This window comes from Oryzias latipes, chromosome 8 (assembly GCF_053564925.1).
Source record: "Oryzias latipes strain Hd-rR chromosome 8, Olatipes_Hd-rR_3.1".
In the NCBI taxonomy this organism is placed as follows: domain Eukaryota; kingdom Metazoa; phylum Chordata; class Actinopteri; order Beloniformes; family Adrianichthyidae; genus Oryzias; species Oryzias latipes.
This window is the reverse complement of record NC_136244.1, coordinates 20,097,360-20,360,050: the sequence shown is the minus strand read 5'-3', so window position 1 is coordinate 20,360,050 and position 262,691 is coordinate 20,097,360. Positions and strand designations below refer to the sequence as shown.

General features: G+C 40.2%; 1 protein-coding gene across 1 annotated transcript; it reads right to left on the bottom strand.

Annotated features, from left to right (window-relative positions):
* Positions 1 to 49,179: 49,179 nt before the first annotated feature.
* hs3st4 (heparan sulfate (glucosamine) 3-O-sulfotransferase 4) lies at positions 49,180 to 208,230 on the bottom strand. Its single transcript, XM_004071592.5, has 2 exons — positions 206,830 to 208,230; positions 49,180 to 51,196 (listed from the first exon to the last, which is right to left on the bottom strand). Exons 1-2 carry the CDS (start codon positions 207,420 to 207,422, stop codon positions 50,542 to 50,544), a joined length of 1,248 nt encoding a protein of 415 aa, XP_004071640.1. The 5' UTR covers positions 207,423 to 208,230; the 3' UTR covers positions 49,180 to 50,541.
* Positions 208,231 to 262,691: the final 54,461 nt, after the last annotated feature.

The following is a 262,691-nucleotide window of genomic DNA, read 5'->3' as shown; positions in this document are numbered from 1 at the left end:
ATGGGATTCTTTGTCGTTTTAAACATGTAAGTGACTGTTGATGATTGTGGCGAAGGAGAAAGGGACATCTTTATCTCTTTTAAGTCACAAACGTCTGACTTAATATAAAACGTCAAATGTTGAACTAAATACATGCTTGTGTCAGTTATTGTGGCGAAGGAGGCGGGGAGAAATGACGCATCTGCGACATTTTTATCTCTGTTAAGTCACAAACATCTGACTTAATGTAAAACGTCAAATGTTGAACTAAATACATGCTGGTGTCAGTTATTGTGGCGAAGGAGGCGGGGAGAAATGACGCATCTGCGACATTTTTATCTCTGTTAAGTCACAAACATCTGACTTAATGTAAAACGTCAAATGTTGAACTAAATACATGCTGGTGTCAGTTATTGTGGCGAAGGAGGCGGGGAGAAATGACGCATCTGCGACATTTTTATCTCTGTTAAGTCACAAACATCTGACTTAATGTAAAACGTCAAATGTTGAACTAAATACATGCTGGTGTCAGTTATTGTGGCGAAGGAGGCGGGGAGAAATGACGCATCTGTGACATTTTTATCTCTGTTAAGTCACAATCCTCTGACTTAATGTCAAATGTTGAACTAAATACATGCTGGTGTCAGTTGTTGTGGCGAAGGAGGCGGGGAGAAATGACGCATCTGCGACATTTTTATCTCTGTTAAGTCACAATCCTCTGACTTTATGGAAATGTGGTTTCTTTTCCTGCATCATGAATACATATTAGGCATTACAAATTTACATTTTTTTTCTGTAATTAGCAATTGAGTAAAGAATCAAAATGCTTTTTTTTGCATATTTCTAAATTTCAAACCATCTGATGTACAAACATATTCGAAGTACTTAAAAAGTACTTTAGAAAGTAATTGAAATTTATGTATCTATTGCATTCCTATGGCCTAGTTATTCATGATGCAGGTTTTGCTTTCCTTGCCATGTGACCTCAAAAAAAGCAAAAGACATTGGTAATGGTACTCTCAGTTACTGGGATGGGGTTCGATTCCCTACAATGTCCATGTTCTGAGGTCACATAAACACTTTTTTAATGTTAGTGCATATATGTGTCTTCATGAAATAACTCTCGTCTATTTTTAATCATAGAGAAATTTCTATAAATCTCGTCATAGGAACATCCCCACAGTAACCACCCTGACTGGAACATCAACGTGGTCCACTTCACAGCCGTGAGGCTGCAAAGTTAAACTCCAGCTGCCCCAGCAAGTGTGACAACTGCAGCAACAACCACCGACCAAGCCCTGACAGAAAAGATCCCCACAAGGAACACTGCAGGCTGTTCCATGAAAAATATAGTTTTGCCATTGCCTTGCAGATCACAGTTCAAGTGATTTAGTTTTCCAGTAATATCAGTCAAACTGCGAGTTCAGATTTACCATATTCATATTAACCATATTCAGCAGACTGCTCCTCCAATAGCACCTTGAAAATCCTGTGCCGTTTTGCTTTGCAGCAGAAGTTGATTTCACAATAGGAGTCATCATGTGTCTAGAGCCAAACACTTCTGCACATAGGGCCTACTGGTGAATGACGCAGCAGTAATGAAGACATTTTGGGAAGTCTGGGTCAGCTTTACAGTGAGTGATGAAACCCGTTTTTCTATTGATCATAGCAGGAGCCCTGTCTGCAGTCACTGCTACCAGCTTTTCTAAAGGTACCTTTTTCTGCACAAAAATTCCTTCATGTTATACATTTCAACTCCTCTTGTAGTTGTCTGTTAGGGCAGTTGTGTCAAGAGTTCTTCTCTTGTGGACTCCAAAAGTTTGTACTGCTGCTGTCCACAGACTCATCACATTGGACATCAAACCACCTGCACTTTGTAAGATCCCAGTCCAGCTAATTAACCAAGTTATCAGACATAGCTGACACTTGTCTAAATATTGTAGTAGAAATTAGAAGAGTTCAATTGTTCTCATCCTTAGGGACAGTGATGGCAATTATCATCATTGATTGTTTCTCAAACTGAAAACAACAAGCAACAGAATACAGTTCCCCCCCCCCCACAGGCTGCTGTCATGTTAACATTAGCTTGGAGCTCCAGAAAAGAACAAGAAAGAACAAAGAGAATGGCTCGAACAAGGCGTTGCTCACGGGGCGGTCGCTCGTGCCAGGCGGTCGCACGTGCTCGGGCCCGCTAAATGCTACTTGTAGCTTTAATTATTATTATTATTATTATTATTATTCTACCGGAAGAGTCGCCTTTTTGAGGCCTTTAACATACCCCAAAACTCACCAAATTTGGCACACACATCAGGAGTCGCGAAAAATTTCGTATTTTATAGGAGATTGGCATGGGCGCAGAAAAACGGCTCGATAGCGCCACCTACAGTGACTTTTGTCCCGACGCCCCGCATACGCTTTAACGTACAAGCTTGATTTTTACAGGGCATGTTCTTCAGATGGAGACCTACAAAAAAGTCTGAAAGGACCCACCTGTCACTCGCACAGGAAGTCTGATATATTGAGGTCAATATGTCATTTTTGCTCCATTTTGGACATTTGCAGGCCTCGCTCTAGAACGAACTCCTCCTAGAGATTTGTGAATAATGACTCCAAACTTTGGTTTTGTAAACTAAACACATGTCCGATGTTAAATTGCGAAGCTTTTAAGTTTTTACGGATGTTTGTGACCGTGGCGGCGCGTCGAAAATGGAGGTCATTTTGAAAACACGCCATGAAAAGAAAAATGGCCATTACTCAGCCATGCAAAATCCAATCTGATCCAAAATTGATATGCATGATTGTAGTCTGACTCTGAACACATCAGAAGTGGAAAAATCCAGAACAGGTGTAGCGCCACCTGCTGGTAAAAGGAAATGACATGTTTTACTTGGAGCATCACTGCTCCAAGTAGGATGAGCCGACACACCTCAAAATGATGTCCACCTGTTGAAAAGCCATTGATGTTTACTCTGATTAAAAGCCATAACTTTCAATGCGGGGGTGTGGTCGTGACAGAGCGGCGAAGTTGGGCGTCTCGCCATGCACACAAAAGTTGCTCTCACGTGCACATTCCTTGTCCAATCTCACTGAAATTCAATAGAGGTGATGAGGCTTCCATTCTGAACCAATGGATATGACAATCTTGGACGAGCTCCATAGCGCCACCTAGATATTGACAAATACATTTTATGTCACATTCTGACCTATCTTTTCTCTGTGCTTTGTCCGACATTCATAAAATTACAACAGGAGATACTCATAAGGGTCTTCTCTCATCGTCTAAAGTTTCATGGGTGTACACCTGACGGTGCCTGCGCAAGCCACCACCAAACAGGAAGTGGTTGATTGCGTTGCAGTCAGATAATTAAAAATTCATAAAAAATCAGCCGTTTGTATCACGAGGCTGAGATTTCAGAATGAGAGGCCTCTTACATATCTCCAACTTAAATACACAGCACTTGCATGGGTGAACAAAAAACGGCTCAATAGCGCCACCTACCATGTTTGTTTTTGAGAGCCCCGCCATGTTCTTTAACATACAAGCTTGATTTTCACAGGACATGTTCATCAGATAGAAACCTACAAAAAAGTCTCTTGGGACCAAGCTGTCAGTCGCACAGGAAGTCTGCTATATTGGTGTCAATATGTCATTTTTGCTGTATTTTGGTCATTTGCAGGCCTCGTTCTAGAACGAACTCCTCCTAGAGATTTTTGAACAATGACTCCAAACTTTGGTTTTGTAAACTAAACACATGTCCGATCTTAAATTGCGAAGCTTTTAAGTTTTTACGGTTGTTTGTGACCGTGGCGGCGCGTCAAAATTTGAGGTCGTTTCGAAATCAAGCCATGAAAAGAAAAATGGCCATTACTCAGCCATAAATAATCTAATCTGATCCAAATTTGTTGTGCATGATTGTAGTCTGACTTTGAACACATCTGCAGTGGAAAAATCCGGAACAGGTGTAGCGCCACCTGTTGGCAACAGGAAATGACATGTTTTACTTGGAGCATCACTGCTCCAAGTAGGATGAGCAAACACACCTCAAAATGACGTCCACCTGTTGAAAAACCATTGAAGTTTACTCTGATGAAAAACAAATCTTTCAACGCGGGGGTGTGGTCGTGACAGAGCGGCAAAGTTGGGTATCTCGCCTGCACAAATGTTGCTCTCACGTTCACATTCCTTGTCTGATCTCACTGAAATTAAATAGATTTGATGAAACTTCCATTCTGAACCCATGGATATGACAATTTTGGACGAGCTATATATGTTCATAAATGATCATGAAGCATGATCATATAATCAAGCTTCATAGGAAATCAGCCGTTTGTCTCAGGAAGCTGAGATTTCAGAATTAGATGCGTCTTACAAAGCTCCACGTTTGAAAAGCAGCACTATACGTACGAGAAACATTTAACCACCTTAATCACCCTATTGTGCTGAAAGCAAATTTTTGGACATTTTGACTCAAGCAAATATTTTTATCATAACTTCTGTTTAGTTTATCAGCACCAAAATAAAAACTATTTACATTTATAAAATGAACTGGTCAACTCTAGGATTTTATTTTATTCAATCTTACATCCTCAAGCTTTTCATCAGTCTCCCCTGCTGCAGGAGTGGAGTTAGCCCCCCCCCCAACCCCCGGCTGTGTGCTCACATGTAAATTAGCCAGGAGTGGCAGACAGAAAGTAGAACAGTTAGAAAGCCTAGTTCAACACTAAAATACAGCAATTTCCTTTGTTTTGTTTGTCTTTTATACATCCTTAGCACTAATCATTGCTTTTTTATTCATCCAAAATACAATTAACTTTATATTTTATCTTTTTTTTTTTACAAACAAAATATATGAATGTGCTCCAAAACAAAACCCAGTCTCAGTACACTCCTACAGATGTAACATCAGACAGTAAATGTCTCTTTTATGCTTTTTTAATCAATGCTGCAACTTCTTTTCATTTCCTTTCAATACATCCAAAGAAATTAAACTACAACGACAACAAACACAACACATAGCAAATGTCTCTAAGAAGATTGTGTATATACATTATGTACCACCTTTAAACACCAAATAAATAACAAATCTTTCTAATACAATCACAAAAAATGGAACACAAAATGTAAAACCCAAATTAGAAATTGCAATTTTAAAAAGATACATTTTTCAGCAGCTTTTCAAAATCAATCACATATTTTACTCTTCTGTGGATGAAACAAAGAAGTCCAGAGCAATGTAGCCACTTCTCCAAAGTCTCTGTCACCTTCAGTTTTACACAAAGTCTGTGAAAATCCACCATACATTGGTCACATGTATTCAGAGACCTGCTAAAAGTCCACAATTGTAAAAGCTCTTATATAGACAACTGTTTGTTTGCTTGGAGCTCTAAATATAAAAAAATGCTTTTCTATCACCTAGACACAGATGGAGAACCACATCAACTGGATTAGTAACAGGGAAACATGTTTAGGTTTAAACTTACATCAATAGACAACATGAAGCTGTTCATCACATTTTTGACCTAAACATGTAAACACATCCTTGGCTCTGCGGTTAGGAAATGGTACTTGGGAATCTCTTTATACCAGGAGCCAGCCTGAACATTGGAACATCACCACAGTGCCCATCCAGACTGGGACAGCAACGGGGTCCACTTCACAGCCGTGAGGCTGCTGTGTTTAACTCCAGCTGTCCCAGCAAGGGAGACAACTGCAGCAACATCCACTGACCAAGCTGGCAAGCCCTGGCAGAAAAGATCCCCACAAGAAAAACACTGGCTCAGGCAGGCTGGTCAATAAAAAAATATAGTTTTACCAATGTCTTGCAGCTCGCAGATCAAGTGGTTTAGTTTTCCAGTAATGTCAGTCAAGAATACAAGTTCAGATTCACAATGTTCATATTCACCATATTCAGCAGATATCTCCACCAATAGCACCTTAAAAATCCTGTTCTGTTTTGCTTTGCAGCTGAGGTTTTTTATGATTTTCACAATAGGAGTCATTATATGTCCAGAGCCAATCACTTCTGCACATAAGGCCTACTGGTGAAAGAAGCAGCAGTAATGCAGACATTTTGGAAAGTCTGGGTCAGCTTTACAGTGAGTGATGAAACCTGTTTGTCGGTCAATCATAGCAGGAGCCCCGTCTGCAGGTATGGCTACCAGCTTTTCTAATGGTACCTTTTTCTGCACAAAAACTCCTTCACCGTGTTATACATTTCAACTCCTCTTGTAATTGTCTGTTAGGGCAGATGTGTCAGGAGTTCTTCTCTTGTGGAAACCAAAAGCTATGCTGTACTGTTGCCGTCCACAGACTCATCACACTGGACGTTAACCACCTGCACTTTGTAAGATCCCGGTCCAGCTAATTCGCCAAGTTATCAGACATAGCTGACACTCATCTAGACATTGTAGTGGAAATTGAATGAGTTCTATTGTTCTCATCCTTAGGAACAGTGATAGCAATTATCATCATTGCTTGTTTCTTAATCTGATAAAAACCTTCTTCTACTTGATGAGAAAATGAGCAGGTCTAAACGAGGCTTAGATTTAAGAATTTTTTTCATGCTATATGCAAAAGTCTTTGTCCTTTAAGGCAACAGATTATAGTCCCCCCCCCCCCCCCCCCCCACAGGCTGCTGTCATATTAACATTAGCTTGGAGCTCCAGAATGGACAAGAAAAAACGACGAGAATGGCTCGAGCAGGGCGTTGCTCACGGGGCGGTCGCTCGTGCCAGGCGGTGGCACGTGCTCGGGCCCGCTAAATGCTACTTGTAGCTTTAATTATTATTATTTTTCTTCCGCCGGAAGAATCGCATTTTTGAGGCCTTTAACATACCCCAAAACTCACCAAATTTGGCACACACATCAGGAGTCGCGAAAAATTTCATATTTTATGAGAAATTGGCATGGGCGCGCAAAAACGGCTCGACAGCGCCACCTACAATGACTTTTGTCCCGACGCCCCGCATACGCTTTAACGTACAAGCTTGATTTTTTCAGGGCATGTTCATCAGATGGAAACCTACAAAAAAGTCTGTAGGTACCAAGCTGTCAGTTGCACAGGAAGTCTGCTATATTGATGTCAATATGTCATTTTTGCTCTATTTTGGACATTTGCAGGCCTCCTTCTAGAACGAACTCCTCCTAGAGATTTGTGAATAATGACTCCAAACTTTGGTTTTGTAAAATAAACACATGTCCGATGTTAAATTGCGAAGCTTTTAAGTTTTTACGGTTGTTTGTGACCGTGGCGGCGCGTAGAAATTCGACGTTGTTTCGAAAACACGCCATGAAAAGAAAAATGGCCATTACTCAGCCATGCATAATCCAATCTGATCCAAAATTGATGTGCATGATTGTAGTCTGACTCTGAACACATCTGCAGTGAAAAAATCTGGAAAAAGTGTAGCGCCACCTGCTGGCAAGAGGAAATGACATGTTTTACTTGGAGCATCACTACTCCGAGTAGGATGAGCCGACACACCTGAAAATGACGTCCACCTGTTGAAAAGCCATTGAAGTTTACTCTGACAAAAAACCATAACTTTCAATGCGGGGGTGTGGTCGTGACAGAGCGGCAAAGTTGGGCATCTCGCTATGCACACAAAAGTTGCTCTCACGTGCACATTCCTTGTCCAATCTCACTGAAATTCAATGGATATGATGAAGCTTCTATTCTGAACCCATGGATATGACAATCTTGGACGAGCTCTATAGCGCCACCTAGTTATTGCATTGGGCACATTCTGCCCTGTATTTTCTCTTTGCTTTGTACGATGTGCATGAAATTAAAACTGGAGATACTCAGAAGGGTCTTCTCTCATCATGTAAAGTTTCATGGGTGTACACCTGACGGTGCCTGCGTAACAGGAAGTGGTCGATTATGTGCACCCAAATAATAGAAATTTATTATAAATCAGCCGTTTGTCTCAGGAAGCTGAGATTTCAGAATTAGATGCCTTTAATAACCTCCAGCTTTGATATGTAACACTATAGGGTCTACGAGAAACTTCATCACTTGATTTTTTTAATGAAATTTTGGACTGAACAAAGATTTTTAGCATAAATTCTGTTTAGGTTATCAGCACCAAGAATTCAACTTTCATAGGCATTTATGTGCTACTGCTTCCTAAAAAAATTCAGAATTATTGAAGTTACAGGTGACATCTTAGAGAGCATTACATCCAAAAAGGTCCGAAAACGTCTTTTTAGGCAAAACTACAAACACCTATTTTTTTTCATAACTTAATCATCATATATCAACACCATTTATTTTTTTAAATGTAGGGATCTGTGTTTGCTGCCTTCCATATTTTTTTCAGAAGTCCAGGTGAAACAGATGATTTTAAAAAAATCCTGATTCATCCCAAAACCTGTGCTTTTTCCGTCTGGACTCCAAACAAGTGTGTTTTAAAATTACTTATGCTTCAAATATCCACACCAAGTTTCACATGCATATAGCTGAACATGTCTAAATGCTTCTTGAATATTCTTTACAGATATAAAATGAACTGGTCAACTGTAGGATGTCATTTCCTCTTACATGCTTAAGTCTTTTCCTCATGCTGCAGCCTGCTCCTCAATCATCCCTGTTGCTGGAGTCAAATTTCACCCCCCCCCCCCACACACACACACACCAGCTGCCAGTTCATATGCTAACTAACCCAGAAGTGAGGTGACAAGAGTTTAGACACAAGTGGGAGGGCAGACTGCTTTTTCATTTGTTTTGTATGTCTTTCATAGATTTTTATGAATAATCATTGCTTTTCTAGTCATGTAAAATGCAATTAACCTAATATTTTATCTTTTTTTTTTACAAACAAAACATATGAATGTGCTCCAAAACAAAACCCAACTCTCAGTACAGTTCTACAGATGTAACATAAGACTTAGACAGTAAATGTCTCTTTTATCCTTTTTTAATCAATGCTGCAACTTCTTTTCCTTAATATAAATCCAATGAAATTAAACTACAAAACCAAAAAACACAACGTATAGCAAATTTCTCTAAATAAATTATGTGTATATACAATATGTAGCACTTTTAAACAAAATAATAACAAATCCTTCCAATACAAGCACAGAAAAATGGAACACAAAATTTAAAACCCACATTTGAAATGGCAATTTTAAAAAGATAATTTTTTCAGCCTGCTAAAAGTGCACAATTGTAAAAGCTCTTTTATATAGACAACTGTTTGGTTGCTTAGAGCTCTAAATATAAAAACAATGCCTTTATGGACGTGGCACGGATGGCACGGATGTTCAGCAGGGTAAACCCCAGGAAAGCGGCGGGACCTGATGGAGTTCCCGGAAAGGTTCTGCGGGCCTGCGCCGATCAACTCTCCCAGGTCTTCACAAAAATCTTCAACCTGTCGCTAGCTCAGGCTTTCATCCCTGCTTGCCTGAAGTCATCCACTATCATCCCGATACCCAAAAAGTCCTCATCCACAGCCTTCCTCACGGACTTCCGCCCAGTTGCACTCACTGCTGTCATCACAAAGTGTCTGGAGCGGCTGCTCCTGGGACACATCAAAGACTCCCTCCCTCCAATCTTCGTCCCCCACCAGTTTGCTTACAAAGCAAACAGATCAACGGATGATGCCATTTCCATCACCCTCCACACTGCGCTGAGCCACCTGGAACACAGAGACACCTACGCCAGGATGCTCTTTGTGGACTATAGCTCAGCCTTTAACACAATCATTCCTGACATTCTGGTCAACAAACTGTCTGAACTAGGACTCCACCCACTCACCTGCTCGTGGATCAAGGACTTCCTGACAAACAGACCACAGACAGTCAAACTTGACCCCCACCTCTCCTCCACCCGGACGCTAAGCACAGGCTCCACACAGGGATGTGTGCTGAGTCCTCTGCTGTATACACTGTACACAGCAGACTGCAGACCAGCCCACACCAGCAACACCGTGGTGAAGTTTGCAGACGACACTACTGTGGTGGGGCTGATCTCTGGGGACGACGAGACGGCCTACAGAGACGAAGTCCTGAAACTCTCAAGGTGGTGTCAGGCTAATAACCTCATCCTGAACACCACCAAGACCAAGGAGATCATCCTGGACTTCAGAAAAAACAGAACAGATCCACCCCCACTCTACATCGATGGAAACTGTGTGGAGAGGGTCCACAGCTTCACCCTCCTGGGCACCACCATCTCTGCTGACCTCACATGGTCTAACAACACCATGACTGTCATCAGGAAGGCCCAGCAACGCCTGCACTTCCTGAGAAAACTTAGGAGGAACGACGTCAGCCAGGAGCTGCTGGTAACGTTCTACCGCTCAACCATTGAGAGCATTCTGTCCTATGGCATCACAGTGTGGTTTTCCCACTGCACTGAAGCAGAACGGCAGAGTCTCCAGAGAGTGGTAAAGACAGCGCAGAGGATCATCGGCTGCCCCCTCCCCTCACTGAAGGACATTTACCAGTCTCGCTGCCTCAGCAGAGTGACTAGCATCACCACTAACTCCACCCATTCTGCTTTCCCTCTGTTTGAACTGCTGCCCTCTGGAAGGAGGTACAGGTCCATCAGAACCAGGACAAACAGACTAAGAAACAGCTTTTTTCCACAGGCAATTATCATACGGAATGCACATACGTCCACCAACCACACCTCACTCTAATTTTACTACAATGCGTGCAATATCCTGACTGTCTAACCGGGTCACTGTGCAATAACTTGATATTTATTAAGCTGTGCTCACAGCAACTCATGTAATTCCATTCTATTTTATTCACAAATATTTAATATTTAACAGTTTCTGTCCATATTGTTCATTTTTTGTTAAGAGTTGTAAATACAGTATTTCTTTTTCTATTCTATTTTTATTTTTATTTTATGTAACTCCTTCACTCCAAGGCTGCTGCAATTTCATTGTATCCCCATGTACAATGACAATAAACGATTCTGATTCTGATTATATCACTTAGACACAGATGGAGAACCATATCAACTGGATTGGTAACAGCAACAACCACCGACCAAGCAGGCAAGCCCTGGCAGAAAAGATCCCCACAAGAAACACTGCAGGCTGTTCCATAAAAAATATAGTTTTACCATTGCCTTGCAGATCACAGTTGAAGTGGTTTAGTTTTCCTAAAAAAATTCAGAATGATTGAAGTTACAGGTGAACTTTTAGACAACATTTGATCCAAAAAGGTCCGAAAACGTCTTTTTAGGCAAAACTGCAAACACCTATTTTTTTGCATAACTTATCTTTCAAATATCAGCACAAAAAAATTAAAAACGGTAGGGATCTGTGTTTGCTGCCTTCCATATTTTTTTCAGACTTAAAAGTGTAACAGATGATTTATAAAAAATCCTTTTTCATCCAAAAACCTGTGTTAAATCTGTCTAGACTTAGTATTAAAAACTCTCCAAGATGAATGTGCCTGACTCCACCTGCAGGTGGATCACAGACTTCCTGACGGACAGACAGCAGTATGTGAGGCTGGGGAAGCTCGTCTCAGATACTCGGACCACAAGCACCGGATCCCCCCAGGGCTGTGTCCTTTCACCCCTGTTACTCTCCCTGTACACAAACAGCTGCACAGCTGGTCACCTGTCTGTCAAACTCCTGAAGTTTGCTGACGACACCACACTCATCGGCCTCATCTCTGACGGAGATGAGTCGGCCTACAGGAGTGAAATAGCCAGGCTGGTGTCATAGTGCAGCGCTAACAACCTGGAGCTTAATGCTCTGAAGACAGTGGAGATGACAGTGGACTTCAGGAAGGCCCCAGCCCCCCTCCCCCCTGTCATCCTCTGTGACTCCCCGGTGACCTCTGTGGAGTCCTTCTGCTTCCTGGGAACCATCATCAGCCAGGACCTCAAGTGGGAGCAGAACATCAGCTCCATCACTAAGAAGGTCCAGCAGAGGATGTACTTCCTGAGGCAGCTGAAGAAGTTTCACCTCCCTGAAAAGATGCTGGTAGACTTTTACACCGCCATCATCGAATCCACCCTCACGTCCTCCATCACAGTCTGGTTCGCTGTGGCCACGGCCAGAGACAAGGCCAAGCTGCAACGCGTCATCCACTCAGCAGAGAAGGTGATCGGCTGCCACCTCCCGTCTCTCCAGGAGCTGCACATCTCCAGGACCTGGAGGCGGGCAGCCAGGATTGTAGCCAACCCCTCTCATCCAGGACATAATCTCTTTCGGCCCCTTCCTCCTGGCAAGAGGCTCCGGTCCATCAGGACCAGGACCTCGCGCCACAAGAACAGCTTCTTCCCCACTGCAGTCAGCCTGCTGAACAGTACCCCAACTCCCCCAGGTGACCCCCCCCCCCCCCCCGCCCACCAAAGGACTGTCGGTGCCACTTACAGGCCCCACCATCCCAGCCCATCTGTGCTCCCACTTTAATTCACCTTACTCTACTGTATATAGTGTGTTGTTGTTGTTAACTTAATTTTTAACTTATTCTTAATTGCACTATACACCAAGTCAAATTCCTCGTTTTGTAAAGTGCGCTCTACTGAACCTGGCAATAAAACTTTTTCTGATTTCTGATTCTATTAATCATTGTTTTTTATTCATTCAAAATGCAATTAAATCAATATTTTATCTTTTTTCTTTTCCTTTTTTTTTATCTCTTATATCCTTTTTTATAATCAATGTTTGAACTTCTTTTCCTTTCTATTGTCATGGTTTCAGTTTGTTGTCTTTTTTTTTCGCTTTAGTTCTTGTTCTGTCTTGTTTGGTTCTGTTTCCTGTTTTATTTTGAAAGGTTTCCTGTCTTGTCATGTTTCTTGAGTTTTACTTCCTTTGGTCCCCATCTGCCCTAATCGTGTTCACCTGTGTCTTGTCTGCCCTGTCTGTATATAAGTCTTGTCTCTGCCTTCCTCCTGTGCTGGTCCATTAACTTCTGCTCATGTTGATCACGTCTTCTTGTCTGGCGTCCATGTCCCTTGCCATGCCACAGTAAGTTTTTGTTTTTAGTTTTGTCATCCTGCTCTGCAGCACTTTTTGTTAGTTAAATAAACCCACTTGCCCTGAACCCGTTTGCCTCCCGTCTCTGCGCCTGGGTCCTACCTGCTCTCGAGCCTCCCCCCCACACGACATCTATACATCCAATGAAATTAAACTACAAATCAACAAACACAACTGATAACAAATGTCTCTAAAAAATGATGTGTATATTTGCAGAACCTTAAAAACACCAAACAAATAACAAATGCTTCCCAATTAAAGCACAAAAAATGGAACACAAAATGTAAAACCCAAGTTAGAAATTGCAATTTGAAAAAGATACTTTTTTCAGCAGCTTTTCAAAATCAATCACCAATTCTACTCTTCTGTGGATGAAACAAAGAACTCCAGAACAATGAAGCCATTTCTCTAAGTCTCTCTCACCTTCAGTTTTAAACAAGGTCTGTGAAAATCCACCATACATTGGTCACATGAACTCAGAGACCTCCTAAAAGTGCACAATTGTAAAAGCTCTTTTATATAGACAACTGTTTGTTTGCTTAGAGCTCTAAATATAAAAAAAATGCTTTTCTATCACCTAGACACAGATGGAGAACCATATCAACTGGATTAATAACAGGGTGGCATGTTTAGACAACATGAAGCTGTCCATCACATTTTTGACCTAAACATGTAAACACATCCTTGGCTCTGCGGTTAGGAAATGGTATTTGGGAATCTCTTTATACCAGGAGCCAGCCTGGCCATTGGAACATCGCCACAGTGCCCATCCAGACTGGGACAGCAACGGGGTCCACTTCAGAGCCGTGAGCTGCTGTGTTTAACTCCAGCTGTCCCAGCAAGGGAGACAACTGCAGCAACATCCACTGACCAAGCTGACAAGCCCTGGCAGAAAAGATCCCCACAAGAAAAACACTGGCTAAGGCAGGCTGGTCAAAAAAAAAATAGTTTTGCCATTGTCTTGCAGCTCGCAGATCAAGTGGTTTAGTTTTCCAGTAATGTCAGTCAAGAATGCAAGTTCAGATTCACAATGTTCATATTCACCATATTCAACAGACATCTCCTCCAATAGCACCTTAAAAATCCTGTGCTGTTTTGCTTTGCAGCTGAGGTTGTTTACGATTTTCAGAATAAGAGTCATTATATGTCCAGAGCCAATCACTTCTGCACATAAGGCCTGCTGGTGAATGACGCAGCAGTAATGCAGACATTTTGGAAAGTCTGGGTCAGCTTTACAGTGAGTGATGAAACCTGTTTGTCTATTGATCATAGCAGGAGTCCCATCTGCAGTCACTGCTACCAGCTTTTCTAATTGTACCTTTTTCTGCACAAAAACTCCTTCACCGTGTTATACATTTCAACTCCTCTTGTAGTTGTCTGTTAGGGCAGATGTGTCAGGAGTTCTTCTCTTGTGGAAACCAAAAGCTATGCTGTACTGTTGCCGTCCACAGACTCATCACACTGGACGTTAACCACCTGCACTTTGCAAGATCCCGGTCCAGCTAATTGGCCAAGTTATCAGACATAGCTGACACTCATCTAGACATTGTAGTGGAAATTGAATGAGTTCTATTGTTCTCATCCTTAGGGACAGTGATAGCAATTATCATCATTGCTTGAATTTTTTTCATGCTATATGCAAAAGTCTTTGTCCCTTAAGGCAACAGATTACAGCCCCCCCCCCCCCCCCAGGCTGCTGTCGTATTAACAATAGCTTGGAGCTCCAGAATGGACAAGAAAAAACGACGAGAATGGCTCGAGCAGGGCGTTGCTCACGGGGCGGTCGCTCGTGCCGTGCGGTCGCACGTGCTCGGGCCCGCTAAATGCTACTTGTAGCTTTAATTATTATTATTATTATTCTTTTTCTTCCGACGGAAGAGTCGCCTTTTTGAGGCCTTTAACATACCCCAAAACTCACCAAATTTTGCACACACATCAGGAGTCGCGAAAAATTTCGTATTTTACAGGAGATTGGCATGGGCGCACAAAAACGGCTCGACAGCGCCACCTACAGTGACATTTGTCCCGAGCCCCCGCATATGCTTTAACATACAAGCTTGATTTTTACAGGACATGTTCATCAGATGGAAACCTACAAAAAAGTCTCTTAGTACCAAGCTGTCAGTCGCACAGGAAGTCTGCTATATTGGTGTCAATATGTCATTTTTGCTCTATTTTGGACATTTGTAGGCCTCCTTCTAGAACGAACTCCTCCTAGAGATTTATGAATAATGACTCCAAACTTTGGTTTTGTAAACTAAACACATGTCCGATGTTAAATTGCAAAGCTTTTAAGTTTTTATGGATGTTTGTGACCATGGCGGCGCATCAAAATTGGAGGTCGTTTCGAAAACACGCCATGAAAAGAAAAATGGCCATTACTCAGCCATGCATAATCCAATCTGATCCAAAATTGATGTGCATGATTGTAGTCTGACTCTGAACACATCTGCAGTGAAAAAATCTGGAAAAAGTGTAGCGCCACCTGCTGGCAAGAGGAAATGACATGTTTTACTTGGAGCATCACTGCTCCGAGTAGGATGAGCCGACACACCTGAAAATGACGTCCACCTGTTGAAAAGCCATTGAAGTTTACTCTGACAAAAAACCATAACTTTCAATGCGGGGGTGTGGTCGTGACAGAGCGGCAAAGTTGGGCATCTCGCTATGCACACAAAAGTTGCTCTCACGTGCACATTCCTTGTCCAATCTCACTGAAATTCAATGGATATGATGAAGCTTCTATTCTGAACCCATGGATATGACAATCTTGGACGAGCTCTATAGCGCCACCTAGTTATTGCATTGGGCACATTCTGCCCTGTATTTTCTCTTTGCTTTGTCCGATGTGCATGAAATTAAAACTGGAGATACTCAGAAGGGTCCTCTCTCATCATGTAAAGTTTCATGGGTGTACACCTGACGGTGCCTGCGTAACAGGAAGTGGTCGATTATGTGCACCCAAATAATAGAAATTTATTATAAATCAGCCGTTTGTCTCAGGAAGCTGAGATTTCAGAATTAGATGCCTTTAATAACCTCCAGCTTTGATATGTAACACTATAGGGTCTACGAGAAACTTCATCACTTGATTTTTTTAATGAAATTTTGGACTGAACAAAGATTTTTAGCATAAATTCTGTTTAGGTTATCAGCACCAAGAATTCAACTTTCATAGGCATTTATGTGCTACTGCTTCCTAAAAAAATTCAGAATGATTGAAGTTACAGGTGACATCTTAGAGAGCATTACATCCAAAAAGGTCCGAAAACGTCTTTTTAGGCAAAACTGCAAACACCTATTTTTTTGCATAACTTATCTTTCAAATATCAGCACAAAAAAATTAAAAACGGTAGGGATCTGTGTTTGCTGCCTTCCATATTTTTTTCAGACTTAAAAGTGTAACAGATGATTTATAAAAAATCCTTTTCATCCAAAAACCTGTGTTAAATCTGTCTAGACTCCAAACAAACATTTTTTTATGCTAACTTATGTTTCAACAATCGACACCAATTTTCACAGACCTAAAGCTGAACATGTCCCATAGCTCCCTGAATATTTTCATAGACATAAAATGAACTGGTCATTCTAACATCTGGCATTCTAACATCTAACATCTTACATGTCAAAGCCTCTCTCAGCCTGGCTCTGCTGAAGGAGTCGTGTTACAACCCCGCCCCCTCCTGCTGGGACCCCTGCTATGTAAATTAGCAAGCAGTGAACAGAGAGATGAGGAGTAAGAATGCCCATTACTCAGGCATGCATAATCCAAAGACAGCCAGTTAAACACTGAAAGACATATTTTTTCGGTATGTCTTTCATACATCTTTAGTATTAAAAACTCTCCAAGATGAATGTGCCTGACTCCACCTGCAGGTGGATCACAGACTTCCTGACGGACAGACAGCAGTATGTGAGGCTGGGGAAGCTCGTCTCAGATACTCGGACCACAAGCACCGGATCCCCCCAGGGCTGTGTCCTTTCACCCCTGTTACTCTCCCTGTACACAAACAGCTGCACAGCTGGTCACCTGTCTGTCAAACTCCTGAAGTTTGCTGACGACACCACACTCATCAGCCTCATCTCTGACGGAGATGAGTCGGCCTACAGGAGTGAAATAGCCAGGCTGGTGTCATAGTGCAGCGCTAACAACCTGGAGCTTAATGCTCTGAAGACAGTGGAGATGACAGTGGACTTCAGGAAGGCCCCAGCCCCCCTCCCCCCTGTCATCCTCTGTGACTCCCCGGTGACCTCTGTGGAGTCCTTCTGCTTCCTGGGAACCATCATCAGCCAGGACCTCAAGTGGGAGCAGAACATCAGCTCCATCACTAAGAAGGTCCAGCAGAGGATGTACTTCCTGAGGCAGCTGAAGAAGTTTCACCTCCCTGAAAAGATGCTGGTAGACTTTTACACCGCCATCATCGAATCCACCCTCACGTCCTCCATCACAGTCTGGTTCGCTGCGGCCACGGCCAGAGACAAGGCCAAGCTGCAACGCGTCATCCACTCAGCAGAGAAGGTGATCGGCTGCCACCTCCCGTCTCTCCAGGAGCTGCACATCTCCAGGACCTGGAGGCGGGCAGCCAGGATTGTAGCCAACCCCTCTCATCCAGGACATAATCTCTTTCGGCCCCTCCCTTCTGGCAAGAGGCTCCGTTTTATCAGGACCTCGCGCCACAAGAACAGCTTCTTCCCCACTGCAGCCAGCCTGCTGAACAGAACCCCAACTCCCCCAGGTGACCCCCCCCCCCCCCCCACCAAAGGACTGTCGGTGCCACTTACAGGCCCCACCATCCCAGCCCATCTGTGCTCCCACTTTAATTCACCTTACTCTACTGTATATAGTGTGTTGTTGTTGTTAACTTAATTTTTAACTTATTCTTAATTGCACTATACACCAAGTCAAATTCCTCGTTTTATAAAGTGCGCTCTACTGAACCTGGCAATAAAACTTTTTCTGATTCCTGATTCTGATTCTGATTCTATTAATCATTGTTTTTTATTCATTCAAAATGCAATTAAATCAATATTTTATCTTTTTTCTTTTCCTTTTTCTTTTTTTTTTTTATCTCTTATATCCTTTTTTATAATCAATGTTTGAACTTCTTTTCCTTTCTATTGTCATGGTTTCAGTTTGTTGTCTTTTTTTTCGCTTTAGTTCTTGTTCTGTCTTGTTTGGTTCTGTTTCCTGTTTTATTTTGAAAGGTTTCCTGTCTTGTCATGTTTCTTGAGTTTTACTTCCTTTGGTCCCCATCTGCCCTAATCGTGTTCACCTGTGTCTTGTCTGCCCTGTCTGTATATAAGTCTTGTCTCTGCCTTCCTCCTGTGGTGGTCCATTAACTTCTGCTCATGTTGATCACGTCTTCTTGTCTGGCGTCCATGTCCCTTGCCATGCCACAGTAAGTTTTTGTTTTTAGTTTTGTCATCCTGCTCTGCAGCGCTTTTTGTTAGTTAAATAAACCCACTTGCCCTGAACCCGTTTGCCTCCCGTCTCTGCGCCTGGGTCCTACCTGCTCTCGAGCCTCCCCCCCACACGACATCTATACATCCAATGAAATTAAACTACAAATCAACAAACACAACTGATAACAAATGTCTCTAAAAAATGATGTGTATATTTGCAGAACCTTAAAAACACCAAACAAATAACAAATGCTTCCCAATTAAAGCACAAAAAATGGAACACAAAATGTAAAACCCAAGTTAGAAATTGCAATTTGAAAAAGATACTTTTTTCAGCAGCTTTTCAAAATCAATCACCAATTCTACTCTTCTGTGGATGAAACAAAGAACTCCAGAACAATGAAGCCATTTCTCTAAGTCTCTCTCACCTTCAGTTTTAAACAAGGTCTGTGAAAATCCACCATACATTGGTCACATGAACTCAGAGACCTGCTAAAAGTGCACAATTGTAAAAGCTCTTTTATATAGACAACTGTTTGTTTGCTTAGAGCTCTAAATATAAAAAAATTGCTTTTCTATCACCTAGACACAGATGGAGAACCATATCAACTGGATTAATAACAGGGTGGCATGTTTAGACAACATGAAGCTGTCCATCACATTTTTGACCTAAACATGTAAACACATCCTTGGCTCTGCGGTTAGGAAATGGTATTTGGGAATCTCTTTATACCAGGAGCCAGCCTGGCCATTGGAACATCGCCACAGTGCCCATCCAGACTGGGACAGCAACGGGGTCCACTTCAGAGCCGTGAGCTGCTGTGTTTAACTCCAGCTGTCCCAGCAAGGTAGACAACTGCAGCAACATCCACTGACCAAGCTGACAAGCCCTGGCAGAAAAGATCCCCACAAGAAAAACACTGGCTCAGGCAGGCTGGTCAAAAAAAAATAGTTTTGCCATTGTCTTGCAGCTCGCAGATTAAGTGGTTTAGTTTTCCAGTAATATCAGTCAAGAATGCAAGTTCAGATTCACAATGTTCATATTCACCATATTCAACAGACATCTCCTCCAATAGCACCTTAAAAATCCTGTGCTGTTTAGCTTTGCAGCTGAGGTTGTTTACGATTTTCAGAATAAGAGTCATTATATGTCCAGAGCCAATCACTTCTGCACATAAGGCCTGCTGGTGAATGACGCAGCAGTAATGCAGACATTTTGGAAAGTCTGGGTCAGCTTTACAGTGAGTGATGAAACCTGTTTGTCTATTGATCATAGCAGGAGTCCCATCTGCAGTCACTGCTACCAGCTTTTCTAATTGTACCTTTTTCTGCACAAAAACTCCTTCACCGTGTTATACATTTCAACTCCTCTTGTAATTGTCTGTTAGGGCAGATGTGTCAGGAGTTCTTCTCTTGTGGAAACCAAAAGCTATGCTGTACTGTTGCCGTCCACAGACTCATCACACTGGACGTTAACCACCTGCACTTTGCAAGATCCCGGTCCAGCTAATTGGCCAAGTTATCAGACATAGCTGACACTCATCTAGACATTGTAGTGGAAATTGAATGAGTTCTATTGTTCTCATCCTTAGGGACAGTGATAGCAATTATCATCATTGCTTGAATTTTTTTCATGCTATATGCAAAAGTCTTTGTCCCTTAAGGCAACAGATTACAGCCCCCCCCCCCCCCCCCCCCCAGCCCCCAGGCTGCTGTCGTATTAACAATAGCTTGGAGCTCCAGAATGGACAAGAAAAAACGACGAGAATGGCTCGAGCAGGGCGTTGCTCACGGGGCGGTCGCTCGTGCCATGCGGTCGCACGTGCTCGGGCCCGCTAAATGCTACTTGTAGCTTTAATTATTATTATTATTATTCTACCGGAAGAGTCGCCTTTTTGAGGCCTTTAACATACCCCAAAACTCACCAAATTTGGCACACACATCAGGAGTCGCGAAAAATTTCGTATTTTATAGGAGATTGGCATGGGCGCACAAAAACGGCTCGATAGCGCCACCTACAGGGACGTTTGTCCCGACGCCCCGCATACGCTTTAACGTACAAGCTTGATTTTTACAGGGCATGTTCTTCAGATGGAGACTTACAAAAAAGTCTGAAAGGACCCACCTGTCACTCGCACAGGAAGTCTGATATATTGAGGTCAATATGTCATTTTTGCTCTATTTTGGACATTTGCAGGCCTCGCTCTAGAACGAACTCCTCCTAGAGATTTGTGAATAATGACTACAAACTTTGGTTTTGTAAACTAGACACATGTCCGATGTTAAATTGCGAAGCTTTTAAGTTTTTACGGTTGTTTGTGACCGTGGCGGCGCGTAGAAATTCGACGTTGTTTCGAAAACACGCCATGAAAAGAAAAATGGCCATTACTCAGCCATGCATAATCCAATCTGATCCAAAATTGATATGCATGATTGTAGTCTGACTCTGAACACATCTGCAGTGAAAGAATCTGGAAAAAGTGTAGCGCCACCTGCTGGCAAGTGGAAATGACATGTTAGACTTGGAGCATCACTGCTCCAAGTAGGATGAGCCGACACACCTGAAAATGACGTCCACCTGTTGAAAAGCCATTGAAGTTTACTCTGACAAAAAACCATAACTTTCAATGCGGGGGTGTGGTCGTGACAGAGCGGCAAAGTTGGGCATCTCGCTATGCACACAAAAGTTGCTCTCACGTGCACATTCCTTGTCCAATCTCACTGAAATTCAATGGATATGATGAAGCTTCTATTCTGAACCCATGGATATGACAATCTTGGACGAGCTCTATAGCGCCACCTAGTTATTGCATTGGGCACATTCTGCCCTGTATTTTCTCTTTGCTTTGTCCGATGTGCATGAAATTAAAACTGGAGATACTCAGAAGGGTCCTCTCTCATCATGTAAAGTTTCATGGGTGTACACCTGACGGTGCCTGCGTAACAGGAAGTGGTCGATTATGTGCACCCAAATAATAGAAATTTATTATAAATCAGCCGTTTGTCTCAGGAAGCTGAGATTTCAGAATTAGATGCCTTTAATAACCTCCAGCTTTGATATGTAACACTATAGGGTCTACGAGAAACTTCATCACTTGATTTTTTTAATGAAATTTTGGACTGAACAAAGATTTTTAGCATAAATTCTGTTTAGGTTATCAGCACCAAGAATTCAACTTTCATAGGCATTTATGTGCTACTGCTTCCTAAAAAAATTCAGAATGATTGAAGTTACAGGTGACATCTTAGAGAGCATTACATCCAAAAAGGTCCGAAAACGTCTTTTTAGGCAAAACTGCAAACACCTATTTTTTTGCATAACTTATCTTTCAAATATCAGCACAAAAAAATTAAAAACGGTAGGGATCTGTGTTTGCTGCCTTCCATATTTTTTTCAGACTTAAAAGTGTAACAGATGATTTATAAAAAATCCTTTTCATCCAAAAACCTGTGTTAAATCTGTCTAGACTCCAAACAAAAATTTTTTTATGGTAACTTATGTTTCAACAATCGACACCAATTTTCACAGACCTAAAGCTGAACATGTCCCATAGCTCCCTGAATATTTTCATAGATATAAAATGAACTGGTCATTCTAACATCTGGCATTCTAACATCTAACATCTTACATGTCAAAGCCTCTCTCAGCCTGGCTCTGCTGAAGGAGTCGTGTTACAACCCCGCCCCCTCCTGCTGGGACCCCTGCTATGTAAATTAGCAAGCAGTGAACAGAGAGATGAGGAGTAAGAATGGCCATTATTCAGGCATGCATAATCCAAAGACAGCCAGTTAAACACTGAAAGACATATTTTTTCGGTATGTCTTTCATACATCTTTAGTATTAAAAACTCTCCAAGATGAATGTGCCTGACTCCACCTGCAGGTGGATCACAGACTTCCTGACGGACAGACAGCAGTATGTGAGGCTGGGGAAGCTCGTCTCAGATACTCGGACCACAAGCACCGGATCCCCCCAGGGCTGTGTCCTTTCACCCCTGTTACTCTCCCTGTACACAAACAGCTGCACAGCTGGTCACCTGTCTGTCAAACTCCTGAAGTTGGCTGACGACACCACACTCATCGGCCTCATCTCTGACGGAGATGAGTCGGCCTACAGGAGTGAAATAGCCAGGCTGGTGTCATAGTGCAGCGCTAACAACCTGGAGCTTAATGCTCTGAAGACAGTGGAGATGACAGTGGACTTCAGGAAGGCCCCAGCCCCCCTCCCCCCTGTCATCCTCTGTGACTCCCCGGTGACCTCTGTGGAGTCCTTCTGCTTCCTGGGAACCATCATCAGCCAGGACCTCAAGTGGGAGCAGAACATCAGCTCCATCACTAAGAAGGTCCAGCAGAGGATGTACTTCCTGAGGCAGCTGAAGAAGTTTCACCTCCCTGAAAAGATGCTGGTAGACTTTTACACCGCCATCATCGAATCCACCCTCACGTCCTCCATCACAGTCTGGTTCGCTGCGGCCACGGCCAGAGACAAGGCCAAGCTGCAACGCGTCATCCACTCAGCAGAGAAGGTGATCGGCTGCCACCTCCCGTCTCTCCAGGAGCTGCACATCTCCAGGACCTGGAGGCGGGCAGCCAGGATTGTAGCCAACCCCTCTCATCCAGGACATAATCTCTTTCGGCCCCTCCCTTCTGGCAAGAGGCTCCGGTCCATAAGGACCAGGACCTCGCGCCACAAGAACAGCTTCTTCCCCACTGCAGCCAGCCTGCTGAACAGAACCCCAACTCCCCCAGGTGACCCCCCCCCTCCCCCCCCGCCCACCAAAGGACTGTCGGTGCCACTTACAGGCCCCACCATCCCAGCCCATCTGTGCTCCCACTTTAATTCACCTTACTCTACTGTATATAGTGTGTTGTTGTTGTTAACTTAATTTTTAACTTATTCTTAATTGCACTATACACCAAGTCAAATTCCTCGTTTTGTAAAGTGCGCTCTACTGAACCTGGCAATAAAACTTTTTCTGATTCCTGATTCTGATTCTGATTCTATTAATCATTGTTTTTTATTCATTCAAAATGCAATTAAATCAATATTTTATCTTTTTCCTTTTTCTTTTTTTTTTATCTCTTATATCCTTTTTTATAATCAATGTTTGAACTTCTTTTCCTTTCTATTGTCATGGTTTCAGTTTGTTGTCTTGTTTTTCGCTTTAGTTCTTGTTCTGTCTTGTTTGGTTCTGTTTCCTGTTTTATTTTGAAAGGTTTCCTGTCTTGTCATGTTTCTTGAGTTTTACTTCCTTTGGTCCCCATCTGCCCTAATCGTGTTCACCTGTGTCTTGTCTGCCCTGTCTGTATATAAGTCTTGTCTCTGCCTTCCTCCTGTGCTGGTCCATTAACTTCTGCTCATGTTGATCACGTCTTCTTGTCTGGCGTCCATGTCCCTTGCCATGCCACAGTAAGTTTTTGTTTTTAGTTTTGTCATCCTGCTCTGCAGCGCTTTTTGTTAGTTAAATAAACCCACTTGCCCTGAACCCGTTTGCCTCCCGTCTCTGCGCCTGGGTCCTACCTGCTCTCGAGCCTCCCCCCCACACGACATCTATACATCCAATGAAATTAAACTACAAATCAACAAACACAACTGATAACAAATGTCTCTAAAAAATGATGTGTATATTTGCAGAACCTTAAAAACACCAAACAAATAACAAATGCTTCCCAATTAAAGCACAAAAAATGGAACACAAAATGTAAAACCCAAGTTAGAAATTGCAATTTGAAAAAGATACTTTTTTCAGCAGCTTTTCAAAATCAATCACCAATTCTACTCTTCTGTGGATGAAACAAAGAACTCCAGAACAATGAAGCCATTTCTCTAAGTCTCTCTCACCTTCAGTTTTAAACAAGGTCTGTGAAAATCCACCATACATTGGTCACATGAACTCAGAGACCTGCTAAAAGTGCACAATTGTAAAAGCTCTTTTATATAGACAACTGTTTGTTTGCTTAGAGCTCTAAATATAAAAAAAATGCTTTTCTATCACCTAGACACAGATGGAGAACCATATCAACTGGATTAATAACAGGGTGGCATGTTTAGACAACATGAAGCTGTCCATCACATTTTTGACCTAAACATGTAAACACATCCTTGGCTCTGCGGTTAGGAAATGGTATTTGGGAATCTCTTTATACCAGGAGCCAGCCTGGCCATTGGAACATCGCCACAGTGCCCATCCAGACTGGGACAGCAACGGGGTCCACTTCAGAGCCGTGAGCTGCTGTGTTTAACTCCAGCTGTCCCAGCAAGGTAGACAACTGCAGCAACATCCACTGACCAAGCTGACAAGCCCTGGCAGAAAAGATCCCCACAAGAAAAACACTGGCTCAGGCAGGCTGGTCAAAAAAAATAGTTTTGCCATTGTCTTGCAGCTCGCAGATCAAGTGGTTTAGTTTTCCAGTAATGTCTGTCAAGAATGCAAGTTCAGATTCACAATGTTCATATTCACCATATTCAACAGACATCTCCTCCAATAGCACCTTAAAAATCCTGTGCTGTTTAGCTTTGCAGCTGAGGTTGTTTACGATTTTCAGAATAAGAGTCATTATATGTCCAGAGCCAATCACTTCTGCACATAAGGCCTGCTGGTGAATGACGCAGCAGTAATGCAGACATTTTGGAAAGTCTGGGTCAGCTTTACAGTGAGTGATGAAACCTGTTTGTCTATTGATCATAGCAGGAGTCCCATCTGCAGTCACTGCTACCAGCTTTTCTAATTGTACCTTTTTCTGCACAAAAACTCCTTCACCGTGTTATACATTTCAACTCCTCTTGTAATTGTCTGTTAGGGCAGATGTGTCAGGAGTTCTTCTCTTGTGGAAACCAAAAGCTATGCTGTACTGTTGCCGTCCACAGACTCATCACACTGGACGTTAACCACCTGCACTTTGCAAGATCCCGGTCCAGCTAATTGGCCAAGTTATCAGACATAGCTGACACTCATCTAGACATTGTAGTGGAAATTGAATGAGTTCTATTGTTCTCATCCTTAGGGACAGTGATAGCAATTATCATCATTGCTTGAATTTTTTTCATGCTATATGCAAAAGTCTTTGTCCCTTAAGGCAACAGATTACAGCCCCCCCCCCCCCCCCCCCCCCCCCCCCAGGCTGCTGTCGTATTAACAATAGCTTGGAGCTCCAGAATGGACAAGAAAAAACGACGAGAATGGCTCGAGCAGGGCGTTGCTCACGGGGCGGTCGCTCGTGCCATGCGGTCGCACGTGCTCGGGCCCGCTAAATGCTACTTGTAGCTTTAATTTGGAGAATGTGCTTCCTCTCCAACTTTAGCATTTGGGCTAAAACACTACAACTGGTTTATTTCAACAGAGAACATAAATGTAGAAGATAGGAAATGTATAATAGGATTTATTTCTGAACAAACATCTAAGAAAATTAAAAAGTTGTAATTGTCTAGAGGACTTTGCTAGATTTGGCTTTGTGCTGGTATGCAACACTTTAAATTAGTATTCCGACGCAAAGCCACTTTTTTCTGCAGATCAGCTGATTCGCGTAATTGCGCAAGGACTTGTCTTGCACAATGTAGCTAGAAGGCTGTAGCTCCTCTTTCAGGTGAATTCGTGTCAGAAGCATCAGGTTTATGAACACACCTTTGGTCAGGTTTATGAACACACCTTTGGACTAGCATCTTCTAGTAACTGAGGCAGCAGACACAAATTTGGCACAAAACATTTGTTCGGTGTGAACACAGCATTAGGATGACAATGTTGTTTTTTTTATCTTTCAAAATTTTCTTCCCCTTATTGTTCTTCTGGGTGGTCCACCTGTATTTACACTGTGACGGAACTCCACCAAGGTTCACTTGCAATCAAAATCTTTACTTGTTTGGTCCACAATGGAACTCACTCAATATTTTATGCCTGATTAATTGAGCAGATTATCCAAGAAGCAAACACAATAGTGTGCACGCTTCATAATCTTTGTCTGGAACATTGTTTTACTTACATTTTTCTATGTGCTACAACTCTACAACACTAAATGTGCACACTTTTTTTGTCCATCACTTCTTATTAGTGGTGATATAAAACAAAATAATTTGATACTTTTTCAGCTTAATCCCTAAATTACTTAATTCTTTGCAAACATGATGACCTGTTTTCATCTGTACAGGATTTAGACCGAAAATCTGTTTTACTCTATTTTAATATTGTTTGATGTGTATTTTTTGGTGTGTGAATGTTCCATGTATGTCACAAAAAGTTATTTAAATACTTGTTTGTTCAAATCTTTCCTCAGTAAAATTTTGAAAATTATGAACATACTAAAAACCTTTTAAAATACAGACACTGTGATAATGCACAGACCACGAAAAAAGGATGCACATTGGTGTAGCTTTGAACAATAGATGCACTGAAGCAGCCCTTCTTTGCATTTGTGAACACTACTGACTGTATAAAAGAGACAGAAAATTAAAAAAGAAATGCTGTATTCATGCTCATAACATCTGCAGTTCCCCATAACTTTGCATTGGTTAATTGCTCATTCCAGTTGAAATAAGTAGAGTGAAAATTTTCTTTATGCTCCCTTAAAGGAACTTTTTGTTTCTGTCTACTGTGCCTCTTCCAAAGTTGTATTTAATTAAGAACAGTAGTGCAGAAAACTGTGCTGGAAAGAGTTAGAGGAAAAGGTTGCCCCCAACTCCTGTCAGCAGGGTGTTGGAGCAGATCTGCAGGGCGCTACAAACATTAAAAACTGGTCTCTGTAACATTAAGTGCAAGATCAAAATGGGGGCTTCTCAACATAAAGCATCAGAGGAGGTCGCAAAGCAGAAACTGAAGGGTCGCTGCAAGAGGCATGATCTTCAGCGTAGCAAGTGTTATTTACTCTCTGAATAACAAATTACACAAAAGAGAAAGAGTGCAACATAATAAAAGCATGTTTTGAGTTTATGTTCATCAATAAAATAGAAGTGAAAGTGTTGTAGCTAAAGCTGCAGCACTGTTAAATATTTTGCACATCCTGGTCAATAATTCTGTTTTTATAAAGTAAATGAATCCACATAATTAAACCTCAAATACAGCAAAATGGTTTTTACTAACTAATGACTTTTTATAATTTATTAAAAAGGGAAGGGTTTTCCCATTTATTTTACCATGTTGGGTTTAAAAAAAATAGCCATTTTCAATGGGTGACATCACTCACTCAGTCCAGTTCTCATATGGTTAATGGCCAAAACTCCAGCTAGAGTATATTCATCAACATTGCAAAGATATACTTTGACAGACGTAACACTAATAATTCAAAGATTATACATATGTAAGCATTAAACGCAAGGTAATAAAGAAATGACTGGAGAGTAAAACCAAAAGTCAAATAATACCTTTTTCTATTTTCTCTTTCTAACAAAGAAATCCTACCATTGCCTTTTTCATTTAAAGAAGAAATGATATAAACAGATGTGTGCTGGCAAGGCTTTTACTAAGGATGTTATAGTTTGAAATGTACAAATACTGAGCAATGAAGCTTTTAAGTGCCTCATAGAGATTTTCTTTCAACATTGAAAGGAAAAAAAAGGGAGTGATGAAAAACAATAAAAATGCTGCAATGGAATCAAGCTTGTAAAGCATTTAAAGCTTGTTTTTTTTATTTGAGAAACACTATTAGCATTTCCATTATCTGCACTTTCTTGTACCTTCCATGCTGTTGGCTCAACAGGCGTCAAGATGGTATTTTCGTTAAAAAAAGAAATCTTTAAACGCCAACAAACTGTCAGCTAATGGCCTACCTGAGAAAAACAAGTCATGCAGGGACAGAAAGAACTTTGTGTCAGACTCATTTATGTAAACTTTAATACTTTAAACTTCATAAAGCCCTGCACTTCACAAGTTTTGTCCCTAAAAGTTCTCAGCTGGATGAAACCAAGACTTCCATTTGTGTAAATGAAAATTCCTAATGTCACAAAGTACTGAAAAGTTCTAGGATATTACATTTTTGTCTTTTTTTAAGGTAGCATTTCATGTTTAAAACAGTCATCCAAAATGGTCCGCACCTCCGTGTAACCTCCACACATCAATTGTTACTGTGCACTCCTTATCCTTACTTCGGTTTTTTGCTCTGGCCACTGCAAAAATGAGTCAATTCATTTCAAGAAGGTCAATATCAAGACAATTTTAGCCAATGATGAATTCTCACTGGTGTAACCAAGCATTTCTCAGTTGTCATTGCCATCCCAGCTCAATATCGTTGAATGATTGTCCTGGACAAGGTCAATCCTGAGTCACTGCTTCCCAGTGGTTCACGGTGGAATGTACTAAAGTCGCAAAGAGCTCAAAGACGACAAATGAGCGAACGTTTACCACCACAAGCTTAACATGCTACTGACACCAACTTGAATCAACTTAACTAATTAAGTAATTACGGTAATTTAGACATTTAAGACATATGTATGCAAAAAAAAAAAAATCTCAAATTTCAAGTTTTGATTCTAATTGTAAATAATAAGAATGTGCTAATTTAAAATATAATACAGTCAATCAACCTTAATAACAATGTTTTGGAATAATTAGATTTGATACTGACAAAAGGAATGCTCAGAGAATGTTCCCTTCTTTCTCTCAAAAAAGTAACAATCAGACAAAGCTTTCCGATCTGACAGAAAACTGTTTTGCACATCTGTTAAAACTGGGAGCGGGCAAGAATAAATGTCAAGGCAAATTTAAACTGAAATGACTGATTCATGCCCTGAAACACCCAGGGAATGCTCAAGACTCAGACTATCAGAAGGCTTAGTCATGTTTTTTTTGTCTCACACTGTAGTCTGTTTTCAAATGTTTTCAGTTTTGTTTCCATTAGCTATTAATGGGAAAGGATAGTTTCAAAAGTGAAAAACCAGATAAATTTTACGAAGAAAGATTTGCCAGCTTCAGCTTGGCAAACCTTCATCTCGACTGCTTTGTGCAACAACGTTCACAAACGAATCAGTTGTTTTTATTTTTGATTTTTAATTTTCACACAAATCCTTAATATCTTGACCTGCAAAAAAATCATTGAACTCAATCAAAGCCTCTGCTCCAAAACAGCTGCAAAAAAGACTGAGGAACACAAAAGAAATGACTGGAACATTGAAAGAAATACGCATATATATATATATATACATATATGTGAATAGCTATGTCCTTTAACCCTTTAGAACACACTATTTGACATACCATAAATCTTAAACTGTTTACATGATCTCTGTGAATCAGTTCATCCTAATGCGGCGAAAGTAGAGAGTTGTATACTCTGGCAAATAAGCTTTTTTGTGTCAGAATCAGGTAGGGTAAACACATATCTGTGTAGTGTTGCATACCAGCGTAAGGCATCTTTTCTCAGCTTCAGAAGCAGCTGGAATTACATGGATTGTGTAAGCAGTTGAAGAGTTACGGCAGTCGAAAGAATTTAAACACTGAGGCTAAAGCTCCAGTCTGAAAGGGTTAAGATAATTCACGAGATTAAATCATTCACATTTACCATATGACTCTAGTAGCCTGGGAAGTCAACAGTCAAGCTATTCGGTTACAAAGACTAAATTGTCATGGAGGGCCTGTTCCTGTTTCCAAATTTTTACAACTTGACTTTTTGAGCAAATATGGTAAGAATTGTTTTTTAGGGGGGCTTTTATTTTTCCAAAATAATTTTCAGAAATTGCCCTTTAAAAAATCACTGTGACAGGGTAAAGTAGACTAACTAGGGAGCAAATTGAAAGAATGGCAAGAATATGTGCAATTATCAGCCCATTAACGGCTGGATTTTTTTAAATCTCCCATAGTGAAACACAAAACAGACCTGTCAGTTCTGTCTCATTTTAGCAAACATTGCCTACATACTTTTCTTTTTATATAAATAAGAGAATAGCAGGAACTGTTTGGTTTGAAAAGAACCATTTTTAGTGACAGAAACGAAACAAGAAGGACTTTGAGCAAGTTACAGCACACTGTGTGCAGCACAAAGCAACATGCTCAAGCTCTCAGCAGTGGCTTCATGTGGCTGGTGAGCATTCTTGGGCAGTAGTGATGGTGCCGTTTACTCCGTTAGACAAATCCATAAAACAATGATTCACGCGGTGACTCTTTCAAACAATCAATGTAGTCTCAGTAAAATACGCGGTAAAACATGTTCAGCTGGCTTTAATATGTTCATTTCTCACCATCTCACAATGGCGCCCACCCCAGCTGCAACAGCTTTAAAAGTATATACATTGATCTGAAAGAAAAAAAGACTATGTGTTGGTAGTTGAATTGCTGTCAACTTTCAAGGTACAAGAATAACAAGAGAGCTAAAAGATTTTCTAACAAATTGTTGGTGAAGCATAATATTAGAAGTCAGATAAAGAAATTTTCTCCTTAAAATAAAATGAACCAGAAAGAGACAAAAGAATCATGCTGGGACTTATACACCCACAGACAGCTCTCTATAAACTGGCGCTGAGCACCATTTGTAATAGGAATGACAGACTTGTGATATGAGACACAGTTGTTTGATTTATTGTTGGAGAACACTTGGAACTGTGCCTGACCACAGAATATAAAGGAGTCTAGGAAAATATTATTTTTAATTTTGGATTTATAATATTGTGTTTACCTATAGTTATATACGATCAACAAAAATCACAGGTTTTGAATTTGTTTAAAATAAATCATGAAAAACCTTTGGAGATTTCAATGTTTTGTTACATCAGATTAAAAATAATTCAAAAGGCGTGAATTATACCATATGGGTTTAGAGGATGCTGCTACGGCTGCTAATTGCTGTACATTTTTAGGCAATCCATCAAATCTGGTCGACATTACAACATTGAATAAAAAGATTTTCACAGGGATATTGTATTGCACTGTCCTGTAACAGGACAGTACAGGCTCCATTCCCTCTACTTTACATTCCCCAACACAGCCGCAAATAAGATGTTGAAAGGTACATTAAAGCCATTTAGCCCGTTCAGGATTTGATGGCCTTGAAACGCCTCAAAACGCCAGGTGCCTTTTGAGAATAGTTTCAATTTCAGGACAAATGGTGGTAAAAGGAGGGACAAAAAAAGACCTCCAGAACATTTATTTTTAAGGACCTACTAGCATTTTTCTCTTCATAGAGTGTATGTACAGTACAGACCAAAAGTTTGGAAACACCTTCCCATTCATTTGAATGAGAAGGTGTGTCCAAACTGTCTATCTATCTATCTATCTATCTATCTATCTATCTATCTATCTATCTATCTATCTATCTATCTATCTATCTATCTATCTATCTATCTATCTATCTATCTATCTATCTATCTATCTATCTATCTATCTATCTATCTATCATCCATCCATCCATCCATCCATCCATCCATCCATCCATCCATCCATCCATCCATCCATCCATCCATCCATCCATCCATCCATCCATCCATCCATCCATCCATCCATCCATCCATCCATCCATCCATCCATCCATCCATCCATCCATCCATCCATCCATCCATCCATCCATCTATAGATATATATATAGTGCATTTAGTCTCGTTCCAGTAGCCCACTAACCCAAGGAACATGAGAAAAGCATGGAAAGTGAAGGTGACAGTGGTTCCCCTGGTGAATGGAGCACTCGGGGCAGTAACCCCCAGGTAACCCCCAAGCTGTAGGAGTGGCTACAACAGATCCCTGGAATGACCTTAGACCTCTCAGTCCAGAAAAGTGCAGTGCTCGGAACAGCTAAGATACTGCGCACACCCTCAACCTCCCAGGCCCAGAGAACCCGAGGTTGGGTGAGAAACCACCCGCTGAAGGGTGAGAGGGGCGTTTTTTGTAGTATATTTTTGTTCAAATCATTGTGAACCAGAAGCCGATGAAAATGCCATTGGAAAAAGCCTGTAGAAGTGACCGAGGTCCTACAATCGGAGGTCGACAAGCTCCCAGCTGCACTCTATTCTAATGCATCCACTTGCAGAAAAATACATTCATGTACGGCTTTGTTTTCCTCACCCGAGCTGGCATCTGGCTCAAGACTACAGCTGGATAGCTCTGATATTGTTTGCCATTTTGTTGCACCGGTAATGTTAATAGTCTGTAGTCTCATTATTTATATTTGCATATAGAGACAGCTGGACAAGTCCAACTTGTTTAAAAAACCTCAGTTTACTTTTTAAATAGAGGATTTCATTCTTAATCTATAGAATATGTGGTCGTTCCTTGAGTTTAAAAAACTGGATTGAGAGCCAGAGCTTCAGCGATCAAGGTCTTATCTGTCAAACCTATCCTTGAGGTTAGCTTTAAAACTTTTCTTTATGAAAAAGAATGAAGTTAAGGTTGGCTGATGTGTGCTTTTATTCTGCTGCTACATAAGTAGGCAGCTGTTCTTCAGTGGGATATATCAATTATTTATATGGTAAAGACCTTTTCCATGTTTACCACCTTCTATGTCCGCAAATCTATACGTCATTGTTGCAGTTTCCTTTCTGCACTCTCAGACCCTAACCACACATGGCAGATGGTTACCTGAACCGGTTCCGGTTCTGTAGTACTTGCAGGTGCCAGAATCAATGCTCAGCATGGGGGAACACACTTGTCATGACATTTGATAAAATCTGTTGATTACTTATTAATAATGGTTACTAATATAGTAGATTTAGACTTAATGAAACTGAGACTAAACTAGATTATATCAATCGTTAATATGTTTACTTTTTCTTTGGTTTGATGTTTTGTCTAATGTCGACAATTGTATCCAAAGCAAAGCTTGGATATGAATTGATACTATAATATTGATCAATTTTCCAGATGACTTGTTCAAAATTCAAAATAATTAATAATTTAGCAAACAACAGCTTTCCTTTACAGCAACACTGTTGTTGTTAAAACTTCAAGGCAATTTGGAAAAGGTCTAGTCATAGACACAATGCCACAAGTCAGACAGTTCAAGAGCCAATTAATCAAAAACTTGGGTTTCGTTGAGTGTGGAGACGAATGACAATGATGACCCACATTTGGACACATAAAACTGGATCACTTCTCAGAGGAGAGCATTAGAATTTTGTTTTTTGTCCTCTGATGTAACAATACTGTCAATGGACCCAAGAAAACACATGTATATCTGAGCTTTAACCTCCAAGAAGAAATTTTTCTTCCTCAACAGAGGTGACTGGCATTGATTTTCAGCTCATTTCAAGTCATGCTTGTTTGTCTTTTTTTACATTGAGGGCAACATGCAGGTGTATTCATTATCCTGTAATTACCTTGCTGTTAGTCTTCTGGTATATTAGTCATTATGTGCTTTCTCCACACGGTGCCGTGACAGGAAAGGCATAATGAATGAGTGTTATAGATAGAAACTACACAAACCTGCTCTTCCATCATTAATACTAAGCTGTTGCCAAAAAGCAACCTGCTTTCAAGGCCACCGCTAAGTGACCCCTTTCACACATGCAAACCAAATTCTATCTGTGTAACACTGAAAGCAAACAAGGGCCCGTCCAATGTTAGGCCGATGCTAAAATCTTTTGTTCACAATGTGCTGAAAAAGCTGGTGGGAAAAAAAACTAGTCTATCACTGCTAGAACAGGTGGCACTTCATTCTTGGAAGTTTTTCATTTTGGTGGATGAAGTTACCAACAGCTGGAAAATGCTATGTTTACATAAATTATGCCCATCACTTGAAAGTGAGCGTGATGCCCATCGACTGACAATGTTTGAGAGGCTTGAAAGCAGGCCAACTCAGAGGGATTTGGTTGGATGTAGGGACATTGAAGCGCTCTTAGAGATCAGCGCACAAAAGGAGCGGCTTATCTAAAGGCAAGTAAAGCCAGGACTTCAGCACAAGCTCATCTGCTAGTGATTCCTGTGGTGGGCAAATTACCCTTCATCGCAGTCGGCATCTTTGTAATACACCATATAGAGAAGAAGGGAACATCTGATTGCAATTCCTCCCTGGGAAATGTAAGAAAGAAGCATGTCACACATTCTTATGGAAAGAAGTTAAAAAAAACAGATTATGTACAGTTGTAATGTAAAATATCTATATATTATGTTATGTTACTGCCTTTATGGACTTTACTTTATGTTTTTTTTTTCCTTCTTATTGTTAAAAAAAAATCTGATCGTTTGATGTGTTTTGACCAAAGGTGGACCATTCTGACTACTGGACACAGATACAAGTATATAAAAAAGAAAAGAAAAAAAACTGGAGCCAAGTCAATTCACCAAGATGCTGCTTGGTGGTTTCAAACATGTATTGATCAGAGGAGGAGAGACTTCTCAGTGGTATGAATAAGTTCATTAATTCCAGAGTGAGCGGTAGAGGCTGATGAAGGATGATATTATCGGTTGTCAGAATGGGTTGAGGAGCAGACTGGATCAGAGATGAAGACTGGATCAATACATAAACAATCCAGGACATATACCACACTACAGTAAAATGGTCCCCATACTACTGGGTAGTAGTGGAAAGACTGTAGTGATAGAATAAATTGGATTGGAATTCCCACCTTTTAAGGCTGATTTACACTGGTCTGTCTGTTGCGTTGACACAAAAAAATAGTCATTAATCAGTCTGAATGTTTACATTCTGACATCTGTCCGCCTGCAACGCTAGCTTTACGCAGGAATTATAAATCCAGTGTGTTTTAGGTAGCGTGCCCACACGATAATGCACGTTACCCCACAGATTACACTATTGCCCATTTCTGCCTGGGATGATGAACATTTAATTTTGGAAGTAAAACATCCCTTCTGACTCAAAACATACATCTTACTTTAACCCTTGTGCCATCCTAGGCACTTCAACTTTGGGAATTCGGTCATCTAGACCCACTAGACAGTGTGTTGAACCTTTTTTTCTTCAATGATTTGTGATCTTCACTGGTGTCCATGGATTACATCCACCTTTGTCATGGTAGGAATAACACGTCAATGTAAGGATGGGGTCATCTAAGATAGCACCAGGGTAAATGGGCATGGAGCCTAATTGCCAGAGTTTCTGTTGAACTACCTTAGCTGAGGTTGGCAGGACAAACCACTCCTCTGGAAGCAAGGGGGACAGACCAGACACGTAACGGAGACAATATAAACTGACAGTCATGAGACGGACCTACATAACTCAAGGGAGACGGCCCGCAGACAGACCAGTGAAAATCCGGTGTAATCCTGTACACCTGTGGACAGTACCAAAAGGTAGGGGCTATCAACATAATTTAAAATATTCAACCTTGCAGAAATATCTTTACAGTCCGATTCCAAAACTTTTTAAAACTCCAAGGTTTGGTAAATTATCCCAACAATCTTGAAAAAATTTGCCTCAAACAGCCCAACTTAGACCAATGGAGGACATTCTGTGATCTCCATCCATCTATGTAGACAGTCATTGGTTTTAACATCACATTTGCATGGACTTAACACTAAACTGTGCATATTCTTCTGTTTTTCCTTTCTCTGCCACTTGAGGCAGCACAGAAAAGAGGTAGATACAAATAGAAGCAGATTTTTCCTGTTTTGTTTGTTAATGTGGTGGTTCACTGGCTCAGCCTTTCACCATTAAACAGAGTTACAAAAACTTTTCTCTAATCAGCTGTTTTCTATGCGATAATTTGGTAATTTTAGTCATTCTTTTAATTGTTTAATAAGAATTCTCTATTTTTTGTAAAGCTGAAAGGTGTTCCTTCAGATAATTACAATAAGTGTATTACTTTATTTTGTCAAAATGTAGATTGTCTTGCAGTATTAAACTTAAAGTATTTCTTTCCTGTGTAGTCCTAACATTTCTTAATAGCGATGATGTTTTTTTTTTTTTTTTGCAAATGACTGCATATAACGGAAGCAGATCTAATGCCTCCCGGTAGCATCTGTTCAGACTGTTCAGCTGTTCGTCTAATCAAAGAGAAAATGACTACAACACATTTATCTTTTCAATGCATTTTTATGATGGGCTGCTGTGAATTTAATATCTTAGCATTGCATGGCGGAAATCTTTTGCAAAGTACAATCAGACGGTTGAAAAAAATATTCACATAACATCCCATTAAATGGCCTTCATGGTTTATCTGCTCTCTGCATGTCTCAGAATAACATTCAAAATTGATTCTGCTGCAGGCAATCCAGAACTGTCCAAAGAAGTGCTCACCCGTACGTCTTTCCTTGAACCTGAATTCCCACTTGGGGTTTGATTCTGGCCCTCATCTTGTGCCTTGGTCTAGCAGAGTTTCTGCAACACAGCAACATTTATATTTTAACGGCTGAATATGAATTATGCACAATAAGCAGTGAGAAGAAATTTAATGATGCCTCGCTGGTACAGTCTGCCTCAACAAACGAAGAGTGATTCCCCCTGTCTTGGCTGCAGGGATGAAGGTGCTGATTTGACCTCATCCTTCTTGTTGCTTTAGGTTTGCAGTCAATGCACAGGTTTAGAGCACAAGATTGGGGATGAGGGTACCTCACCCTGTCAGAATATTGATCCACTCTGACATCTAATGTAATGATTCTTTGTCAGTAAAGAGATGACTGGACAGGCTGAATTTGGGTTGTATCGCTGGTGACTTTTAATTAAGACTCCTCTGCCATCTCCTTTTGACCTTGTCATCTACAGCACACCACAGCCAGGGAGAGATTTTTTTTTTTGGTTTGTAAAAGAGAAAGCACTTCAACAGGAATAAAATGACGTATATAGGCACAGGGTGACCTTGATTTGTTATTGATAAGATGATTTTATTTTCTTTAAAAGCAAAGAAATAGACATGTTCCACTGCAAACAAATACTTTTTCAAGAGTTTCAAAAGATAAAAGCTTGTGTCTCTAAGCTTAATGAACATTTCAAAGACTCTTTGGTCTTGTTAATTAATATTGGAACATATTTTTGAGTTTTTAGAGAAATAGACTGTACTTTACAGAAATATTTAACAAAAAAAAAACATCAACTTTGTCTACAGAGCTATAAACTTTAAATGTTGAAATTCTTTGATTAAAACAGCTAGAGTGTTACTTTATAAAAAATCCACTGTATTTTCATTAAAAGGACTGTGGTTTCATGATTCCATCTATTTTTAGATAAGTAGATTTAATGGTAAATGGTAAATGGCGTATACTTATATAGCGCCTTTCTTCCTACAAGGACAAAGCGCTTTACAGTCACAAACCCATTCAACCAGTCACACACACATTCAGACACTGGTGGGGATTAGATTACATTTAATCACACTTCTATGATCGTCATATCTGGGACTGGTGGTGTTTTAGCCATGTGGGTCTTTTTCTGAAACCCAGGCACTCAATTGTCCAATCTCGCCCAAGCTGTACTACTGCACTCTTACTTTCCAGTGACGGAGAACCCTGCGGTAGACAATCCTGTCCTGACTCTAGGTTGCTGGTATTGGTTGCCCAGGGGTGAATATCCACAGGCTCTTTTTCCATGGGGGTATCCAGGGGCGCCAGCTACCTAAGCAACTAACATGCCCACCATATGCCTTGTCATGAGCATTTATTCATGACACATTTTATGGTTTATTTAAACTTTCTCTCTACTATTTTTGTTTTTCTGTACCCTGAAACCCCCATCCCTTCCAAAATTAGCCTCCTTTGTCCTGAAAATGTTTTTTTAACGTCTCCCAAGGTCTTTTCTCCTTCCATTTCTGTTTAGTAGAAACCTTTGCATAAGCCATAGAAAATATAACCTCAATTTTAGCAGTGAGCCCTTTTTAGGACTGCATGGTAGTGTAGTGGTGAGCTCTCTAACCTCATGGTGAGAAGGCCCTGGTTTGAATTCCGGGTAGGACCTTTATGTATTGATGCTTTTTTTTATTTTTTATTTTTTTTATAACTTGTCCTGTCCAACGATTGGGCAAACAGATGAGAGCTGAAGGCCTCTTGGGTTGGACATATTTTACTTTTACAACATTATGAGTCTTCTGACAAACCAGAGGTATGTCTGAATAATCCCCTTTTGTAATCGAGGCCAAACTTCATTCATTTTGATCATATTTAAAATCTTTTGTGTTGGACCGGACAGAAAAGGAAAGAAGGGAGGAAGAAAGAGGGATGTTAGAGAGGTGATAGGAGGGTGATCATGGGGGGGGGGGGGTAAATAAAACCATGAAGCAGCATAAAGCAACAAGCTACTGGATGTTTATCATTATGGTAAGGTTCAGATGTAATACATATCTCAAAGGCCGGGGCCTGTCCACACACACACTCAAATGTTATAAACAAACCTGTTAGCTGCAAAAATGTCCACATGTCAACATGTACACAATACAGATAGTGTTCACACATGCATACTTATGCCTTCAAACAAACTAGTTTGAAATATTTCATTCAATCACGCAAACTATTAGTGCAAAAGGGACATAACACCTGTGCTCAATTGAGTGTTTATGTTCTTCTAAAAAGGATGGTGGAATGGGAAAAGAAGGAGGGAGAGTGCCCAGCCATCCCCACACCAAGACCCCCGCCGCGGCAGCCAGAACCCCCCAACGCCACACGGCAGCAGGCAGAGAACAACCACCCCCCGGGCAATCATATCCGCCACCCAGGCCAGGGCCAGCAGGACCGCCGCGGGGCCCCCAGAGCCAGAGAGCAGGAAGGCACAGGGGGACAGAGAGCCGCCGCCGGGCCCCACCCGAGAAGGGTGCCCACAGCCCCAGACGAGCACCTCATCACCACCCAGGAGTTCTTGGCATCCCCCCGCCCCAACCCCAGGTATGAGCCAGGACCCCCCAAGGGAGACCCGCTCCGCGCTCCAGGCAGCCACCCACCGGGCCCACGGTTGGTCTTTATGTATTTATTCTTCACTCTTGCTTCCTCCCTCCCTCTTCCTTCCTTTAATTGTTTACTCTAAAATTGTCCACAGGTGTAGATGTGAGTGTATATGTGATTGTGTGGCCCTGTGATAGACTGGCAACCTGCCCAGAAAGTACCCTGTCTTCGCCCAACAGTAGCTAGGATAGGCTCCAGAAACCACATGACCTTAAAAAGGATTCAGTAGGTTTCAAGACCGATGTATAGATGGATTTTTGGGAATTCCAAATACTAATATTAACATAATAGTTGACGTTTTGTTGCTTTTTTAAACCCACCACCAGTCTGTTATTTATAAACATTGCAGCACCAACTGTGGAATTCCTATTTTAATGTCAAGTAATAGGTCACCAAACTAGAAAATGTGTTGCTGCAGTTCTTGGTTTTGCGCTTCAGGAGGGGAAAATGATGGTTGCCTTGGACTCACAATGATACACTGAGGTCTCATGAGTCCTGCATTTATTTTACACATGTGCAGATGTAAAACTGCAAAATAAATCTGATATCCCCTGACGAATGAACATTTAATCTTTCACAAAATAAATTTAGCCACGGAAAAAAAGTTTGTGGGGTTTCATTTGCCACAAACTAAATGAACCTGAAAGCTGTCGACAGAACACGAACAGTTGTTAATTCTCAATGTAAACTGTGATGACAGAAATACGAAGGACCAAACTGTGGGATGGAGATAGAAGCCAAATCCAACACATAGTTTAAAATTAGAAACTTCACACAGAGTTAAAATAGAAAGGTAAAAGGTGCTTATTGGCTTCAAGTTATATTTTGGGATGCGTGTTTCTCTTCCATATGGTGCCCCCTATTTATTATTATGTAAGTGGATATGTGGAGTAGGTGTTAAAATAAAATTATTAGCGTTTTCTAGGGTATAAAATCATGCTTTACAACTATATCTAACTGTCTGTCTGTCTATCTATATACAAAGTCGGGCAAAAAAGTATTTAGTCAGCAACCAATTGTGCAATTTTCCCGCTTAAAAACATCAGAGAGGCCTGTAATTTTTATCATAGTTATGTTTCACAAGCCCAATCTAGCATAGGCGTAGCAAAAAAAAACAGTAAGCAATATTGAAGATATCCAGCTGCACAGTGTGGTGTCAAATGGCAGCTCAGAAGAGGAAAAGGAATATGTTAATGCATTTATTTGTCTGCAGGTGGAGAATTTAGAATTGGATTGGAGAAAGAGAGACTTTGGCTTTCACATGGCAGTAGTTGTGCCATAAGTCCGAGCTTTTTCAAACATCCGGTTATCATCTGCCTCTGATCCAATGGGGTATGAATAAAGAAATACTCAGAAATGCAGTTTAAATCTTATTTTTTTTACACATGTCCCCCTCTATGAGAAAAATGCTACAATAAAAACACCAGAAACACAATTTTCAATTGGAGTGGGTCTTCAATGTCCGCATGGTCTTCAGCAACAATTTAATTCAAGTAACAACACTGGAAATGCCTTTGGACATTTACTAATAGTGGGGAGTTATGTTCAGTTTACCGTAACTGATGCCCTAAATATATTTGTTCTGACTTTAGAGCAAATGTTTAAACAAAGGTTATCTTGCAATGAGGTATCTTGAAAATGTATTTTTTTTTACCTGTATCTAAAAGCTTAACAAAAACATATTATTTATAGTGTTCCTTCCTCCATCTTAAATCTTAGCAACATATATACAGTATTTGCTGTATGAAAGCTTGCTCTGGCTGCACTTCTCTTCTAGTCCATTAATCTCATATGAGATGCGCCTATTTTGTCTCTTCTGCTCAGTGTTTCACGTGTTACTATCTACTTGATTTCTTTTGCTGCCAGTTAAATTCAATTAAATGATAAGACTTCTTTCACCTTTCAAATGATGTTACATTCCCAAAAGTGGTTAAGGAATAGAGGTTAAGCTACTTCAATTTAACATCTTTTGGTCCAGAAAAAATAAGGAGGAAGAAAAAAAAAACTTTAAACTTCCCAACTTTCCTTGTTACTTTAAACCTGTGCAAAGTGTTTCTATGTGAAAAGAGTCAAATCAAAAAAAGTTGTATACTGTCAGTGCCTGCAAGGGAATGCATTTCTTTTTCATGACTAATACTTTGCTCTCTCATATAAAAATAAAAGACACAAATTGGCCATTCTGGAAGACAGTAGTTTTCCATTTTGTCAAATATATTAACATATATATTCATTTGACAGTAGGCCAGGAATACTTGTTTGCTGTTGTGTAATCCCAGGAAAGTTAATTATGCTAAATCTCCTTAAACCTCACTGCCAACTGGATTTGTCCAAGAAACACTGTCAGTTGCTCACACACACACACATGCACGCGCATTTGTGCAGAAATTTGTATTAGGACATTGTATAGACTCCCATTACCTAATCACTTAAACTTAAACAGACTCACATTGTTGTGTCTCCTGGAAACGGTCCTTGGCTAAATCCTAGAGGGGAAAAACTAATTTAGTGAAAATATTAAGACGAAAACTCTAAATCAATCTTTTGACTCAGGACAATGTCCAAGCATTCATTGAAAGGAGAAAGTGGAGACCTGACTTTAATCTCTCCACTAATCATCAAGCATGTTTTGTTTAATACAGAAAATAACTCAGTATACACAGTTTGAAAAAAGAGCCCTCTACAAAAATGTCTTTAAAAAAAAAGGGAAGTACCGGTTAAAAAAATAAACAAACTCACTATACTTGGTTTTTAATACAGAAAATTTCAGCAAAAACTTTGTACAGGGCTTTAGGCCTAATCTCAGTGTGTTAACAGATTTCTGAAAGTAAAACTTTTCACAAACCTATTTTTATTTGTTGGAAAAAAATGACAAAAGGAATTATGAGTGAAAAAGGGAACAGAGGAAGCCATTTGGCTCACATATCAATGCTTTTGACTTAAAAATACTAATTGTGAAATTATGATAAATTAGTAAATCTTAGGCAAAATTCAAAGAATAAAACCAAGCTGACCAACCACAGAAATCTTAAACTTGATAAAAAATAAATAAAAAAAAGAATAAAAAAATAAGAAAAGTAGTGACTGACCAAAAATCTAATCAAAGCAGTTGATTACAATAAAAATTCTGATGTGATCATGGGGAAAGCAGAACATGTGAACAAATAACAGCCTGAATACTTAATGAAGCATACCTAAACTAACCAGAAAAAAAGCATAATATCAAATACTTTAATCCTGATATCTTCTAGACATGATCTAAAAAACTAAGCATAATTAAGAAAACCTCTAACTTTCATCAAACGTTTTTCAGTCTGTTAGTCTGCCCCATTATGCAACTAGTGCAATACAAATTTGATCTTATTCACAGATTAAACTATAAAGAAAAAAATAAATCTTACCCAACATTTTATTATTGCTTTGTCTCCCGGTCTCACAGGAATTTGTGTAATATATGATCTGACTTACCTTTTTATCACCAGATCATTCTGGAGGTGTGGACCAAAAAGGGTAAATGAATTATGATGCTACGTTCACACCGGGCATATGACGAACGCACTAAAAGAATGGCGCTAAAAGTGCATCCTTAAAAAGGTTTGTTTAGTAAATGGTGCGTACACTGGACAAGTAGGGAGGGGCTTCTTCTTTCTTTACTTTTCACTGGCGTATGCCCACCCTCTACAGTTGGAAGAGGCGTGGTGTGAAATGTTGAAATGGTGTGAATCTCTGGAATCTTGCTCCACTGCTTTTTCTTTCACAGCTCTATTCCGCTATATGAAAGACTTGGTGTTATATAATTCGGCCAGGCCCAAATCGCAATTATTAATTTATCCTTAATGATCAACTTACAAACAAGTTGGCACTTCAGTAAATTAAAAAACACCGTCATCAATATGTCCCGACCAAATCTGAGTCTCTGATTGGTCAAAGTTCAACCTCGTTTAACATTCTATGCATTTTCAACATGTTTAGTATGTAGAACCCAAAGATGTTTATAGAAACCTGCGCAACAATGCGTGAATACAAGAGTTTTCAACACGGAAGCCCAAAACGCACACACACACACACCTCATAAACACAAATTCGTTCCCACAAGAAAAAAATGACAATTATTTTTCATTCATGTTTCTGCTGCTTAAACCATCAACACTGCAACTCAACTTTATTTGTCATTCAAATGTTTAGTCTAATCTAAAGGCTAAAATCTGGACCTTTGTTCCTCAAAAGCTTTACGGTCCCAAAACATGATATGGTTGTGTCAGTGTGGTCCTAAAAAGATCACAATTAAGGTACATGAAACTACAAATCACTCAAATATCCTACTTTTTTTTGTTTTTTCAAGCAAACAGTTGCATTCCAAAGTTGAAGATTGATGATTCTGTCCGAGTGACTGTTAATAATGCATGTTTCACATTTCGTATTTTCCAGTCCCTTAGCATTGGACTGCAGTGTTTTGCTCTGGAGTTGGACTGCTCGAGGCTAAAACCTGACATTACTTTGAGTCCTGCATCATTTATACATTGTCAGCATCTGCATGCTGTGGCTGCAGCAGACTCAGCCCAGTGAACAAACATATTGACAAGTTGCCACTCAATATAAGAGCAAATCAGAGCCACTGTTCAAACTATATTGTTCCTGTAAAAACAATGAAGGTCCTTTCTTCCACAGTCCTGATGTTTAATTCATTGGATGAGAGAGCAAAATAAATGTAGAGATTACTACAAAACCTAAAGCGTTATAAATTGTGAAAGACTAAAGAGGAAAATAGATATTAAAAAAAAAAAAAATTCTTGATAAAGACTCCATCTTTTTGTAGAAAATCAAGCATTTAAAAAATTGTGTCAAGTTATGACTCCAGCCTTATTTGTATTCAGTGTATTCAGGACTGAGATGATATATTCTAACCAAAGATTCATAAATCCCACTTGTGGGGTCAAACAACCTTATTCAAACTTTATCTCCTGACTGAAAGAAGAAGATATTGTGCAGAAATATTGCTTCTGCACAATTATAATTGCATAATATTTACCCGGTGAAAGTATTGTCATTATTCTGCTCCGAACATATTTAATAGTGAGTGATTACATATAACAAAAAACTGCATGGGTGTTTTTACTATAGAAACTATTTAATGTCAGTTGTAGTAGGTTTAGGGGCTGTCATCTGGACTTGTTTTTTTACAGTTAGAAGACGTTTCACCTCTTATCCAAGAGGCTTTGTCAATTCTGAAATAGCTGGTCGAGGAGCTGGTATATATGCGCTCTTGGGGGAGGAGTCAGGCCGGAAACTGGATGGTATTGTCAACTTTGCCTGCATGGTTTAGGGGCGTTAAGAGTCCTTTGTCCTCAGCCGGGGGTTGGGGAGCCAGTGACTCCCTCCCCAAACTGGTCATCTCTTTCAGCTGTTAACGACTCAGGTGGAACTGATTTGGGTTGTTTAGTTTTCAAAACACTGCCGTAGATGGATGGAAGAATAAACCTGAGACCACCATTCTTATTAAAAGAAGGTTTATCCTTCTTGACGAAGATGGCTTATTTCATTCCTCGCTATTTAATGTCAGTTATACCTCTCTCTGAATGTGTCCTCCCAAACACTGATGATTAACAATTTTGTCATGCATCTCAATTGTGTTTAATTTTCTATTAAAAAAAAACATATTTTCTTTTGTTTTTTCAGCTTTTCCTTTTCCTGGCTCCTCCTGCCTCATTTGCCTCTCTTTATTGAAGATGTAAATGTGAAATGGAAGCTGTCAACATTAAACACCAACCCAGAGAATGCTCTCTAATCCTCTGCTTCCTAGGTTTTGTTTACCATTGGTGATATTTTGAATGCCAAACCCTTATCAAGCTCTCGAGAAAAACAGAAAATAAATAAATAAATAAATAAATGCCTGTAAAAATGAATTTGTGGATCTTTTAATGAACAACCTCACAAGGAAATAAAAACCACTTGAATACTCAAGTCAAAGCCTCTGATTTGGCATTTTTGGGAAATGTGATCTATTATTTTCTTCAAGGAAAGATTATTGAGTAATTTCTATAATTTAGTTATTCTTTTTTTATTTTATTTTTTATTTTTATTTTTTTTATTCTAATTGAAAAGCTATCATTTACACCTACTTTTCCTATCCAATAAAAGCAAACTGCACAGTCATAAGACATTTCTTTACATTTTTCTTTTCATTCTATGTTTAATGGAAACTATTTTTCCTCCAGTATGCTGTACTCAGTAAGTTTTTAAAATTTATTTTTATAAAGAACACATAATCAAATAGAAATATAAAGAAGAGAGTGCATCATTTTGGAACATATGTTGAACATTTTAGCTGTTCCATTCACCAAAAATCAGAAGGTTAAATAAAAAAAAAAATTCCAACATTGTAGAAGCAGACATTCTGATTAAGGTGTTGCATGAAAGTGTACTTTTATTTAAAAAAAAAAAAAAGAAAAAAATGATGACAGATTGAGAAATAAGGTTGCAATTTCAGGCTAACCGGAATGTGACCAGGTGCTGCACAGTTACGAGTTTTCAGAGCATGATAATTGTCCTGAAAATATATGCATGGATAGACAAAGCAGCACAAAAATTCCTGCAGTCACTTCCATGCCAGAACTTATCCGGTGTGAAGATGAGCAGCTCTGGTAGTTGTGAAGTGTAATGGGATCAATACATTGATCATCCAAGTGTTAGAAGTCAGCTGGACATCAAGGAGGACCTCTGCTGTGGGAGCCTATTAATTGTTTTGTTTATGCAGCTCCAATCACAACATACCACACCTCTCCCACAGAGAATTAATGATTACTGGCAAAAGGTTAATATCCACTCAGCTGAAAATGCATCAACAGTAAATTAATGAGATCATTACCTGCATGGATTGATAATGAAATTAGTCTAGTTTCAAAGTGGGACTGTCTGCTATGTGGACATATTGATTTGAAAAATAATGCATCTGTTGGTAAAGCCCTTGACCAGATGGCCTTTGCTGAGCGATCCTTGATGTTGGAGGTCAAAATCGATGAAAGAAGAGACTGGATTTGGTGAAATGCCTTTCATACGAAGAGATAAACTTTATAAACATCCATGTAAGAATTTTGCAGCAGTTACATTATTGTATATTTTAATTCTATTTTTACTTTTCATAAATATTGTATTGTAAAGACAGAAGTTAATTCTGTTTTTGAGTTTAAAATACAGAAATATCAGAGTTAAGTTTCATTCATGGTAAATAATTAGATAAGTCATCGTGATTACGTTTTTTGTTCTAACAAGTATCTACATCTGTGTATTTTTCACATAAACTGGTTGAAATAAAGTTTGATGGACATTATTTTAGTAGAAATTACTTAACTTAATTTATAATTCTTGTTTACTCATTTGTTTGTACTCATATTAGAATTACACTTAGTTATCTTGCAGGGTATGCAAGGAATTTGGAAAACTTTACACTGTGTTTCCCTTTAAGTCAGACTAAATTATATTTTTGGCTGAAGATGTCCTGGATCGATTTTAGGTCAGTGAGTCAGATTGTTCAAAACGAACCAATATCGACTATAAATCGCACCGTCAACCACAAATTATGATATGAATAAAATCGCTGTTAAAATAATTCGTAACTCCCCTAGACATTGTGTTTTTTTATTTTAAAACTCCAACCAAGCTGGGTGGCTTTTTTTTAAATACCAAATTCAGTTTTCTAAACCTTCTTTAAAACGTAGAGCATTGTTGATTAGAATGTTTTATAACGGGATAATTACGCATAAGCCACACAGAGATCACTATGAAAAGAGAAGCTGTGGTTGGATTAAAAAAAAATAATAATAAAAAAAAGAAAATAAAGCAAAGGGATATGATACTGGGTTAATATCATTCAGTTGCAACTGGATTAGTGCACATTATCATAAAACAGTTTGAAAAGCCGACACAATTTTCTGCCAATTTCATAAAACGTCCATTAATTATGTATGCCTAATTTATTGGTCTGCATTATCAACATGTTTATCTTTCGCTGATTACTGTTTAATTGGTTATTAGGTGACAACTGTGGGCGCTGACGTTTAATGACAGATCTTTTTTTTTTTATTTGTTTTTGAAGTTGTGTGTGCTGAGGCAGACCTTTGTAGGTCTCCCAGTGCCTCCCACAAACACAAAGAGCTTCATTAATTACAACCACACAAAAGGATGAATTAGGAATCAGCAAAACACTGAGTTAAAAATACCAATTCTTTGTGTTAGATTTAGGTGGAACTTAATCTTTATTTTTGCAAAACTGTCAAATATGACAATCTGTTCATTTCTAAACAAAATGGTTGAAGTGGTTGCAGAAGAATATGTGGATCATGCTGTTGTAAAAACATCTTTTGGAATGTTGTGTGATAAAGGTGGTCTCAGAGATGTGTTGGGGCAGCAGGGATAGGAAATCACACATCGCGGTACAGACAACAGAACAGAGTTAAGATTTATGAGCGGATGCTTTTCCTCTCCAAAGGTGGTTAAAGGGGAAGTTTCTGTTTTGGGGAGCAGCGATAGATGAAAATGATTACTTCTGGTGCTGACTTTGCTCCGTGAAAGGAGCAGGAACTGCTCATCTGATGTTATTGGAACCATTTGTGATACAAGATTGTTTGATATTGTTGGAACCATGTGTGAAAGGAAATTGTTTCAAGAATTATTTCAGACTCCCCGTCTTGTGTTTTGTAATGACTATTAGAGTCTGTGTGACAACAGTGGCTCCAACTCTAAAATGCATAGAAAATCATTTCTACTCCACAAAGCAGGGCACCACTTGAATAAATTTAAAATGGTAATTTGGAGTCTTGCTGAAGATAAAGGAGAGAATGAGTCTTATGTGCTCAGTTACAGCACACGGGTTGTCCTTGGCAACACCCACACACACACACACACCTCCACACGTTCACATGAAGATTAAGATGGTGAAACATAAAAGATCAGGATGGATTTGATCTCTAGTTTGAAGATCAATAACATGCCGATGCATGAGTCGCATTTGAATCCATTAAGGCATAAAGGCCACCCCTCAACATTTCCTTACAGAGGTTTTCTTTACAAATGTATCTGGGAAACGACCTTTGGTTATCATTTTAAAACTGTAAATCCTATGATGGACCAAAAACGTGTCCTGTACAGACAGCACAAGAGTGACCTAAATTAATGCACCATCAAAGTGAAATTGTCAATAATTTGTTTCAGAAAGGATGCTCCTGAAGCAATGGCAGTATGGTGAGCAGATGATTGCCATCACAATTTTCCTTAAGTGATAAGGGAAACACTGTTGAGCCATATAACATGGTCCGCCTCCCAATGGGAGGAACAAATGAAGGGCAGTTTAGCATGTCTTTCATGCACCATCAGCCTCTTAGGACGTGTACCAGCCCTCTGTCTGTAACTAAAACTAACTAGAAGTATCAAAAAAACAGGTGCGAGTGTGTTGCAATTAATAAGGTCGGATCTGAGTTCTCCTTTTGGAGAATTCCCCAAAGCATATGATTTTAAAAATGCAAATGACACCACACTGCATATTCATGCTTAAAAAATGAAGTCTTCATCTCTCTGAAAAACACTGCAGGGGACCTTTTGTTGTTTCTTTTAATGCCTTATTTGGTGGGATTGTCTGGTTTGAAAGGTGGGTGATATATGTTGTGCAACTTGCAGGGGAAAAAAAAAATAATAAACTTTTGTTATAAATTCGTAATTAGCATGTAGGGCTTGCAGTGTGGTTATCTCTAGGGTACAGCTCCCCTGGATGGTGGCTTTGCATTGAGTCAGAGGATAACATGTGTGAGCAGACATGGAAAAGCAGAGGTGGTAAATACAGAGAGATGGCTGAAAAAAACGCCAAGGCATGGTTGCACAGGAAAAACCTCAAAGTGGAAGTTGTGACTGTGGGATGTTACAACTTGGAGGTAAGTGATCAGGTTCAGTGCTACAAAGGGCAGAATGGCTCTTACTTTGATTGAATCAATTGCTCTGTGTAAGTAGCTGCTGGTGTCGGTGTCCCTGGGGTGACAGAGAGGTCTGCAGAGAGTGAACCAATCCGGCCATCCATGGCAAGAGAACAGGAAGGATTAACAGAGCAATGCATCATAGCTGTAGCAACCATCGATTTGTTGCAGACTGTATTTATTGACTCATTGACTGTATTGATTGTCTCAATTGATGAAAAGTTCAGAGACAACAGACACACACAACGGGAAATGAAAAATAAAAAATATATATAATAGTAATAAAGAGAAAATGTGTCACGTTCCGTCAGTGCATGAGTATTCGACACTTAAAAGCAGATCTGTGTTTGTCACATTTGCTAATAAACCTCTGGTTCCACCACATTTCCCTGGTTGAAATGGCCTTATTCACGTTAAGCACATACTGTAATGGCTTTGTAATTTACCTGGGCATGTATGTGGCTTTACCTTGACAGCAAATTCCCTCTGACATTGACTTTGTTCCAGCAGCAGCAGTTTATTTAACACACCATTAATCTGTAATGACAGACAGGCCACGTTGCTGCAGATGTTTGGTGACAAACTTTTGCTAGGTCCTGCTGTAGTTTCCTTTCCCAGTCACTTGCACCATTACTGGGATAAAAGTGAAGAAGTTCACAAGGTAAACTGGGCCAAATAGTACTTTAGGTGTGCTCTGGCGGGGCGAAATATTTCCGTCCAGATGCAGGATCGTCTGATGCACAGGAAGTGGAGGGACTCATTTGTGAAATTAAACCCAAGCCATTGATACTGCGCCACATCAGAGTGCATGGTCATCAGTATGCTAATGTTCAACTGTGCAATGAAACAATCCAATTATTGAATGATGGCCAATGTACATCATCTCCCCTATTGAATGTGCAGGCAATTAATGAGTGCCGAGCAACCAGAACAGTGGCACACAGTAAATGAACACTTTGGCAAACTTAAAAGGATTGTCTCAACTCAGAATATGAACTATAAAAAGATAAGCACATGTCAAAGGATTATAGTACTATATATGTCCTCCTTTCTCCTTCTTCTAAAGCAGCAGACGTGTGTTGAGGAAAGAAAAAAACCCAAAGTATTCCATGGCCTCAGCCATTAAAATAGAAGATCTTTTGTGCTGAACGGTGCTGAGTGGGTGTTAGGGCAACAAACTGCAGGGAAAATAAAGGGAGAAGAAACAGGCAGAGTTTAGCCTTAGGTCTCATGAGGGGTAAGGACACTTAACTCATCGCATGCATCTCCATAGTCAACATGATTTTATCAGTTCAATGCTTTAGAAAACAAAAGGAATAAATCATCTCATTTACACAAATATAAATATATTTTTATGTATACACAATAATGATTGGCCATCGTCAAAAAAGCATGTCAGTAAACCTTTGCTAATGAACACAGACACTGCAAGGACAGCCGCGGCCTGCTTGAGCACTCTTTTATGATGAAGCAGGACGATAGGATCAGTGAGAAGGCTGGTGGTGTGGCCGAGTTGTGCCATGCTAGTCCTGGGAGCTGCGAGGTTCACTGTCCTCCTCCAGCTCCCACTGGAAGTTCTGACCAGTCATCTGGTAGAACATCATGTTAAAGGGTTTGTAGAACTTGTGCAGTCGCCGGATCACATCTGTGTCAATTTTAGGGTGAGTTCTCCCTTTGGATTTTCCGAGACATCGGGGAGTGCTGCTGTCCTCTGGCTTCTTCAGGCAAGGAAATCCTTTAGTTTTATTAAAGTAAAAGTGTTTGTCAGTGACAATTTGTTTAAGTCCCAGGAAGTCCTGTACTTTTGCCATCTCTCCTCCTGGGTCGACGATGAGCCTCTCTCCGCTGACAAAATGCATTTGGGACAAAGGAAAATACTGCATCCAACTTTCCAGGTGTAGGGCATATATTCCTATACGCAATGCGCTCCAGGAGGCATCTATAAGACCCAGCGTCCGGTTCTTAAAAGCCAGAACCTCAAAGGTGGGGATTTCAGGTTTCTTGGACAGAGTTTGGGTATAGTCTGAAATGGCTCTAGTGACAGGGTTACGCACCACAATAATAAGCTTGATGTCCTTGGCCATAGAGTGGATGCGCTTAGGGGCATGGTTAGTTACAAAGTAGCTGGGCGTCTTCTCCATGGTGATCTGCCCTTCCAGCGTTGAAGGCATCAGGTCTCTGGGAAACAGAAAGAGAGAAAAAGCAGTTTAATCCTTAGCACCTCGGCGTGTAAACGGAACACCCAAGGACATGGCACAAGCAAATTTGGTACATTTATTAAGCAGAGCATTATTTGAAATTACAAGTGAAAATATCTGTTATTATTACCGGACATTATGTTGTGAGGAGAAACATACAGCTAATTACATCCATGGAGTAATATGCAAAAGATAAAAGAAAGAAGATGAAACGGCAGGCAAGCAAGTATGCTCATTGCTTAATTGACTCCATCTGTGTTACTCCAGGAGCTGTTTTGGAACTTTAATAATGAGTTCACTGCATATCATTAATACCGGGGTGCCTGGGGTATTGTTTTGTCATACATTTATAATGCATGCTGGGCTCACACTCTTCCCTGGCACTTTTAGTTCTTATCCACATGCAGTTCCTCAGCAAAGGGTGCACTGAGCTCCTTCCTGTTCCCGTTTTGTGCCACATTTAAGGTTAAACACTGAAGATGTTTATGAGGAATTATGAGATTCAAAGAGTTAATTTGATGTATGGAGAAGGTTAATGCTTAGGATATTTATCTTGGAGACAGTTACTCGCCAATGTCACAATTATGTTCAGCCCGGTAGGTTTCTTGTGAAAATAAATTGTACAATGGACTACTGCTGAGGCAAGTGCAGGTTTTTTTTTTTTCTGTGGTTATATTTTTGTATCAATAATAAACCATAGCGACTGCCTCCAGCATATCCTTATCAGATGTTTACACTCATGTTCATTCCAAACCGTAGTGTTTTCTTTGTTTTAGGCTATGTGATTCATTGCTAATTCGGTACATTAAATCCTCTGTGAGACATGCAGATTACTTAACTACTAACAAATACAAACACACGAGCTCCGGCAAGATAATACAGGAAGAAACAGGATCCATACGTACACTTAATTAGGCAACGCTTGCCGAAAAATTCCAGTGTAAACACGACGACCAAATTCCTAATGATCAAGTCTTGCAGAGGTTGGTTCACTGTACCACTGTACCAAAGAAAGTCTTTTCCGCCCTCTTAAAGTATGATGTTGCACTGGGCCGTCCTGCACCATGAATCTACAGATGTAACGATGCAGTCACATCAATCATTTGCATCTTGGACATCTTTTAAATTAACTGTTCTCCAACAAAGAATCCAATTTACCCCTCTGAACATAAGAGCCGTTATGCACATATTGACCGCCTTCGCACACATGCAGCTACGGACACTGGACTGAAAGTCTCACAAGTGGCCTGGTAATTGCATCTCAGTAAGAGTATTGCTTTCCTGATGGGTAATTTCCCTCTGGATTATATTTGTCTCTTGGCAGTATGGAGCTGTGGTTACCTCTGAACTGGTAATAGGATATCAAACATAACTACAGATAGCGTGGTGACTAGAAAGAGTATTAGTTTTCATTAAATTCCCTCACTTTTCCCACTTCCTCCTTGCAGTAATGAATGGCTAAAGATTTTTGTGACCTTTCAAGGACTTCTGCTCAGTCTGCTATTTCACTTCAAAGTACAGTTGGGGGGTCTGTGGGCACAACATAAAGTAAAAAGGAGAGAAATAAAAAATCACCTTCAGGCAACTGATATCATACATTATGAAGGGCAGGTGCAGCAGCTCACAAGCTTTGTGGCGTTTCAAGTTTGAGCACATAGCATAGCAATGTCACAATGATCCAACACTTAATTATAAAGCAATGAAGATAGCACAAGCCAAGTGCTTTGTTATTGTGCTTTTGATTGGAAATCAGTCATGGATCATCTCCACCTAAAATGCAAGTGGGATGGCGATGTGGGACGGAAATCAAAATGCTGATAAACAAGCTAATTTCTGCATGCATGGCAAACGTCTCCTCTGGCCTTGCAGTCAAGTGGAACTGAAGTAAACAAGAACAAACAGTTAACTCCCACTTTTTCTTCTTTGCGTCAGCTGCTCAGCTCGGCACAGGTCATTCAGGTGGGTAGTTAGACAAAATCCGTAGCACTAAAGAGGCCTTTCCGACCATCTGGTGTTTACCGCCTCACGTCGAGAACATAACACATAACGTTCATTTTCTTGCATTTTAACACATGTCCAAAGCTTTATCTACACAGTAAACAGGAGAGGGAAGACACACTAAAGGTGCTTCAATTTTCGATTAACGTTAAAGATCTCTGCAATGTGACGCATATTTTAAACTACTGGGTAATTTACTGTGAAACATCATGGAGCTAAAAAGAAAAGAAAAAAAGTCTTTATCTATGAGCAAAAACTCATCACTCATGAAGTAAGTTCAGATATAAAGAATTTAACTATTTTTAACTATTTTTCAGAATGTGTGGCATTTGCTTTGCCGTCACAATTCTTCTTATTTTTTATTTTTTTTTTACAACTGCAGGACACTAATGTGGGCACATAATCGTCTCATGCATACATCCAAACCACAACATTTATCTAAAAGTCATTGTTTCTTGATTGAAATATTTTAAGGCAGTGGGGCAATCAGACGACTTTCTGTTCTGAGATGCTAATACATCTGAGCCGTTTCTTGGAAAAGCTTAGTTATTTCTTTTAAAGTGTGTCAGCGGAATGAAAGCTTCTTATTGGGATTGATCTCATCTCCGTTGAAGAGCATCATCCGCCAAACTTCCTCAATGTCATGTCAAATACAATCAATTATTCGGAGCGAGAGCACAAGTAATAGGCTCCAGACTCATTGGGGCTTGGAGATGGTTAATTTGGCACTGATTCTTTGAAGATTTCCTAAAAGTTTTGTGATCATTTTGAAGTTTAAGAAGGACAAATCTCTCATTTGTACTTTCTCCCAGCATAAAGCAGAGTCATGAAGGTTGTTTGAAATGTTCAAGTGTAAAAACACATGGAAGGCAAATACAAAATGTGTTTTTCATAAAGTTCTGCTGTCAAGAAATCAGTACCTTTGAAATGAATACAGGCAAACAATGGAAAAATAATGAATGGCAATTCTTTTATTGTATAACTCGGCGTACAATTGCAAATATCAATCAAAGGTGGGAGCCTCTATTCATCACCGACAGTCGGTCTGTTCATGAGAAGTGAAAGATACTTTGGTCAGCTTGCAATGAATAACACAATTATTTCACCCTGAGTGACATGTTTGTGATTACAGCCGCTCAAAGAAGAAAGACATGGGTTTACTGCAAAGCGAAGAAAACAAAGGATGGTCAAATGACTCATTCTCGGCTCCGCTCTCAAAGAGTGGAAGCGTACATATTTGGCAGGCGCATCAACAAGCCCACAGGCCAGAGCAAAGGGGTCCTAGCGGGTCTGTTTTGGAGTGGGAGGCATTGTTTTGTCACTCTGAAGGTGCAACTTTCAGGAGGATAACAAATCCGGAAAACACAGCCATTCCAAGAAATGGGAGACGACTGAAATATTACCAAAGATTTTGCTTTGTCTTTGTTTTTTCTCGACTCCAACCTGACCTCTTGACGGTGGATGTGGAAAGGAACCTTATGATGGTCACATTCTGGAGCTGGTTATGCAATAAATTGGGTAAAAGCTAAACTGAGTTATTTGTGTTGCCAGTATTATGTAATTTGTTACGTAGGGAGGGGAATCATTAGGTAGGGGGATGTTTTTGTAAACCAATCAGATGCTCTCCAGTTTTTTTCATTCTCAACTTCAGCTTTTGAAGAGCTATCTTGCCCCCGAGCATCCTTTTATCCTGATACCGTGCACCCTGCTCCTCACACAGAGGGCCATTCATTCTCTTTTTATGGTCTCTCCAGCATGAGGAACAGATGATCCTGTGCATGTGCTTTTACACGTCTTTTCTACAGTCTACTTCTTATTTTTGATAGTCTAATAAATTGGCTAAATCCTGCTTTCATCTACAGAAAAGGTCTTTATCTTTTTGTACAATAAATGCAGTTCAAATCTCTAAAAGCAGTTGCTGCATCATGGTGTGAAGGAAAGAAAAACCCACAGAATTTCCATGAATTTTACGAAAGCATTAAAAATAATTAATTAAAATAATTGTTGATTATAATTTAACATGTTGAGCTAAAGTTGTCTTCAAACTTGCTATATGCAAGTCTGCCTGTTGAAATGGTCACAAATAGTCAATGTGCCGTTTGATGCACCACACTGAAAATGAATCACAAAAAGAGAAGGACAGAGTTTAGAAAGGAAATCATACTAAAGGCTATCCTTAATGTTCTTGTGACTACAGCCGCATGGCATTCTAAATTTTTAAAGTCTACAGAACCTCAGATAACAAGTGAAAGTGAGACAGATGACCTCCAAAGAGATTAAAGGTAAACTCCAAAATGAAAGCTCAGTGTCAAACCATGCACGATTTGGAACACTTTATATAAAAAAAAAAGAAAAATACACACCTTGGAAAAAAAAAATGTCTTTTGAACAGCAGGAAGAACCTTGAGCAGTTTGCTTTTGAGAGGTGAGCTATATTGGCTGCTAACATTTGCATTGGAAGTTACAGAAAAACATTTGATTGTAGTAAAAAAAAATGTTTTAAATGGGACAAACATTTCATTTGGGTGTCTTCATTTTGGTTCCACGTCAGCTTTATTCATTTATTTTTTTATGATCTTGAACAACTACTCAAAAAAGGCATTCAGCATTTTACTTATTGATTTTTCAACATTTGTTTTCATCAGTTTTATCAGTAATAAGGCATTTTAGTGACCATTATGGCTTTTTCTTTCATTGACTGTCGAGTTCCAACCATTTTGACCTGGTGTAAATGCTTTCCTCATTACTTTTGTGTGACTTCCGTCTGGTCACAGGTGACTTGGCGCTTTTTTTTTGTGAATCTTTCAGGCCATATTCAGGCTGCAACAGCCAGATGTCTTTTTCAGAACTGATCCCCAGGACAATGTGTACTTGTTCTCACTTGCAAGTGATTGCCAAGTTTCTTCAAAGCATAGGTGAAAATGACATTGCAGCATCTCAAGCTTTTCTTAGGAGTTGCTTCAGTTATGAAAACCTGTTGTTGCTAAAGCCAGGGCAAAAAGCTGCCATTTATTACTCTAAGTTACATCTGCAATATTCTAGGATGCAAGCTTTCTGTTATGTCTTAGATATAACCTTGATTTTTCCAAAAAACATAAATATGTGTGCTGGTTGTAACTGTAGAAGCAAACAAGGAAAATCTGAAGACAGAGGCATCATGTAGTCATCAATTAAACACGAAAAAAACAGAAATAGGCAAAAAATACTAATAATTTGAAACAAATTTCTTTAACTAAGCAAAAAAAAAAAATCTGCCCATGGGGAAAAAAGACGGCCATCATGAATTCTAGTCACTATGTATCTTGCACGGTAGACATTAAGACACTTTTTCTTCAAAAAAAGGTCTTTTTACTTTCTTAAGATTCTGTTTTTGCAGTGAAGTCCCACTCCGATCAACTTTGAGCTATTTTCAAAGTGTTCCCAATTGTCTTTTAATGATAATTATGCCACAATTAACTGAAAAAAGAAAGAAAAAAAAACAAAAAACAACTAGGACATAGTTGCTACAGAGCGGCAGTTGTTTATAAAAAATTCACCTCTGAATTGTGGGTTAGACCATTGATGCAAAACAATCCCACCCACTTCCCCTCAACAAAAACGGTGAGCAATATTGGAGCTGTCCAGGTGTAGAGTTTTAAGCCACATGCCTGCACAGACAAGGAAAACAAAGACGTGCATGCATCTCGTCTACAAGAGGATGCACCTGGATGGAGTGAAGGAGGGAGCTTGTTGCTTGGTGTAGTAGATTCTGCGTCACAGCAACAAGTTTCCTCCAACCGCAATTTTTTGTCTGCTCTTGATTAATCATGATTTGATACTCAGAAGGGCAATTCTTAGTTTAAAATTCTTTATGTATGTCCTTCATCATCAGAAAAAGGCCACATTAAGATGTTTAAAACAACAAATCCACCATTTTAATTGGAATGGGTCATCAAGTCCCACCCACACAGACACAAAAGCGTTTGTGTGCTAAATCTTCAAAAAGTGCTTCTCCATTCAAACTGCATTCTTATCATGCTGTCTCACAATGACACTGTAATTTGCCTCTCCTCCATAACTTTAGAGCACATTTAGTTCATTATCTGCCCAACACCACCTTCACATTTATCATCAATTAAATGTAACATTTTGACGGATGGAAGGATTTGCGTCCAATTATGCCTTCTTAAATCCTGTCGGCATCACGTTAATTGTCTTCTGAGAAAAGCTCGGTTCTGTGATAAGCACACACGTGTTGTGCTGCGAGCAAAATAAAAAACCATGAGACTAATTAAAACCAAACATGCCCCCCCCCCCCCCCCCCCCATACACCCTACATCCACCCATTATATATGCCTGCTTTCTGTAAAACTTTGGATTTCGGCGGAGCAGTTGAGGACAGAAGAGACAGCTGGTCCTGATCAAAACCTTATTCCCAGCTCACTTCCCGGGATCCCCCACAGACCGTCCCACTTCCAACAATGGACGAGCCAGGTATTTCTTTCCCTGCATCGCCAGACTGCAGTGCTGAGATCTGAGGCTGTTCAAGCTTGGACATAAAACATTGAGAAATGAAGCCTCAGAGTGAGAAAGACTCTGAGCACGTTTAGAGAAATGTACCATACTAAATCAATACTATAATGTGTCTGTTTTTACCCTGACAGAAAAGTCCAAACAGAGAATGAAAAGAATTTTATTTCAAATGTTTTATTTTTATTTTATCGTGCCATCAACAGTTATCAAAGCGTTCAAATTAATCTAAAAATGAAAACAAAGACCCCTATTTTAGGATGCAATCTGAAGGTTATAGCTCAAAAAAGATCCATCGGTTGTATTCCATGAGTGCTCTTAACAAATCTGAGTATTTGCCTTTGTGTTAAAGTGGTAAGAATCCAGGCTCCCTTAGTTTGATCAGCGCTGGCCTCACCATTCCCTTATTGATGATGCAGCAGCAGAAACAAGCTGTCACGGCATGCAGGTCCCAGAACTGCGGCAGCAAAAGACAACCCCAGAAAAATGGTGGCTCACCTTTTACATTTGTAATAAAGATAAAAAACTTCTCCGACACTCTCCATCTTCCAGCGATGTTCTGTCACGGGCAGAAATGCATATTAACTCAAGAAGAAGCACAAAACAGGCTGCTCTAATTGAAAGTCACACCTGAGTACATCGGAGTCAAAGGCTAAAATTTACATCCTGAAAATGTTGCAGATCCAGTTCACTTAAGCAGAACCAATTAATATGACAGTTTGAACATGATAGATTTCCTTGCCGGAGAAAAACGTCCAGCACTTCAGGATCCAATCATTTTAAGTTGACCGCTGCGAAACTCTGCATCTGTTTAGTTGCAACATATGGGGGCAACAGCTTATGTTAATTCATTTGGTGCACAACATTGATTTTTTTTTTCTTCTTTTCTTTTCTTTTAAGGCATACCTTATAGTGCGTGTCTTTGCAAAGTAATTGTTGTAACCTTTTCCAAAGTTTCAAAGAGACAGCATTTGTGGCATTTGAAATTTGTAATTTCTGAGTAAACACTGCACGGATACAGCATCTCCTGGGAAGACAAGGAGACTGAGGGGCATTAATTACCGTGCAGATAAACAAGTAGGCACAGAACATACAAACGGCTGCTTTTCACCGATTCCATAAGGCTGAATCCATTAGGAGAAACAAATGAAATAAAATGAGTCATTAAAGTCACCTAATCAAACCACATCTGTTTCTGTGGAAGGAGCAAAGCATCCTTAATTTTGAGAAGGCTAAACAAAACTTTCTGCCCCCAGTTACTAGAATATGAAGTCTAAAGAACCCACTCCGATTATCTTTTAGGGTTTTGTAAAATGGTTCCCAGTGGTCTTTTAGTTATAATTATGATGTTTTATGCCAAAACATATATATCTACATAAAAAAACAGGTTTTCTTGGACAGTTTCTGCAATACAGCAGGGGTTCATTGGAAATTTGCTTCAGGGTTGGTGTTGAGGAAGCCCGACCTCACTTCCCATCATCTATCTGTAAAGTTTTGAGCCAGGTGCCAGCTCGGACGAGGAAAACTTAGTGGACACATCCGAATGGAGCCAATTGTAGCTTCTACGTCACAACTACAATCTTTTTCCAACAGCATTTTTTTCAACCATTCCTGATTCACAACAATTTGAATAAAGAAATACTAAAAAAAAAACAATTTCAGCTTAATTTTCTTTATATAACTCCTCCATTATCAGAAAAAAAGTAATACAAAGCACCATTTTCATCAGAGTGGATCTTTAATAGGAAGATTTTGTATTTTTTGTAGCATCGACCTCAGACAGCAATGCTCCTTCATTCCCCCCCCCATTTGTTATGAAGCTGGAGGTCAGTGTGACACGCAAATGAAAAGAAAACTCCCATTTAGTGAAAATGTCCCAAGGAACAGATCAAAACCTTATCAGCCTTTTACTTTTGGAGAAGCATTTTATAGTTCACAACAGATCAGTGTGAACAAATGGAAAAAAAAATATTTTCTAAAAGAGACAAAATTACCACCATTGCTTGTTTTTACAGATTGGTAGCATTTTTCACACGGATTTCGATATCTTTTGGCTCTCTAATATTTGTTTGTGACTCTACGTGATCATTTTCACAGTGGGAGGCTAGCCTTTCGGCTGACTGAGTATTAGTCATGGCCTTCATCTCTATAAAGCTGCAGCACATTACTTTTACCCTTCCTTTCTGGCAGTTTCAGAGCTTCTGTCGCGATCGGGCCTGCCCCTGACAGGTACCATGCTTTATCCCCAAACAGAGCAGTACATAGACAGTGTTCCAACCCCCCTTGCAGGCAGTTTACCATGTACCCTCACAATGCCTCGAGCCTCTCTGAGGACTGGAAGTCCCGTCTCAGCAGGAGGCCTCAAGCTCATGTCTTCTGCAGCTTCATGCAGGTTGGTTGCCGGATAGTTTTGCCGTTACAGAGCAGATGGTGACTTTTACACACTGCATAGTTTCTTAAGCCACAAATTGGAGTCACTATTAGCAGGATGAGTGTGTTGAGGCAGTAAAATGGCACTCGACGATGTTTTGTGACGGAAAGTGCTGCTTTGGTTAATCTCCCGTAGAAAGACAAATCCTAAACCAATTAAATCTTTCATCTTAAATAATTGTTAGACAAATCTGAGCTTATTTAGGGCAAACATTCATGTTTTTAGCATCAACTTATTTTTTTTGTCTTGAAATCGCACTAGAAAATAGCACTTGTTCTAACTGCTTAGTTCTTCTGACTTTATCTTTTAAGAGTTGAAATGGTTTTTCTCTCGTCTGTTTATACGTTTTTTTTATTCTTTTAAGTCCATCTATGTGTTTCATGGATAAAATGAATTCCTCTGCAATAATTCAATTCAGTATTCATCAGCATAATGTAAAGTTTGGTTTAAATAAAGCCTTGAACTTTAGTGACTCAACATGGAATACTTAGATAAACCGCTTTCATCGGTAATGTATTTTTTATTTTTTCCTTCAAAAAGCACAGTGCATAAGGTCTTTCCTGCAGCTTTTTACTGATATAACTGGTCAGCAGCTAAATGTGACAAACAGAAATGATTTTGTCCCCTGAGGAGGTTGGGGGGGGGGGTTACAGTGCACGGCGAGTCTTGCAGTCTGCCGTTGAATGATTTCAGATGTGCATTATATTTACGAGACGGTGTGGCCAGTCCTTTGTAAACACTGTATTTCATTTTAGATACGGCGTGGTTGGTGTATGATGAGTTACTGTGGTGGAGCTTGTCGTCATTTTCTGACTGTTATTTCTGCTACTGACATGCTCATTTTACACCGCAGGTGCTAATCCTGCCATTACTGGCTGTCGGAGCATCAGATGAGGAGGAAATTCACCTGTGCTTGAGAATATGCCATACTTTGATTGTCACATTTAGTACAATCCACCAATGTGGTGGATTGTTGCTCTAGGAAGAAAAAAAAGCAGTAAAAACTAGGTTTTAATGGGATCAATTAAACTTTATTTATTACGTTAGAATGAAATATGACCGCTTGTGTCTGCTTCCAAATCAGGTGCGTAATTCTAACCCTTCAAAATGAGACAAAAATAGAAATTTTTCGGCTGCTATTGCAGGTCATTAATTCTATTTCGCAACACACAGTAAAATATTAATGTTGTCTGCAGGAACATAACCAATAAAAGAGAAAAATATATATTTTTTAGCTGCCGATGAGAAGAAAGTGAATGTTCAGTGTCCTCAGTAGCTTCTTAATTTTAGATCATTGTTCCTAAACAGCAGGTTAAATCTCCATTAATTAATCAATTAGCATCCGTGCACTTGTGTCTTATTTTTCTGACCCATGCAAATTAGATTAGAATATTAAAGATAACATCAGCCTTTTAAGTGTTGAGGTTCAAGGCAAAGGCGGTGTTTTTGCGTCGTCGTGTCTCATCTTTTTGAGATGAAGTTGGCAAAGCGGCGCAGCTGCAGTGCACCTCTGTTTACTGTGTCACCAACTGCAAGAAACGCCTGCAGATTATGCAGATGAAACAGTGCAAAGGATTATCCCTGTTTTCCGATCATGAGATGTTATGTGGTTCACTCAAAGCACAACATTTATCTCAGTGTTTCCTGCGTTCACAAAGCGCTGCCCTGCAGCAGTGTGTTGGAGGGGTGGGTGCTTCCTGTGTGCTCCGCTCATGAGTTTTCACTTAAATGTTGGAAGCTTGTGTTTGATATTAGCAGGAAATGTGTGTTTTTGTATCCATTAACACAAATGTTGTTATGTCAGAGACAAATGATGTAAATATCGCATTTTAAAAATCAACCTTGATGGAAAACTCAACTCAAGATCAAACTAAAAGAGACTGGAGGAACCAAATACCTTCTAAACCACAAAGAAGTTTGCATCAAAAAACATGCTGCCCTCTGCAAGATTGAACTATTGACTTCCCAAGTAATCGCTGCATCAAGTGATTTCCACTGCTGACCACATCATTTATGAACCTTAAAAAACCTCTAGCTCTGTCTTGACCTGTTCCACCAGATAATTGATTTTGTTGCAGTTGTGCACAATGTTGAGGGCCAAACAATGAGAAATAATTATTAATAACAACGCAGCCTTTAATTCTATATTCAGGTATCACGCAGGTTGTTTATATGTTTATATTAATTCACTTCGTCATGGGTGAGTTTCTTCAAAACTGCTAAAACCATGACAACTTTACAAACCACACAACGGTTCAGAAAAAAAAAATATGTATCACAATGTAAAGTTTGAGAAGTACAAGGACGTAAAGCTACTTTTTTGAATGTCTAAAAGCAAAAAAAAAATGCTCTTCAATAACAACTCTGCTTAATATTAATCAAGGCATTTCTCCAGCCAGCATTAGCGAAATAAAACACCTGCTTTATAGCTAAAATCCTTTTCAAAGTCAATGCTGTTTAATATGCTAAAACCATGTCACGAATTTTTTTTTTTTTTTTTGTTTACCTGTAAAAGTGTTTAATTGTGGCAAAACAAATTTTAATAAAATCAGAGTTGCAATAAACTTTCATGTCACAAGTGCATGAAAGATATGCAAGCTAAAATTAGTCACGGTCCTAAAGGCAGCAGTGATTTTCGTTTTCTTTTTTTTTTTGCTGTAACATCTGGATGAAGGGAAAATGCTGCTCAGAATGTTATAATCACGCAGACGAGGTCTAAGCCGCTCCATTACGGGCTAAGCTGACCTATCAGTGGGGCTTTTGCTAATCCAAATTGTGCTTTAGCTGGCAGAGACTGCTCAATTCAGACAGGCGGCTGGGAGGGGTGAAAAGATGAAACAGTTCACCTGCCATGTGTGCTGCTATCATGTTTGAGATATTTATCTCCTGGTATTAAAAATGCACAAGATCTGAGCTTTTTATTTTTTTGTTCAGTAAAACTCAGTTTTCAGCATGATATTGCTAAAATAAAATAGTAGCTCAAGCTGCTTTAAGATTGCTTATTATTTGACAGAAATTGAATAGCTGCAGGTGTCATAATTAGGCCTTAGGTAAATGAGGCAAGTGGCAGTTAGGTTAAAGTTGCAAAGAAGGAAAGAAAGCAAAAGTTTTTAGATGACTGGTTTATATAAGAGTCAACTAAATGGCTTCCTAATGATTTTTATTCGTATTTAACATGGTTCAAAGGTCAACGTCTATAGTTGGTTTATGACTACACTAGAACCACCTTATTTTATGTCAGTACATTTCTTCTAGTGATTTATGAATGTTCTGAAGTCATGAGACTGACACAGCAGAGTTGGTAGTTTGGGGATTTATTGGGAAATTTGTGATTCAGCCGTGCTGTAAGACTAAAGGACAACACCACAATTTGGTGGTTTTGTCAAGCTGCAACATAACTATGCTGTTGGCTGTAAAAGACAGTCGTTTGTTTCATCCATCCATCCTCAGAATCCCCTTTTGGGCTGCTGGAGCTAACCCAGCTGCTGTTGGGCGAAGGCGGGGCACACCCTGAACAGGTCGCCAGTCCGTTGCAAGGCCACACACACGCACTTAATCACACCTAAGGACAAATTAGAGACATCACTTAACCTATGAAACGTGTTTTTGGACTGTGGGAGGAAGCCAGAGGGCCTGGAGAAAACCTATTCATATACAAGGAGAACGTGCAAACTCCACACAGAAAGATCCTAGTCAGGATCTGAACCAAGACCTTCAAGGCCCTAACCAGTATGCTTTGTTTGCTTGTTTCCAAATGATGATCATAGCAGACAGCAGTGAATGCAGTTTCTTTTTCAGCTGTGGAGTTTTTATTTTTTGTGCTACTTTGAGGAGAACGTTCTATAAACTGAAAATGAATCTGCTTTTGCCATCAAGCAGCTTCTTCATTCACGATGTATTTTAACTGACCAGGATTTTGCTGAAATGTCTGTATTTCTTCCAAACATCCACACAGCTATTCCTTTAGAAGAAATGGATGTGAGGAATACATGTTGTATAGTATAATTTACCATGTTCTGTATGCTCGTATAAGCTTCAAAGTATTTATAATTTCCTTAAGGCGGAGGACAAAGACAGCTATACCCTATCATGGATGCACAACAGGGGTTGTAGTTTTTTAGTACATAATCATAATCAGTGTTTATTCCATGTTGTTCTGACTGTTTCTTTGAACAAAAACAGAATGGAGTAACAACACTTAAAGGTTTTCTAAACCAATGTTAAAATGAAATGGCAATCTATGCATATTTAAGATCAAAAAGACTTTAAATTGGATGATATGGCCTCTTCAGAGGTGTACTTCTATTATGTTGTTTTTCTGTTGATTCTGCTTCTTTTAGGCTAGTTATTATTGTTTTATTACAGATTTGCATCGTATCACAATTCTATATCAGCAGTTCACAGTGTGCTGCATACATAGAATGTGTTACCCAAGCTGACATGGCACTGGGGAAATTAATTTGCCACAGTCATATAATGGTTGGTTATTCAATCATTGTTAGATTTAATCTAACACCATAATCTCAGTGGGTTGTTCCTCCTGGTAGAGGTTCAAAGCTGTAAAGCCTGAATGGATAACAGATTAAACAGGCAGTCCACTATAACCAGCACCTAACTGCTGCATGAGTGGGTTCGCCGTTCTGTCAGAAAAAAAAACATGAAAATAGCTCAACAACCACTCTACTAAATGCCTCTCTTTATAGCGGAATGGCTTCATATCATGGCTTCTGAGCTTTCTGCTTTCTGTCATGTATATTTAATCATTCTCAAGATCAAAGCGGAGAAACCTCTTTCCCCATTTTATGGACCCAGACGTTTGCACCCATAAAATCAGCTAACAGTCCAGAAATCTGTATTTACAAAAAATATATATATTTATGCATATATTTCTAAACACTGTGACAGCTTTGCTCTACTCTCTTTGGCTCAAAAGAAAGATATTCTTTATCTTTCGTGGGAAATGGACAGACAACACCTCAGCTGTGAAATGGCTGACGCAAGTCGTTGAACATCTTGGTGGTTTTCAAAACTCAAGATGAGAGTTGATATGAGAATGTAATCCCTGAATGGATCTCAGAACAGCCTTCAGACCTTTGAGCAGCTTTTTTTGAGCACTTCCAGTAAACCCCGGCACACACATTTAATCTTCCCAGCAGAGGTAGTTCAACAACGGCGAGGGAATCTGCCACAAACACACATCACCAAAGCAGGATAATGTTTTAGAGATATACAGATTAGCTCATGTAATCCGGCCTGCCAAAAGGAGAGCTTAAAGGGAAATGTGTCAAATGTTTATGGATGGAGTAAAAACCAAATATTAAAACTTAATCTCCAAAGGCTCTTTTCTGTCGTTATACTTGCGTTTTGCTTCACTCTCAGAGTTTAGAGTGGATCAGCATAAGGCCTTACATGGTAAGGCCCCATCCTACAACAAAGACCTCATAGTGCCTTACCATCCAAAGAGAACACTTCGCTCCCAAAATGCAGGACTGATGTGGTTCCCAGAATTAGTAAAAGTACAGTTGGAGGTAGAGCGTTTAGCCACCAAGCTCCTGTTTAATGGAATAAACTCCCAGCTCATGTCAGACAGGCCGACACAGTTTCTACATTCAAAGTTAGGCTCAAAACATTACTCTTTGGACAGGCTTATTGTCAGAATAGCTAGTATTCAGAGATTATCAAACTTAATGTTAATGTGTTTAAAATACACTTAATAACAATTAGTTGTTATTAGGCTGCTAGTAATTTTGAAGCTGGGGTAGCTATGGTGCGCTGGGGTTCTGTCCTATTTTCTCATCTACTTCTACCCTCCTTCTCTCCTCTATTCTTGATCATTATTCATCATTTAGTTCTCCATGCCTCTGTTTGGTGCAGTGCAATTCATGGACTGCCCCTCTTTCCCAGTCCCCTCCGGGTGAGTGGGAGTGCTTCCAGATTCCAGTTGCCTCATCCGTGCTCCTGTACCTGGCCGTGTACCTCGTCTCTGCTCCTGCTCCTACACCTGGCTGTGGATCCTGTCTCCGGCTCGACTCACGCCCCTGGCCGTCCCCCCAACTACATCTGGATGAAGCTCGTCTGCTGGACTTTAAATGTGTAGTTTTAAAGTTAAATAAGTTAATTCAGGGGTGGCTAACCCTGGTCCTCAAGAGCCTCAACCCTGCCTGTTTTCCAGCTCTCCCTCACCACCTTGCTGTTGATTAGCTGACTCAAGTGATTTCACATCCTGATTGACTGAACACACCTGATTTAGGTTATCAGCATCAAGCATTCCAGGGAGAGCCGGAAAACAGGCAGGGTTGAGGCTCTTGAGGACCAGGGTTGGCCACGCCTGAGTTAATTCTTCTCTATGGTAAATCGCCTGTCCGTTCTGGGAGAGGGTCCCTCCTTCATGTGGGCACACCTGAGGTTTCTTCGTTTTTTCCGGAATCTGTTTTTTTTCAGGAGATTTTCCTTACCGCGAAGGGGGTCTAAGGGCAGGGATGCCAGTTTAGTTTAGTCAGTTTGTTAGTTCATTTTAGTATTTTCCTATTGAATTCTATGTATTCATGATCCTTTTGATTTTATGTTTTACTTTTTCAATTACTGATATGAAGCCCATTGAGACGACTGTTGTTGTGAATTTGGGCTATACAAATAAAATTGAATTGAATTGAATCAGTTAAACTTTAGACAAACGGATTTTTTGTAAAATGTTAAATGACTTCTTGTAAAACTTTATGTTTCTTCTCTGAGGAAGAGGTAATCAAGCTTCAGAACTAGCATCATCAGCGTGAATCAACAAGTGTGACAACATTAAGCAAGAGCTGAAGAAAATCACCAATCACCCAAGAGAACACATGATTATCAGAAAGAATCTGCCTCTAAGAAAGTAGAGTTTATTCCAGATAAAGAAGCATAACAAGCAAGAGAAGAAAAACAAAAGAAAGATCTGAAGAAACACAACATTTTTGGAGACAAATTATAACATATATTCTCAAGTAAAAGCAGGAAGTAGGCATAATTGATTATATAATGATTTTTCAGGACTAGCATTTTTTTGTTAGTAAATATTAGGATTTTCACAGTTGATTAGATGATGTTTTGTTGACTCATTCTACTATAAAAGTGCTTTTGAGAGCCAAGCCCCCACATTCTGTTCCTGAGTTAAACGCATCCAGTATGTGCCAAATCAGCAGTTCCTCAAATGGCCACTAGGACAAGGACATTTCAGTTCATACAAAATATCTACCGTCTGACATATAGATGCTAATTTTGATTATGAGGGAGTTCACATTTATGCTGCTTTGTGGGGGATGGTCTTGCGATAGGTGTATCCCGCCTTTGCACTGGGATAGGCTCTAGCAACCCCATGACCTCAAAAGAGATTTGGAAAATGGATTAAATGATTGGGGAGATAAAAGGCTATCAATCAGACCCAACAATACTCTCACTTCATCCTGCTCCACATAACTGCCCATTTTTATAAATTTACTATAAAAAAAAAAAACACAACCAATATGGCTGCAACATTTTTATTTCATTTTCAGAATCCTATAAGTCAAGTCCAAGAAGATCTGTGCAGTTGCCGTCTGCACTGACATCTTGCACTGAAACATTGAAGTCATGGGTCAAACAAGATTTGTCTTGACCACTTTTTAGAACTTCAAATAATCTTGTGTGAACGTTTTAAACGAAAACTTAATTGCAAGGCTGCAAATATTTAAATTAATTAATTACAAAATATTTAAGTGATGTCAACTTGATCTAAAAACCACTTCTTTTAAATTCCATTCCATTACTGAGTTATCCAGACGACATAATGCAATTTGCATTCACTTTGGGGAAATAGGGTGATAACAGACATCTATTGCCTGACCTATAATTTACTGTGTTGGAAGAGAGTTTACTGCACAGCCAATCGGACCAATTCAGAAACAAACAAAAAAATAACACACAAAAAAAGTTAAATCTACTTTATTTGATTATTTAGAAATCAATTTGAAAAAAAAAAAACATATTTCTTTAAGTAAAACAGTGTTTTTTTTCTAGGCACAAGCGATGTCTCAGAGACATTGTTTATGGTGTCGTGTAGAGGTGGGATACAGTGAGGTAAACAAACTACGTGAACAAACAGCTAAAGGTTATAAAGCGTCACCATGGAAACTATCTCCGATATCGTATGTTTGATGTTTGGGAAGTGACAAAGCCTTTCTATAGCTGCACATCCACCCGCTCTCCCTGCCCGTGCTGCAGTGGTTTTCACAAACCTGAGGATGAAATTGAATTCTGCAGATTGAGGCGGTGCGAGTTTACTTTTGGTCATGACATGACAGCGTCACGGTTCAACTTTGGCCGAGCAGATATGAACCACATTTGTCCATTATTCATGGAAAGACCTGTGCCAGCGCCTGGCTGTTTATTTGGATCATATCTCTGCCAAATAAAACTTGCTGACTGGATAATGCACTGAGAATCATGCTGTGAGTCACAGCTTCCTGTCGCACATACATTTTCAGTTGAAGAATGCATAATGGTAAAGCTACATGGTGAGTTGCAGTGTTGTTCTTTCATCCTGGGTGTTACCATTTACCATAAAATACAAATTAGATGCACATATATGACCTTTTGCCATCTTGCAACATCTGCACCTGGCTTTTTGTGAAATGCTCCTGATGTAAAGTTCTTGATTTTTGCATGTGATGGCTATTTGTTCAAAGGTTTAATTGGATGGATTTTCCCATAAAACAGAGCAGCCGCTGCTTTAGTGCAGGTCCACCACGGAGCATACATGAGTTAAAGCAAAGGATCCATATGGGCTCAGTAGCATGTTTTAATTACTTGTGGAGTCTGCTCTGCTATCTCTCGCCTTCTGCACTTCACATCAGCATTCAACTAAGCCTTGTGATCAAATGATTTGGCAGTGCAACCTGCATTGCAGTTTTCTGGTCTTTTTGGTCTTAAGTTCCATTCAATGGAAGATGCTCTACCATCTCTGTAGTGTGCAGAGTAGACCAATTTAAAAAGGGTTATTTTGTGCTGCTCTTGTAAGGGTTGAACTTGTTTCCATAACACATCATTTCACATTCGGTGCGTGTTCATAAATCGAACTGATCATGATCATTGGGGTGTGTAAAGTTCTACAATAAATTGTTTTCTTAATCATGCTTGTACATACAAGCCATATTTTTCCACGAAGGCAGTGATGGAACAGAAAGCCTTACACTTCCATCGCAGGCTTACACAGACAGAGAGCAGACTTGCCATGTAATCTGGTAATGGCAGTTTTTTGGAGTCTCTTCCTTTTTTTTTTTTTCCCTTTTGCCTTACTGTCTTTTCTTTTCAGCGTGTGTGTTCTGTGGGTGCGATAACCCGTTTTTTTTTCCCATTGATCATTCGCCACAGCTGCTATCTGTCTCCTCATCAAGCCTGGAGTCATACATTTCCTCCACTGAGATTTCCTGAACTATAAAGAAGTTTGTGAACTGTTGACATTAGCCATTTACACTTTTAAATTACCAACACCTTGACTTCTCTGTCATCAGTTATCCACATTTCAATTGATTATAGCCAATCAAATGTGAGATTTGCATTGTATGACAATTCTATATCAGCATTTTCTGATGATGGAGGACATTTATAAAGAAAATTAAGCCTTTTTTGTTCAAAGTGTTGTGAATCTGAATCAGATGAAAAAAATGCTGTTTTGTAAAAGATTGTTTTTGTGAAATAGAAAATATATATCTCAAGCTCTGGGCTCTCAGGAACAGAGAGGGGAAGTGGGATGGGGTTGCTCCGCTCCAATGGTCCGCCCTCAACTCAGAGGCAATTACTAATAAACTACTGCTGCTCTGCAGAGACTATGTCAGAGAACACAACACAGTTTTTTTATTATTCTATTTAAAGTTGGCATAATCATAATTAAAATACCAGCTTTTTAAATTAGCTCAAAAGATGATCAAAGTGGTTTCTGTAAAGCCCTAAAATCCAATGTATTTTTGTTTGTTTAACATCTCTTAAGCATTGATTTATCCTCTTTAGGGTCTTGTCTTAACATGAATGTTTACTATAACACCAGTCTGATCACTCACACCCAAGTTATTAAGTTATTAAGTTAAAGATTATTACCCCTCCCACCATCAACTAGAAATATATTTTCCAAACAGTTGAATCTTCAAGAAATTATGAAACTAAGAGGTTTCAACATGGATAATCGCAGATTACACACAATTATTAATGCTTTCAGTGGACACTTTATGTATCTGTGCCCATCAGGAATCATTTTTGTTTTCAATTAATCATCTGCAGGCTGAATGTGGTGCAACAGACCTCTTCAGTGGGCATGATGCATGTTAGCGTTGACGCGATACGTGGAGCTGCGAGGTGTTGTTGCTTTCTCCTTTTTTAACAAGCTCATGGAGCAGCTGCTTGTCTTGGGGACGGTTGGGGCCAGGAGAGTTGCAGGATTTATTATGAGAAACAATATTATCGCAGGCTCCACCTGATGATTGCCTCATTATAAATGGTCTCCACATTGACTTTTACCTAAGCAAGACAGAGCGCTATTAAAGGATGCATTATCCTCACTTCGCATGTTCATTATTTGTTAGAGCTCAAACAAAAAACCCTAAAGTGACCAGCCTCAGGCTTGGGATTCAGATAAGCCTAATATGCATATATTTTTGCACAATTAATTTTAATTAAGTGACTAAAATATGTGGCAACATCATCACGATAATGTCCTTTTGGGAAAGGATGATCCATCTTTTTACACGCTGATTTAGAGCAAACTATCTTTTCTTTTAGACAAATATTTCTAGAAAAGAAAGAAAGAAAAAAAGGACATTTATTCACAAACACACCACTAAAGCTCTTTGCACTGCTTCCTATTCATGAGGATGTCTTATAATGCATGTGATAAGTGGAAACAATTTTAGTACCATGTTGTCAGACATTTCCAGTGAAACCATAAATAATTTGTTTTTCTTCATAAAGCGGGGAATGCTTGTCTGCAAGAACATGGGATTTATTTGTTCTTTTTTTCTTTTTTTCTAAGTTATAAAGAACAATGAGCCACTGGAGACAAAACTAAAGTCCTGGAAAAACCCCAGCTGTAAGGCATAAGCCCCCACAGATCAAAGTTTTCCAGATTCGTAGGTGTCTTTAAGCAATTAAAATGCAGAGCTGGTGTGTTTCTATACCTCAAAGGTTAATTTTGTTACCCAAGACAGTGTTTTCTCATTTCCCTGACATGCCAGTAATCAAATCAGAGTCTGATTATGGTGATGTGATCACTGTAAAGCTACATAGCGTACCCAAATTATTCTTCGCTTATTCTCAGACCAGATGTTCAGCCGATCCGACGGAGCACAACCAGAGTGAGGGGGAAAAGCTGTTAAAACAAATACAAACATGTTGCGCTTTCGCAGTCAAGAATAGAAAAACAATTGAACCAAAATTACTATGATTACTCCATTATTTTGATGAAACCTGTTGCTCCTCAAATTTCTCGATAATTGGTAAACACACAAAATAGTTTTGATTTACGATGAATATTCTGACAGATGAATAAATATGTCGTCAAACCTCCTCTGTTTACCCTGTCATTAAAGGGAATCATGCTACTGACGAAGTAGACATTCATCCCTCCACCTGCTTATTAACCTAAAATATGTACAAAGTGACATTTCCGGCATTGTTCACATGTTACCCTAGCAATACCCCATAAAAAACACGTTACTATAGCAATGCAGGATTTGTTGTGCCGCCCTTAATAAACTGTGCAGCCTTTATCACAGCAAGATGCTGGAATGATGCTGTGGGGGGGCATTTAAGTAAAAGCGACTTATGCTTGTTTTTATTTAACACATCCAAGACACCATTAATGTCAAGTTTGACATGTCTGTTTCAGATCCTCACACACACAGTATGTAGTCAACAGAATTATGAAGCAAACTTGATGTGAATGTGGATGTGTCATTCTCTGTAGCCTGAAGGCTCTCTGAAGCATGAAAAATAGTGCTTTCAGTTAATTAACAAATATTCTAATACTGGCTGTTTTTAGTTGTTGCTGTTATCACCTGGTGCAGAACAAACTGGAATTTATTTATTCCCGCTCTGATCCACCTTGCAAGTGATGTTTTGTAATTCACACCCTATCTTTAGTTGGGATGATGTGTAATTACTGTTCTTTTGGGAACAATAAAGACTTTAATATCTATTTTTCTAAAGCAGTTAAAGACCCACTCCGATGAGTTTTTGGTGTTTTTAATATGTTCTTATTTATTTTTCTAATTGTGGAGGGCAAAATATAAAGAAAAATGAAATTAAAATTGCATTTCTGAGTATTTCTTTATTCAAATCGTTTTGAATCAGGTGCAAATAAAATAAAAAATGCTTTTGGACAAAGCCAGCAGCAGTGATGTAGGTAGCAGCTACAGTCGGCCGGCCACAAGCTCCCCACCAGTAATGTTAGATAGGGGTTGGGAGGAGGCTGTAAGCTAGTGAGAGAGATTGCAAACAAAGGGAGGATGGGAAATAAGGGAAGGTTTACAACACGACACCCTGATTGTCCCACCCACAACCCAGAGGCAGTTTTTTGAAATCTATGACCGAGAAAACTAAAGGTTTTCTTTATTTTGGTAAAAAAATGGTAAAATTGTAATTAAATGACCACTGGGAAGGATCTTAAAACAAGATGATCGGAGTGGGACTTCAAAGATCACCATGTAATGTAGTATTTTTAGCAAGAAAATAATTTTTTTTTTTTTTTTTTTAATGAAAATTGGTGTCATTTTACTAAATTTAGATTATATTAGTTTTTAACCCATATGCATTCAATTGTGCTTGGAAAATAACCATCTTGATGTGCTTTATTCAGGAATGGGTGAGGCTTAGCAACAAATCCAGTATCGTAATGCTTTGAAAACATTATTTCTCCCAGCTTTCGGGGTGTTTTGTGATGTTTTGATTATATGACACTCCTTTGCCATGTTTTCAAGTGCGTGTTTCGTGGCCCCAGACAATCCTCCACCTCTCCTGCAAGATGATGTGACAGAGAGAAGCGCCGAGCTGTCATTTGCCCAGACCATGACAGAGAACCACATGGATGTGGGGTGCATACACATCATTCTGCTCGGAATCCACGCGCAACCTTGACACTTTATCTCATCTGGAATGAGCTGTGTGCAAAACCGTGAAAACCCGACGTCACCCGCAGTGGCAAAACTAGACTTGAGGTGGTTCTGCGTGTCGGACATTTTTAAACAGCAGAACGAAAAAGCACTAATATAAAACACATGGGATATTACAAACTTTATATCATTGAAATGCTGAGGTTTTTGTATAACACTAAATCTCCTTAGGCTCCATGGTGATCATTACATCCTCAGGAGGATTTGCTCTTTTGTATTCATACTAATCAATGAATTAGCATTAATGTTACTCTATGCTTGCCTTAAATTAAATGCATCATTGGTTTGACAACCAGAGCACATCGTATAAGGTCAGCCGGCGTTGTTTTGCTCCAGTTAGTTTTCTTTTTCCGAAATGCTCTCCTCCGGCTCCACCCAGGGCTAAAGTCTCTGTGAGCTTGATAATCAACAGCTTTGCAAACACTCTGGTATTTTACTTTTCCTTATTTTTGACCAAATAATTTATCCAGCAACAAAAGAGAAAATCGTTTGTCTCTATTTTTTTCTGAAACGTCTGCCTCTCAGTTAATTAAAGTCTACAACCAGAGGCCAATTAGCTTAGCTTAGCTAAATGGCAATGAATAAACAATGTGCTTAACTGAGTGAAAGTCTATGTGCAGTAACAAGCATCACAACTAAGATTCAAAAAACACTTTTCTGCTTTAAATTAGAAACACATGGATGCAGACGAAAACTTTATAAAGGCTTTCAGCCCATTGGATAACAGCTACAGGTGAGCACAGAAAAGCTCAAATAAAGTGACTTTCCTTTATTCTCCTTGGTTACCACAATGGACTTCTTTTGTTTTTTTCCGGATATTTTACTTGTTTGTTTCCTGTAGTGTTAATTATTTTTGATGGTGTTGATTGGACTTGATGGAAGAAAACTTGCACATTCAATAGCTCAACCCAAACTTGCCAAAAACCTATGGAACAACAAAGCAGGTGGCCTGACCAAGAAGAGCTGAAAACCGGATGTTTGAATCCACTGAGGGTGATTATCTAAATGAAGACAGCTGTGGGTAATCAACCTTAATCTGTTGTGACTGACAGGAGGACAACTCAAAGCAGAACATGACAAGAACCATGTAAATGTTACTAAAATCCAAACAAAAGTGCACAATCCTCACAATTCTGGAAAATGACCCTCACAAGAAAACTTTAAACGTGTAAATAAAACCCTCCTTTGTGGCGCCTAACAGAGTTTGAATGGTTTTGACTTCTAGTTAGACGATACAGGCCCTTTTTATGGATTTTTAGTCATATTTAAATTCTGAAAATCTTTAAAAACAAAGTAAAGTCCCCACATGTTACACACACCTGGCTAAAAACAGAAAAACAGGTTAATTGTCAGATAGAAGTCTTTGTATGAGTAATTGACGGGACTTCCTCCCCATCCATTCAAAAATATGAAAGAATGAGATCTGGAGAACTGACCAAACTGACCAACAAAGGGGGAACCTAGTCCTTTTTGAAAGTAATTTCTACATTAAACCTTTTAAGGTAAAATGTGCACAGAGAGCAAATAGCAGAATTTGCTCCAGTAAGTTTACAGGATAACGTAAAGCTGCCTGATCCTAAAACGGAGGTCTTTTCCAAATCTACTATACATGCAAATAGGTTGATCACCAAGCATGCACATGTCAGCTTTCTTGCTGTTATGAAACTGTGATCCAATGGTCCATGACAAGAATAAAATCTCCAGGTAGTAGGACACTTCCTTATGGCTGCAGACATTTGATTCCGTTGGAACTAATGCAATGACCCCACGTCTGTTTGCTAAAACACCAGCAGAAAAGCAAAAAGGTTTACCTACAGTGCAGCACACACACATTAAGTCAGTTTGATCACCTTTCTGAGGTTGTCTCAAGTCTTCAAGCTCCGGTTTCATGTCTCCACACTCAGGTCTGCTCACCTGGAGCTTTGCTCATTCCTGCTCTTTTTCTTGAAATAATCCAGACTAACTGCTTCATTAGAAGTGTTGAATCATCACAGAACAGATGAACGACTGTGTGTCTATAGTAATGAACCACAAATATAAGGGATGGTGCAGTTTTATGCAACTTGATTGTGTTTTTTCTTTTCTTAACAGCACTGTGAAGCATAAAGTAATGCCTTCCTGTACATTCTCTGTGTCATTTTATATTTTTTATTTTTGGATTATGTTTATTTTTTTGACATGTAAATTAATTTTAATTTCATTTATTTTAATGTGGGTCTAAAATGTGAAATGATTCAAATTAAAACAGTGAGTTCATTTGTTACGCATTTCCAGATTTTAATAATGTTACATTTGAGTTTCGAACTTTTACATCATGTTCAAGTCTTTGTGGCCATAGCTTTTATGCTGTCAAGATATTTATTTTGTTTTTAGTTTTTATTTTTTTTGTTTTTTAGTTTTCAAACTTGTGTTATATAAATAAAAACATTTGTTTAAGGCATCATAGGTTTAACCCTTTTTGAGTGTGAAAACAAATAAACACAAAAAAAACAAAATAAGTTAATTACATTAATAGAATACAAGAAAGTTGCAATCAGTTTATTATTATTTGTCAGCTAGCCTGTGAAAACAAACAATTTTTTGGGTATAAAGCTCTGGTTAACATTTTGTTGTTGTTGTTGTATTGTTGTTGTATGTTTTTATTGGAAACAATTACTTTTTAAATACATATACTTCAGATTTATCAAACAACTTTTTTTGGTCAATTCAAAAAATTCTATACAATTGTTTAACTAAAAGTTTTAGGAATTACAAAATAATATAATAAATGTTAACTATTTTTAATAAATGACCGATTACGTATACATGAAATAAAATGAGGAAATTAGGAAATTTATGTATTTTACCATAGCTACACTTTTTATTTTCCATATTAAGATGTTTATCCTGTAAGCATGAATAACGGGTTAAAAAGGTTCAGCTTTGGTTGTGGTTATTGCTTAGGCTTTTGTCCTAAAACTGAGAAGTGCTAAAAAAAAAAAAAAAAAAAGACTCTTTGGAACTATTGACCTATGACTGAAAGTCAATTGTGTCTTTTGCCACCGAAGACAAAAGAAAAATTCCAGGTGATCACAGGTCTTTTTCTCTATTTGAATGGGGCTTAATAACAAATCATATCTTGCTTGTTCAATCAGTAGAAATTAAATAAATAAGAGTAAATGCTGCTGATACGGGGTTCTGCTGTTTTTTATGTTTAATTAAACCTTTTATTATCGTTTGCATTGCAAATACTATCATTGTTTGTGTCTGGCTTTACATTTCTGCTAGCATTTACAAAAGCAACCGTCCGTTTCAGAGTGCAGAGCCAGAAATCTGTCTCTGAACAACGTATGTGACAACAAGCACAGTGGTGTTCACACATTTCTTACAGTCAGAGCTTCTGACTGCAGCCTTCATCTTTTGCCACCCAAGTTGAAGACTTGCATCTTTTCTTGTTAACATTGTTCTACCAGAGAGGCTTGCTGTGCCAAAGTCACTTTTGCACATCGCTTGTCTTCCTATACCTAGTTATTTCAGTAACTTGACTGCACATCACAAAGATTCATTGTCATTACAACAGCCAGTCGAGTCTGATCAACGGGATTTCTACAGGGAATAGCCATCTGAAACATTCTTAGTGCTGTGGAACAGTTAGAAAATAAAAGTTTGTATATCTGTTTAGGATGAAAATAAAAACACAAAAAAGGAGTTGCATTGTAGACACGTCTTTACAGTGTCATTGTGCTCCAGTGTTGAAAATGAACGCCAGAGTGGAAACAAGTGCAATTGCTGCTTGTTTTGTCTTTGCATTTGCATGTATTTGCTTTACTTTTGCACCAAAACAAATCCAGCGTAAATGGCTGTCGTTTCCCAGGAATAGAGCTATTTCAAATGTTGCACAAAGAAGATGACGAGGCTGAACCCCTCATACACAGAGAGGTCTGTAACGCTGTTTTGATGGCTTGCGGATCCCCTGCGGGAAAAAAAAGACGAAGCTGGTGTCAGCGAAGGCGACTAAACGGCAGAGTACGGATCAAAGCTTTAAAACTCCATTGCAGCCAATTAAGGATAAATATGCCACAGACTGATTCCAGAGATGTTAGGGTATCAGGTCACTTGTGTTTCTTTGTAATTAGTCTGCTGGAGCATCAAAGTTCTCATGAAAGCTGAGCTGCTCAGCAGGACGTGAGGAGCTAATAGGACTTGACACATGACACCAGTTAGTTCAAATGGAGGCCTTTGACCTTTGCCGCCTCAGAGTGTTATACTCGCTTTTATGCAATTGCAGTGGGGGGGCCCATCAGTTAAAGATAAAATGGGTTTTTGGGTTTTTGTTTTTTAATGTCTTGTTCTGCAGAACACCTGTGAGAAAATTCTAAAAGTATTTTATCTTTTTTGGATAAATTTTTCTGAAGCAAGATGGTTTAATTGTTATTTTACAATGTTTCACATTATCATAACAACCAGTTCCAGTTTGCAAGAAGTTAAAGGATAACACTAGTGGGAAATAAAAACGTCTGAATCCCAGCACCACCGTTGCTTTTTATTTATTTATTAATTATTAAAGGGGAAGCTTTTTAGACTTCAGCAAATAAGATTTGTGATGAGATTTGTCATGAGAGATCAAAACTTGAAACAGATGGTACATTCAGTTCCACCTTTGTTCCATCATTTGCACTCAATTAACCTTTGCTGAAATGGATTGCTAACATTGTTAATACGAAGATGGAAACAGTGAATGGATATTGTACAATTTGTACAGCGTAGCAAGGCCAGAGCAGTGTATGGCCAACATTACTTCCCTGCAAATGTCCTAATGAATATCGTCAAGGAGTTCATGTATTTGCATTTTCTAAGGCAGTGTTTTTCAACCACGGAGATGGTCAGGTGTGCCCTCATTGCCCTCATTAACTGATCTAAAAACATTTAACATTGCCAGGATATCAGCTCTTTGTTCATCCAAACAGGCCTTGATAAAACACAGAGTAATTAGGAATATAAAAAGGACGTAAAATACTTTTTCTTTGTGTTTATTTGATTCTATTAAAGACATTTTGATAAGAATGACGTTACCGCGATTTAGCCGCAGCTTCAGACGTTTTCGGAAAAGTCCCGCCCCTTTAACTGTCTCCACCAATCATTCTTGGAGGCTTAATCATATGACATCAGTCTGACCAATCAGAAGTGGTTGAAGTCTTCACTTCCTTGTTCTGATTCTGCTCATAAAGTCGCCCAGTTCTAACAAAAATACCAGCTAAAGCTCGACTCTAGCAGTGTAGCTTTCCGCGGGATCCGGTGTCAGACCGTGGAACAAGTGAACAAAACCATGAAGCTCAAAGAAGCGAGTCTCTCTGCATTTGGCGGCTGATTGCACTACATCTCCCATGATGCATTGGGTTAAAGTGACAGCGTCTTAGCGCACAATGAATCTTCGTTGTCAACACACATCAAACAGTTTTCAAATCTTTTAACTTAACTTTTATTACATCTTTTAGAAAAAAAACAGCTGCAGCTTCCAGCTTTTTCTGTCACAATTATCACAAAAATGCGTGTGAGATTGTGGAGGGGCTGTAGATCAATACAGGCTATGAGTTTCTCCTTTTTGTGTGTGCCGCAGGATTTTTGTCAAGGTTAAAGTGTGCCGTGGTTCAAAAAAGGTTGAAAAACACTGTTCTAAGGTATAAATTAAGGGTTATTTTAAAAGGTTTTAAATGATGAAGGAATTTTATACAGTGACAGGTCTCAGACTTGATGTCTGGAATGGTGCGAAAGGAAAGAAAAGCTCGAGGACAACGTGCTAAATAAACAGAAAATGCTCATTTAAAAAGAAAGTAAAAGAACAAAAAATAAATATCAAGTGATTGATAGTTGACTAACAATAAAAAGACATTATATTTTATGTTGTATCTCTCAAACTAGGTACACACCGTTCTTGAACATATTCTTGTTCTCGAACCAGTGGTTGGCCCATGGTGTTCACAATGGACCTACAGGGAGGGGCTTCTTCTTGTTTATTTAGTGTCTACTATGTCTACCACCTACTGTTGAAAAAGGCTTGGCGTGAAATGTTAAAGCAGTGAAAATCGCGCACTCTGGGCACAAAACCTAAACCATTCAGATGGTTGCTAGCATCCTTGCAATGGAGTTACCATCATGTCAGGAGAGTGGCCTCGGTTTATCCTTATTTGAAACACAAACGCAGATATCATCTGGATTCACCAGATAAACCAATTCCATGCACAACTATAAAATCCGAGTACCTGATTGGCCAAAGTTCGCACAAAATGGCCATGCTGTTTGTACAAGGAGCCCAAAAACGGTTGTAAAAACTGGTTTCGCTACTCATAAACGGACCAGCCCGAAACACCTGTTTAAACCTGACATTGGAAGTAGCTGCTTGAACGTACGTTATTTTTCATTTACTTATTTAACCTTTATTTTACCAGCGAGTCCCTTGAGATAAAATGTATTTTTTGAGAGAGACCTGGCCAAGAGGCATTGGCACATACACACACATAAAAAACAAATAAACCCAGGGTGACGTCTATGGCAGTTACACTCAAAAGATAATGCAACATTAATCTGCGGCAATGTCATTCAGGAGAGCAGAAACTAAATTATAGATGCTTTATGTCAGTTTTGTGTGGCAATCATTTAATCAGCCTGCCACATCTAAGCATGGATTTTCTCAGGGGGACGGAAAAAAAATAAATAAAAAAAAACTGAATGTATGCTATGAGTGCAACACACAAACTAAGATGGTCCCATTGAGGGGTCGAGAGATGCAGAAACAAACTGTTTCATTAAATATGAAACAGTTTGGTTTTTTCTTGTAAAAGAGTGTATTTGACCAAGTAATGCAATGTTCACACAACAGTTGAAACACAAAGACAAAAGGCTACTCGAGCAAGACAATGCAATATAATATAATGGCGGGAAAAAAAACTGGAAGTGCTTTGGAAGCACCCCAGGAAAGATCTTAGTATTCTGATAGTTTTGTATATCAAAATGTGACAAACTCTTATTCTGACATGCCATCGACATAGCCTAGGAACATATTTTTTTTTCCCTCAAGGGCCACTTCCATTTTCCCTCCAAAACCACTTTAAGTTTCTGAGAGATTTTATCAGTGAGATGAATGGGCAGGCAGGGGGTCGCACACAAGCCAGAGTGCTGGAGAGCTCCTAAGAAGATTATCATGTGGAGTTGCTTTTGTGTCTTTAATTGCACCAATTGCAGCGGGTGAAAATGTTTACCATCAGATGGAAAATCTTAGTTAACTCAGAGAGCACAATTAACTTTAAGCTACAGCAATTTGGGATAAAAGTGGCATGTTGCTTGGTTTTAAAACTAAAGGAAAGGGACATTTGGAAAGGGGAACACACCCTCATACTGCCTTCTGAATGCTGGTTAACTCGGAAAGCAGCCATATTTGTTTGTTTCATGTGATTCTTTCGATTTATTCAGACTTGGTATAGATGCATCTGTTGGGTGGAAAAGTGACAGAAACCTATACAAGACTGTTTTTTTTTATTTTATTTGATCTTCTTTATAGATTTTTTTAAAGATTGATAAGTTTCAAAATAAATGATATTAGAAATTTGACCTTTAACATTACGAGCTCCATCATTTGAACTTCAGACATTCCAACATTCCAAGCTGCTTCATTTAAATTTCCAAGATTCCGAGGGCATCTACAAACTCCTGACATGCCAAGCTGCATCATTTTATCTTTAAATATTCAGAAATGTATTGTCATTTGGCAGACGGAGAGGAGCAGCGTCTGTAGTTATGCGGCCACTGTATCGGTTTGTTGTGTTAAAGAAAGAGCTGAGCCAAAAAGCGAGGCTCTGAGTTTACCGGTCGAGCTTCGTTCCAATACTCACTTATGGTCATGAGCTTTGGGTCATGACCGAAAGATTGAGGTCCCAAAAACAAGCGGGTGAAATGAGCTTCATACGTAGGGTGGCTGGGAAAACTCTCCTCCACATCGAAAGGAGCCAGTTGAGGTGGGTCGGGCATCTAGTCCGGATGCCTCCTGGACGCCTCCCTGGGGAGCTGTTTCAGGCATGTCCCACTGGATGGAGGCCCCGGGGAAGACCCGGGACACGGTGGATAGACTAAGTCTCTTGGCTAGCCTGGGAACGCCTCGGGGTGTCCCCTATAGGAGCTGGAGGAAGTGGCCGGGGAGAGGAAAGTCTGGGTATCTCTCCTTAGACTGCTGCCCCCGTGACCCGGTCCCGGATAAGCGGAGGAAGATGGATGGATGGATGGATGGATGGAAATGTATTAGTTTAACTTTGGACATCTTGAGCTGCATTATTTAAACTCAGAGAATCCGATCATTTGAACTACCATCATTCTGAGCTGCATCATTTAAAATTTAGACATTCTAAGCATATTGTTTATCCTTCAAATATTCCAAGCGGCATCATTTACATTTTGGATATCCAAGTGCATCATTTAAATTTCCTGACATTCCGAGCTGCATCTTTTAAACTTCCAACATTCTGAGCGCATACTTTCAACTTCTAACATTTTAACTGCATCATTTTAACTTCAGACATTGCAAGCATAACATTTATCCTTCAAAAATTCCAAGCTACTTAATTCAAATTCTGGACATTCTGAGGGCATCATTTTACTTTTTTACATTCCGAGTCCACCATTGAAATTTCCAACATTCCAAACTGCAGCCTTTCCACATTGAACATTCTGAACTGCATTCTATAAACTTCCTACATTGAGAGCACGTCTTTTATACTTTAGACATTCAGGGTGCATCACTCAAACCTCCGAGATTCCAAGTGCACCATTTCAACTTCCAACATTTGAACTCAATCATTTAAACTTCAAACATTCCAAGTGCATCTTTTAATCTCCTAAAATTCTTTGTGCACCATTTGAGTTTTTGACATTCCAATCTGCATCATTTACATTTTGGACATTCTAATCTGAATCATACAAACTTCTAACATTCTAAACGTATCATTTAAACTCCTAACATTCTGAGCTGCATCATTTAAACTTCCGGCATTCTAAGCTACGCCATTTGAACTTGGGACATTTCATTTCAGTTGATTTTAAAATTGGTCACTACTAAGGAAATATGTATAGTGCATACACAGCAAAAAAAATGTCCTTCAACAAACTCTGTTAGACTGTGGACTAACGAAATGTTCATAATTCATGCGTAAGATCTGTGCTGCAGAAGAGGATGAAGGCCTTGACTCAGAGCATCCTGGTCAATCCCTGACATCCCTTGCACAACACGATGTCTGGTCAGAGGAGCTCACGGAGTAATAGGCTCCTTTCACTGCGCTGTAGGACAGAGCGCTTTAAGAACTCATTTGTCCCATATCAGGCTGTTTAATGAACCTGCCTGATATGAACTGATATTATTTTGTGAACCGTCTTTTTACTGTTGTTTATTGTGTGTGGTTGTGTGTTTTGCCACCGGACACCTAAATTTCTCCTTTGGGAGATTAATAAAGTATCTATCTATCTATCTATCTATCTATCTATCTATCTATCTATCTATCTATCTATCTATCTATCTATCTATCTATCTATCTATCTATCTATCTATCTATCTATCTATCTATCTATCTATCTATCTATCTATCTATCTATCTATCTATCTATCTATCTATCTATCTATCTATCTATCTATCTATCTATCTATCTATCTATCTATCTATCTATCTATCTATCTATCTATCTATCTATCTATCTATCTATCTATCTATCTATCTATCTATCTATCTATCTATCTATATCAATATAGCTCATTTTTTGAAAAACATGCTTTAAAATTCAAAACGTACTTTGAGGAAAGGAAAAAAAAATCAAGCTGAGTCACAATGGAATTTATTGGCCTACAACAAAGCTGAGATTTAAACATGTGACTGACGAGCTGTGTTTTTTTTTTTTAATTACCAGACTTAATTAAAGGTTTGAATGATTGTAACTTTGGGATGCTAAGATTTCTTAGAAATTGAGGATTTATCTAGTCAGTTTGGCTCTCATGTGAACTTTTTTTCTTAATTTTAGCAGGTGATTGTTGCACAAATACATAATTATTTTCTTTAAAATATCTCTTTTGCATCACACTAATTCACAGAATTATAATACTTGAATTCAAGCCTTGAAATGAAAAATGATGCACAGACTTTTCAATTTTAAAAAGGTGAAACAGGTCATTAGAAAATTCAATACATGTGGGATTTTGCTTCAGTAAACTGTTTATAACTAAAAAGAAACCAATTTTTTGTGTTTTTCCGATATCAGTATTCATTTATTCAGATTGTTTTCAGTGTGCAATAACACTAACATCATTCAATATGTGGTGCACCTTTTATTCTGTCAGTCTTCGGGTTTTTCTTTACACACCTCAACCCTTGAACTTCTCAAATAAAGTCTGAACAATGTCCCTCTTATGTAAACCATTTCCCATGCTTAAAAGCATCAAACATTCTATTCTGCACAGCTGCCAGAAGTCTGGATGTGATGTTTTTACAGTTCCAAATGTGAATGGGCTTTGTGTGTTTCAGAACACTTTTCAACCAACCCTCAGGCTGTCCGCCCTTTGAGCCCGCCATTTTTTCTAGCATTTCTTTCCATTGATGTGGACTAATGACCTCATGGGAGAGTGAAGCAAATGCTATGTGAGGACTCACGGGTAGGTGGCCCATTCTATAAAAGCTTTACAAGTTCTTTTCTTAAGGTGTGCAGTTATCAGAGGGGCCTGTGACTGTTCTACACACTGTCGATTAGCCAAACAAATACACACAGACGTACAATTCAGAGAGGCTATATGGAAAAATATCATTACAAATGCTTAATCTGGAACTTTCGGAGTAATACTGAGCTGTGTGCTCCCTGGTAATCCTCTAAAACCCAACAAATTCAGAGAATTTGGGAAACTAATACCATGCTTGACCGCTCGCAAATGTCTATGCTGCTTTAGTTTAAGTGTTCCGAGCCGGTTTTGACATCTAAATCGCTGTTTGCCACATATGTTGAGAGAAAGTCAGTTGTGATTTGCGGCTTTTTGAAAGATGCCCTTTGGCCGGAATCACATGCAATCATTTGGTCCAGTGAGCGTCTGTGCTGCGTGAGCCGCAATTATCAAATCTGAGAATAAAGCGAGCAATGATCATCTTCAAAATGACTGATGGAAGAGACAAGCTAATTGAGAGCGGAAAGTGTCCTAGAGTTAAATGAGGTATGACTAAATGTTTCCTTGGAAATATTAGGCTGCATTGAGTTTTAAAAAGAAAGCAAACTGCCATTAAAATCTTTTGCAAACTCGGAGCAGGACGTTGATTGCAGAGGCAAGGAAAAGGAATCAGCAGAATTTTGAATTCTAAATCTCGTCTTTTTTTATCACAAACTACAATGTGTTGTCTTGCTGTTTCATGCAGGACTTGCACAGGAAATGCAGATGAAAATGTGCATTTACAAAGCATCTGTCAGAAACGAGCTAATGGCAGGATCCACTGACAAACAGTCTCTTTTATTCCAGGTTTACATATTCCAAAACAGTAATCTCTTTAAGTCTCATATTAGTTTTATTTCTTGCAGATGAAAGACTGTAAAAATAGACGCCGATCAAAGGTGCCTCTGCATCTGCTGAGAAGATGTATTCATCGGCCGTCACAGAAAGTGGGTCTTCTGCAATGTGTCTGTCTAAAAGCAGGAGCTGCAGATCCACAATTTCTTTGAGAGCCAGGTGCTCAAAATCACCTGAGGTTGCCAACTGCTCTCCCACTTGTACATGTGTGCCCTCGGCGTGCGTTATCAATGTTTAAAAGCTTTATAATCTTGGAGAAAAACGAGAGGCAGACAAGGGGCTTGTTGTATACAGGGAGAAGGAGGGAAAAAAATGTTACTGGAGTGAGCATCAGGGGAAAAAAAAGGCTCGGTAGAGGAGAAGTGGTCATTTATGTCCACTTTTCAACCACCATTTCTAAAACCTCTTATTTCTAAAACCTAGAGTAGGGCCCTTCAGTTTGCCTAATTCAAATCCCTGACCACAGACTCATTCGGAAAAATTGATTAATTTAAACTTTTTTTGGACCTTTTCTCTTATGAATCCCTATTTAATTCTTTAGGTTCTTCGATCAAAAATAAAAACATGAAACAACACAGTTCATGTGACGTTTAATGGAACGCTCCTGCTGAATGTAATCAGTCCTGCCATACACACTGGCCTTAATTAGGCCTAAAAGCTATAAAATTGACAATATTGTGATTTCTTTTAGATGACTCAGATCCTTTTTCACTGACCAGTAACACGGCAGCACTGTGGTTGAGCTTCTTGCAGGAAGTCACTTTAACCTTTAATAAGATCCAAAACACCTGCAGAATTCATTACAACCATCGAGACCAGAGGTGAAAAATTCAGAAAGCTACTCTCAGAAAAAAATAGACAATTATATATGATCTGGGAAAATAGAATAATAATAAATAAATAGAAAACAATTGATATAAATATAAATTAGAATCCGTGTGTCCTTTTTTTATTCCATAGAAAAAGTTATTTTAGATTGATAGGAGATAGGAATATTTCAATTCTAATCTGACCAACTTTGTATATTTATATATATATATTTATTTAATCTCCTACCATACTTTTATTTTTATTTGACAAATTTTACTTCCCCCCCCCAAAGATCCACTCCAATCATCTTTTGAACAATTTTAGAGGTGTTCCTTTAAAGGCATTTATTTAAGGGTATGTTGTTCTTAGGCAAAATTAAAAACTGATGTTATAGGACATAATTTTATAGGATACATCAGACATAATTTCTGCAAAGTAGCTCATTAGAAATTTGCCACTGAGTTGTGGGCGGGACCATTGGCACAGAGTAACCCCGCCCCCCTTTCCCTTCCCCATCTTACTGAAAGCTCCCCGTTTACACGCTCTCCCACAAGCTTACAGCCTCTCACACCCTCAAACCAACATTACTGGGGCAACAAAAACGGTGACAAACATTGGAGCTATCCAGCGTACAGTCTTGATGAGGAAAACCGTGCATCGATCTGTTGTTTACAAAGAATGCATCAGAATGGAGAATGGCGCTTGTGGCCCACCCGTCAAATCTTCAACATTATTTTTTCAATGCCATTTTTTTCATCTGGTCCTTATTCAAAAATGATTTGAATAGAAAAAATGATATGAAAAAATGCAGTTTTGAGCTTAATTGTATTTATGTTTGTTGTCCATCATCAGAGAAATGCCACAACAATATGTCCAAAACACCAAAAACATGATTTTCATCAGAGTAGGTTTTTACTTGCACACAAATAGGACCAATAATATCTAAACGTGGCATCGCCTGTTTAATATTATATGTGCTTAACTTCATTTGATGTTAAACAAAGTGTCAACTCACACTGCCTCATTAATGGCGACATCGTTAGGCAGAGCAGTTTAGAAGCAGTTCTCAGCCGTGTGACAGGCTCTGTCAGAAATGTTAGGTGTGACAGCACTTAATGAAAAAAATTTGCATCTCTAAACAAATCCTCTTTCCGTGACAGAAGGTGAATTCTCGCTGCTCCTTCCCGTGCTTTTTAAAAGTTGTCTTTAGCTGCATCACATAGCCGAGCTGCGCACTGCGAAAGCAACCCACTGTTCTGCAAACGAGATGAGATGATTCCTGTTGAGAGGTGGCTGCGCCGCCTGTCTTATGTCATCCGCCTGTGACCTTTCAATGATCAACTCGCACGTCCTGCAAGTCCACAACGCCAACCTGGGCGAGAAAAGGTGATGTGAGCAGTTAAGACTGTGTACGGCTCACGCAGGCCGACTTCATAAAACTGAGCCGAAGCGATGAAAAAATCCCTCTGACACGAGGGAGGTAGCTGCCATCCCATTTTAATTACCTGGAAAACTGCAAGTCGGGCCTGATTTCTTTGAGGACTTTTTAGGCTGACAGATAAAAACAAAAGTGCTAAACCTTTTTTTCAGACTGAAACTTAACTAATCCAGCCGGGACGTGGAGACTGAATGGATAAACACGGAACAGAAGTGAGCAAGCAAACCATTTTAAATGCAGCTTAAATCAGGTCTTATGGTAAACAGCACTGTTGACACATGAGAACTGCCTTCAGACTGCATCGCAGATACAGTATGTAAGATTCATTTCAAAATGACGTGTACAATTTAAAACCATTGTGTCCTTTAAATATCTCTTAAAATGATTGAGATTTCTTTCTAAAAGGATGATCCCTTTTTTTAATAAATCTGCTAACCTTTTAAAAAAATCTATGATAAAAAAAAAAAAAAAAAACTTCTGAGAGGTTTTGTGTGTACTGTTATTGTAAAGTCCATACCAAAATCAATACTTATCATAGCTAAATGTACACCAGGCTTGTTTGTAGCTGCAGGCCTAAAAGGCAGCAGCTCGCATATGTTGCATGCAGAATGGAACGGGTTAAAAAGAAAAAGTCTGTTCTGCTATTGTAAGCAATACGCCTGGGGTGAAAAGGCGCTAAAAGCTAAAGTCGGCTCAAAACCCCTGCCTGATCCACCGTATGCTTAACGGCATGGAAACATTTAAGGTCACGTGTGTGCAGATAATGGGAGAGTAAGGCAGCTTATATGAGCTTGAGTAATTATTGAGGGCAAAGGGATCAAAGCATATTTCATAAAATCTGTTGCAGCTGTTGAGGCCTGAAAACTGGTTCTTTTGTAGGTCTTTCTCTTCAAGTGGGCTTAAAGACCCACTTTGATGAAAATGGTGTTTTCAACATGTTCTTGTAGCATTTTTTTCTTGATGGAGAACACATATTAAGAACTTTTAACTTAAAATTGCATTTCTTTATTCAAATTGCTGTGACTCAGGAGCAAACGACAAATTCACCTTAATTATCTTCTGGCATTTTGGAATCAGTATTTTCAAATCTTTTTTGAAAAAACTTTATGATTAACCCAAAAAATATTTTGACAAGGAAAAAAATTCGCAATAAATTGGACATTTTTCTGACAGATCATTTGTAGTTGCTACCTTCAAATTCCTCACCTGGTCTACATCTTTTGTCTGACATTGCGATCTGAATTCTGCAAGAGATGCTGGCAGCCACCCCAGATTCTTGCTTTTTGCTATTTGCTCTTGGTGATGCAGGCAGCTGCTTCTGGAGGGTCTGTCAAACTCCCTGTTGTGAAACTGGTGGAATTTTATTTTGATTGAGTGTCTGCAATCAGGTTTAGTGGCTTCGCTGCAGCCAGGACAGCAAGGAGAGATGCAAGATCTACCTTGTTAGTAGATTTTTGACGGAATAAACAAAAATCGGATGATGTCAACCTAAAATTTATAGATGCACTGCAGTTTTGCAAAAAATAAAATAAAATAAACGAGTACAAATAATTTTGGCCTCAAAGTTTCCAAGTAAAACAAATAAGTTTACATGAATTTCCACTAATATTTATAGATATTTATAGCTAAAATATTTAAACTTCCAAAACTGCATCTGAAAATTTCACGTTGAGTCGTTTTATTTCATTTCCTACAGATATCAGGTTTTTAAACATTGTTTTATGAAGCAATAATCAGTGCTGCCCATCCTCTGGAGCAGTCTGGACTTTAAGTAGCACAGCGAGGTGATGATAAATGGCTCTGAAGGAGGCGCCTATTTTTCTTCCTGATCAATGTTATCTCCCCTTCTTTCCGTGATATTTTCCACTCTCTGTTCTTGTCCACTTAGCATAAGTCTCACTTAAGATAGTGTCTGTGGAAGGGTATTCAGGGCACTTTAACCTCTGTTCTTGAGACACACTTGTTCGCTCTGTCTCATCAAATATCTGAGAGAAGTAGACAGGCAGGCTTAGAATTAGATGATAACCCCCCCTAAGCTGCATTTGGACACCATCGCCTTTGGAAGTAACTTTAACAAAATGCAAATCTAACAAAACAAAAAAAAAGAAAAAAAATTAAACCTACAGTTTGCATGCAGCTAAAAAAAGAAACACCATGACAGATTTCCTTCCAAACAGTGTTTAAACTCGCGCAAACAACAGCTTGAAACTCTGACCAGACCATGTGATTTTCTGAGAGCTGAAACAAACCGTGTCTCAGGAGGAGAAATTCATTTGATGCAGCAGAGACAGCAGAAGAAGAAAACATGAAAGACACAGGTTTACCAGAGGGAAGCAAGGCTTCTCCCGACACACTGTACATTTTATTTTTTTTTTTGCACTTTGAAATTTTAGAAGCACAGTTAGAACTAAGAGAAATAGCCTCCTTTTTTTTTTTGGGGGGGGGGGGGGGGTGGCATCTTTTAAAGAGTGATATCTCTCAAAAAAGAAGTGTTTGCATGTGGAAAGGCTGTGAGAATTCTTCACCCAAGCAGTCAACAATTTTCAATGTGTTTTCCGTCTAAATGGGATTTAATAAAAATCATTTGGTGCTTTGATTTATGCTTTGGGTTTTCTGTGTTTTTTTGGGATCGAAGTGAGAAAAAAAAGTGCACTCAACTTTGCTATTTGTGTTTGCTTGATATTTAATGAATAAAAGCAAGGCAGAGTTGATGTCAGAGATTAGTTTGTTTTTTCCCAGACACATCTTAATAACAGGATTATATTTTTCCCTCTAAAACATGTGCTCTTTCGCACTAATTTCCGGTTGTAAATTATCATTAGTGGCAGAGAAAAACCTGAGTGGCATCGCTATTATATTATTGCTGTCAGTGCTTCTGACGGTGCAAATTTTTTGCTGCAATAAAAATCAGATTTTCACCAGAATAGGAAGCTGAAAACGGAAGTGTTGTTTTATTAGCACTGAGAAGAAAATGTTTACCCGTTATGAGCCTGATTATGCTCAATAAAAATGATCATTTGTGTGTGGAAAGTGTTTCAGTGTTCCATCTGTCTCCTTTTTGCTAGTGCAAGCTGATCTTATGGGTGCAGCTGAGAATTTAGTCACCTACTTTAACATTTGGCCCAAAGATGGCCCCTAACCTGCTGTTTTTCTTGGCCCACTTCTAATCTTGAAAGACATGGCTGACTCACGGTGACTATGGGAGTCTCAGCTTAGCCAAATGTTCGCCGATCAGAGCTTGAGTCTCTGTTATCGTTGGGCTTTTGGGCCACATCCACTCCCCACAAGACTTACCCTAATCCATGCCAGCTAATGACATTTGGGCCACATATGAACCGTACAGCCCATTTCATAACCCGACTCATGCTCAGCTCATTACCTTTGAGCCACATTTGGCTCACATAACACTTGTCAGGGTTACTGAGCCATAAGTTCCCAAAGTACCCAAATTTGTTGTCCAGTAAAGCAAATAATTCAGAAATATTTCAAATAAAAACATGTGAAACTGGCATCACATCGGGAGAAACATCACCTTTTAGCTGCTGTCACGTTGGCTTTCCCTAACTGCGCATCACACCTTTACCTGGAGCCATCCTTATTCTTCTAGTCCAATGGGATTTTGTGGGCCTTATCTGAAACTAATCATAATCATTTAACTCTCTTTAAACTGTCAGTTTCTTTGTCCTTTAAGCTGTGCTGCACAAACCCCCTTTTCTCCATCTCAACATTTTCCCAAAGCTCTCAGCAACAACTACATTTGCAATTTTTTTTTACCAACAACCGTGTCTCAGCGTGAAGGGCTCTTTCTCAGCTGTTCTTCTTGTCAAGGCCTTTATTCCCAAAGGTTTACAGGTCAAAGACTGTCACACTTTATGTCAAGAAGTTAAATTTTTTGTCCTTTGATGCTATAGTTCAAAGGAAAATAATAATACGAACCACCATCTGTAATGATTAGGGTTATTTCTTCCCCTTTCATGATTCATGATATCAATAACCAAGGAGACCAAACAATACAATTAATGTGCCATAAATCTACAATGAGAATTAACTTACAAACACCATATTTGAAGCTAACAAATAAATGAACTATATTTTCTGCACTATAAGGCGCATTGTATTATAAGGTCAATGAAAGATCTATTTTTTAAACTCTGTCACATATGATGCTTCACTGAGATGAAAGAGTCAGAGATAAGCTATCAGTCAGGCTGTATTAACAGCATTCATAGTAACTTTAGTCCAACATCGCTACATGTTAGTGGAGTTAGCGGAGTCACCAAAACATCCAACGTTGTTGGCAAATTGTAGAAAAAAAACCTGGCATTAAAAAAAAAATGAATGAGTTTAAAATGAATGAATAAAAAATGAGTTTAAGTATGTAAAGCCTGTATGTAAGTGTTTTAGAGTAAGAATACAGACAAATAACCTTACATTGATGCATGATTGAAGCTGCAGAAAGCCAGCACAGGTTCATAAAATGGCCATAAATCACTTGAGTTTGCTCATATTAGACAGATGGAACGAATAAGATGCAAATTTTAACTTTTTGAATTGATTAAAAGTTAATGTTTGGTAGTTCTGTAGTATAAATGACAATAACTAAGTCAACTTAAAGCAACATAAAATCATTTCTTTGAGTAAATGTAAATTTGCATTGATGACAGAATGCAATTTACCACCCACACTGGAAAAAAAAAAAAAAAACTGGGATAGCAATAATTTTTCTTGTTCCTGCTTTTAGCACAAAGACTCAGGTGAAGACGAACCAGACATAGAAGATCAAAGACAGATTCTGTGTGATATGCAATAATGCCTATGTGTGTGAAAGCTGCAGATTATACATTATGACCCCTGCTTTAACTGATATAAATGAGCTCACAACAGATGCCCTGATTACTGTACCATAATTACATACCTGTTAGTTAAGAGGCACTGCTTCACTGATTTCCCTCCACATTGTGCAAATTTGAAAAGTGCCTGTTAGTAAATGATGCTTAATGCATTTAAAGACACTGGCAGTGGGGAAGGTGGTTATAGTGTTATGCTGCAAAATAATATGGAAATTGAGTTTGATGTGAGCTAAAAAGTTAATTGTAAAATCTGAAGATGAGCAGCTTTACCTCACACCCTTTTGTAGATACAGATCCTTTTTCTCTTATTTGGACTCATATTTAAATTGTTAGTCTTAAGTCTGGAAAAGTGAGATAGAGCTTGTGTAAACAGCATAAAGTTGCATCGTAAATAGATCATCTTGCTTGTTGTGTATGAGGCTGTAATTAATTGTCACAGAAAACCATCTTGTGTACCTTCCTCACAGGATGAGAACAAAAAACAAAAGCATAGCAGAGCTAGTTGTCTCCAATATTGGATATTACTCGCGATGCTCCCAGAATCACTAATGAACTTCATCCTCTTTTATGCTAATCGTTATCAGGGTGAATTCATTCCCTCTGCCTTTGTATGTAATTATTGATTTCCCAAGAAGGTGGGGTGTATCAAGCCCAGTAAACAGCAGGTAATTAGTATTTCTGGACCTTTGGCGGGATAATGTCCTGTGTTTCCTCTATTTGTATGCATGAAAGGAGAAAATGTAAGAATTCTTTTCAAACACCAACCTAACTGGAAGAAACCGCAATCAGCTGCTACCTAAAGCTTCATTTTATCTCTACTCTTTAATGTGTTAACAATTAGAATTTACAACCAGACATTGCTGCTTTTTTCAATTAAAGGAGGAAGAAAAAGAGATAACAAATCTTCCATTAGAATGACTGCAGTGAGAGATAGAATTCTTTCTTTGTTCCTTGGGGTGCCTGGATGTGGGAAACAATACTAGTTACTCCAAAAAAATGTTAACATTATTTTAATTGCTGTGATTCATCTGAAGCTTTTCAAGAAATGCAATGTGTGAGTCCCACTTTCATCACGAAGCTGGCTCTGTTAAGTTCAAATAAGAACATGTGAAATGACCTGCACATATTTAAGTTATTAAAATTACATTTAAGAGTGCACTTTCGCAAAGTTTTGTTGAGAATATCCTTTCTAAACTGAGTATGCCGTCATAAAAAATTTTTTATTTGGTAAAAAGTTTTTTGCAAGGAAATCCCAAAACAGCATTGATTTATTACCCTGAAACTAGGAGTTGAACGACTGAACCAATAAAAATAAAAACAGTGGAAAAAATCATAATAAACAAATAAAATAAAAAAAACTCAATCAAGATTGGTATCTAAAATGAATGAATAGATAAAGTTTCAACTTTCTCTTTCCGGTAGTGAAGAACCCACACGAGATCAAATTTAAATAATTTAATAACTTAATTTAATTAACTGCTCTCCATTTACCTCAAAGCTTAAGTCACAACCACAAACCTTTATTCTAACCATAAAAAGCTGCTTCCTTAAACCATGTGACCTAGATGAAGGGATGGGTGTCAGAGGACAAACACTATACTCGTCCTTCACACTATAGGTGGCAAAAGTACAAGGTGTCTCAATGTCATTTTTCACCCTATCGCAAGTTGAACACATGGGGAACAGTTAACTGTATGTGGAAACTGAACTTCAGGAAAGTTTTTTCTTTATCCAACTTTGTGCAGCATCCTGCGTTTCTGCCAGACCTGAATGTCTGCTGCAAATCTGCAACCATTTTGCAAGAATGTCACACATCTTATTTCACAGCGAAAGATGGAAATGCTTTACTTCAGTTATAAATGTTGTCAGATTTTGTTGTGCTTTCATCAAAGTGTCATGGAACACATTTCCTTTGGTTTTAAATAAGATCACCGGAGGTAATATTTCCCATAACTGCCATCTCTCCACGGGACTGAGGGACAAGAGAAATATCTTGTTTTATTTCTATTAACTCTAATGACCTTTCTTCCAGCTCTATAAGATGATTATCAAACTGGGATGGACGGTCGGATATACCTTTGTTGTTAAATGCTGTTGGCAATATTACTTGTTTTTCCATCAGAAAAGCAGCCACTTATGAACAAAAATCCAATTTTAAACCACATCAGTCATGCAGAGTAAAATGGAAAAATGATTTGTGCAGGTTTGTGGAGCATCAGAGTGAGGATGACCTATGTGGGGCTGGAATCGCACAGCACACTTTTATGAAATGTAACACTCCATTAATGCTTTTACATTTTTTTTATTTGTTTTTATTTTTTGTGGATCACTTGTTTCAAAATGTCAATGTTCTGCCAAACATACACCTTTCTTTTAATATTTTTCTTATCTTTTAAGCAAAAGGTGGGCCTGGGTAATGCTCATGCACACCCTGCATCTGTATATGCGGAGGCGTCATTCATAGAGTGGTGATAGCAAACAGTCAATAAAATGACTCTTAAAAAAGATTTTAAAAAAAAGCATAAACAAAAGCACAACTGTTTAAGAAAATAACCGGTTTGAACATAAGAGCAGAAGTATGCAGCCGCTTGGATTAAAGGAATTTATTCCAGCTTTTTATTTTATTTTTGTTCATTTATTTTTGTTTTAAGATCCTCAGTTTATTCAGTCTGCCTGCAGACTTTTGGCTCATTCAACAAACATAAGACTTTAGCTGTCAAAACTTTGGAGAAGGAAGTGCCAGATTTCAGCAGGAAATGCACTCGAGCATCCACACAAAAACAACTACTGTTTTTTTTTTTTGGGGGGGGGGGGGGGGGGGGGGTTACTTATAGGATATGGATGGATAACACAAGTTCAGAGTTTAATTAAACTATGTTGTTCTTTTTAAAAGATAAATATATTAAAAAATGCCCCTCTCACCCTTCCACGGGTGGTTTCTCGCACTAGCTCGGGTCCTTCACCAGAGGCCTGGAAGCTTGAGGGTCCTACGCAGTATCTTAGCTGTTCCTAGCACTACGCTTTTCTGGACTGAGAGGTCTGAGAGGTCAGGGATCTGTTGTAGCCACTGCTGGGCACCACTGTCACCTTCATGTAGCCCCATCGCTCAGCATTACTTTGAAGAATAGTAACCTACAGAGTCGTGATGGGGGGATTGGGTTCAATGAGGTATGGTAGCTCCCAATCGGATTACCTATTTAAGTCAAAAAAGTTACAGCGTCACAGAACTCAAAGCAGACAAGTACGCCTTCCTAAAAAATATGACACCAGACAACCATTTAAATCTGAACACGGTTTCAAATTTAATAAAATAAAGATTTGACCCTCAAAACAAACAAAAATATTGGTTAAAATATCTTGGTTCTGTACTCTTCCTCTTAAATAAAAAAATATAAACACTTGAGAAAATGTAAATTTCAAAACTTAACTGAGCATTCATAAACTGGTTTCAAAAGTCCTTATACAAACACAGATATTACCCTAATTCACCACATCATGAAAAATAATCAATTGGGCCCATACTCACTAACTCATTCACACTGTGAGTTATTACCCCCGGGGGGGAAAAAAACTTGTTGCAGGCCTGAAAAATCACCGACTTCCTTAGCCTTCTTTAGCTCCGCCCTTCCGCAGCACCTGCTGTCCGTCACAGGGAAAATCCAACGCTGCAGCTCCGCTCCGTGGGCTCAGGGTCCCGTTCAAGCCAGAAACTCCAAAAAGGCGAAACTTTCTGTCACTGGAAACCACTCAAGGTTTTCTCCGGACTTTCTGAGCAGAAAGTTTCCTTTTTCCCGTTTTCTTCTTCACCTCCCAGTATTCTTCCACGTCCAGAACCTTCTTTCTTTTTTCCTTTCTCCTTTGATCATCTCCTCAGCCAATCAGCTTAGTCCAATGAAAACCAAAGAACACTCCACAGAACAATCTGCATTTCTTCAAAACAAAATATAGTCCTGCAAGCTAACACTGTTGAGGTTACATAATCCAAAATGAATCAATAAACAACAATAACATTGATATTTACAATTAACCCATTTCCTCTCATCACCCAGACTCATTCAAACGTCTTCCTTTTAGTAACTCTGTTATATCAATATTAACACCAATATTGATCATTTATAGGATTAATTTATTTAATCCTCCTCTTCTTTTCTTATCTGGGCTACATTCACGTTCCATGCTTTCTCCAGTTCTTCTCTGAGTCCCTGGTATTTCTCCAGTTTCTCATATTCCTTCCTCCTGATGTTTCCATTGCTTGGCACTGCCACATCCACCACAACAGCTTTCCTCTGTTTTTTATCCACCACTACAATGTCTGGTTGGTTCGCCAATAAGGTCCTATTTGTCTGGATCTGGAAGTCCACACAGGATCTTTGCTCTCTCATTCTCTACCACTTTCGGAGGTGTTTCCCATTATGACTCTGGACAAATGTTTCTGTATATTATTCCGGCCACTTGGTTATGGTGCTCCATGTATGCTTTCCCTGCCAGCATCTTACACCCTGCAGTTATGTCCTGGCTTTAAGCCTACACCTTGGGTCTTGTCTGATGTAGTAGAGTTGAGCCTCTATCGCTCTGGTACTCAGGGCTTGTTCCCGAGGATGCCAGGATGAGTGCTTCAGTACTGAGCCTGTGACCTGACATGGGTAAAACAATAAATATCTCGTTCCCACAAAGTAATACCTCGTTCCCAAAAAACATGGTCCGGTGGTACATCCCATGCAGGGGTTTTTTTCTCCCATGAGGATCTGTCCTCCAGCACTGTATCCTCTGCTCTCCACTGCCTGAGACATTCACTGAGCACTCTGTCAGTTGGGGCCTCGAGGTTGATGTTTTCATGCATCTTGGATGTTTCATCCTGGATAGTGGCTTCCACCCTCACAAGTTGAGAGAGGAAGCCACTAGAAGAGATAGGGAGTGTAATTTTCATCATAAGTATACCTCAACTATGAGAAAGAACATGAGAAAATAAAATCCAAAAAAAAAATCCATTGTCTGATTCCTAAAGAACCAATTTGTAAATTATGGTGGAAAGAAAGTATTTGGTCACCTACAAACAAGAAAGATTTCTGGCTCTCACAGACCTGTAACTTCTTCTGTAGGAGGATCCTCTGTCCTCTACTCGTTACCTGTATTAATGGCACCTGTTTGAACGGGTTATCTATATAAAATACACCTGAAAAAACATCAAACAGTCACACTCCAAACTCCACTAAGGCCAAGACGAAAGAGCTGACTAAGGACACCAGAAACACAATTGCTGACCTGCGCTAGGCTGGGAAGACTGAATCTGCAATAAGTAAGCAGCTTTGTGTGACGAAATCAACTGTGGAAGCAATTATTAGGAAATGGAAGACATACAAGACCACTGACAATCTCCCTCCATCTGGGGCTCCCAGCAAGATCACACCCCGTGGGGTCAAAGTGATCACAAGAACAGTGAGCAAAAATCTCAGAACCACACAGGGGGACCTAGTGAATGACCTGCAGAGAGCTGGGACCAAAGTAACAAAGGCTACCATCAGTAACACACTACACCACCAGGGACTCAGATCCTGCAGTGCCAGACGTGTCCCCCTGCTAAAGCCAGTACATGTGCAGGTCCGTCTAAAGTTTGCTAGAGAGCATTTGAATGATCCAGAAGAGGATTGGGAGAATGTCCTGTGGTCAGCTGAAACCAAAATAGAACTTTTTAGTACTACTCTACTCACCGTGTTTGGAGAAGAAAGAATGCTGAGGTACATTCAAAAAACACTATACCTACTGTAAAGCATGGGGGTGGAAACATCATGCTTTGGGGTCGTTTTTCAGCAAAGGTATCCGGATGACTGATCCATGTAAAGGAAAGGATAGATGGAGCCATGTATAGTCATATTTTGAGTAAAAACCTCTTCCATCAGCAAGAGCATTGAAGGTGAACACAAATCCCCGGGTAAAGAAGGAGTGGCTTTGTAAGAAGCATTTCAAGTCCTGGAGTGGCCTGGCCAGTTTCCAGATCTCAACCCCAAAGAAAATATTTGGAGGGAGTTGAAAGTCCGTGTTGCCCAGTATAAAACCCCAAAACATCACTACTGTAGAGGAGTTCTGCATGGATTGTTGCAAAAAGTCTTTGTTACTTTAGAAGTTATGTGATAAAAAAAATTAAAAAAAGACTACAAAAATCCCAAAACTTGGATAGTTCTTGTATTATCTGCTGCAAAAATATACCATGCTCACAATGCAAACGCATCCATCTCAAGCAAAATCTGAATCTGCAAATCAAAGAATCAGTCGCACAAAGCGATGCTTTTATTTTCCAGCTTTAAGATAATCAGATCTGAGCTTGTTTAGGTTCAAGATCTGCTAAGTAAAAAAACAAAAGAAAGAAAAAAAAAACACTGGATTAGGCTTTATAGACTTGCTGTTAGGAGGGTTTACTGCAAACACCTCCTGTTCAACATCAATGCTTTGGAATGGATTTAGTTTCAAAAACACATTTAGAAAAAATGTTAGAATTTGGCTGCAAAAGTTCTGCAGAATGTCTGCAGTCATGAAGAAACAGGATGAAAAAGATTGTCAAATCGCTTTAATCCTTAGACTACAGACACATTTTCCTAATGTCTGTTTACACACACACACACACATATATACATATATATATATATAGATGTGGAGATGTGGCAGTGCCAAGCAATGGAAACATCAGGAAAAAGAAACATGAGAAACTGGAGAAATACCAGGGACTCAGAGAAGAACTGGAGAAAGCCTAGAAAGTGAAGGTGACAGTGGTGCCTGTGGTAATTGGAGCAATCGGGGCAGTAACCCAAAAGCTGGAGGAGTGGCTGCAACAGATCCCTGAAAAGACCTCAGACCTCTCAGTCCAGAAAAGTTAAGCCATCCCTTAAAAATGTCCACAAAAACCTCCTTATACGTCAGTTGTATGTTCATAGAACACAGTTGGATTTAAGGGACTCATTCCTACTGTGAGGTCAAAACTGCCCTCCCCCTCCATTTATTTTTTACCACCTTCAACAATGCAGGGCATCCCTAAAATTGAAGAAACATCAGGAGTGTAATAACAAATTTAGCTGACCTTTTCATTTATGCACACGTGAGAGCACTGTCAGAGGTGCAGGTAGATGGGCCCGTGGTTTGGGATTGCTGCCATGCTCTCTGATGGACAGGCAGCCTCCGGTTTCAGCTGTCTTCCCCTGACACCAGATGACCCGATTGATTACGGCTACTGCCACTCTCACTAAGACCTGCCAATATTTCATGTCTTGCCAAAATAAAGGTCTCAACTGTGTCTGAATTTACAAAGTTGAGATTTGCTGAACGCATAATTAAACTTTTTTTTTTTTTTAACATTTCTGCAATATTTAGAGAGTTTTTTTTTTTTTATGTGGAACTAATTGACAGCTTGATGCTACTTGAGACAGAGTTAACTAAATAGTTGAAAACGAGCAGAAAGTCTTTCCAATTTGTTAAAGTATGATATAATTACCTCTCAAGTGCTGGATATTGCCTCAGTAAGAATAAAGTGGCAACATTTACATTCAACCAAAACACTTATAGTTTCGCATACAGATGAAAAAATAAAAAAATAAACAGTAAGGACATGGGTTTGGCGATGAAGAAAGCGCACCTCTTTAATTTCTTCACACACTTCTCAGTCTAGCATCTCAAATCAAAGAACGCAAATTGCCGTGGAAAAGTTAGACAATTAGGAGCTGCACTTTCTTTTCTAGGTAACAGCTGCATAATCATATGCAAATTAGTTTTTGGGGGCTGTTATCAGTTACCTATGTGCACGGCGTGCTGAAAACACTGCACGGCAATTTAGCTCTCAAGTCAGTTATGCTGTGATTAGAAATAGCAGAAGCTAATGTACAGAGAATGATAAAGAGCTGGGCTCTAACTGGTAGAAAAATTTCCTGAAAGGCTGGAAACAATGTCTTTGGGTGGGATTGTCACTAAGATAGTATTTTGGTTTTAAGAGCATAGAGGTTCTCTGTGATGCAAAACATTTTTGGGCTCAAAGTATGGAAGATGGCCCACATTTTTTTTAAGGAAAAAGATTTTCTTTAAAAAATAAAAGGAAAAAAAAAACTAGTTTTCAGTTTATGCTGAAGTATCTTCAGGCGATGGCTTATCAGCTGACAAATCAGCTTATTCATTGACCTCATGCCCTCTGGCACTCATTAGTGCAGCATGTGACAGTGATGGAAGGGTGGGCTTGTCGTTGAGTCCGCCTCACACACAAGGGATACACGCTTCACAACTAGCGGGTGGCCAGATTAGTGTGTACCAGAGAGCGCTCTCTGCCCGGGGCAAGCTTTCTTTTTTCTCAACCCTCCCCACCAAAACCTCTATTACACCTTTTTTTTTTTTTTTCCCCTGTCCGTTATTCTTTTCTTGTTACCCTGGATATCGAAGGAGAAACTAGGATTGGAGAGTGGCTGTGCTGAGTGATGTCGTGTAGCTCAGGCAAGCACTCAAGGCATTATGGGTCCAACCTGCTGAGTGCACTGAAATGAGAGAAGATCAGCTGTGGCTTTCTAACTCTTTCCATAGCATCCTGGGCCATACAGTGTGCCATCTTTAGAAAAAAAAAGAACCCCAGGGCTCCTGTGACAGTCCATTTGTAGTGCAGTAGTTAAAGGACTAAAGCCCGGCCACCACAGTGCACCTTTTAGTATGTACTAGAGCAACAGCGGTAGCTTTAAATAAATCATTTCTAAACCTACAAGACCATAAAACACTTAAGTTGTGATTATAGTATGCTTAGTTTTGAAAAGATTCGCACAGCAGTTCACTGTTTTGTCATTTTCTTCTGAAATGCACCACTCCATGCAGAGGATGCTTCCAGAGACATTTCAACAACCTGACAATCTGCTGGAGGAGCCGCTCAGCCTCACCTTGCTGCAGAGAACCCAGCTTTCAGGCCTCTCTGTCACCTGATGCCAGCGGCCAAAAGAGTGAACAGAGTGGGTGTTGTGTGAGGAAACGTCAACAAAAAAAAAAAAAAAAAAAAAAAAACGGCCCAGTGTGTTACTTTAAAAAACCAAACACTACTCCGCCTCTAATGTCCTGTTGGCAAAGGAGCTACAGAATGTTCATTAATAATAATAATGGCAGTGTTACCCGATTGGCCCATGAATTACGAATAAAGACGTTAAGATTAAAGGTTGTTTGGCTCGAGCTTCATCCATCATATTTACTGTTGCATCCACCAATGGACAGTCTATTATGTCTCAAATTAAAATGTATTACAGAGATAAAAAGAAATTGCTAGTCAAGAGCTGGAGCACACCTACACATTTATTTCTAATGAAAATAACTTATAACCATGTTCATCAAACACTCACATTTCTTTAAAAAAAATGTCTTCGGCAACAAAGAATTGTCATTTATATCCAAAATGATTTTGTGGGGTCACTTCTTTTTTTGTCCCTTACCGGGTGTGGAGGGGGTGTAGCACCAAAATGCTATGGGTTAACGGAGCAAGATGAATAAAGACAGTCCTATTATTTAGAATAAACAACACTGACGGAGGGCATTGCAAGGACACTATTTCCAAAGATACAATGAATCTGAACAGAAACAAAAAGAATGGACTGAATGGTCACTGAAGGGGCTAACGATAATGAAAAGCAGCTGCGCTAATTAAAAACACAACCAGGTGCAACTCCATGAGAGCAGGGGGGTATTCCAGGAAGCATGTTTAAACTAGCCTGACTTTAAGCCTGAACTCTGGCTGAAATCTGCCTGAACTTGCTTACTCTGGGTATGTCGGTTCCAAAAGACCGGATATGAGTTGGCGTAATTACGCTCGACTTGGTAACCCTGGGTTAATGGGCGTGCACGGCAGGTACATAAAGACATTTTCAATGGATCGCCGATTTCTGGAGTCACCATGGAAATGCGTGGTGAAAAAAAAAGACAACGCTGTACTTCAGTGAGACGGAGTCTGAGATTTTAATGACGGCGTATGAAGATTACACGACCATCAAAAAAGTAACACGGCTGCATGATAAAAAAAAGAGTTTCTGCGTGTAGAAAAAGAGCAGACAAAGTAAACGCACGAGTTTCTGATCTTATTTCTACGACGGAGTTTTAGGGCCACGGTGAGGAAAAAAAATTCTGGCCAACATGACGAGATTAAAGTCGTCATGTCGACTTTAATCTCGTCATGACGAGAAAAAACTCGACACAAAGTTTGGAGAAAAAACTCGTCGTGTCGAGATAAAAGTCGAAATAAAGTTTCGAGATTAAAGTTGCAATGTTGCGCGAGAGCAGTGAAGCTGAGTCTTTCAGGAGTATTCAGTGTTATGGCTAATGTTAGTGAGCTAGTGGCTTTGTACTTCAGAGTTTACGACAGAGTTTTATGGCCACCGAAAAAAAAGTAATTTTATTAGGAGATAAAAACTCGTAAATTTACGGAAAAAAATTCATAGATTAACAAGGAGAAAACCCCGTAGTTGTCTGTTTATGGGAGCCTAGTTTGAAGATGAAATATGTGGAGTTTTTTGTGAATCTTTATTTCCGGATTATACGTTTAAAACAAAGAGATTCTGAGCCTTCTGGCGACTCAAAATCAGATTATTTTCCGTGTAGCAGTCTTTCCGGGGTTCAGTGTCAGTAAAGCAGAGTTTCATCTGTAAAATAAGGAGCTCAGAGACACGTTTGGGTGCAGAGGACCGCTGCAGCCTTTATTCTCCTTTTTATTCACATAACCTGAAGTTCATCTGTCACATTACGTCATGAACCTGTCATCCAAACACCAATGCGGAAGTAAACAGTGTTCCATACGCCCCCTCCTGCAGATGAAGCGACCCGTTTGATGATTAAAAAACAAAGATGAAAATAGTCTGTTATATTAGCATTGCAACGTTGAAAAAGGCAAAAAGTGCTTCTCCTCCTCAGATAGAAGCGTCACACAAACATAGAGATCTGGTCTTTGGTGGAGGAAGAAAGGATTCAAGCAAACAGCTGCAGGGACACCCGATGGCTTCATCGGGGCTGCAGAGATCCTGCAAACCAACCATCAATAAATAAACCTTTAATAACTTGTAAATCAATCAAATGAGCCTCCAGACATTTGGAACGTTATCAATAAACATTCAGCTCACCTGTTCAACTGGGTTTAGTCGGTCTGCTTTGCTGCTGCGCGGCGTTCACCTGCTGCTCTGCATGCTCACTCCCACAATAATCTCGTAAATTTACAAGTTTTTTTGCGACTTTAATCTTGAAACTTTATTTCGACTTTTATCTCGACAAGACGAGTTTTTTCTCGAAACTTTGTGTCGAGTTTTTTCTCGTCATGACGAGATTAAAGTCGACATGACGACTTTAATCTCGCCACGTTGGCCCAAATTTCTTTTCCTTACCGTGGCCCTAAAACTCCGTCGTATATTTCCATTTTCCTTGTGACGCACATATATATATAACTTATCCAATTTTGCCAACTTAGATGAATTACTTCTATTGGTAACAAAAGATTGAGTTAAATTTATTCAACCTAATTTCTTACGTCTATAAAATTCAATAATTGTTTATACAACTCAAATTTACGTATTTATCTAACTAAATGTCATATTACTCCAATTCAATTAATATTTTTTTCCATCTTAATTAATTACATTTCTTGAACTCTCAAATGCCTAAGTTTGAGCCGGCAGATATGCTCATTTTTATAACAATAAAAAAGACAGGTGAATAATGCAATGCAAAGATTTGTTAAAGAATTTACCATGATGGTCATTTCAATCCTAAGCCGTAGGGGTGCTATATAAACTCATCATCCTTTCCTTCACTCTCACTCATGGTGCAGAGACGTAAGCTCAATAGGACAAAATAACTCGGCGAAACATGGCAAAACACAGTAAAACAGCTAAACAACTAAACACATTTGGTCAAAATCCCACACTTAAACCCAAATCCGTCCAGACAGGCAAAGGGAATGATATCCCACAATACTTTGCGGTGCCGCTCTAACAGCAGCACCAAAGTTACACCTACTTAATTGAATTAATTTGAATGAAAGTAAAATAACTGTCTGAAACTACGTGTAATTTTTAAACCGACTTACAAAAAATGATTTATTTTAACTGAAACAAATAATTAAGTTAGATCAAAGTAAAAAAAAATATTTTTCCAGCATCCATATGTGGTCTTATCACCCTCTCACGGTGGAAAAAGTATTATCTGAGCTTCTTCATCCACTAAATCATCTTCAAATGGACACACCATGCTGCTTCACCTCTCTGTAAACAAACTAAGCTTCAACTAAACCTGCTCCGGACCAGGTTATGTTCAGAGCATGAGTTGTCATGGTAACTTGACCTACCCTGAAACATACCTCCATTTCTGAAACCGAAAACTGAGGTTATCAACTTCCTTAGCCTCAAACTTATCGTGGGAGCTAGCATAACCTGCTTTCTGGAATACCCCCCAGAAGAGTGAAGAAACCAAAACACAACGGTCAGATCTGCAAAAACCTCAAACACACAAAATAAAAAAAAGGAAAAAAAAAAACAATTACATTTTGAAACTTACTGAAGCAAATATGGACGGGATCATAGAAAAAATATATCACCACAAACTTTGGAAGAGACTTTAATAACAACAAATCAAACAAAATAAAATCAAACTAAACAAGTAAATAAAAAAACAAATAGATACAATTATTTGTTTTAGTGGTCCCTTTTTAAATTGTACATTTAAGAGTCACTCAAACCAATGCAAAACTGTATGTTCATCCAACTTTTTTCAAGAGTCCACATTTAAAAAAAAACAGATTTTCTTTTTTGCTTTTGTTGGAGACATTATTGTAAACACAGTTGCTTAACATTTTAGAGACTTTTAGTATTAATATCCTGTCACCCATTTGCTGAAGTAGAAATCTAATTTTTAAAGAAACATTTTATTTATGAATCTACTGTGTTCTGATGATGGAAACTTGGATGGTTTATAATACAAATTAAAATGTATTTTTTTCACATGAAAAATCATTTTTAGTAATGCATTGTGGTCTGTATTTGCCAATCTAGTGAGTATCGATGCACACTAGTTTTTTTTGCAGAGATTTCTGAGAGATTTCCAGATAAAAATCGCAAATGTGCACTTAATAGAGCCCAACTTCTAGGCTCGAGTACTTAATATAGCACAAAGCTGACTTAACATTAAAGTATGTTGTCATATTTTTTTCATTGATATGAAATATTTCAAGAAAGAATATTGATTTTTTTACATCATATTCTTTATTTCTATTGTACTTTGAGGGAACTTTATGTAAAGATATACATCTCCCTGCTATCCCTCCTGCCTAAGCTGGTTAAGCAGAATCTCCCTTAGTATTTAATCAGCTTCCTCACCCCATAACAGCAGTATGGGGGAGTGCAAACATCCAATATTTTCTTTTCTCTAATTCAATACTTTCTTTTATTTAGCCAGTATGACAAGAGCAAAGGTGAGAGCAATGGTGATGGTGTGGTGCGTCTGAGAAGGCTGTGAAGAATGACAAGAGCCAGGAAGTCCACAGAGAGAGGGGACATAACAGAATATCTCCAGCTCTAACAAGAATTTTAATTGGCTATTCAGTGATATAATTACACTGACTGAGTAACAATTACGCCAAATATATGACCTTTAGTGTTGCTAACTGTGGTCAAACTGCCATTCCACTTATATGGGGTCCTCAGAAAGAAATTATTCAATAACAAATTTACACTCCATTAAAAAAATTAAAAGGTTAAAAGGGGACTTATGTTTGGCATTTTCATGACTTGGTTTTATTTTAAAACTCTGTATTTATCAGACTATTTCTGAACTTGTCCTATTAAGTTGTCATACTGTATATTTGAGATGAATAGACAACTGGTGGAGTATCTTAATGGAACGCCATCATTATAGGTCACTTTGTTAACATATGTGGCTTTCAAGCAATGAAAGAAATGCCACAGGAGAGTGACACTTAGGCGAGGGAAAAGTGTTGAAGATTGCCTGAGAGTAAGCATTTTGCCTCCAGCAGTTTTCCTTTTAGCTCTTCTTTGGTTCTTTAGAAAACCAGCACACATCTAAGCCGCAGCACAGGCTCGGGAAGAACGCGGGAGGCAGTTAAGATGCTTTCTTTTTTTTTTGGTGCAGAGCTCACTCCACAGATCAAAGTGTGAGTCTTTGTCCAGTTGGAGATCACTCAGTGAAAATGGAACCTGGGACTGGCAGACTCAGCTCTTTTTCTTAGTAATGGTTTAATGCAGTTCTGTCACTAAAGCTGTCAGAGCCCGTAAGAGCAGGACAGATGAGCCGCCAGTAGCTTATACATGCTTTTAGCGATGGATTCTGTCAACAGCTGTACTAAGATGGTTACAAATATAGACTGATTCATAACATCCTGGTTGGAAAGTAACCACTTAAACCGGCACTATGAAGAATTTTCCTTTTACTTCTGAGACCCCTGCAGGTTTGGAGTACAACTGTACAGCTGTGCATAAATACTTTTAACTGTTGGAGTTGTTTATGCATCTTTGCACAGATGAAGGAAGAAATAAACCAAAAATCTTTTTTTTTCTTCTTTTTTTTCCAATGCAACTTGCAAACCTGCCACAACCTCAACCAAAAGTGTGGTAAAAGAAATGTAGGGGTGTTTTAAAAGTATAGCTAGCCTCTGTCCCTTATGGGCAAGGTAGCCACGGTAAAAATGAAAATCTTACCCAAAGTTAATTATCTCTTTTCAATGATTCCCACACAACCGCCACTAAAATGGTTCAAAACATTAGACTCATCCATATCAAGCTTTTTATGGAACAATAAACCTGCAAGAATTAGTCTAAAAACTTTAAAATCTGCAAAAAGCTGTGGAGGATTAGAATTACCTAATTTCCACAAATACTTTCTTGCAAATAGATTACAATACATCTTAAAATGGTTAAAAAATAATCCAGAAACCAACTCATGGTTAGACTTGGAACAGGCGTTATGTGGAAAGATCAACCTGTCAGATCTTCCATTTATTAGCCAAACAGTTAAAAAACAGGATTGTTTCAAAACTATTAATATAAACGCCACTTTAACAGCCTGGTGGGAATTTCTCAAAATATCAAAATCATCAATTCAACCGTGCAAAATGACACCCATCTGGAACAACCCAGACATCCTCATAAACAAAAAAAATTATCCACTTCCCAGCTTGGCAAGCAGGGGGCATAAACCAACTAGAGCACGTAATTATTGATAGAAGATTCATAACTCCCCAGGAACTTCAAGACAAACATGGAATAAATAACTTTTTGGAATATCAGCAACTTAAATCAAGTATTACTAAAAAATTTAAATACAGAGACAACGATTTAAAGCTACCAGATGTAGTTACCACTCTGATCAATTTCTCAATGAATAAAACTCTCTCCAAAATATACAAACTTTTATGTAATTTAGATAATAACATTTCATGTAGACGAGGTCATTTGAGAGAGGTTAATGACTGCAAAGTGGTGGTAGGAGAGAGTGTAGCCAGACAGCACCGCATGGTGGTGTGTAAGATGACTCTGGAGGTCAGGAAGAAGAAGAGAGGGAAAACAGCAAATAAGACCAAGTGGTGGAAGCTACAGAATGAAGAAACTTGTGAGGAATTTAGGCAGAAGTTGAGGCAGGTCCTGGGTGGTCAGGATGAGCTTCCAGAGGACTGGGAAACTACAGCAGAGATTATCAGGGAAACAGGTAGGAAGGTGCTAGGTGTGTCATCTGGAAAGAGGAAAGACGGTAAAGAGACTTGGTGGTGGAACGAGGAAGTACAGGAATGCGTCCAGAGGAAGAGGTTGGCTAAAAGGAAGTGGGATGTAGAAAGGACTGAGGAAGGTAGACAGGAGTACAAGGAAGCGCAGCGTAGAGTGAAGAGAGAGGTGGCAAAGGCCAAACAGAAAGCTTACGATGAGCTATATGACAGGTTAGACACAAAGGAAGGAGAAAAGGACTTGTACAGACTAGCCAGACAGAGAGACAGAGATGGGAAGGACGTGCAACAGATAAGGGTGATTAAGGACAGAGATGGAAAGGTGCTAACAACCCAGGAGAGTGTACAGAAAAGATGGAAGGAGTATTTTGAGGAGCTGATGAACGAGGAAAATGACAGGGAAAGAAGGGAGGAAGATGTGGTTGTTGTGGAGCAGGAAGTAGCAGAGATTGGAAAGGATGAGGTTAGGAAGGCTCTGAAAAGGATGAAGAGCGGAAAGGCCGTTGGTCCTGATGACGTACCTGTGGAGGTATGGAAGTGCCTAGGAGAGACAGCAGTGGAATTTCTAACAAGGTTGTTCAATAGGATTTTAGAGAGTGAGAAGATGCCTGAGGAATGGAGGAGAAGCGTTCTGGTCCCGATCTTTAAGAACAAGGGTGACACGCAGAACTGCAGCAACTATAGAGGAATAAAGTTGATGAGCCACACAATGAAGCTGTGGGAAAGAGTAGTGGAAGCCAGGCTTAGGAAGAAGGTGGAGATTTGTGAGCAGCAGTATGGTTTCATGCCCCATAAGAGCACCACTGATGCCATTTTTGCTTTGAGAATGTTGATGGAAAAGTACAGAGAAGGTCAGAAGGAGCTGCATTGTGTGTTCGTAGATTTAGAGAAGGCGTATGACAGGGTGCCGAGGGAGGAGCTGTGGTACTGTATGAGGTCGTCTGGAGTGGCAGAGAAGTATGTCAGAGTAGTTCAGGACATGTATGAGAGAAGTATGACGGTGGTGAGATGTGCTGTAGGTCAGACAGAGGAGTTCAAGGTGGAGATGGGACTACACCAAGGATCAGCTTTGAGTCCTTTTTTGTTTGCTATGCTGATGGACAGGCTGACAGACGAGGTAAGACAGGAATCTCCCTGGACAATGATGTTTGCGGATGACATTGTAATTTGCAGTGAGAGTAGAGAGCAGGTGGAGGAACAGCTAGAGAGGTGGAGGTTTGCTCTGGAAAGAAGAGGCATGAAGGTCAGTCGTAGTAAGACAGAATACATGTGTCTGAACGAGAGGGATCAAGGTAGAAGCGTTAGGCTACAGGGGGCTGAGGTGAAGAAGGTGCAGGAGTTTAAGTACTTGGGGTCAACAGTTCAGTGTGATGGGGATTGTGGAAAAGAGGTGAAGAGGCGAGTGCAGGCAGGTTGGAGCGGGTGGAGGAAAGTGTCAGGAGTGTTGTGTGACAGAAGAGTGCCAGCAAGACTCAAAGGAAAGGTGTACAAGACAGTGGTGAGACCAGCTCTGCTCTATGGGTTAGAGACGGTAGCAGTGAGACAGAGACAAGAGGCTGAGATGGAGGTAGCGGAGATGAAGATGTTGAGGTTCTCCTTAGGAGTGACCAGGTTAGACAGGATAAGGAACGAGTACATCAGAGGGACGGCTCATGTTGCCTGTGTTAGCGACAAAGTCAGAGAAGCCAGACTGAGATGGTTTGGACATGTTCAGAGGAGGGATAGTGGATATATTGGTAGAAGGATGTTGGAGATGGAGCTGCCTGGCAGGAGGGCAAGAGGACGGCCAAAGAGGAGATACATGGATGTCTTAACAGAGGACATGAAGTTGGCTAACGTTAGGGTAGAAGATGTTCATGATAGAGTGAGGTGGAAAAGGATGATTCGCTGTGGCGACCCCTGATGGGAAAAGCCGAAAGAGAAAGAAGAAGATAATAACATTTCACTTCCGACAACAAAATGGGATGCGGATTTGAGCATCAGCACAGATGAAAGCTTTTGGTCAGAACTTTGTCTAAACACCTTTAAACTGACAAAAAGTCCAAATCTGCAGCTAATCCATTTTAAAACCCTTCACAGAATTTACTACACTGGACAGAGGATGTTCAAGATGGGTCTCAGCAACTCAGACATTTGTCAGCACTGTGACAGTAATCTACCCGACAATTACATGCATGCACTGTGGTTCTGCACGCCTGTCCAGGCTCTCTGGCAGCAGGTATGTGCCGATTTATCAGTCTGGCTTAAGGTTTCAATCACAGCTTCACCGTCACTTTGTGTGCTTGGTGACATGAGTGCCATCGATGTAGAAGGAGGATTAGGCTCTATCATTTTCATAACTCTTTGCATTGCTAAAAAAACTATTTTAATAAATTGGAAAAGCAAGAAAAATATAAATATAAGTCAACACAGAAATCTGCTGCTTGATCAGATCAGCTTGGAAAAAATGTCAGCCCAAGGTTCAAGTAACTTTGAAAGAATTCAGTCTCTCTGGTCTCCCATAGCTGACTCCATGACTTAGGGGATGGGGGGGCCTGGTCGTCGCTGCTCCTTGCCCTTCTGCCGTGGGCCGGGGTGGGGGCCGGGGCCTCCGGTGCCTGGCGGGGGGTGGTGGGGGCTCCGTTGGTCGGGGGGTCGGGTCCGGCGCCGGGGTGGGGCGGGCTGGGGCGCTGCGTGGTCCTCTGGGCTTGGGTGTGGGGGTGCGTGGTGGGGGGGTGGGGTGGTGTTCCGGCTTGGCTTGGGGGGGTGGTCCCTTTGCCTGTGCTGGGGGGGGTTGGCGGGGGGCGCTGCTCGGGGGGGGGGGCCCAGCGGCACTGGATGGGCTTCCCATCTACGCCTGGGGCTGGGATCAGCCCTTCCCTGGCTCTGGGGCGGGACGGGACAACCCTCTTGGGGCCCCCGGGCGCTCTGGGTGTCATCCGCTTCGGCTGCGGGGTCTGGGGTGGGGTGGGGTGGGGGGTCTTGTCGGCCCTGTCCTGTGGGGGGGCATTCTGGGGGAGGGGGGGGGGCGCTATTGGTACGGGGCAGGGGGGGTTGACGGGTCGGGGTCTCCGCTGAGGCCATCGGCGGTTTCCCCGGCCGGTTGGCTGCCTCGGTCCCGTCGAGGCCTGACCAGAGCTCTTCTAGGGCCGGCGTTTGGGGGTGGGGGCCTGGGCTTGCTCCGGGGGGGGCCGGCGCTTTCTGGCTCCTCTCCCTCTGTGTGGGGTGGGTGGTGCTGGGCCTGGGGTGTCGGCGCCTCCGGGGGTGGGGCCCCTGGGCTGGGTGGGCCTGGCCCCCTTGCTGGGGGGGGGGGGGCGGGGGACAGCTGTTTGACCACCGGGGGACAGTCTACCAGCTGTCCCCAACTTACCCCCTTCCTCATATAACCTCATAATAGGGTGAGGGGGTGGGGGGCTTAGCCTGCGATGAGCCTTGGGGGGGGGGGTTTACTAGGCAGTGGCCCCCCCTCCTATGGTTGCCGTATGGAGTGGGCCCCCCCTCTTTCGGTTTTATTTGCACCTTAGACATGTAGGGCCCTTGGTAGGGGGGGTGCTTGGACATCACTGCCAGCAAGCAGCAGATGTCCTCCTAGCACCCTACCCGCCAATTTTAACCGCACCTTAGACATTTAGGGCCCCTTGGTGGGGAGGGTGAGGGGACATCACTGTGAGTAATCAGGAGATGTCCCCTTAGTGCCCTACCCGCCAATTTTAACTGCACCCCCCTTAGTACACACACCCCTCCCCCCTCAATATATACATCCCAACATAAACACACACACATGCACACACACACACCCTCTTAAACACACATATACGCACACACATTTTGCAAGGAAGGTGGGACCTGGGACCATCTGTCCCCTGCCTCTTCCCTGGTGGGGGGTACGGGCCCCTTTGCAGCGGCGGCCGTGTCCCCGGGGTGCCGGCTTCCTGGGCCCGGCGGTGCTCTCTCCGCGCGGTGGGGGGGTTCACATTACATCTGAGCCGGGGGTGTTGGTGTCCCTGGGGGGTGGGTTCTGGTCCTTGCTCCTGAGCGCTGGGCCCCGCCAAACTTCCAACTGTGGCCGAGCCTGGTCGGGCCATATTTACAACACCCCTTGTGGGCCCTCTTTTTTCCCCGGGGTTCCCCCCTCCTGGGCGGGGGCGGCGGGCCCCTGCCTTGCTCCTCCCTGGACCAACCGTGGGCCGGGCGGATGGCCGCCTGGAGTGCGGGGCGGGTCTCCCTTGGGGGGTCCTGGCTCGTACCTGGGGTTGGGGCGGGGGGATGCCCGGAACTCCTGGGTGGTGGTGGGGTGCTCATCTGGGGCTGTGGGCGTCCCTCTCCGGTGGGGCCCTGCGTTGGGCTCTCCCGGCGCGGCGGGGGGGCTGTTCTCCTGGTTGGGCTGGGGCGGCCCTCTCTTTCCCTCTGTGCCTCCCTGCTCTCTGGCTCTGGGGGGCCTTGCGGCGGTCCTGCTGGCCCTGGCCTGGGTGGCGGGCTTGGTCGCCCGGGCGGCGGTTGTTCCCTGCCGGTTTCCGTGTGGCGTGGGGGGGATTCCGGCTGCCGCTGCTGCTGCGGTGGGGGTCTTGGGGTGGGGATGGCTGGGCGCTCTCCTTCCTTCTTTACACATTCCACCATCCATATTAGAAGAACATGAGCACTCACCTGAGCACGGGTGTTGGCTCACCTTTGCACTGGCGGTTTGCGTGACTGAATGACTGAAATGTTTCACACTAGTTGGTGTTAAGGCATAAGTATGCGTGTGAGCACTATCTGTTTTGTGTACATGTCGACAGATGGACATTTTTGCAACTAGCAGGTGTGTTTGACACTTGGGTGTGTGTGTGGACAGGCTCCGCCCTTTTTGTACTGCATTTGAGCCTTACCATGGTGATTAACAACCAGTAAACTTGTTGCTCTATGCTGCTTCATGGTCTTATCCCCCTTCCCCTCCTACTATCACCCTCCTTCCCCCCCTCTTTCTAACGTCCCTCTCTCTTCTTCCCCTCTTTCCTTTTCCGTCCGGTCCAACACCAAAGATCTTCAAACATGTTTGAAATTAATAAAGTTTGGCCTCAATTACAAAAGGGGTTTATTCAGACATACCTTTGGTTTGTCTGAAGATTAACAACCCCTCTTGTTAAAGTAAAATATGTCCAACACAAGAGGCCCTCAGCTCTCATCTGTTTGCCCAGCTGTTGGACAGGACAAGGTAAAAAAAAAAAAAAAAAAAAAAAAAGTATAGCTAGTTTATTCAGAAACAAGGGGATCTAAAGCATGTTTTCTAGAAAAACAACCATCATACAAATTTAATAAGATGATTAAAAGTTAATTAAAAGTCCAATTAAACACTTTTTAAACAATAGCAATCAACTAACTCACAAAGAGGTTCTAAGATTTACCTTATTTCAGCAATCACCCTCGTTTTTTTCTCCTTGTGATCCTTTGTCAACCTTCTTTTCACTTATGTTGACATGAAGATAACATTGATCTAAGATGCCTACAGTGAAGGCACTAAGATGACACATTCAAAGTTCTTCTGTGTATTTTTTTGTAGCTGCAGCTGATGTAGCATGTTGAAAACCGACATTGATGCTGATAATCATCTGAGTGTGTGCGAGCTCAGTAAAGCTTTAGTCACAACTGCCCCTACGGATGGGCTGTTTGTGGGTGAAAAAAAGGAGCAAACCTGGGGAACTCAGGTGACCCGCACAAAATAACAAAGGTCGTAGACCGCTTTGTGAACCTATAGAGGGAAAATCTTCATGCACATATTTTTCCTACAGTTATGATGCGGGTAACAGGTCACAATGATAAGTTAAACAACACATAAGTAAGGGTGAAGTAGGTGAGACGCAAGCGTGTCGTATAGACTTTCAATTTTTTCAACTTCACCAAATCCTGCTGACTGTGCGAAGAGCCTGTTTGTGTTTTTTTCTGTGATAATTGCGCCCACTTATCACAGTCCAGGAGTGCTCCTTGTCCACTCCTGGACTGTTTGACAGTTTCCCTGTGTAAGTCAGTGTTTGAGTGCCGGGTGAGGCGCGTCGTTCTCGCAGCAGGACATTTTGGGCGTTGCGGCACGATTTGGACCCAGGACATTCAAAAAGGGTTAAAAAAAAATTTTTTTTCTTCTCCAGCATAAAATGTCTGTCATGCTAAAACTTTACACAAAAACAATTAGATTAGCAACACATCCAATCTGAATCTGTGAATCATTTTCGAATGGAAACACTCAATAAAATTGAGCAAACTATCTAAAAATGTAACTCCTACAAGTATCGCACAAATAGGGTCAAATCCTTGAAGCGGACCACATTAATCTACAGTAGGCTGAGGAAGGAGCGAACGAGTTGGCAGTTTGATCCTGAAACCTATGTCAAATGTTTTTTTTTTTTTTTCCTCAGAGTTCTTCTTGCAAGAGTCGACACTGCCAGAGTCACAGAACATATAAACAGGGCAACCAACAGCAGCAGGATGTCAACTAGAAATGAAACAGTTCCCATTCTCCCCATTATGGACCGTATAGTACGTGCTCCTCAGGTAAAGTAATTGCATGCAGCCTACAGTGAGAAACTGTGTAACCTGTGCAGCCGCTTCTCTCCTTTTGTCAACGAATGTTACAAACAGCCAACGCATGGCTCTGATGTGTGTCCTTGCCAGTGATTGTTAGGGCCCGAGCACGGAGTGCAAGGACCCTATTGTAATTCGAATGTTTATTAGGGCCCGAGCACGGAGTGCAAGGACCCTATTGTAATTCGAATGTTTATTATTATTAGGGCCCGAGCACGGAGTGCAAGGACCCTATTGTAATTCGAATGTTTATTATTATTATTATTAGGGCCCGAGCACGGAGTGCAAGGACCCTATTGTATCTGTTAGGTTTATTATTAGGGCCCGAGCACGGAGTGCAAGGACCCTATTGTAATTCGAATGTTTATTAGGGCCCGAGCACGGAGTGCAAGGACCCTATTGTATCTGTAAGAGTTATTAGGGCCCGAGCACGGAGTGCAAGGACCCTATTGTATCTGTTAGGTTTATTATTATTAGGGCCCGAGCACGGAGTGCAAGGACCCTATTGTAATTCGAATGTTTATTAGGGCCCGAGCACGGAGTGCAAGGACCCTATTGTAATTCGAATGTTTATTATTATTATTATTATTATTATTATTATTATTATTCTACCGAAAGAGTCGCCTTTTTGAGGCCTTTAACATACCCCAAAACTCACCAAATTTGGCACACACATCAGGAGTCGCGAAAAATTTCGTATTTTATAGGAGATTGGCATGGGCGCAGAAAAACGGCTCGATAGCGCCACCTACAGTGACTTTTGTCCCGACGCCCCGCATACGCTTTAACGTACAAGCTTGATTTTTACAGGGCATGTTCTTCAGATGGAGACCTACGAAAAAGTCTGAAAGGACCCACCGGTCACTCGCACAGGAAGTCTGATATATTGAGGTCAATATGTCATTTTTGCTCCATTTTGGACATTTGCAGGCCTCGCTCTAGAACGAACTCCTCCTAGAGATTTGTGAATAATGACTCCAAACTTTGGTTTTGTAAACTAAACACATGTCCGATGTTAAATTGCGAAGCTTTTAAGTTTTTACGGATGTTTGTGACCGTGGCGGCGCGTCGAAAATGGAGGTCATTTTGAAAACACGCCATGAAAAGAAAAATGGCCATTACTCAGCCATGCAAAATCCAATCTGATCCAAAATTGATATGCATGATTGTAGTCTGACTCTGAACACATCAGAAGTGGAAAAATCCAGAACAGGTGTAGCGCCACCTGCTGGTAAAAGGAAATGACATGTTTTACTTGGAGCATCACTGCTCCAAGTAGGATGAGCCGACACACCTCAAAATGATGTCCACCTGTTGAAAAGCCATTGATGTTTACTCTGATAAAAAGCCATAACTTTCAATGCGGGGGTGTGGTCGTGACAGAGCGGCGAAGTTGGGCGTCTCGCCATGCACACAAAAGTTGCTCTCACGTGCACATTCCTTGTCCAATCTCACTGAAATTCAATACAGGTGATGAGGCTTTCATTCTGAACCAATGGATATGACAATCTTGGACGAGCTCCATAGCGCCACCTAGATATTGACAAATACATTTTATGTCACATTCTGACCTATCTTTTCTCTGTGCTTTGTCCGACATTCATAAAATTACAACAGGAGATACTCATAAGGGTCTTCTCTCATCGTCTAAAGTTTCATGGGTGTACACCTGACGGTGCCTGCGCAAGCCAGTGCCAAACAGGAAGTGGTTGATTGCGTTGCAGTCAGATAATTAAAAATTCATAAAAAATCAGCCGTTTGTATCACGAGGCTGAGATTTCAGAATGAGAGGCCTCTTACATATCTCCAACTTAGATACACAGCACTTGCATGGGTGAACAAAAAACGGCTCAATAGCGCCACCTACCATGTTTGTTTTTGAGAGCCCCGCCATGTTCTTTAACATACAAGCTTGATTTTTACAGGACATGTTCATCAGATAGAAACCTACAAAAAAGTCTCTTGGGACCAAGCTGTCAGTCGCACAGGAAGTCTGCTATATTGGTGTCAATATGTCATTTTTGCTGTATTTTGGTCATTTGCAGGCCTCGTTCTAGAACGAACTCCTCCTAGAGATTTTTGAACAATGACTCCAAACTTTGGTTTTGTAAACTAAACACATGTCCGATCTTAAATTGCGAAGCTTTTAAGTTTTTACGGTTGTTTGTGACCGTGGCGGCGCGTCAAAATTTGAGGTCGTTTCGAAATCACGCCATGAAAAGAAAAATGGCCATTACTCAGCCATAAATAATCTAATCTGATCCAAATTTGTTGTGCATGATTGTAGTCTGACTTTGAACACATCTGCAGTGGAAAAATCCGAAACAGGTGTAGCGCCACCTGTTGGCAACAGGAAATGACATGTTTTACTTGGAGCATCACTGCTCCAAGTAGGATGAGCAAACACACCTCAAAATGACGTCCACCTGTTGAAAAACCATTGAAGTTTACTCTGATGAAAAACAAATCTTTCAACGCGGGGGTGTGGTCGTGACAGAGCGGCGAAGTTGGGTATCTCGCCATGCACAAATGTTGCTCTCACGTTCACATTCCTTGTCTGATCTCACTGAAATTAAATAGATTTGATGAAACTTCCATTCTGAACCCATGGATATGACAATTTTGGACGAGCTATATATGTTCATAAATGATCATGAAGCATGATCATTTAATCAAGCTTCATAGGAAATCAGCCGTTTGTCTCAGGAAGCTGAGATTTCAGAATTAGATGCGTCCTACAAAGCTCCATGTTTGAAAAGCAGCACTATACGTACGAGAAACATTTAACCACCTTAATCACCCTATTGTGCTAAAAGCAAATTTTGGGACATTTTGACTCAAGCAAATATTTTTATCATAACTTCTGTTTAGTTTATCAGCACCAAAATAAAAAATATTTACATTTATAAAATGAACTGGTCAACTCTAGGATTTTATTTATTCAATCTTACATCCTCAAGCTTTTCATCAGTCTCCCCTGCTGCAGGAGTGGAGTTAGCCCCCCCCCCAACCCCCGGCTGTGTGCTCACATGTAAATTAGCCAGGAGTGGCAGACAGAAAGTAGAACAGTTAGAAAGCCTAGTTCAACACTAAATTACAGCAATTTCCTTTGTTTTGTTTGTCTTTTATACATCCTTAGCACTAATCATTGCTTTTTTATTCATCCAAAATACAATTAACTTTATATTTTATCTTTTTTTTTTTTTACAAACAAAATATATGAATGTGCTCCAAAACAAAACCCAGCCTCAGTACACTCCTACAGATGTAACATCAGACAGTAAATGTCTCTTTTATGCTTTTTTAATCAATGCTGCAACTTCTTTTCATTTCCTTTCAATACATCCAAAGAAATTAAACTACAACGACAACAAACACAACATATAGCAAATGTCTCTAAGAAGATTGTGTATATACAATATGTACCACCTTTAAACACCAAATAAATAACAAATCTTTCTAATACAATCACAAAAAATGGAACACAAAATGTAAAACCCAAATTAGAAATTGCAATTTTAAAAAGATACATTTTTCAGCAGCTTTTCAAAATCAATCACATATTTTACTCTTCTGTGGATGAAACAAAGAAGTCCAGAGCAATGTAGCCACTTCTCCAAAGTCTCTGTCACCTTCAGTTTTAAACAAAGTCTGTGAAAATCCACCATACATTGGTCACATGTATTCAGAGACCGGCTAAAAGTCCACAATTGTAAAAGCTCTTATATAGACAACTGTTTGTTTGCTTGGAGCTCTAAATATAAAAAAATGCTTTTCTATCACCTAGAAACAGATGGAGAACCACATCAACTGGATTAGTAACAGGGAAACATGTTTAGGTTTAAACTTACATCAATAGACAACATGAAGCTGTTCATCACATTTTTGACCTAAACATGTAAACACATCCTTGGCTCTGCGGTTAGGAAATGGTAATTGGGAATCTCTTCATACCAGGAGCCAGCCTGAACATTGGAACATCACCACAGTGCCCATCCAGACTGGGACAGCAACGGGGTCCACTTCACAGCCGTGAGGCTGCTGTGTTTAACTCCAGCTGTCCCAGCAAGGGAGACAACTGCAGCAACATCCACTGACCAAGCTGGAAAGCCCTGGCAGAAAAGATCCCCACAAGAAAAACACTGGCTCAGGGAGGCTGGTCAATAAAAAAATATAGTTTTGCCAATGTCTTGCAGCTCGCAGATCAAGTGGTTTAGTTTTCCAGTAATGTCAGTCAAGAATACAAGTTCAGATTCACCATATTCATATTCACCATATTCAGCAGATATCTCCACCAATAGCACCTTAAAAATCCTGTTCTGTTTTGCTTTGCAGCTGAGGTTTTTTATGATTTTCACAATAGGAGTCATTATATGTCCAGAGCCAATCACTTCTGCACATAAGGCCTACTGGTGAAAGAAGCAGCAGTAATGCAGACATTTTGGAAAGTCTTGGTCAGCTTTACAGTGAGTGATGAAACCTGTTTGTCGGTCAATCATAGCAGGAGCCCCGTCTGCAGGTATGGCTACCAGCTTTTCTAATGGTACCTTTTTCTGCACAAAAACTCCTTCACCGTGTTATACATTTCAACTCCTCTTGTTGTTGTCTGTTAGGGCAGATGTGTCAGGAATTCTTCTCTTGTGGAAACCAAAAGCTATGCTGTACTGTTGCCGTCCACAGACTCATCACACTGGACGTTAAACCACCTGCACTTTGTAAGATCCCGGTCCAGCTAATTCACCAAGTTATCAGACATAGCTGACACTCATCTAGACATTGTAGTGAAAATTGAATGAGTTCTATTGTTCTCATCCTTAGGGACAGTGATAGCAATTATCATCATTGCTTGTTTCTTAATCTGATAAAAACCTTCTTCTACTTGATGAGAAAATGAGCAGGTCTAAACGAGGCTTAGATTTAAGAATTTTTTTTTAATGCTATATGCAAAAGTCTTTGTCCCTTAAGGCAACAGATTATAGTCCCCCCCCCCCCCCCCCCCACAGGCTGCTGTCATATTAACATTAGCTTGGAGCTCCAGAATGGACAAGAAAAAACGACGAGAATGGCTCGAGCAGGGCGTTGCTCACGGGGCGGTCGCTCGTGCCAGGCGGTGGCACGTGCTCGGGCCCGCTAAATGCTACTTGTAGCTTTAATTATTATTATTATTATTATTCTACCGGAAGAGTCGCCTTTTTGAGGCCTTTAACATACCCCAAAACTCACCAAATTTGGCACACACATCAGGAGTCGCGAAAAATTTCGTATTTTATAGGAGATTGGCATGGGCGCACAAAAACGGCTCGATAGCGCCACCTACAGTGACTTTTGTCCCGACGCCCCGCATACGCTTTAACGTACAAGCTTGATTTTTACAGGGCATGTTCTTCAGATGGAGACTTACAAAAAAGTCTGAAAGGACCCACCTGTCACTCGCACAGGAAGTCTGATATATTGAGGTCAATATGTCATTTTTGCTTCATTTTGGACATTTGCAGGCCTCGCTCTAGAACGAACTCCTCCTAGAGATTTTGGAGTAATGACTTCAAACTTTGGTTGTGTAAACTAGACACATGTCCGATGTTAAATTGCGAAGCTTTTAAGTTTTTATGGATGTTTGTGACCATGGCGGCGCGTCAAAATTGCAGGTCGTTTCGAAAACACGCCATGAAAAGAAAAATGGCCATTACTCAGCCATGCAAAATCCAATCTGATCCAAAATTGATATGCATGATTGTAGTCTGACTCTGAACACATCTGCAGTGAAAAAATCTGGAAAAAGTGTAGCGCCACCTGCTGGCAAGAGGAAATGACATGTTTTACTTGGAGCATCACTACTCCGAGTAGGATGAGCCGACACACCTGAAAATGACGTCCACCTGTTGAAAAGCCATTGAAGTTTACTCTGACAAAAAACCATAACTTTCAATGCGGGGGTGTGGTCGTGACAGAGCGGCAAAGTTGGGCATCTCGCTATGCACACAAAAGTTGCTCTCACGTGCACATTCCTTGTCCAATCTCACTGAAATTCAATGGATATGATGAAGCTTCTATTCTGAACCCATGGATATGACAATCTTGGACGAGCTCTATAGCGCCACCTAGTTATTGCATGGGGCACATTCTGCCCTGTATTTTCTCTTTGCTTTGTCCGATGTGCATGAAATTAAAACTGGAGATACTCAGAAGGGTCTTCTCTCATCATGTAAAGTTTCATGGGTGTACACCTGACGGTGCCTGCGTAACAGGAAGTGGTCGATTATGTGCACCCAAATAATAGAAATTTATTATAAATCAGCCGTTTGTCTCAGGAAGCTGAGATTTCAGAATTAGATGCCTTTAATAACCTCCAGCTTTGATATGTAACACTATAGGGTCTACGAGAAACTTCATCACTTGATTTTTTTAATGAAATTTTGGACTGAACAAAGATTTTTAGCATAAATTATGTTTAGGTTATCAGCACCAAGAATTCAACTTTCATAGGCATTTATGTGCTACTGCTTCCTAAAAAAATTCAGAATTATTGAAGTTACAGGTGAACTTTTATTCAACATTTCATCCAAAAAGGTCCGAAAACGTCTTTTTAGGCAAAACTGCAAACACCTATTTTTTTGCATAACTTATCTTTCAAATATCAGCACAAAAAAATTAAAAACGGTAGGGATCTGTGTTTGCTGCCTTCCATATTTTTTTCAGACTTAAAAGTGTAACAGATGATTTATAAAAAATCCTTTTTCATCCAAAAACCTGTGTTAAATCTGTCTAGACTCCAAACAAACATTTTTTTATGGTAACTTATGTTTCAACAATCGACACCAATTTTCACAGACCTATAGCTAAACATGTCCCATAGCTACCTGAATATTTTCATAGATATAAAATGAACTGGTCATTCTAACATCTGGCATTCTAACATCTAACATCTTACATGTCAAAGCCTCTCTCAGCCTGGCTCTGCTGAAGGAGTCGTGTTACAACCCCGCCCCCTCCTGCTGGGACCCCTGCTATGTAAATTAGCAAGCAGTGAACAGAGAGATGAGAAGTAAGAATGGCCATTACTCAGGCATGCATAATCCAAAGACAGCCAGTTAAACACTGAAAGACATATTTTTTCGGTATGTCTTTCATACATCTTTAGTATTAAAAACTCTCCAAGATGAATGTGCCTGACTCCACCTGCAGGTGGATCACAGACTTCCTGACGGACAGACAGCAGTATGTGAGGCTGGGGAAGCTCGTCTCAGATACTCGGACCACAAGCACCGGATCCCCCCAGGGCTGTGTCCTTTCACCCCTGTTACTCTCCCTGTACACAAACAGCTGCACAGCTGGTCACCTGTCTGTCAAACTCCTGAAGTTTGCTGACGACACCACACTCATCGGCCTCATCTCTGACGGAGATGAGTCGGCCTACAGGAGTTAAATAGCCAGGCTGGTGTCATAGTGCAGCGCTAACAACCTGGAGCTTAATGCTCTGAAGACAGTGGAGATGACAGTGGACTTCAGGAAGGCCCCAGCCCCCCTCCCCCCTGTCATCCTCTGTGACTCCCCGGTGACCTCTGTGGAGTCCTTCTGCTTCCTGGGAACCATCATCAGCCAGGACCTCAAGTGGGAGCAGAACATCAGCTCCATCACTAAGAAGGTCCAGCAGAGGATGTACTTCCTGAGGCAGCTGAAGAAGTTTCACCTCCCTGAAAAGATGCTGGTAGACTTTTACACCGCCATCATCGAATCCACCCTCACGTCCTCCATCACACTCTGGTTCGCTGCGGCCACGGCCAGAGACAAGGCCAAGCTGCAACGCGTCATCCACTCAGCAGAGAAGGTGATCGGCTGCCACCTCCCGTCTCTCCAGGAGCTGCACATCTCCAGGACCTGGAGGCGGGCAGCCAGGATTGTAGCCAACCCCTCTCATCCAGGACATAATCTCTTTCGGCCCCTCCCTTCTGGCAAGAGGCTCCGGTCCATCAGGACCAGGACCTCGCGCCACAAGAACAGCTTCTTCCCCACTGCAGCCAGCCTGCTGAACAGAACCCCAACTCCCCCAGGTGACCCCCCCTCCCCCCCCGCCCACCAAAGGACTGTCGGTGCCACTTACAGGCCCCACCATCCCAGCCCATCTGTGCTCCCACTTTAATTCACCTTACTCTACTGTATATAGTGTGTTGTTGTTGTTAACTTAATTTTTAACTTATTCTTAATTGCACTATACACCAAGTCAAATTCCTCGTTTTGTAAAGTGCGCTCTACTGAACCTGGCAATAAAACTTTTTCTGATTCCTGATTCTGATTCTGATTCTATTAATCATTGTTTTTTATTCATTCAAAATGCAATTAAATCAATATTTTATCTTTTTTCTTTTCCTTTTTCTTTTTTTTTTTATCTCTTATATCCTTTTTTATAATCAATGTTTGAACTTCTTTTCCTTTCTATTGTCATGGTTTCAGTTTGTTGTCTTTTTTTTCGCTTTAGTTCTTGTTCTGTCTTGTTTGGTTCTGTTTCCTGTTTTATTTTGAAAGGTTTCCTGTCTTGTCATGTTTCTTGAGTTTTACTTCCTTTGGTCCCCATCTGCCCTAATCGTGTTCACCTGTGTCTTGTCTGCCCTGTCTGTATATAAGTCTTGTCTCTGCCTTCCTCCTGTGCTGGTCCATTAACTTCTGCTCATGTTGATCACGTCTTCTTGTCTGGCGTCCATGTCCCTTGCCATGCCACAGTAAGTTTTTGTTTTTAGTTTTGTCATCCTGCTCTGCAGCGCTTTTTGTTAGTTAAATAAACCCACTTGCCCTGAACCCGTTTGCCTCCCGTCTCTGCGCCTGGGTCCTACCTGCTCTCGAGCCTCCCCCCCACACGACATCTATACATCCAATGAAATTAAACTACAAATCAACAAACACAACTGATAACAAATGTCTCTAAAAAATGATGTGTATATTTGCAGAACCTTAAAAACACCAAACAAATAACAAATGCTTCCCAATTAAAGCACAAAAAATGGAACACAAAATGTAAAACCCAAGTTAGAAATTGCAATTTGAAAAAGATACTTTTTTCCGCAGCTTTTCAAAATCAATCACCAATTCTACTCTTCTGTGGATGAAACAAAGAACTCCAGAACAATGAAGCCATTTCTCTAAGTCTCTCTCACCTTCAGTTTTAAACATGGTCTGTGAAAATCCACCATACATTGGTCACATGAACTCAGAGACCTGCTAAAAGTGCACAATTGTAAAAGCTCTTTTATATAGACAACTGTTTGTTTGCTTAGAGCTCTAAATATAAAAAAAAATGCTTTTCTATCACCTAGACACAGATGGAGAACCATATCAACTGGATTAATAACAGGGTGGCATGTTTAGACAACATGAAGCTGTCCATCACATTTTTGACCTAAACATGTAAACACATCCTTGGCTCTGCGGTTAGGAAATGGTATTTGGGAATCTCTTTATACCAGGAGCCAGCCTGGCCATTGGAACATCGCCACAGTGCCCATCCAGACTGGGACAGCAACGGGGTCCACTTCAGAGCCGTGAGCTGCTGTGTTTAACTCCAGCTGTCCCAGCAAGGTAGACAACTGCAGCAACATCCACTGACCAAGCTGACAAGCCCTGGCAGAAAAGATCCCCACAAGAAAAACACTGGCTCAGGCAGGCTGGTCAAAAAAAAATAGTTTTGCCATTGTCTTGCAGCTCGCAGATCAAGTGGTTTAGTTTTCCAGTAATGTCAGTCAAGAATGCAAGTTCAGATTCACAATGTTCATATTCACCATATTCAACAGACATCTCCTCCAATAGCACCTTAAAAATCCTGTGCTGTTTTGCTTTGCAGCTGAGGTTGTTTACGATTTTCAGAATAAGAGTCATTATATGTCCAGAGCCAATCACTTCTGCACATAAGGCCTGCTGGTGAATGACGCAGCAGTAATGCAGACATTTTGGAAAGTCTGGGTCAGCTTTACAGTGAGTGATGAAACCTGTTTGTCTATTGATCATAGCAGGAGTCCCATCTGCAGTCACTGCTACCAGCTTTTCTAATTGTACCTTTTTCTGCACAAAAACTCCTTCACCGTGTTATACATTTCAACTCCTCTTGTAGTTGTCTGTTAGGGCAGATGTGTCAGGAGTTCTTCTCTTGTGGAAACCAAAAGCTATGCTGTACTGTTGCCGTCCACAGACTCATCACACTGGACGTTAACCACCTGCACTTTGCAAGATCCCGGTCCAGCTAATTGGCCAAGTTATCAGACATAGCTGACACTCATCTAGACATTGTAGTGGAAATTGAATGAGTTCTATTGTTCTCATCCTTAGGGACAGTGATAGCAATTATCATCATTGCTTGAATTTTTTTCATGCTATATGCAAAAGTCTTTGTCCCTTAAGGCAACAGATTACAGCCCCCCCCCCCCCCCCCCCCAGGCTGCTGTCGTATTAACAATAGCTTGGAGCTCCAGAATGGACAAGAAAAAACGACGAGAATGGCTCGAGCAGGGCGTTGCTCACGGGGCGGTCGCTCGTGCCATGCGGTCGCACGTGCTCGGGCCCGCTAAATGCTACTTGTAGCTTTAATTATTATTATTATTCTTCCGACTTTTCCGTCGCCTTTTTGAGGCCTTTAACATACCCCAAAACTCACCAAATTTTGTATACACATCAGGAGTCGCGAAAAATTTCATATTTTATAGGAGAACGGCATAGGTAAACAAAAATGGCTCGATAGCGCCACCTGCAAAATTTGTTTTCGCGAGCACCTCCATATGCTTTATAGTACAAACCTGATTTTAACAGGGCATGTTCATCGGATAGAAACCTACAAAAAAGTCTCTTGGGACCAAGCTGTCAGTCGCACAGGAAGTCTGATATTTTGATGACAATATGTCATTTTTGCTGTATTTTGGTCATTTGCAGGCCTCGCTCTAGAACGAACTCCTCCTAGAGATTTGAGAGTAATGACTCCAAACTTTGGTTTTGTAAACTAGACACATGTCCGATGTTAAATTGCAAAGCTTTTAAGTTTTTATGGATGTTTGTGACCATGGCGGCGCGTCAAAATTGGAGGTCGTTTCGAAAACACGGCATGAAAAGAAAAATGGCCATTACTCAGCCATGCATAATCCAATCTGATCCAAAATTGATGTGCATGATTGTAGTCTGACTCTGAACACATCTGCAGTGAAAAAATCTGGAAAAAGTGTAGCGCCACCTGCTGGCAAGAGGAAATGACATGTTTTACTTGGAGCATCACTACTCCGAGTAGGATGAGCCGACACACCTGAAAATGACGTCCACCTGTTGAAAAGCCATTGAAGTTTACTCTGACAAAAAACCATAACTTTCAATGCGGGGGTGTGGTCGTGACAGAGCGGCAAAGTTGGGCATCTCGCTATGCACACAAAAGTTGCTCTCACGTGCACATTCCTTGTCCAATCTCACTGAAATTCAATGGATATGATGAAGCTTCTATTCTGAACCCATGGATATGACAATCTTGGACGAGCTCTATAGCGCCACCTAGTTATTGCATTGGGCACATTCTGCCCTGTATTTTCTCTTTGCTTTGTCCGATGTGCATGAAATTAAAACTGGAGATACTCAGAAGGGTCCTCTCTCATCATGTAAAGTTTCATGGGTGTACACCTGACGGTGCCTGCGTAACAGGAAGTGGTCGATTATGTGCACCCAAATAATAGAAATTTATTATAAATCAGCCGTTTGTCTCAGGAAGCTGAGATTTCAGAATTAGATGCCTTTAATAACCTCCAGCTTTGATATGTAACACTATAGGGTCTACGAGAAACTTCATCACTTGATTTTTTTAATGAAATTTTGGACTGAACAAAGATTTTTAGCATAAATTCTGTTTAGGTTATCAGCACCAAGAATTCAACTTTCATAGGCATTTATGTGCTACTGCTTCCTAAAAAAATTCAGAATGATTGAAGTTACAGGTGACATCTTAGAGAGCATTACATCCAAAAAGGTCCGAAAACGTCTTTTTAGGCAAAACTACAAACACCTATTTTTTTTCATAACTTAATCATCATATATCAACACCATTTATTTTTTTAAATGTAGGGATCTGTGTTTGCTGCCTTCCATATTTTTTTCAGAAGTCCAGGTGAAACAGATGATTTAAAAAAAATCCTGATTCATCCCAAAACCTGTGCTTTTTCCGTCTGGACTCCAAACAAGTGTGTTTTAAAATTACTTATGCTTCAAATATCCACACCAAGTTTCACACGCATATAGCTGAACATGTCTAAATGCTTCTTGAATATTCTTTACAGATATAAAATGAACTGGTCAACTGTAGGATGTCATTTCCTCTTACATGCTTAAGTCTTTTCCTCATGCTGCAGCCTGCTCCTCAATCATCCCTGTTGCTGGAGTCAAATTTCACCCCCCCCCCCCCCCCACACACACACCAGCTGCCAGTTCATATGCTAACTAACCCAGAAGTGAGGTGACAAGAGTTTAGACACAAGAGGGAGGGCAGACTGCTTTTTCATTTGTTTTGTATGTCTTTCATAGATTTTTATGAATAATCATTGCTTTTCTAGTCATGTAAAATGCAATTAACCTAATATTTTATCTTTTTTTTTTACAAACAAAACATATGAATGTGCTCCAAAACAAAACCCAACTCTCAGTACAGTTCTACAGATGTAACATAAGACTTAGACAGTAAATGTCTCTTTTATCCTTTTTTAATCAATGCTGCAACTTCTTTTCCTTAATATAAATCCAATGAAATTAAACTACAAAACCAAAAAACACAACGTATAGCAAATTTCTCTAAATAAATTATGTGTATATACAATATGTAGCACTTTTAAACAAAATAATAACAAATCCTTCCAATACAAGCACAGAAAAATGGAACACAAAATTTAAAACCCAAATTTGAAATGGCAATTTTAAAAAGATAATTTTTTCAGCCTGCTAAAAGTGCACAATTGTAAAAGCTCTTTTATATAGACAACTGTTTGGTTGCTTAGAGCTCTAAATATAAAAACAATGCCTTTATGGACGTGGCACGGATGGCACGGATGTTCAGCAGGGTAAACCCCAGGAAAGCGGCGGGACCTGATGGAGTTCCCGGAAAGGTTCTGCGGGCCTGCGCCGATCAACTCTCCCAGGTCTTCACAAAAATCTTCAACCTGTCGCTAGCTCAGGCTTTCATCCCTGCTTGCCTGAAGTCATCCACTATCATCCCGATACCCAAAAAGTCCTCATCCACAGCCTTCCTCACGGACTTCCGCCCAGTTGCACTCACTGCTGTCATCACAAAGTGTCTGGAGCAGCTGCTCCTGGGACACATCAAAGACTCCCTCCCTCCAATCTTCGTCCCCCACCAGTTTGCTTACAAAGCAAACAGATCAACGGATGATGCCATTTCCATCACCCTCCACACTGCGCTGAGCCACCTGGAACACAGAGACACCTACGCCAGGATGCTCTTTGTGGACTATAGCTCAGCCTTTAACACAATCATTCCTGACATTCTGGTCAACAAACTGTCTGAACTAGGACTCCACCCACTCACCTGCTCGTGGATCAAGGACTTCCTGACAAACAGACCACAGACAGTCAAACTTGACCCCCACCTCTCCTCCACCCGGACGCTGAGCACAGGCTCCACACAGGGATGTGTGCTGAGTCCTCTGCTGTATACACTGTACACAGCAGACTGCAGACCAGCCCACACCAGCAACACCGTGGTGAAGTTTGCAGACGACACTACTGTGGTGGGGCTGATCTCTGGGGACGACGAGACGGCCTACAGAGACGAAGTCCTGAAACTCTCAAGGTGGTGTCAGGCTAATAACCTCATCCTGAACACCACCAAGACCAAGGAGATCATCCTGGACTTCAGAAAAAACAGAACAGATCCACCCCCACTCTACATCGATGGAAACTGTGTGGAGAGGGTCCACAGCTTCACCCTCCTGGGCACCACCATCTCTGCTGACCTCACATGGTCTAACAACACCATGACTGTCATCAGGAAGGCCCAGCAACGCCTGCACTTCCTGAGAAAACTTAGGAGGAACGACGTCAGCCAGGAGCTGCTGGTAACGTTCTACCGCTCAACCATTGAGAGCATTCTGTCCTATGGCATCACAGTGTGGTTTTCCCACTGCACTGAAGCAGAACGGCAGAGTCTCCAGAGAGTGGTAAAGACAGCGCAGAGGATCATCGGCTGCCCCCTCCCCTCACTGAAGGACATTTACCAGTCAACCTGCCTCAGCAGAGTGACTAGCATCACCACTAACTCCACCCATTCTGCTTTCCCTCTGTTTGAACTGCTGCCCTCTGGAAGGAGGTACAGGTCCATCAGAACCAGGACAAACAGACTAAGAAACAGCTTTTTTCCACAGGCAATTATCATACGGAATGCACATACGTCCACCAACCACACCTCACTCTAATTTTACTACAATGCGTGCAATATCCTGACTGTCTAACCGGGTCACTGTGCAATAACTTGATATTTATTAAGCTGTGCTCACAGCAACTCATGTAATTCCATTCTATTTTATTCACAAATATTTAATATTTAACAGTTTCTGTCCATATTGTTCATTTTTTGTTAAGAGTTGTAAATACAGTATTTCTTTTTCTATTCTATTTTTATTTTTATTTTATGTAACTCCTTCACTCCAAGGCTGCTGCAATTTCATTGTATCCCCATGTACAATGACAATAAACGATTCTGATTCTGATTATATCACTTAGACACAGATGGAGAACCATATCAACTGGATTGGTAACAGCAACAACCACTGACCAAGCCGGCAAGCCCTGGCAGAAAAGATCCCCACAAGAAACACTGCAGGCTGTTCCATAAAAAATATAGTTTTACCATTGCCTTGCAGATCACAGTTGAAGTGGTTTAGTTTTCCTAAAAAAATTCAGAATGATTGAAGTTACAGGTGAACTTTTAGACAACATTTGATCCAAAAAGGTCTGAAAACGTCTTTTTAGGCAAAACTGCAAACACCTATTTTTTTGCATAACTTATCTTTCAAATATCAGCACAAAAAAATTAAAAACGGTAGGGATCTGTGTTTGCTGCCTTCCATATTTTTTTCAGACTTAAAAGTGTAACAGATGATTTATAAAAAATCCTTTTTCATCCAAAAACCTGTGTTAAATCTGTCTAGACTTAGTATTAAAAACTCTCCAAGATGAATGTGCCTGACTCCACCTGCAGGTGGATCACAGACTTCCTGACGGACAGACAGCAGTATGTGAGGCTGGGGAAGCTCGTCTCAGATACTCGGACCACAAGCACCCGATCCCCCCAGGGCTGTGTCCTTTCACCCCTGTTACTCTCCCTGTACACAAACAGCTGCACAGCTGGTCACCTGTCTGTCAAACTCCTGAAGTTTGCTGACGACACCACACTCATCGGCCTCATCTCTGACGGAGATGAGTCGGCCTACAGGAGTTAAATAGCCAGGCTGGTGTCATAGTGCAGCGCTAACAACCTGGAGCTTAATGCTCTGAAGACAGTGGAGATGACAGTGGACTTCAGGAAGGCCCCAGCCCCCCTCCCCCCTGTCATCCTCTGTGACTCCCCGGTGACCTCTGTGGAGTCCTTCTGCTTCCTGGGAACCATCATCAGCCAGGACCTCAAGTGGGAGCAGAACATCAGCTCCATCACTAAGAAGGTCCAGCAGAGGATGTACTTCCTGAGGCAGCTGAAGAAGTTTCACCTCCCTGAAAAGATGCTGGTAGACTTTTACACCGCCATCATCGAATCCACCCTCACGTCCTCCATCACAGTCTGGTTCGCTGCGGCCACGGCCAGAGACAAGGCCAAGCTGCAACGCGTCATCCACTCAGCAGAGAAGGTGATCGGCTGCCACCTCCCGTCTCTCCAGGAGCTGCACATCTCCAGGACCTGGAGGCGGGCAGCCAGGATTGTAGCCAACCCCTCTCATCCAGGACATAATCTCTTTCGGCCCCTCCCTTCTGGCAAGAGGCTCCGGTCCATCAGGACCAGGACCTCGCGCCACAAGAACAGCTTCTTCCCCACTGCAGTCAGCCTGCTGAACAGTACCCCAACTCCCCCAGGTGACCCCCCCCCCCCCCGCCCACCAAAGGACTGTCGGTGCCACTTACAGGCCCCACCATCCCAGCCCATCTGTGCTCCCACTTTAATTCACCTTACTCTACTGTATATAGTGTGTTGTTGTTGTTAACTTAATTTTTAACTTATTCTTAATTGCACTATACACCAAGTCAAATTCCTCGTTTTGTAAAGTGCGCTCTACTGAACCTGGCAATAAAACTTTTTCTGATTTCTGATTCTATTAATCATTGTTTTTTATTCATTCAAAATGCAATTAAATCAATATTTTATCTTTTTTCTTTTCCTTTTTCTTTTTTTTTATCTCTTATATCCTTTTTTATAATCAATGTTTGAACTTCTTTTCCTTTCTATTGTCATGGTTTCAGTTTGTTGTCTTGTTTTTCGCTTTAGTTCTTGTTCTGTCTTGTTTGGTTCTGTTTCCTGTTTTATTTTGAAAGGTTTCCTGTCTTGTCATGTTTCTTGAGTTTTACTTCCTTTGGTCCCCATCTGCCCTAATCGTGTTCACCTGTGTCTTGTCTGCACTGTCTGTATATAAGTCTTGTCTCTGCCTTCCTCCTGTGCTGGTCCATTAACTTCTGCTCATGTTGATCACGTCTTCTTGTCTGGCGTCCATGTCCCTTGCCATGCCACAGTAAGTTTTTGTTTTTAGTTTTGTCATCCTGCTCTGCAGCGCTTTTTGTTAGTTAAATAAACCCACTTGCCCTGAACCCGTTTGCCTCCCGTCTCTGCGCCTGGGTCCTACCTGCTCTCGAGCCTTCCCCCCACACGACATCTATACATCCAATGAAATTAAACTACAAATCAACAAACACAACTGATAACAAATGTCTCTAAAAAATGATGTGTATATTTGCAGAACCTTAAAAACACCAAACAAATAACAAATGCTTCCCAAATAAAGCACAAAAAATGGAACACAAAATGTAAAACCCAAGTTAGAAATTGCAATTTGAAAAAGATACTTTTTTCAGCAGCTTTTCAAAATCAATCACCAATTCTACTCTTCTGTGGATGAAACAAAGAACTCCAGAACAATGAAGCCATTTCTCTAAGTCTCTCTCACCTTCAGTTTTAAACAAGGTCTGTGAAAATCCACCATACATTGGTCACATGAACTCAGAGACCTGCTAAAAGTGCACAATTGTAAAAGCTCTTTTATATAGACAACTGTTTGTTTGCTTAGAGCTCTAAATATAAAAAAAAATGCTTTTCTATCACCTAGACACAGATGGAGAACCATATCAACTGGATTAATAACAGGGTGGCATGTTTAGGTTTAAACTTTCTTCAATAGACAACATGAAGCTGTCCATCACATTTTTGACCTAAACATGTAAACACATCCTTGGCTCTGCGGTTAGGAAATGGTATTTGGGAATCTCTTTATACCAGGAGCCAGCCTGGCCATTGGAACACCGCCACAGTGCCCATCCAGACTGGGACAGCAACGGGGTCCACTTCAGAGCCGTGAGCTGCTGTGTTTAACTCCAGCTGTCCCAGCAAGGGAGACAACTGCAGCAACATCCACTGACCAAGCTGACAAGCCCTGGCAGAAAAGATCCCCACAAGAAAAACACTGGCTCAGGCAGGCTGGTCAAAAAAAATATATAGTTTTGCCATTGTCTTGCAGCTCGCAGATCAAGTGGTTTAGTTTTCCAGTAATGTCAGTCAAGAATGCAAGTTCAGATTCACAATGTTCATATTCACCATATTCAACAGACATCTCCTCCAATAGCACCTTAAAAATCCTGTGCTGTTTTGCTTTGCAGCTGAGGTTGTTTACGATTTTCAGAATAAGAGTCATTATATGTCCAGAGCCAATCACTTCTGCACATAAGGCCTGCTGGTGAATGACGCAGCAGTAATGCAGACATTTTGGAAAGTCTGGGTCAGCTTTACAGTGAGTGATGAAACCTGTTTGTCTATTGATCATAGCAGGAGTCCCATCTGCAGTCACTGCTACCAGCTTTTCTAATTGTACCTTTTTCTGCACAAAAACTCCTTCACCGTGTTATACATTTCAACACCTCTTGTAGTTGTCTGTTAGGGCAGATGTGTCAGGAGTTCTTCTCTTGTGGAAACCAAAAGCTATGCTGTACTGTTGCCGTCCACAGACTCATCACACTGGACGTTAACCACCTGCACTTTGCAAGATCCCGGTCCAGCTAATTGGCCAAGTTATCAGACATAGCTGACACTCATCTAGACATTGTAGTGGAAATTGAATGAGTTCTATTGTTCTCATCCTTAGGGACAGTGATAGCAATTATCATCATTGCTTGAATTTTTTTCATGCTATATGCAAAAGTCTTTGTCCCTTAAGGCAACAGATTACAGCCCCCCCCCCCCCCCCCCCCCCAGGCTGCTGTCGTGTTAACAATAGCTTGGAGCTCCAGAATGGACAAGAAAAAACGACGAGAATGGCTCGAGCAGGGCGTTGCTCACGGGGCGGTCGCTCGTGCCATGCGGTCGCACGTGCTCGGGCCCGCTAAATGCTACTTGTAGCTTTAATTATTATTATTCTTTTTCTTCCGATGGAAGAGTCGCCTTTTTGAGGCCTTTAACATACCCCAAAACTCACCAAATTTGGCACACACATCAGGAGTCGCGAAAAATTTCGTATTTTACAGGAGATTGGCATGGGCGCACAAAAACGGCTCGACAGCGCCACCTACAGTGACATTTGTCCCGAGCCCCCGCATATGCTTTGACGTACAAGCTTGATTTTTTCAGGGCATGTTCATCAGATGGAAACCTACAAAAAAGTCTGTAGGTACCAAGCTGTCAGTCGCACAGGAAGTCTGCTATATTGATGTCAATATGTCATTTTTGCTCTATTTTGGACATTTGCAGGCCTCCTTCTAGAACGAACTCCTCCTAGAGATTTGTGAATAATGACTCCAAACTTTGGTTTTGTAAACTAGACACATGTCCGATGTTAAATTGCAAAGCTTTTAAGTTTTTACAGAAGTTTGTGACCGTGGCGGCGCGCAGAAATTCGACCTTGTTTCGAAAACACGCCATGAAAAGAAAAATGGCCATTACTCAGCCATGCATAATCCAATCTGATCAAAAATTGATATGCATGATTGTAGTCTGACTCTGAACACATCTGCAGTGAAAGAATCTGGAAAAAGTGTAGCGCCACCTGCTGGCAAGAGGAAATGACATGTTTTACTTGGAGCATCACTGCTCCGAGTAGGATGAGCCGACACACCTGAAAATGACGTCCACCTGTTGAAAAGCCATTGAAGTTTACTCTGACAAAAAACCATAACTTTCAATGCGGGGGTGTGGTCGTGACAGAGCGGCAAAGTTGGGCGTCTCGCCATGCACACAAAAGTTGCTCTCACGTGCACATTCCTTGTCCAATCTCACTGAAATTCAATGGATATGATGAAGCTTCTATTCTGAACCCATGGATATGACAATCTTGGACGAGCTCTATAGCGCCACCTAGTTATTGCATTGGGCACATTCTGCCCTGTATTTTCTCTTTGCTTTGTCCGATGTGCATGAAATTAAAACTGGAGATACTCAGAAGGGTCCTCTCTCATCATGTAAAGTTTCATGGGTGTACACCTGACGGTGCCTGCGTAACAGGAAGTGGTCGATTATGTGCACCCAAATAATAGAAATTTATTATAAATCAGCCGTTTGTCTCAGGAAGCTGAGATTTCAGAATTAGATGCCTTTAATAACCTCCAGCTTTGATATGTAACACTATAGGGTCTACGAGAAACTTCATCACTTGATTTTTTTAATGAAATTTTGGACTGAACAAAGATTTTTAGCATAAATTCTGTTTAGGTTATCAGCACCAAGAATTCAACTTTCATAGGCATTTATGTGCTACTGCTTCCTAAAAAAATTCAGAATTATTGAAGTTACAGGTGAACTTTTATTCAACATTTCATCCAAAAAGGTCCGAAAACGTCTTTTTAGGCAAAACTACAAACACCTATTTTTTTTCATAACTTAATCATCATATATCAACACCATTTATTTTTTTAAATGTAGGGATCTGTGTTTGCTGCCTTCCATATTTCTTTCAGAAGTCCAGGTGAAACAGATGATTTTAAAAAAATCCTGATTCATCCCAAAACCTGTGCTTTTTCCGTCTGGACTCCAAACAAGTGTGTTTTAAAATTACTTATGCTTCAAATATCCACACCAAGTTTCACACGCATATAGCTGAACATGTCTAAATGCTTATTGAATATTCTTTACAGATATAAAATGAACTGGTCAACTGTAGGATGTCATTTCCTCTTACATGCTTCAGTTTTTTCCTTATGCTGCAGCCTGCTCCTCAATCTGACCTGTTGCTGGAGTCAAATTTCACACACCCCCCCACACACACACACACACCAGCTGCCTGTTCGTATGCTAACTAACCCAGAGGTGAGGTGACAAGAGTTTAGACACAAGAGGGAGGGCAGACTGCTTTTTCATTTGTTTTGTATGTCTTTCATAGATTTTTATGAATAATCATTGCTTTTCTAGTCATGTAAAATGCAATTAACTTAATATTTTATCTTTTTTTTTTTACAAACAAAACATATGAATGTGCTCCAAAACAAAACCCAACTCTCAGTACAGTTCTACAGATGTAACATAAGACTTAGACAGTAAATGTCTCTTTTATCCTTTTTTAATCAATGCTGCAACTTCTTTTCCTTAATATAAATCCAATGAAATTAAACTACAAAACCAAAAAACACAACGTATAGCAAATTTCTCTAAATAAATTATGTGTATATACAATATGTAGCACTTTTAAACAAAATAATAACAAATCCTTCCAATACAAGCACAGAAAAATGGAACACAAAATTTAAAACCCAAATTTGAAATGGCAATTTTAAAAAGATAATTTTTTCAGCCTGCTAAAAGTGCACAATTGTAAAAGCTCTTTTATATAGACAACTGTTTGGTTGCTTAGAGCTCTAAATATAAAAACAATGCCTTTATGGACGTGGCACGGATGGCACGGATGTTCAGCAGGGTAAACCCCAGGAAAGCGGCGGGACCTGATGGAGTTCCCGGAAAGGTTCTGCGGGCCTGCGCCGATCAACTCTCCCAGGTCTTCACAAAAATCTTCAACCTGTCGCTAGCTCAGGCTTTCATCCCTGCTTGCCTGAAGTCATCCACTATCATCCCGATACCCAAAAAGTCCTCATCCACAGCCTTCCTCACGGACTTCCGCCCAGTTGCACTCACTGCTGTCATCACAAAGTGTCTGGAGCGGCTGCTCCTGGGACACATCAAAGACTCCCTCCCTCCAATCTTCGTCCCCCACCAGTTTGCTTACAAAGCAAACAGATCAACGGATGATGCCATTTCCATCACCCTCCACACTGCGCTGAGCCACCTGGAACACAGAGACACCTACGCCAGGATGCTCTTTGTGGACTATAGCTCAGCCTTTAACACAATCATTCCTGACATTCTGGTCAACAAACTGTCTGAACTAGGACTCCACCCACTCACCTGCTCGTGGATCAAGGACTTCCTGACAAACAGACCACAGACAGTCAAACTTGACCCCCACCTCTCCTCCACCGACGCTGAGCACAGGCTCCACACAGGGATGTGTGCTGAGTCCTCTGCTGTACACACTGTACACAGCCTGACTCCACCTGCAGGTGGATCACAGACTTCCTGACGGACAGACAGCAGTATGTGAGGCTGGGGAAGCTCGTCTCAGATACTCGGACCACAAGCACCCGATCCCCCCAGGGCTGTGTCCTTTCACCCCTGTTACTCTCCCTGTACACAAACAGCTGCACAGCTGGTCACCTGTCTGTCAAACTCCTGAAGTTTGCTGACGACACCACACTCATCGGCCTCATCTCTGACGGAGATGAGTCGGCCTACAGGAGTGAAATAGCCAGGCTGGTGTCATAGTGCAGCGCTAACAACCTGGAGCTTAATGCTCTGAAGACAGTGGAGATGACAGTGGACTTCAGGAAGGCCCCAGCCCCCCTCCCCCCTGTCATCCTCTGTGACTCCCCGGTGACCTCTGTGGAGTCCTTCTGCTTCCTGGGAACCATCATCAGCCAGGACCTCAAGTGGGAGCAGAACATCAGCTCCATCACTAAGAAGGTCCAGCAGAGGATGTACTTCCTGAGGCAGCTGAAGAAGTTTCACCTCCCTGAAAAGATGCTGGTAGACTTTTACACCGCCATCATCGAATCCACCCTCACGTCCTCCATCACAGTCTGGTTCGCTGCGGCCACGGCCAGAGACAAGGCCAAGCTGCAACGCGTCATCCACTCAGCAGAGAAGGTGATCGGCTGCCACCTCCCGTCTCTCCAGGAGCTGCACATCTCCAGGACCTGGAGGCGGGCAGCCAGGATTGTAGCCAACCCCTCTCATCCAGGACATAATCTCTTTCGGCCCCTCCCTTCTGGCAAGAGGCTCCGGTCCATAAGGACCAGGACCTCGCGCCACAAGAACAGCTTCTTCCCCACTGCAGCCAGCCTGCTGAACAGAACCCCAACTCCCCCAGGTGACCCCCCCCCCCCCCCCGCCCACCAAAGGACTGTCGGTGCCACTTACAGGCCCCACCATCCCAGCCCATCTGTGCTCCCACTTTAATTCACCTTACTCTACTGTATATAGTGTGTTGTTGTTGTTAACTTAATTTTTAACTTATTCTTAATTACACTATACACCAAGTCAAATTCCTCGTTTTGTAAAGTGCGCTCTACTGAACCTGGCAATAAAACTTTTTCTGATTCCTGATTCTGATTCTGATTCTATTAATCATTGTTTTTTATTCATTCAAAATGCAATTAAATCAATATTTTATCTTTTTTCTTTTCCTTTTTCTTTTTTTTTTATCTCTTATATCCTTTTTTATAATCAATGTTTGAACTTCTTTTCCTTTCTATTGTCATGGTTTCAGTTTGTTGTCTTTTTTTTCGCTTTAGTTCTTGTTCTGTCCTGTTTGGTTCTGTTTCCTGTTTTATTTTGAAAGGTTTCCTGTCTTGTCATGTTTCTTGAGTTTTACTTCCTTTGGTCCCCATCTGCCCTAATCGTGTTCACCTGTGTCTTGTCTGCCCTGTCTGTATATAAGTCTTGTCTCTGCCTTCCTCCTGTGCTGGTCCATTAACTTCTGCTCATGTTGATCACGTCTTCTTGTCTGGCGTCCATGTCCCTTGCCATGCCACAGTAAGTTTTTGTTTTTAGTTTTGTCATCCTGCTCTGCAGCGCTTTTTGTTAGTTAAATAAACCCACTTGCCCTGAACCCGTTTGCCTCCCGTCTCTGCGCCTGGGTCCTACCTGCTCTCGAGCCTCCCCCCCCACACGACATCTATACATCCAATGAAATTAAACTACAAATCAACAAACACAACTGATAACAAATGTCTCTAAAAAATGATGTGTATATTTGCAGAACCTTAAAAACACCAAACAAATAACAAATGCTTCCCAATTAAAGCACAAAAAATGGAACACAAAATGTAAAACCCAAGTTAGAAATTGCAATTTGAAAAAGATACTTTTTTCAGCAGCTTTTCAAAATCAATCACCAATTCTACTCTTCTGTGGATGAAACAAAGAACTCCAGAACAATGAAGCCATTTCTCTAAGTCTCTCTCACCTTCAGTTTTAAACAAGGTCTGTGAAAATCCACCATACATTGGTCACATGAACTCAGAGACCTGCTAAAAGTGCACAATTGTAAAAACTCTTTTATATAGACAACTGTTTGTTTGCTTAGAGCTCTAAATATAAAAAAAATGCTTTTCTATCACCTAGACACAGATGGAGAACCATATCAACTGGATTAATAACAGGGTGGCATGTTTAGACAACATGAAGCTGTCCATCACATTTTTGACCTAAACATGTAAACACATCCTTGGCTCTGCGGTTAGGAAATGGTATTTGGGAATCTCTTTATACCAGGAGCCAGCCTGGCCATTGGAACATCGCCACAGTGCCCATCCAGACTGGGACAGCAACGGGGTCCACTTCAGAGCCGTGAGCTGCTGTGTTTAACTCCAGCTGTCCCAGCAAGGTAGACAACTGCAGCAACATCCACTGACCAAGCTGACAAGCCCTGGCAGAAAAGATCCCCACAAGAAAAACACTGGCTCAGGCAGGCTGGTCAAAAAAAAATAGTTTTGCCATTGTCTTGCAGCTCGCAGATCAAGTGGTTTAGTTTTCCAGTAATGTCAGTCAAGAATGCAAGTTCAGATTCACAATGTTCATATTCACCATATTCAACAGACATCTCCTCCAATAGCACCTTAAAAATCCTGTGCTGTTTAGCTTTGCAGCTGAGGTTGTTTACGATTTTCAGAATAAGAGTCATTATATGTCCAGAGCCAATCACTTCTGCACATAAGGCCTGCTGGTGAATGACGCAGCAGTAATGCAGACATTTTGGAAAGTCTGGGTCAGCTTTACAGTGAGTGATGAAACCTGTTTGTCTATTGATCATAGCAGGAGTCCCATCTGCAGTCACTGCTACCAGCTTTTCTAATTGTACCTTTTTCTGCACAAAAACTCCTTCACCGTGTTATACATTTCAACTCCTCTTGTAATTGTCTGTTAGGGCAGATGTGTCAGGAGTTCTTCTCTTGTGGAAACCAAAAGCTATGCTGTACTGTTGCCGTCCACAGGCTCATCACACTGGACGTTAACCACCTGCACTTTGCAAGATCCCGGTCCAGCTAATTGGCCAAGTTATCAGACATAGCTGACACTCATCTAGACATTGTAGTGGAAATTGAATGAGTTCTATTGTTCTCATCCTTAGGGACAGTGATAGCAATTATCATCATTGCTTGAATTTTTTCCATGCTATATGCAAAAGTCTTTGTCCCTTAAGGCAACAGATTACAGCCCCCCCCCCCCCCCCCCCCCCCCCCAGGCTGCTGTCGTATTAACAATAGCTTGGAGCTCCAGAATGGACAAGAAAAAACGACGAGAATGGCTCGAGCAGGGCGTTGCTCACGGGGCGGTCGCTCGTGCCACGCGGTCGCACGTGCTCGGGCCCGCTAAATGCTACTTGTAGCTTTAATTATTATTATTATTTTTCTTCTGCCGGAAGAATCGCATTTTTGAGGCCTTTAACATACCCCAAAACTCACCAAATTTGGCACACACATCAGGGGTCGCGAAAAATTTCGTATTTTATGAGAAATTGGCATGGGTGCGCAAAAATGGCTCGACAGCGCCACCTACACTGACTTTTGTCCCGACGCCCCGCATACGCTTTAACGTACAAGCTTGATTTTTTCAGGGCATGTTCATCAGATGGAAACCTACAAAAAAGTCTGTAGGTACCAAGCTGTCAGTCGCACAGGAAGTCTGCTATATTGGTGTCAATATGTCATTTTTGCTCTATTTTGGACATTTGCAGGCCTCCTTCTAGAACGAACTCCTCCTAGAGATTTGTGAGTAATGACTCCAAACTTTGGTTTTGTAAACTAGACACATGTCCGATGTTAAATTGCAAAGCTTTTAAGTTTTTACAGAAGTTTGTGACCGTGGCGGCGCGTAGAAATTCGACGTTGTTTCGAAAACACGCCATGAAAAGAAAAATGGCCATAACTCAGCCATGCATAATCCAATCTGATCAAAAATTGATATGCATGATTGTAGTCTGACTCTGAACACATCTGCAGTGAAAGAATCTGGAAAAAGTGTAGCGCCACCTGCTGGCAAGAGGAAATGACATGTTTGACTTGGAGCATCACTGCTCCGAGTAGGATGAGCCGACACACCTGAAAATGACGTCCACCTGTTGAAAAGCCATTGAAGTTTACTCTGACAAAAAACCATAACTTTCAATGCGGGGGTGTGGTCGTGACAGAGCGGCAAAGTTGGGCATCTCGCTATGCACACAAAAGTTGCTCTCACGTGCACATTCCTTGTCCAATCTCACTGAAATTCAATGGATATGATGAAGCTTCTATTCTGAACCCATGGATATGACAATCTTGGACGAGCTCTATAGCGCCACCTAGTTATTGCATTGGGCACATTCTGCCCTGTATTTTCTCTTTGCTTTGTCCGATGTGCATGAAATTAAAACTGGAGATACTCAGAAGGGTCCTCTCTCATCATGTAAAGTTTCATGGGTGTACACCTGACGGTGCCTGCGTAACAGGAAGTGGTCGATTATGTGCACCCAAATAATAGAAATTTATTATAAATCAGCCGTTTGTCTAAGGAAGCTGAGATTTCAGAATTAGATGCCTTTAATAACCTCCAGCTTTGATATGTAACACTATAGGGTCTACGAGAAACTTCATCACTTGATTTTTTTAATGAAATTTTGGACTGAACAAAGATTTTTAGCATAAATTCTGTTTAGGTTATCAGCACCAAGAATTCAACTTTCATAGGCATTTATGTGCTACTGCTTCCTAAAAAAATTCAGAATGATTGAAGTTACAGGTGACATCTTAGAGAGCATTACATCCAAAAAGGTCCGAAAACGTCTTTTTAGGCAAAACTACAAACACCTATTTTTTTTCATAACTTAATCATCATATATCAACACCATTTATTTTTTCAAATGTAGGGATCTGTGTTTGCTGCCTTCCATATTTTTTTCAGAAGTCCAGGTGAAACAGATGATTTTAAAAAAATCCTGATTCATCCCAAAACCTGTGCTTTTTCCGTCTGGACTCCAAACAAGTGTGTTTTAAAATTACTTATGCTTCAAATATCCACACCAAGTTTCACACGCATATAGCTGAACATGTCTAAATGCTTCTTGAATATTCTTTACAGATATAAAATGAACTGGTCAACTGTAGGATGTCATTTCCTCTTACATGCTTAAGTCTTTTCCTCATGCTGCAGCCTGCTACTCAATCATCCCTGTTGCTGGAGTCAAATTTCATCCCCCCCCCCCCCCCCCCACACACACACACACACCAGCTGCCTATTCATATGCTAACTAACCCAGAAGTGAGGTGACAAGAGTTTAGACACAAGAGGGAGGGCAGACTGCTTTTTCATTTGTTTTGTATGTCTTTCATAGATTTTTATGAATAATCATTGCTTTTCTAGTCATGTAAAATGCAATTAACCTAATATTTTATCTTTTTTTTTTACAAACAAAACATATGAATGTGCTCCAAAACAAAACCCAACTCTCAGTACAGTTCTACAGATGTAACATAAGACTTAGACAGTAAATGTCTCTTTTATCCTTTTTTAATCAATGCTGCAACTTCTTTTCCTTAATATAAATCCAATGAAATTAAACTACAAAACCAAAAAACACAACGTATAGCAAATTTCTCTAAATAAATTATGTGTATATACAATATGTAGCACTTTTAAACAAAATAATAACAAATCCTTCCAATACAAGCACAGAAAAATGGAACACAAAATTTAAAACCCAAATTTGAAATGGCAATTTTAAAAAGATAATTTTTTCAGCCTGCTAAAAGTGCACAATTGTAAAAGCTCTTTTATATAGACAACTGTTTGGTTGCTTAGAGCTCTAAATATAAAAACAATGCCTTTATGGACGTGGCACGGATGGCACGGATGTTCAGCAGGGTAAACCCCAGGAAAGCGGCGGGACCTGATGGAGTTCCCGGAAAGGTTCTGCGGGCCTGCGCCGATCAACTCTCCCAGGTCTTCACAAAAATCTTCAACCTGTCGCTAGCTCAGGCTTTCATCCCTGCTTGCCTGAAGTCATCCACTATCATCCCGATACCCAAAAAGTCCTCATCCACAGCCTTCCTCACGGACTTCCGCCCAGTTGCACTCACTGCTGTCATCACAAAGTGTCTGGAGCGGCTGCTCCTGGGACACATCAAAGACTCCCTCCCTCCAATCTTCGTCCCCCACCAGTTTGCTTACAAAGCAAACAGATCAACGGATGATGCCATTTCCATCACCCTCCACACTGCGCTGAGCCACCTGGAACACAGAGACACCTACGCCAGGATGCTCTTTGTGGACTATAGCTCAGCCTTTAACACAATCATTCCTGACATTCTGGTCAACAAACTGTCTGAACTAGGACTCCACCCACTCACCTGCTCGTGGATCAAGGACTTCCTGACAAACAGACCACAGACAGTCAAACTTGACCCCCACCTCTCCTCCACCCGGACGCTGAGCACAGGCTCCACACAGGGATGTGTGCTGAGTCCTCTGCTGTATACACTGTACACAGCAGACTGCAGACCAGCCCACACCAGCAACACCGTGGTGAAGTTTGCAGACGACACTACTGTGGTGGGGCTGATCTCTGGGGACGACGAGACGGCCTACAGAGACGAAGTCCTGAAACTCTCAAGGTGGTGTCAGGCTAATAACCTCATCCTGAACACCACCAAGACCAAGGAGATCATCCTGGACTTCAGAAAAAACAGAACAGATCCACCCCCACTCTACATCGATGGAAACTGTGTGGAGAGGGTCCACAGCTTCACCCTCCTGGGCACCACCATCTCTGCTGACCTCACATGGTCTAACAACACCATGACTGTCATCAGGAAGGCCCAGCAACGCCTGCACTTCCTGAGAAAACTTAGGAGGAACGACGTCAGCCAGGAGCTGCTGGTAACGTTCTACCGCTCAACCATTGAGAGCATTCTGTCCTATGGCATCAAAGTGTGGTTTTCCCACTGCACTGAAGCAGAACGGCAGAGCCTCCAGGGAGTGGTAAAGACAGCGCAGAGGATCATCGGCTGCCCCCTCCCCTCACTGAAGGACATTTACCAGTCTCGCTGCATCAGCAGAGTGACTAGCATCACCACTAACTCCACCCATTCTGCTTTCCCTCTGTTTGAACTGCTGCCCTCTGGAAGGAGGTACAGGTCCATCAGAACCAGGACAAACAGACTAAGAAACAGCTTTTTTCCACAGGCAATTATCATACGGAATGCACATACGTCCACCAACCACACCTCACTCTAATTTTACTACAATGCGTGCAATATCCTGACTGTCTAACCGGGTCACTGTGCAATAATTTGATATTTATTAAGCTGTGCTCACAGCAACTCATGTAATTCCATTCTATTTTATTCACAAATATTTAATATTTAACAGTTTCTGTCCATATTGTTCATTTTTTGTTAAGAGTTGTAAATACAGTATTTCTTTTTCTATTCTATTTTTATTTTTATTTTATGTAACTCCTTCACTCCAAGGCTGCTGCAATTTCATTGTATCCCCATGTACAATGACAATAAACGATTCTGATTCTGATTATATCACTTAGACACAGATGGAGAACCATATCAACTGGATTGGTAACAGCAACAACCACCGACCAAGCCGGCAAGCCCTGGCAGAAAAGATCCCCACAAGAAACACTGCAGGCTGTTCCATAAAAAATATAGTTTTACCATTGCCTTGCAGATCACAGTTGAAGTGGTTTAGTTTTCCTAAAAAAATTCAGAATGATTGAAGTTACAGGTGAACTTTTAGACAACATTTCATCCAAAAAGGTCCGAAAACGTCTTTTTAGGCAAAACTGCAAACACCTATTTTTTTGCATAACTTATCTTTCAAATATCAGCACAAAAAAATTAAAAACGGTAGGGATCTGTGTTTGCTGCCTTCCATATTTTTTTCAGACTTAAAAGTGTAACAGATGATTTATAAAAAATCCTTTTTCATCCAAAAACCTGTGTTAAATCTGTCTAGACTTAGTATTAAAAACTCTCCAAGATGAATGTGCCTGACTCCACCTGCAGGTGGATCACAGACTTCCTGACGGACAGACAGCAGTATGTGAGGCTGGGGAAGCTCGTCTCAGATACTCGGACCACAAGCACCGGATCCCCCCAGGGCTGTGTCCTTTCACCCCTGTTACTCTCCCTGTACACAAACAGCTGCACAGCTGGTCACCTGTCTGTCAAACTCCTGAAGTTTGCTGACGACACCACACTCATCGGCCTCATCTCTGACGGAGATGAGTCGGCCTACAGGAGTGAAATAGCCAGGCTGGTGTCATAGTGCAGCGCTAACAACCTGGAGCTTAATGCTCTGAAGACAGTGGAGATGACAGTGGACTTGAGGAAGGCCCCAGCCCCCCTCCCCCCTGTCATCCTCTGTGACTCCCCGGTGACCTCTGTGGAGTCCTTCTGCTTCCTGGGAACCATCATCAGCCAGGACCTCAAGTGGGAGCAGAACATCAGCTCCATCACTAAGAAGGTCCAGCAGAGGATGTACTTCCTGAGGCAGCTGAAGAAGTTTCACCTCCCTGAAAAGATGCTGGTAGACTTTTACACCGCCATCATCGAATCCACCCTCACGTCCTCCATCACAGTCTGGTTCGCTGCGGCCACGGCCAGAGACAAGGCCAAGCTGCAACGCGTCATCCACTCAGCAGAGAAGGTGATCGGCTGCCACCTCCCGTCTCTCCAGGAGCTGCACATCTCCAGGACCTGGAGGCGGGCAGCCAGGATTGTAGCCAACCCCTCTCATCCAGGACATAATCTCTTTCGGCCCCTCCCTTCTGGCAAGAGGCTCCGGTCCATCAGGACCAGGACCTCGCGCCACAAGAACAGCTTCTTCCCCACTGCAGCCAGCCTGCTGAACAGAACCCCAACTCCCCCAGGTGACCCCCCTCCCCCCCCCCCCCCCGCCCACCAAAGGACTGTCGGTGCCACTTACAGGCCCCACCATCCCAGCCCATCTGTGCTCCCACTTTAATTCACCTTACTCTACTGTATATAGTGTGTTGTTGTTGTTAACTTAATTTTTAACTTATTCTTAATTGCACTATACACCAAGTCAAATTCCTCGTTTTGTAAAGTGCGCTCTACTGAACCTGGCAATAAAACTTTTTCTGATTTCTGATTCTATTAATCATTGTTTTTTATTCATTCAAAATGCAATTAAATCAATATTTTATCTTTTTTCTTTTCCTTTTTCTTTTTTTTATCTCTTATATCCTTTTTTATAATCAATGTTTGAACTTCTTTTCCTTTCTATTGTCATGGTTTCAGTTTGTTGTCTTTTTTTTCGCTTTAGTTCTTGTTCTGTCTTGTTTGGTTCTGTTTCCTGTTTTATTTTGAAAGGTTTCCTGTCTTGTCATGTTTTTTGAGTTTTACTTCCTTTGGTCCCCATCTGCCCTAATCGTGTTCACCTGTGTCTTGTCTGCCCTGTCTGTATATAAGTCTTGTCTCTGCCTTCCTCCTGTGCTGGTCCATTAACTTCTGCTCATGTTGATCACGTCTTCTTGTCTGGCGTCCATGTCCCTTGCCATGCCACAGTAAGTTTTTGTTTTTAGTTTTGTCATCCTGCTCTGCAGCGCTTTTTGTTAGTTAAATAAACCCACTTGCCCTGAACCCGTTTGCCTCCCGTCTCTGCGCCTGGGTCCTACCTGCTCTCGAGCCTCCCCCCCACACGACATCTATACATCCAATGAAATTAAACTACAAATCAACAAACACAACTGATAACAAATGTCTCTAAAAAATGATGTGTATATTTGCAGAACCTTAAAAACACCAAACAAATAACAAATGCTTCCCAAATAAAGCACAAAAAATGGAACACAAAATGTAAAACCCAAGTTAGAAATTGCAATTTGAAAAAGATACTTTTTTCAGCAGCTTTTCAAAATCAATCACCAATTCTACTCTTCTGTGGATGAAACAAAGAACTCCAGAACAATGAAGCCATTTCTCTAAGTCTCTCTCACCTTCAGTTTTAAACAAGGTCTGTGAAAATCCACCATACATTGGTCACATGAACTCAGAGACCTGCTAAAAGTGCACAATTGTAAAAGCTCTTTTATATAGACAACTGTTTGTTTGCTTAGAGCTGTAAATATAAAAAAAAATGCTTTTCTATCACCTAGACACAGATGGAGAACCATATCAACTGGATTAATAACAGGGTGGCATGTTTAGACAACATGAAGCTGTCCATCACATTTTTGACCTAAACATGTAAACACATCCTTGGCTCTGTGGTTAGGAAATGGTATTTGGGAATCTCTTTATACCAGGAGCCAGCCTGGCCATTGGAACATCGCCACAGTGCCCATCCAGACTGGGACAGCAACGGGGTCCACTTCAGAGCCGTGAGCTGCTGTGTTTAACTCCAGCTGTCCCAGCAAGGGAGACAACTGCAGCAACATCCACTGACCAAGCTGACAAGCCCTGGCAGAAAAGATCCCCACAAGAAAAACACTGGCTAAGGCAGGCTGGTCAAAAAAAAATAGTTTTGCCATTGTCTTGAGGCTCGCAGATCAAGTGGTTTAGTTTTCCAGTAATGTCAGTCAAGAATGCCAGTTTAGCTCGTGCTGGTTTGCGGCGCCTTCCATCCGTGAAACCTGGGTTCGACTCCGGGCTGCTCCCTGTTCCCTTCTCTACCTCTGCCGGTTCCAAGCCCGGTTTGAGAAGGTTGCGTCAGGAAGGGCATCCGGCGTAAAACATTGCCAAATTTACCATGCGACTTGTTCGCTGTGGCGACCCCTGATGGGAGAAGCCGAAAGTGGAAGAAGTCAGTCAAGAATGCAAGTTCAGATTCACAATGTTCATATTCACCATATTCAACAGACATCTCCTCCAATAGCACCTTAAAAATCCTGTGCTGTTTTGCTTTGCAGCTGAGGTTGTTTACGATTTTCAGAATAAGAGTCATTATATGTCCAGAGCCAATCACTTCTGCACATAAGGCCTGCTGGTGAATGACGCAGCAGTAATGCAGACATTTTGGAAAGTCTGGGTCAGCTTTACAGTGAGTGATGAAACCTGTTTGTCTATTGATCATAGCAGGAGTCCCATCTGCAGTCACTGCTACCAGCTTTTCTAATTGTACCTTTTTCTGCACAAAAACTCCTTCACCGTGTTATACATTTCAACTCCTCTTGTAATTGTCTGTTAGGGCAGATGTGTCAGGAGTTCTTCTCTTGTGGAAACCAAAAGCTATGCTGTACTGTTGCCGTCCACAGACTCATTACACTGGACGTTAACCACCTGCACTTTGCAAGATCCCGGTCCAGCTAATTGGCCAAGTTATCAGACATAGCTGACACTCATCTAGACATTGTAGTGGAAATTGAATGAGTTCTATTGTTCTCATCCTTAGGGACAGTGATAGCAATTATCATCATTGCTTGAATTTTTTTCATGCTATATGCAAAAGTCTTTGTCCCTTAAGGCAACAGATTACAGCCCCCCCCCCCCCAGGCTGCTGTCGTATTAACAATAGCTTGGAGCTCCAGAATGGACAAGAAAAAACGACGAGAATGGCTCGAGCAGGGCGTTGCTCACGGGGCGGTCGCTCGTGCCATGCGGTCGCACGTGCTCGGGCCCGCTAAATGCTACTTGTAGCTTTAATTATTATTATTATTATTATTCTACCGGAAGAGTCGCCTTTTTGAGGCCTTTAACATACCCCAAAACTCACCAAATTTGGCACACACATCAGGAGTCGCGAAAAATTTCGTATTTTATAGGAGATTGGCATGGGCGCACAAAAACGGCTAGATAGCGCCACCTACAGTGACTTTTGTCCCGACGCCCCGCATATGCTTTAACGTACAAGCTTGAATTTTACAGGGCATGTTCTTCAGATGGAGACCTACAAAAAAGTCTGAAAGGACCCACCTGTCACTCGCACAGGAAGTCTGATATATTGAGGTCAATATGTCATTTTTGCTTCATTTTGGACATTTGCAGGCCTCGCTCTAGAACGAACTCCTCCTAGAGATTTTGGAGTAATGACTCCAAACTTTGGTTTTGTAAACTAGACACATGTCCGATGTTAAATTGCGAAGCTTTTAAGTTTTTACGGATGTTTGTGACCGTGGCGGTGCGTCGAAAATGGAGGTCATATTGAAAACACGCCATGAAAAGAAAAATGGCCATTACTCAGCCATGCAAAATCCAATCTGATCCAAAATTGATATGCATGATTGTAGTCTGACCCTGACCACATCAGAAGTGGAAAAATCCAGAACAGGTGTAGCGCCACCTGCTGGCAAAAGGAAATGACATGTTTTACTTGGAGCATCACTGCTCAAAGTAGGATGAGCCGACACACCTCAAAATGATGTCCACCTGTTGAAAAGCCACTGAAGTTTACTCTGATAAAAAGCCATAACTTTCAATGCGGGGGTGTGGTCGTGACAGAGCGGTGAAGTTGGGCGTCTCGCCATGCACACAAAAGTTGCTCTCACGTGCACATTCCTTGTCCAATCTCACTGAAATTCAATAGAGGTGATGAGGCTTTCATTCTGAACCAATGGATATGACAATCTTGGACGAACTCCATAGCGCCACCTAGATATTGACAAATACATTTTATGTCACATTCTGACCTATCTTTTCTCTTTGCTTTGTCCGACATTCATAAAATTACAACAGGAGATACTCATAAGGGTCTTCTCTCATCGTCTAAAGTTTCATGGGTGTACACCTGACGGTGCCTGCGCAAGCCACCACCAAACAGGAAGTGGTTGATTGCGTTGCAGTCAGATAATTAAAAATTCATAAAAAATCAGCCGTTTGTATCACGAGGCTGAGATTTCAGAATGAGATGCCTTATAAATATCTCCAACTTAGATATACAGCACTTGCATGGGTGAACAAAAACGGCTCAATAGCGCCACCTACCATGTTTGTTTTTGAGAGCCCCGCCATGTTCTTTAACATACAAGCTTGATTTTTACAGGACATGTTCATCAGATGAAAACCTACAAAAAAGTCTCTTGGTACCAAGCTGTCAGTTGCACAGGAAGTCTGCTATATTGGTGTCAATATGTCATTTTTGGTGTATTTTGGTCATTTGCAAGCCTCGTTCTAGAACGAACTCCTCCTAGAGATTTTTGAACAATGACTCCAAACTTTGGTTTTGTAAACTAAACACATGTCCAATATTAAATTGCGAAGCTTTTAAGTTTTTACGGTTGTTTGTGACCGTGGCGGCGCGTCAAAATTTGAGGTCGTTTCGAAATCACGCCATGAAAAGAAAAATGGCCATTACTCAGCCATAAATAATCTAATCTGATCCAAATTTGTTGTGCATGATTGTAGTCTGACTTTGAACACATCTGCAGTCGAAAAATCCGAAACAGGTGTAGCGCCACCTGTTGGCAACAGGAAATGACATGTTTTACTTGGAGCATCACTGCTCCAAGTAGGATGAGCCGACACACCTCAAAATGACGTCCACCTGTTGAAAAACCATTGAAGTTTACTCTGATAAAAAGCCATAACTTTCAATGCGGGGTGTGGTCTTGACAGAGCGGCAAAGTTGGGCGTCTCGCCATGCAGACAAATGTTGCTCTCATGTGCACATTCCTTGTCCAATCTCACTGAATTTCAATGGATATGATGAAGCTTCCATTCTGAACCCATGGATATGACAACTTTGGACGAGCTCTATAGCGCCACCTAGTTATTGCATGGGGCACATTGTGCCCTGTATTTTCTCTGTGCTTTGTCCGATGTGCATGAAATTAAAACTGGAGATACTCAGAAGGGTCCTCTCTCATCATCTCAAGTTTCATGGCTGCACATCTGACGGTGCCTGCGTAAGGCACTGCCAAACAGGAAGTGGTCGATTCCGTTGCAGTCATATAATCAAGCTTTATAGGAAATCAGCCGTTTGTCTCAGGAAGCTGAGATTTCAGAATTAGATGCGTCCTACAAAGCTCCACGTTTGAAAAGCAGCACTATACGTACGAGAAACATTTAACCACCTTAATCACCCTATTGTGCTAAAAGCAAATTTTGGGACATTTTGACTCAAGCAAATATTTTTATCATAACTTCTGTTTAGTTTATCAGCACCAAAATAAAAAATATTTACATTTATAAAATGAACTGGTCAACTCTAGGATTTTATTTATTCAATCTTACATCCTCAAGCTTTTCATCAGTCTCCCCTGCTGCAGGAGTGGAGTTAGCCCCCCCCCAACCCCCGGCTGTGTGCTCACATGTAAATTAGCCAGGAGTGGCAGACAGAAAGTAGAACAGTTAGAAAGCCTAGTTCAACCCTAAAATACAGCATTTTCCTTTGTTTTGTTTGTCTTTTATACATCCTTAGCACTAATCATTGCTTTTTTATTCATCCAAAATACAATTAACTTTATATTTTATCTTTTTTTTTTTTTTTTACAAACAAAACATATGAATGTGCTCCAAAACAAAACCCAGCCTCAGTACACTCCTACAGATGTAATATCAGACAGTAAATGTCTCTTTTATGCTTTTTTAATCAATGCTGCAACTTCTTTTCATTTCCTTTCAATACATCCAATAAAATTAAACTACAATGACAACAAACACAACATATAGCAAATGTCTCTAAGAAGATTGTGTATATACAATATGTACCACCTTTAAACACCAAATAAATAACAAATCTTTCTAATAAAATCACAAAAAATGGAACACAAAATGTAAAACCCAAATTAGAAATTGCAATTTTAAAAAGATACATTTTTCAGCAGCTTTTCAAAATCAATCACATATTTTACTCTTCTGTGGATGAAACAAAGAAGTCCAGAATAATGTAGCCACTTCTCCAAAGTCTCTGTCACCTTCAGTTTTAAACAAAGTCTGTGAAAATCCATTATACATTGGTCACATGTATTCAGAGACCTGCTAAAAGTGCACAATTGTAAAAGCTCTTTTATATAGACAACTGTTTGTTTGCTTAGAGCTCTAAATATAAAAAAATGCTTTTCTATCACCTAGACACAGGTGGAGAACCACATCAACTGGATTAGTAACAGGGAAACATGTTTAGGTTTAAACTTACATCAATAGACAACATGAAGCTGTTCATCACATTTTTGACCTAAACATGTAAACACATCCTTGGCTCTGCGGTTAGGAAATTGTAATTGGGAATCTCTTCATACCAGGAGCCAGCCTGAACATTGGAACATCACCACAGTGCCCACCCAGACTGGGACAGCAACGGGGTCCACTTCACAGCCGTGAGGCTGCTATGTTTAACTCCAGCTGTCCCAGCAAGGGAGACAACTGCAGCAACATCCACTGACCAAGCTGGAAAGCCCTGGCAGAAAAGATCCCCACAAGAAAAACACTGGCTCAGGCAGGCTGGTCAATAAAAAAATATAGTTTTGCCAATGTCTTGCAGCTCGCAGATCAAGTGGTTTAGTTTTCCAGTAATGTCAGTCAAGAATACAAGTTCAGATTCACCATATTCATATTCACCATATTCAGCAGATATCTCCACCAATAGCACCTTAAAAATCCTGTTCTGTTTTGCTTTGCAGCTGAGGTTTTTTTTATGATTTTCACAATAGGAGTCATTATGTGTCCAGAGCCAATCACTTCTGCACATAAGGCCTACTGGTGAATGACGCAGCAGTAATGCAGACATTTTGGAAAGTCTGCGTCAGCTTTACAGCTTACAGTGAGTGATGAAACCTGTCTGCAGTCACTGCTACTGGCTTTTCTAATGGTACCTTTTTCTGCACAAAAACTCCTTCACCGTGTTATACATTTCAACTCCTCTTGTAGATGTCTGTTAGGGCAGATGTGTCAGGAGTTCTTCTCTTGTGGAAACCAAAGGCTATGCTGTACTGTTGCCGTCCACAGACTCATCACACTGGACGTAAACCCTCTGCACTTTGCAAGATCCCGGTCCAGCTAATTGGCCAAGTTATCAGACATAGCTGACACTCATCTAGACATTGTAGTGGAAATTGAATGAGTTCTATTGTTCTCATTCTTAGGAACAGTGATAGCAATTATCATCATTGCTTGTTTCTTAATCTGATAAAAACCTTCTTCTACTTGATGAGAAATTGAGCAGGTCTAAACGAGGCTTAGATTTAAGAATTTTTTTCATGCTATATGCATAAGTCTTTGTCCTTTAAGGAAACAGATTACAGTCCCCCCCCCCCCCCCCCCCCACAGGCTGCTGTCATATTAACATTATCTTGGAGCTCCAGAATGGACAAGAAAAAACAACGAGAATGGCTCAAGCAGGGCGTTGCTCACGGGGCGGTCGCTCGTGCCAGGCGGTGGCACGTGCTCGGGCCCGCTAAATGCTACTTGTAGCTTTAATTATTATTATTATTATTATTCTACCGGAAGAGTCGCCTTTTTGAGGCCTTTAACATACCCCAAAACTCACCAAATTTGGCACACACATCAGGAGTCGCAAAAAATTTCGTATTTTATAGGAGATTGGCATGGGCGCACAAAAACGGCTCGATAGCGCCACCTACAGTGACTTTTGTCCCGACGCCCCGCATACGCTTTAACGTACAAGCTTGATTTTTACAGGGCATGTTCTTCAGATGGAGACTTACAAAAAAGTCTGAAAGGACCCACCTGTCACTCGCACAGGAAGTCTGATATATTGAGGTCAATATGTCATTTTTGCTTCATTTTGGACATTTGCAGGCCTCGCTCTAGAACGAACTCCTCCTAGAGATTTTGGAGTAATGACTTCAAACTTTGGTTGTGTAAACTAGACACATGTCCGATGTTAAATTGCGAAGCTTTTAAGTTTTTATGGATGTTTGTGACCATGGCGGCGCGTCAAAATTGGAGGTCGTTTCGAAAACACGCCATGAAAAGAAAAATGGCCATTACTCAGCCATGCAAAATCCAATCTGATCCAAAATTGATATGCATGATTGTAGTCTGACTCTGAACACATCTGCAGTGAAAAAATCTGGAAAAAGTGTAGCGCCACCTGCTGGCAAGAGGAAATGACATGTTTTACTTGGAGCATCACTACTCCGAGTAGGATGAGCCGACACACCTGAAAATGACGTCCACCTGTTGAAAAGCCATTGAAGTTTACTCTGACAAAAAACCATAACTTTCAATGCGGGGGTGTGGTCGTGACAGAGCGGCAAAGTTGGGCATCTCGCTATGCACACAAAAGTTGCTCTCACGTGCACATTCCTTGTCCAATCTCACTGAAATTCAATGGATATGATGAAGCTTCTATTCTGAACCCATGGATATGACAATCTTGGACGAGCTCTATAGCGCCACCTAGTTATTGCATGGGGCACATTCTGCCCTGTATTTTCTCTTTGCTTTGTCCGATGTTCATGAAATTAAAACTGGAGATACTCAGAAGGGTCTTCTCTCATCATGTAAAGTTTCATGGGTGTACACCTGACGGTGCCTCCGTAACAGGAAGTGGTCGATTATGTGCACCCAAATAATAGAAATTTATTATAAATCAGCCGTTTGTCTCAGGAAGCTGAGATTTCAGAATTAGATGCCTTTAATAACCTCCAGCTTTGATATGTAACACTATAGGGTCTACGAGAAACTTCATCACTTGATTTTTTTAATGAAATTTTGGACTGAACAAAGATTTTTAGCATAAATTATGTTTAGGTTATCAGCACCAAGAATTCAACTTTCATAGGCATTTATGTGCTACTGCTTCCTAAAAAAATTCAGAATTATTGAAGTTACAGGTGAACTTTTATTCAACATTTCATCCAAAAAGGTCCGAAAACGTCTTTTTAGGCAAAACTGCAAACACCTATTTTTTTGCATAACTTATCTTTCAAATATCAGCACAAAAAAATTAAAAACGGTAGGGATCTGTGTTTGCTGCCTTCCATATTTTTTCAGACTTAAAAGTGTAACAGATGATTTATAAAAAATCCTTTTTCATCCAAAAACCTGTGTTAAATCTGTCTAGACTCCAAACAAACATTTTTTTATGGTAACTTATGTTTCAACAATCGACACCAATTTTCACAGACCTATAGCTAAACATGTCCCATAGCTACCTGAATATTTTCATAGATATAAAATGAACTGGTCATTCTAACATCTGGCATTCTAACATCTAACATCTTACATGTCAAAGCCTCTCTCAGCCTGGCTCTGCTGAAGGAGTCGTGTTACAACCCCGCCCCCTCCTGCTGGGACCCCTGCTATGTAAATTAGCAAGCAGTGAACAGAGAGATGAGAAGTAAGAATGGCCATTACTCAGGCATGCATAATCCAAAGACAGCCAGTTAAACACTGAAAGACATATTTTTTCGGTATGTCTTTCATACATCTTTAGTATTAAAAACTCTCCAAGATGAATGTGCCTGACTCCACCTGCAGGTGGATCACAGACTTCCTGACGGACAGACAGCAGTATGTGAGGCTGGGGAAGCTCGTCTCAGATACTCGGACCACAAGCACCCGATCCCCCCAGGGCTGTGTCCTTTCACCCCTGTTACTCTCCCTGTACACAAACAGCTGCACAGCTGGTCACCTGTCTGTCAAACTCCTGAAGTTTGCTGACGACACCACACTCATCGGCCTCATCTCTGACGGAGATGAGTCGGCCTACAGGAGTTAAATAGCCAGGCTGGTGTCATAGTGCAGCGCTAACAACCTGGAGCTTAATGCTCTGAAGACAGTGGAGATGACAGTGGACTTCAGGAAGGCCCCAGCCCCCCTCCCCCCTGTCATCCTCTGTGACTCCCCGGTGACCTCTGTGGAGTCCTTCTGCTTCCTGGGAACCATCATCAGCCAGGACCTCAAGTGGGAGCAGAACATCAGCTCCATCACTAAGAAGGTCCAGCAGAGGATGTACTTCCTGAGGCAGCTGAAGAAGTTTCACCTCCCTGAAAAGATGCTGGTAGACTTTTACACCGCCATCATCGAATCCACCCTCACGTCCTCCATCACAGTCTGGTTCGCTGCGGCCACGGCCAGAGACAAGGCCAAGCTGCAACGCGTCATCCACTCAGCAGAGAAGGTGATCGGCTGCCACCTCCCGTCTCTCCAGGAGCTGCACATCTCCAGGACCTGGAGGCGGGCAGCCAGGATTGTAGCCAACCCCTCTCATCCAGGACATAATCTCTTTCGGCCCCTCCCTTCTGGCAAGAGGCTCCGGTCCATCAGGACCAGGACCTCGCGCCACAAGAACAGCTTCTTCCCCACTGCAGCCAGCCTGCTGAACAGAACCCCAACTCCCCCAGGTGACCCCCCCCTCCACCCCCCGCCCACCAAAGGACTGTCGGTGCCACTTACAGGCCCCACCATCCCAGCCCATCTGTGCTCCCACTTTAATTCACCTTACTCTACTGTATATAGTGTGTTGTTGTTGTTAACTTAATTTTTAACTTATTCTTAATTGCACTATACACCAAGTCAAATTCCTCGTTTTGTAAAGTGCGCTCTACTGAACCTGGCAATAAAACTTTTTCTGATTCCTGATTCTGATTCTATTAATCATTGTTTTTTATTCATTCAAAATGCAATTAAATCAATATTTTATCTTTTTTCTTTTCCTTTTTCTTTTTTTTTTATCTCTTATATCCTTTTTTATAATCAATGTTTGAACTTCTTTTCCTTTCTATTGTCATGGTTTCAGTTTGTTGTCTTGTTTTTCGCTTTAGTTCTTGTTCTGTCTTGTTTGGTTCTGTTTCCTGTTTTATTTTGAAAGGTTTCCTGTCTTGTCATGTTTCTTGAGTTTTACTTCCTTTGGTCCCCATCTGCCCTAATCGTGTTCACCTGTGTCTTGTCTGCCCTGTCTGTATATAAGTCTTGTCTCTGCCTTCCTCCTGTGCTGGTCCATTAACTTCTGCTCATGTTGATCACGTCTTCTTGTCTGGCGTCCATGTCCCTTGCCATGCCACAGTAAGTTTTTGTTTTTAGTTTTGTCATCCTGCTCTGCAGCGCTTTTTGTTAGTTAAATAAACCCACTTGCCCTGAACCCGTTTGCCTCCCGTCTCTGCGCCTGGGTCCTACCTGCTCTCGAGCCTCCCCCCCACACGACATCTATACATCCAATGAAATTAAACTACAAATCAACAAACACAACTGATAACAAATGTCTCTAAAAAATGATGTGTATATTTGCAGAACCTTAAAAACACCAAACAAATAACAAATGCTTCCCAATTAAAGCACAAAAAATGGAACACAAAATGAAAAACCCAAGTTAGAAATTGCAATTTGAAAAAGATACTTTTTTCAGCAGCTTTTCAAAATCAATCACCAATTCTACACTTCTGTGGATGAAACAAAGAACTCCAGAACAATGAAGCCATTTCTCTAAGTCTCTCTCACCTTCAGTTTTAAACAAGGTCTGTGAAAATCCACCATACATTGGTCACATGAACTCAGAGACCTGCTAAAAGTGCACAATTGTAAAAGCTCTTTTATATAGACAACTGTTTGTTTGCTTAGAGCTCTAAATATAAAAAAAAAATGCTTTTCTATCACTTAGACACAGATGGAGAACCATATCAACTGGATTAATAACAGGGTGGCATGTTTAGACAACATGAAGCTGTCCATCACATTTTTGACCTAAACATGTAAACACATCCTTGGTTCTGCGGTTAGGAAATGGTATTTGGGAATCTCTTTATACCAGGAGCCAGCCTGGCCATTGGAACATCGCCACAGTGCCCATCCAGACTGGGACAGCAACGGGGTCCACTTCAGAGCCGTGAGCTGCTGTGTTTAACTCCAGCTGTCCCAGCAAGGTAGACAACTGCAGCAACATCCACTGACCAAGCTGACAAGCCCTGGCAGAAAAGATCCCCACAAGAAAAACACTGGCTCAGGCAGGCTGGTCAAAAAAAAATAGTTTTGCCATTGTCTTGCAGCTCGCAGATCAAGTGGTTTAGTTTTCCAGTAATGTCAGTCAAGAATGCAAGTTCAGATTCACAATGTTCATATTCACCATATTCAACAGACATCTCCTCCAATAGCACCTTAAAAATCCTGTGCTGTTTTGCTTTGCAGCTGAGGTTGTTTACGATTTTCAGAATAAGAGTCATTATATGTCCAGAGCCAATCACTTCTGCACATAAGGCCTGCTGGTGAATGACGCAGCAGTAATGCAGACATTTTGGAAAGTCTGGGTCAGCTTTACAGTGAGTGATGAAACCTGTTTGTCTATTGATCATAGCAGGAGTCCCATCTGCAGTCACTGCTACCAGCTTTTCTAATTGTACCTTTTTCTGCACAAAAACTCCTTCACCGTGTTATACATTTCAACTCCTCTTGTAGTTGTCTGTTAGGGCAGATGTGTCAGGAGTTCTTCTCTTGTGGAAACCAAAAGCTATGCTGTACTGTTGCCGTCCACAGACTCATCACACTGGACGTTAACCACCTGCACTTTGCAAGATCCCGGTCCAGCTAATTGGCCAAGTTATCAGACATAGCTGACACTCATCTAGACATTGTAGTGGAAATTGAATGAGTTCTATTGTTCTCATCCTTAGGGACAGTGATAGCAATTATCATCATTGCTTGAATTTTTTTCATGCTATATGCAAAAGTCTTTGTCCCTTAAGGCAACAGATTACAGCCCCCCCCCCCCCAGGCTGCTGTCGTATTAACAATAGCTTGGAGCTCCAGAATGGACAAGAAAAAACGACGAGAATGGCTCGAGCAGGGCGTTGCTCACGGGGCGGTCGCTCGTGCCAGGCGGTCGCACGTGCTCGGGCCCGCTAAATGCTACTTGTAGCTTTAATTATTATTATTATTATTATTATTATTATTATTATTCTACCGGAAGAGTCGCCTTTTTGAGGCCTTTAACATACCCCAAAACTCACCAAATTTGGCACACACATCAGGAGTCGCGAAAAATTTCGTATTTTATAGGAGATTGGCATGGGCGCACAAAAACGGCTCGATAGCGCCACCTACAGTGACTTTGTCCCGACGCCCCGCATACGCTTTAACGTACAAGCTTGATTTTTACAGGGCATGTTCTTCAGATGGAGACCTACAAAAAAGTCTGAAAGGACCCACCTGTCACTCGCACAGGAAGTCTGATATATTGAGGTCAATATGTCATTTTTGCTTCATTTTGGACATTTGCAGGCCTCGCTCTAGAACGAACTCCTCCTAGAGATTTTGGAGTAATGACTCCAAACTTTGGTTTTGTAAACTAAACACATGTCCGATGTTAAATTGTGAAGCTTTTAAGTTTTTACGGATGTTTGTGACCGTGGCAGCGCGTCGAAAATGGAGGTCATTTTGAAAACACGCCATGAAAAGAAAAATGGCCATTACTCAGCCATGCAAAATCCAATCTGATCCAAAATTGATATGCATGATTGTAGTCTGACCCTGACCACATCAGAAGTGGAAAAATCCAGAACAGGTGTAGCGCCACCTGCTGGCAAAAGGAAATGACATGTTTTACTTGGAGCATCACTGCTCCGAGTAGGATGAGCCGACACACCTCAAAATGATGTCCACCTGTTGAAAAGCCATTGAAGTTTACTCTGATAAAAAGCCATAACTTTCAATGCAGGGGTGTGGTCGTGACAGAGCGGCGAAGTTGGGCGTCTCGCCATGCACACAAAAGTTGCTCTCAAGTGCACATTCCTTGTCCAATCTCACTGAAATTCAATAGAGGTGATGAGGCTTCCATTCTGAACCAATGGATATGACAATCTTGGACGAACTCCATAGCGCCACCTAGATATTGACAAATACATTTTATGTCACATTCTGACCTATCTTTTCTCTGTGCTTTGTCCGACATTCATAAAATTACAGCAGGAGATACTCATAAGGGTCTTCTCTCATCGTCTAAAGTTTCATGGGTGTACACCTGACGGTGCCTGCGCAAGCCACCACCAAACAGGAAGTGGTTGATTGCGTTGCAGTCAGATAATTAAAAATTCATAAAAAATCAGCCGTTTGTATCACGAGGCTGAGATTTCAGAATGAGATGCCTCATAAATATCTCCAACTTAGATATACAGCACTTGCATGGGTGAACAAAAACGGCTCAATAGCGCCACCTACCATGTTTGTTTTTGAGAGCCCCGCCATGTTCTTTAACATACAAGCTTGATTTTTACAGGACATGTTCATCAGATGGAGACCTACAAAAAAGTCTCTTGGTACCAAGCTGTCAGTTGCACAGGAAGTCTGCTATATTGATGTCAATATGTCATTTTTGCTGTATTTTGGTCATTTGCAGGCCTCGTTCTAGAACAAACTCCTCCTAGAGATTTTTGAACAATGACTCCAAACTTTGGTTTTGTAAACTAAACACATGTCCAATATTAAATTGCGAAGCTTTTAAGTTTTTACGGTTGTTTGTGACCGTGGCGGCGCGTCAAAATTTGAGGTCGTTTCGAAATCACGCCATGAAAAGAAAAATGGCCATTACTCAGCCATAAATAATCTAATCTGATCCAAATTTGTTGTGCATGATTGTAGTCTGACTTTGAACACATCTGCAGTCGAAAAATCCGAAACAGGTGTAGCGCCACCTGTTGGCAACAGGAAATGACATGTTTTACTTGGAGCATCACTGCTCCAAGTAGGATGAGCCGACACACCTCAAAATGACGTCCACCTGTTGAAAAACCATTGAAGTTTACTCTGATATAAAACATATCTTTCAACGCAGGGGTGTGGTCTTGACAGAGCGGCAAAGTTGGGCGTCTCGCCATGCAGACAAATGTTGCTCTCATGTGCACATTCCTTGTCCAATCTCACTGAATTTCAATGGATATGATGAAGCTTCCATTCTGAACCCATGGATATGACAACTTTGGACGAGCTCTATAGCGCCACCTAGTTATTGCATGGGGCACATTCTGCCCTGTATTTTCTATGTGCTTTTTCCGATGTGCATGAAATTAAAACTGGAGATACTCAGAAGGCTCTTCTCTCATCATCTCAAGTTTCATGGCTGTACATCTGACGGTGCCTGCGTAAGGCACTGCCAAACAGGAAGTGGTCGATTCCGTTGCAGTCATATAATCAAGCTTTATAGGAAATCAGCCGTTTGTCTCAGGAAGCTGAGATTTCAGAATTAGATGCGTCCTACAAAGCTTCACGTTTGAAAAGCAGCACTATACGTAGGAGAAACATTTAACCACCTTAATCACCCTATTGTGCTAAAAGCAAATTTTTGGACATTTTGACTCAAGCAAATATTTTTATCATAACTTCTGTTTAGTTTATCAGCACCAAAATAAAAAATATTTACATTTATAAAATGAACTGGTCAACTCTAGGATTTTATTTATTCAATCTTACATCCTCAAGCTTTTCATCAGTCTCCCCTGCTGCAGGAGTGGTGTTAGTCCCCCCCCCCCCAACCCCCGGCTGTGTGCTCACATGTAAATTAGCCAGGAGTGGCAGACAGAAAGTAGAACAGTTAGAAAGCCTAGTTCAACACTAAAATACAGCAATTTCCTTTGTTTTGTTTGTCTTTTATACATCCTTAGCACTAATCATTGCTTTTTTATTCATCCAAAATACAATTAACTTTATATTTTATCTTTTTTTTTTTTTTACAAACAAAACATATCAATGTGCTCCAAAACAAAACCCAGCCTCAGTACACTCCTACAGATGTAACATCAGACAGTAAATGTCTCTTTTATGCTTTTTTTAATCAATGCTGCAACTTCTTTTCATTTCCTTTCAATACATCCAATAAAATTAAACTACAATGACAACAAACACAACATATAGCAAATGTCTCTAAGAAGATTGTGTATATACAATATGTACCACCTTTAAACACCAAATAAATAACAAATCTTTCTAATAAAATCACAAAAAATGGAACACAAATGTAAAACCCAAATTAGAAATTGCAATTTTAAAAAGATACATTTTTCAGCAGCTTTTCAAAATCAATCACATATTTTACTCTTCTGTGGATGAAACAAAGAAGTCCAGAATAATGTAGCCACTTCTCCAAAGTCTCTGTCACCTTCAGTTTTAAACAAAGTCTGTGAAAATCCATTATACATTGGTCACATGTATTCAGAGACCTGCTAAAAGTGCACAATTGTAAAAGCTCTTTTATATAGACAACTGTTTGTTTGCATAGAGCTCTAAATATAAAAAATGCTTTTCTATCACCTAGACACAGGTGGAGAACCACATCAACTGGATTAGTAACAGGGTGGCATGTTTAGGTTTAAACTTACATCAATAGACAACATGAAGCTGTTCGTCACATTTTTGACCTAAACATGTAAACACATCCTTGGCTCTGCGGTTAGGAAATGGTAATTGGGAATCTCTTCATACCAGGAGCCAACCTGAACATTGGAACATCACCACAGTGCCCATCCAGACTGGGACAGCAACGGGGTCCACTTCACAGCCGTGAGGCTGCTATGTTTAACTCCAGCTGTCCCAGCAAGGGAGACAACTGCAGCAACATCCACTGAACAAGCCGGCAAGCCCTGGCAGAAAAGATCCCCACAAGAAAAACACTGGCTCAGGCAGGCTGGTCAATAAAAAAATATAGTTTTGCCAATGTCTTGCAGCTCGCAGATCAAGTGGTTTAGTTTTCCAGTAATGTCAGTCAAGAATACAAGTTCAGATTCACCATATTCATATTCACCATATTCAGCAGATATCTCCACCAATAGCACCTTAAAAATCCTGTTCTGTTTTGCTTTGCAGCTGAGGTTTTTTTTATGATTTTCACAATAGGAGTCATTATGTGTCCAGAGCCAATCACTTCTGCACATAAGGCCTACTGGTGAATGACGCAGCAGTAATGCAGACATTTTGGAATGTCTGGGTCAGCTTTACAGTGAGTGATGAAACCTGTTTGTCTATTGATCATAGCAGGAGCCCCGTCTGCAGTCACTGCTACTGGCTTTTCTAATGGTACCTTTTTCTGCACAAAAACTCCTTCACCGTGTTATACATTTCAACTCCTCTTGTAGTTGTCTGTTAGGGCAGATGTGTCAGGAGTTCTTCTCTTGTGGAAACCAAAGGCTATGCTGTACTGTTGCCGTCCACAGACTCATCACACTGGACGTAAACCCTCTGCACTTTGCAAGATCCCGGTCCAGCTAATTGGCCAAGTTATCAGACATAGCTGACACTCATCTAGACATTGTAGTGGAAATTGAATGAGTTCTATTGTTCTCATTCTTAGGAACAGTGATAGCAATTATCATCATTGCTTGTTTCTTAATCTGATAAAAACCTTCTTCTACTTGATGAGAAATTGAGCAGGTCTAAACGAGGCTTAGATTTAAGAATTTTTTTCATGCTATATGCATAAGTCTTTGTCCTTTAAGGAAACAGATTACAGTCCCCCCCCCCCCCACAGGCTGCTGTCATATTAACATTATCTTGGAGCTCCAGAATGGACAAGAAAAAACGAGAATGGCTCGAGCAGGGCGTTGCCCCCCGGGGCGGTCGCTCGTGCCAGGCGGTGGCACGTGCTCGGGCCCGCTAAATGCTACTTGTAGCTTTAATTTTTTTTGTCTTCCTTCAAATGATTGAATACCTTCCTCTGAATGCTGAGTTGCATGAAATATTTTTTTTGGATGAAGGGTTTATAGTACAGTTTAGCTCATCTTCAGCTCCGGCAATCCTTGTTGGTTGATGAAAAATACTTTGCTCACAGAAAATTAACAAGAACTGCAAGGTTTCATGAATTTTTAATCTTCTAGAGCATTTTTTTTCTTTCTATCGGCTGTAAAGAAAATTATGAATCATGTAATAAAATAAATAAATAAAAAAAGTGGGGTTCATATTTTGACTTTGACATAGAATGTTGTATGTTAAGGACCGCGACTTGAAAAAATGCTTGATGTATTTCTGAATGACGTGATAAATGTGTTTTTTCACCATTTGAGTTACATCCAAGGACTGTCACTTTTACCACTGGACTGGTGAAGTGCCACGTGTCTTTGTTGTACAGATAAGAAGATATGAAAGCCATGCCAAGCTTTCATCTCAGGCAGGCTGACTTCACAGGCTACTCTCCATGAATACAGCAAGAATCTGAGTGTCTTGGTTGTAAAGTTCCACCCCCAGGTCCACACCAAGCACACACATTTATAATAATTATAATACAGACTCAAGCAATATAGGACGAACTTGCCTAGTTGCCTTTAGTACTCATTTTTTCTCTGATTCACATATTCTTGAAGAAAAAAAAACAAATACAATTTGCTTTACCCACTACAGTGTAGACCATTAGCTTTAAAGAAAAGGTCAAGTCAGAGTGAGTATTCTCTGACCAACCCTGAAAGGGAACAAGAGAAACCCACTAAACCCTTGTCTGGTGGGCTTTTATGCTCCAATTTTAATAGATTCTGGAGGAAAACAAACAAATCTATTGGTGAAAACACATAATTACACCACTGCTTTGTGTAAGACATGATTCCTTGTTTTGCTTCTTTCTCCTTTAGGGTTTCTGATCTAATTGTTTTTCTTAGTTCTCAATACGCAGTTATTTCTGTGTTGGTTTTTTTGTGTTTTTTAACCTGGGTTGTCATGAGAGTACAACGTCTAAAAAGAAGAAAACCACTTTTATTTGTGGACAATCATCTATGCTAAGGAAACAGATTTATGAAGTAGCACATGTGTATGATTTCCACTCTAAAGACTGGATTTCTTGTTGGGATTCCTCTTTACTCTGATGTGATTGCAGTCAACGTTTCATTTGCATAAAATTAGCATGTGTTTGTTAGAAAGTTTTGCTATATTTAGGGCTTCAGTAATGCAAAAATACATGTTTTCGGGGTACCAAATCAAACAATATTGGTTCCTCATCAAGTTGAAGTCTGGATATACAGAAACAAACAGATAAACGAGTCATTTTTCAATGCCACCATAGACTCTGTGCTTAAAGCAAAGAGCAAAATTATCACAATAAATAGAACAAAAAGTATGAAGTGTTGTTGTTTAACGGCACATAAAGCGAAGTGGCGTGTTTAAGCCTTTTTTTTTAGACGAATCAATTATAGCAGATGCTCTAATTTTTGTACACTTTCAGGCTCACTTTCATCAGAAAGTAGACTTTACACTCAAACCATTCGGGGCTGCGTTTTGTCAAAACATTTTTTGTCAAACGACTGTAGCAACGCTGAAGGAACACTGTCACTTTATATTTTCATTATTTTGTTGTTATCTAAGAGTCTATTGAATTTTTTATGCAACCTAAAAATAAGAACGCTTTGATCCACGTGTCACTTTAACTTCTTCTGAGATGTGCCTTTTGAATTTAAAAGAAGTGGGTCCACTTAAGAATTAAAAAAGAAACACAGATCCATTCTTATTGCTGTTGCAATATCAGTAAAAACAAGACTTTTATATGGTTCTCTAATATACCAATAGGTGAAAATGTAACATAAAGGGTGTTTCTTGAACATTTTATAATGAAGTTAACTGCAGTATCATTCAATAAAAATTTTTTTATTGAATGATTCTATCATAGCAGGTCTATTGGCCAGTTTCATTAAGACACCAACAAATGTATTTATTTTTAGATATTTGAAATATGCGGGCTTTTCAAAAAGATTTTGAAATGGTTCTTCTGCTCTTCATTTAAACTAATCTATGGAGTTCATGGAGAATAAAAGGTGATGTTTAAAGACACTAACTCACCAAGCTGTGATCATTTACAACAACATTTGCAGATGTAAACTGCCTGTAATTGATAACCGTGATGAAAATTGGGAAATTGTATCTTCAATTACTGGTTTAATGATTTTAAGAGAGATTTTTGACATAATGGAAAAAAACCAAAGACAACAGGCCAGTCGTTCAAAAATGGAGGTTCCAACCATTTGAAGATTTTAAAAAATGTCCTGGTTTGTGAGCAAATTTTAATTCAAATAATACGTTGAACAAGTATCCCTAGTGGATGTTTGGTTAATTGAACTGGCATCTGTTACTGATAGTTTTGAAAAGGGGCTGCACGATATGATGAAAACTCGCTATTTGCAATATTAATGATCAATATTGGTATAATTATATAATGTGTGATATATGAACAAATAGCAAAACAACCCAAAACATAATTTCCATTTCACTCCGACAGTTTAATTTAAATAAGAGTCAAGATACCTTAAATTATTCTCCAAATGACTCTCGCCTACAAAAGAAGCGAACAACTAACATGAAGGGCTCCATCCGATTGGTAAAATGCATAACTGCCAAAAGATTGTTTCAGCACATTTAAGGATACCATTTATCACGATTTCCATCATCTTTTGCACAGCTTGATATCGCAATACTGATAGCTTTTGGGGTTTATTGTGCAGGCCTAGTTTTGAATCTAGTCTAGAAGCTAGATGGTAAATGTGACACAATCTGAAAATATTAACTTTCTGTACTTCAAAGTCAAAAATAATATAACTTTGTGAGGTTGAAAAACTCAGTTTACATTATTTGGAAAGAAGCTTGGGAATTTGCCATTTTGGACTTGCAAATGCAGTCCAAATTTCCAAGAAAGTCATGCGTGCAATACCAATTATTTTTGATTTTTCAAAGAAAGCTGTCACAAATTTGGTGGACTTCTGAACTTCTTTTATTCTGTTTACACTCTCCAGCTAGTTTACAGACCCTCATTTTTCCAAATTAAGCTAAATTTTCTTTACAAATGTCCACTATTATCAGAAAAAAATGCTACAAGAACATGTGGAAAACAGCATTTTCATTACGGTGGGTCTTTAACAATGATTACAAAAAAAAAAAAAAAAAACACCAATTACATCGTCCCATTCTAACATGTAACTGTAGACTCGATTCATTATAAAAAAGTCACTCCTACGGTGGTTCAAGGAAAAGATGGATGTCTGGAATGAGGCACATTCATTTGCTGAGCTGCATGTTTCTAAGGCTGAACAGGAAAGTAGAAGTCAGTTACATCCATACAATGTCAGAGAATGTTGGCGCCTCCGGCTCTGAGCTGACAGTGTTTCTGTTAGCAGTGACCTGGCAGGCCAGTCCTCCATCAGAAGGAATAAAGCAGGCATTACCATAGACAGGTATCACTACAGCCAGAATGAATAAAGACAAGAATGAAAGCCAGCATTACCATAATCTCCCAATGCCACGTTAACAGTGTGCATAAAATTATGGCCCAAGCACTTCTCTCAATTAAATTACATTTGAAGGTCACATATAGCTTAGTTTGGTGCAGATACAATGAGGTGTGGAGATTTGCTGCAGAACGGAAGAAGAGGTTAAAACACTAAAACACTCTCAGAAGCCAACAGACCTGTCACCAGGTGAACACAGTCCATTTAGAGAAACAGTGATCTGTTTTTTTTTTTTTTTAACAATATATCCTTTATAGTGCCACAATATTGAAAATGAAATGTGGGCAGAAGCCATTCTGACAAGGCTCAAATTTACAGTTACACACAAACCAGTGAAACACTGCCGTAAAGACTGACATGTCAGTACATACATATATATATATATATATATATATATATACATAGCCTCTGGTAGAGGACCCGAGCTTGGAGGAGAAACCACCCGCGGAGGGTGAGAGGGGCCTTTTTTTTTATATTGGTTAAATTGTGACATTTGATCCATTTATCTTTTAAATAAACACAATCAATATAAATGAAATAATTACTTTTTGTCTTAAAAAAGAAAACTAAACAATCAAATAAAAAAATCTAACCATTATAGTTTTTTAATAAAGAAAAAAAAAATATTTAAAACATTGTGCCTACAACAAATAAATGCAGTATTTCAGAATGGCCGTATCTGTCACAAAGTGTTACAGACGTGTTTGAGCTCTTCACACTTTTGACAGATGGTCAGAAGTACTCAGAGGACACTAAGCCCCATATTTGTACAGAAGCACAATGTTTACATCCATTTCTGGAGGCAGTTGTTAAGCACACACTGCGTGCTATTAAATATACACTGCAGAGCTTCAACATTAGCCGGCATGCAAACAGCAGACCTTAAAGACTGAATCATTCAGTGTATAAATAAAGCATGAGTATAACGTTCAGGCAGGGTTAAGAGGCAATGCTGCATCTCACTGGAAGGGCTACAAGTGGTTCAATGTGTGACGCCAAACTTGAACTCAAAGCTAGAGTGTCATAATCAGCTGAAGCAAAAAAGAATTTGCAAAACTGTTTTCAAATATTTTAAATTAGAGTTGATGGATGGAAAAAAAACGTCATCCTCGCTATGACTGAAAAGACAAATTATTATTATTTATTGAAGATAATTTGACAATACTTGATAAATGTTTATTGAGATGATGATTTAAAAAAAAAAAGTATTAATTGATTCTTTGCATTCGATACTGATAATGATTACAGAAAAAAAATAGTAACATAGTGAAACAGGTTGATAAAAAAATTGAAAAAGTAAAAATAAGAAAAAGCAAATGCACTGGCATTTTGAAACATGACCTTTCAACATCTGAAATGTTTCTCTAACGATTTATCTAATGGAAGTTAAAGCATGAAGTCACTGTTTCCTAAAAATCTGAAAAATTATCTGGCCAATTAACATTAAGAACATTAACCTTGTGAACCAACTGCAGACTTTTGTTTGCACTACATTCAATATACCAGTGTGTTCAAAAGACCCACTCTGATCATCTTTTAAGCTTTTTTAAAGCATTCCCAGTGGTCTTTTAGACAATATCAAAAAACCATGTCGTTTTCTAGGCCATAGTTTCTGCAGAGTGGCGGTAGTTCAATGGAAATTCGCCTCTGAGTTATGTGTGAGACACTTGGCGTGGAGCAACCCCGCCCCCCTTTCCCTCTCCGTAGCTGATTCACAATGATTTGAATAAAGAAATTCTTAGAAATGCAACTGTGAGCTTAATTTTCATAGTACATTTCCTACATCTAGAGAAAAATGCCACAAAAACCCCTTTAAAAACAACAAAAACTCTTTTTTTTTTCTCAGAGTTGGTCTAAAACTTTTCTGTGTCAAACAAAGTATTGATAGGGTATCTTATTCCCTTTCCTTTACTTTATGTATTTTTCACTGAGATGTTCAGGGATTGGATTCTGTTATAAAGAAGTTTGTATTGTTTGCTGTTTGTTGTCGATATCAATCCCATTGTGGTTCCAGCTGTCCTGCAGATGTATGTCGCTTTCATTTCCACAGTGTCAAAGCTCTGTTTTTCTTTTCTTTTTTTGTCATTTCACTTTTTGCATCAAAATCTCTCTTTCAGTGAATTTTATTTGTTTCATTTATTCCGTGAAATTATGCTTTAGTCAAAGTGCTGCTGCAACCGGGTGTCAGTTTGAGGAATGGCTCTTCATTGTCATGCCCATGGGCAGCGTGAATTGAGTTGCACGGTTGGAGTTATGTTAACCGTAAGGCGAAGTGACAGAAATGCTCATCAAGCATCAGAACTGACACTGCATTTCCATAGATGCACATAAGACCTTCAATGATTTATTAGTCAAAGTGAGCGCATGTGTCACAGTGCTGAGTGGCTCAGTGGTAAACACAGCTCACGCCAAGGTGCACCACTTTAGAAGTCAACACGCCTTCCTCCTGCTTCAGCGCCAACAGCACCCTCTGCAAGCGCCATTGATAAAACAGTGAAAGAATAACTTTCAAAACAGGTAAGACTTACATAATCTATCCAAGCAAGTCACTTTAGGGTGTACTAAATGGCCGTTATGGGAGCAGGAGTGTGCGTTTTTTTGTTTGTGTGCTTCAAGCAGGTCCTTCTGCTGAGTAAGCCCTGCTGTTTTCCTCCTCCCTGACTCTCATTGCTTTCCTGTCCTCCGAATCAGAGGGAGGATGGAGAGCAGCCGCGGACCCCAATTATCAGACCGTCACTCACAATCCTTCATTTGCCTCCTCAATCGCTGCTCTCTATACTGCTTTAATTAGGGCCCGAGCACGGAGTGCAAGGACCCTATTGTAATTCGAATGTTTATTATTATTATTATTATTAGGGCCCGAGCACGGAGTGCAAGGACCCTATTGTATCTGTTAGGTTTATTATTATTATTATTATTATTATTATTATTCTTCCGACTTTTCCGTCGCCTTTTTGAGGCCTTTAACATACCCCAAAACTCACCAAATTTTGTATACACATCAGGAGTCGCGAAAAATTTCATATTTTATAGGAGACCGGCATAGGTAAACAAAAATGGCTCGATAGCGCCACCTGCAAAATTTGTTTTCGCGAGCACCTCCATATGCTTTATAGTACAAACCTGATTTTAACAGGGCATGTTCATCGGATAGAAACCTACAAAAAAGTCTCTTGGGACCAAGCTGTCAGTCGCACAGGAAGTCTGATATTTTGATGACAATATGTCATTTTTGCTGTATTTTGGTCATTTGCAGGCCTCGCTCTAGAACGAACTCCTCCTAGAGATTTGAGAGTAATGACTCCAAACTTTGGTTTTGTAAACTAGACACATGTCCGATGTTAAATTGCAAAGCTTTTAAGTTTTTATGGATGTTTGTGACCATGGCGGCGCGTCAAAATTGGAGGTCGTTTCGAAAACACGCCATGAAAAGAAAAATGGCCATTACTCAGCCATGCATAATCCAATCTGATCCAAAATTGATGTGCATGATTGTAGTCTGACTCTGAACACATCAGCAGTGAAAAAATCTGGAAAAAGTGTAGCGCCACCTGCTGGCAAGAGGAAATGACATGTTTTACTTGGAGCATCACTGCTCCCAGTAGGATGAGCCGACACACCTGAAAATGACGTCCACCTGTTGAAAAGCCATTGAAGTTTACTCTGACAAAAAACCATAACTTTCAATGCGGGGGTGTGGTCGTGACAGAGCGGCAAAGTTGGGCATCTCGCCATGCACACAAAAGTTGCTCTCACGTGCACATTCCTTGTCCAATCTCACTGAAATTCAATGGATATGATGAAGCTTCTATTCTGAACCCATGGATATGACAATCTTGGACGAGCTCTATAGCGCCACCTAGTTATTGCATTGGGCACATTCTGCCCTGTATTTTCTCTTTGCTTTGTCCGATGTGCATGAAATTAAAACTGGAGATACTCAGAAGGGTCCTCTCTCATAATCTGAAGTTTCATGGGTGTACACCTGACGGTGCCTGCGTAACAGGAAGTGGTCGATTATGTGCACCCAAATAATAGAAATTTATTATAAATCAGCCGTTTGTCTCAGGAAGCTGAGATTTCAGAATTAGATGCCTTTAATAACCTCCAGCTTTGATATGTAACACAAAAGGGTCTATGAGAAACTTCATACCTCTTTTTTTCCTATGCAATTTTGGACTGAACAAAGATTTTTAGCATAAATTCTGTTTAGGTTATCAGCACCAAAGACTACACTTTAATAGGCATTTATGTGCTACTGCTTCCTAAAAAAATTCAGAATGATTGAAGTTACAGGTGACATCTTAGAGAGCATTACATCCAAAAAGGTCCGAAAACGTCTTTTTAGGCAAAACTACAAACACCTATTTTTTTTCATAACTTAATCATCATATATCAACACCATTTATTTTTTTAAATGTAGGGATCTGTGTTTGCTGCCTTCCATATTTTTTTCAGAAGTCCAGGTGAAACAGATGATTTTAAAAAAATCCTGATTCATCCCAAAACCTGTGCTTTTTCCGTCTGGACTCCAAACAAGTGTGTTTTAAAATTACTTATGCTTCAATTATCCACACCAAGTTTCACACGCATATAGCTGAACATGTCTAAATGCTTCTTGAATATTCTTTACAGATATAAAATGAACTGGTCAACTGTAGGATGTCATTTCCTCTTACATGCTTCAGTTTTTTCCTCATGCTGCAGCCTGCTCCTCAATCCGCCCTGTTGCTGGAGTCAAATTTCACCCCCCCCCCCCCCCCACCCACACACACACACACCAGCTGCCTATTCATATGCTAACTAACCCAGAGGTGAGGTGACAAGAGTTTAGACACAAGAGGGAGGGCAGACTGCTTTTTCATTTGTTTTGTATGTCTTTCATAGATTTTTATGAATAATCATTGCTTTTCTAGTCATGTAAAATGCAATTAACTTAATATTTTATCTTTTTTTTTTTACAAACAAAACATATGAATGTGCTCCAAAACAAAACCCAACTCTCAGTACAGTTCTACAGATGTAACATAAGACTTAGACAGTAAATGTCTCTTTTATCCTTTTTTAATCAATGCTGCAACTTCTTTTCCTTAATATAAATCCAATGAAATTGAACTACAAAACCAAAAAACACAACGTATAGCAAATTTCTCTAAATAAATTATGTGTATATACAATATGTAGCACTTTTAAACAAAATAATAACAAATCCTTCCAATACAAGCACAGAAAAATGGAACAAAAAATTTAAAACCCAAATTTGAAATGGCAATTTTAAAAAGATAATTTTTTCAGCCTGCTAAAAGTGCACAATTGTAAAAGCTCTTTTATATAGACAACTGTTTGGTTGCTTAGAGCTCTAAATATAAAAACAATGCCTTTATGGACGTGGCACGGATGGCACGGATGTTCAGCAGGGTAAACCCCAGGAAAGCGGCGGGACCTGATGGAGTTCCCGGAAAGGTTCTGCGGGCCTGCGCCGATCAACTCTCCCAGGTCTTCACAAAAATCTTCAACCTGTCGCTAGCTCAGGCTTTCATCCCTGCTTGCCTGAAGTCATCCACTATCATCCCGATACCCAAAAAGTCCTCATCCACAGCCTTCCTCACGGACTTCCGCCCAGTTGCACTCACTGCTGTCATCACAAAGTGTCTGGAGCGGCTGCTCCTGGGACACATCAAAGACTCCCTCCCTCCAATCTTCGTCCCCCACCAGTTTGCTTACAAAGCAAACAGATCAACGGATGATGCCATTTCCATCACCCTCCACACTGCGCTGAGCCACCTGGAACACAGAGACACCTACGCCAGGATGCTCTTTGTGGACTATAGCTCAGCCTTTAACACAATCATTCCTGACATTCTGGTCAACAAACTGTCTGAACTAGGACTCCACCCACTCACCTGCTCGTGGATCAAGGACTTCCTGACAAACAGACCACAGACAGTCAAACTTGACCCCCACCTCTCCTCCACCCGGACGCTGAGCACAGGCTCCACACAGGGATGTGTGCTGAGTCCTCTGCTGTATACACTGTACACAGCAGACTGCAGACCAGCCCACACCAGCAACACCGTGGTGAAGTTTGCAGACGACACTACTGTGGTGGGGCTGATCTCTGGGGACGACGAGACGGCCTACAGAGACGAAGTCCTGAAACTCTCAAGGTGGTGTCAGGCTAATAACCTCATCCTGAACACCACCAAGACCAAGGAGATCATCCTGGACTTCAGAAAAAACAGAACAGATCCACCCCCACTCTACATCGATGGAAACTGTGTGGAGAGGGTCCACAGCTTCACCCTCCTGGGCACCACCATCTCTGCTGACCTCACATGGTCTAACAACACCATGACTGTCATCAGGAAGGCCCAGCAACGCCTGCACTTCCTGAGAAAACTTAGGAGGAACGACGTCAGCCAGGAGCTGCTGGTAACGTTCTACCGCTCAACCATTGAGAGCATTCTGTCCTATGGCATCACAGTGTGGTTTTCCCACTGCACTGAAGCAGAACGGCAGAGTCTCCAGAGAGTGGTAAAGACAGCGCAGAGGATCATCGGCTGTCCCCTCCCCTCACTGAAGGACATTTACCAGTCTCGCTGCCTCAGCAGAGTGACTAGCATCACCACTAACTCCACCCATTCTGCTTTCCCTCTGTTTGAACTGCTGCCCTCTGGAAGGAGGTACAGGTCCATCAGAACCAGGACAAACAGACTAAGAAACAGCTTTTTTCCACAGGCAATTATCATACGGAATGCACATACGTCCACCAACCACACCTCACTCTAATTTTACTACAATGCGTGCAATATCCTGACTGTCTAACCGGGTCACTGTGCAATAACTTGATATTTATTAAGCTGTGCTCACAGCAACTCATGTAATTCCATTCTATTTTATTCACAAATATTTAATATTTAACAGTTTCTGTCCATATTGTTGATTTTTTGTTAAGAGTTGTAAATACAGTATTTCTTTTTCTATTCTATTTTTATTTTTATTTTATGTAACTCCTTCACTCCAAGGCTGCTGCAATTTCATTGTATCCCCATGTACAATGACAATAAACGATTCTGATTCTGATTATATCACTTAGACACAGATGGAGAACCATATCAACTGGATTGGTAACAGCAACAACCACCGACCAAGCCGGCAAGCCCTGGCAGAAAAGATCCCCACAAGAAACACTGCAGGCTGTTCCATAAAAAATATAGTTTTACCATTGCCTTGCACATCACAGTTGAAGTGGTTTAGTTTTCCTAAAAAAATTCAGAATGATTGAAGTTACAGGTGAACTTTTAGACAACATTTGATCCAAAAAGGTCCGAAAACGTCTTTTTAGGCAAAACTGCAAACACCTATTTTTTTGCATAACTTATCTTTCAAATATCAGCACAAAAAAATTAAAAACGGTAGGGATCTGTGTTTGCTGCCTTCCATATTTTTTTCAGACTTAAAAGTGTAACAAATGATTTATAAAAAATCCTTTTTCATCCAAAAACCTGTGTTAAATCTGTCTAGACTTAGTATTAAAAACTCTCCAAGATGAATGTGCCTGACTCCACCTGCAGGTGGATCACAGACTTCCTGACGGACAGACAGCAGTATGTGAGGCTGGGGAAGCTCGTCTCAGATACTCGGACCACAAGCACCGGATCCCCCCAGGGCTGTGTCCTTTCACCCCTGTTACTCTCCCTGTACACAAACAGCTGCACAGCTGGTCACCTGTCTGTCAAACTCCTGAAGTTTGCTGACGACACCACACTCATCGGCCTCATCTCTGACGGAGATGAGTCGGCCTACAGGAGTGAAATAGCCAGGCTGGTGTCATAGTGCAGCGCTAACAACCTGGAGCTTAATGCTCTGAAGACAGTGGAGATGACAGTGGACTTCAGGAAGGCCCCAGCCCCCCTCCCCCCTGTCATCCTCTGTGACTCCCCGGTGACCTCTGTGGAGTCCTTCTGCTTCCTGGGAACCATCATCAGCCAGGACCTCAAGTGGGAGCAGAACATCAGCTCCATCACTAAGAAGGTCCAGCAGAGGATGTACTTCCTGAGGCAGCTGAAGAAGTTTCACCTCCCTGAAAAGATGCTGGTAGACTTTTACACCGCCATCATCGAATCCACCCTCACGTCCTCCATCACAGTCTGGTTCGCTGCGGCCACGGCCAGAGACAAGGCCAAGCTGCAACGCGTCATCCACTCAGCAGAGAAGGTGATCGGCTGCCACCTCCCGTCTCTCCAGGAGCTGCACATCTCCAGGACCTGGAGGCGGGCAGCCAGGATTGTAGCCAACCCCTCTCATCCAGGACATAATCTCTTTCGGCCCCTCCCTTCTGGCAAGAGGCTCCGGTCCATCAGGACCAGGACCTCGCGCCACAAGAACAGCTTCTTCCCCACTGCAGTCAGCCTGCTGAACAGTACCCCAACTCCCCCAGGTGACCCCCCCCCCCCCCCCCCGCCCACCAAAGGACTGTCGGTGCCACTTACAGGCCCCACCATCCCAGCCCATCTGTGCTCCCACTTTAATTCACCTTACTCTACTGTATATAGTGTGTTGTTGTTGTTAACTTAATTTTTAACTTATTCTTAATTGCACTATACACCAAGTCAAATTCCTCGTTTTGTAAAGTGCGCTCTACTGAACCTGGCAATAAAACTTTTTCTGATTTCTGATTCTATTAATCATTGTTTTTTATTCATTCAAAATGCAATTAAATCAATATTTTATCTTTTTTCTTTTCCTTTTTCTTTTTTTTTATCTCTTATATCCTTTTTTATAATCAATGTTTGAACTTCTTTTCCTTTCTATTGTCATGGTTTCAGTTTGTTGTCTTTTTTTTCGCTTTAGTTCTTGTTCTGTCTTGTTTGGTTCTGTTTCCTGTTTTATTTTGAAAGGTTTCCTGTCTTGTCATGTTTTTGAGTTTTACTTCCTTTGGTCCCCATCTGCCCTAATCGTGTTCACCTGTGTCTTGTCTGCCCTGTCTGTATATAAGTCTTGTCTCTGCCTTCCTCCTGTGCTGGTCCATTAACTTCTGCTCATGTTGATCACGTCTTCTTGTCTGGCGTCCATGTCCCTTGCCATGCCACAGTAAGTTTTTGTTTTTAGTTTTGTCATCCTGCTCTGCAGCGCTTTTTGTTAGTTAAATAAACCCACTTGCCCTGAACCCGTTTGCCTCCCGTCTCTGCGCCTGGGTCCTACCTGCTGTCGAGCCTCCCCCCCACACGACATCTATACATCCAATGAAATTAAACTACAAATCAACAAACACAACTGATAACAAATGTCTCTAAAAAATGATGTGTATATTTGCAGAACCTTAAAAACACCAAACAAATAACAAATGCTTCCCAAATAAAGCACAAAAAATGGAACACAAAATGTAAAACCCAAGTTAGAAATTGCAATTTGAAAAGATACTTTTTTCAGCAGCTTTTCAAAATCAATCACCAATTCTACTCTTCTGTGGATGAAACAAAGAACTCCAGAACAATGAAGCCATTTCTCTAAGTCTCTCTCACCTTCAGTTTTAAACAAGGTCTGTGAAAATCCACCATACATTGGTCACATGAACTCAGAGACCTGCTAAAAGTGCACAATTGTAAAAGCTCTTTTATATAGACAACTGTTTGTTTGCTTAGAGCTGTAAATATAAAAAAAAATGCTTTTCTATCACCTAGACACAGATGGAGAACCATATCAACTGGATTAATAACAGGGTGGCATGTTTAGACAACATGAAGCTGTCCATCACATTTTTGACCTAAACATGTAAACACATCCTTGGCTCTGCGGTTAGGAAATGGTATTTGGGAATCTCTTTATACCAGGAGCCAGCCTGGCCATTGGAACATCGCCACAGTGCCCATCCAGACTGGGACAGCAACGGGGTCCACTTCAGAGCCGTGAGCTGCTGTGTTTAACTCCAGCTGTCCCAGCAAGGGAGACAACTGCAGCAACATCCACTGACCAAGCTGACAAGCCCTGGCAGAAAAGATCCCCACAAGAAAAACACTGGCTCAGGCAGGCTGGTCAAAAAAAAATAGTTTTGCCATTGTCTTGCAGCTCGCAGATCAAGTGGTTTAGTTTTCCAGTAATGTCAGTCAAGAATGCAAGTTCAGATTCACAATGTTCATATTCACCATATTCAACAGACATCTCCTCCAATAGCACCTTAAAAATCCTGTGCTGTTTTGCTTTGCAGCTGAGGTTGTTTACGATTTTCAGAATAAGAGTCATTATATGTCCAGAGCCAATCACTTCTGCACATAAGGCCTGCTGGTGAATGAAGCAGCAGTAATGCAGACATTTTGGAAAGTCTGGGTCAGCTTTACAGTGAGTGATGAAACCTGTTTGTCTATTGATCATAGCAGGAGTCCCATCTGCAGTCACTGCTACCAGCTTTTCTAATTGTACCTTTTTCTGCACAAAAACTCCTTCACCGTGTTATACATTTCAACTCCTCTTGTAGTTGTCTGTTAGGGCAGATGTGTCAGGAGTTCTTCTCTTGTGGAAACCAAAAGCTATGCTGTACTGTTGCCGTCCACAGACTCATCACACTGGACGTTAACCACCTGCACTTTGCAAGATCCCGGTCCAGCTAATTGGCCAAGTTATCAGACATAGCTGACACTCATCTAGACATTGTAGTGGAAATTGAATGAGTTCTATTGTTCTCATCCTTAGGGACAGTGATAGCAATTATCATCATTGCTTGAATTTTTTTCATGCTATATGCAAAAGTCTTTGTCCCTTAAGGCAACAGATTACAGCCCCCCCCCCCCCCCCCCCCCCCCCCCCCCAGGCTGCTGTCGTATTAACAATAGCTTGGAGCTCCAGAATGGACAAGAAAAAACGACGAGAATGGCTCGAGCAGGGCGTTGCTCACGGAGCGGTCGCTCGTGCCATGCGGTCGCACGTGCTCGGGCCCGCTAAATGCTACTTGTAGCTTTAATTATTATTATTATTATTCTACCGGAAGAGTCGCCTTTTTGAGGCCTTTAACATACCCCAAAACTCACCAAATTTGGCACACACATCAGGAGTCGCGAAAAATTTCGTATTTTATAGGAGATTGGCATGGGCGCACAAAAACGGCTCGATAGCGCCACCTACAGTGACTTTTGTCCCGACGCCCCGCATACGCTTTAACGTACAAGCTTGAATTTTACAGGGCATGTTCTTCAGATGGAGACCTACAAAAAAGTCTGAAAGGACCCACCTGTCACTCGCACAGGAAGTCTGATATATTGAGGTCAATATGTCATTTTTGCTTCATTTTGGACATTTGCAGGCCTAGCTCTAGAACGAACTCCTCCTAGAGATTTTGGAGTAATGACTCCAAACTTTGGTTTTGTAAACTAGACACATGTCCGATGTTAAATTGCGAAGCTTTTAAGTTTTTACGGATGTTTGTGACCGTGGCGGCGCGTCGAAAATGGAGGTCATATTGAAAACACGCCATGAAAAGAAAAATGGCCATTACTCAGCCATGCAAAATCCAATCTGATCCAAAATTGATATGCATGATTGTAGTCTGACTCTGAACACATCAGAAGTGGAAAAATCCAGAACAGGTGTAGCGCCACCTGCTGGCAAAAGGAAATGACATGTTTTACTTGGAGCATCACTGCTCCGAGTAGGATGAGCCGACACACCTCAAAATGATGTCCACCTGTTGAAAAGCCATTGAAGTTTACTCTGATAAAAAGCCATAACTTTCAATGCGGGGGTGTGGTCATGACAGAGCGGCGAAGTTGGGCGTCTCGCCATGCACACAAAAGTTGCTCTCACGTGCACATTCCTTGTCCAATCTCACTGAAATTCAATAGAGGTGATGAGGCTTCCATTCTGAACCCATGGATATGACAATCTTGGACGAGCTCCATAGCGCCACCTAGATATTGACAAATACATTTTATGTCACATTCTGACCTATCTTTTCTCTTTGCTTTGTCCGACATTCATAAAATTACAACAGGAGATACTCATAAGGGTCTTCTCTCATCGTCTAAAGTTTCATGGGTGTACACCTGACGGTGCCTGCGCAAGCCACCACCAAACAGGAAGTGGTTGATTGCGTTGCAGTCAGATAATTAAAAATTCATAAAAAATCAGCCGTTTGTATCACGAGGCTGAGATTTCAGAATGAGATGCCTCATAAATATCTCCAACTTAGATATACAGCACTTGCATGGGTGAACAAAAACGGCTCAATAGCGCCACCTACCATGTTCGTTTTTGAGAGCCCCGCCATGTTCTTTAACATACAAGCTTGATTTTTACAGGACATGTTCATCAGATGAAAACCTACAAAAAAGTCTCTTGGTACCAAGCTGTCAGTTGCACAGGAAGTCTGCTATATTGGTGTCAATATGTCATTTTTGGTGTATTTTGGTCATTTGCAAGCCTCGTTCTAGAACGAACTCCTCCTAGAGATTTTTGAACAATGACTCCAAACTTTGGTTTTGTAAACTAAACACATGTCCAATATTAAATTGCGAAGCTTTTAAGTTTTTACGGTTGTTTGTGACCGTGGCGGCGCGTCAAAATTTGAGGTCGTTTCGAAATCACGCCATGAAAAGAAAAATGGCCATTACTCAGCCATAAATAATCTAATCTGATCCAAATTTGTTGTGCATGATTGTAGTCTGACTTTGAACACATCTGCAGTCGAAAAATCCGAAACAGGTGTAGCGCCACCTGTTGGCAACAGGAAATGACATGTTTTACTTGGAGCATCACTGCTCCAAGTAGGATGAGCCGACACACCTCAAAATGACGTCCACCTGTTGAAAAACCATTGAAGTTTACTCTGATAAAAAGCCATAACTTTCAATGCAGGTGTGTGGTCTTGACAGAGCGGCAAAGTTGGGCGTCTCGCCATGCAGACAAATGTTGCTCTCATGTGCACATTCCTTGTCCAATCTCACTGAATTTCAATGGATATGATGAAGCTTCCATTCTGAACCCATGGATATGACAACTTTGGACGAGCTCTATAGCGCCACCTAGTTATTGCATGGGGCACATTCTGCCCTGTATTTTCTATGTGCTTTTTCCGATGTGCATGAAATTAAAACTGGAGATACTCAGAAGGCTCTTCTCTCATCATCTCAAGTTTCATGGCTGCACATCTGACGGTGCCTGCGTAAGGCACTGCCAAACAGGAAGTGGTCGATTCCGTTGCAGTCATATAATCAAGCTTTATAGGAAATCAGCCGTTTGTCTCAGGAAGCTGAGATTTCAGAATTAGATGCGTCTTACAAAGCTCCACGTTTGAAAAGCAGAACTATACGTACGAGAAACATTTAACCACCTTAATCACCCTATTGTGCTAAAAGCAAATTTTGGGACATTTTGACTCAAGCAAATATTTTTATCATAACTTCTGTTTAGTTTATCAGCACCAAAATAAAAAATATTTACATTTATAAAATGAACTGGTCAACTCTAGGATTTTATTTATTCAATCTTACATCCTCAAGCTTTTCATCAGTCTCCCCTGCTGCAGGAGTGGTGTTAGCCCTCCCCCCCCCCCCCCAACCCCCGGCTGTGTGCTCACATGTAAATTAGCCAGGAGTGGCAGACAGAAAGTAGAACAGTTAGAAAGCCTAGTTCAACCCTAAAATACAGCATTTTCCTTTGTTTTGTTTGTCTTTTATACATCCTTAGCACTAATCATTGCTTTTTTATTCATCCAAAATACAATTAACTTTATATTTTATCTTTTTTTTTTTTTTTTACAAACAAAACATATGAATGTGCTCCAAAACAAAACCCAGCCTCAGTACACTCCTACAGATGTAACATCAGACAGTAAATGTCTCTTTTATGCTTTTTTTAATCAATGCTGCAACTTCTTTTCATTTCCTTTCAATACATCCAATAAAATTAAACTACAATGACAACAAACACAACATATAGCAAATGTCTCTAAGAAGATTGTGTATATACAATATGTACCACCTTTAAACACCAAATAAATAACAAATCTTTCTAATAAAATCACAAAAAATGGAACACAAAATGTAAAACCCAAATTAGAAATTGCAATTTTAAAAAGATACATTTTTCAGCAGCTTTTCAAAATCAATCACATATTTTACTCTTCTGTGGATGAAACAAAGAAGTCCAGAATAATGTAGCCACTTCTCCAAAGTCTCTGTCACCTTCAGTTTTAAACAAAGTCTGTGAAAATCCATTATACATTGGTCACATGTATTCAGAGACCTGCTAAAAGTGCACAATTGTAAAAGCTCTTTTATATAGACAACTGTTTGTTTGCTTAGAGCTCTAAATATAAAAAAATGCTTTTCTATCACCTAGACACAGGTGGAGAACCACATCAACTGGATTAGTAACAGGGAAACATGTTTAGGTTTAAACTTACATCAATAGACAACATGAAGCTGTTCATCACATTTTTGACCTAAACATGTAAACACATCCTTGGCTCTGCGGTTAGGAAATGGTAATTGGGAATCTCTTCATACCAGGAGCCAGCCTGAACATTGGAACATCACCACAGTGCCCATCCAGACTGGGACAGCAACGGGGTCCACTTCACAGCCGTGAGGCTGCTGTGTTTAACTCCAGCTGTCCCAGCAAGGGAGACAACTGCAGCAACATCCACTGACCAAGCTGGAAAGCCCTGGCAGAAAAGATCCCCACAAGAAAAACACTGGCTCAGGCAGGCTGGTCAATAAAAAAATATAGTTTTGCCAATGTCTGCCAGCTCGCAGATCAAGTGGTTTAGTTTTCCAGTAATGTCAGTCAAGAATACAAGTTCAGATTCACCATATTCATATTCACCATATTCAGCAGATATCTCCACCAATAGCACCTTAAAAATCCTGTTCTGTTTTGCTTTGCAGCTGAGGTTTTTTTTATGATTTTCACAATAGGAATCATTATGTGTCCAGAGCCAATCACTTCTGCACATAAGGCCTACTGGTGAATGACCCAGCAGTAATGCAGACATTTTGGAAAGTCTGCGTCAGCTTTACAGCTTACAGTGAGTGATGAAACCTGTCTGCAGTCACTGCTACTGGCTTTTCTAATGGTACCTTTTTCTGCACAAAAACTCCTTCACCGTGTTATACATTTCAACTCCTCTTGTAGTTGTCTGTTAGGGCAGATGTGTCAGGAGTTCTTCTCTTGTGGAAACCAAAAGCTATGCTGTACTGTTGCCGTCCACAGACTCATCACACTGGACGTTAACCACCTGCACTTTGCAAGATCCCGGTCCAGCTAATTGGCCAAGTTATCAGACATAGCTGACACTCATCTAGACATTGTAGTGGAAATTGAATGAGTTCTATTGTTCTCATTCTTAGGAACAGTGATAGCAATTATCATCATTGCTTGTTTCTTAATCTGATAAAAACCTTCTTCTACTTGATGAGAAATTGAGCAGGTCTAAACGAGGCTTAGATTTAAGAATTTTTTTCATGCTATATGCATAAGTCTTTGTCCTTTAAGGAAACAGATTACAGTCCCCCCCCCCCCCCCCCCCCCACAGGCTGCTGTCATATTAACATTATCTTGGAGCTCCAGAATGGACAAGAAAAAACAACGAGAATGGCTCGAGCAGGGCGTTGCTCACGGGGCGGTCGCTCGTGCCAGGCGGTGGCACGTGCTCGGGCCCGCTAAATGCTACTTGTAGCTTTAATTATTATTATTATTATTATTCTACCGAAAGAGTCGCCTTTTTGAGGCCTTTAACATACCCCAAAACTCACCAAATTTGGCACACACATCAGGAGTCGCGAAAAATTTCGTATTTTATAGGTGATTGGCATGGGCGCAGAAAAACGGCTCGATAGCGCCACCTACAGTGACTTTTGTCCCGACGCCCCGCATACGCTTTAACGTACAAGCTTGATTTTTACAGGGCATGTTCTTCAGATGGAGACCTACGAAAAAGTCTGAAAGGACCCACCGGTCACTCGCACAGGAAGTCTGATATATTGAGGTCAATATGTCATTTTTGCTCCATTTTGGACATTTGCAGGCCTCGCTCTAGAACGAACTCCTCCTAGAGATTTGTGAATAATGACTCCAAACTTTGGTTTTGTAAACTAAACACATGTCCGATGTTAAATTGCGAAGCTTTTAAGTTTTTACGGATGTTTGTGACCGTGGCGGCGCGTCGAAAATGGAGGTCATTTTGAAAACACGCCATGAAAAGAAAAATGGCCATTACTCAGCCATGCAAAATCCAATCTGATCCAAAATTGATATGCATGATTGTAGTCTGACTCTGAACACATCAGAAGTGGAAAAATCCAGAACAGGTGTAGCGCCACCTGCTGGTAAAAGGAAATGACATGTTTTACTTGGAGCATCACTGCTCCAAGTAGGATGAGCCGACACACCTCAAAATGATGTCCACCTGTTGAAAAGCCATTGATGTTTACTCTGATAAAAAGCCATAACTTTCAATGCGGGGGTGTGGTCGTGACAGAGCGGCGAAGTTGGGCGTCTCGCCATGCACACAAAAGTTGCTCTCACGTGCACATTCCTTGTCCAATCTCACTGAAATTCAATACAGGTGATGAGGCTTTCATTCTGAACCAATGGATATGACAATCTTGGACGAGCTCCATAGCGCCACCTAGATATTGACAAATACATTTTATGTCACATTCTGACCTATCTTTTCTCTGTGCTTTGTCCGACATTCATAAAATTACAACAGGAGATACTCATAAGGGTCTTCTCTCATCGTCTAAAGTTTCATGGGTGTACACCTGACGGTGCCTGCGCAAGCCAGTGCCAAACAGGAAGTGGTTGATTGCGTTGCAGTCAGATAATTAAAAATTCATAAAAAATCAGCCGTTTGTATCACGAGGCTGAGATTTCAGAATGAGAGGCCTCTTACATATCTCCAACTTAGATACACAGCACTTGCATGGGTGAACAAAAAACGGCTCAATAGCGCCACCTACCATGTTTGTTTTTGAGAGCCCCGCCATGTTCTTTAACATACAAGCTTGATTTTTACAGGACATGTTCATCAGATAGAAACCTACAAAAAAGTCTCTTGGGACCAAGCTGTCAGTCGCACAGGAAGTCTGCTATATTGGTGTCAATATGTCATTTTTGCTGTATTTTGGTCATTTGCAGGCCTCGTTCTAGAACGAACTCCTCCTAGAGATTTTTGAACAATGACTCCAAACTTTGGTTTTGTAAACTAAACACATGTCCGATCTTAAATTGCGAAGCTTTTAAGTTTTTACGGTTGTTTGTGACCGTGGCGGCGCGTCAAAATTTGAGGTCGTTTCGAAATCACGCCATGAAAAGAAAAATGGCCATTACTCAGCCATAAATAATCTAATCTGATCCAAATTTGTTGTGCATGATTGTAGTCTGACTTTGAACACATCTGCAGTGGAAAAATCCGAAACAGGTGTAGCGCCACCTGTTGGCAACAGGAAATGACATGTTTTACTTGGAGCATCACTGCTCCAAGTAGGATGAGCAAACACACCTCAAAATGACGTCCACCTGTTGAAAAACCATTGAAGTTTACTCTGATGAAAAACAAATCTTTCAACGCGGGGGTGTGGTCGTGACAGAGCGGCGAAGTTGGGTATCTCGCCATGCACAAATGTTGCTCTCACGTTCACATTCCTTGTCTGATCTCACTGAAATTAAATAGATTTGATGAAACTTCCATTCTGAACCCATGGATATGACAATTTTGGACGAGCTATATATGTTCATAAATGATCATGAAGCATGATCATTTAATCAAGCTTCATAGGAAATCAGCCGTTTGTCTCAGGAAGCTGAGATTTCAGAATTAGATGCGTCCTACAAAGCTCCATGTTTGAAAAGCAGCACTATACGTACGAGAAACATTTAACCACCTTAATCACCCTATTGTGCTAAAAGCAAATTTTGGGACATTTTGACTCAAGCAAATATTTTTATCATAACTTCTGTTTAGTTTATCAGCACCAAAATAAAAAATATTTACATTTATAAAATGAACTGGTCAACTCTAGGATTTTATTTATTCAATCTTACATCCTCAAGCTTTTCATCAGTCTCCCCTGCTGCAGGAGTGGAGTTAGCCCCCCCCCCAACCCCCGGCTGTGTGCTCACATGTAAATTAGCCAGGAGTGGCAGACAGAAAGTAGAACAGTTAGAAAGCCTAGTTCAACACTAAATTACAGCAATTTCCTTTGTTTTGTTTGTCTTTTATACATCCTTAGCACTAATCATTGCTTTTTTATTCATCCAAAATACAATTAACTTTATATTTTATCTTTTTTTTTTTTTACAAACAAAATATATGAATGTGCTCCAAAACAAAACCCAGCCTCAGTACACTCCTACAGATGTAACATCAGACAGTAAATGTCTCTTTTATGCTTTTTTAATCAATGCTGCAACTTCTTTTCATTTCCTTTCAATACATCCAAAGAAATTAAACTACAACGACAACAAACACAACATATAGCAAATGTCTCTAAGAAGATTGTGTATATACAATATGTACCACCTTTAAACACCAAATAAATAACAAATCTTTCTAATACAATCACAAAAAATGGAACACAAAATGTAAAACCCAAATTAGAAATTGCAATTTTAAAAAGATACATTTTTCAGCAGCTTTTCAAAATCAATCACATATTTTACTCTTCTGTGGATGAAACAAAGAAGTCCAGAGCAATGTAGCCACTTCTCCAAAGTCTCTGTCACCTTCAGTTTTAAACAAAGTCTGTGAAAATCCACCATACATTGGTCACATGTATTCAGAGACCGGCTAAAAGTCCACAATTGTAAAAGCTCTTATATAGACAACTGTTTGTTTGCTTGGAGCTCTAAATATAAAAAAATGCTTTTCTATCACCTAGAAACAGATGGAGAACCACATCAACTGGATTAGTAACAGGGAAACATGTTTAGGTTTAAACTTACATCAATAGACAACATGAAGCTGTTCATCACATTTTTGACCTAAACATGTAAACACATCCTTGGCTCTGCGGTTAGGAAATGGTAATTGGGAATCTCTTCATACCAGGAGCCAGCCTGAACATTGGAACATCACCACAGTGCCCATCCAGACTGGGACAGCAACGGGGTCCACTTCACAGCCGTGAGGCTGCTGTGTTTAACTCCAGCTGTCCCAGCAAGGGAGACAACTGCAGCAACATCCACTGACCAAGCTGGAAAGCCCTGGCAGAAAAGATCCCCACAAGAAAAACACTGGCTCAGGGAGGCTGGTCAATAAAAAAATATAGTTTTGCCAATGTCTTGCAGCTCGCAGATCAAGTGGTTTAGTTTTCCAGTAATGTCAGTCAAGAATACAAGTTCAGATTCACCATATTCATATTCACCATATTCAGCAGATATCTCCACCAATAGCACCTTAAAAATCCTGTTCTGTTTTGCTTTGCAGCTGAGGTTTTTTATGATTTTCACAATAGGAGTCATTATATGTCCAGAGCCAATCACTTCTGCACATAAGGCCTACTGGTGAAAGAAGCAGCAGTAATGCAGACATTTTGGAAAGTCTTGGTCAGCTTTACAGTGAGTGATGAAACCTGTTTGTCGGTCAATCATAGCAGGAGCCCCGTCTGCAGGTATGGCTACCAGCTTTTCTAATGGTACCTTTTTCTGCACAAAAACTCCTTCACCGTGTTATACATTTCAACTCCTCTTGTTGTTGTCTGTTAGGGCAGATGTGTCAGGAATTCTTCTCTTGTGGAAACCAAAAGCTATGCTGTACTGTTGCCGTCCACAGACTCATCACACTGGACGTTAAACCACCTGCACTTTGTAAGATCCCGGTCCAGCTAATTCACCAAGTTATCAGACATAGCTGACACTCATCTAGACATTGTAGTGAAAATTGAATGAGTTCTATTGTTCTCATCCTTAGGGACAGTGATAGCAATTATCATCATTGCTTGTTTCTTAATCTGATAAAAACCTTCTTCTACTTGATGAGAAAATGAGCAGGTCTAAACGAGGCTTAGATTTAAGAATTTTTTTTTAATGCTATATGCAAAAGTCTTTGTCCCTTAAGGCAACAGATTATAGTCCCCCCCCCCCCCCCCCCCCCCACAGGCTGCTGTCATATTAACATTAGCTTGGAGCTCCAGAATGGACAAGAAAAAACGACGAGAATGGCTCGAGCAGGGCGTTGCTCACGGGGCGGTCGCTCGTGCCAGGCGGTGGCACGTGCTCGGGCCCGCTAAATGCTACTTGTAGCTTTAATTTTAGGCTGGAATTTCCAGCTGGATCCCTGGGGAAATGTGGGTGGAGAGGAAAAGCACTCTTTAGAGAAACAGTGTTTTTAGCATTACAACTGAGGGGATGAGACACAAAACATACCAAGCTCGCTCACATTTTTTTTTCTTTAATCTAGACATTTGTATCACGGAGAGTAATAAAACTGATCTATAACAAATGTTAGCTTGATGTTTATTAAAGTAATAATTATTCAAGCAAACATTAGATCTTTAGATTTGTCTTTTTGTGGTAATTTCTTTTTTCTTTTTGTTGTGACAGGATCGATTTCATAGTTGAACATGTGAGCTGTGGGTGTGAATACATGCTTATTTTCATAATATCAGAAATATCATATATGAACTGATCCAACAAATATTGGAATAGCGGCTCTCTCCATAATTCATCCATCCCCACATCAAAGAGAATGCCCAAACGCTCCAAGACGTTTTACTGGCTTTCTCACAAATCTCGATCAAGTCTCTGCTGCCATGTTTTGCAGCTATGCTGGGCTTGTACATTTTTAATAGAGGGATCAGAGAACCAGGCTAAAGAAATCCTAGATATGTCTGGTTTTATCTTGAAAACGGAACGGGCCCACATCGTTCCCAGAATCCATGCGAGTCGTCCCGCGAACACCCTTATCCACGGTTATTCTCCAAGGACCTCATTTGCATCAACTTCTCCCTGTAACTTTGATGGTGTTTATCAGCAGCAACAACAATCCTTTGTTCATTTATGTAATTAATGCAGAGTGTTTGATTGCTGCAGCTCAATTTTTAGACGAGCCTGAAATTAATATTCTGTCTCGCTGAAATGCGTTTTCGCAACGTTGTAATTAGGAATCAGAAATGCCTAAAGCACGGGTGTCCTGCTGACAGAGCCAGTAAAATATGGTCAGCCGCTTCACGTACCAGCCAATCAACTGTCCAGATGGGGTAGGAGGATTCTTTTTGGTTGTAAATTGGAGCTAATCTGGATGAGAAAGGCAATTCTAAATGGCCCTGTCTGCACCAATTCATTTTGATTTTATTTTGCCGTATTTTATTTGCAGGGAGTGTGGTGTGGATATGGTTTCTGTCTGCTCTTCTGTGTTACAACTAAGACAATACAAGCTGCTGTTGCATGTGAATACCCTGGAGCAATTTCTGTCTTTATGTGAAAAAGTGAGGGGAAGAAAGCCGGGAGAGATTAATGGAACAACAATAGAAATGACTGCATAAGCGAAGAACTGGTGTCATCTTTTTTCCTTTTTTTTGTTGTTGTTCTTTGTGTGTTTTTTTTTTTCTTTGACATAAAACCTATTGGAAAGCAGCACTCCCATTTAAGCTTCAAAAATCCCACAAAGAAGAAACATTGAATACATTTTGTGATTGTAGCTAAAACGGTTCAATTATAGACTTTCTGGCCAAATATAAGCTTCAATATTCCGATAATCTTCTAAAATGTCAAATCCGTTTTAAGCAGCTGTAAAGATTTTTTTTCTCTTGTATCCAATTCAAAAGCCGATTCCCCGCACAGGCAATGGGGCAAAGTGTTCGTTCAGAGCCTAATTTCAAGAAACACAAGAGTTTGATGGCGCATTTGCAACTAAACATAATGAAAGGTCCTTGCTGGGGAAACTTGATTATTCAGAGCCAAATCAAGATAAACACATGCTGACAACAATAATAATTCTTCTGTCTGACCACATTCATGTCATTGACTGATAAACAAAATCTGATATATGCAAAAAGTGAGCTGCTGGAAAAGGTAATTACTGGCATTACTGAGCTGAGAATGACTTATTTCATACTTTTCAACTTTAACAAATTATGCTGGGCTACTTTCAAAACCGTTTTCTATCATGTTAGTTCTCAAAACGTGGAACAAATATTTGTTTCACACACAAAAAAAGAAGAAAAACAGTCCTTAATTAATATCTAAATACTCAGTTTGTTGGTAAGAAACATTATATGTGCTCCAGATATCTATTTTAGCTTCTAAAGGGGGTTTCTAATGAAACCAAACAGTTCTTTGGGGAAAAGTCTCTAATTAGCCTGGGAATGGACCGCAGACTGACATGGAAACAGATGCTTTTTCTTGACACTATAAGTTATCAATGGTGCTTCTTCACCTCCAAACTGATCCAATATGTTTATTATGAGATTCATGGTAACCTGTTTCCCTTCTGTTATTAATGGGGTTGTGTTGCCGCAAATAGTCTGTGGCTGCCAGAACAATATCTGACCTACAAGGGGGGGGCATTAAATCAAGCTATTAGAAAGGAAGCAGTAACAAAGAGGCCAGGTGAGGCGGTGAACCCATTCTAAAACAAACCAGAACACTAGAAAAAAGTGATCTGCTTCTAATTCATTCCAAAATGAAAAAGACATTCTAAAAACCGTACAGTGGACGGTCGCTATATATATTACCTTTATTTGCAGTCTCACTGTTTTGTTTCTTCAATAAATGTACTTACCAGCGTATTTTGTTCTGCATTCTGATTGGCTGTTGACATCATCAATCAATTTCCTGTATAGATTGCATTCAGTTTGACACAGTTACATAAGTCTTGAGAGCAGACATTTGTTATTATTTTATAAAACTTGTTTTTCTGCAAAGATTTAAACTTTGAGAGTTTAAACAAGAGGAAAAGAAAAGTTTGAAAATGGTCATGTCTGTCTTAGATAAATTTGTATGCTATTGCAGTCATTTTTAGGATGCAACTCCCCTCGATAAACAAGCGGAGACTGTTATTGGCAAAGTTTGAAGATTAATGTTGCCCATGGTTAAGTGGTGGATGTATAATGCATTGGTTTGGCACTGCTGCAACGTGCACACGCATAAAAGACGTTTGGGTTTTATGCAGGAACATCAGGTAAGTCAGTATGTGGAAAGGCAGAGTGGCAGATGGCACTTAAAAAAAGCAAAAAAAAAAACAACAGCTTTTAACTTTGGATCCTGCAGCAAACTACTGTCTCCTGGTGTTTTGCCTCTTTATTCCGTGGTGAATGTGGTTTGTTTTTCAATTTTAGTTTCTCACTTTACAAAAAATAAAAGGAGTCAAGGACGGAAAAGTAAAATATATGATCAAGGTGAGGAAACACTTTTGACAAAAATGACTCCAAAGTCAGACTCCATGGGAGTTAGATTTGAGGCTAACTCAGTTGTTAGTAAGACAAACCTGACTACTACAATTGGTCTTGTGGTGAACTTTTGAGTCGGTACCAGAGTTTTCACTTGAGTCAGTTAAGGGTGCAGCTTTGCCTTTTCTGTATAATGCAGTATGACTGGACTCATCAAGCAGAGACCTTAAACACACACTGCTGTGTGCAGCTGAGGGAGAAACACCCAGGATGGGAATTAAACCTCTGAGGCCATAGTCTTCAAGTGAAAAAAAGCCACTTTCCCTTTCCTGATTGGTAATGAGCTCCTGCTTTAAGGAGAGAACTCTGCATGCGTCAAGATTGGTTCATAAGTGAGTGCAGAGCTGAGTTGATGCACATAATTTACTAGAAACACTCACAATTTACAAGTCCCACTATGTTCCAGCTTTCTTTTTATAGTCAGGACCAAAACAGACTGAAACATCACCTTTTTAGTCTGCAAAAAGAGCCTCGTCCTGATAAAGGCTGGTTTCATTAGTACAGATCAACAGATTAACTCAATAACCATTAAAAGAAAAATGTATTTTATCTTGTTGAAGTTTTTCAGACTGGAAAGAGAACCAAACTTGGCTAAAGAGATTTTAAGCAACCTGGTTACTCACTGGTCTCTTCCCAGTGGACTGGAAGAACTCTGAACAGGAAAAGGAGATCTTAGAACTAAAATTTTAAAATAAAAAGAAAGCCTTTGGATTTTGTGCATAAAATCTTCTTGCAGTTCCCAGCTGCCTCGAAATGCAAATGCTGTCTGGTGGTTGCAGCTCTCGCTTTAGCGTACTGGAGAAGGCAATTCAGCAAATGCAATCTCATATTGTGACAATTAATTTGATTAAGGACAACTACAGTTTCTTAAGGAGGTAAAGAAAAACATTTTACCAAAAGTGTAGCTGTGAATGACATCCAAACTGAAGTTGCTATCATGGAAAAGTTTCCAGGAACTCTCCATCAAAACTTTGTCACCTGAAAAAGGAAGCATTTGATGAGGTTGAAACAAACAAACTATGTTTAAAAGGCAGCAATCTCAATGTTTTACTTGAAATAGAAACCTACTTCCGTGAAAATTGTGTTTTTGATGTTTTTAACATCTTCCTATGGCATTTTTCCCATAACGGACGAGGGGCTATAAGCTAGCGGGAGAGTATCTAAAGAGATGGGTGACGGGAAGAGGGGGCGGGGTTGCTTTGCACCAGTGGTCCCACCAACAACCCAGAGATGAATGTCAACTAAACTACTGCCGCTCTGCAGAAACTATGTCCTAGAAAACAACACAGGATTTTTGATTTTGCCTGAATGCAGTACAATCATAATTAAGAGAAAATAAAACTTTTGTATTTAGATCAAAAGATGATCATAGTTGCACTTTAAAATCTTTTTGAGAAAACTTAAAGCAAATAAAAACAAAAAAGTGGCCACCTTATTTATTAAAGGTGGAAAAATATTCATTTTACATCAAACTTTCTTAAATATAGACACCTTCAAGGCTCAACTTCCTGATGCTTGCTGTTCCCCTTCAGCTTATATTGTTTGAAAACAATAGGAGCTGGAATAACTATTATTATTTCTTGTACTGTTTCTTTAGAAACTTTAGGAAGCTGACAGAAAGTGCATTAGACATTGTTTTTCTTTTAGATTTTGAGAAAAAAGAGAGAATGAATAAATCTTATGAAACAAAAAGCCGCCTGAATTCTGACAGTGGATTAGCACTTTATACAGGAGGAGGCATGACTGAAGTCAAAGTGCCAGTACTACCCACTGTCTCATTAAATCTAATTATTTGCAAAAGTACCTCTAAAGATTTGCATGTGCAAATATATATGTATACACTTAGTTGTTTAATATTTATTTTCTTTACTTGACAAAAGCCAGGGTTTGAGGCGTTTCATGTATGGGATACCATTGAGAGGGAATTACCAGCAACTAACAAGCAGATGGGGAAAGAGTGCCGTTTTGTATTTGTTTTTTACCGTCTGAGATTTAGAAAAATTTTGTGAAACTGTATTTAATACAAAGCTGTTACATCACATAATAATTAGAAAAATCCCCTCAAAGTTTTGCAGATATTTCACTCGTCACAAAAGTTTCAATAAAAAAAAAATAATCCACTTTTGTATCACCTTTCTGTGTTTATAGAACATTTAGGCTGGAACCTGACATGGAAAAACATATGCACATCCCAAGCAAGGAAAATTAGGGTATTATAATTAAGCTCAAGGTGTGAAATTTTTTCCTCTGGCCTTGCTCTGTTGCTTAGGTAATTATCATGCCATATTACATTTTCAAGCCCTTAAGCTTTTGAGATTACCCCATGTACAGAGATGTTGAATTCTTGTAAAATCAAGGTTCCCTGCAGAAGAAGTTTTAAACGAAAGCACTTTTTTGTGGGCCGAGTCGCTCCTGCAGCAGCTGCCTGGTCCACTTCATTTGTATGCTGCAGATTACATCACAAATTTGGGAAACGTTCATTGGAGATGATGTGTTAAGAGGCAGATATGGTCTGACATGTAGTCAACATATTAGTGCTGTGCATGAATTAATTATTTCAATATGCTGAGGGCACAAAAAAAAAAAAAATAACAAAAACAAAATGCCAAAGTCAATCTAAAGAAATGAATAAGAGATGAAAAAGATTGCACAGAATGCTAAACGCTTGCTTGAGAAAATATGACGGGCTGCCTTTCAGCTGACACTGAAAAGTGAAAGACACTGCCTCACAGGCTCCGACGGCGGACATGTTGACAAAGCCCTCATTTATTTTAGATTCCCGGCCCAGCGAGCGTGGCAACAGCATGAGGCTGATTAGAAAGCTCGTACAAAATAAGCCCAAGACCCCAATTTCACCACAAACCTATATGCATTTAGTTCTGCGGATTTATACACCCAGCTATCCCCCCAAAATCCAGCATGACATGAGAGTTTTATAACCTTTAAAAAAAAAGAGGGTTAATCGTCCTTTCTTTTGTGAAACCTCAATCTCTCATTGACCGGCGTAACTTATACACAGCAGCCTCCATGATAAATTAAATTAAATAAACCCATTAGTTACAGCAGCTACCTTCTCACCTCGACCCACATACACTTTCATGGTCGTTCATAAAGACCAGAGGACAATGCTTAAGTCTGATGGCAAAATGACCTTGAGTCAAAAGACAGAATGCATGTTCATTACTCAAATCAATTAAGACGGAGTGTTGGCTGCACAGCACAGCTGCGGTGTGTTCTGCATGTGTTTAAAAGTAAATGTATGCTCATTCAAAAATCAATTCATAGTTAAGATTCTGCCTCCTTCTGTCTTGTAGACATGAAACAAACTAAAGGTCGATTAGACCAGAAAGAGAGGTTCACCCGGGGCGTGCTTAAGATTCATGGGATAAAGAAGCAGTTTAGTTCCAACATAAAAAAAAGAGAGATTAGAAAAAGAAATAATAAAATATCATGATACAAAAATGAAATTCCTTGCAAAAACGCTACAGTAAATTCATGTCTCAAATAAAATGAATTCCAACCCATAAAACTTCCCTGTGAGGTGCTTTTACTGAAATGATCATAGCCTCTAAGTAACTTTTTGTTTTTTTCATGGACTAAAACTGAAGAAAAAAAAAAATCTTAGCTTAAAGTAGAAATCTCAGGGGAGGGCTCAGTGTGAGCTTTTCAGTGGCTGGCAGTTGCCACATATTTGTGCAGAAAAAACACAAAAGCCTAACTTGCAGATTGCTTTATTTAACCATTCTATACATAAAAGGGGTATGCATAATGTTTGATTCAATGAAGCAAAAATCCAGAAAAAAAGGGGTTAAACTTTATAATAAGATTCTTGAGTTAATAAGTATGTAATGTATTTATAGGACAGTCATTGTTGTGTCAATGTTTTCATCTTCACAAGCATTTTTTTATAAATTCATTATAAGTGACTGATAAACATTAACTTTATCTTTCGTGAGAGTTTGTTGAGTATTTTGCAGCCTCCTAATCTAATGTGGGCTATTTGTAGCCACAATGGACAACAAGGTAGTATGAAAAATTAAACGTCCAAAATTATGTCAAGCCTACAGGGTGTTTGTAAGACAGCTACAAATAATAATAAATGTCTTATAAATGCTCCATAAAAGCTGTACAAATGCTAATAAATGTTTTTATAAAAGCTTTACAAATTCTACTAAATGACCTCATGCTGCATATTAACACTTTTAACTGAGGCATCGCTGAGGTATAGAATGTCTTGAATGTCCTTTAATTGCTTAAAAATACATTACTGATGCTTGGTGATGTCTTTTAAGTAGATTATTAAGGAATCTTATGAAGCATTACCTAATATCGTAATGTCAGTGCACTCATATTATATTTCACGATATACCTGAATTTGCTAACTCTGCCATATAGGTAACAGAGAGTCTTTTTTTTCTGTAATAATAATCTCCTGGTGAAGACAGCAGAAAATACACTAACAAAAGAGAATAAACATTTTCTTTGCCTAATGAGCTGCATCAATTGGTAGTATTTTCTGCAGTTATGGAAACTGGACTTCACAGATGCTTTCGCAGCAGCAACCTATGCAGGATTCATTTCAGACACTAGAACAATATCTGAAGCATCTCGATGGACGCTGATGCCAGATTTAAACCATTGTTTCTGCACTTATACTCACTGTGGCCTGCCTGGTAGCAAAACTCCAACTGTAGTAAAAAGGATTGGAGTACATTTTGTGGTTAAATGCTAAAATCTGAAAGGAATTTTACATTAAAATTCTTACAGCCTTAAGGTTAAGCTTTTCTCAATTTTAGTGTCTTATCTTTTCTGCTCCATTTCTCCAATATTTGATTCCCTGCAATAGTTATTCCAGAAAAGATCTTCACCACAGCAAATGTGGCAGATGTTTCCGAATGCAAACATTTTAAACTTTCATGGCCACTTTACTTTGCTCGGGGAGAGTATGAGTCGTGATGGTCAAGTATGCTTGAGAAAAAGAATCAGAGCAAAACGGTGAATCAGAGAAAGAGGGATTTATTTCTGACTGTTTCACAGTTGTTACTGTGAAAATGTGCAGCATTGTAATGCTGCTGTGCTGGGGGCTGCAGTGCTCCCCACAGAAACCAGAAGGGACCATGTTTCTCTCACTTTAAGGGACTAATTGGTCTAATCTATAAGCCACACTGCAAGAAATGCAGAAAAGAAGTTTTAGGTGAACCTAATTATGTCTTAAAAAATGTATGAAATTTAAGTTTTATGTTGTCAAATTTGAAAAATATAGGTGTCACACTTGTTTTTACTTTAAATAAAAGTGTCCTGTAAGACATTGAAAAAATATATTTTGTCAGATATGGAAAAGCAAAACACATTCAACTCAACTGTTTCTCAGTGACTTTGTGTTTGCAGAGCAGATGCTGACTGAATATTTACAGGCTGTAATTTGAGTTGAATAAGCAAACAGAGGAGTTTCTGACATTAACCTCAGAATAGTGTTTGGGTGCAAACATCACCACCACCTTCTTTGATCAGTTTAATGTTATAATGAGCCAGTAGCAGCTGACATTTTCTTGCCTCTGCTGTTGCAACAATTAACAGTTATTGTTAGAGGATAATCAGCCTAGAAGAAGTCACTTTTGGATACTTAGGAAAAAAAATTAACTGTGATCCCACATGGGTCTCCAGTCATTTAAGGGATTTTTTTGGGGGGGATATGTTGGCACTCAAAGGAGATAAATTCCTGAGAAGTGCATCTGCTGGGTGAGAAGGATGAGGACTGCTCTGTTTGTTTCACGCACACTTTTCTATTATTATAAGGGTTGTAAATTAGAACAATTATCAACTCTTCACCCCAACACCTCATAAAGTGTGTCTTTTTGTCACCCACAACACACAAAATTCCAAGCTTGACCGCTAAAAAATTGTTGATTTGGTGGTTTTTATTTTTAATCTTTACTGTGAGAGCTTTGGGGAGTGGGAGGGGCCTATTTTGAAACATACTTTTCATTGAAAAGAGTAGAAACAATATATGTTTTATTTAAGAGTCTTCAAAAAATCTTCATTAGCACACACACACAAAAACGGATTTGTTCCTATAACAAAGTCACAAAACAGGTAATATCAGTCTAGTGAGGGCCCTTAGGCAAGGCCCTTAACGCTACTGCCTCCCGAGCGCGGTTAGGCTGCAGCTCACTGCTCCTGCAGAGGATGGGTCAAAATGCAATGAATTTCCCCATTGTGGGATCATTAAAGTATCAATTATTATTATTATTATTATTATTATTATTATTATTATTATTATTATTATTATTATTATATTATAAAACTGGTACAAATCTTGATATAGTGGAACATGTGTTCTCAACTAAAAGTGAGAACCGTGCATCAATTCATAGGTAGTGTGCAAGCTTCAAATGTTGGCAAAAACAAAGTTTTAATACCAAAAATGTCCTTAAAATTATAGACACAGGGTAAAGCATATATTCAGTGTTTCAACTGTCTCCACATGTGCGCACACATGCTGAGAATTTAGTGGAAACTGCCACTGACTGAACAAAAAACCAAGAAAATGCAATAAAACGGATTTCAAACTGCAACACTAATGCAATTATATGAGTACTATCTCAAAATCTCAGTTTCCAATCTGTTTCCTTGTCTAAAACATAATACTTACTTTACGGAGGGATTTTTTATTTCCTACAATGCAAAAAAAAATGCACATAATCTGATATAAAGATATAAAATGCTTCAGAAAGCATGGAAGCAAAGAGTTGGCTCAGTGCTAAAGAACAGGTGACAGTCCTTTTACAGAGGCAGAACATGTTAACTTTCTTCTAAGACTCTAATGCCGCTAATCCAAATTACTCAGGAAAAACAATCACTGTCTAATACAGCAATTAGCAATTAGCATAATCCCTAAAAGCAACCTTTTGCATTTCATTGGCTTAAACCAGGTCTCCGGAGAGTTTGGAAAATGCCACAGCTTGCGTTAATGGCTTCACACTAAAAGCACGGAGTATGTTGATGGCACGTACACACTTCAGTAATGTCTCACCACGAAGTTATGGAATCTGGATTATTCTGACGAGATCTTCCCTTCAAGCAACAAATAGGACTGATGCTTGATACTCAACTGCTATTTTGATGTTTAACGAGCAAGCTGCAAAGTGACAGGCCGTAGTAAACACTTAAACAACACATTAGGGTAAGTAAGGGTGAAGTAGGTGCAGAAATTTATGCAAACTCCTGTTTTTGGGGATAAATGTAAATTTCCTTTATGTACTGTAAACTTATTCTCCATCTAAGTAGGTGCAGATTTCTCAGTCCCCTAGAACCCTGCGCAACATGCAAGTGGCCTTGTTCATCCCTTGCGTGTGGCTTCTAGGAATTAAGAAACTAGACAATCAACTGCAACAGGAATTCTGTAAACTTCCAGAAGAGTGCCCTGTCTCTGATCAGAGTCCAGAAATTTAGGCTAAATCCTGTTTCAGGGGATATATGTAAATTTTCTTTATGTACTGTAAACTTATTCTCCATCTTAAGTAGGTGCAGATTTTTCAATCCCCTAGAACCCTGTGCACCAGTGCATGCAAGTAGCCTTGTTCATCCCTCGCGTGTGACTTCTAGAAATTAAGAAACTAGACAATCATAGTGTAGCTTGTGTGGGCATCCTACAGGGACTTATGTTTCACCTGCATACCCTGTGCATGCAGCATTTGTGCATGGTCAGTAAGGATTGAGCATCCATAAGCGATACGGGATAAGGGAACCAAACAACAGATTCACTCGGAAGTCATACTTGAGTGTTACTTACATTAAACATTAGAAGTGCTTTGTGATACACTTACCACATGCACGACAATCCTACATTCTGTTTTCGTGACGTCCCTTATGGTGGGCGGATGAGCCTCAAGCTACGTTCACACCGCCCTTGGCAACACGTGTGCAAGCAGCCACTTTCAATGAAAGTCTATGTAAACGTGCGAAAATGTGCATTTTGGGCTCCAGCATTCAAAACTCGCATTTATGCATCTTTACACACATTTTTAAGACAGTTTTTAAAGTGTATTAAAAGTTAAACCGGGTTGAACTTTGACCAATCTGGGAATTTTGTTTTGGTAGTGATGTTTGGATGACGTCCCTATTAACTCATGGAAATGCCAACGGTTTGTGCCTGATCGAAATTCTATGACACCAAGGCTTTCATATATGGGAATAGAGCTGTGAAAGAAAAAGTCTGGAGCAAGATTATGTCTTTGACATTTCGTACCAAGCTTCTTCCAACTGTAGGTGGTGGACATGCACTAGCATTGGGTAGTATCAGTCCAGTGTGAACATCATAGGCAAAATGTGCCTTTGGACGTTCGAGAATACGCTAAACGCACATTCTTGAATGTCCATCAAATGCCCGGTTTGAACTTAGCATCAAGGGAACTGCAAAACACACCTGCACACCACTTAAGATGCATCCCATCCTGTCTACAACTCTCTACGGGCCCAGACAACTCAAAAACCAGCAGCACCCTTGTGGGTCAACCCGCGTGTGGGTGCATGTGGCATAAGCTTTGTCATGTTATCCTGACTTGTGAATCTTAAAAAGAGATTGAACTGTATTCTGCTTCAAAGAATCACTCTATTGTTAGTGTTAATTTAATCAAACTTAGTAAAGCCTCAAAAGATAACTTTATTAACTTTATTGAAATGTGTTGGATAAAAATTATTGCAAAAGGACATTTTTGGGTAAGTAAAACCTTCTGTCCAGCATATTGGTGCATACATCTACAGGATAGCGGTCAAACTCCAATGACAGTATTGCCAGTTATACATTCCTGCATAGCACTGTACACACAGAAGCACCTATCAGCTCCTGGAAACACATTTGAAACATACTCCCTGAGGTCCCAGTATCTTGGCTCCACGGCCATTGCTGTCAGGGTTTTCCCTTTGACTGAACAAATGCATCAGCTGGTGTCATGAGACCATATCCCTCCCAGCCAATGTGGAGCATGAACAGCACAAGTGCTCCAGGAGATGTGGAAAGGAAATTGGAATCCTGACAAGTATGATTGACATACGCATTTTTCCCAAGGTAGTCTTATTTGCAGAGATTTAAAGACGTCTGTAAACCAGCATTCTGCCAAGCAGAGTCATTGTTCCTGCAGACTAGAAGCACATCACTCCAATTCTTTTGCATGCAAATAATCTTTTGGGAGAAATGAATCCCTTTGAGCATAAACCGACTACAGCTTATACTTTATTTTCGGTCTAAAATAAATAATTTAACAGATAAATCTGTGCCTTTCATTTTCAGACAATCTGTCCGTGTTGTGGAGGAAGAGCAAAAAGCCCAAGTCCTCCGAATAGTGGTGGAAGAAAAAATGCTGTCCTGAATTCTATTTGCAACATAAAAAAGCAAATCAAACCCTCCTTCAATTCAGCGCTTTTATGCATGAAGATCCTTACAGGACCTAAAAAAAACAAAAAAAACACACAACATGACACATGTCACTGCACCACCCCAGAGTAAATGTTACTAAACTCTACATTGCCAGAGTATCTTGTAGAACCGGAAGAATGCCCTGTCTCTGATCAGAGTGCAGAAATTTGGGCTAACTCCTGTTCTAGGGGATAAATGAAAATTTCCTTTATGTACTGTAAACGTATTCTCCATCTCTAATGTCTTAGTTTTCTCTTTTACATCATGGTCAATATAAAATATATAAAAATACAATTAAGATAAAGTTTTACCTCAAATACAAAAGAGGTTTATACAAATGTATAACTTGTGTGTCCAAAATGTTCACAATTCCCTGTTGTAACACAACTGGTAGCTCTCATCTGTTTGTTCCACTACTGGACAGGACAAGTTCAAAAGAAAGAAGAAAAACCAAAGGTAAACTTCCTGTTGAATTATCTGGCATTTTTATGTGGAAAACCACATTAAAGTCAGGCGCAGTAATTGATTCTGTTATTTAGACTTGAATTGGGTTTTATCCCCAGCAGATTTCACAATCAGTCTGATGTTCCCACACAACCCCTCCTGTGCATGCTGAGTTTCTGCACCACTGATTACTTATACCACCAAAGACTTTGTTTCTAATATTCAAGACTTTACCTTAACTCTACATCAAAAACCTCAAATCAGCTCAAATTCTGATTTATGATATTCTATTCCGCCAAGGGAAATTTGTGGTTCACCTAATCCAGGTCTTATAACTTCATTAAAAGCTCACACCATTACTTGTCCACTACCATGCTTGAGAAATACTGTGAGTTGCATGTACCGTTGTGTAAACTTTTTTTCCACAAACTTTTTTTCCATCCAAGACTTTTTTTTAGTATACTATTATGAATTTCAGCATTTCAGCAAACTGTTAAGAAGCACAACCATTGTGTTTTGTAAACACACATTTATAAAGCCAGGAACCCTTTAGCTGCTTAACATCAGGACTCACATCTACTCTGAAATTCATGAAATTTATTTTTTTATTTTTTATTCTTGATAGATAAAAGTTTCAACGTCAACGTTTAAATATATATATATATATATATATATATATATATATATATATATATATATATATATATATATATATATATATATATATATATATATATTTTTTTTTTTTTTTTAATGAGAGTTTCTGCTTCGATAAATATGCAAAGAAATGGTTACCTCATAGCAACAAAGAGGTAAAAAAAAAAAAAAAAAAAACTTAAAAAAAAAAAAAAAGACTTGAAAAAAGCTACAGCCGGGCAAAACAAGGAGATGTAGTTTTATGAAAGAGGACAGAAAAATGCTAATGAACTCCCAAAAAGACTGGAAATGACTCTAACCCCTAACTGCTGTAGGATTTTTTTGTTTGTTTTTATTTTTGCTCCCTCCAAAAAATGTAAAAGCTTTAATACATATTTTATGCATATCTGTAATAGAATCAAATTTGTTCATGATCTTGAAGTGAAAGAAGCTTCTCATGAACTAAATAAAAGTGGCGATAAAAAGAAAACCAGTCTGTTTTTTGTTTTTTTCTAAGAAAAAATCTTTAAATCTATTTCCATAGAACAGGAAAGATAAACATACATGAAAATGGCAGCTATCACCATTCACGCCTAATATTTGAATCAAATACGAGTGCCATTTAGAAGGAACTGGAACAATCTGGTTTGCTAACCTCAAAGGATATCCTTTTATAAAAAAGAAAAAACAGTTTCCAGCAAATCTCAAAAACTATGTTACATATTTAATAATAAAAGGTGGACATGAGTAACAAGGGAATAAAGTATTTATTCAGAAGTAATTGTGTTTGATAAGAGGAGAAGCAGGTCGCCTTGCATGTCATTTAATAGAAAACAGTCAATTTTATGTTGAATTTGAGGATCTTATCAAGGGTAAAGAAGAAAGTTGTGATTGCTCCGGTGGAAAGTGAAATCTCACGGCTCTCTGATGTTTGGTAGTTAAATGAAGTGGAAATAGACTGGGCAACAAGAAAGACCCAAGTGATGAGGCCCGGTCTTCCTGACAGCTCAGGGGTTTGCCGCCAATTAAAAAGTTTAATGCTGCAACTGCAGCACTGGCATCGGAGCACTCGGAGGTGCGTCCTTCTGAGTCTTGGAGGCTTCTTATCAACCGCGGGCAGATTCTGCCACGTTGGGAAGGCACGGGACGGGGCGGTGCTGAAGTGGCACAGAGGCCCGGCAGGAAGAGGTGGCATCCTGCCTGCTCAGGGATCCGGCCCACCTTGGTCTCTCCCATCTCCCCGCTGAATGGAGTCGTGGGCTTTGGGTGAGATGGCAGGACTCTGGGGCTTAGCTGTCCGTGGAGCTGAGAGGGAGGAAAATAAGGGCTAAACAAGGGATAAATGTGGGATTTAGGCTTTCTGCCACTGAGCTTGGCAACGGATTCACATCTCCATTAAACACCTTCTGTCACAAAGTCCCGTCTTGTGACGGAAGGTCACAGGTACACTAAACCCCTTCGTTGCTCCACACTATTTCAGAGCAATAGATCAGTCAAAAAAAGTTACGCCCATCTACTTTAACGATGAAAAAATGATATTTTTTCCTATTATTCCCTCATATACTTAGGCCAGGAAGGAAGGCACTAGATTTAGATTTTTTTTTAACCTTCAATGAGCAAAAGTAGCTTCGAAGGCTCCATTGATCAGCAAGCACAATGACAAAAGTCCTTGGAAACGGCTCATTGTCTCCCAGCAGTTTGTGCGTAAAGAAATGATTGTTGAAAACAAAAAAAGATCGGCAGAAACAAAAAAAGTGCGATAGTTGTGCGTACATAAAACCCGTGTCCCCTCCACCCCCTCATTATGAGCCTGAATGCTTTTGTTGACTTGTTTTTGTTGCACAAGGATGTGTAAGAGCATGTCTTCCAAAAGATTTATGAGCGCCTCCTCTGAGCTTTTATTGCTGAGGGGTTAAAGTGTCATTTTAATAACAGAAAGATATTAGAGCTTCCAAGCCTCTGTAAAACTTAAGCCGCACTTCACAGGTGGCAGATCAATCTTATGTTCAAATATTTTTGCACGGAAGCAAACTGATGCGCAAAATAAAAAGAAGTGGGCAAAATTTTGTACAAATATTCACCATTACATTAAATCTGGGGGTCATCTGATTCAAAGCACTTTTTTAAAAATTTCAAAACCACATTAGACTTGCTTTATTTATTTAATTGTATCCTTCCCACAAGGAGTAATCCTTTAACTTGAGCTGACAAATCCCAACTGGGAAGTTATTTTGTCATTTCATATGCAGGATCCGTGCTCTGTAGTGTCATTTCCTTCTGGCTGCAGCCTTACCTTTGAGTATTAAACCAGTCGTGATGGCAGTTATTTGAACAAGTTCAGTACATAAATCGATTTTTATATCCTGTTAAGTCTTATAGTGACCGTCTTTATGAGCAAAGGATAATTTATGGCTTTTGGCCAGTTGTAGTGGGCTCGAATGCAGAGCTCTGAGCTGCCTTGTTCGTACTCACAGATGAAGTAAAAGGGCTCACGGAGGGTTTGGTTGATTTATGGGAGCTGATTTTTGGATTTCAGGGGAGTGTGCAGGTATGCCTTTTATATGTTTTAAAGTTCTGGGAATGGCAGATCAATCTTAACTGTCACAGGCGTTAGTGTTTTTTTTTTTTTTTTTTTTTTAATTAAGCTCTCACAAAATTATAATTCAACTAAGTTAAATCTCAGAGTGTAAAAACTTTGGTGTCAGAAAAGCCACCAAGTTTTTGTGCAGCAAAATTTCATTCTTACATCTTCTAATGCTTGAACATTTATCATTGCTACCACATAGTGTAATTCCCAACACAATTATTCCACAGCGTCTCCTTTCACTCAGCAGAAAGCCATTCTTGCACCTTCTGAAAGGACTAATAAAAGTGCTCCCACTTTGCCGACTGTCCAGCTCTGACATCAGTGCAGAGCAGAATTGAGCCTCGGGAGATGAGAAAGCTCATGTCTCCAGCTGTATTATTTGATCACGACCACATGTGCTTTTCATCTGGAATTAATTTAAAATGGACAATCTGACACGTCTTGGAAAAAGTGTTATTTTTTAACAATGTGGAAGGGTGATACAGCCGCGGATATCTTTCCAAGTTGACTGAGATGTCCTTCGAAAAGAATCAATTTTGTCCTTTAAAAATTTCATCATTTGGTTTTCTTTAATTGGGAACCCCCCCAGCTGAATATTTCCTGTCTTTACGAATGGTTTTCCAACTGCTGTGTATTGATTATTCCTCTGGCAGTTGCTGCTTACGAACCACATTAGATCATATTTACGCTGAACGCCGTTGTTTTGACATTTTGTTAAAGTGTCAGAAATAAACAATCGGCCACACTGATAGATCCTCATTAAGCCGACCCGTTTAGTGCAGATTCCTGCTGTGAATTTTCAGCCAAAGCAGGCACAAATCCTCATGTATGACTGATAATCGATGATATCCGTCAGCACAATTTATGAGGCCCATTATCTTCCCAGTAACATGTAAACTGTGCGAAGGCAGGAACTTAAAGTTGAGATACTAAACGTACCAGGTGGTGCCATTAAAAGGTGACGGCGAGTTTGATCAGAAATGTTTTCTGTTGGGATTTCCTATATAATGGAATAAACTGCAGGGAAAGTGGAAATTTGTGTCTTTTTATGGAAAAATGTTTGCAGCATTGTTTATACATAATTGAGCAACCATAATCTGACTTTACACCACAATCAAAGAGGGCAAATGTGATTACAATAATGGTTTATTGTGAATGTTGATTAATAAACCTTTTCTTCTTTTTTTTAGTTTGCCGTAATTTTATTTTGTGTTAAGTTTTACAACAGTTGCATTTTCTTTACTATGTTATTGGGGAAACAATGCTATAGTTTCTACTTTTTCTCAATTTGACAACACAAATCTACCAAGGAATTTTCAAAAACGGGCATTTGGAATAATAAAAATTACAATACAAAATAAGAAAAAAATGATGGTTTTAAGATGACAGAGCCTTAGATTTGTTACCAAAGGATTCCTGAGTATTACTACCTTTTTATCCAGAAAATGTAAAGAAAAGAAAAACTATTAGGCAGCGCTAGATTATATCAACAGTGAGGTCAAGGCTAACAAAGACTGAAAACTCTTTTTTTTTCCATTTACTTCTTTTTTTCCACTCAGATCATTTTAAACAGAGCTGCAAATATCCTGCCTTACTCTACAGGAAAAATCAAAAACAATTTATATCAAATTGATATAATTCCTTTGTGTATATAAATTTCTTCGGCTGAGTAGTTGATTTTTCTTCAGTTCTGCTTGCGTCTTCCTGTGTCCACGGGAAGAAAAAAAAAAAAAACCTGTGCAGAATCCACCCAGATAATGTCAGTAGTTTTCCCATGACTTCATTTTTTTTTGGTCCATAAAGATGGAAAGCAGGTGTTTCCAAGAACGCTTGAATTGTATGAATCCCATTATCAAATCTGTGGTTTCCCTCAAGCTACACTGGTGGTTTCAAACATCTGTAAGTGATCATTAAGTGCACATTAGACGAAGCATCAAAGCCTGATGGGAAGAAGGATGTGGTGTAATGCATCAAGGAGACAAACTTCACCACAATTTATTTCTTTACAACAGTGGCTCATCAGATTTCAGTCATCCCTTTGGCAGTTTAAACAAGTCAAAGGTTCAAATTTCTGCAAAGTGTCCACACTCTGTCAAATGTTTGGAAATCTGGAGTTTTAGGGTGGATGAACAAAACGTGACAATGTCTGACGATGTCTCTTCTAGAACTATTTAGCTCAAGGGGCCTGAAACACACAAGCGCATTTATTATTATTTATGCAAGCATGTCACCCCGCTGTCTAATGAGCCTTTCACCGTAAGCATAATGAAACAGCTTGCATTAGCCCGGGCTAAATGAGCAGCCGATGTCGATGCAGCAAGATGAAAGCAGATGTTGCACGACCCAAACGCGGGAACAACAAGCTCAGTTCTGCAAAGAACCAAAGGCTTTGAGTCACAGTCATTCTCATCAGCTCACTGAATACAACAGACAAATCCCTGGGTCAGACATTAATATCTGAGAACAACTCCTTATCAGACTCTGACCAACTGACCATGAAAGAGCAGTCAAATCGACTTTATTTCCATAAACATGTTGCAGGTTTTTCTTTGGCTTACAAACCTGGATCCTTAAGCCCTGACACACATGACTGGTGGTGTAAACAATCCCCACATGTTTAAGATCCAGGTGCAGTGCAGCAACAGAGACTGCTGCACATATGGAACCGGATCATGCATGGATTACAGGTTATTTCAAGGAGATGCATCAGCGATTAATGTCTTTGCTTTAAATCTAAGAAGCAGTAAGCAGTTTGTAAACGTTTTAAAGCCCAATTTCACTTCCCCTTGAAAGGCGTTCACACGCATGTCCTACATCTCTGATAAAAGGAGTTTGAAGAAAGCAAGGGCAATGTCGCCCCTACAGAGATTTCAGAAATGCATGTGTAAGTATGGTTTTCTTTATTCGATTTAATATATTTCAGTAAATGACATGATTTGCCTTCAGAGGTATAAAGAACAAAAGAAATAAGTAGTTTGGAGTTACTAAAAGTTCACGTAAATGGCCAACTGAAAAGTTTATTACAAATCTTGGTAAAGTGCAACTTTAATTTGATCACCCAATTTGATGCCGACTTTCAAGGAAGTCTATGCCAAAGTTTTGAATTAACAGATGCCCCCCCAAACTTTTCAAACTGGATATGTTTCTTATTATTTTATTTTTTTTCTAATTTATCTGTATGTTTTTAATCTTCAGTTGTGCCTGAGTCCTCAGTGTCAGAAGTCAGAAGTGTGACTGAACATTTTCTTTGCTATTAAACTTTTGTAAGAGATAACTGCAGTATGTGTTATATGACACTGTCCTAAATCAAAGACTTGGGGCTTGAGGGCAAATTGAATAACATGTTTCACATAAAGAAAGGGACTTTTTAGTAGGAGCGATATGAATTTCTGAATCTCATAAAACATTTGTTTCGCTTAAAAACTGCTTTGTATAAGGATAAAGCCGGCAGATCAGCATCCAGTCAGTGTAGAGAACAAAAGCATTTCTGATTATTTAATTATACTGACCTTTATTAGTGTGATTTGTGTTTCAACATGTAGATCAGAACCAATTTGAAAAAAAGGTATTTTGATATTTTTAACTAAACAAAAAGTGACCCTAATTAAAGTTAACCTAAAATAAAAATCTGAATGTAAACAGCATCTGTGAGCTGAAAATGATCAGGTCCTGCCGCCAGTAGGGGGAAAAAAAATCTGGAGATATCTTGGAAGGCATTAATAATTTAACATAAACACGCTGTGACTAATCTCTCCTCTGGTGCAGACTAATTTGTTTTATTACTTTTTTTTTATAGGTAAGTGGGGAAAGCTGGAAACGTCAAATTATAAAAGCAAATGAAAACAAAGGAAATCGTCCTGAAGAGAAGAGAGAACATGGAAGTTTCCAAACTTTTACACGATGAAGCTGTTCTTTTTCTGCCTGTGTGTTTCCCATGATCACTTAAAAATAAAATAATAGATAGATAAAATAAAGGCAAGTTTTAATGTAATAGTGAATAGTTTGTGTTATGATGTCCGGAAAAATGATGAGATTCTGGTGGAAATAGTTACATTAATGAGGAAAAACTGGTGTTAAATGAGGTGAGGGAGTCTTCCACATGGGCTTTTTTTTTTTTTTTTTACGTAGGACGTGCACCTGAGGAGCTGAAAAGTTTGCATGACGGCAAACATGACGCTGATGATTAGTGCGTCAACTATATCCGGAGAATTCGGATTTCCAGATCCAACACAGAAGTTTTTTTTGTTTTGTTTTTTTTTTTTTGGTTAAATCTGCGGAAAGTAAAAATCTGAGGCGAACTCGATCTGAAACTCACCGGTACCAGTCCAGCCCTTTCTCGTAGTTCCTGTCAAAGAAGTGTGGCTCGTTCCCCACGGCTCTCACATCAGGGTGCACCCTGAGAGCCTCCAGGAGGGCCCGGGTCCCCCCTTTCTTCACCCCGATGATGATGGCTTGCGGAAGTTTCTTCTCTCCGTAATCCGAAGTGCAGTTGAGGCGGAGTTCGCTGTCCGTGGTGCTGAACTCCTGGTGCTCCCTCTCCAGCACGGTGGTGTGGAACGCCGCCGCCGGCTTGGTGGGAGACGCCGGAGTCCTAATCCACTCCACGGTCCTCTGCTCGGCCTCGGCATGATCCCGGACGCTGGCCAGCGCGCTCTGGTCAGCCTCGCTGAATTGGGTGAAACCCTGGGAAGCGGAGTAAAGTTTCCCCCTCAATGTGGCAAAAGTTGTCTCCTCTGTCACCAGGCGGCCCTGAAACACGTAGTTATCTTGCAGGGGGAACTGCAGCGAGTTGTAGCAGCTCATCAAGCTGTAAAACAAGTAGGTGACAGAGAGGGAAAGGGTGAACATGAATAAGATCTTCCGGGGCACTTTAGAGGTGAAAACCGAAGTGCTGGACCAAAATGCCATCTCTGATAGCAGTGATCCTCTCAGAGAAGTGGCCAGACATGTTTCCACCGCGGGTCTTGCATGGACAAAAAAAAAAAAAAATCAACAGCAATAATCAGTCACTATCAGCGCTGCTCCAGCAAAAAAAGCGACAGGCTGGACCACACCATCCTAATCCAAGCGAGTCGCATATTTATAAGGAAAGCGCGCGGGATCGTTAAAATTCCGGAGGAATATCACGTCCCTTCTTGAAAGTATCGATGTCTTATTCCAGGGCTGACGGACAATGTCACAAATTATTGGACTGAACTTGCAGATTTGAGAGGCTGGAGGTCTGGCGTCCTTCCAAATGAGCAGCCTGGCTTGAAGTGGAGAGTGGAGGACAGACGACAGGCTGCATTTTACCCAAGAAAGAACATTCACAACATCTCCAAAGTGGGGTTCTTCTCATCGCTCCAGCAGTCAGTCCAGTCCCGCCTCTGCCTCAGAAATAGTGTTTTTTCTTCCATCAAATAAAACCCCAAAACAACTGAGTTGATCCAGTCTGAGGAGCCGCTCTCCCTGTTTACTTTGTCGACAGGCTTTACGCAAAAGCTCCCACACTTCCCACTGACTCTGCCAGGCTGCCGCTCGATGTCCTTGCTCCTTCTCACGTTGATAGGATCCTACGATGTGCGCATTGGTTGTGAGCTCATCTGAGCCGAAGCGCCGTGGAGCCACACAACACAACTACTGTGTGCGTGCACCCACTCCCCCCCCCCCCGTCTCCGTGTACAAACACGGCGAGCTTTCCTGATCTGAGGCAGTGCAGGGGAGCTCCTCTTCACTCTCGTCACTGCTTACTGAGATCAGACAGCTAGGAATGTTTCCTCATTAAGTTTAGCCTTTTAACTTACAAAAAGAAAATAATTTACAGGTTTTTTTTGCTTTTTTTTTTAGAAAAGCTCATGCCTGCACCCTGCTGGTTTTTGTGATTAACTCCCCAAAAAAAATCTAAAATGCAGAAAGTTGTTTTTTCCCCCTAATATCAGTCAATCACAATGAATCCACTGTTCGGGATTTTTCTATTTCCCTTTGAATTTCAATAACAGAATGCTCACATGTGAAAAACAATCCTCAATTCTCCACCGTGCTGCTGCTCGGGTATATTCACTGAATTTATCATACCGGTCCAGACTCTAATTACTGGCTGGGATATTCAGTGGACCTTAACTTCCCCACTTTCCTGCCACAAGATGAGGATCTAAAATTGAATACCACCAACACGTCTCCCAGGATTAGGGAATCGCATTCATCACACACCTCCAACATACCAAGGGAGACATCGTCACAGTAAGTCGTGGGTCACAAATAATTTGCCGTGCCCGGCTCTCAAAACAAAAAAGCCTCGGCTATTTTTAAAGATCTGTGTGTTGAAAGTGTGGGAAATACGCTGTTTGACCAGATTTGTCATTTCTGTGCGCCTGTAGGTGGCTGAGCATACAAACCGGGAGAGTGATATGAAGTCATTTTATTGTAGGGTGTTAGTAAAGGATAGCTGTATAGCAAAGTATCTCTTTAGCATTCAGTCGGTGCACTCCAAGCAAATCAGAAAATCTGTCACCGTGCAAGCTTCTTGTACAGAGGGAAAACACATTACCGATGCTGCTGAATTTAGAGAGCCAGATTTTTGGACTCAAATAAAACTATTGCAGGTGGCATCACAGCCTGTACTCTCACCAACACACTCACACACACACACCCACACCCACACACACCTACACACACATTGGGTTCGTTACAAGGTTTTGACCTAGTGACCTTTAGGAAATAAGGTGTTTTTTGGTCTTTTTTAAGGCTTTATTTGTGAGCAATTCTGTGCATCTGAGCTCAACTAAACATTAACTCTGCAAAAAAAAAAAAAAAAGAAAAAAAAATGCTGTGTTCAGCTCAGATCCAGTAGCTTAAGATCTGGATATTTCCCACTGGAGATGGAAGGGACTAAAAGCTAAACTACAGTAAAAGATGGTGAATAATAAATGCACATAAATCAGGCGTGAGGACACGATTCCACATAAACTTACAGGGAGAACAGTGCGAGCCGTTGTTTGGATTTGTGTACACACACACACACACACACACACACGCACACGAGTGTGTGGGGGAGAGCAGGATGGGGGTATGGAGAAAGTATTGACTAATGTTTGAAGCACTATAGTTACTTCATGTTTTGCAGTCAAGAGAGCGTAGGAGAGCTCAATGGGTTTGTTCAAATCGCTGTATTCGTAAATTGCCACTCGGAGAAGCAGAGAGCTCTTAAACACCAACTGCCCAGTTTGTAAAGTTGTCAGACTGTCTGTCTGCTTGCCCACCCCCCTTACACACACACACACTGAAATCTTTGAAAGGGAACGTCTTAGTCTTGCCAATTTAAGTAATATTGTATTAAAACTCCTCAACACGAGGATAAATTAATATTTGAGAGAAGCGCCAATGTATTGAGCCATTTTATCTCCCCTTTGTTCCGTCTGTTATCTCCGCCACTTCTAAATTGCTCAGACATTGTATGTCTCCACGGATGCTCGGCGCTGAGATTGTGTTTATTTGCATTTACAAGTAAGCAGTCATTCAAAGAGAACTGGCTTTATTGAAGTTCCGTTCAAACTCGAGCAATTGCCTCGCTGTGGAGAGATCCTATTACCTGTGCTGAAAGGTCAAGATGACATTCCTCCCCTTTGGACAAAAGGTCTCAAAGTTATTATTTGGAGTTTTGCTGCTTCACAAAATCATGGAACATGTGTGAGTTTGTATATAAACCTAGGGCTAAATTTGTTTTGTCCCCATAAAAACTGTTTAAGAAAAAGTCATGATTGCAGTGATTAGAAACGGCAGAAACATATCTTCAAAAACCATCTTTGCAAGTATGTTCTAGGAAGGCAAGTCAGCAGCTATAAAGGAACCAAAAGTAATGCTAGCTCCCATACAGCAAACACAGTGCTGGTATATAGCATTTGTGTAGCATTTCTGCTCTGTCTGCAAGCCCCACTGAGTTTGTTCTGGTAGTGCAGTGGCTGCAAAAGCTGTCCATTCAGCAGGACACATGCAACCAAGAGTTTACTCAAAGTGTGCAGAGGCTAATCTGTATTTTAGTTCAGAAATCGAGTCGATCGTGTCTATCTGTAGGATAGACATGAGTACCAGTACTGTCAGATGCCTTGCGTCTATGTAACCAGACTTATTAATTAAATACATAATAATAAATTTGCTTATACTAATCTACACTGGGATGTCATGATAATGGAACGTACCATTTTTGTGCGTGTGGTAAATATATCGAGAAAAATGTGAAAGAATAGTCTAAGTGACACACACTTATGATGTATGGATGATGCTGCCGTAGGGTCCCCGAACGCCACAGCCTAGTCCAGGGGTGTCAGAATCCAGGCCTTAAGGGCCAGTGTCCAACATGTTTTATAAACAACCAACCATTTAAGCTCCTTATTGGCTATACACACCTGATCCAGGTAATCAGCAGCAGATAAGGCAGGATTTCTGGAGAACCAAACTAAGACTGAAGCAAAACATCACATCATAAAAACAGCTCCATCGAACTGTCAAGTATGGTAGTGGTGATCATTTACAGTTGTTTTGGAAGCACATAACCTTTTTTTTTTTGCTGGTGTGCCCTCACACAGGACTGTTGAGAAAGGAAACCATCTACAAAGTCATGCTGTTTTAAAGCATACACACTCATGCAAAAAAAGTCCTTCCTGCATAGAAAACCTAGCTAATATGATATTAACAGCTCCAACTGGAGGTAAAACATTCTTGACCGTAACCACATCCATCAATGAGATATTTTCCCTTTCTGGATGTGTAGTGTATTTATTTTCCACTCAAAAATACTTCAATTCTTGTTTACTTTCATTCTTTCTTCTGTCTGCATTCACATTGTAATGAAACTCAAAAATATTCACTTGCAAATGAATTGGGATCCAGATTTTACAAAGTCTAGCTTCATATATTTTCTTTACATCATGTTTATTGGATTGCCAAGTGGGTGGAATAACTTCCACCTTACTTTGCCCCACCCAAAGTAAACTCAGTTCACTCGGGCCTGTATTGTGTCCCGACAGTCCAATTCCAATTAAATCCTCAAGACTGCCAATAATAGAGATAGTGACAATACAGTCACTGGTTTAATTTTTTTTTTTAAGTTATGGTCTCAGCCTTCCTATTTTTTAATCATTATATATATATATATACACACACACACATCCACACACACACACACACACTCATATACACAGAAAACTCTTAGGACTGACAAAAAGCAGACTTTTTCCCATGACAGCATGCCTGACAGCTGTTTCCAGTAAGCAGTTACATACAGAGCTAGCTAGTTAGTGTCATCTCAGTAAATGTGGCAGAAGACAGCTACCCATCACAATTCACAAGCAAAGAGCCAGAGTTTTCGTAATTAGACTAGTCAATAAGAAGCAGCTCTTTCTGCCGCTCACATTAACATGTAGCTCACGTGGCGGTTGTATTCTGATATGAATTATCCATACTAGACTTTCACCTCAAATGAAAGCATCTCTGCAGCTCATGAATCCTGTCACATTCAGGATTTTCAGTCTTGGCACCGTTCGTTTGTTTTTTTTCCTGATTATTTATGTCTAATTGATTGGAAATATCAATAAAAGAGAAATGCTGTCAGCAGTTGCGTCACATTTTCCCACAAACCTTACTTGATTTAAGCTGAATAAAAGCTAAAGAAAGAGGACATAGTATATTAGCTGCACACCAGTTTTTGGTGAACACTTTTGTTGTGGAGACCTGGGAAGCCTGAAGGCTGTTAGCATCTTAAATAAAGCCTTTTTCTTCATATGCTGACAGTGAATTAATCTGGCAGCCGAGTCGCCTTCAGCCTGTGACTGAGCATCACAATGTGCAGTACAAAAGAGTCAAAACTCCAAAGACTGTTATATAATTCCTGTCCAAATTTGTAAGGTGCAATAAATGTGATGTTCCAGTCAGTGTAAAATAGATCAGGCCTGTGGCAGTCTTTCAATATAGTAACAGCTCAGGAACCGCCGCACTACCTTTGAGACTCAGACTTTCTAATATGGAATGATCGGATTGTGAGCTCTGCCACAGTCTGAGCTTTCCTGCCGTGGCTGAGACAAACAGCTACTGTGGAGAGGCTGCAGCAGGTACGACAAGCAGAATGTTACCATGTTCGGTGCAATTTAAGTCAGCGTACCGTGTCCGCCCTGCAGGAAATGAGCATGGAGGAAGGTTTTATTGAGGATTGGACTGTGAAAAACAGGCCTTGTATCACCTTGAATGCATTGTTTAGATATGTAAATTAATAACAGTTTTGTTTTGTACTTTCAGATTTTTCAGATATGAACAATGAGTCGATTTAGTCATAAAAGTGTTTCATTCTTGCACAGAAATGTTTTAAAAGAGCAACAGGGGGAAAATGTAAACTTCATACTGCTGTGTCGTTGCTGCACTTCATAAAATGGTCCAGACGTAACACAAAACAATGTACACAATCAAAAATCTGAAAAACGTGAGACATGTTCTGCAAAAAAATATATGAAGCTCCTCCTTTTTTGAGAAAAAAAAAATTATTTTACTATTAACACAAAGTAAACAATCAGAAAATCTGGTAAATTCATGTGCAAACTAGACCTGAGCAACAAGTCGAACCAAGCAAAAAATCCAGCCAGAGACCTGTAGCCTGGGGGCTTGTACATAAACAAGAGCATGGGATGTATAAACACAAACACACTGTGCAAATATGTGCCCTGCTCTGCAGCTGTACACAACATACTTCACACTCTAACAGGATTTTGTTTTTTTTTGTATAAATGGACCATATTAAGTGCTACACACTAAACTCCACATTACCCCAAAACATAGTCAATTACAGGAAAAATAGTTTCGACAGGTGGAAATTGTCAGATGTAGCATGAAGCTTCATTTTGAGCTTTGAACCCTCCTATAGCCTGGCCTTCAGCAGGACTTTTGGGTCATTCTAGCTGGAACACAAAGCCCTGACCTAATCAATGTGTGTGCATTGTTAAAACAAACGCCTTGTAGCATTTTGCTTTAGTGCACAACGAAAGGTGAGCAAAATGCATTGATAAAATAGATTTTAGCTGATACTCTAATAAAGCACTGCAGCTGTTAGAATTACTAATTAAAGTCCTATTCTGATCATAATTGATTTAGTTTAAAAGTGGTATTTAAATGATGGTTAGGCTGTTTTAAGGCTGTGCAGTTTTCCAGGACATGTTTTCTGCAGAGCGGCAGTATTAGAAATTCACCTCTGAGTTGTGGGCGTGACTATTAGCATAGAAGTAACCCTCCGCTGAGAGACCATGATCCTTTTGTTTACACTCACTCACGCTAGCTTACAGCCCCTCTCCATCTCAACTTGACGTTACTGGTGCAACAAAATAGGCGAGCAATATTGGAGCTATCTGGGACACTTATGAGGCAGGTGCCAGTACAGATGAGCAAAATGAGACGTTAATGTATCTATTTTTCTGCAAGTGGATCCATCAGAACTGAGTAGAGCGGGGAGACTTTGGTCCGCCCATTTCAGTTGCTGCGTCACAAATATGAGCTTTTTCAAACAAACAGTGGGTTTTTATCAGCTCTTAAACCATCATGATTTGAATAAAGAAATACTCAGAAATGTAGTTTTATCTGAACTATTTACAAATCTGTTCATGAGAAAAATGCTATAAGGACATGTTAAAAATACCAAAAGGATGGTTTTCATTGGAGTGGGTCTTTAAAGAATCCTTTTCACATCCTGCTTGGGAAAAAATATCTTAAAAAAAAAAAAAAAAGATAATGAGATCTCACAAATTTGCGATGACTTTCCTTCATGAAACCAGATGAATTATTCCTATAGGAGTGTTTTGCCGGGGAATCCAATAACCTTATGAATGGGTCATGGGCTCAATAGAATCCTATGAGAACACAAGGACCACTCTGCCATTACTGGGAAGGAAATGAAGCAGCCGTACATCACATGGACTGGAATTCCCAAAAGGGTGATTAAAGTGTGTTCCTTTAAATTCTCAAGTGTTTTATATCAGCTGCTTTTTTCACTATTAGAAACCTTTAAAGAATGGAAACAGTCAAGGTTGGAAGACTTAGGATCATTCTTTTCTACAACAGGACAAAATGACCACTGCACTGTTCTGGAGCGAAAAAACTCATTTTAGACGCTCCTCTTTTTCTCACCTCCTCTTCACACATGGGTGACTGTATGTTGTCTGAAATAAAATGAAGAAAGAAAAAAAAAGACAACACTGTTATTTCAGATCATGAAAAAAAGCTCACAACAATATCCATGAGATTGGAACAAAATACATAAATATTTGCAGTTTTCTCAGCAGTTTCTGAAAAAGTTTAGAACCAGCGTTTATTTTACTTTTTGTAAAAGATAATGAGGTTGCACTGGATTAACATGTAACATCTGTCTTCTGGTAACCTAAAATGACTTGCATTTTCTCCCAGTTTGAGCAATAACGTCCTGAGTAGACCCGTGAAAACGTTGGTTTTGCATGGGACAAGCTCCCCGACCACCGTGGGCGTGCTCCCAAATCGTTGATCCTGAGTTAGCAATGTCCCTGGTGCCTCCCAGGTGTGGATCCCTCAGCATAATTAAGGAGGGATCTGCCAGGACTTCTGGGCCAGGGTCATTCATCAACTGGATCACCAGTTAGATTAATGTGCGCTTGCTGCAGCGCTGCAATGGATTGCTGCCACTTGCTGAGATCATTAGCGCCAGCCTCCGTGTACGACTGCGAAGAGCGGCGCTCGGTGGAGATTTGCAGCTTTGCATACTAAATGAACAGTCCATCATTACCTAATTAAGAGGTTATTGGAGACACTTGTGTCCAGTCTCTTGGACAGTAAACCATAACTGAAGGGCAAACTAGATAGATCAGCTCCACCTGCACAGTGGCAAAGTGCTGAGTAATGAAGATGCTGACAACAGGAAGCGCAAAACAGACAATGCATTATTACACAACACATAGATCCTGAGGGAAATCTGAATAATAACTCATCTCTTATTAAGCATTCAGTTATTGCAGATCGTGCTGACAGGTTGATGCTAAAACTGCTACGCAAAGAATAAAAAAAAACAAAAAAACATTTTATCATAAAATAGCCCCTTGATGCTAATCTTATTTGTAATCATCACTTCATATCAAATAACAGCAGGTAAACGTTTCATTATTGCTCTGTTTTGTACAATGGAATCAATCAAACTCGACATGTTAACTTGAAAAATAAATCTTCTTCCGAAAGCCAAATACTTGTTGACCTCATTACTGCAAAAATGTCCCTAAAAGTACACAAATGAACTTTTTCAGCTTCAATTTCAAAAGCTTGCCCGTTACATAAGAGACCATTGCAACAATGGAGCACAGTTCTGGTTCATTCAAACTTAATGGAAATAGATTTCTGCATGCTCTCTTTATGGACTGTCCATCTGTGAATGTGGCTGTCTCCCATTTGGTGTTGACCGCATGGTGTAATGTGGGTGTTTGGAACTTTTTTGCTATTAAGCTGCAAGTCCGAAGCACGAACAAAACCCTAAAGCTCATTACAAAGCTCCACACAAACGGAAATGGCTTCTGGTTGCTTTGTTTTGCCCTTGCAGATCTTTTTTTTTTTGTCATAATATCTAATATTGCATTAAACCATCATTGAAAATGTGTTTTTGGCTGAATAAATACATGCAAACAAAGGCACGCTGCTGCTTCAGAGGGTGACACATTATACAAACGCAGGTCAAGTATCTCGCCAAAGCAGATTTACAAAAGCCTGAAAAACAAACCTGTTTTTTGTTTTTTCTATTTTGAAGCCGGCTCAATTAAGTATTTATAATAAATAAAAGCTTTTCACAATAATAAAAAAAGAACAGATTGTGTTGAATTCATGACATCCATAGCTTCTATATAAATTCCCACTCATTCTGCATACAAAACGGCCAGACATAAGAGGACAGTCTTCGCCTTGTTTAAATCATTCTACAGTTTCACACTGAGATTTGAGAGGGGGGGCTGAGTGCGGGTTCTCTGGCTCTAAGCCTTCCTGTATATGAGGCTTGTTTTTCATTGACTGTGTCAGGAATCAAGAGGGCTAATCCCTCAGAGACTTCAGATGAAAGTTTCAAAAGAAATAATGAAAGGCATACTGCCTGAGGGTGCATATCAGGGTGAACGTACAGCAAGCTGCAGAGAACAGCAGCCGCGCACGACAAGCAGCAAAGGAAGAACATAACAGCTTCCCTTGCTGCCACCCCCACCAGTCTAACTATAAATCACATATTCTGTCTCCAAGACATAAACAAATACATAGCAAAGCACATCAAAAACTTGGCACAGCATGAATACTTACAAAACGCGTCATTTTGCAGCTTGTACTTCTAAAATATCCAAATGATCCATAAATATGACTCTAGACTTTTAAAAAAATACCAAGACGATTCTTATTTGGGTCTGGATTTTTTTCAGAATTGCTTCCAGCAGTGTCGAGAAATCTAAGAAACCTTTGCAGTTTGTGACAAAGTCCTGACTGTTGAAAAATAAAGTTTTTGAAATACATTTGAAAGTTAATAATAGATCAACTTTTACTTTTTTTTGTACTGGTTTTTATTTATCTCTGCTTTTAACAATCAAGTGTATTTAAAAAAAAAAAATAGAAACTTTGGGCATATTTGTGTGGATGAGCAGAGCGCAGCTGTCACAATTAAGATGCAGAAATAACTTTAAATGAAGTTGATTGCAAGGTTTTTTTAGTCTTACAGGTGTGTTTTGTTTGTTTTTTAGATCACGAAACATTGGTTTAATATTTCTATTGATTCATGCAACTTTAAATACATCAGATGGCATCATGGAAACGGGCTAAATGTATGTTCAAGAATGCGCATTAAGCTTATGGTGTTCACACGGGGCTGTCTTTATGCGATATTAGCGCATGTGTACCACCTATAGTTGGAAGATCCTTGGTGTGAAATGTCAAAGCGGTACAAATTTGGCAAATCTTGCCCCTGGTTTTGTCTTTTTTTTTTTTCACAGCTCTGTTCTGATATATGACTGGCTTGGTGTCATGGAAATCCGACCGGACACAAACCGCAGTTATTAGTTTCTCCTCCATGATCAATTCTCAAATGGTGGCACTTCCATGAATTAGAATGGACACCATCCACTTGTCACTGCCAAATGTATTGTTTGGTCGAACCACGCTTTAGATGTCACTTGTGTTCAAACAGTTGGGCGCTCTATTCTCTAGAAACATGAAATGAATCACGAACGTTTCCGGACCAGTTCTATTGTTTCCCCTGTATCGGAATCAGTGTCATTTCACTGTGATTTACCATGACTCCTGGTAAAAAACGCACAGTGGCTCTGGATCGTTTCAACTCGATTTTTCCTAATAAAACAATACACTATAAACGCTGTGTATAAAAAAATACTTCAATGAATTTATGATGGCAAAGCGAATTACTATCAGTGGAAAAGTCAATGGGGTTTGCATCCGGAGGTCCTGGGATAAAGATAAGTCTTTTACATTTTATTATTATTTTTTTTTTGCTTTGCGTTTATTTTCTTCATGTCATGTGTATTTTGCTGTGTCAAGCACTTCTCACAGAAAAAACATTGAATGTGTTGTTTTACGTTGAATTTTTTTTAAAATCATCATTAACAACATCGTTTTGTTTTACGTTTTTTCATCATCATTTCCACATTGAAGTGCTACAAGGAGTTTAGTTGAAGCACATGTCGATATACGTCCAGTCCACCACCAGATGCAGTTCTGTGTGGTTTCAAAGCCCCGAATGGTTGGTTCATTTTTCCGGCACAATTACATGAACCCCAAGGGAAGCTTCATGGGGCTTCTATTCCCATCCCCAGAATTTAAGATTCATTGAAAGATGACGTGGAAAATTTAGAAATAACTATTTTTCAACTACAGTAAAAAAAGGTTTTTAGAGTAAAGTGAAGTTCCGCTAATCAGTTAACAGAAAACTCAAGTTTGTTCAAAGATAATTACGGTTAGACTAAACATTTATATTTTCAGTGTGCCATGTGTTACAGCTAAATGCGGGAGGATTTTGGAGGACCGAAAATCAAGAAAACAACTCAAACTAAAACTAAAGAACAATAAAACATGAAAATACCTGAGGAGGAACTACAGACAAAATGATCAGGCAAACAATGGAGCAGAACAGAAAAGACTGAAAAAGTGATCAGCTGACAGGAAGCAGCTGCGTTGATTGCAAACTTGTAAGAGGTGTGCACAACACAAAATGTGGCAGATGAGGAAAAAAACTGTGTTCCAAAAACAATCAAACAACAAAACTAAATCCACAGTCTCATTATGTTACAGTGTCACAACCTGCAAAAGAGAGGTGTTTAAAGTTTCAAAAATTGCAGACTATATTATAAAAAATAGTTAAATTTTTTTATGTTAGACATTAGTTTTAAAAAGGGAGGAACAGTTTGACTGTCGTGTCGCTGAATGAATTTTTTTTGTGCTTTTAAGGTAGGATTTGCTCCTTCATCCTTTCATCCGTAATCCACTGCTTACCCAGAGTTCAGGTCATGGGGGCAACAGTTTCAGTTTCTGAGAAAGGAAAAATCTCCTCAGCTCCCCTCAGGGAGGCATCCAGTTGGCATTTTCCCATGATGCCCAAACCAATTCTGACTCTTACTAAGGACTTGTCTTAAATTTATGTCCTCATTGAAAAAAAAAAACATTTAAATAAAGGTGTCACATTTTTTGAGACCTGTAAAAATGAGTCACATGTCAGATGGAGATGTTTTTATTTATGACATCTTCTGCAAACAAATTATCCTCACGACCTTGACTCCGGTAGTAGATGAAACATCCAGAGTCTGACTTCAAGACTCAAGCCGATTAGCTCCCACCATAACCCCTGAAACGGAAACAAAATTAGAATGCCATACTGTTCCCAAAGCATGCTCAATGAATGGAGAGCACCCTAATAGTGCTGGCAAAGAAATACATCTGCATTCTGCTGGTCATGCATATGTAAATCCTTTTATCCCCTCCACATAGTAATGACTCACAAGAAGGTGCTACACTAAAAACTTTAAGGTAAGGCTCTGAGCATGAGCAGCAAAATGGACAAAAAGCTAGCGTAAAGCTGCAACAAAACAAGTGAAAGTGTGTGCAAACATTCTCAGAAATATAAGCAATTACAAGACCATAATGCCTTCGGTCACAACTGGCTACACCTATAACCAGTCAGAGTGGCGAACCGTGTAACATCTGGGATGGAGCTAAACTTAATTTACCAAAACCAGCGTAAATGGACAGAACGTTTCCAACTAGCAGCTTAGATGAAGGTGCATATAATCAGACCACACAGGTGCAGCTTGTGCCTTGCAATCTGGCAAATTCACCATCAAAGCAGCGGTTACACATGTATTTCTCTGAGGAAACTGCAGGAACATGGAACAAGGATGATTAGCACAAGGAGAATGTATCTGCTGTAGAAACAGCAGTTCTCATAGACCCATAACAAATCAGTGAAATTTTGGTAGGAACCCTGAAAAAGTGTTTTCATGAAAAGGGGCATGTAAGTACTGCGAATCCAAATAAAGGATTCAAAGAATAATAATGCACAATGCAAAAAAAGAAAATGATACAAAGTAAAGAAAAATTGGATAAAAAAAAATTGGAAATGGCAACAATGGGAAAGTACAGATTTTACTTGCAAAACGACTCTACTATGCATGATTCTTTAAACTAGACTCATCTGTGCCTTACCATTTGCTATTGTTTTGCCTCATCCACTAGCTTTCACATGAGGGTGCTCAGATACTGCGTTTGTTTAAGGCATTCTAAGTAGATATAAATTATTTAACAATAAAATAAAATATATAAACATATTTTGAAATGACCCCCCCCCCCATCATGTATAAAAACAGGCACATCTTTCTAAATACAGATCAGTATTCTTCCGATTCAACAATGGCTGGCGCATAAAGCAGCTCTAAACTGTTGCTTTGCTCTGCTGGCTTGAGATTTATTTTCACAAGTTGCATCAGATGTCAGGAAAAATTAGAGTTTCGCAACTTGGTGAAGTTTTTGAGGGATAAAAGAAAGTTCACAATTAATTTTTGATGGATTGACTCCATGAATTCATTTTTTACCCTCAGGCCGTTGCATCACACATGGAATAATTGAGCATTAAAAAATGTACATAGAGTCAATGCATACTGTTGATGTATTTAAAAACAGCTGCCAAATCAACGACTATGCCCAAAACATGAGTTAGAATGACTGGAAGCTCCAACCGCATGTTTTTCTCTTTGTAAAGCAATTTAAAGGATTTATTATTGGCACGGCATTCTGGGTCCAAAAGGGAACATTTGTCTAAGAACCTGTTTTGGAACATACAGTAACTTTCCTTTCCAGGAAGACTACAGGATAAACGTTCACAAGGACAAGAATCATGGTCCTGTTCACAGGCGTTTGATAACATCCAGGCAGAGGTTAACTTTATCTGCTATGTCAAGAGATAAAGATTGAGGTTTGTTTTCTTTGTTTTACCTTTTCATTCCAAATACAATAAAAATCTTATCACTAAAGGTGGACACTGTGGAAAGAAGAATCCAGTGTTATTGTTTTAGGTTCCATACAGGGACTGACAAGTTATTACATGGCTCAATTCAGCTTGAGTTATGAGAATGAAAAACAGACTATTGCAGTATTTACTGACATCCCAATATCATCCCAACATAATGTAGAAAATACCTTTTAATTATCATGGTCAAAAGACAAACTAGTTAGTTGTTCAATGTGTATTTGAATGAGAAAAGGTAAGTAAAATTCACTGAAGATATGGCTTTATAATTTATTAGAATTTATGACTTACTAATGCTTTTTTGAAGATTGATGATGTCTTTAACCGCGTCAGTGACAACAAACAACAGAAAATAATTCAAAAATCTTACAAGAAATGAACAGGTAGAAGTATTATGGCCACTACTCACGGATATACTTTTTTTTTTTCTATAAAGGATAGAAAAACAGAAAATATATAACATCATCATTTTAAAAATGGATTTTGATTCCATGGGCAAGTCTGGTTTTCCACGGAAAGAAATGAGACAGCAAATGTCTTGTCAATGTGTGTGAAACACACATTGACAAGACATTTAAGAAAAGAGCTGCCGCTTAAAATTTAAACAATTAAATTTACTGCTATTTCACCACCTGCAAAAATATTTTGTCAGTACAGGGCCAGAGAAACCTCAGATACACTTTGTTAAAGACTGCATATGACACTTGTTACGGGGGGAAAAGGGAAGTACCCAGGCGCAGAGAGGAGAGGAGGCAGGAGGATGCAGGGATTAGGGTTTAATAACAAAACTAAAGACAAAAAACAAGACCACTGCATACGGCAGGCAAAACTCGAAACACTAGAAATGTACTAAGCTCAGAAACCGGGGAAGAATACAATATGGACCAGCACAGGAGGAAGGGAAAGACAGCACTTAAATACATACAAGGCAACAAGACACAGGTGGAAACACTCAGGACTGATGGGGCAAGGTAAAACTCAAAACAACAACAAAACAGACAAATACTACAAAATAAAACAGGAAACCCAGGAACAAAACACAAAGGAACTGAAACCGTTACATAACCCCCCCCTCAAGGAACCGCACCGAGGTTCCTCCAAGAGTCCAGGAGGAGGGGGCCCGAAAGGCCAATCCAAGGGCCAACAGCAGTCCGGCGAAGCGGGTCCGGAGGACGGCCCGGAGACCGCCCTGTCCGGCGAAACGGATCCGGAGGGCGGCCGGGAGGCAGCGCCAACCAGCATCGACAGTCTAACCAGCAAACGGCTGGCGGCTCGGGATCCGCGGCAGGCGGCTGGGGGTCCGCGGCGGTCGGCAGCGGCTCGGAGTCCGCGGCGGGCGGCAGCGGCTCGGGGTCCGCGGCGGGCGGCTCGGGGTCCGCGGCGGGCGGCTCGGGGTCCGCGGCGGGCGGCTCGGGGTCCGCGGCGGGCGGCTCGGGGTCCGCGGCGGGCGGCTCGGGTTCAGGGTCCGCTGCAAGCGGCTCGGGGTCCGCGGCAGGCGGCAGCGGCTCGGGGTCCGCGGCGGGCGGCTCGGGGTCCGCGGCGGGCGGCTCGGGGTCCGCGGCGGGCGGCTCGGGGTCCGCGGCGGGCAGCTCGGGTTCAGGGTCCGCTGCAAGCGGCTCGGGGTGCGCGGCAGGCGGCAGCGGCTCGGGGTGCGCGGCAGGCGGCAGCGGCTCGGGGTGCGCGGCAGGCGGCAGCGGCTCGGGGTGCGCGGCAGGCGGCAGCGGCTCGGGGTGCGCGGCAGGCGGCAGCGGCTCGGGGTCCGCGGCAGGCGGCAGCGGCTCGGGGTCCGCGGCGGGCAGCTCGGGTTCAGGGTCCGCGGCGGGCAGCTCGGGTTCAGGGTCCGCGGCGGGCAGCTCGGGTTCAGGGTCCGCGGCGGGCAGCTCGGGTTCAGGGTCCGCGGCGGGCAGCTCGGGTTCAGGGTCCGCGGCAGGCGGCAGCGGCTCGGGGTCCGCGGCAGGCGGCAGCGGCTCGGGGTCCGCGGCAGGCGGCAGCGGCTCGGGGTCCGCGGCAGGCGGCAGCGGCTCGGGGTCCGCGGCAGGCGGCAGCGGCTCGGGGTCCGCGGCAGGCGTCTCAGGCTCAGAGTCTGGAACTGGTGGCTCGGGCTCGGGATCCGCGGCAGGAACGGAAGGGGTGGCGTCCGGCAACCACCTCGGAACCGGAACCGGTCGTGGACGGTCCGACACCCTCCTCGGAGCAGGAACTGAAGGAGTTGCGTCCAGCAACCTCCTCGGAGCCGGAACGGGTCGAGGTGCGTCCAGCAACCTCCTCGGAGCCGGAACGGGTCGAGGTGCGTCCAGCAACCTCCTCGGAGCCGGAACGGGTCGAGGTGCGTCCAGCAACCTCCTCGGAGCCGGAACGGGTCGAGGTGCGTCCAGCAACCTCCTCGGAGCCGGAACGGGTCGAGGTGCGTCCAGCAACCTCCTCGGAGCCGGAACGGGTCGAGGTGCGTCCCGGACCCTCCTAGGAGCCGGAACTGGAGGAGTTGCGTCCAGCAACCTCCTGGGAGCCGGAACGGGACGTGGTGCGTCCGGGACCCTCCTGGGAGCAGGGACAGGAGGAGTTGCGTCCAGCAACCTCCTGGGAGCCGGAACGGGTCGAGGTGCGTCCCGGACCCTCCTAGGAGCCGGAACTGGAGGAGTTGCGTCCAGCAACCTCCTGGGAGCCGGAACGGGACGTGGTGCGTCCGGGACCCTCCTAGGAGCCGGAACGGGTCGTGGTGGGTCCGGCTCCCTCCTGAACGCAGGACCGGGTTGGGACGCCTCCAGTTCCACCTCCGGAACCAAAACGGGGCGTCGAGAGGGACGGTGGCGACGACGACGGCCCCTTCGCACAGCCAAACGAGGCCCGTCGAAGAAGGAGGCGGGGAGCTGACCCTCCAAAGTCCACTGGGACTCGACCCCCTCCTCCTCCAGGTAACGGTCCTCCCACAGCCACAGGTCCTGGTCCAGAGGGTCCAGGAAGGCCCGTGGCTGGAGAATGTCCCACTCCATCCAGGAGTCAGGGGAGGGCTTACGGTGAGGGCGGTGAGGGCGGTGAGGGCGGCAGCGACGACGACGACCCCCTCTTGAGGCTAGGCGACTCCCCCTGAAGTCCGAGGGGATCTGGGAGCACTCAGGGGTCCACCAAAACCAGGTCCTCTCTGCTGGGTACAGGTTTGGCTGGTCCATAATGTTACGGGGGGAAAAGGGAAGTACCCAGGCGCAGAGAGGAGAGGAGGCAGGAGGATGCAGGGATTAGGGTTTAATAACAAAACTAAAGACAAAAAACAAGACCACTGCATACGGCAGGCAAAACTCGAAACACTAGAAATGTACTAAGCTCAGAAACCGGGGAAGAATACAATATGGACCAGCACAGGAGGAAGGGAAAGACAGCACTTAAATACATACAAGGCAACAAGACACAGGTGGAAACACTCAGGACTGATGGGGCAAGGTAAAACTCAAAACAACAACAAAACAGACAAATACTACAAAATAAAACAGGAAACCCAGGAACAAAACACAAAGGAACTGAAACCGTTACAACACTGGAGTGCCAATGGGGACCAGTTTTAAACTGAGGTAACATAAAAATAAATGTTGGAATAAAATTTACTAGTAATAATATTAGCTGGCTTTACAACATAATTCTATGACCTCTTGAAAGTAAAACATTTGCATGAGTTAATAGTGTGAATGGTCATGCAAGTATGTTTTTGCAGGACTCAGTTCAAGCAGATGTTTCTTAGCATTAGCAGTTATAGTGTTTAAAAGGCACTGGGGGATTAAATCTTTTCTATAAACACAAGGGATGCACAACTGTACATAGATTGTGGAGGTACTCCTAACATCTTCTTTCTTTTGAATATCAAGCCTTTGAGGCGTTAGTATAACGCTGGTTCTGTATGAATCATGTATGAGGGACTTCATCCACTGATCCATTTGTAAAAGGTTCACAGATTAAAAGTTACAGCATACTATAACTTTAAGATTCAATATAAAAAATGTTATTCTGAAACTCTGTGAAGGTCACAGACAGCGGAAAAGAGGAAGAAGGACATTTGTAGTTCAATTCATGTCACGTTTTGAATGTAAAACAACTGAAGCCCCATCATCAATTCACAAGCCTCAACTGTCCAATTAGTCTTTTTATTTTTCCAATGCAAGAACAGGGATGTGTCACACACACAGAAATGTGACAAAACTGGATCAATCTTATCAAGAATTAAATATAGTACATTTAAAAAATTAACTAGAAATGATTCTAAAGGCTTTACCTACTTCAATATGTATTTTTTTTTTGAGTGAATGGCTGCTAGATGACAAAAGGAGATGAAAATAAAAGATGGCTCTCAAGGATGAAAATGATGCTAGTCTGTCTTATAGACACTTTGCGATAAAGTCATTGACTGTGTTATTTAATCCTTAATGGTGCATCAAACTGCTGGAGTGCGTGAAATAAAGAAATGACTCAACCTCTTGGTGGGTGGCACTGGAAAAGTAAGGATTTCATATTTAACTCTTTTTTTCTATTCAATATACAAATTTGAGTGCACATTGTGACAAAGTGACAATGGGGGAACATGAGTAAGGGCTAAGGTATCATTTGAAGTAGAATACAAAAGAACACAGTGAATTTAATTAAAAACCATTAAGCTCAGTATTTTAAATGTTGTCAACTAGGAAAAAAAATCTAAAAAGAGGCCTGCACATGATTTGATATTGAAATAAAAATAAATATTAAAGCTTTTAGAAATTTAGATGGTTAAATAACATGTCTGCAAATACGTTTGGCTTTAAAGGGAATAGGTCATGTCACACAGCCACTATTTTGCGCATATTGCACAAATAAAAATTGCTCACACCTGAATATGCGAAGGAAAAAATGAGAAAAGTTGTGGTCTTTTCGTGAAATGTTTTTACAGATGTATAACATTATAACCACAGAAGAAGTACAAATAAGACACACATGACCCGTAAATCAACATAGAACATGAGCCATGCCTGATAATTGTGCTGTTTAAATGCAATTCATGAGTGATTTGTGCATAATTTATGTAATTTGAAGGTGATATGTGCACCATGTATGGAATATCAAATTCTAATTAATTTTAATTATATAGCACCTTTCATGTAAAAAAACAGCTCAAGGTGCTGTACATTAAAACAAACAAGAATGCAGAAAACACCAATACCCATTCAAGCAATAAAATAATTAAATAGGCCCCGCACAATAAAATACACAAAAACAAACACGAGTAAAAGAGAAATGACATTAAAAAAAAAAGCTAAAGAAAAGTGAACCCAGAAGGGCGCCGTTTGCCGTGTCCTCCTGTTGGCCGGGGTGACAGATCGACACAAACACCCCAGCTAAGGGTAAAAAAACACTCGTAAACAGTCTAACTTGGCTAAAAGACATTCATTCATTCATTCATTCATTTTCTACCGTTTTATCCCTTTCGGGGTCCCGGTCACTGGTGAGCAAAGGCAGGGTTCACCCTGGACTGTTCGCCAGTCTGTTGCAGGGCCACAATCACACACCCATTCACTCTCACACTCACACCTAGGGAAAATTTAGAGTTGCCAATTGACCTATGAAGCATGTTTTTGGACAGTGGGAAGAAGCCGGAGACCCCGGAGGGAACCCACGCATGCACGGGGAGAACATGCAAAATCCACACAGAAAGGTTCCCATTGATGTTCTGTTTCAGGTCTTTTAGCGCTCTTGCTTCACAGCAAGAAGGCCCCTTGAACCAGGGGTCTTGCTGTGAGGCAAGAGCGCTAAAAGACATTAAACAAATAAATATATGTTAAAATATCTTAAAATATAAGAGAAAAAAATTCTAGATTATACAAATACGTATGTGATAAAATATCATAAAATAGAGTAAAAATTCTAGATTACACAAATAAAATAATAAAATGATGCGACAAAACATCATAAAACATAAGGGTAAAAAAAAGGATAAAGAAAAAAGATATGAAATCTAATTAAAAGCTGAGTTAAACAGGTGTGTCTTTAATTTCTTTTTGAAAACCTCTTTTTAAAAACAGCATATAAGGTACTCACATCCTTAGGTACACTGTTCCACAGACGAGGCCCGTAGTATCTAAACGATGCCTCGCTGTGGTTTTTTGTCCTGACACTAGGGACCTTCAGCAGGCCTGCACCTGAGGACCTAAGAGCTCTGGGAGGTTTATAAGTTAAAAGCAAGTCGGATATAAAAGAAGGACTAAGACCATGGCCACTCTTAAAAACTTAGAAAGAATCTTAAAATCAATCCTGAAGCTGACAGGGAGCCAGTGTAGAGATTTTGGGATTGGTGTAATGTAATGTAATGTAAATGTAATGTAATCAGTGGTACATGCATCCAACGTCTGTCAGGCAAACATAGACATACGTGGAATAGTAGTAGAAAGGCACAAATTTGTGTATGATCATTGAAAATAAACTGCTTTAAATATGCATAAAGTACGTAATTCTCAACCGACCAAAAATTTTGCACTGTTCAAAACCGAATTCACGTGAAGACCTGTCAGCCGAAACCCGCAACAGACATCGGAGCACATGTAGAAATGACGAATGCAAGTTACACTTATAAATTATTTACAGTATCACACATGTATCGTGAAAGAACAAAATGTCATACTTGGAAAATGTACGTAGTGTCTGTGCAACATGGTTTTAAATGTATGCTGTATTTTGCGGTTTCTACAGAAGTAAATGTAGAATCTTTGGTGGGATATGAACAAACACACACAAAAATAAACAATATTTTCTTTAAAACTCAAGGTACAAAGAAACAGCTGCATTTAACAAAAGCTTCCTTAAAGACATTTTTCTGTAAAGTTTTGAAGAAATCTGGCAGTTAAACAAACATTGTCATTTCACCAAGGACAAGCCTCACTTGAAACAGGTCCATACTCATCTGTAGGCAAGCCGTCACTTTTCTGCAGGTGCCTGCTGTGATTGGAAGTGTATAAATCATAGAGGAGGAAGGCTGTCAGCCATCATGACACTCCTCATAAACACTGCTGACCGTTGGCCATGGCATTGTATTTCTTCATTAGCTTTCCCCATCACAGAGGAGAGCTGAAGGCATCATCCACATCCCCTGCTGGAAGGAAAACTCTGGCAGACGCGAAGGCAGCCCTGTAGTCTGGAGTGGAACGCTTTGAATTGTAGTAATGTCTCCTTGGCAAAATTTAAGAACAAGTGCCAACAGCGCTGATGTAGAAAGAAAAAAAAACTACATTTGATTGCAGCGAGTTTACATCACACTCTAATGTAGCACAGGCTTTTATCAACAGGAGCAAGCTGGGACACTGTGATTTGATGTTTGCTTCACATTAATATTTTTCTCAAGGCTGTTATATTAATGAATATGGAAGCAAATCACAGGCGATATGTAGTTCTGCACAGAAAACATTTGATGACGACAGTTCAGCTCCAAAGCAGCCGTTTGATTTAATGGTTTTCAGAGATGTTCTGCCCGCACTTCCAAATGCCCCAAAAGCTCAGGGTTTTTTCATTAATGTGTGGAATAGGTGTGCATCTGGATAAAGTGCAGTAATAACAGCAATACTAAAAGATTGAGAACAAAATTAGGTCTTGAGTGGAATTTTCTGAGCACATGTATTGGTGCTACCAAGGACTGAGATTCATTGATCATTAGGATAAAATCAATGTTTCTTTTGTTTTGTTGTTTCAAAGTTGCATTTTATTTCTCTCAGTCTGCATTAAAGTCCAGGCTAAAATTTCACAGAAAATCGTGTGACGTTTTTTTTTTGTTTTGTTTTTTGCTGCCAATCTCACACATCCACACGTCTCATTAAGTTTTACAAGTACCCTCAATTTTTTTTATTTGAAACTTGTCAAACTTGTCAAGCAGCCCGTGACCCCGAAAGGGACAAAACTGGTTGAGGAGATAAATTTACAGGAATGAATGAAGGAATGAATGAATGAATGCTCAATTTTCAAATCTTCTCTATTTCAATTCACATACACACCAGGCATTTGACGCACATTCTTGAATGCACGTTTAGCCTATAGTGTTCACACAGGGAGGGATTTCTTTTTCTTGTTATACTATTTACTAGTGCTTGTCCACCACATGCTGTTGGAAGAGGCTTGGTGTGAAATGCCGAAGTGGCGAAAATCTCATGATTTGGGTATGAAGCTGAAACAGTTCAGTTCATTGCTGGCGTCCTTGCAATGGCGGATATGCACTACCATCATGTCAGCAGAGTGGCCTTAGTTTATTGTTATTTAAAAAACAAACGCAGACTTTGTCAGGCTGGGTTTACCAGGCAAACCAAAGTCCTTTGTTGGTCAAAGTTTGACCGGGTTTAACTGACAACGCACGTTCACTGGCCACACATTGTCTGTTGTAAAAACTTTGGGTGAAGGTGAAAGTTTTAAATGCGGAAGCTTGTAGCATGTGATTACACACATATTCATAGATTTCCATTGGTAGACGCCGGTTGGATGCACTAAGGGCGGTGCGAATGTGGCTTCAGGGTCTTGGGGTTGCTGGAGCCTATCACTGATGAGGGAAGGCAGGGTGGAATGTTTTTAAAAAAAGACAAGTGATTGTTAAATAATGAAATAAATGAAACAGATGCTGGCAAAGACTCTATGCACATCAAGGAGTCTGCATTATTTCATTAATGTTTGTGGTTGGTTTGTGTGATTGCTCCATACCAAGCTCTGATGTGATGGTGCCATTGCCATAAAAAAGTGGATCAGAGCTATGCATAATATCCTATGCCACACATGGGCAAAAAAATAAATAAATAAATACATGATTTACTCTATAAGGTGGAAAATAGGTGAAAGTAGAGTTCCATAGCTCTCTGAGACTGAGATTGTTTTCTATGTATGTTCAAACAATCCCATCTTCCTTTAATTTAACAGCAAACAGTAAGACAATGAAAAGTACTTACCACCACCCACTGTGTTAGTTTAAAAAAAAAATGTGCTGAAGCTCAGAAAATTAAGTAGACTATGAGAACAGGCCAGTTGGGGTTAAGAAGCAGTGAATAGTGATTTTCAGGCATGGTTGAGTGCAAACACAGTTTGAGTTTAGGCTAGGACCTCAGCCTGCCCCAGGATTATTTAATTACATTTGAACATTTTCTTGGAAGACTTTACAGTCAACGGATCTCTATCATGTTACAAACATTAGACCAGCGCATAGCTACACTCCTTTATAATAATCTCAGGTATGAAGGACAGCTTAATATATCTTAGAAAATGCTAGATAACAAGTTAACTTTGCTTGTATTTAAGCATCTAGTTTGGCAATAGCACTCAAGATTCTGCACCTATACAACTAAAACTAATTCCAATTCTCACTTTACTGTGAAGAAAAATTAAATCCTTAAGATTCAGGCATCAGCATCCGCCTCATCTTTATGCTTCAGACATGTTGCTGCTCCACATGCAGGACCACATGCAGACAACAACCACACTCTAAAATGCCATCCTTAGGACAACTTGGAAAAAAAATCCCCCATTTTTTAAATTGCATGTTTCTGATTTATCTGGAACAAGGGGGGGTTTGACAGCTAAAGGTTTCACCAGGTCAAAATGCATCCATAATGTTTTTCACCTGGACCTTACTAAAAATGGGTTAATGCTTGACAAACAGAAACTTAAATCAGTTGTAAAAGAGGTTGTACTTAATTTAGCCTAGGTTTACTACATTGGCTGCCTCCTAAAATCACAATAGACTTCAAAATAGTTTTTAAATTAAAAAAAAAAACTTAATACAAACTTATATGATTTTATTTTAAAGAACTAATAGTTCCATATTTCCCTTAAAACGTCATTCCCAATCAGCAGGTTGTCTTAAAGGTGAATCACGGATCTAGTTGCCATAACTCAACTTTAAGACAACATCATCTGAATGAAATTGAACCTTCAATGACATAATCAGCAAGTTAGTAAAGTTACACTTCAATCCTTTTTTGATCTATTTTGAAATCGTTCCCAGTGGTGGAAAACAAAGACACAACAAAGTCGCCTACAAGTAGATGCATCAGAATGGAGCAGAGCAGGGGGCTTGTGGCCCTCCCACTGTAGCTTTTTCCAACTCCATTTTTTCATCTGCTCCCGATCAACCACGATTTGAATAAAGAAATACTCAGAAATGTAATTGAAAGTTTACTTTTCTATCTATATGTTGAAGGACAGACATAGATTTTGAAGTTTTCTTTTGTTAAAACCTTTAGAGAAGGTTGGCATGCATGACCATGAGTCATGTATTTTCCTGATGCTGCCTTAGATTTAGCCTCCATGGGGTCATTTTAGGATAGTGTTGTCTTCACCTTCCTCTTTCTTAACCTTATCTTTGAATTGATGCAGTATTTTAGCCACAAACTTGTGTCTCTCTTGTATTTGAACAGATGTTCCAGTGTTGCTGTTTGTTTGTCTGCTTCTTGTTCTTTAATTGCTGCAGTTACTAACCTAGCCTAAATGTCATTCAACAGAAGTGTTGTTGTTTTGTTTTTTTCCTGTTTGTCTCTTTCCTGTCCTACTCAAACCCCAACCGAGAATAGCAGAGTATCTCTCCTAATACGTTTAAATCTGCTGGAGGTTGTTTTTTCTTAATTTACTACTGAGTATTTCTCTCCACTATTGCCCATTTTTTTCTCGGTGAGGAGATTAGACCAAAAATCCTTTGTTGTAATTTGTGGGTTAGGCACACTTGAGACAATTTGCTTAATTAAAATAATTTAGCCTGAATTGTACTGCAGCAATCTTAATTATTTGGAATAAAATGGAATAAAACAATGAAAATTTATTTTGCTCTTGTTGATGTTTCTTGCGGGTTTTTTGGTGCCTAGAGACAACACAGGTCATCGCTTTGTGCTTTTTTAAATCTTTTTTTTTTTTTTAATACAACCTGTAAATAATAAATAAATTCCTTGAGTAGAGTTTATCAACACATCTGTGTCTCTTAAAATTGTATATTCTGAAACCAAGACACAGACATTCATTACGATCATAATTCCCTGTTTGCACCAGCAGTTTGGTTTCAAGTATACACTTTAATAACTTTCCATAAAATAAATTAGATGTGGATTGTGTTAGAAGTAGCTGCTTTATCCTCAGGGTATCAGGGACAAAATGCTTATGATTAATAATTCATGTGATCTGTTTGATCCCCATCACCATAGAAATGGTTTCCCCGAGCTTAATCCTGATCAGTCCTAAAATTGCACTCTCCAGAGGACGCTACACCTTGCTTTTTGTCTAACGTCTCTGTTCTTCTCCCCACTTTGATATGCACTGCATCCCTAAGACCATGTGTTGTTTGGGGGAGGAGGGAATATCATTTCAGAGCAGCCTTCAAGTGGCAGGATTAGATTTCAGGTGGCAGAGTGGTTAACAGAAGTACTCTCCTTGTATTGGGGGAACTGGCTGCAAAATGACAGGAAGTGTAGCCAAGTTCCTGCACAACATTTATTCACTTTTGAACATCAGCTCATGAAGAGTATACTTAAAGGACTCTGGACGATTGGAAGGGTATTAAGGTTACTGAACACATGATAAAAAAAGAAAAGAAACTGTTGTTAAAAATATTTTTTCTATCCTTTCTTCCCAGCTTCTTTTACAAATAAAGCAGCTATTTATGTAAATGAATCCAGAGATTTTCATCCATGACCCTTTTGTGCTGAAGATATGCACCACGTCAGCCTGTTTTATTGGAGTACAGTAAGGTTAACATCTGTGTTTCTAGGGTTTAATAGAAAAACACATCGCTGAGACAGAGGATTAAAACATGATTCATTTGGATCTTGTTTGAATCCCCTGCAGCACATTGGTCATCTCACAATAACTTGCAGCACAGGTCTATAAACAACAGAGGAAATGATAAGACATACAGCTTGATTTCATTTTTTAGGCAGCAACGTGTGACATTATCGATTGCAGCGGTGTGCACTTAATCATAACAGAAGAATTTAAACTGCCTGGCCATAATCGGGATCCTGAATGGTGGTGTTTGAGAAAAAAAGCAGTAAATGTCAGTGTTAATCAATTACTTTAAATATCCTCATGACTGTAGCATTCAGCTTTATGTTCCCTTTCATTTTTATTGATTTGTAGAAGCTCTAAGAATTAAGCCAGGCTGTTCATAACAATCCGTGCAGGTCTCGTGTTTCAATATGAATTTACTGTCAGAATTTCCTAATAAAGTATTTGTCAATTACAATGTTAATGTAAGATAAAAAAAGTGAGAGGACTATCAAATAATGAGACTTAATTCTTTTTTTTTAATCTTTATATTTTTTTTTAGTTTAGGATCATCGGTCATTCTAAACTAACGGCTCTCCTGGTTGGGCCGGGGCTGCACTCTCTGCCCCCCCCCCCATGCCTCCCTACTCTCTGGCTCTGGGGGCCCCCGTGGCGGTCCTGCTGGCCCTGGCCTGGGTGGCGGATGAGATCGCCCGGGGGGCGGTTGTTCTCTGCCTGCTGCCGTGTGGCGTTGGGGGGTTTTCTGGCTGCTGCGGCTGCTGCGGCGGGGGTCTTGGTGTGGGGATGGCTGGGCACTCTCCCTCCTTCTTTTAACATTCCACCATCCTTTTTAGAAGAACATAAACACTCACTTAAGCACAGGTGTTAGCTCACCTTTGCACAAATACTTTGTGTGATTGAATGAAATATCTCACACTAGTTGGTTTGAAGGCATAAGTATGCATGTGTGAACACTATTTGTACTGTGGACATGTTGACATGTGGACATTTTTGCAGCCAACAGGTATGTTTATAACATTCATTTGAGTGTGTGTGTGGACAGGCCCCGCCCCTTCTAGATTTGTATTACATCTGAACCTCACTGTAATGAGTATAACCATCCAGAAACTTGTTGCTTTATGCTGCTTCATGGTTTAACCCCCACCCCCCTTCCATAATCACCCTCCTACCCCCCCTCTCTAACATCCCTCTTTCTTCCTCCCTCCTTTCCTTTTCCGTCCGGTCCAACACAAAAGATTTTCAAATACGATTAAAATGAATAAAAGTTTGGCCTCGATTACAAAAGAGGTTTATTCAGACATACCTCTGGTTTGTCAGAAGACTCATAACCCCTCTTGTTAAAGTAAAAAAATAAAAAAATAAAAAATGAGACTTAATTCTAATCATAGTTACTTATGCACATTTTCAAAAGATGTTTATTGAAAATACATGAAAATCCATGCCCTGAATGATAGTTTTACTCCTATATCTAAGCTTAGTTATACATAAAAGCAGAATAAAAACTGCAAAATAAAAGCTGGTGTTTGGGTCACACTATACACAGTACAGTATACCCAAAGAATTAAAACAGTTTGTCCAATATTGATTTTACAGGATTTGAAAGTTTCCATTTAAGCTTCAATTATTGAAAACGGGATTGTTCAAGCTAAAAAAAAACCCGGGAGACTTACCACTTTAACCCTGTGGTACCATTTAGATCATATTTGATAAAAAAAATTCTGAGACTCTTATCTAACTAGCATGATCCAACCCTGCTTTAAAATCCTGTTGTACATAATGGCCCAAGTTTTCTCCCCTGTAATGCATTATAAGTCCACTTGGGGCAGTAGTTCTCAAAAACACTTCTGTTGGAAAAATCTTTTGCAAATTTTAAAACTTTAGGGTGAGAATAACTCATCTATCGTTGTCCATTTTTTTTTAAATGTCTACAGGGTGTGTTACACTTTTTGATAGTTTACTCTTTTTCAAAACAGTTACACCATGTTATAAACATTTGGATCAAATTTGAAACAGAAATATTTTCTGTGAAATCGTTGATGTAGGGGGATTTACAGGGTTAAAATTTAACATGCTTTTCCCTCTTTCTAGTAATTTCTTTGTGCTATGGATTTTAAAAATAGAGTTATGAAACTAATCACCAGGTGTGTGTTAATTGGATTTGATTCATGTGAAATCAGCTAGAGTGTTTTAGAGGGTTTTGTTTTATAAACATCAGAATTTATTATATGCTGACATTTTACATTTTTATGATCCTCTCTTTCTTAATAGATACAGTTTTAATAAATCCCGAAATAAAAAAAAAATATATGTATATATATATAGCGGCTGGGTAGCTCAGTTGGTAAGGTGCAGGACTGTCATGCAGGAAACCTCGGTTCGATTCCCAGGGGCGGAATGAACAATATAATGGCGTTGGTAAATGGGGGCAATTACCATAACAATGGAAATGGGGCAATTACCATAACAATAGCGAGCAATTAACATCACCCAGTGAGGGTCCTTGGGCAAGACCCTTTACGCTATGGCCTACCTCACAAACATGAGAGACAATGAACCACATGTCATGCCGGCTCAGACGTCGCCCGGCCAAACAAGGTCTGCATCAGGTGCTGGGGGACCAGAGCACTCTGATGGAAAGTGGGCTACTGGAACAAGACGGAAATGGACTAGGTGCGAAAACAAGGTTCTGTTAGAATGCTACTACTCAAGTAATCCCAACCAGCGTGGTTACATGCAGAGAATGTGGAATGAATGGATGCTTCGAAACTCACAATCAAGGCTAACTGCCAAACAACTGGTAGCCCAATGCTCGAACATCCACAAGCGGCAACTCCTATCACAACTAGAGATTGAAGCGATACAATACAATGGCAATACCCCGGGAGAGCCAGAAGAACAACAGGTCAGAGAGCAGGCTATACTACACTCCCACCCTGAGATTGGGTACACAGCCCCAACAACCACAGTTACGCTGAGCGAGGCAGCAACTGACCTGAAAGACAAGATCATGTCTAGAATGAACACTTGGCAACCTCGACACCAGCTACAACGGTTAAGTGATGTACCGCCTGAAAGTCTACTGGAAACTGTGAATGAAGCATTGAGGGCAATTCCTACCACAACCATCACAGAAACCAATGAACTGGTTTACACTTCAGCAGCAGTGATCCTTGAGATGCTTGGCTATAAGAGTAACCATGGGAGAAAACAATACCCACCATGGAAGCAACGGTTAGAGGCCAAAATCAAGGCAACTCGGAAGGATGTGAGTAAGCTGACAGAGGCTCAAAGAGGTACAATGAGAAAGCAAGTACCTAAGAGATACAGCCAGATGCCCATACCTGAAGCACTGGAAACTGCCAAACAAAGGCTCCTAGCCTTGAGCAGCCGCCTAAAGAGGTACACAAGAGACAATGAAGCCAGACGGATAAACAGGCTGTTCGCAACTCAACCTGCAAAAGTGTACGCTCAGTGGCAGGGTCAGAACAGCCGAGCAGACCCACCAAGGCTAGAAACTGAACAGTACTGGAAAAGTATATGGGAGAAAGAGACAGCACATAACAGCAATGCCCAGTGGCTGGTCTCTCTGAGAGAAGAACATAGCAACCTCCCTGAACAGAATCCAGTAACCATCACAGTGGCAGACATCCAAGAAAGAGTCTCAGGTATGAAGAACTGGACAGCACCGGGCCCTGACATGATACATGCCTACTGGCTAAAGAAGCTCACAGCACTCCACGAGCGCCTGGCAGCACAAATGAACCAGCTGCTAAGAGATGGGACTCATCCCGAATGGCTAACAGAAGGGCGAACGATCCTGATCCAGAAGGATCCCTCAAAGGGTGCAGTCCCATCCAACTACCGGCCAATAACCTGTCTCTCCACAACATGGAAGCTCATGTCAGGCATCATTGCAACCAAGATAAATAGGCACATGGATCAATTCATGAGTAACACACAGAAAGGCATTGGTAGAGACTCCAGAGGAGCCAAACACCAACTCCTGGTTGACAGAACAGTCGCTCAAGACTGCAAGTCACGACACACCAACCTGTGCACAGCCTGGATTGATTACAAGAAAGCCTATGACTCAATGCCACACACGTGGATCACTGAATGCTTGGAGCTGTACAACATAAACAGGACTCTAAGAGCCTTCATAGGAAACTCAATGAAGCTGTGGAAAACCACCCTTGAAGCCAATGGGAAGCCACTTGCACAAGTGTCCATCAAATGTGGGATATACCAAGGTGATGCTCTGTCCCCACTGCTGTTCTGCATAGGTCTGAACCCCCTCAGCCAAATAATCAACAAGACTGGCTATGGATACCGACTCAGAAATGGGGCCAACATCAGTCACCTCCTCTACATGGATGACATCAAGCTATATGCTAAGAGCCAACGTGACATTGACTCCCTGATCCACACCACCAGGATCTACAGTACTGACATTGGGATGTCATTTGGGCTCGAGAAATGCAGCCGGATGGTGACAAAGAGAGGCAAGGTGGTCCACACAGGGGGGGTCTCACTCCCAGAAGGAACAATAGCAGACATCGAGGACAGTTACAAGTACCTTGGAATTCCACAGGCAAATGGCAACCTGGAGCAGGCAACAAGGAAAGCTGCAACAGCTAAATACCTCCAACGGGTAAGGCAAGTCCTGAGAAGCCAGCTCAATGGCAAAAATAAGACCCGGGCAATAAACAGCTACGCACCCTATCAGATACCCTGCAGGAATAATAAGATGGCCAAAGGAAGAGGTACAGACCACAGATGTTAAGACACGAAAGCTCCTCACCATGCATGGAGGGTTCCATCCCAAATACAGCACCCTGAGACTGTATGCTAGCCGCAAGGAAGGAGGCCGAGGACTAGTGAGCGTAGAAGCCACTATCCAGGATGAAACATCCAAGATGCATGAGTACATCAAGCTCAAGGCCCCAACTGACAGTGTGCTCAGTGAATGTCTCAGGCAATGGAGAGCAGAGGATACAGTGCTGGAGGACAGATCCTCATGGGAGGACAAACCCCTGCATGGGATGTACCACCGGACCATAACTGAAGTGGCTGATATCAAGAAGTCCTACCAATGGCTAGAGAGGGCTGGCCTACAGAACAGCACTGAGGCACTCATCCTGGCAGCTCAGGAACAAGCCCTGAGCACCAGAGCAATAGAGGCTCAGATCTACCACACCAGACAAGACCCAAGGTGTAGGCTGTGCAAAGAGGCGCCTGAAACAATCCAGCACATAACTGCAGGGTGTAAGATGCTGGCAGGTAAAGCATACATGGAGCGCCACAATCAAGTGGCTGGAATAATATACAGGAACATGTGTGCAGAATATGGACTGGAAACCCCAAGGTCCATAATGGGAAACACCCCCGAAGGTGGTAGAGAATGAGAGGGCAAAGATCCTGTGGGACTTCCAGATCCAGACTGATAGGATGGTAATGGCGAACCAACCAGACATTGTAGTGGTGGATAAAGAACAGAGGAAAGCCGTTGTGGTGGATGTGGCAGTGCCAAGCGACGGGAACATCAGGAAGAAGGAACATGAGAAACTGGAGAAATACCAGGGACTCAGAGAAGAACTGGAGAAAGCCTGGAAAATGAAGGTGACAGTGGTGCCTGTGGTAATTGGAGCACTCGGGGCAGTAACCCCCAAGCTGGAGGAGTGGCTACAACAGATACCTGGAAAGATCTCAGACATCTCAATCCAGAAAAGAGCAGTGCTAAGAACAGCTAAGATACTGCGCAGAACCCTCAAGCTCCCAGGCCTCTGGTAGAGGACCCGAGCTTGAGTGAGAAACCACCCACGAAAGGGTGAAAGGGGCAAGTTTTTTTTGTTTTTTTTTATATATATATGTGTGTATATACCACTTCCCATGACTAGATTCCTGTCAGTAAAACTATGTAATTTTATAGCCTATTGGCTATTAGTGTTGACTTAACTAGTTAGGAAACATAAAAACAGATTTTTATTAAGTCTTTAAACATAAAAAATTACATGAGTGCATTTGCTTTCATCTGCTCAGGCAATATAAAGTACCGTAAGGTGTTATGTTCATGTTTGATTTTATTTTGTAAGATTAAAAAGAAATCAGGAACAAACTGAGACTGCATTTTCATATTTGGCATCATTTAAAGTTTTAGAACATTTAGACACTTTTTCCCCCCCCCATGAAGATGAAACTTGCAATTTTTTTTTTAATTGTATGTAAAAAATAAAAATCTTATTCTGGAACATGGTGTGATTTAATGACTTATCCTTCATAAAAATGACTCAACCAACTGCCACCTACACATGCAGTTGAGAGCAAACATAAGCCTGTGTCACTAATGGGGGAAAAATATCCCCTCGTGTTATAATCTAGGTCAAACATAAAATACCTTCTAGTGGTTTTTAAGCTGAATGAAGTTATCGTTTCGATTTTGATGCTATAAATACTGCAAACTGTCAAGATTAATACCAAAGTCCCCTAAGCATTGGAGCTGATTGAGGATTTTCTAAACCCTAAACTCAGGCATATTTAATCTGTTATAGCAGAAATAAATAATACTCTGTAATAAAGAAGGCAGTACGGAAATAAATCTTCACACAATTGCCTTTAACCTCAATTTATTTCCTTAAGTTGAGATGGTTTGAGAGGTAAAATAGCACAGATATGAAGAAGCAGTCTTATTTTATCCCATGCACTCCATTATCAGGCTGGCAGTGGTGTTGGTATTGCTGTGTCTATAGTGTCAAGCTCCAAAGGCACCTGATCCTCTGTGTATGGATTCTGCAGAGAGTGGATGCAGTTGAGCAGCAGAGAGGAGCTGACATGCACCTTTATCACTTGGCTTAAGGAGACTGAGGCTGAGGAGAAGACAGGGCCAGTGATGAATGGGCTGCAGGCCTTGCCTCCTTTCTTCCTTTGACAGAGCTGCTGTAATCTGTTACAGAGCCACCGTTGCCTCTATTAACTTCTGACACATGCACACCTGCATACTCAGTACCGTTGACCTTCCACTCCTACACATTCCGTCCCAGTCATTTTGACTCCAAGGCAAGCGAAAGAGACAGAGTGGAGCCAAATATTTTAATGCGTTCACCAATCGTAGTCGTTTGAACCGGACGTTACTCACAAGCGAAAGGCAGCCTTCTCTGTCAAGCAAAAGTGAAGCTAACCTGTTCCCCCAGAGCCTGTCATTGTTTGAATTTTGGGTTTTTCAGAGTCCTTTTCTGTGACTTATTTGGTCAAAAATAGGGTTTCATCTTTTTTCTTCAAAAATGTTATCAAATTAGTGTTTGTGGTAAGTATAGACTCTAATATTGTTGCAGCATAAACATAAAACATTTCACGTATAATCTGAACTCCATTGTGTAAAAATACTCCTTGTAGCACTGATATATATTGGCAAACTTCAAATTTATTCAAACGACTGTAACTCAGTGACCGGCATCTGTGGACTAAATGGCTGAATCATCGGATGTTTCTGGTCAGTCAGCTAACTCACCTTGTGTACTTGGCAACAGCCAGCCAGCAGATCTACAACATACAGAGTTAGTTAAGACCTGAACCCATCCCTTCTTCAAATCCCTACCTCTGGAATTTAGGAACCAAACAATTCTACTTCTTTACTGTACGAGCATGTCTTTTTCAGCTGTTAAATGCAGAAAAAGTGAATATAAACCTAAAAGTACATGTTTTAAAATACTAATGAAGAGCCTTTAAGGCAATAGAAAGCTGAGTTATCCTACAACAACAAAAACAAGAGAAACCTGGAGTTTGTAAGAAAATTTTTGACATGCATCTCAACCATCTGAGTTCCAAAAGGCATGAAAAAAATGTTTTTACAAAACCACCATCCTGCAAGAAAATTGTTTTTTACATAAAAAAATTCAGCAACAGCTAAACAAATTTAAAAATGTACAGGGCTGTAAAACTGTGAAAATGATGCACATATTTAAGATTAGTGGTTGTTTTGTATAATATGCTTTGTGTATTGTTGGGGGTTTATATTATAAAAAATATTTATTAAATAAAGGATGGTTGTGGTTTTTGAAATAAAAAATGTGGCTGTAGTAGTTATCCCCCCCCCATACACACAGACACACACACAAGGCCAATTCCATTACAAGGTTCACAAAGATGAAATAGTTTCACCTGAGGTTGCAGCATAAGGTATCAGGCATTTATTTCTGTCTGTTTACTAATCACGTAAACTTTCTAGAAAAAAGAAGCATTTATTTGTAAAGAAAAATATATGATTTGGTATTTCATGCCAAAGAGATAATTATTTATAAAAGAATCTGACCAAATAACTTAACTGTTGGATATTCTCTATTGGTGAAATATTGAGGGCAAATGGGAAAAATATAAAATAATTGAGTTTTCAGCTTGTTTTAGAGTGAATTTTGCTGCGCAGCCAATATTTGCATCTTTCAAGAAATACATTACTTTAATCAGCAAGAGGATGCTGATAAAATACTGAATGCTGTTGCTGAATTTGACCTGCATGCATGCAAAACCCGTCATCCATTGAAAACTTTTTAAGCGTTATGAAATTAAATATATGATGGAGCAGGAAGAATATGCCGGTTTATATATATATATATATATATATATATATATATATATATATATATATATATATATATATATATATATATATATATATATATATATATATATATATATATATATATATATATTATTATTATTTACCAAGGCTGTGTCCCACCAAGGTGGGGTAGCCTAGACAAGGCACACAATTTTAGCTCCCTCTGTCTCTTCCCCAAACCCTCCTCCTTCAGTGCGTGAGTGCGTGCGACTGGTCTGAGATCTGGTCTAAGCCACACCACATATATATATATATATGCAAACCTTTTTGGCTGTAACGATACAGACAAAAAATTGCGACCTACATTTTTTTTAGTTTAATCTAATCTGATTCTGAAGGAATAGTTGGAAAGTTTCTTCTCACAGTGAGGAAACAGACGAATAGCCTTCAACGTCAAAATAAAAGAATGCTGCACGTAACCCTTGCGCTATCCTAGGCACTTTAACATTGGGAGTTGGGTCATCTAGACCCCACTAGACAGTGCGCTGAACCTTTTTTCTTCAATGATTTATGATCTTCACTGGTGTCCATGAATTCCATGAAATCTTTCCACCTTTATCCACCTTTGTCATGGTAGGGAAAACACATCAATGTAAGGGTGGGGTCATAGCATAGCACAAGGGTTAATCAAAAACCAGGAGTCTTTACTCAAAATATGGATTTATTGCAACTGTTTTTCCCACACAACATAATAATAATTCATAATACTCAACAATTGGTATCAGGTTCCTGTTAGTAAAGTTGGTTATATGGTGGTTCGCATGTATTATATTTAGAAATTGAATTTTTAGTGACTTTTTTTGAATTTATCTAAATGTTGTATGAGTAAGGTTGTAATCTGACTTTTTAGCTTCTACTTTGTCCAGTCCACTGTTTTTAGTGTTTCCAGTATAAGATGGAGACATTGACCTGGACCGAACCATACCACATTTAGGTCAATAGAAAAATGGAACGGACTGGTTAGGATGGAGCTACTTTTGAAACACGTTGATTGGCTGAAGGTCATCACTAAAAAAAGAAAGTGCCAGGAAAGCGGCCGTATTCCTCTTCGCCGCCCGCCATCTTCTCTCAAACAACATTAAATGATTTGTATTTACAAAGTCCCAAAAGACAAACATGAGCTCTTTTATGACCTCCATTGTTGTTGTTAGGTTCACCCTGCATGCCTTATTAAAGTCTAACTTTGAGTAAAGAAGTTCACCTAAAATGCCTTGACCATTAGAACTAAACCAGAGCACTCAGTGAAAACAAGTCTGTAAGGAATTCATTTATTTTTATTTTTGCAATTGATGTGCTGAACAAATCTCTAGACAAGTTCAGATTCCTTGATTGAATGACATAAATAAAGATAGATCTCACAGCAACATGGACCTTTAAATCCTACAAAAAGTGTAGGACAGTAGGTGTTAGATGATCATAACTCTTTCCAACCAATAATAATAATAATAATGAAAGGACGGGTTCAACTTTTGCATAATTGCTTGTGACTTCATTGTGTCTCTGCTGGCACATCCTTTTATTGCTTGACATGAATTATAAATGATGAGATGGATTTTGTGGTTATTGGGTGGAAAATGTCAGTGACACCTCCAAAGCGAGTTCTGAACTCCACTTGGCGGCGCTGAGTCTGGGAGAGAAGAAGTCCCAACAGTTAATCACTGCTCAAAATTATGACAACACTCCACCATTCAATCATTTGAACCGCTATGTTCCCATGTGATTACACAGCTGAAGTACACAGAAAGAGCTGATCTTCTCATCTGCCAGGTCAAACTAATCCCCCCCAAAAAGAAAGTCAATTTCAATGAATACGGTGGCGGCAGCTGCAGGTTAAAGAGGCAACTACCTGCATTTATTTACAGGCTCAAGCATAATTAACCTGCATATGAGCTGAGGTTGTTGAGCTCATTTGGCTTCAGACATCCCTGACATGAGCATGCTTCTTAAAGAAAGGGTTTGCTAATGGAATCTGCATCAACATTTTTTTCTCTAATTGCTTGAATTCATATTGAATGAAAACATGAAACCATAAAGCATCTGCTGGTGAGAATCTATCAAACTGAACAGAAGATTCAGATTTCTATGCCAGTTTATACATGCAAATCGGTAAGAAGCTGCAAATGTTTGTTGAAAACTCTCTATAATAAAGTCCAAATGTGCTGAATTTCTATAACCATACTTTGTAAATAACAATTTAGATGTTGAATGGGTTGTAAAACAGAACAAGTTTGACCACAGATTGACCAAAATCAGGTGAGCTCAAATAAACTCCAATCAAGGTAGTGGGACGTGCACACTACCAGGATTTGAAACATTATTTAGTTGCATGGTAAATGATAAATGATAAATTATGTGTCTTCAAATACAAAAGTCGCGCTAATTAAAGTTAACTGACAGTTATATAATATTCAGACAACTTTTATTTGCTGCATTTTAACCAAATTGAAGTCAGACTGATTATTAACTGATCAGTCCCCTATTCAGGGTTTTAAATGGAAGTTCTAAATTTAAATGTTAAATTTCATGTAAAGCTTGATACATTTGAAGGTAAAAATGTGTCTAAAAGAACGCACTTGTAGATTTGATGTGAGAACTTGTAATATAGAATGTGAAAACTTGTGCATCAAATATCTGCATCTGTGTGTAAAAATCTTCTGCTGTGAACTTACAAATTTCCATTTGCATGTGGAGGAAGGAGATTTGAGGATCCCGCTGGTGCTCCGCCGTTGGTCAGCGGGTCCTCGCATCTCCTTCCTCCGCGGAGTTCGGCGGCTGGTCTCTGAGCAGCGGTGTAGCGCAGTGTCGCAGACCCAGTATGGTTTCTAATATATTTTTTCAAATGTTAATACATATGATTTATAATAAAGATGCTCAATAGCCCTGGCCCTATTGTCCTGCTACAACAAAGATGATTTTCCTGTTGGCAGCCGTTTCGCTGCATGTCTGCATTTAAGCACGAAGATATCATTTCTCGTTAAAATGCTGGAAAAAAATGACTTTTTTCTTTAGAAATGCATTCGTGGTTCACTCTCCATGTTAATACAAAATGATTGAGATACTCTGTCACATTTGAATGTTTATCAGAAGAGTTATTGAAGCAGGAAGTCCGAATCTGTGAAGATCTTTCTAACTTTACCAAGTTCTCCGAGTCCTGATCTCTGATTGGTTGACTCCGCCTCCTCTAACCCTCCCTCCCCCCCTTGTTCCATTATCGGACACAGATCAGTTTAGACACAAGCTTCTCGCAAGGACTGTGTCAGAATTCAGAGCGCAGTTGTAGTGCACTTGTGATTTGCGCCAGCAGATTCGAGCACACGCAGAAGCACATTTGAGCAGTTGTAACAACAGATTTGAAGTTGTAACTCTAAATGAACACATGCAAATGGAAATTTGTCAGTTCACAGCAGAAGATTTTTACACACAAATGCAGATTTTTGATTTCACTGATTTCACTTGATTTCACACAGAAAGTTCCCAGCTGGGATTTGAACCAGGGCCTTCTCGCCATGCCTCTAAATCAGTGTTTTTCAACCTTTTCTGAGCCACGGCACACTTTAAGCTTAAAAAAAATCCCGCGGCACACCAGCATCCAAAAATGAAAAAAAAAGGAGAAACTCATAGTCTGTATTGATCTACAGCCCCTCCACAATCTCACATGCATTTTTGTGATAATTATTGCAGAAAAAGCTGGAAGCTGCAGCTGTTTTTCTAAAAGATGCAATAAAAGTTAAGTTAGAAGATTTAAAAAAAAGTTTGAAGTGTGTTCGTTGTTTTCAAGACGTTTAACAACAGAACTCCTTTTACGCTGTCACTCTCACAACCCAATGCATCATGGGAGATGTAGTGCATAAAAACGGCCGGCGGAGATCGCTTTTCGGAGCTTCATGGTTTTGTTCACTTGTTCCACGGTCTGATACCGGATTCTGTGGAAATCTACACCGCTAAAGACAAGCTTTAGCTGGTATTTTTGTTAGAACTGAGCGACTTTACGAGCTAAATCGAGACAAGGAAGTGAAGACTTTAACCACTTCTGATTGGGCAGACTGATGACATGTGATTAACCCCCCCAAGAATGATTGGTGGAGACAGGTAAAGGAGCGTGACTTTTCCTAAATACAGCCGGAGCTGCAGCTGAATCGCGCTGCCGTCATTCTTATGAAAATGTCTTTAATAAAATAAAATAAACGCAAAGAAAAAGTATTTTACGATCTTTTATATTCCTAACTCCTCAGTGTTTTATCAGGGCCTGTTTGGATGAACACAGAGCTGAAATCCTGGAGATGGGAAATGTTTTTAGATCAGTTAATGACGGCAATTTCACACGGCACACTGGCCGGCAAGATGGCGGCGTGACCGGTTTGTTTTTATCGAGCTCCGAGCACCTAACTTTTTTATTGAGCATTTTTGAAGCAGCAACATTTTGCTTTTTCTTGAAAACGATCGGTGAACGTTGTGGATTGTACTTATTGGATACTTTTTACAAAATCCCACCATTCAAAATGCCCAAACCTCCTAAAAGAAGCGAATCTTCAAAAGACAAACACAGCTCCGCTAGCTTGTTGTTAGCCGACGAGCACGACTACTCCGGCAGCAGCATGGACATTCCCGTGACTTCGGAGGAGGAATTTCCTTCACTCCCAGTGACCCCAAGTAAGCCTCCTCTTGCTAAAAAGCCTACTATGCCCTGGTCCATGAAGTCAGATGAAGCAGTCAATATGCTCGCCGAACTAATCAACTCAAGAAGCGATGCTCTTGAAAAAATGGTTGAAACTGTCCGTTCCGAAATTAAACTCATAAATGACAAAGTTGAGGTCATGGAAAAACGTGTGGAAAAAAATGAGGAATTTACATCGAGATGCTTGGCCCGGGTTGCAGAAATGGAAGCTTATGGTCGTCGATGGAATCTGAGGCTCTACGGTCTTACTGAGGCTGAGAAGGAAAACGTGCGCGAGGAGGTGATCAACATTTGCCAGCATGTTTTGCCCTCAGAAAAAGAAAAGTTTCCCGATGCTGTTGATGTCGCTCATCGGATGGGAAGAAAACGCCAGGAGGACCCGAGGCCTCGAGGGGTTCTAATCAGATTCATCTCCCGGCGTCTGAAGGAGGAGGTTTGGAGAGCGGCCAAGAAGAACGGGTTTCTCCAAGCCAAAGGCCTGCGCTTCAACGAGGACCTAACAAAGGAGGACAGGGAGAATCGGCAGAAGCTGTGGCCGAAAATCAAGAAAGCACGCGAGGAGGGAAAGGCGGCTTACTTCGTGGGAGGCCGTGGATTTATTAATGGGTCAGAAGTTCACCCATGAAAATAGAAAAGGAAGAAAAAGGAAAAATAAATAAATACGAGACTTTATTTTTTATTTTTTTTTCTTTATTTTTTTTCTTTGTTTTCCCAACCATGTGAGGAGTCCAGTTTGTTCTCCTCTGCATTCTCAGGAACTTTTCCCCCTCTCGAATCCCTTTTCAATTCTATATCTGAGTTGGGTTTTTTTGGGGGGGGGGTGCAAAGGGAGGGGGAAAGGGGGCAGAAAGGGAAGGAAAGTAGAGGTTAAAAAAGAAAAAAAGAAAAAAAAGTTCTCTTTTCCGTACTAAAGCTGCTAAGATTTTATTTTGGTGCTGTTCTCGATATTGCACTGTTTGTTAAATAACTTTATAGTTTTTATAAAACAAAATCTTTTTTCTGTGTGTTGTTTATTGTTCTAGTTAATCTGTTTACTCTATCTTTTGTTTCTTTTAATGCCAGGGGGCTACGCAACAATGTTAAACGCAAAGCTTTATTTCTATTTGCTAAGCAGTTTCATTCAGATCTCTGTTTTTTACAGGAGTCTCATTCAATATCTGATGATGCCAAATTCTGGAAGTGTCAGTGGGGTCATTCTTTATGGTTTTCACACGGTACAGAGCGATCGGCCGGGGTAACAACTCTAAAAAATAAGTTTAGTGGGGATATTTTACTTACTGAAAGTGATCCATCAGGTCATTATATTTGCCAAATACTACAATGTGATGATAATATTGTTATTTCAGCCAATATTTATGGATACAACACTGTCAAAGAAAATGAACAACTTCTTTTCTCTATAGAAAACATATTGTTGAAATGGTTAGAAAAATTTCCAAATGCTATCATACTGTTGGGGGGTGACTTCAATAATGTCCCAGATAATAATGCAGATAGGTGTCCTCCTCGTGCGCCGGATGGAAGCAACACCAAGCTAAAGAATTTTATGGAGAAATTTGACCTCCATGATATATGGAGAAGGAAAAACCCTGATGTCAAATGCTTTACATGGAGTAACAAAACGGGTACAAGTCAGTCCAGAATTGACTTTTGGTTGATCTCAAAAAGTGTTGCCATAGATCAGATTGATGTAAACATTTGCCCCACCCCTCTTACAGACCACAAAGCCATAGTTATTAAGATAAAGTTTACCACCTCTAAGTCTTATGCCACTCATTCAGCTTATTGGAAACTTAATAGCTCTATTTTACTGGATGACTCTGTTAAAAAACAAATCAAAAGAGAAATAGCACATTTTTGGTCTAAAGCTAATATAGAAAAGAAATATGGTTTACACTGGGAGCTTTTTAAATTTGAAATAAGTAAATATCTCAGAAAAGTAAGTAGTGATAAAGCTAAAAGTAGAAGAGCACATGAAGCAAATGTCATTTCAAAAATAACTCACTTGTGTCAAAATGCAGCTGACACTATCAGATGAAGATAAACTTCAACTCTCTAACCTTCAAACTGAACTGGATCATTTATATCTTAAAAAAGCCAAGGGAGCTTTTGTGAGATCTCGATCAAGATGGCTTGAAAATGGTGAACAAAATTCACATTACTTTTTTAATCTGGAGAGACACCATTCTAAAGGTAGTAGCATTCACAAAATTAATATAGATGGAACTATTTCAGAAGACCATAAAGTCATTTCTAACTATTGTTGTGATTTTTACCAGAAACTTTATAGCTCTAGATTTTGTCAAGTTTTAACAGATGCCTTCATAGATTCGTTAACAGTCAAAACAATCACTGAAAGTGAAAAGGAGCAATGTGAGAGCATGATAACACTTGAGGAAGTGCAAAAGGCCATAGAACAACTTAAATCCAATAAATCACCAGGGACAGATGGGCTGACTTCAGAGTTTTATAAATGTTTTGCTGAGGATCTGTCTCCCTTTTTACATCAAGTGTTTTTAGAAAGTATAGATAAAGAACTTCTTCCTACGACATTGACTCAAGGCTTGATGACATTAATTCCGAAATCTGGAAAAGACCCATTGTTCTTAGATAACTGGCGTCCAATATCGCTACTAAACAATGATTATAAGATCTTCGCAACAATCTTGGCTAAGAGACTAAAATTGACACTGGACTCAGTAATTGATGAGACCCAGTCTGGCTTTATGTCAGGAAGACATATAATGAATAATATCAGGCTAGTTTTGGACATTCTTGATCATCCAGACATTATAAATGGTAACGGTTTTATTTTATTTTTGGATTTTTACAAAGCATTTGATACCGTAGAACATAAATTCATTTTTCATTGTCTTCAAAAATTTGGTTTTGGAGAATACTTTTATTCAGCTATTGTTACATTATACAAAAACTGTAACAGCTCTATTAAATTAGCAGGTGGCACCTCTCCCAGATTAAATCTAGAGAGAGGAATTAGGCAAGGTTGTCCTGTTTCTCCGTATCTTTTCCTTTTAGTTTCTCAACTGTTAACAGATCACATTAAATCCAGTGCAGTTGAAGGCATCAATCTCATTGACAAAGAACTAATTATTACTCAACTTGCAGATGACACTACACTTTTTCTAAAAAATGAAAAGCAAATTCCTGTTGCTTTTGACGTTATTGGGACATTTTCAAAGGCGTCCGGTCTTTTTCTGAATGTGAATAAATGTGAATTAATAGCAATTAAAGAAGGTGCTGCTAGTACTTTGTATAATCTTCCAGTTAAATCTGAAGTGAAATATTTAGGTATTTTAATAACAAAAGACCAACATGCAAGAAGCTCCCTAAATTTTAACCCAATAATAGAAAAAACTCAAAGGAAATTGAATCAGTGGCTCTCCAGAGATTTATCTTTGAGAGGAAGGATTTTACTCAGCAAAGCAGAAGGTATTTCCCGCTTAACATACGCAGCTTTGGCTTTACATGTTGATGATAAAATTATCAAAGAAATTGACAAAATGCTTTTTAATTTCATCTGGAAAAATAGAACCCATTACTTAAAAAAAAATGTTCTCATGAACTCCTATGACAAAGGTGGCCTCAATTTTCTCGATTTTTCTACCTTGAATAACACATTTAAAATTAATTGGCTGAAACAACTTTTTAGAAATCCCAGCTCCATTTGGAACACTATACCTCTTCATGTTTTATCTAAAGTTGGTGGTGTTGATTTCTTTCTCATGTGTAATTATGATGTATGTAAAATCCCACTAAAATTATCTGCATTTTACCGCCAAGCCTTCATTTCATGGTCCCTTGTATACAAACACAACTTTTCACCTCACAAATATTCTATCTGGAATAACAGGGACATTTTATATAAACGTAAATCACTCTTCATAGAACATTGGTTTCGAAATAAGATTATTTTTGTGTATCAATTATTTAACAACCAGGGCTTACTTTTAACTTATGAGGAATTCCTATCTAAATTTAACCTCCCTGTTCCCCCTTTAGAATATGCTAGAGTGTTTGGAGCTATTCCTTCTGGTGTCTGCATGCTGTTTAAATTTCAACACAGAGTTAATGTTGAGGAGCCTTTTCTACTCTCTCCCATAAATACTCCTGTGGGGAAAATATGTCTGACCGGTTATCCTAGGAAAAACAACAAAGCAATACGAACATTATTTCAAACGAACGTTGTTTCACTACCTCGTAGCATGCCTTATTGGAACATGTTTGTTGAAGACATTGCATGGAAGGAGGTTTGGCAAACACCCAATAAATTTTTAATCACTAATAAGGTTAAAGAAGTTTCTTTTAAGCTTATCCATAGAATTTACCCAGCTAAAATGTTTATTCAAAACAGATTTAAATTAAACATTGACACACTCTGTAGTTTTGGTTGTAATTCCCCTGAAACAGTTATCCATCTTTTTTGGCATTGTCCCAAAGTGAAGGTATTTTGGCAGAAGATATGTGATTTTATTAATGATAAAATTCATTCTTGTTTTGTCTTATCTTGGAAAGATGTTTTGTTGGGTCTAATATCAAACAATATGCAAAAGGACTCTGCTTTTCTTTTAAATCTTTTACTAATTTTGGCTAAATTCCATGTTCATAAATGTAAATTTTCTGGTAGAAAACCTTGTTTCACTGTATTCCTTTCTGAATTAAATCAGTATATCAACAGTATTCGAAATTCAGAGAAGCAAAAAGCAATCAGAACATTGTCTGTATGTGATAGTTTCAGTATTTTCTCGTAGAGTTTAACCCCCTGGCTTATTTCTCTCTATTCTTGTTCTTCTGTTTGTTACAGTTGTGTATTTGATATTTGCAGTTGTGTTTTTATTGCATACCTAAAAGTACATCTTTGTAAAATGACATAATGTGCAATAAAGTTGATTTAAAAAAAAAAAAAAAAAAAATTTCACACGGCACACTGGTTGAAAAACACTGCTCTAAATGATCATTTTTCACAATATGGTCATCGTTGTGTTGGAAACAGAAATTGTCAGTAAGCAGTGATTGGTATAAGTTAGTCTGAGGCCTCATTTGTATGGCAACACTCTCTCCAAACAGGAGTGAGCATGTTAGAAGACCACACCTGTACCACTGAAAGCAGCCCGAGGGCATTTCCTGTTTGGAACCGCAGGGGGCGGTATCACTTAATTCAATTTTCACATACAGTCAATACTCTATCTATCTATCTATCTATCTATCTATCTATCTATCTATCTATCTATCTATCTATCTATCTATCTATCTATCTATCTATCTATCTATCTATCTATCTATCTATCTATCTATCTATCTATCTATCTATCTATCTATCCATCCATCCATCCATCCATCCATCTCTGCTGGAGGTGATTTAGTCTTTAAATGGAGAGAAAAAGTGTTTTACTAGAAAGTCAGTGGATGATAAAAGGACCCTGTGGGTTAAAAAAAGTGAAAAAATTATGACAAAAATAGGAATTTATAACCTTTACTTCCATCACCGCTTTTACACCCTTGTCACATAATAAAAGAGGCAGTTCACCAGAAGCGTTTTTATTTTACGTTTCCTTTTAAAACAGTAATAACTGGGCTTGTCTGACCTCTCCAGTTGCTATGTCTGTCTCTCGTTGGAGCCCTGTTATTAGGTGTCAAACTTTGCAATAAAAAAAATGATGGTTATGAAAGCAACACACTAAAACATTGTAGTTCAAGCCCAATACAGTACATTGATAACAGGCTGTCAGGGCACAAAACAAAGCAAAAATTCTAACAGATGAAAACAAGCAAACAGGACGTCATTTGTAGTTGATAGAAAATAAAAGGCTTGAACAGTGCGTTTCTCTTGGGTGCAGCTGATGTTTCCAGAAAGTTGATAGACACCTCTTCCCACAGATATTCAGCCAGTGGCCACACAGAAACACTGATAAAGACTTTGAAATCAATAAACCACCCACTGCTTTATGATCTTCCAACAGCGTGAGTGCTTATACAGAAGCTGGACTCTGACCCTAAAGTGATTTCCAACACTTTCCCTTTTCTTACTGTCTTTTATCTAGTCCACAAACCTTAAATGTCGAACATCAGTAGATATGGTTCAGGGACTGTTTTATTCGTTTACTTTACCTTTACGATTTTTTTCATGAAGTATCTCAAAGGTGTAGATCCAGCAGGAAAGAAGGAGTGCATAAGACCCCGCATGAACCATCATTTTGTTGTCTCTAACGATGTTGCACGCCTTCAGGCTGCAGCAGCAAAGGTGAGAGGTCATTAGTTTTCATGAGGTGCGTCTGGAGGAAGAGGAAGACAAATTGCAAAGCTGTGTGGCATTGTGTTTTGGCTAAATGCCAAGTCCTCATCGAGCCTCCCCAGAGTGTTCTGCTGCCGGACTCCGATTCCATAACACGGACCGCGTGAGGGGTATCAAGTCCTGCCCACATAATCACAATATAACTTGCTCTGTACCTTTTTCTGTCTTGGGTCAAGTAGCTGTGAAATCTGACACTTAATGTTGCACAGATCAGTAAGGTCAGACGCAGCAAACAATGGGTTTTGTCCGTCTGAAAGTGTTTTATGATCAAACTTGTCTTTATAATTATGATGGCCACATTTTCTTACATGAAGACCTCATTCATTCCTAAATTATGAATAAATGAATGGTTTTAATCACAAATTATTGCAGTTTGTATAATTATTGTTGCTCAGCAGGCACAAAAAAAGCATATTTTTGTAGATTTATCTGATTTCTTAACAGATTCATAGATCTTTTGACCATAAATACCAATATTCTAGTCTTTTCAACTGATTTGTGACCTTTTCCTTCTTCATGACTCATGTTTTTTTTTTCTTTTATAATGAGCTTCAATGTAAGAAGTATTAACCCTGCTTTGATCAATCAAATTGTTAAAGGAGTTCAGCAACAACCCCATTTCAATAACAATGAATATATTAGGCTGTTTCTCAGTTAAATTTCTGCAGGAAAAACCATCAACTTAATATAAAAAGAAGGAAGCAATCAATCAGTGCGATCAGTAATTGATGATCTCTCAAATGTGAAGTTATCCTATAACGACAGGCATTATTAGTTCATGATCTGAAACAGCACTACGCAATATACCCAGCAATAATTCATGCAGTAAAAGAATATGACTCACATTTGAAGTAAGGATTACTTACATGTCCGATTTTAAATAATTTTCACTTCTTACTTCTCAGAGAAATGTGCCATTAATTAACAGTGCACTGCACTTCAACCCTGGATTCAATGTTTAATGGGACACTGCATCCCCACACAGCATACGAATGTGTGAATGGATGTGTCAAGTGTGAGCACATAATGTAAGGGTGTCTCCGGAATAAAGCTATGATGCAACATCCGTCACGCTTTGTGTTTGCTTCAGCCTCACCAAGTGCCTTTTTTTCCTCTCTCCTCCTTGTCAGATAAAGGCCTTGACTTTTATGGAAATAAGGAACCAGCCACAGGGTGTACATGCTGAATGAGCTACTAGATAGAGCTGAAGCACATTGGCTGTTCATCTTTTTTTTCTGGGTTTTATTTTCTTGCCCTGTTTCAAGATCTAGTTTGAACTTTTTTTTTCAGGTCTTCCTTTCATCTCTCTTGGAGTTAGAGACATTCATACTTTGTCTTTCAATTCATTCCCGTCTGATGTGGAACGTGGTTATCAGTTCAACTCATGGCTTCCCTCAGTCAGACCTAAAAGGTTTTGGGATGAATCACACGGGGCATTGACTTTGGTGAATACTTGGCAAAGCCTTTTATACGGACAAAAAGCACCCTCCTCTTCATTTAATGCCTTTGCAGACTCTCCATTTCATCTCCGACCAGAAGCAGAGGAGAATTTTCCTCTGTTGATATCATAAATCTGAACTAGATTAAAAGTACTGTTGGGGAGGCTCCGACTTCTCATCTGTCACTGCAGGACGACTTAACGTTTCAGACAAAAACGAAATAAATTAGGGGAAAAAAGGCAGAATTTACACGCTTGTGTCTGTTCAACTACTGCCATCTGCAGCCCGTTACTAACACAGCCGGATTTTCCTTTTCAATTACAGCTTCAGGAAACGTGCTGTGCCTCTGTATTGTATGCAGAACTAACAAGCATGAAATGTGGAGAAAGAATAATTAAAACACACAGGAAACAGACCTCAGGCATAGTTTGCAGACAAATCCCTCAAAGTTACAACAAACGTGGATTTGACTTTTTGATGGAGAAGAAAATAAACAGACCAGTTTGTTCCTATTTAATACAACTGGGTGAGCTAAAAACTGTTCTTTTTTCCCCAAGACTCTTCAAAAATGACTTTTCAGAAATCCAAAATCTGAGACAATATAAATTTTCAATTTATATTCAGTCTATCACAGAAATGGGACCACAGAGGGAGAGGGGGACACATATCAGAACATCTGTCTGTGTAAAAAATAAAAACATAGCATTTGTCTTTGTGTGTGTGTGGTTTTTTTCTTCCTATAAGCACACTGAGATATCAGCTATTCACAAATTGTTTCAATTATCTTTAATTCATTCATTAAGATTGGTTGCTTGCATGAATGGGATGGATGAAAACAGCAGGAGTCTGTTTATTTGGTGCTGTCCTGGAAGCTGGATGTGCTTCTTTATCTGTGCGCACAGCGTGCACGCTAACCTCTAACCTGCTGCGCATGCTCTACATCTGCTTCCTGACATCTTCACATTTCACAACAGTTAAAACCCGAACACAAAAATGCATCTGAAGCTCTGGAGGTCAGTGGTCAGATAAGACTGCTGGATTTTCAAAGATACCATCTATGTTATTCATTAGCTGTAGAAGGCAAGCAAGAGAAGATTTTTTTCTGGAGGAAAAATCCAACAAACTATTGATCTTCTTATGCTATTTTTTGTTTCTGAAACGGATAAATCTTGGAGTTTTAAGGGCTAAATCATTTCCAGATTGACTGTAAATACTATAAACTGCAACACCAAGCCTAAAAGGAACTGTACTTGTAGGCGTCAATGTAAACTTTGCTCCTTGCCAGCTTTTTCAGGCTTCAACAATAATCAAATTTCTCCAGTCACTGCAGATTGAATGAACAAGCACCTGCTGTGCTAGTCTGGGAAAGGGACGGAGCAAGCAGCTTGTAGATTAAATAAAAGTGTCTAGTATGTGCCAGGGTAAAGTGTTCCCAAACCAGTGTTAAATGAAATACTGATTCTGTGTCGGTGTTGCTTTGTTGGAGAAGTCTGGCTTTTGTCTTGAAGGAAGAAAGAGCTCTGCTCGTTACATTTAGGGTTCCTGCTGAGATCGTCTCAATTTTGGTCCCACCAGGGCCCCGCAAATGCTGCCTTTGTTTCAGCTTTGCCAGAGCACACAGCAGAAGGTTTCGTGACACAGAGCAACTCCGAGAATGAGCTGGAAGATGAAAAGAGCTTTCAAGAAAACTGCTTTTAAATCAATCCATTTTCAGGGTGGGTTTCACCAGAAAACACATCTTACACCAAAGGTTAGCAGTTCAAAGTTCAATCACACTATTATTTGTGTAATGTAACATTTTTAGACAATTTTGAGCTTTTCTTTTTAACTGTAAAAACAAGCGATGCATAAGTCACATGCATGGGGGTGACCTGCATGGGTGCTGAAGGTTTTTGGGTTGCCCGGGTCTCTGAGGCTTATAAAGCCATCTTAAGTGACATCATAAACAATTTTCTTGTCAGTGGTAAGTGTATTGTGAAGGCTAATGAAAGTTACACGCATTTGTAACATCCGAATGTGCTGTCAGATGATGTTCTTACACTGCACTCTAGTCAAATGCTGTGCAGACTGGCTGATACGCATGTGACACGCAAGTACGATGTCTGCACAATCTGTGCTCAGATTGTCTAATTTCTTAATTTTTAACAGTCACGCTGTACATAAGGAGCGAACACTTATCACTTGAAATGCACCAACTAAACCCTTGCTCATTGCACAATCTCGACGACATGCTTGTGTCTCACCCTTACGCGTTGCATTAGTGCTCACTACATGTTCACTTTTTCTACCTGTAGAAAAAAAAGTGAACAAAAATGTTTGCTCTATAGGCTCATTGAGCAGTCGACGATCTTAAAATTTCATGGAGGCGTGTATCGTGGTTTCATGGTTCCATTTTCCGCCCGTATCCACGCCTGAGGGTAGATGTGACAGAGGTACAAGGGATTGATTTAAATGAGATGTTATGGTTTTCATTTTTGCACATTTATATCCCACAAGGTCTCAAATTATTGCTTTATTCCATACAACACTAGTCAACATTCAAAACCCTTCTAAAAAGTTGGAAAGTAAGTAGTTTAATCAAAATTTCTTGAATCCATTAAAAAGGATCAAGATGATTTTTTCACAATAAAATGTAAAAATAAGTGCCTTTTACTTACATGAACCGTTTAGAAAAGCTACTCTTACTGTTCCCATTTTGCACGCCTGTGTGCTGAAGTGTCCTTGAGCAAGACACTGAACCCCACATTACTCCTGATGGTTATAGGTTGGCGCCAGTGTTTGGGAGCGGAGTCGAAATCAGTGTGTGAATGTGTGTGTGTGCATGGGTGAACGGGACTGTGACTGCACAGCACTGTCAAAGAGGGTAGTAAAGTGCTAAATGTGAATTCACCATTCACTATTTTTGAACATCTAGATGCAGTGTAGACGAAGATAAGGGAGCTGTAAAGGTCAACGCGCTAGATAAGCAACAGCACATCACCTCTTGTGACACCTTTTTTACTACACAGTGTGAAATCACGGCCAAACCACAATCATCAGTGATTTTTCTCAATTGCCTTTTAAGTCAAAATGTCTGTTAGGAATATTTGGATGTGTTACTGCAGATAAAATACAAAAATGTTCTCTGTCTCTGAAAGATGCCCATAACAGTCAGTCAACTTGCTTTAATATCGAGGTGTCACTTCTTGTGTCTAAAAGTCACATTTGACATCAGCCACTTTGGCATTGTCCTTAAGGCAAACTTCACCAACCTTAGAGCTTATAAAATGCAAAGAAACATCTTGTTCTGGACTTAAGAAACATGGATTAAGCCGTCATAATAAACAGACGTGTTGCCACCTGAAGGAAATTTGGGTTTTCTGTTAGTTTTTACAAAGTTTTCATTTTTTTAAGCTGCTGGGCTTCAACTAAGTCTTTACATTTATTGCAAGTGAAAATGAATGTTTTCTAAATTCTCAATTTGGTTTACCTGCTGACCTTACCTTTTAGCCAGCATCAGGATTAGTTGACTTTGAATCTATAAATTGATGAATAAAACTACAGGGGAAAAAACATCAATGTTTAAAAAAATTCTTTGTAAGATTTGTTTCATAAGTACTCAGTTACATTTTGATTGCACCATACACTCTTACATCAATTTCCACTGAGATAATGCAATTTCTGTTTTCATGGCCGCACACTGGCGGTTGCCATGGCAAAGAATCAATCGTGAACTGTAACAAATGGCCACGACTCATACAGGGAAATGGATCCCATTTGTCCACAGCTGATCAATAGGTATTTGAGGTGCGGTCAAAAGCCCTTTAATGAATGTACGCTGGCTTGTTTACGCAAAGAGACAGGGGGCATATTTTCAGACTTCATGTCTCCGGCTACATTTCGCAACAGCCTGATGCTGTGACAGCTACAAAGCCAGTTACCTCCAAAGTGTGCAGGCCTTTCTCTTTGGCATGCTGCATCAGATTTACAAGCTGGGTAAAGGGTGGGGGTATAAAAAAAGATATATACTGGAGCTTCAAATGCTTCACTGGCATCTATAATTTTGCAAAAAAAAGCAACATTTAGTAAGACTTCTATGTCATTTTAAACAAAAAGTTCAAGAATGTGCAACAATTATTAATAAATAACTGCTAAAAATCCTAAATTTAACACATTATTTATGTCTGCTATTTTATTAATTGATAAAGTTGCTGAAATGACATTAAAAAAATAGGAAGAACACAAAAAAGCTCACTAAACCAACAAGAATTCATTTAAGGATAAATCAAGTTATATATATATATATATATATATATATATATATATATATATATATATATATATATATATATATATATATATATATATATATATATATATATATATATTTCTTTTTTTTTTAAGCTCGCTGTGGGGATGTCTCAGTTAATGTTATCGATCTAGGATGTCGAGGGCTGGGCCTCCTCACTTGTGAAGTACGGGTGTCAATAAGCATCCATTTTCAGTGGCATCCAGCAAATGAGGAAGGAATTCAATTTGCCAGTATTCATTCAAAAACTATTTTGTTTCGTGGTCTTGAGGACATGTGCCATCAAGCAAAACCAATGTGGTGGAACTCACAGACCGTCTGCAGGCTGACAGCAAATTCTCCCCCATTACTGCAGCAACAGATCAATCCACACCCATTGTGGAGAGCATAAAGATGGCTGATATATATATATATATATATATATATATATATACATATATATATATATGTATATATATGTTGTCAGAAAACAAATATGGTTGTAATGTGAACATTTTATAGTATTAAATAAATAAGTATAGTGACGTATTTATTTTTAAGATGTGATTTATATAAAAAAATAAACATCCAAACTGCTTAAAATTATATAAATATATTATTCCCCAAGGCCTCTATAAAAACTTTTTGTTTTACAAGATTTAAAGGGAGACAGAGACAGCATACACTTTTACATCCCATGCAGCTAATTCCTCAGTCTGACATCATGTAAAGATGTAATAAATGGATCTGTCTATGGGGGGGGCACTACATCAGCATGAAAATGAGAGGAATACCTACACATATTGATGCTTGATGAATGTACAGTGTTGTATGATGACTCATAAAAAAATATAATAATCAAGAACCCCATTAAGTCACTTTAAATCCAATAATTTCCACTGTCTGATGGCTGAAGGCATGCTCCATTGCAAGTCCACTAATGTGTTTCATCTGAGTCAGTCAGACTGAGACGTGGTCTTTCTTCTGAACTTGCACCAGCACCCCCCACGCTTTGATATCATTGCAGCCTTTTCCATTTAAAGCAGCATATTAAACAATTAAGAACAATGACTCTTTTTGTCCTAGAAATTCATCAAAAGCTACAATTTTGACCTTTTGCGTTTTTAGAACTTAATGATGAATCCCAACAAAGCTCTACATTTGAATATTGCACGATATCTCTAGCATCAACAACCTGATGGATTCAGGGAAAGTTTTTGTTTTGCGTGCGGATAAAGAAATGTGTGAGTTAGTTTGAGCTCCGCTTGTTTTAATGGATGACTAATGGATTAGGCATGAATGAATTCATGAAGAAGTCATTGAATACAACTGAGGCAGAGCAGAGCTTTGCAGCACAATACCTTTACTTTTGAAGATCTTTACAACCATGTTATTACTACTTTACTGAATCTCCAAAAAAATATAAGAAAAGAAAAACTCAGAAAGAGCAACTTAGCGAGTTTTAACTGTTCTTTTAAACTGTCAGTGCTCTTTCCTTCTGTTTAAATGAGCATTTTAAACATCAACACACAACGCTTGACGCTAATGAACTAACTGAGAACGCTATAAAAGTTTAATCAGATTGTATCTGAAAACAAATAAAGCACTAATAGGCTGAAGAAACATTGATAATGATTTGAAAGTCTGTCAAAGGATACTTATTACATGGGAGGCTCACGTAATCAAGGAAACTCATTTAATTAGATAGCACTCATGAATGCTACTCTCTGAGGCCCCATTATAGCTTGGCGTTAATGTGAGCTTATTTCATTTCATTGATCTGGTGTACTGAAAACTATCCTTTGTCATACTTAATATGCCTCATGCACTGTACAGAACATGGTAGATTGATTTTTTTTTATGTCTGGATTGTATTTATTTTCAAAGTTCTCATGAAATAAACAATTTAAACAATTTTTGAAGACTCCATGAGTTCGATGCTGTAGAAATTGTTACATTTATGTCGGATTTTTGAAAGAAACAGTGTCTGCTCAAATGGATTAAAGTAAGGAACTCAAATGTATCACAAATATGGCTGAGAATAATGCTGCAAGAGCAAACAATCTTCCAAGGAGAAGACAATGCTCATCTGTGTTACATTTTCTGTACAAACCTTTGCTAGGAGTTGGAAAAAAAAAATTGAATCTGATGATCACATACCAGAAAATAGAGGAGCATTTTTGGTCCAGCCCTCTGTCTATCCATCTACTCTCCACATATGTGTCTCTTCAGGGTCTTGCAGAAGTAGAACCCTCACACAGCTGATGGAGTCAGGCTGACACCTGGACAGGCGCCACTCTTCAGTAGGGCATGCACCCTCAAATCAGATCTGGATGTGCTATGTAGTGTTTTCTCACTAATGAAGGTGAAAACAACTGTTAATGTATGATTCTTTTTTTATAGGAAAAACGGATCATAGCACCTAGAGAACTGAGAAGATGAAGCTAAAACACATTTAAAGCATATTTAATTATTAAGCAAAAAAATAAAAACACATCTTATATATATTGTATATATAGCTGACATATATTATATAGTATACTCTGAAAGAGCAAATATTATTGATCCAAAAATGTTGCATACATTTGTTTTACTGCCTGTGCAGTCTGGCAATAAAAAAAGGTGATATAATAGATTTATATGTTCTAAGGGGGGGGAAGAAAAGTTCAGAGTTTGTCCACAAGAGGGCTCCCTACGCCAACACATTCACGTGTGAAGCAAGTTTCAACTGTTTTCAAGTGACAAGGACTCAAACTGGTGGCTATTTCTTATAAAGTCGTTAAAAATGGTTTTGTGACAGTTTATGGGATAATTTGTCAATTTTATATTTGTAATCTTTTCAAAGTTTGACCTTTTTTTCTTTTACAGTTAAATTTAGATTTTTATTTTTAACGGGTTCTGGTAGATTTTAAAGCAATAAAAAACATAAAAGAAAAACATAAATAAATGAAATGTATACATCTTTATTTGTGGCTCCGTGCAGAGCTAATTGTATTCCATTTCTCGCTTTTGTAAGTCTGAAATGTGTTTACTTTTTTTTTCAAGAAAAACAACCTGTATGTTTGTACATTGCACCAATGGGGTCACAAATTGAACAAACACAATATAAGAAGAAAAAAACAGCTTTACATGGGACCCACGTCCATCGCTGACCTTTCTTGATTGAGTGTAATAGCATACAGAGCAAATGCAGAAAGGTCAGCAGTACAGATATCTTTAGTATTATAATTGGCACTTTTTCCATGAACACATACAACACATTTTTAAGGAGCTACACTGTCTTCATTTAAAGTTAATGTATGTTCAAAACATCCTATATCGAGCATGTCATACCCAACCAGGATAGATCTGGTAAAATTGGGAGTTTTCTAGCAAACTAACAGTGATAAACGTCCTTCCTCGTGAATTGACATTCAGGATGCCGTCTATGTGTTTGCCAAGGAGACTCCACATTCAGCATAAAAGTCAAGGATAACCTGTTTTTACTTGAGGTGGTAGAAGGAACAAGGGAAATGGTGCTTACAGCACTGAATGATGGTGCTTACCGGGACATTTATAGATTCAGCACAGCCCTGTTGCATCTCAAAAGATTGCTCCTCTGATCTGGAGGGATACGTCACCCGCGCTCTTCTGCGCCGGGTGAGCTAATCATTGTGGAAAAATAATGTGTTCTGTTACCGTTGAAGCACTTTAAAGCACTCTCTGACTGCTGTCTCCTTGTGCCATAATGATGAACAAGCCCTTTGCCAGCTGAATCACTGTTATTCAAGCAGGTATGTGCCGTACGTGGGCTACATTGTTAAAGGCCATATTAGAAAGTCCACTCTGAAAAACATGGATTTATAAAAAACAATGTTGATCAACCTTTATGAGAAACAAAACATTTTAGATCTCATTTGTGCATTTGGACATGTTTGCACCGTTGTTTACATCATTTTTTTCACATAAATGCACTAAACACGCAGTCCCTATATACATAATAATTGTCCTGCTGGGGAAACAAACCTGTAACCTTCTGCTTGTGAAAGTTATAACACTATGCAAACAATGACAACAGTTTATGGATTAATTATTCTCACATGAGCTTAATAGGTTTAGCTTGATGGCTTATTTGTTGGGGGTTATGTAAATTCTTTGTTCTCTAATTAATATAAATGAGCAAACAACAAGAGATAATGGGGAGACAAAAGGAACAGGGAGTGTGGGCCAGTGCTTGTTAAAAAGCTGCATAAAGCAAACTTTATTGCTAAAAGAAATTACAGAAAGAATAAACAAAACCAAATAATGAAATGATACACAATAAAGACAAGTTGAAAGGGAAAAAAAAACAAATTGTGATTAATTAAAAATGATTTAATGATTTAGTTGTAGCTTTTACATTTTTTTAATGGATGCTGAGGTTTTATAAAATTGTAATGCTGATGTTGTGAGAAAAATATTCTGATTAAAGCCGTGAGCAGCATTGTACCCCCTGTCGCCATCGCCGCCCCCTTTGTCCCGCCCTTACTGGCGGGGCAGCTATTATACTCCCCTCAATCTCTCCGTCTGCTAACCAGGTCAGAGCTACATGTGACAAAATCATAAAAATAAAAAAACAAAGAAAC

Excerpts from the sequence above, each read along its gene's own strand:
- hs3st4 (XM_004071592.5), bottom strand. The coding sequence starts at position 207,422 with ATGGCATTTTGGTCCAGCACTTCGGTTTTCACCTCTAAAGTGCCCCGG. Across the intron at positions 51,197-206,829 it reads AAAGGGCTGGACTGGTACCG|AGACCTGATGCCTTCAACGC; the intron begins GTGAGTTTCAGA and ends TCTGTTTCCCAG.